The 288,358-nt window shown below is 37.0% G+C and overlaps 3 protein-coding genes across 3 annotated transcripts; 1 reads left to right on the top strand and 2 right to left on the bottom strand.

Annotated features, from left to right (window-relative positions):
• Window positions 1-9,226: 9,226 nt before the first annotated feature.
• Window positions 9,227-42,984, bottom strand: LOC150076136 (uncharacterized). The gene is made up of 5 exons (XM_090387264.1): window positions 42,927-42,984; window positions 26,132-26,337; window positions 21,966-22,100; window positions 20,205-20,356; window positions 9,227-9,374 (listed from the first exon to the last, which is right to left on the bottom strand). Exons 1-5 carry the CDS (start codon window positions 42,982-42,984, stop codon window positions 9,227-9,229), a joined length of 699 nt encoding a protein of 232 aa, XP_090243390.1.
• A 37,192-nt stretch (window positions 42,985-80,176) lies between these two features.
• SrpRalpha (signal recognition particle receptor alpha) lies at window positions 80,177-215,601 on the bottom strand. The gene is made up of 13 exons (XM_090388178.1): window positions 215,362-215,601; window positions 205,163-205,246; window positions 180,620-180,763; window positions 162,235-162,412; window positions 154,833-154,983; window positions 143,967-144,132; window positions 131,437-131,558; window positions 125,860-125,972; window positions 119,593-119,852; window positions 113,832-114,045; window positions 101,450-101,535; window positions 89,089-89,265; window positions 80,177-80,886 (listed from the first exon to the last, which is right to left on the bottom strand). Exons 1-13 carry the CDS (start codon window positions 215,476-215,478, stop codon window positions 80,761-80,763), a joined length of 1,938 nt encoding a protein of 645 aa, XP_090244304.1. The 5' UTR covers window positions 215,479-215,601; the 3' UTR covers window positions 80,177-80,760.
• Window positions 215,602-224,406: 8,805 nt separating this feature from the next.
• l(2)k10201 (zinc finger protein 511 lethal (2) k10201) lies at window positions 224,407-278,326 on the top strand. Its single transcript, XM_090387632.1, has 6 exons — window positions 224,407-224,623; window positions 228,665-228,906; window positions 235,811-236,012; window positions 252,475-252,602; window positions 272,792-272,872; window positions 277,843-278,326. The coding sequence occupies exons 2-6, from the start codon at window positions 228,692-228,694 to the stop codon at window positions 278,024-278,026; spliced, it is 810 nt and encodes a 269-aa protein (XP_090243758.1). The 5' UTR covers window positions 224,407-224,623; window positions 228,665-228,691; the 3' UTR covers window positions 278,027-278,326.
• Window positions 278,327-288,358: the final 10,032 nt, after the last annotated feature.

Here is a 288,358-nt window from a genome sequence, read left to right as displayed (position 1 = left end):
AAATCATGTTAGGCAAACTAAGGAAGATTTCAAGAAGTCTCTGGCAAATAATGCAAAGAAAAACAGCAAAGACTTCTTTACTCATTCTCTTCCTTCTATCGTAAACAATACAATACAAGGATGAGTCATATTGGTCCACTATATTTGAATGGCTTGATTTAGTGTTATTTAACTGTTGATGGCAACCATGATAGATATTTACATTCACACATGAGGAATATTTTAGGAATGGGGATGCCAGAAGCATAAATTCTAACAGGGATTGTTGGGTAAGAGAAGGGATGGTTGAGTGAGAGAAGGTAAAAGGTGATTATCAATGGATATTGTTCTTCTTGGAATATTGTTATCAGCGGAGTGCCTAAAGTTCAGTACTTGGTACATTATTGATTTCTAGATTTTTTAATGATATTGATTAAAGCATATCATCTCAATGTCTAAATTTACAGATGATGTGAAGGTCGGCAGGATGGTTAATGACAGTAATCAGGGTATGCTTCTGCAAGAAGAGCTAGAAAAGTTAGGCAGATAGACTTAGAAGTTACAATTGAAGTTTATCATCAACAAATGCAAGGTACTGCAGTTGGGTAGCAATAATGCTAGATTAATGTACCAACTGTATAGTATTACACTCAGGGTAGTGTATAATGAAAAGACCTGTGGGTAATTGTGAAATCACACATGACGTTCTGTGAGCAGTGGAAAGGGGTCCCTAGGATAGCTCATGGGGTTTTGTGAATGATATATCGCAATTTTTTTCAGCAGGGTATACAGAGGAGATTATCCCCTTGTATAAGACAATAGTCAGGTTACATCGTGAATATGGTGTATAGGTCTGGAAGTAGGGGAAAAGACTAGGGCCCCTACTTCACCAGGGCCCATAAACAGATGCAAGTAGGGGCCGTCCCTACTACGCTAGAGACTATAGATAGACGCAACATGCAATGGAAATATTTTTCTCACTGAGCTCTTCAACAATGTGATACATCTAGAATAAGGAAGGAATTCTTATACCTTATCGCCAAAACATAAACCCAGGAGGTGGTAGTCTTTATTTTGCTTTTACAAATGCAACTTTGTATAGTGATCAGACACCCGTTTGGTTACTGTATGTGTATGTGTCATATCGTATGGTGTTCGGGATTCCCCAACTTGACAGGAGGGATAGGCCCCACGTACACGAACATTTAGCCTTATAGGGTGGTCAAAAGTTATTAGTTGATTAATTTTAATTAAAGTTTGTTCAAGTTCAAGTCATTATCAAAACAGCAATTGACTTACAAAAATGTATTTGTTTATTACTGATATTTATGTTTAAAATATAAAGTTTAAAATTAAATTAATAAATTTTTTTAGTTAAAAATGGATGAAAATAAAAAGGGAAAGAGTGGAGCCTAAAAAAGAACAATGAAGAAAGCAAAAGAACAAGCAGTCAATAAATTACCTAAATTAGATAATTTCTTTACAAAACACAGTAATGAATTATGTCCAGAAGAAGGTAAAGAAAAGACCAGTATTGAATCGGAAAATGTGGAAAACAATGCTGCTGGTGTAAATATATCTGCGGATCATTTAAATCAAACAGGGTCATCAAACGAAAACAATTCAACAATCATAGCTATGCCTTCGTCGGAAATTAATGTTGAATGCACTGCACCGTTTATTTCCTCAAGCGATCTTGGAGAATACTTGGACATTAACATTTCCGATGAAACAAAAAGAAACATTATGAGTTTGTCACCTCAGAGACATAAAGGACCATTTCTTCTTAAGGAGCATTTGGAACAGGAAAAACTAAGGCAAAACTTGATGCCTTACAAGAAGAGAGAGAGATAAACAAATGCCACAGCGTTCTCTCACCTATTCCGACGCGTTGAGGATTCCAGTGCCATCAACAACAGCGGGAAAGAAACCGCTTCTACCAACGCCGAACATAGTAATATTCCAACCAAAGGATACTGAAGAAACCTATACTAGTGAGGACTTAAAAACAAGATAATAGCCAACATGAAAGAGGACTTAAAGCAAACAAGAATTAAGGGAATTAGAAAGATGAGAAATGTGGGAGTGGTAATTGAAACAGAGAGTGAAAAAGAAATGCAAAGCATCATTGAGAATCCCAAGATTGCAACCCTTGGACTCAAAGCTGAGCCACCCAAAAGAAAGAGACCGTCCGTAGCCATTTTTGATGTTAGCAAAGAAATCACACCACAACACCTAGCAAAAGAAATATATCACAGGAATTTGCGAAACACACTCCCTGACGCGGAATCGTGTAATCTAAAATGCCAAGATACTCTACTAAATCCAGGGATGGCGCAAGTACAAAGTGGATCGTGGAGCTCTCTCCGGCGGCATGGCAGGTGATAAAGAATCAAGCCAGGATCTACACAGAATGGGGAAGCCACCGCTTCCAGGAGCATGTGACCGTGCCCAAATGCTTTTGGTGCTGCAAATACAACCACACATGCATGCAAACCACCCCCACCTACGGTCACTGCTCTGAGAAAGGGGATGATTACAGTGCTTGCCCCAACAAAGCCAAGGAGCCAGTTTGCATAAACTGCAAGTCGCTGAGAATAGACCACAACCCAAGAAGTAATCAGGGATCCCAAGTGTCCAACCTACATAAAAGCCAGAAGTTTACACCAAGGACGAATCAATTATGGGGACACATATTAAAAAGTTTAACACTACTATGATTAAAATCTTTCAACTAAATGCTCAGAGGGTCAGAGCAGTGGCCGACCAAATCCGTGTCAAAGCGGACGAAGAAAATGTTGATACTGTCATTCTCCAGGAGCCATATGTGAACGCAAAAAGTGTTAAGGGATATCCCCTGACCCACAAGATAATTCAGACGGATGTGGACAACCCCTGGGCGGCTATCCTAATCAGGAAGCAACATATTACTGCTACCAGAATTACACAACTTTGTACGGCTTGGGCTGCCTGTGCCCACATTATTACAGCCTTGGGCGCCTTTTATATTGTCGCACTATATTGTAGGCCCGGAGAAGAGATCACTTTTGCAATTAATTACTTACAACACCTTCATGTACTACCGAATCAAAAGATAATAATTGGTGCAGATGTAAACTGTCGCTCACCAGCTTGGTTTAGCACAACACCCGACAGACGAGGTACCAGGAATGGCCAACTTCTTGAGGAGTTCCTCATTGGCTCCCAGATCTCCGTACTTAATTAGCCATACCAGCTCCCAACCTTTTGCAACACCCTGTGGGAATCCACGATTGACGTCTCCCTTGCTACAGGAAGTATTGCACCGTTCGTGACCAACTGGTGGGTGCAAGACTCATGGACAACATCAGATCACAGTGTTATAACCTTTCAAATTACCAGAACTCTAACAAGAACACCGCCAATCAAGAAATTCCATAACAGATTTGCCATAACTAAAGCAGACTGGGAGCTCTTCAAGAACTCCTTGACTGCAAAGGTAGAAAATAATCAACAGACGCTGGGCCAATAGAGTGATCCTGACTCATGCTAATGCAAAGTAACAGAAATTATTAAAAGTGCCAGTGCAACAGCTATGAAAAGAAAAATACCCACTGCCTGGTGGACACCTGAGATTCAGCAACTAAGGAGAGAAGTAATTAAAAGAAGGAAAGACTTCCAAAGAGCACGGAGGACCTGGCCAGCTGCAGAAGTTGAAGTGCTTAGGCAGCACTACAGAAATATCAGGAATCGTTATACAGAAACTATCAAGAAAAGTAAAAAGAGATCATGAGAGCGTTTGGTCTCCACAACAGGAAATGCTAACCCCTGGGGGTGGTTTACAAAGTGACCATCAACAAACTCCCCAGAGGCGAAGTTTTAACATCCACTTGGACACTGCAGGGTGTGCTTACCACAACTTGGGAGCAATCAATGGAAAATATTCTCGGCGTTATTTTCTAGGACCCAGCTATACCGTTCCAACAAAAACAGCACCAATTGTGCCAAGAAAACCAGAATTATGACACAAACAGCAGGAGCCCCCTTTCTCATGGGAGGAGCTCCTGGTAGCCGTCGCAGAGATCAAAACCAAGAAATGTCCAGGGTTAGATCTGATCGAGCCAGAAATTGTTAAAAAGGTAGCTGAATATACACCGAACCTTCTTCTGGATCTGTATAACTGCTGTATGGAAGCAGAAAATAACCAAACTAAATGGAAGACAGCAAATATTAAGTTAATTCTGAAGAACCCAACCAAACAGTCAGAGAATTCAGACTCGTATACACCCATTGTACTTCTATTAGTGGTGAGTAAACTATACGAATGATTACTGATTAAAGAATTTCCCAGCACTACGAAGCAGCAGGGTTACCAGCGGTGAACCCATATGGGTTCAAACCAGGTTCCTCCATGATAGATGCATTGAAAAACCTGCTCATTGCTGCAAGGGAATGCAGCAGGAAATACTTCCTCCTGATCTCCATCGACTTCGCCGGGGCATTTGACTCACTTTGGTGGCCGAGTGTCCTTGGCAGGCTGAGGGAGGCCAGGGTGCCAATAAATCTATTCAGCACCATAAAAGATTACCTATCACAGAGAAAGGTCGAGTTCAATACCTTTACAAGACGATAGTAAAACAGATCTACACAGGCTGTCCGCAGTGGTCTGTGCTGGGCCCATTGCTCTGGAACATTGTCTTCGATGAGTTCTTGATGATGGACCTGGGGAAAGTCAAATCCCAGGCTTTCGCGGACGACCTCATCCTTACAGTGGAAGCAAACTCTAGAGCTCAGCTTGAGACACTGGCCAACCATGCCCTTTGACTGCTTCAAACCTGGGCAGCAAAGAACTTTCTGACGATATCACCTGCGAAAACCTCATCCATTCTCCTTAAAGCCTCTCTCGACCTACGTAGACCACCCCAAATTAAAATTGATGAGAGCACGATAAAATTGGCGCCACAGCTCAAATATTTAGGTATTCTCCTAGACAGCAAACTATCCTTTCAGCCACACCTTAAATACATCAGAACGAAGATCAGGTACTACTCGGCCCTGGTAGCCAGGGTCTCACGTAGAGACTGGGACCTCAACAAGAGAACTCTGCCACTCTATTATAAAACAGTTTTAATCCCAGCAATCTCGTATGCTTCGGCCATGTGGTACGATAAGACCACGCTAGCAGTAAATAGAAGAACGCTAGATTCTACCCAGCGATCCATCCTCTGCGCCATAACCCGCACCTGCAGTACAGTGAGTACTCTAGCCTTACAAGTAATAGCAGGAACGCTCCCACTAGACCTAGAAATCGTTAGAACTGGAATGCTCCATTACCTTTCCAAAGGAGTCCCAGTTACCTTCCTGAATTTTACAACTGATCCCACTAATAATAGGAAGGCAGAAAAAGTATGCCTACAGAACCACCTGCTGCAGGAGTGGCAAAACAGATGGGCTGGTACCACCAAGGGAGAGATCACGCGCAAGTTTTTTCCACAGACAAATAGAGTATACCCGAAATCACCATCATGGTTCTTCCCAGGACTTCATACAACATACTAAATAACAGGGTATGGCCCCTTCAATGCAAAGCTCGCTGGCTTCAGACTCACAGAAAACCCACATTGCACTTGTGGAGAGATAGAAGACTGGAACCATCTTATGTCTGACTGTCCCATCTACGAAGACCTAAGATGCATTCTGATTACAAAAGTGAGATATCTTCTAAGAGGACAAGAATTTCTCCTCCTTGAAACGGAAGAAGATTACAAAGCATTGTCACGATTCGCCCAGAACTTCATCGCGAGAAGAAGGGTGCAAATTGCCATACACTGAGGAAAACAGGAAATGCCACCCGACCATGACAACCCAAAGACAAAACATATCACCAACCAACATTTCTTCTCTTTAAACGGAAGAAGATTAAAATCGAACACTTGATGACAGACTGCAAGCGCAACCTCAACAACCTGGACGGGACTTGTCCCAGGAATGACCCACAACCCTAGAAGTTGACATCTCTTTAGAAGAAGTAGAACTTAAATAGAAGACCTACCATGGACTTGACCTCATTGCAGCTCTTCTGCCAACACCACAGGAGATCCTATACCCGTGCTCTCTTGCACAGTACACTTTCTTTCCACTTCCCTGGGGAGGGGAGGAGATAGTTTCACTGTCTCTTCCCATCCTTGCCCTCCTTTTCCTCCTGGTGGGCCATGGGCCTGCCCCACTGACCACAGGGGTCACCTCCTGTATCGAACCCTTACTTCCCGTTTCTTTCCCCCAGCCTGCCGTCTCCTGTTCACTTTCACAGCGTAACCCCACACAGTCTAAATTTAAATTTGAAACTTTGACCCGGGGTCGCCTTACCTATTGGCTCCATATTTCTGACTTTCCCCTCTACTCTGCCTAAACACAAGCGACCACCCCATAAAATGTCAAAATTTTTAAAAATTGTCAAAATTCCTACTGAATACGAAAACCCCTTTCGGCCTAACCTTTCAGCGACTGTTTCCCAATACTATTAAATTATTATTATTTTTTTGATTTACTTATTTTTTTATTTTATTTATTATTTATTATTATTATTATTATTATTTTATTTATTTTATTTTATTTTATTATTTTTTTAGGTCCTTGCCACTGAAATCTCAGGAAATTAGGTAGCAGGACCTGCCAGAGTAAATATCTAAATACTGGTGTACCTGGTCTGCCTCCACGAGGCATAGTGTGGACTACGTTGGGTCCCAGCAGGGGTATAGCGGCTAAATGGCCAGGAGAACAACGATACACGACACTACACTTACAAAATCCATACACTTTTAAATCTCTGGCCTTTACAGTGTTCTGTATCACAAGACAATGTATACCACGCGGAGATGGGGGGAACCCCTGGTGCCGTTAGACACTATACACTATACATGAAATGTGGCAAAAGAACACAACGATTGATAAAGGAACAATTAAGATACAGAACACAACGATTGTTCTTGAGGAACAAGTAAGATACAGATATTCATTTTGTAAAATGGTACTAGAACGGATAATTCGGATAACGCTTAAGTTGGCTAAAAATTCTTTAGCATTTCGCGGTCATCGGGAAGGATTTTCGGAAGATTACAACGGCAATTTTTTTTTTTTTTTTTTTATCGCAAGTCCATTTACTTTCCTACTGTTATGAAGTAATGAAATAAATTATTAATAAGCCATCTGGTTTAGTAACTTATTTAATTCCCACTATCCAAAATGAGTTAATAGAATGTTTAGGTACCAAATTAACAAAAGCATTAACACTCAAAATTAATTCAGCACCATTCTATTCACTAATTTTAGATACTACTCAAGATCTCACAAAAAAAAAATCAGTTAAGTGTTATTGTACGTCATGTTCACATAACTCGCGACGAAAATGAAAAATTCAAAGATTTTGAAATTTATGAAACGTTTTTAGGATTCTATGACATGAATGATCATTCTGCAGAAATGATGCTGGATAATATAATGAAAATATTACACAGAATAAATATTCCCGTTTAAAAATGTTTTGGTCAGGGATATGATGGGGCTAATGCCACGAGTGGGGTGTATAATGGTGTGCAGTCAAGCATTAATGGTTTCGCAAATATAAAAGCACGAAAAGTAACATTTTAACTTTTTTCTATAATTTATGTTTGTCAAATTGTGTTTAATAAGTAGTATCATATTGTAATATTCATTTTCATATTTCTGATGTTTGTAAAATTATAAAGAAAACGTAAATAAAATACATATTTATGTTATTAAAATGATTCAACATTTTTTATTATACCTAATTAAAATTTATTTTAATAAAAATAAGGGCCCAAAAAACTTAGCTACGCCACTGTCTGGAAGCCTCATTTTAGGAAGGATGTGGATCTATTGGAAAGGAGATAAAGAAGAAGAGCAATGAGATTACAGACTTTCCAATAAAGGCTATTGTAGAGAATTGTTGCTCTTGGTAACTAGGCACCTGCAAGAGATCTATTGAGTTGTTTAAGGCTTTGAATGGATGGTTAAGCTAAATCAGATGGCATCCTTCCACTTGCACAGACAGCAGTCATGAGACATATTCAAACTGAGGATGAATGGTTGCCGGACAGATATGCGTAAATTTTACTTCAGCCAGAGGTTAGTTGATTGTTGGAACAAACTTCCATCTGATGTACGAGTGGGTAGTTTGAATAAATTCAAGGAAGAATTAGACAAATTGTGAGGAGGGGATGGACAGGTGATATGGGAAGTGGTTTTTTTTTTTGACAATGATGCCACTACTTGCTTGTCACTACTATTACTGATACTGAGGGTGTTGGACTAAAGGAGTTCAAGTACTCTAAATTAAAGTATATAGTTTATCACTAGTATTAAAATTAGAGAATGTAAACCAAAACATGATCTGAAGCAGGTATCATTAGTTGAATCATTCGCTGCTATTCAGATCATTTACTTTTATGTTAGGCACCCTCGTCTGGATGTATAATGTTTGATTCACTTCACTTTGTCTACTATTTTGAGAATCGAGACAAAAATCCGATACCATCTTCACCAGCTTATCAGAACAAATATCTGCATGTCATTGAACAGTGAAACTCAGAAGTAGCTTAATACCTATTACACTGGAGGAGGGATTCCTACAATGCAATTAGTCTTTCTGAACTTTGACTTATTTGTATTTTACAAAATAAATCGATATCTGCTGATCTGCTCTTGTAAAAATTATATTAAGATAAATCAAATAAAATTTAAATGAGTTCCAATGGGGATGCACTGGCAATTTTTGGTCTTTGTACATTGTATGCGCCACAATTTTATAAAAGGAGCAGTTCATAATGATGGTGGTTATTTTTCAAAATTTGCAATAATACAGTACTAATAAATTAGAGATAATTATATTATCAGAGAGAATATTAGAAAGAGATAATTAGACAAAGAAATGTAGCAAATAGAACGTAGATATTCAATGGAGAATTAGAAATATAAAGAAAAACTGAATAATGGCGAGTTGTTGTGGATAGTAAATGTGGGAAAGAGATGAAACTGGAATTTTATTGTATCCAAAGTGTTTTCTTGTCAGCTGCAATCATTATTATACAAGAAATAAAAACTTATTTATTCTTAAAGTTGAACTTTATTTACAAGACTATATAGATCTTAAATTCGAACAAATACACGTTTAATTCGCTTTCCTCAAAGAAATTTAATAACTCGGAAAGACGTAATGTGATTCCACTGTTCAGTTCGCGATAAAAATTATTCATGAAATTTTTTTGTAAACTCCATTATCACGTTCCTTAGATCTCTTCTTTACAGCGTCATCTCCCAATAATTCCATAAGATTAATGCAAACAGGAAAAGCTTTGCCATCACACATCCTCCAGTTATGCAAGAACTGTTCACAAATTCTGAAAAACAAGAATAGATTAAAAAATAATAAATATGAATATGGTAATCCCTAATCATGGAGAATCAGCAAGCTATGTTCTTATTTTCTCATTCACAGAAGCATGATCATAAAATCACGAGACTAAATTTGCAATAAACATAATATCCCTCTTAAGTAGCAGTGCCCATTAGAGGTCAAAGCAATTTACTTGAGGAAATTAATTTCAAAATCCCAAAAAAATGATATCCCTCATTCCACATTAAGATTTCTCAATTTAATACTAACACTTACTTAGATTAAGTCACTTGATATGATATCCAAATTTAATAAATAACCATAGTTCGAACGATTTCACCTCTCTTAATCAATTCAAAAAGTGATTGCTTAAATTATTAATAAATTAATAGATTTCAATACACGATCACCGCTAAATAATTTATGAATAGTTTATAAATCGCTTAATGCTTTAAAACTCTCTTCAATTTGTCTGTGATATTACTGATGATCTCTTTTATCAATTGTCTGTAATTAGGCTTATTACAAAAGTACAATAGGTTTAGAAATAATTGGTACAGGACAATGAAAATCTTGTACCCGAAATATACCAATCAGCACATGTGTATATGAAAATTACACTGCTCGACAAATTAAAAGAGCACGTAGAAAACGTGGTGTAACTCGTGCAGCTTGCGATGAAGTGGAATAAAATTTGGTATGGCGGTGTACCATAGAATAACGATGAAATGAGAAGAAAGCGAGAAACTTCGGAAAGATATAAGGGACATTTATAGGGATTGCATAAGAATTACCGAAAAAGTCACATTACAGAAGTCGATATAAGATGTTCGAAAATATGGTTACATGGCATCAGTATGGCAAATGATCCCCTCCAAAGACTAAATAGGCCTAACAGCGTTCAACCTTACTCGATATAAGGGTGTCTATAAGATTCTGTGGCAACAAACCCCTTCTTTCACCAGCGAAGACCTTAGCTCACCAAGTGACTGAGGAGTTGGCTGTCGGCATGTAATGCGACGCCCAAGGGTGTCCCACGCATGTTCAATCGGATTTATGTCTGATGATCGTGTTGGCCACGGCATTCATTGAATATCTCAGTTTCAAGATGTTCCTCCACCACTTGAGTTCGATGTGCAGTGGCATTATCCTGCATGAAAGAAATTCTGAGGGCAGAACTGTACTCCATTTGTCAGGGCTCCAAGTTACATCTTCATGGCACCAGTTTTGACGAGTTCTGCTGTGGTTTGGGGTTAATGGGTATACAAATCACTGGCTTTCTTGCGTAGAGTCCACTTGAATTGAACCTTTATAACACAGTCCGTTGGAAATATTTTCACCTGTGGCTGCAGCAACCTCAATAAACAGTTAATGACAGACCGTCGTAGGGTTCCGTCTTGCAATCAGAGCCAGACAACAATCCGCTAGCCTCAGGAGACCTTGGCCAGCTCTTCTTGTAATGGTTCCTGTCTCCTGGAACTGCTTCCATTGTACCGAAACAACACTGCATGACATATTACGCCAACGTACCATTTCCGCCTGTGACTGCCTGGCTTTAAGTTGTCCACCAACCCACCACTTCAAAGAATGATCTAAACCAGCGGTTCCCAAACTGGGGTCCACGGACACCTGGGGTTCCGTATACCAGTTCCGGGGGTTCGCGAAACGATCCTCTGGAACTGGTCAAATTATTCGTTCTATGTATAGCAAATTGATCATAAATAAAGTTATTATTATATATTTATGTAAACAACTCAACTTAAATAAGAATAAAGTTGAGTTGTTTTAAACATAAAACTTTGAATTTTCTTTAGAGAAAACCCAGTGTTCACACTGGTGTTCAAAGAAAGTGCATCACCTAGGAATTTCACATTTCTAATCCTTTTTCGCTATGATATGTTACATTAATGACTAGCGTCACAAATAGAAATATAAACAAAAGATATTTATTAATAGTTAAGGGAAAGCTAAGTAATATTTGACAGGTGCTCTCGAAATATTCCAAAATGAGCATTTGCAACCTTTATAGAACAGTTTTGGTAAACACGACAATTATGGCTGAAATGTTATCAGAAACCCACAATTTGCTTCAGTTTATCAATTTAAATGGAAAACAAAATTAAAAGGTCACCAGGTTCAAACTAATATTAAGTTGAACCGCCTCAGGCCCTGGTGACAACAATACACCACCGAGGCATTGACAAGATCAATTTCTGAAGATAATCAACTGATAGTTCGTGGTTCCAAACACCAATTATGGCTTCCTGAAGTTCACGAAGAGTCTTTGGTTTCTTTCTGGCAACTGCAGATTCCACACGATGCCAACAGGTCTGTTTCTATAGGATCAGGTCCGGGCTGTTTCCTGGCCAGCTAACAATTGTAATGGACCGTTCTTCCAACCATTTTTTTTCACCTGTAACAAATGTAAACACATTACCGTCGAACCTCTAATGCAGAAATTAAGCCAAAGTAACTAGTAAAGTGTAAGGGCGAAAAAAGCAGGCACCTAGAGGTGCCTACTTACACTTTTCACCCGATGACAAAGAGCAGAGTCATCCTGAAAGATGCAGTTACTTGGCAGGTTGAAATGGTTGGCAGCAATTTGCCTTCCAATATAGCCAGATATGTATTTGCAGCCAGACGGAACCTTTTTTAAACTGCAGGTGACCTACTACTTAAGGCATAAGCGCTTCAAAAGGCGGCCCTGTTTTGGCGTAGAGACTCGTTTGCGTCCGGTTCCTTTTTTCCTATCGGCAAAACCAGTATTCTTGAATTTGGAAAGAAATATACTCACTGTCGACTGATTACAAGACACTCTATAAGCAGTATGAGGGGAAGAACATCTTTCCTCACGTAAAGCAACAATAGCACTCTTTCTTCGTGGCGTAAACTGCACGTAACTCGCCATCCTGACACGAGCAAGGAATGACTGCAACTCTTGCAGAGCGTGCTTATATAGCTGAAAGTAACAGCTGATGCAATATTACTGGCCGCCGTAACCTAGTGGTCAGGCGCGCGGGTGCATAAGTACACGTGCCTTGAGTGACCGGGGTTCAAGCCCGTGACTGCTGAATACGGTGCTGTTTCTTGTATTCAATCTATCATGCGAACTCCTCTGACCCTTTGGTCGTCCCGGAGTATAAACAGAAAATTTATTTATTTATTACGTCATCGCCTACGCGTGTCATTCTTATCTGATGCAATCTGTAAGAAATATTGTCATACACTTACGTTATTCGGGCGACAATAACAATTTTAAGGGGTGATGCACTTTCTTTGAACACCAGTGCACACACACACACACACACACACACACACAGAAACATATATACAGTACTGTATATATATACAGGGTGTCTCAAAAATATTGGTACAAACGTTTAGGGGAGGTAGGTAACATCTAAAGGAATGTGAATCGCATAGAAACCCATAACCGGAAACGTCACCGTAAGTCGGTAGACAGCGCTGTTCGTCAGTTCGCGAGAGGGAAAATTTCTGGTTTACTCATTCAAGCAGTAGTCGCCGCACGAAGAGCATGCATCGATATACGAACTGTGAGCTGGCAGACATGCACCTAGTGTATGGATTAGCAGAGGGCAATGGACGAGCCGCTCAACGAATTTATGGAGAACGCTTCTCAGACAGACATGTACCGGACCACCGTTTGCACGTATGCATCAAAATTTGTGCGATTAGAGGTAACAGGAGTAGTGCGGGCAAACCACGTTCGACGCGAGCTCCCGCCATGGAAGAAAGTGTGTTGAATGCCGTCCAGAATAATCCTACTACCAGCACACGTGCCGTTGACTCTGCCTTAGGAGTGTCTCGTTGCAGTGTACAGCGTGTCTGTCACGACGATTCCTTACACCCTTTTCATCTCCAAAGGGTTCAGTTACTGCTCCCCCAAGATCATCCTGCACGTGTGGCTTTTGCGCAGTGGTTTCTCCAAGAAAGTGTTCAAGACTTGAATTTTCCAGCCTCTGTTTTGTTCACGGATGAGGCTTATTTCACTCGGGAAGGCTTATTCAATCAGCACAATGCTCATGTGTGGGCTCACAACCCACATGGTGTGCGCCTCCATGCGGCACAACATCGCTTCGCAATAAATGTGTGGGCAGGTATGGTCGGTGACTGCTTAGTCGGCCCATACCTGTTACCATCCTGCATGAACTCCGCTAAATATCGGATCTTTCTTGAACAAGTTCTACCAGGGTTACTTGACGATGTTCCAGCAAATGTGAGACGCAGCATTTGGTTTCAACATGACGGGGTGCCTTCCCATTATGGAAGGTGTGTTCGTGACCATTTGAACAGGCGTTTTGGGCGTCGATGGATTGGCCGTGGTGGACCCGTTGCCTGGCCCTCACGCTCACCTGATTTATCGAGCCTTGATTTCTTTCTGTGGCGGCCCTCAAATCTATCGTGTATGAATCGCCTGTGGAGACGGAAATGGATCTCATGGCGAGACTCGTCTGCGCTGCTGCCACTGTCAAAGAAACTCCAGGTGTGTTCGACCGTGTCCGCCAATCCATGCTGCGTCGGTGTCACGCATGCATCGCGTCTCGTCTCATGGTGGAACCTTCGAGCATCTGTTGTAACATCATGAAATGCATCCATCTCGTACTCCGCTGTTAATATTATGTCAAATAAATGTTTGCCACTAATTACTGTCTTGTGTCATTTCTGCTTCTTGTGCCTCTGCTACTACTTTCCCGTAACGTTTCCGGTTATGGGTTCCTATGCGATTCACATTCCTTTAGATGTTACCTTCCTCCCCTAAACGTTTGTACCAATATTTTTGAGATACCTTGTATATATATATATATATATATATATATATATTTCACTCGGGAATTTGTATGCCAGGATGATTACTATATCAAATATTCGCCTTCGGCGACACTATTCACAATAAAATATTATATTCATGAAAAATATTTTACTGTTAATTTTGTCGAGCAATGTAATATCCAGCAGAGGAGTGTATAAACCTTAATAATGTAATATCCAGCAGAGGAGTGTATTAACCTTAATAGGGATGTGTTTAGCCCCTGGCAGCTAAAGTAATCTGAGGCTGTTAGACTGTGTAAGTGGCCCAGTAGTGTTGAAGCCCACTCTCACAAAAGAGCACTTTGAAACACATGTACGATTCTGGGGAAGTGTTGAACGGCTATAAATTTTTCTCCTGAGAAACCGATACAAGTCCAATCGGAAAAATTCAAAATGTTCTCTATCAGTTACCCTCTATGGAGGAGAAGAGAATTATGAAACATTAGAAGGATCTGAACAATAATACACCATAAAAAATTTGACATTGGATTTGAGGATTTATTTATACATATCAGAGAAGTCACAGATTCTCCCTCCGGGATGTGGTGCTTCATATATGCGTTGGACATTATGTCTGAGCAGATCAGATCCCTCTCTCTTCAGATGACGATATACCTGCAAAAAAGAGGAAGACCCAGAAGTAATCCGTGAACATTAGGAAAATAATGCCAAGTAATATTCTTACTTGCATTAGAGATTCATTTCTCTTTGCTTCATTCCGGCCAGTTTAAATCGTGGGATTCTAAAGCCAGTTTCTAAAAGCCAAAATATTTTAAAGATTACTTCTGAATGACGTCGTTTCTGTTTTACATTTAATGTCCAGTGCTATTTTTAGAGCTATAATATGCAAGTTTGGCACGTGTCCTACGTGATGAGTACTACTTCTCTAGAGAGGCAAATTTCACATTGCCACCCACTAGAAATTTACGTGAATCACAAACTACTCTCCTGGAAACAAAAAATATCGTTAGTTCTTTTCAACAATCTCAAAAGCAACGTGAGAATCCATTGCGAGTTCGGCCTAGCTGTTAGGTTACTCTTCCATTAAGGCATTCAGCCCTCTCTTCTGTATAGTCCTTTTCAGATACTTTATCTAATATGTTGCTGAAGTCAGACTGACAGGTCGATAATTTCCCACTTCACTTTTAGAGCCACCCTTATGTATGGGAGATACATTTGCACTTTTCCAATCCAAGGGAATCTCCCCAGAGTCTAGTGATGCTCGCATAACCAGCCTCAGTGGTTCAATGCACTCGCTTGCCGCCTCTCTCAAGATTATAGGGTATATTCCATCAACTCCAGGAGCCTTACTAGTCTGTAGGCTTGAAAGTTTTTTCATTAAATAATCTTGCGAAATTTCAATATCATTAATTACATATTTTTTAACTTTGCTCCCACAATTTCCCATTGCCACAAAAGGCTTTTCATTTGTAAATATCGATGCAAAATAACTGTTGAGTTCATCTGCAACGGCAGCTGGTGTATTTATTACTATCCCCTTTCCCTTACGTAAAGGTCCGATCTGGTTTGTCCTGCTCTTCTTGGCATTTATATATGTGAAGAATTCCTTATCCCCCCTCTTTGCTCTGTTTGCTAGTGATTTCTCATAAACTGCCTTTGCCTGTCGAACCTTTTCTGTGGCTCTATTACACACCACCTTGTAGCTGTTATATGCTTCAGTACTTTTTATTGCTCTGTAACGTTTCCATGCCACCTTTTTCTGCTCAAGTAATGTGGCAACTTCACTATTCATCCAACTTGGAACCCTTCTCGTGGAGTATTTTTTTAATGGTATATACGCATTCAAGGCATCTGTGATTAATGTTTTAAAAGCGTACCACAGTTCAATTGTATTCATTCTCTGCGCGATATCTACCCAGTTAATAGAGGCCATGTAGTACCTTAAGGCATCGTAATTTCCTTTTCTGAAATTAAACCCCATTCCTTTGCCTTTTACTTCTGCTACCTCTCTCGTCATCATCCACCGTAGAACTCCGTGATCACTTCCTGCTACTGGTTCCTCTACTGTCAGCCCTGTTATGTCATCTGATTCATGTGTGATGATGAGGTCTAGGATATTCTTTTCTCTAGTACTTTCCCTGACATGTTGATACAAATAACAGTCATCTAGTTGATTTAAAAATTTTGTTCCCCATGTCGAGTTTCCTTCCCATTTACTCCAATCAATTAGAGGCAAATTGAAATCACCCATAATAAGGCATTGACGCTTACTTGCCCATTCCATTTGCATGTAGAGGCTTTTGTCATAGTCTTCACAATCACCTGGTCTGTAGATTACGCCTACTCGCATTGTACCTTTGTTTCCAACTATCTCACACCATACAGACTCTATACTAGCATGTGAAATGTCTGAATCTGGGAAAGCTATCGTCGCACTCAGGCTGCTTCTGATAAGAAGCATTACCCCACCACCCCTTCTATCTACTCTATCCTTCCTAAATACATTATACAAGCCGTACTGAAACTCATCATCCCCAATTTCCGGGTGGCACCACGTCTCTGTAAGCCCTATTATGTCCGCGTTACTTGTTTTAACCAGCAGTTCGAATTCGCTCATTTTATTGACGACACTTCTAACATTACTGTATAAACAATTAAGATTTACTGTTCTTGTATATTTAACAACCCTAACACAACCCTTGAAGTTATTTAGGCTCTCTTCCCTGATATTAGCTACCTGCTCACGTGAAACGTCTTTTCCCCCAGAACATCTAGATAATACGTCCAGTTGGGGTAACAGATAAGAACTCTTAAGGTATGTGCAAGAGTTACATTGACCAATATTATCAGATAAACGCGTGTCAGTATTACCCACATCCCCCCTAACTAGCAGTTTCCCTGAGCCTTTAAGGTATCCTCAATAATACTGGCAAAAACTTTTGCACCACCTTTGTTTAAGTGTATCCCGTCTCTACAAAACAAATTCCTTCTACCTACAAGTGTGGGCCATGCTGATAGAAATTTACCCCCTAAAGCCTTGCAGATTCCTTCAAGTCTTGAGTTAATCCACAAGGCTCTTAACATATAATCCCTCCTATCGTGTCTGGGCAGAATTGCAGACACATAGACATTATGGCCTAGCTCGCGACATTTCCTCAGCATGGTCCTGTATTTTTCCAACAAATCGTCAGATCGTGTACGTTTAATATCGTTTGTCCCCACATGAATAATAATATTTTCTTTACCCCCTTTAAAATCTGACAGTCTGTTGGTGACATCATCAATAGTTGCTCCCGGCAGACATACCCTGGTTCTGCTCCACCTATCTTTATTACAAAAAATATTCCCCGTTTCTCTGACAATGGAGTCTCCTAATAAAACAATGTCCTTTCTAACCAGGGTAGTTTGCACTTGGCTTTTCTGTTTTGAGGCTCGAATCGGGTGTGCATCACTTGGTAGATTGCTGGAGTTTTGAGTCCCTGACGAGCTCCCAGAAGCATTATTTTCGAGGGCAAGCACTCGTTTTTTCAGGGACTCAAATTGTTCCATCAGTGCACCAAATTGTAATTTAAGATCGGTGCACTCCTTACATCGATCACAAAGAAAAGAATCCCCAGGTGAGGTAGGATTAGTCACCAGGTCGACCTTGGAAAACATTCCACAGGTTCCACAACGGATTAAATCATGACTCACCCGTAAATCGCCATCTGCTATTTCCGTGTGACTCACGATACCCTGTGACGTGTTTAAGGCAGATCTCGTAACAACCATTATAAAATTAAATAAATATCAATGAAAGTAACTTTAAAAAATTATATCTATAATATTATTAAAATCAAACAGTTACAGGAAAACCTATAACAAAATAATCCAACAATATTTAAATAAATCAAATATTTAAAAGCACTATCCAAAAGTAAACCACTTAACTGAGGAGCCCTGTCTAAGCGCGTCCGCTCACCTCGAATGCCAACGTACGGAAAAAAGGAGTAGTAGGGAAAATCATGGAGGCATTGATCAAGGGTGGAATTCAGGATCATTTGGATAGAATTGAAATTCTCAAGGATACTCAGCATGGTTTTGTAAAGGGAAAATCATGTTTAACAAATCTGGTTCGCTATTTCGAAAGGGTCACTCACGAGCTGGATTTAGGGAATAATTTCGACATTGTTTATTTAGATTTCAGCAAAGCTTTTGACTCAGTCCCACATGAGCGGTTGCTTTATAAGCTGGAACAGCTCGGAATCACTGGGAAAATCCTTAGATGGATAGAAGGATGGCTTCAGGGCAGGAGGCAGAGGGTTGTGATAAATGGCTATTCCTCAGATTGGGTTGATGTAAGAAGTGGGGTTCCCCAAGGATCAGTATTAGGACCACTGTTGTTTTTAATTTTCATAAACGACATTGATGAAGGGATAGAGGGCGTGATGTCTAAATTTGCAGATGATGTTAAAATTGGTAGAGTAGTTAATGATCACTGTCAAGCTGAGCTTCTTCAGAGAGACCTAGATAGACTTCAAGAATGGTCAGAAAAATGGCAGCTGTGTTTTAATCCAACAAAGTGTAAGGTATTACACCTGGGAAACAGTAATCCCAAAATAACTTATTCACTTGGTGGAGTTCAACTAAACCCAGTACTGGAGGAAAGGGACTTGGGTGTTACGATACGGTCAGACATGAAATTCTCTGAGCATTGTAAACAGGTTGCAAGGAAGGCCCATGGTGTCCTATCGATGATCTATCGAACTTTTGCAAGTAGAGATAGGGACGTGATAATCCCATTATATAAGGCCTATGTTAGACCACACTTGGAATACTGTGTTCAAGTATGGAGACCGCACCTAAAGAAAGACATCGAGCTTCTTGAAAGGGTGCAAAGAAGGGTAACTCGCCTGGTGAGATCGGCAAAAGGGCGTCCTTATGAAGAAAGACTTCGAATATGTGGGTTGCAGAGTTTGGAAACTAGACACCTTAGAGGAGATTTGATTGAGGTGTTTAAGGCTCTGAGAGGCATCAGTAAACTGAATGAGGACAAAATTTTCAAGATTATAAATGATGCTAGAACTAGGGGACATAAATTCAAGTTACGCGGGGAAATGTTTAGATTGGACTGCAGGAAGTTTTATTTTAGCCAGCGAGTTATAAATTACTGGAATAAGTTGCCTTCATGGGTGGTAGAGGCCGACAGTTTGGGGAAATTCAAAGGTCATCTGGATAGTACTTTCGGGTAAGGGAAGCGCATAGGATGATAGGATTAATTTCCTTTTTATTTAATTTTTAATTTCATTTTATTATTTTTATTTCTTTATTAATTATTATTATTTATTTATTTAATTTTTGTTTTTATCATTGTTTTGTTCGGATTTTTTTTTTTTTTTTTTTTTTGGCTGGTGCAGCATAAGCCATAGGCTTTCTTGCACCATACGGCCGTTACTAATACTAATACTAATACTAATACTAATACTAATATTTGCAGCCTAGTCAGCTTGATACATTGTCATCTGAAAGTCGTTCGGGGCAGTCTAGATTCGTAAACCTGAAGAAGTTTAAAAATAGCTTTTCGTGAGATGGGAGGAATTCTTTGGCCTTTTTTCACACTTGGACTGAAAGTTTTAGTCTAAAGTGAACTCTTCTTGATTTTTTCTCCTGGAAAAATGGGTTTTTATCCCAGAAGTGGAGCAATCCAATAACAGAATATGTGCAGTTTTCACACACGACATACTAACACCTCGTGGCTTTTGGTTCCTTAGCACAAACTCTAAAGACCTCTGTCCTATAGATTTGTAAATAAAGAAAAAAAAGAAATCATTTACTTTTTAAATATTTACTTTTTAAAAATAACATTGGTTTTAAAAACTTCAGCAACAGTGGAGCATATTGCGAAACCCATGAAAATATTCAACTGTAACTTCGCAAGTAGATGGACTTAATGAGTACTACGAACTTCTACCTGCAAGGCTTTTCACAGTGTAGGAACAGATGACGGTTGCGTGACCATACATCTCACTCACTTCCCGTTTCCCCAATCCAACTGGATACTCACAGGTGATCAAATGGATTGAAGTGAGGTGAATTTGGAGGCCAATCGAGATCGATGATATCTTCACAGTGTTCCTCAAACCACTTGTGCATAGTGCGGGACCGATGACACAGCGCATTATCATCTTGGAAGATCCCGTTTCTGGCCGGGATAAACTGCAACATGGCAAAGTGCGCATGGTCTCCTAAGAGTTTCACTAGTGAGCTCTACAGGCAACTGCCTGTAGAGCTCACTAGTGAAACCTTGGTCCATAAGTACCAGGGGTCCTAGATCTTGATAAAAAAAACGTGCCCCATATTAAGCAACAACCGTATATAGTGGGAATCATGCACGATAGATCCATAGACTCGGGTTGCTTTAGCCACACACGAAGACACCCATCGGCGAGTTGCACCAGATATTTGGACTCATCCAGCACACTCGTTTCCAGTTCTCCAATAGCACACTGTCGACGATGATCAGCGATGAAGAGAAGATGTCTTTTGGGTCGTCTGCTGGGGAACACCATACGTCTGAATGTGTGGCGCATCGTCATTTGGGATATTGTTCTTGCATTCCTCATATTGTGTTACGATGTTAACTGTCGGACAGTGACCTGTCATTGAGCCCACACAACACGCTGTGCCTTTCGCTCATCATGAACCGTTACAGTTCTGTCGGTGGTTTGACCTGTTCGATACCATTCTTTGTAGGCCTTAACCACAGTGGTACGTGAGCAACCGACAAGACATGCCATTTCCAATATGGAAGCACCCGACGCATTGGCTCCCACAATCATGCCCTTTTGAAACTCTGTGATATCTGTACTACGTCTCATAACTGCTACTTTATCACTTTGACTTGCATGACCAGATGCAAATTACCACTGCTCTGTCCCACGAAACTGTTCGACTTTTTATATTGCGACTATGCGGCATAGTCATTTACGGATGGGGTGGTCACAATTCAGTGATCACGGTGTGTGTGTGTATATATATGTGTGTGTATTCGAAACTTAAGCAAAACAACAAGATACACTGCCCAGGATTAAATACTGATTTAATCAGTCTTCAGATTTAATAGCTACCAATTTAATCTTTCACTTAGTCATAAAAGTCAAAGCCATGTCTCAATCTGCACTACACTCATTTTTAGTCTTTTATTATTATTATTAGCCTATGATGCAAGGAAGCCTGAAGCTTATGCTGCACCAACCTAAAAAAATTCCCGAGTTACCCTGAGAAAGAGAGAAATAGAAAGGAATCACGATGAAAGAGAAGAATGATGATATTATAGAGCTCTGTGCCATCACAGAAAACCATGGTGAGTTGAAGTAATGTTTATGAGCCTCATCACATAAGATACAACACATGTCCATGTTAAGTTAAGTTTTAGGAATTAGTGTGTAGTATGGGAAGAGTTATTTATTTAAAATATAAGAAGGGCAACTCGTTGTGAAGGATTTTAAAATATGAGATGTTACAATAATGATGTCAATGCGCAAACTTCGTTTGTATAAAACATTTAACTGTGAAGTAAAGAAGCAAATGCAACAAATAATGTCATAGTTTGACGCTTTCTGCCCTAAAATATTATTTGTCTAGTGTAGTTAAATCAGAAAGTATGAACGGTACATAGTCTAATCAATTTTAAATTCAACTACGTTTAAGTCTCTATCATTCTGACTCTTTATTAATGAACATTTGCTCATTCCTTTTTTGCATACAGACATTGTGGGAATCATTGTTAATAAAATAAATAATCTAGTTTTATATTTTTACATACCTGCAATGTGCATTGTCTTTTCTGCAGTGACTGTTCGAAAGATGGAGCATCAGCTGACACTTCGCATTTAAATCTACCTGCGGTGTTGTAATGGGCATGCTCGATATAAACTGTGCCATTACTAGATTTCTTCATCTGGAAATAAAATTAATCTTGACTTTAAAGTGAATAGGTATGGAAGCTAAATACTTCTGAGCACTTAACCACTCTTCAGATTTAATAGCTACCAATTAATTTAATCTTTCACTTAGTCATGAAAGTCAAAGCCATGTCTCAATATGCACACAACCAGCCCTAATGACATATAAAGCTTGGCTAGCGTGAGCACCTTTAATGTTTGAGAATAGTGAAGTGTTCCTGCTGACATCTACCAATATACCTAGACTTTTGTAAGCGTTTTGTACTTGGACATCAGGAAAGCTCTGACATAGTCCCTCATGAAGGCTGCTATATAAACTGGAACAAATTAGGATCACTGATGAATATTCGAAACTGGATTACCGGCTACCTAAAAAGACAGGAGGATTATCATACGTGATCAGTCTTCAGTATGGACTAGCATGATAAGTGGAGTTCATCACAGCTCAGTGTCGGGCCTCCTCCTATTTGTAATTTCCCATAATGATACTGATGAGAGTATCCACGGGAAGTTGTCAGTCTGTTGACGATTTAATGCCGCAAAGAGTAGTTAGCAATTCCAGCCAGTCCACCGGCAACTTGGAGTCACGTATAAACTAGGACGAATGGAGCTAAAATTGGTTCATGATGAAAAAGATTCAAGGGTTACGAGTCAATCAGACATGAAATTTCCATGCTGTGTAAAAAGGCGGCTGGAAAGCACAAAGGTATAATGTTTCGTGATTCACATGACTTTTACTGGTAAGAGGAAAGATGTATCATTGTCCCTCTATAAATGATAGAGGGTATTTGTAACACTGCATTCAAATTTGGAGACTGCACCTAAAACGGCCATTGAGCTTCTGCAGAGGGTTCAAAGAAGGATGAGCAGAATTAATGATGAGTGCAAATCAATGCACATATCAAGAACGGCTTAGAAGGTGTGGACGGCCAACTTTGACAACTAGATATCTACTGGGAGTATAATTTAGGTGTATATAAAGCACTGACGGAGTTGAGTAAAATGAATGGGGAAGGTCTGTTCTCTCTCGTAGATGAGACAAGAAGCCAAAGGCACAAATATAAAATTTCAGGGAATGACAGAAGACTGGATCTCATGAAGTTCATCTGTTTTAAACGGCCAAACCCCATAATAAGTTGCTTTCCGAACATGGCAGAGGCAATGAGCCTGGCTAGGTTCAAAGCTGAATTAGATGGCGTTAGATTTTTTTTCTTTTTGGTTGATGTAGGAAAAGGCCGCTTCCTTGCATTATTTAGCCTTATTAATACAGTGCATGCCATTTATTGTGATCACTTCGGGACATAGCTTAACTTATAAGAATAATGTTTGAATAATGAATAATAAGAACAATAACTGAAGAAACTAGAATGCCGCTGTTTACCATTGTTTATTGACGCAGTGCGGAAATGTGTACATAAGAAAGATGGAAATTGATAGAAAGAAAACAGTAAAATGAAACAATATTGCTTTAATTTGACTACTCACGCCCTCGTGGGTAGCACATTTGGTATAATCACCTTCCTCCCCACTCGGGGCAGAAAAGACCTGCGTTCGAAATCCGTGTATGAGGCGAGAAATTTTTATGGGCCCTTTTTCACAACGTGACCGAGCTAGTCGGTCTCAGGCTAGGGCAGCATAGTTTATCATCAAGCAAACAGAAAATCGACCAAAGAACACTTGCAATTTACAGAAATATTACATGCAGTGCAATATGGGGCCTAAATTAATGATGCGCCTAAAACCATATTACAATCAACTTGACTGTCCACTAGTTCTTCGAGAAAGTCATTAATAAAAAATGAAACTGCCATAATATTTCTGGATATCCATACAAACCATTAAAAAAATAAAGAAAATAAAATCAAGAATTAGAAAACGATTAATGCTCTGCTGTAAAAGAATCAGATTGATAGCAGTACAGGTATAATAGTTTCTTTCACAGAGTAACGACACCGGCAACCATACGAAGTGTATGAAGCAACAGCAGTAACTAGCCACGCAACGTGTCGAAGTTCAAGAACAAAAAATCGGGATGTTTCATAATCATTTCCACTGCATATGTGTAGACTGCAAAAAAGCAAAAATGCAATGACAAAAACCGAAGCACTGATTACAATAAATGATGTTTGCTTTTTCGGTGCGTTTGTATACTTCTGATCGAGACTTCATAAAAGTGATAACATTATCCACGATCACAGCGGTGCGCACTGCACTAATATTTATAATAACATATCATCCCAACTGTGGCCCGACTAACTCGACAGGGTGTGAAAAAACCACTGTGATAATCGTGAGTGAATAAGTAAAGTCAAAATATGAAAGCATTCTCAGATTTCTCCATTATAAATGATTGCTTTTGAAATGAATTTGAATAACTAGTCAAATGAAAGTAATTTAACGCTGCATTCAAATGCAATGTCAAACCAATTGATTAATCAACTAATAAAGCTTAATCATAACAATCTTGAAAATGCCAACTAAAATATTATTGAATGCAGTGAATAACAAGCTGGTTTTTAACCAGTAATGTTATGAAGCACTACTTCTTAGCATTAATCATACTTCCATATTGCAGCAGCTTTGTTGCTCCTGCTGTATTTTTAAAGTTTTCACAAAGATGGCTATCAGTTGGATTCAAATTCGAGGAATGTGGGTTTCATTAAAGTTCGCCACATGTGCAGAGTGGAACCATCCCTGTACAATCCCTGTCCTATGTTCACTGTGGCTCGTTATCCTACAACATTCCGTTGTGGGTCTGGTATGTAAACAATGCAGGAAGAACCTGACTCACAGCAATACTTACGAGGTTTTACAATAAAATACCAATTCTATCATTAACCTCCATTTAATATCAAAAACAGGAGGTCAACATGGCTTTTAGAGTAACGTAACAGCATCATTCTGGAAGCCATGAAATGACAGCAAATAATTTCAGCAATGTTTCCATGAATAATGAGAATAGGAGACACTAGGGTCAATTGTGACATTTTTCAGAATAGAATAGAATTTATTTCAATAAAAATAAATACAAAAAATGGTCATCAGAGAAGATCTCTTCCTCCTTGTGAAGGGTTCTATACGCAATATGCTTGGATACAAGCCTTTCTGTAGATCCAGCAAATTCTGAAGCAAGTTGCCGTGCTGTGAAGTCTGTATGGTGCCTGGCAGTTAGGACCTGATAAATCATCTTGCGTGTACAATTATTCGATCGATTGCTTTTTACTGGACGAAAAACCGGAGTGGAAAAGGCCAGGTTCGTATCCTTTCAATGATGCTAGGAAGTTTTATGGGCTTTTTTCATAATGTGTCTGATCAGTCAGTCTCACGGGTTTTGGCCCGGAAATTTGGGTTTTTATTTCAAACAAACAGACAAATCGACCAAAGAACTCGTATACAAATATACGGAACGATATCGTCTAAAATCCTATAACCACAACAGAAATTCCTTCGCTTGAGGCAGACTAACTGCCACATTGTGAAAAATCCCCATTAAATTCCTCGCGCCATAAAAGGGATTCGAATTTTCAGACCTTTTCTCCACGGTACAGAATGGTGATGATTATAACCACTGTTTCACCCGCGAGGACTCGTACAGATCAATAGATAGAGAGAGAGGGAGAGTATACATGTTTTAGGTGTGGTTCCACAGTCTTGCAAAGTCAAGGCATTTTCACAATGATGGCCATCTTGGAATCGACAGTGCGAGCGATACTCAAAATAGGATTCTGAAAACACCGTTTTTATTTGGGTACGCTATTTGCATGTTGTAACAGATTGTGCACAACTTTTTTTAAGGGACCAGACAGAGATTGTCTAGTCCCTTAAACCGAAGAATAATTAGTCCAATTTTTATTGTATTTAAAATTGTATTCGGTTTTTGTGTTTGTTTTTCAGCTTTTATCCCTGCTTCGCACGGTACAAAGTTTTTCCCTCCCAACCACGTACAAATTTGCTTGTTGTACTACTGGCTTGCAGAATAAATCACCTTATAGTAAATTAAGAATTTCTTCTTCAGCGTGCAACTTACATTAACTTTAATGCCCTCAAGAGGAAAAAACTGTGCAGAAGGTCGTTCAGAAGGCACAAATCTGAAGAATTCCATGTCATTCCGGTACCACTTTATTGAATACAAAGTTTCACCTTCTAGTTCATAATCACACGATAACAAGGTGGCGTGACCATCAGGAACTGACGTTGGTACGTGTAAAGATATCAGCCTCAGGCTCTTCACAGCTAAAAAAACACAAAAAAAGACATCAAAATTTTTTTCATACAAATGTCTACAAGCATACAGAGTACTGTGGCAGAATAAAATAAGAACCATGACATATAGTGAACGAGCCTTGAACATTTTATTCTTCCAGAGCATAAAGAGATGTATTAAGAAAAAAAAAACATACACATACAAGATAGATGAACCAAACAAAGCCCCACCACTGATTTTGTAAGCAGTACGCATGTTGATTAATAGGTGTCAGCATTGTTCTGATTACCTATTAGTACATAATTATAAGAACATGTACTTTAGAGATTTCTCACTTTGTTCGAGACCGGAAGCCTATTGTTTCTTTCGAGTTCATGGGGAAGTGCTTTAAACTACTCTGCTTTTTCTTTGTATTCATGGTAAAAGATAAGTAATCTACGTTATATACAGGATGGCATAAGACCCCTTTCCACTTTTAACAACTCTAAACCTACAGATCGTATCGAAAAACGGTTTTTTTTGCGTGTAATCAGTATATGTGGAATTTTTTAAACAATTAAAAATTAGTTTGAAATTTGGTCGCCGGGTCTCGCTAAGTGTTTTAGAAAAATGGAAACATATTTAGGGAATTATATTCAATTATATACTCGCAAATTAGTTAGAAAAATAACACAAACGTAAAATTTTCACCACTCTTTATGGGCGATCAAATCTCTACGTGCCCATTATTATTTCCTAATAAGCAATCAAGATGTCACATTCTGTTCCCCAATCTGCCTTGAAATTTTCCGATGGAACTTCCCCTGCAGGAACCTTTTGTTTTGTATTATACATATGATGGTACTGTCACGTGTTGATATTTGTAAAATCTACCAATATGGAACGTTTTGTGTTCCACATTAGTAGCTTTCACAAACGTTTGTATTTCCAAGAAAGTTTCAAGAACGTTCCGTTTTATATTGCATAATGCTATAACTTTAGTGTTACTTGTCCTCCGGTTCGGGTTTCCCGGAACATTAGACTTGAATTTTTGTAGATTGTAATTTTCAGGAAATATATGAAGGGAGGTTGTTCCAGAAAACGGTAGTTGAAGCATAAATAAATGAGGAAGAAGAATCGTTGGTTCTGTAAGTTTGAAATTGGACAGTAAAAGGATGCTGACTAGTTGCAGCACTCTCTCTCTCTCTCTCTCTCAAAGCAGTTTACACTGCTTTGAGAGAGAGAGAGAGAGAGAGAGAGAGAGCGGAATTATAGAACCTAATTCAGAAGAACGGTGCCCATGGAAGTATCTATAGAAAAGGTATACAGCAGAAACAGAACCTCTTTGAGACAAAGAGTGCAGAGACTCTATTAGAGATGAGTCCTTAATTAGCCTGACTGTTCTCTTTTGAGTGGAATCTAAAAGCCTGAGAGAGGTTTTGGGGGCACCGTCCCAGATGTTGTAATAATTATAATATTCCATGGTAGGGCGGATTTGTGATTTCTACAGAGTGAACAGTTGTTTGGAACAGTGTTTATATAATCTTGCCTAGAAATCAGAGTGTCATTGAAGATAAGCATATGAGAAGAAGAATCCTTTTTGCGAGCTATACGGCAGGACTCAGTTTTATAAGGATTGAAATCAACTAAGTTATCTTTTCCCCACTGGAGATCAGTATTTAAGGAACTGGTAGTGGATATTCGAGAAGTCGAAGCTGTTTGTGCAGGGCAAGGTTACTCAAACTGAAAGGTGGAACGCAATGTGCTATCATCAGCAAAACTATGGATATGATTTCTGGTCAATGGAAGAAGGTCATTAATATTAAGAGGAAAAGAGTGGGAAAAAGAACTGAACAGTGGGGAAGACCAGCATTAGTGAAGAAGTTAGAAGACAGAGAGCCATTAACCATCACCCGCATTAAGCGATCAGAGAGAAAACTGGGTACCCAATTACAGAAAACAGTTGGCAAACCATAAGATGGAAGCTTATTTAGAAGACTTTTATGCCAAACAGGATCAAAAGCCTTTGAAATGTCAAGAGCAACTGCTTGAGTTTCATCAAAAACATTTCCATTGAATTTGTCCATGAATGGGTAACATAAGCCAGATTATCACTAGTGGATGGACGCTGACGGAATCCATACTGGCGATCATTGATCAGATGGAAGGTTTCTAGATAGTTTAAGAGTTGGCAGTTAACTGATATCTCCATTACTTTAGAAAGAGCAGAAGTAATTGCAGTTGGACGATAATTGGAGGGGAGAGATTTTTCATCCTTTTTAGGAATTGGTTGGATATGAGCAAATTTCCAAGCAGAAGGGAAAGCACCTTTGGAATAAGAAAGTGAAAAAAGGTGATACAGAACAGGAGTAAGTTTAGGAGCACAGGTTTTGAGAGCAAGTGGAGAAATACCATCAAGATCTGTAACTTTCTTAGCATTAAGATTGTTCAAAATCATTCTGACCTCCTTTTGACGGAAGACCAAAGGAGGCATTGAATGGAGTGTACTGAGAATTGTACGAGGTGGTTTACCAAAAACATCAATATACGAGTTGGAAGAAAAGTAGGATGCTAGCAGGTCAACTTTATCTTTGGCTGAAGTGGCAATAGAACCATTTGGTTTTAAAACAGCTCGGAATAGAGATGGGCAAAAGCTGCTGCCAATAGCTTTGGCAAGAGACCAGAACGTTCTGCTACCATTTGGATAAGAAAGTCCTTTGCTCTAAGCCTGTTCAAAATCTAGTTTGGGCTGATTAATAACTGCTTTACAATTGTTGCAAGCTTTGGTTTAGGCAGAAAACGAACCTAGAGATTTGGATACATAGAGAGTGTGGGGCCGACCGGGCTAGCCAGGTGAGTAAAGTGCCTGCCTGCTTGGCAACCCAAAGGTCGCGGGTTCGAATCCCGCCTCGGGCTTGGATCAGAGTAAAATGCAAAAACTTTGTAAGGTGCATTATGGCCACAGAAGCCGATGAGCCAACAACTGACCAAAAAAAAAAAAAAAAGAGTGTGGGTTAGTATGTGTTTGTGTAGTGTTAGTGTAGAGTTATATGTATGGTGTTAATTTGGCCACTTAGCCTAGGGGGCTCGTGGAACACCACAGTAATTTAGTTACTATCAAGTGCCGCGGGGAGGCAGGCCAGGTCGATAGGTTCAAGAGTTCTGGCGGGCGAACTCTGAGATTTAGATAGAAAGAAAGGAAGAGAGTGCGAGGGTTAAAGTTTGAGATAACGATGAAGTGACGGGAGTTGGGGCGGTAGGAGATAGAGATACATCCACTAGAAATTTGAAGATAGGGGATAGAAGGGCACCCTTGTGGAAGGAACCCACCCTCCACGGGTTTACTGATAACAACAGCAGATAGTGTATGCGGTGATAGGGTTCACCAGACGAAATATTTAGATTGGGAAAGGGATAGGAGTTACCCTTGGAGTTTGGGAGTATATATATAATGGGATAGTTTATAGTGCTGCAGGTCAAGCGGCACTGGGAGTATCCTCGAACTCTGAGTTGTTTATAAAATACGATAAAATACAATTGTAAAGGCCAGATAGTGTATCTAATTGTGTGGTCTGCGTCGTGTATGTCAGATTATGTCGGTCTGTTGTTCATCTGACCACTTAGTCTAGGGTCCATCATGGAACACCGTAGTCCCCTATGGGTGTCTACGACCATGGGGAGGTGGTCCAGAAAGTAGGGTTACAAGGTCTCTGGTCGGCCGATCCTGGCATCGAGTGAGCCTGCAAGGGAAGACTCACTCGACGAGTGAGCCTTCCCTTGCAGAAAAAGAAAAGAAAATGGGTCAGTTTTTGTTGGAAGAGAGCGCGTGGGTGACAGTACAAGCCTGGAGGATGGGTGAAGGCAAGGAAGATGTATCATAAGAAGTCCACCAGGAAATTAGTTAAGCGGCACATAAACTCTAAGGCAGTGCATCCAGTTGAAACGGATAGCCTAGTGAAATATTGAGTCAGTTTGATGTGACATAAGCACTGAGAAAGCAAAAATGAGAATAGAAGCGTGTTACAGGCATAATGACTCTGAGGAGTACAACGATTAACTGTACAGAGAGAGAGAGAGAGAGAGAGAGAGAGAGAGAGAGAGAGAGAGAGAGAGAGAGAGAGAGAGAGAGAGAGAGAGACAGTAAATTAGAATGTCGTATAATGGGAGATTTTAACTTTACAGATATTGTTGCTGTTGTTGGGTTTTAGGAGCATAGGCAACTAAGGCCATGTTGCCCCGTGCATATTGTCTGTAAATTGCGTGTGTTCTGAGGTCTATTTTCTGCTTAGCTGGACGAACAACCCGAGTTTCCAGGAGGGAAAACCATGCTGCCCTTGTCTGAGATCGACTAACTCAGCCACATTGTGAAAAAGACCCATAAAAATTCCTCCCGTCATCGACGGGATTCCAACTCAGGTCTTTTCCATCCAGTGTGGGGAGAACGGCGATCCTACCAAATGTGCTACCCACGAGGACTTTTCAGATATTGAGTGGAACTTGTGGGTTGGTCGTTTACACACTAGCAAGACTTTTGTTGATTTATTGGATGACTGTTTGCGACAGCAGCATGTTAGATAGGCAACAAGAGAGAGTAATACTCTTGATATGATTATCAGCAGTGATTATTCATGCATTAAGAATCTGCCAATAAAATAACCATTAGTTGGCAGTGATCACAGTGTAATGATGGGGAATTTACTTAAAGATTAACTACCATCAAGGGTAAAGGGAAGGGTTTTTTGCTTTCGTAAAGGTGACTACAGTGGTCTCAGAGAGTTTTTAAATTTTATGCACTGGGACCAACTGATGATGTTATCATCAGCAAATTCTAAATGGAAAGCATTCAAGAAAATTATCATAGACGCTATTAGGCTTTTCATACCAACTGAGAAATACCGTTATACGTTGAGATTCAAGGCTTAGACTTAATGGATGTCAGATGAACTAATGAGATTCTTTGCACTGAAGAAGCATGGGACGCATATAAAGTATCAAGTGTTACAGAAGCCTATATTGTATGTAACCTAAGGAAAGCTAAGGCAAATTAAGAGAAATCTTTGGCAAAGGACGTTGTTGTTCATGTTTCAGTTGGATTTTAGGCACATCAGCGACCAAGGCCATATAGCTCCGTGTATATTGTCTTTAAAGTGCGGGTGTTCTCTGGTCGATTTTCTGTTTTTACTGGATGAAAAACCTGAGTTTCCGTGAGAAAAAACCGTGCTATCCGCGTCTGAGTCCGACTAACTTAGCCACGTTGTGAAAGAGACCCATAAAAATTCCAGAAGTCACCGACAGGACTCGAACTCAGATCTTTTCCACCGCGTGGAGAAGATGGCGATACTACCAACTGCGCTTCTCACTAGGGCGGAAAAGGATGCAAAGAAAAATAACAAAGACTTCTTTAGTTATGTAAACACTAGAAGAAAGAAGGATGAATAGGTCCACTTAATATCGATGGTTCAACTGTTGATGATCCTGCTCAGTTGCTGATAAGCTGAATAAGTATTTTGCATCTATATTCATACACGAGGAATTCTTCAGGGTAGTCAATTCCAGAAGTTTATCAAACTCTGCCACAGAGCTAAATGATTTTGTAATAACTTAGAGAAAAGTGAAAGAGAAACTGCTGAATTTAAATGTAAGAAAGGCACCTGGGGTTGATGTAATCTATCCAATTCTGTTAAAGAAGGCAGCAAAGGAAGTAAGCAAACCCTTCGCCATAATTATGAGAGCATAGTTGTATTCAAGGGAAGTTTCCGTTTTCTGGAGATGTGCAAATGCATCCCCGATTCACAAAGGGAATCAAAGGATGATATGAGTAATTACAGACCTGTTAGCTTAACTTCCGTTCCAGGAAAAATAATGGAGTCACTGGTTAAAGAAGTAATGAGGACCATCTAGCTATGGGTGCAGTTATACTTTATTCACAGCATAGGTTTTTCAAGGGACGATCTTTTCTGACCAATTCGATTGACTATGATGCAGTAACAAAGGAACTGGATGGAAAAAAAATACAGAGAGTTGTTATCAATGGGCACTGTTTTTCGCGGACTAATGTTATCAGTGGAGTTCCCCAGGATTCGATTCTGGGCACAGCAGGTGTTTTCTGTATTTATTAAAGATATTGATGAATGTATATCAGGCTTAATGTCTAAGTTTGCAGATGATTTGAGGGGTTATGCTATTAGTTAAGAAACACATAAAATCCAAGGAAGTGAAGCTAGTCAACATCGATGGACAGGGCAGTGTCGAGTCAGTTTGGTGTGACATAAGCATAGGTAAATCAAAATTGAGAGTAGGAGTGTGCTATAGGCCTAATGACTCTGATGAGTATAATAAGATATTGTACAGGGAAATAGAGTGGGCCAGTAAATCAGAGAGTCTTATAATGGGGGATTTTAATTTCCCAGATATTGACTGGAATTTGTGAGTTGGTCACTCACACACTAGCAAGGCTTTTGTGGATTTATTGGATGATTGTTTTCTACACCAGCATGTTCGGGAGGCAACTAGAGGGAGTAATACGCTTGATCTGATTATCAGTAGTGATTCTTCATGCATTAAGAATCTGCAGATAAATGAACCACTAGGTGGCAGTGATCACAGTGTGCTGAAGTGGGATTTACTCAAAGAGGTAACTACCTTTAGGGGTAAAGGGAAGGGTTATTGCTTCCGTAAAGGTGACTACGATGGACTGAGACAGTATTTAAATTCTATACAGTGGGACCAACTGATGATGTTACCAACAGCAAATTCAAAATGGGAAGCATTCAAGGAACTAATCTTGGAAGCTACCAGGCTTTACATACCAACCAAGAAATATTGTTCAAGGTTCAGGCCTAAATGGTTGTCAGATGAACTAATGAGACATATGGCAGAGAAGAAAAATGCATGGGATACATACAAGAAGCACTGCAGGATCATCTAGACAAGAATTCAGTTATAGCTCAGACACAGCATGGTTTTGAATAAATAAATTTTCTGTTTATACTCCGGCACGACAACCAAGTCAGTAGAGTTTACAATAAATCGTCAATACAAATATTTATCGTATTTAGTAGTCACGGGCTAGAACCCCGGTCCACTCAAGGAACGCGTGCTATGCACTCTCGCTCCTGACCACTGGGCTACGTCAGGCCTATTAAGACCTGTTAGACAAGACCTGTTAAGGGCAGGTCTTGTCTGACCAATTTGATTGGATACTATGATGTAGTCACAAAAGAACTGGATTCAGGGAATAACTTTGATATTATATATTTGGATCTTAGAAAGGCTTTTGATACTGTTGCGCATGGAAGACTGCTGCACAAATTGGAGGAGTGTGGCATTGGAGGCAAATTGCTGCTATGGATAAAGGGGTGGTTGAGTGGCAGAAGACAGAGAGTGGTAATCAATGGACACTGCTCAACGTGGACTAATGTTATTAGTGGAGTTCCTCAGGGTTCAGTGTTGGGTCCATTGTTGTTTTCTGTATTTATAAATGATATTGATGATGGTATATCAAACTTAATGTCCAAGTTTGCAGACGATACAAAGGTTGGCAGGGTTGTTAAGGACACTACTGATGCTATGCCGCTGCAACAGGATCTGGAAAGGTTGAGCAGATAGGCTGAGAGGTGGCAAATGAAGTTTAACATTGACAAATGTAAAGTACTACATATGGGAAACAGTAACCCCAGATAAAAGTATCAACTCTGTGGTACTACGCTGACAGTGGTAGAGAATGAAAAGGACCTGGGGGTAATTGTACAGGCAGATATGAAGTTCTCTGAGCAGTGCAGACGAGCTGCAAGAGTAGCTCATCGTGTCTTGTCAATGATATACAGGAATTTTTCTAGCAGGGATAGGGATGTGATTATTCCCTTGTATAAGGCAGTGGTCAGGCCACACCTTGAGTACTGTATACAGGTCTGGAGGCCTCATTTCAAGAAGGATGTAGAACTGCTGGAACGAGTACAGAGAAGGGCAACAAGATTAGTGAATGGAGAAAGGGTTGCTCTTACGAAGAAAGGCTTAAGTTTTGCAAATTACAGAGTCTGGAGACTAGACATCGGCGAGGTGATCTGATAGAGGTGTATAAGGCTTTGAATGGCTTGAGCATGCTCAATGCCGATGGGATTCTTCCTCTTGCTCAGAATAATCACCTGAAAGGTCATAAATTCAAATTGAGGAAGGACGGATGTCGGATAGATGTGCGGAAATTTGCCTTTAGCCAGCGGGCAGTTGGTTTGTGGAATAGACTTCCATCACTTGTTGTTGAAGTTGATAGCCTAAACAAATTTAAGGTTCAGCTGGACAGGTATTTCGAACGAACGGAGGGGTGAAATGGGAGTAGTGGTTGTGTTTTTTTTTTTTTTTTTTTTTTTTGGCTGATGCTGAATAAGCTTGCTTTCTTGCATCATATGCCTCTACTAATGCTAATGCTAATACGAAGGTTGGTAGGTTGATTAATGACAGTAATGACGGTCAGTTGAAAAAGACATGGACTTAATGAAAAAGACATGGACTTAATTGTGCAGTTAGATATGAAGTTCTTTGAGCAATGCAGACAGGCTACCAGGACAGCATATTGGGTTTTGTCGATGACATACAGGAATTTTTCTAGCAGGGATAAGGAAGTGATTATCTTTTTGTATAAGACAAATACAAAATTTCTAGCAGGGATAAGGAGGTGATTATCTTTTTGTATAAGGCAGTGGTCAAGCCATACTTTGAGTACTGCATGCAGGTCTGGAGGCCTCATTTTAGGAAGACAGTGAAGTTACTGGCAGGGGTACAGAGAAGGGCAACGAGATTGGTGAAGGGAACAAAAGGGGTGCGCTTATCAAGAAAGGATTCAGTTCTGTACATTGCAGTGTCTGGAGACTAGTCACCTGCGAAGTGATCTGATTGAAGTGTTTAAGACTTTGAATGGATTGAGTAATCTCAATGTTGATGGGATTCTTCCCCTAGCTCAGACTACGCACATGAGGGGACATAAATTCAAATTGAGGAAGGATGGTTGAAGAATAGATGTTTGGAACTTTGCCTTTAGCCAGTGGGTGGTTGATTGCTGGAACACACTTCCATCTGATGTTGCGGAAGTGGATTGCGTGAATAAATTCAAGAAATAACTACATAAACTGTTTGATGGGGATGTATAGGTGAATGGGAAGGGTTTTTTTTTTTTTTTTTTTTTTTTAGCGAACGCTTTATAAGCTTTCTTTCTTGCATTATTTTCCACACAGGGAGACAGAGAGGTACCCCTATAGAGGCAACCCAGTCTCTACAGGGGAGACTGTTAAGGGCAGTGGAAAGTATTTAGGATGGTAGAGCCCACCAGGCGATGTTAAGGATCGGAGGTGAGGGTAGTGGGCAATGCCCTAGGTTTCAATATGGAGGAGCTAAAGTCGCAGGGACAGGGTGCCCTAAGTAGGTATTTTTGGCCAGGAGACTTCCCACACTGGTTAGCCAGGTGAAGCCATTGTCAGCATCCCATACCATGCCGCCTAAGAAAAGGAAAGAGCATGGTACCAGCAAGGGGAGGAATTTCTTGGGTAGGTTTTCTCGACTGCAGTCAAGTAGTGAGGGTGTTCCGGTTAAACAACAGAACACAACGCATACACTGTTGTCAGTCACACACCTCTCATGACTACACATAAAGAACACAGTTTTTTTTTCAATTCACACATATTCAGGGTGCAAGAAATTATACAGGTCGCAGCTTTCATTCACCCACTTGTCCACTTTCGCTCACCAGCTTGCACACAGACAGGATCACAGCGCCCTGAATATGAACACCAATATGATACACACATTTATTTATTTTTTTGGTAGATCACTGGCACTCATTTAGTCATCATAAAGTTTATACACATCACCAAACATTCATGTCATCTGTTGGCGTTTGTGAAAGCTACCAATGTGGAACGTACGAGTGGCCCCCGCCCTTAAAACAAAATTTATTTGTGCGCCACTGCTCAAAAAAGAAAGCCTTATGTCTTTCTGAAAGCCTTATGTTTTTCTGAAAGTGGACTCTGCCATCCTAAATACTTTCCACTCCCCTTAACAGTCTTCCCTTATGTCTTTCTGAAAACCTTATGTCTAATCAAAGTAGTTTAATCATTAATCTGCTTTTCATAAATTCACTCTGCTCCCTATCACACAGACGTTAAGTTTCTGTGGATAATTTTCAGATAATCTCCATACCTCCATAGTGTTCTACCTGGACGTTCCACGATCACCAACCTCTTGGACACACTGTTCAGAATTGAAAGTACCTTAAGCAACAAAGAGCAACTGGATATTGTGTTCCTCGACATTAAGGCGGCCTTTGACAATCTGTCCACCCATGCATTATGTACCATACTGTGCAACTACTTCAAAATATCTGGTAACATCCTAGTTCTCCTTAGGAAACTCCTTCAGTCCAGGACCCTATGGATCAGAAATCAAAACCATTATCACCACATTCTCTGCTCCAGAGGGCTCCCACAAGGGGGCGTTCTCTCTTCCGCCCTCTTCGCCGCATCTTTAGAACCCTTCCTATCAAACCGTACTAATTTTACCACCTACGCAGATGATATTAAGTTCTTCATCATCACAAAATGCCCCAAGTCTCTCCAGTCTATTACCGTGAGCTCCAACCGACAGCTACATGAACCAGAAAACTACCTTCATGCGATTGGACTATCCATTAATAAAGAGAAAACTGCACAACTCTCTATCACCAAGGAGAAAAATACCAACGATGCGAACATCATTATAGCGAACGCTCCAGTGAAAAAAGTCACCCAACATAAAGATTTGGGTATCATCTGGGACAAAGACCTCACCTTCTTGCCTCACTTTAATGCCACTCGAACGAAAACATATTCGGCTTTATGGGCAGTAAAGCAAGAGATCTCCAACTTCCATAACCCGGACCTTATCATCAAATACATTCTTCGTTGCATTTTCCCAATTCCATTATATGCCTCGACTATATGGTCCTCAGCACCCTCATCATACCAAGCCAGGTTCCTCTCCTTGGAATTCTGGATCTTGAAATGGCTAAATAGGGTTGCCGGGCTAACACCTACAATCTCAAAATCTGTTCTGGTCACCAATCTTAATACGCTTCCTTGGAGGTATCTCATCATCTCTAGGAACCTTCTTACCCTCTCTCAGCTTCTATCCGGAAAACTGAAGTCACTCGATATTTGGGATATCATCGCCAGACCGTCTGACAGGAGAAGATGCCAGTCCAACACCTCCCCATACAGATCAAAGCTGCGTAGCATGTCCTCCCTGGACAACATGTTTCCACACAACTCCTTCCAGATATTTAATAGATTAGCCATAGACGTTGAGAAACTTTGCAAGGACAGAACATACAGAGCTTCCATTCTTGCAGACATGTATTCCTTAGTCATGTTCTAGGTGGACTCTCTGTGATGCCGCACTGTCCACGCTCCGATGTATCCGTATGCACTTTTATTTGTTGTAACTTTATGTTTTTGTATTTGTTGTAACTTTATGTTTTTGTATTTCTTATAACTTTATGTTTTTGTATCTTCACCAGTGGCTGTTTAAGGCCGTATATTGTATCTGGCTCTGTATACAAATGTACAATGTATTTGTCTGTATTTTATGTTTTATCTCTGTATGTAATTCATGTCCTCTAGCTGCATAGCTGTAAAGGGACATTTCTTCGGAAAATAAATTGATATTAATAATAATAATAATAATAATAATGCCAAGTGTTGGTCTTTCGAATTTTATATGAAATCCTGCTGCTTTCTTCTAAACCACTTAGAAAATATGCTGCGACCAGCCTCTATCATTAGTATTTTCTGAAAATTACATCTGTACAGAAAATAAAGTCCAACATTTACAACTTTCTTTTGGCTTCTCAGCCAATCAGTGGTGCTTACTACAGTGCTCCACAAAATGAACAGAACACGTAGAAAACATAGTGTAACTCGTGCAGCTTGCGATGAAGCGAGACTAAATTTGGTATGGCGATGTATTACAGAATAATGATGAAATGAGGAGACAGCGAGAAACTTTGGACAGGTATAAGGGACATTTATAGGGGTGCGGCCTATAAATGTCCCTTATTACTGAGCATTATTCCGAACACGAGAATTCCGCCTGAACCGTAAGTGTCCCATTCTGATGTTGGAGGGATGGTACCGCATTCCTCGTTGTCTCCAGATGAAATAACGTTTAGAATCTGTATGTAGGCTAAATTGGGACTGATCAGAGAACAGAACACTGTACCCTATATGTCAGGGCTCCAAGTTCATCGCACCAGTTTGTACTTTGTTGCAGCCTCCAGGGTTTCCCCTATACGTCAACGGGGTTAATGGTATACAAACCACTGGCTTCTTTGCATAGAGTTGAATTGAGCCTTCTTAACCGAGTCCGGTTGAAAATGTTTTCAACTGTAGCAGCAGCAACCTCAACTGACAGTTGACGACAGGACATCGTAGGATTTCGTCTTGCTGTTAGAGCCATATAGCAGTCTGTTCTGGTTGACGTAGCCCTCGGGTGACCTTACCCAGCTCTTCATGTAATGGTTCTTGTCGCCTGAAACTGCTTCCCCTAGTGCCGAGATGACACGACGTGACACATTAAGCCAACGTGCCACCTCCGCCTGCGACTGCCCGGCTTCAAGTCGTCTAACAGCTCTCCATCACAAAGAATCATCTAAACGACGATGACTTCGCAGTCCTGAGTACTGGAGATAATCAGTCAATCAATAAATAAATATTCGTTTATTGCAAATAGAGATGTGGTTATCCCACCGAGCAAGCCAAAAAACGGGAATGAAGTGATGTGATCGCAACCCGTGTTTTTATAGGCATGAATAATTTGCATAATGTGCGGCTCTGTAAGGTGGCAGATCGATTTCTGTTGGATACTCGGAATTTGCATGCAATGATGCCTATTATATCAAATATTCGCCTTCGGCGACACTGTTCACATTAAAATATTCATGAAAAACATTTTGTTCTGTTGCTTTTGTCGATCAGTGTAGAATTCCATAAGCGTCTAAGATATTCCGTGTTTGGGCTAATCCTAATTTCCATCATGGAAATGTGAATTTAGCTCCAACAGGCATAGATGTAGGATGTGGATAATGAAGCAAATTAAAACATAAATCACTAAAGAATACAAAAAATCTCTCTCAAAGTTATCTTACATAACGATCTTCGAGTTCATCCTGTTGCTAGGCAACAGGCCTCTTTACCAAAAAGACACTTTGTTAGAAGGGAACGATAAACCGTTTTGCATACGCTGAATTCATCCATGCATTTGAATCTCGAATTGGCAGAATTAGCAAAGTTTAATAAGGTATTCCTGTACATACAGCGCATGTTTCAAACATCAGATGCTTATTAAGTGAATCATGTAATTGAGATAATTAATTACAATTATTAAAATACTTTTAGCCGAGTATATTCATAAATCACCCTCTGTAAAGGTCAAAGGGAAAAATTCTTCGACTTCTGTGAATACCCTTTTAACGTTCCTGTCCGTTCACCGTATATTAATTATTGCTACTGACCTGTTAATATAAAATTTCATTATATCGATTATGATTTGCTCATGCGTAAGTATTCTTGTTACGGAATTTGATTAGAATAATGCTATTTGTTCCGACTAATAAATATTTAATAATGCTGTGAATAGAAAATTATCTTCTGTATAACTGTTCTACAATATTTTCTTTTCTATCTTTTTCCCCTTTTTTTATGCATTGGTTTTCCAACATTTTCTATCTTTTTTCTTTTTATATGCGTTGGTTCCTGTGCATTGCTAATGTGGCAATGCACAGGAACCAACGTATATGCAATAAATGTTTTAGTACTGTTGCACTTTGTCAACTACGCCAATATTTTTTAAAAATAAGATATGCCATTATGCAGACAGTTCTCAATGGCTTAATTTCTAGCTTGGAATATCTTAATGAAAAATAAATGTATATTTTGTTGAACGACTGTAGAAATCAAACCTGAGTTCAAAATGTTTAATAAAAAAATTCTTTATTAACTTTATTTAACAGTATAAATAATACAGCTTTAGTTCTTAAGACTAAGTTGGATCAATATGCTGCATCCTTTTTAAGCAGCTTTTTAATCTATGCTGAAAGTTTTCCTGTGATAAGATGGAACAAGCTTTCATTAATCACTCTAATTTATTGTTTGTAGAATCTTCTTTTAATTCAACGATATTCAAAGGACTACCACGAAGAACCATCTCCACCCCACCAATTCCAACTAGACCCAAAGAAATCATGAAGACTTGCACGAAGAATGCATTCATTTGTTGCAGACGGTTTTACAAAATTAGTTACGAAGACCATTTCGAAGCTGAAGGTGGCAATTCTATTTGAAGACGATCATGGAACTATCCATAAGTGCCTATTTCCCACACAACGTCTTGTAAAAATGAAGAACATTGAATTCTTGAAGTATTGGTGTGCGTGCGTGCATGTGTGCGTGTATTAATCGCCGAAGCAACTAAGGCGTGCATTCTTCGAGGTTTTCTTGTTTGCTGGATGAAAAACCCGTTTTCAGACGACAAAACCGTTCCATCGTGGAGAGAATGATAATGATAATGTGATTGAAAATGGATGCAACAGTTTGTTTAAAGTCAAATGCGCTAGCAAAGAATGGTGTCATCCTTCATCGAAAAGCCCAAAAGTTTGGAGAAGCACTAACGATTAGTAAAATCACGTTCACTGTTTTCCTAGACAAGAATGGATTCATGGAAGAAGAATTTTGGCCAAAAGGAACCACAGTGAAAAAGGAAAGGCAGGGCCTTCTTTCCTGTTACACTCCTTAGGCACTGTGTCTAGGGCCTACGAAAATAATAAGGGGCTCGAAAAAAAAATAATATAAACAGAATTCAATGAATTTATTCCAAAAATAAAATTCTACAAACTACTTTTACGCACGGATTTCTAAGATAAAAAATAAAAAATATATATATTTAAACGCAAGGGAAATATAATATGTTTGATATAATGTAGTAATGCCTCAGAATGGAGAGTACCTAGGGACTACGACACCAAAAGATGACCCTGGTGAGATGTACGGTAAGTTTCTGAGGAAGAAAAACATGACAATGTACTTGATAATGATAATGTGATTGAAAATGGCATTAGTGCCCGTTAACCCGTTTCCATACTTTTAATGAGATACAATGTACGTTGCAAAAAATGTTCAGCACAAACAGAAAATTTTTTCTAAGATGGGATCATGGTAGCAGGAAATTGATGGAACAGTTATATTGAGAAAGGGCATAACTGTGTTGAGAAGTAGTGTAAGAGTTTCTTGTAATACAAAACGATAAAGTACTATATCAATAAAGACCTGTAAACTTAACAAGAGACCTATATTTAATTTGCAGGAAGATTCTGTGAGGGGGGGACCTATCCATAAGTGCCTATTTCCCACACAACGTCTTGTTCCAATAAATAACATTGAATTCTTGAAGTATTGGTGTGCGTGCGTGCGTGTGTGTGTGCGTGTATTAATCGCTGAAGCAACTAAGGCGTGCATTCTTCGAGGTTTGCTTGCTTTCTGGATGAAAAGCCCGTTTTCGGAAGACAAAACCATTCCATCGTGGAGATCGAATAACTCGACCACATTGTGAAGAAAGCTGATAAAAGTTCCTCTCGTTAAAGATGGGATTCGAACCTAGGCATTTTCCACACGGTACTGAAGGGCAGTAATTATAACTAATTCTCGAAGTGAAATCCTCAAAGGTGTCAAGTTTTGAATCTGATAATTCCAAGATATTCCTTGAGCAGGGTGGTGTGCAGATAAACTGTGTTATTTGAAGATAAAGCACTCAAATGTGCATTGGTTTAATTATGTTTATTTCTGATTTGGATATATGTATATAATTGGAGTCAAACGTTTCGCGGTATTTTCTTACCACTTCTTCAGTGACAGCTGGCTGGCTTTGATATATCGTCACACATCACAAGAATTTATTTAGTTCTTGTGACCTAACTACAAGGTACATAATTAAACCAATGTAGATTCCAAGAAAACTATGAAAATGCACGTCTCTTCGAAATAACTTATTATAAAACTATTTTGAAATAAGCAAAAATTTTGGTTATACAAAAGAATAATCCATAAATTGAAAATTCGCCTTCTTCTTCGTTCATAAGCCGTGAGTAGTCATCCTCATTTTTTTTTTTTTTTTTCACACTATGCGTTAGTCACGCTTAAGCATTTAAAATTCGTTGAACTCGATGGCATACTGCCAATCGGTGGGTGTCCAATCCAAACGAGCTTCTTATATCATTGAAAGGCAGAATTTTATTCTTATAGACACAATGATTATCTCGGACCAAAACACTATAGACCATTGCAGTCTTTCAGATAATGGAGCAGTAGGCGAGCTACCAAAGAAACAGCCGGTTCTGTCAGTGCAAACATACCCGTACATTACCAAGCTATTGAAGATGAAGGTTAAATAATTGGAATGCGTCAATCGCGTAGTAGTTGGTGCGCATCTTATTTGAATCACCATTAGAATGATCTTTAAGGTTCGAACAGAGAAGGAAGAATACAAAACGAAACATAAGATAAATTACCTTAAACTAAAAAAAAAAGATTATTTTTAAAATAATGAAGCATATTTTGATACTTACCAGGGTTGATGACAAAGAGAAGATAGGAAGTCAAAACAAATGACACTGCTCGTGCCATTTCTCCATTTATCTAATGATTTTTGCCAGAAGAGGACGCCATTGAAGTATCTGTGAATCATTTCCTAGTACCATGACTTCTACGTTTACTGCAAATATAACAATGAAGATTTCATAACCATCCATGTGATAGAGGTTTATATTAGGCATATGCAGACATCTTGCAGACACAGGAGCTACAGGAGGTAAACGTTTTAAGCAAATTTACGACAAGAAACGAAAAGTGGGAAATTTAATACGGGAACATTGGAAATTTAAAGAAAGCGTTCTAAAATTAAAATTAAATTAAATCTAGAAATCCATGACAATTGTAGATCACATACGTCTTAAATAGTTGTCTATTCTGGAATGTCAACAGCGTATACTTATAGATTACAACGCATAAATAATTATTTTTTTAAATACTATATGCGCATATATAATAAATATTGGTAAAACTATTTATATATTTATGTATAAATTGTACTCCGCATATTAATAACTTAGTAAATTATTTAATTTTGTAAAAGAATCGAAGCTATCTACACAAACTTTGTTTTGCTCTTTCCTCAGTTTCGACAGCTGAATGGTTCGATGATCAACACTTCCCTTCCTAATACAACTTTCTTTCGTGCTTTTCTTTGATCGTCTTCAAAGATGAAGGAAAAAGTTGGACTACCTTTACCAACAGTTCTGCGCATGACAGCAGAGACGCTGTCACATAGGATAAGGTGTATAAACGTGCAGGTGTTGGGTGGGAAGACGTAGTGCTACACTTACTGAAATATTCAAGACTCCGATGTCGGTGCCAGATTTACACCAGGAAAGTTTCTTAGCGTCTAATGAATTACTGCTTTAAGAGAGGCAGCACGAAACGACACTGGAGCTACCTAGAGCTTGCTTAAACTCACTAATCAACAAACATTCTTACTGCTCGGTAATCTAAGATAAGCATGTTCAAACTGTACTTAAGGGTGTTTTGAATGATTACTAGTTGTCTAAGTTTGAAAGAGAGTAAATTACGCGAAGAAATCTAAACTTTTATGATGAATTATTGTGAAACGAATTATGTGATTTGTTTTAGAATTCTGGCAAAATAAATTAGTAATTTTCCAGCACTTGCAGATGATGAGCTAGTATAAACATCAATCATATTACAGCGTGAGTTTCCCCCATCATTTCTGTAGATAAAATCTTCAGTTTATTTCAGAAACTAGTACGTGATTAATAGATAGAAGAAACCTACTACAGCTTGGACTAAAGTTATCAAAGTGCATTAAAATATACCACACTTAACTATATTACAATATACCACACTGTGTTCAGGTATGGAGACCGCACCTAAAGAAAGACATTGTGCTTCTTGAGAGGGTCCAAAGACGGGTAACTCGCCTGGTGAGATCGGCAAAAGGGCGTCCATATGAGGAAAGACCTCGAATATGTGGGTTGCAGAGCTTGGAAACTAGGCACCTTAGAGGAGACTCGATTAAGGTGTTTAAGGCTCTGAGAGGCATAAGCAAAATGAATAAGGACGAAATTTTCATGGTTATAAATGATTCTAGAACTAGGGGCCATAATTTCAAGTTAGGGGGGGGGGGAGAGTTGTTTAGACTGAATTGCAGGAAGTTTTATTTTATCCAGCGAGTTATAAATTACTGGACTAAGTTGCCTACATGGGTGGTAGAGGCTGACAGTTTGGGGAAATTGAAAGGTCAGCTGGAAAATTACATACGGGAGGAGGGAAACGCGTAGGTTGTCCATTTCCTTTTTCTCTTATTTATTAATTATTATTATTATTTTATTCTTATCATTTTATTTTACTATTATTGTTATTTTTTTTATTTTTGTCTGGTGCAGCATAAGCCATAGGCTTCCTTACAATGTGGCCGTTGCTAATACTAATACTAATACTTCACTTCACATGCGAAGTTAACTTTTACTTATTCTAAGCAAAGCTCTCGATTCGAAACCCGCAGTGCATAGCGATAACAAATAAATAGGCCAACGTTGCATATTCTTTACTTGATATTAAGTGAAAAGAAAATCGGAACAAATTTTGCCTTTTTAAAATTTTTTTTTTCTCTAGTTTATGCTTCAGCAAGGCTATATAGGGCCAGAGGAGTTTAAGAGAGAGAGAGAGAGAGAAAATACAACATCGCCATATTTACCAGCCATGTAGGCTAGAACCACGGTTAAAATAGATACGGAAGGATATAAAACTTAAAATGAGTCTTTTGAAATTCAAAACGCACGTAATTTATAGACATATATGGTGCAATATGGCGTATTATGTGTAACCGCATTACGTGTTCGTACCATGCAATATAAAACAGGGGAGCAGATATGTAGGGATGCTACGTGTGTACAGTTCAGTGTGAGAATGGAAAAGACGAAAGATTTGAGTGTCTTTGAATATGAGAATGTCGAATCAACTTGTACCTTGCCACGGATGGGGTATCGTAGCTGACGGCCATACCTGTCAGCAAAAAACAAGAAGGTCGAATTACAATGGCTCAGGTATCACCAACACTGGATAGTGGGGAAACATTGGGAAAATATTTTTCAGCTGGACCGACGAATCAGAAAACTCACCCATTTAAACAGCACAAATCTAAGTAGATTTATTACCAATTTTTTAAAAATTTAGACTTGGAGTTTTTTGTTAATTTCAGTGGATCCTGTACGCGTACACAAGATGAAATACAAAATAAAACTGAAGTGAATTTTAAACAACTTTTACATTGACGATTCAGTTATTTATTTATTTGTTATATATTTGTAGTTTTTATCCGACCTCTTCGAGATCGGAACAGGCGATCCGCCTGTTCCGATCTCGAAGAGGTCTGCCCATCTTTTCTTTGGTCTTCTTTTGTCTCTTTTTCCTTTTGCTCTATATGTATAAGCTAATTTAGGGAATCTATTATCTTCCATTCTTTCTACATGTTCTTTCCATCTTTGTCTATATTCTATAATTTTTCCATTAATTGTATAAATCTTTAATTCCTTTCTAATATTTACGTTTGTTATTTTATCTAATTTTGTACATCCTTTAACATATCTTAAAAATTTCATTTCTGCAGCTTGTATTCTATTAATGTCTCTTTGTTTCGGTATCCATGTTTCAGAACCATAAAGAAGTGTTGGTATTGCCATTACTTTGTAGAATTTCAATTGTGTTTCTTTCCTTGTTTTCTTAGCCAGAGTTATTTTTATTGTTCCACATATATTTTGAAATTTCGCCAATTTCTGGTTCATATCTTCTTCGACATTATATGTTATAGCACATCCTAGATATTTAAAATGTTTTACTTGTTCTAATATTTTAGAACAAGTAAAAGACCAGCAGCATTCTTTCATTGCTGCAATGTATCCATCTGCCAATGGGTTCTTCCAACAAGATAAAGCGACAGGTCACAAGGTCAGTATTGTACAGAACTGGTTCTAGGAACATGAGAGTGAATTCGTCTTACTGCGGTGGCCTTCCCAATCACCAGATCTCAATTCAATTGAATACCTGTAGGATGAGGTGGAACGAGCTCTTTGAGTCAAGATTCGCAACCTCTCCATTTTCTAATCTAATCATGTATTTTCACAGTATCCTGTGCGGCTTTCCGAAAAACTGTATCAGTAAGCTTTCTTTATTCAAAGGACATGAAACCCAATTCCAATCACTGTCAGCAGAGCTTGGCAAAATTTTTTCTCAAATATTTGGTCTTTCGTTCTTTGAACCCTTCAACGGCGCATTAAGAGATGTTGTATTCTTTATAAATTGAACATTCCAGCGATTGTAATCCATTGAAATCTATTAACAATCTTTTAGATTCTGAGCAGATCATCTATTAACAATCTTTTAGATTCTGAGCAGGACGAGATTAAACTGAAGAAAGGCTTTTCGAAATATCATGAACTAAACGGAATATCGAATCTCGTATAAAGCTGCAGCCCAGTGTCTAGTCCACTCCATAATACATATAATGCATCCCGATTAAGCACATTAAGACAAGGATTAATCTAGCTAGGTAAGAAGTATTCAGATAAATCTTGTCTGAAGAAGGATTAATCTGGATAAAACTTATCTGGAGAAGAATTAATTTGGATAAGAAGTGTACTGATTAAGACGGAGTTATACGTTTATTCCTTGACGAATGTTTGATGTTCTTAATGACGATGATCTCACATAAGATAAAAATTAAGTCCCGAATTTAAAAATACTAATATCTAATCTATCAATTTAATTTAATCTTCAAGGATTAAGGGTATGTAAAATTAGCGAGTTTTGTAATTAAATTCAGCAGGGTAGCTGGCAATGAGAGGGAGAGAGAGAGAGACTGAAACTATAAAGAAAAACTCGTATGAAATGTTTACTAAAAAATGAATGATGAATGCTATTATCGATTGATGGCTGGACTTGTGCCAAAATCTCTGCTTTAAATTTGGTTATTCAATTACTTGCTCTTTAAACCATGAAAGGGGGCATTTATCTTAGAACACACACGCACACACATGCACGTTGGTTTCATATGTGTTTAAACCAATATTAGAATAGCATAATTTGCTCTTTACATTAATGCAAGAGAGTGCTTTGGATGTTTATTATGATCCAGCATATGTCCATCTCGTCTCGCGCTTCACTGCATTGGTAAGGTTAACTTTTCCCCAGAAAGAAGCATATACAATCCAAAATAAGGATACGTCTCACCGGTAAGGTGAGAGGTGTATCTAGAGAACATTCTCAGCGTCACCATGAGTTGCATTACACCCAGTGTATCCATGAAAATGCATCTCAAATCTTCTTAGGTATCCCTAGGTATTTTTGAAATTAGAAATATACCTCCTTGTCTTTCTGAAAGTAAGGTGTCATGTAAATAATAAATAAATTTTCTGTTTATATTCCGATACGGATACAGAGAGTCAGAAGAATTTACAAGATCGAAAAATATAAGAGCAATACCGAATTTAGCAATCTCGTGGCTCGAACAACGGTCAGCTGAAACATATGTACTCCGTATTCTCAAGTTTGTCATTCGACTACCTCAGGACATTCAGTTGTAAAATTATAGTGCCCTATAATACAGTACAATGAAATGTAATTATACATTTCTAAAATTTAGTCCCTATAATGTACTGTAATTTAATTATATACTCACTGGCCAAGGGTTAAAACGTTTATTCAATATCTAGTAGGACCACCCTTTTGAAGGAGTCTAACTCCAGATTTCACCATTCATCTATCAGGATATTTTTAATCTGTTGTATTGTGGTTGGAAGAGAATTGTCGTACCGAATCCCCTTTTCAACATATCCCAGACATTGCCAACTGAATTTGGATTGGGGAAATAGGCCGCCAGTGTAACTGTTGAAAATCTTGGGGATGTTCCTCGAACCATTCAGATACAACTATTGTAATATGGTAGTTGCGTTGTGGTCTTGAAAGAATCCATCGCAATCCGGCTAAAAATGAAGCATTGCTGGTGAAGGTGGTCCAATACGACAGAAATATATTCTTTGGAGGCATGACCTTCTGAGGATATGAGCACACCGTATTATGGAGTCTCCTTCAGCTGCTTGTGTTGTGGACACGAGACAGTCTGAATGCTTGGCTTCATGAGGTTTACGCCATAATTTAACCCTGCCATCGATGAAAAGAAGTGAAAATCGAGACTTGTTAGACCACATGATTTTTGGCGTTGGCGGCGTTACTCCAGTCGAATCTTTCGAATTTTTACAGGAAGATGTGGCTTTTGTATAAGCAAACGACTACCAAATCCCAGATTTTGGAAATAGTTTAGAATGCCCATGGACCATCAACGATCAACGGTCATTCTCGGCCATTAAAAGTGGTTGATTGTAAGAAATTCACAAATTTCTAAACTATTAATTTAACGGTGTCCAGATTTGTGCATGAGCTGCATGATCTAATAACTGAAATAATCTACATGATTTCAGTTATTATATCATGCAGCTCGTAGTGATTCAATGTCAGGGTATTATGAAACGATGCAAAATATAATGAATACACACCAAAACCGTGTCTGAGCACTTCACTCCTTAAAAACAAAAAGCATTTTATCAAATACTAAAATACATTAATAGTTTTGTATTAACTTTCCAATTATGTCCAGGTGACCTGGAACGTGTTGGAATTACTGGAAAGATTCTAAGATGGACCGCAGGGTGGCTGCAGGGCAGACAGCAGAGGGTTGTGATTAAGATATTCTTCAGATTGGTGTAACATCAGAAGTGGTTCTTGGATCACTGCTATTTCTGATTTTCATAAACGACATCGACGAAGGGATAGAGGGCGTGATGTCAAAATTTGCAGACGATGTAAAGATTGGGAGAGTCGTTAATGATCAGTGCCAAACAGTGTTCCTTCAGGATGATTTGAACAGGCGCCAAGAATGGTCATAAAAGTGGCAGCTATGTTTTAATGCAATAAAATGCAAGGTTTAAAATATGGGAAATAGCAACCCCAAAATAACTTATACCCTTGGTGAGGGTGAAATAAAAACAATAGAGCAAGAAGGGGGCCAGGGAGCTATGATACGGGCAGATATGAAGTTCTCTGAGAAGTATATACAGGTGGCCAAGAAAGCCCATGGTGGCCTATTAATGATATTGAACAATACCGCGTAGATATAGGGAGGTCATAGACCCACTCTATAAGGCAATTGTAAGACCGGATTTGTAATACTGTATCTGCCCAAGTATGAAGATGTCATCATAAAAGAGATATTACGCTTCTTATACGGTCCAAAGACGGGCAACTCAAATAGCGAGATCGGCAAAAGGACAACAGTACGAGGAAATACTGTACTGTATATTATGTATAACACATAATCTTTCCTCGTACTGTCGTCTTTTCGCTTATCCATTACCTCAAAAAATTTGTCTAGTTCTTCTTTGAATTTATTTAAGCTATCAACTTCCACGACAGATGAAAGTTTGTTCCAGCAATCAATCGCTCGCTGGCTAAAGAAAAATCTCCGCACATCTATTCTGCAACTGTCTTCCTCAATTTGATTTTATACCCTTTGAAGTGCGTAATCTGAGCAAGAGGAAGAATCCCATCAGCACTGAGCTTGCTCAAACCATTCAAAGCCTTAAACACTTCAATCAGATCATCTCACAGGTGCCTAGTCTCCAGACACTGCAATTTTCATAAATTAAGCTTTTCTTCGTAAGAGCATCCCTTTGTTCCCCTCACCAATCTTGTTGCCTTTCTCTGTAGTCGTGCCAGCAGCTCTGCATTCTTCGTAAAATAGGCCTCCAGACCTGTATGCAGTACTCAAGGTGTAGACTGGCCATTGCCTTATACAAAGGGATAATCACCTCCTTATCCCTACTAGCAAAATTCCTGTATATCATTGGCAATACCTGATGAGCCGTCCTAGCTGCATGTCTGCACTGCTCAGAGAACTTTATATCTGACTGCACGATTAACACCAGGTCTTTTTCATTTTTCACTACCCTGAGTGCTGTTCTACACAGTTGGTAAGTTAATCTTCCAATTTCCTCTCAGTTATTACAAAATCATTTAGCTCCTTCTTAGAGTTTGATAAATTTCTGGCCTCCACTTCCCTAGTGAATTCCTCATGTTTGAATGTAGATGAAAAATACTCATTCAGTTTGTCAGTTGCCTGAGCAGGATCATCAGCAGTCGAACCATCGATATCAAATAGACCAATCTGATTCAAACCCTTCATCCTAGAGTTTACATAAGTAAAGAAGTCTTTGCTTCCTTTGCCAGAGTTCTTAAAATCTGCTTTCGCTTGCCTAATGTCCTTTGTGACTTGATTATTGTCACCTGATAATTTTTATGCATCCCATGCATTTTTCTTCTCTGTCACGAGTCTCATTAATTCAACTGACATTCATTCAAGCCTTTGAACAGTATTTCATAATTGGTATGAAAAGCCTAGGAGTTCCATGATTAATTGCTTGACTGCTTCCCATTTAGAATTTGCTGTTGGTAATATTATCAGTTGGTCTCACTGTATAGAATTTACAAACTGTCTGAGACCATTGTAGTCACCTTTACGAAAGCAAAAACCCTTCCTTTTACCTCTGATGTAATTATATCTTTAAGTAAATCCCACATCAATACACCGTGATCACTACTACCTAGTGGTTCCTTTAGCTGCAGATTCCTAATGCATGAATAATCACTGCGGATTTTTCAGATCTTGTTGCCTCTCTGACATGCTGCTGCTGTAGAAAACTACAGATTTACTGGCCCACTCTGTTCTCTGTGCAGTTCTTGTGCTCATCACAATCATTAGACTTTATAACACACTCCTACTCTCATTTTTGCTTTCCCAGTGGTTATGTCATACTAAAGTTTAGTATGACATAACATGAGGCCAATGTTGAGTCAGTTTAGTGACTGAACTGACTCAATATTGCACTCGCTACCCATGTGAACCGGATACAGTGCCTTAGGTTTTATGTTTCTTATCTAACAGCCAACCCCCACTTCCTTCCTAACCTGTCTGTCCTTTCTGTTCACGTTGTACTCCCCATATTCAAATGCTGCATTCTTTATTTTTCTGTGAACCATGTCTCTGATATCCCAACAATGACCAGCTCTTCAAATTCATCAAATATATTTACTATGCTCCTAGAATTGGCGTACATGCAAGTATAGTGGCGGACAAAACATCACTTTTGAATTTTTCAAATAATGTGTTTTGCGCTGCATTGTGGGTTTCAGAAATGTTCGAAATACATTTGTTAGATGAGATATATATCTCTGTGAATGAAATCCAATAAAAAGACTTCACTTGATGTATCTAATTGCCATAAATATCTTCTCAAAGGGTAAAATGCGTAATTAACGGAAATATGAGAAATCATGCAAATTGCAATCATGACAACCAAACATACATTTTATCGCATTTATGCGTACAAATTGAAATGACAAGTTAACGTAATATTATGTACTGTAAATCAGCAAAATAAGTCCTCCATATTTTGTTGTTCCTCCTCGAGCTGCAATTACTGCAATTGCAACGATCTGGCGTAGAGTTATTCAACTTCTGGATATACGGTTGCCCAATTTCGTGGTACACCGCCCTTACGATGCTCTCCTGCAGCTGTATCTTACTTGTTGGCTTCTTCTGAGCAATTTTAGACAACACTATGTACCAGAAAATTTCAATAGGATTCAAATGTGGACTGTTGTTAGTCCAGCCCAACATTGTAATGCAAGCGTTTCTCAGGTATGACTGCACCTGAAGGGAGAAAACGAGGGAAAACATTGGTGTAAGTATGTTTTAAGCCTTGTGAGACAAGAAGAAAACTCTTCATTAAATCTAAATAGCATAAAACGTACCAATTTTGGGTAGGTTTTATTGGACCGTTTCTCGGGCTGATAGGCATGCAGACCACATTCCGAAAGCCGTCTTTGGATAGTTCGTGCCCTTGTTTCAACACCAGAGGCCATCTGAAAGTCCAGTTTTAGATCAGGAGCGCCAGCATGACGATTACGAAGGCATAGCCGTTTCAAATATCGATCTTGGGAAGGTAGTCACTCTCTTACGGCCTGATCCAGGTCTTCTCTTCACCTTACCAGTTTCACGCTTTAATTTCAGCATCAGGGATACTGTTGACAGCCTATTTTATCAGGGATAGCATGCGTAGAAAGCCCTTCCTGGGACAGAGCAACAGCTACACGTTTTTTTCTTGGTGTCAACTGAACATATAGACCAGGGGTTCGCAACCTGCGGCTCTTTGAACATGTAACTGCGGCTCTTTAACTTTTAGTCCTCATTAAGTACAATTTAAAATGGAGTTAGAGAACTTAGGGGACTTCCCCATGTGCGTCTGTCCTCGGAACAGACGCACATGGGGAAGGACATTTGGATGCGAGACTAAAATTGAAAACTGAAATTGAGGATTTGGAAAGGCAAAAAAGGCTGCCCTTGCAATTCTACACAAATGGACGGCGGTGATGAGTTTAACAAGCAAGATGAGTTTAAAAAGCAAGACCAAATTGTGTTTGATGCGTGGAGTAGCTTACCGGACAAGTATCTAAATTTTAAAAAATCTTTACGTTTGGACTTCTCTCAGTATTTTTTTATTTTTTTTTTTTTTGACGTATTTCTGCGGGAAAATATTTTCGAACATGAACTATATTAAAAACAAATCAAGAAACCGTCTGAACAATGCAAGTCTCTCAGCATGTTTAAAGATGAAAATTACGGCATGCTCGCCTGATGTTGAGAGACTCGCTCCAGAAGTTCAGCAGCAAAAGTCACATTAATTCGCACCTAATTGGATGTTTGCTACGTTTTTTCAATATTAATAAATAATAATTCAAAAAAATATGTTTTTAATAAAACGCCTTCCCATTCTATTCTATTTCTTAAAAAACTCCCCCCCTCCCCAGGTTGAGCCGAGGTGCGGCTCTTCGGATTCCCTTTTTTTAAAAATTAAATCAAAAATGGCTCTTCACTCAAAAAGGTTGCCGACCCCTGATATAGACCATGCTTACACCTCCGCAAAACAGGATACGAATGAGCGTGTATACCTTTCCAACGCCGTATTTATAGAAATGGCTGATGCAATACCTTGCAATTAGTCTGATGCAATACCTTGCAATCACTGTCTGATGCAATAGAAGCGTTATCTGACGCAATACCTTTGCTTTGCGATAGACAAAATGACTGTAATCAAACAATATCTTATACGTTTCACTACAAACGTTACTTTTTTTTAAGGTAATGCAGTTTTTTTTTCCACCACTGTATATATGCACGTTCTTACTTTTAGTTTTCCTAACACAGCCCATGTATTTACTGGCTCCGTAATGACTTCCAGCAGTCCTTGAAATCCCTGGAACCTTGCTTTCCAGGCTGCTGCTCATTACCCTCAAGCTAGCAGTTTTCCTACCCACCTTCCAGAACTAGGGGCCGCACATTCAAATTACAGGGAAAGGGTTTTACACTAGATTGTGGGAAATTTTCTTTTAGCCAGCGAGTCATTGATTACTGGAACGAGTTGCTTCCGAAGGTAATCGAGGGTGATAGTTTGAAGAAATTCAAAGATTAACTGTTTATTTACTTACGTGAGGAGGGAAGTGCATAATTTGTAATTTGTATTTTCGTGTCTACTTTTTTTCTTTCTTTTTTTGGTAGGTGCAGCAAAAGCCTGTGACTTCCTTGCACTATATGGAAAATACTTAATACATATTAATATTATTAATTTTATTAATATTAATACATATTAATTAATAATACGTAATACTTTATACATATCTTAAATGCCGTTAATTTTTTTAAAAGATATTATGTAATTTGGTGTTTTGTCCCCATCGTCTCTCTTTCTCCTTCCCCTAGTCGGTGTCAGCGAATGTGTGTATTGGTTTTTCACTTAGCTGAGTGATGCTAATACATGTATTTGTAACGTTAAAAATAGGATCCCATTATTAAGTACACTTTGGATATGAAATAAAATTAATGCAGTAGTTCACACTATATTTGGAAAGAAATATATAAAGCAGTTTAAATTAAGTTAAGTTTGGGGTATGTTTTTGAAATTTTGATTGCGACTGTATTGAAACAAAACGTTTTACTTACATAAAAGATTATAAAACCTTCCTTTTTAATGTGCGTATAATGGTTTAATTTCAAGTAGAAAGCTCAACGTTTTTCATTGCTACGAGACAAATAGATCTGCATTCATTCTAGAACTTACTTATTTTAATTATTTTCTTGCTGCTTTTTTTTAAATTAAAGTGGTTAGGCGTATGAATAATTAAAATTTGCAAGAAAAGGTATTGTCAATTTATTATAACGTTTGGCAGAGGACGATAAACGATAACCACGCCCTCTAGTCACTGCGCATATAATTTATAAATTGCTAATGTTATTTTGAATGTTTTTCTCGTGAAAGCTCTGGAAGCTAAGCGAATTCATGAAATTCATTACACTGATTGCGAAGAAAGTGTATTGTAAAATAAATAAATAAATAAACACGACAAGAAGTAAATTCATTATCAAACGTCAAACTATCTTATAATGCATGCGAAAGGTTTTACAACATTAATTAATGCGGTTGTGATTTTCTTCTAAGAAATCTATTCGCAAACTATTAAGTATAAATGAAAGATTCACTGTCTGGATATAGCTATGTATTATTAATGAGAAGGAAATTATTTTACATCCAATAGAACTTTTTTTTTTTTTTAAGTTTCGAGAACAATAAAAGATGCAGATCTCATTATGAACGTATTGGACATCTGCTAGTATTGAAGTATTTCCATACTTCGCCCTTTTCAGACCACTGGATGGTTAACAGATCTATTCTGAAGCCGCATTTACTGTATAAGCAAAAGCCAATTCCCCTCTTGACAGCCGTGCCTAAATACAAAGTACTCCTCTCTCTGTTTAGACATTGAACCTCAGTATTTTTCACGTATTTAATTACATCTCTAATCTGACGTAACATTAAAATGTGGTATGCAGCCTGATATCCTTTTGGAAACTAGTTGAATCTATGAATTTTCAGTGGAGAAATCAAATTTGGAAATTGGTGTGGGGCGGTGAGTGAATTCACTGTCGTGTTCCTCGAAGCACCCACAAACAGATCTAGCGGGATGCACTGGATCATCTTGAAAGTGATTATCCCCTTTGCGATTAAAATGAAATACTGCACGGTGTATACGATGTGATTGTTTACTTGCGGACAGCTAAGAGAGCGTTTACTTCTTTGCATCGTGTGGACCATGTGTCTCCATTCCACGGAGAGTCTCTTGATTTCTGGTTCATAATGATGAACTCAGCTTTTGTTCCAATAACAGAAGTTTGGAATCATTTGAAAAAAATCTTGACGTCATGTTAGTTTGGAGTGGTGGAATGGACACGTTCGAAACTAATGCTCAATGCACAGAATATATTCATAATATATCAGAATATATCATGAAGAAGGAATTTTCAATTTTGACACGAAGGCTTTTATTGCAAACACTGTAGTCCAAATTAGAAATACCAGACCTATTAGCACACTGGAAATCATGTACGCGTTTGATCACTTACAAACCCTCGTGGGTAGCGCAGCGATTATTATCGTACACCGGGGAAAAAAGCCTGAGTTCGAATCCGTTCAATAACGCGAGGAATTTTTATGGGCTTCTTTCAAAACGTGGCTGAGTTAGTCGATCTCAGGCAAGGGTTACATTTTTTCTCTCCCGGAAGCTAGGGTTTTCCATGCACAGACTAAGTATACTAATGCCTCATAGCTTCAGTTACTTTGGTTTTTTAATATATTTAATACACACACGCATCTTCCAAGATCTCTCACTAAAGAATCTGATGCAATGTTGTTTAATATATTTTCCTTTCCTGTCCATTGTCATAAAAAATATATTTGTGTATTCTTATACAAAACTATAAAAGATGGAGATAATGTCACTGAAAGTGATATTTGTTCGGAAACAGGTACATAAGCTGTCTGCTAATAGACTTTTTTTTTTTCATTAAAAAAGTTGAACGAATTAACACACTGGAATCAACTTAGATGAAAATCTGAATTTAGATCTGTATCCAATCGTGCGATTGACAACAGGTACACCCGATATTAAACATTTTGTTTCTGCTATACAAATTCAAGGATCATATTAGTTACGTATTATTTTTTTATAAATTTTATTTTATGATCATTATTAGAGCTTAGGCATTCGTTTCATTTATTTCTGCATACAATAGAACATTACATCAATTATATGCCATAAATAAAATTGTGTTATCATATTTAGAAATTTGTCAACTATTTGACAAAATGGTTTGACAAACTTCTCTTCATCTGAGGGTCACAAATGAAGAGCAAAATTTATTTAAAATGTTTATAAATTAGCACTTTCTGTATGAATTGTAGTTCGATAAAAAAAAAAAAAGAAGGTTACTTCGGTTTCAGTTTTGGCACAGATGACTAAAGCATTCATTACTAACGTCAAATCCAGTCAAACATTCAAACTTTTTCGTGCAATTTCTATTATAATTGTATTTATAATAATAATTGAATTGAAACAGAGAAAATGTACTGAACTGTTTGATTGTTCCTCTTGTACTATATACACTGGTGTGCAAAATTTAAGGACCAGTCAGGTTTTCACCTGTAGCTTCTCATAGGAGTGGCCTGGATATGGAAAAAGCATACCAAAGAAACCTAGTGAGGTACAGAAATGATAAAGGAAACAACACCGATACAACAACGGAAACAAAACGGTACAGAAGGACTTTATTCAAAAATGGCAACATAGCACTGGCTGCCATGATACAGATGCATCACTGCCAAAGATAGAACAAAAGGAAGAGGTGGTCCTCAGTAGGAGATATGGCCACCCCTAATGTCGATGCAGGCTTTGCATGTCCTGTCCATACTTAGAACAATGTTGTTGATAAGTTCTTGCGGTAACATCGTCCATTCTTCTGTCAGCGCCATCTTCAGCTGGTGAACATTTTCTGGTGGGTGTGGACGTGCCGCTAGGCATCTTCCCAGAGAGTCCCATATGTGTTCGATGGGATTTAGATCGAGAGAAACGGGCAGGTCAATCCATACGAACAATGTCCTTACTTTACAAAAGCATATCAACAGCTGCAGTGCGATGGGATGGGATGTGGCGTTATCATCCATAAACACAAACTCGGGGCCAATGGCACCTCGGAACAGACGCACATGGGGAAGGATTATCTCAGTACAGTAGCGTGCACCGGTTACAGTACCGCCTTCCAGTATCTGGAGTTGTGCACGTCCATCCAAGATAACGCCTCCCCAGACGACAACACCTCGACCGCCATATAGATCCCTTTCAGTGATGTTTGCGGGGTGATACTGTGTGCCAACCTCTCGTCAGATTAGCTGACGTCCAGAATCGCTGCTGAGACTGAATCCACTCTCATCAGTAAAGAGTACCTTAAGTAAAGATTGTGTGGTTGTAACCTTTAGAAATAGTGTTGGTCCGTAAGTTTTGCACATTAGTGTAAGACGGGACTTCGGACTGAATAGAGATATAAGCAAAATCACAGTCTGTGTTTCTATAGTGGTTTTATGCTATACGCGAAAAAAGCAGGGCTTTAGTTTAGTGGGACACACTGAATATTTTTTTGCTAATCTCATGTAAAATATTGGAACGTTCCCAGATCCGAGAACTTTGTCACTTGTCGTTACCGAATTACAGATATCAAAACATATATAACGATTAAGCTGATAACGTTACATACCTGCTTACTATAAGATCCCTGACTTTCAAGAAATATGAACATTCAAAAGTAATTCGAGAACACAAAACCAGAGTCCAAAGGGCCTGTAGAAATATTTTCTTCTCCGATACGATTTAAAGGAGAGAAAAGTTTAACTAAGGTAACTTGAGAAAGTACGTACGTGTCCTAAATTTCTTAATCTTGAGAATACACAGAAATAGCAAAGAGAGTTACCTCCGCAATCATCGAAACATATAGTAAAGCACGTGCGACAGCTCGTGTTCCTAGTGCTACTCTTGATCCGCACATATTGGACTAGTGTTCCTAGCTGGTCCGTCATGGGTGGTCTCAGCCGCTTAGTAGCGCTGGCATCGCAGAGAAAGAAAAAAGAAATAGTCGACGCAACGTTCGGTTCTAAGGTGACTTTATAAAATATTGAAAGTCTGAATTTAGGAGAACATATATAATTTGTCTTCCCTCGAAGGCATCTAACAGGCCTCACATCCCCGCATGACACGGCTCACGTGAGGTGACAAAGAGAGAGATTGCGAGGACAGGTGAAACACATCTTCGGTGCAGTTATCAGCTTTGTTCGGTTATACATAATCGGTTGTGCGCTGTCAGGGCGTTTTTTCTTCCCGGAATCTAATTGTGTGGTGTGTTGAAACAATCGAAAAATATAGACGGGCACATTTGGAACCCACCCACAATCATAACTCCCACGCAGTTTGATAAATTAGTTGAGGAAATGCGGAAAAGAAGATTGTAGTTCTTATTTTTCTTTGAGTGTAATAAAAAATTGAAAACACGGAAAAGAAAGGAATGGCGTCTGTTTGAAACAATCTTCGATGGGGTTGTATTTCTTCAATTCGTAATTTGCTCCTATGCAGAGCTCCTTTCTCATAAACGTGAATACTTCCAACAATGCAGGAAAAAACAAAAAAACTTGTGCATTGTGAAATCCAAACTCTACAAGAACCCCAAAGCAATTGAATAAACGATATTTAGTAAATGGGTCATACGTGAATACTGCAGGGATTCACTAGTTGGTTTTTCTGTTTTGGAACGAAAACCCCCACAAACCCCTCCCTTAAGGCTAACTAATTCAGCCACAGTTTGAAAAAATACGCCACACCTTATCGGAATACCGATATATTCAACTTGAGTCCAATCTCTATATTCGCATTTGATAAGGTAACGTAAATCGCTCCTATTTGAAGATAAATCTTTTTAAACATATAAGATTTTCCTATGGAAATAATCGATTTCGTTTAAAAAATATGAATCACTTTATCTGAACAGTTTTTGAAAGCATGCCAACTAAGGCGATTTTAGCAACCAGTTTCTTAAATTGCACCGGTTGAACAAATTTAAAATAAATTTAATTTTAATAAATGTTAAATTACATCGGTTTCCAAAATTGCATTTTTGCACTTCGATGCTTGGGAATCGAAGAATAACCATGATTCTCAAAGACATTCTGTAGTTCTTAAAGATCAGTTCTTTAAGGAAGGCATATTAAAATGAAACATAAAAGAAAAGAAAAAATGGGATAATGCTTTTTAAAACAGTTCGCAAATAAAAATCAAAATAAGACTAATTGTACACTATTTTCATGTTCCCAACTGTTCAATGAATTTCTCCAGGAACAGTGCACTTTTATCCGGATGGTAGCTAATAATAGTTGTTTGATTCAAAAAGGAGTCATTGTAATAAACCGTAGTATTGAGGTTAGTTCCTGAGTTTTAAGAAATAGCACAGAATAAATTACACAACCCTTTATTTGAATTGTAGTTCAAAATGCTGTTGTAAATGAAGTATAATTAGTTCTGTTTTAATTAATAAATAATAATGATTAAGAACTGCCCAAAGCATATGGCAAAAATAGTAACACCAACGGGTGTGCCTCACTTGGCACTACCGTTAGTGTTACCAAGTTAAACATTGTAGTGCCATGTTTCACTTGGTAAATTTGCATAAAGAAGACATATCAGCGACCAATCCTATTCAAGTAAAACTTTGTGCATCTTTAAGCGCCACTAATCTTGAACTAGAGATTAATGCTCTACAGATATTTAGCAGGTGAACTGGTTGGACCTATGGCCAGCTGGTTACGCCTAATTGAACAAAATACCACAATGGTCGAAGAAACGGTTACCATAGCTTTTGCTTTGGAAATCTAGAATTAACGTCTTTCGATCTTGGAAACTGTGGACACTTCCACTGCATAGACGAAAGGTTAGATTCCAGTTCAGATTGATGACACTAACATTCATCTCCTGCCACAATCCTATTCAAAATTTCATAGACCACGTTGTAATAGTATAGTAGTATCTGAACGAAAAATTGAATAACTGCATATGGATCCGTTTTGGACACCTATTTGAACTGCGTAACCACAAAAACTATCAAATAAATTGAAACAAAAGAATCAAATAAAAGGTATCCATGGATTGCTATAATTATACAGGAGTCTTTTTACCCGAACAGACTCCTTTATGACTCTCCCACGCAGTCTAGAAAGACAGCAATTATAACTATTGTAATATCCTGCAGGGCCTTAAAAAGGCAGTTCGTCACGTCTACAAATATAAAATTCACGTTACCATGGAATAAAAGATGTTTTGGGATGTTGATACCAAAACATCTTTTACACTCTTAATATATTCAAAACGAAGGCAATCAATTTAATGGCCTGTCTCTTACAGACAGATGATCTGCCTTTTGTTAACATATTTAGTGAGTGCAGTAACACTTCTCTTCCTCACTTATCCCTTTTAATTTTGTTCCTCGAGGCAACCTTCCTTCACGTGCATTTCCTGAAAATTACAGAAATTCAGGTCCAAAGTAAACTTCTGAACCTTTAACCAACATTTCAACCTTTACTTTTACCTTCTCAACCTTTACACAACTTTAAATTTGCATAGACTCTTATACCTGATGTACTTTTTGTATTTGGATTTATAATAAGAATAATAATAACAGTAATATTCCCTGCCACGTTGAGATTTAAACCAGACCTTTAGAACATATAGGTAGGAAAAAATCCACTCAGATATATGGCCCTAACTCCAATAAGATCAGAAAAGGAAACAGCCTTTTAATTAATAAGCTGAATCCCTAGTATACCCACATCCTTATGGACAAATTGCAAACAAACAGTGTTCCGTTTCCCCCCCCCCTCCTCACGGGCAAAGGGATCTGCCACACTTGGTCCCCCACCGCTCTACTAGGCTATCCATTAAGCTCAACATTGATTATCTACTGCCTATCAACAACTTCCCATCATCAACCCGATCAATGAGCGTTTGCTTCATGAAAACGTCAGGTTCCACTACGCAAGACTCCATGTAGGAATGGTGATTTGTCTCCTCCGCCGCCGGACGATCACAATTCTATACAGTAGAGTGCCGCTCAGTGGAAGTCGAACCTAATCATCGCTCATCAATGTCCGAACAGAACGAGCAAACTATATACAGTACATAGGCTATGTTCATTTGTGACATCATTAGACCGGAATCACAATTTGAATACTTTGAGTCCCAAGAGATCAATACTCTACATCATTGTTTCAACAATGAATGTCTACATCCAGAGTTGTAACGATTGTTATATTTTTGGAAGTATGTTAATCATCCATCTTCAAGGGGAACTGTTTGTCGTAAATTGGATCATCTGTAATGGGATTTTTTCACTCAGCGGCTGAGTTAGTCAGTCTCAGCCTTTATTTTCTTTTAACAGATTTAACTAAAGTTACTAAACCCTTTCAAAATGGATGTTTTTAAAAAGAAACCGAAACGACCATGATGAGGGGAAAAAAATGATGAATTAACACTACCTTTGCAGTTGTTTGATTTAGACCTACACGTTTCAAATTCAAAGAAACAAAAAATGAAAAAGTATGCATTTCAGACCTCTTGGGAATGACTATTTGGTAATAGATAATAGTAGTGGAACTAGTTTAATTTGCTTATTATGTCAGGCATGTTTGAAGAACTAAAAGCTTTTATAATTGAAAGCAATAAAAAAAATCTTTTTTTTACGAAATTTTTACTGAAGATTACAAAATTACACTTTCACATTCATTTTCAGCATTTAAATGAGTTAAATTTGAGGCTACAGGGCAAAGATAAAATTGTGGTAGTTTTATACGAGGAGATTATTGCATTTGAGAAAAAACTACAGGTGTTTCAGAATCAAGTTTTAAAAGAAAATTTACTTCATTTTCCTACTCTTAAAAAATGTCTGGAGAAAACTGCTGGGGATTGCTCAGCGAATGAATGTAATTAAAGACCTTAGTGACCAATTCCAAGAAAGATTTGAATTCTTGAAAGAGCACCTCCCAAAATTTGAATTAACGATAAATTACAGAAATTTTGAAATCAGTAACTTGGAACAAATTTTCAATCAAAATGAAGTAGCAGCTCCAGAATTAGAACTTGTTGATATGCAATCCTCTTTAGCTCTGAAATCCCTTTTCCAACACAAAACTATTTTAAAATTCTGGGGTTCTTCCAACTGCAAAAAATTTCCTTTATTACAAAGAGAAGCATTCAAAGTACTTTCTGTGTTTGGATCAAACATACATGTGTGAAAGTGCTTTTTCATTAACGAACAATATCAAAAACAAAAAAAAAAAAAAAAAAAGGACAAAATTGTTGACATCACATTTGGAAGAAGCGAGAGTGCATAGCACGCGTTCCTTGAGTGGACCGGGGTTCAAGCCCGTGACTACTAAATACGATAAATATTTGTACTGACTTAGTTGTCGTGCCGTAATATAAACATAAAATTTATTAAGAAAATTTACGATTATCTTCATAATGGAGAAATTAATTTCAAAGGTTTGGCATTATCTCTTCAAAGTCCAAGTTCACACTGATAAGGTAATAAATATTAGCACCCAAAATTTTTAATTGGCAAATATAATTCTTGTATGCGTAATATGGCTAAAAATTACTTAAAAAGCATTTTTAATCCTTAAGCAAAAAATTTTATATTTTAATGAGTGATGCTCGCACGTATTGTAAGCTGCAAAATTTTGCTGGCTTAAAGCAAAAGGTTAAGAACCCTTGCTGTAGAGGTTTGGCCACTTTGCTATCAGGATCCAGCGATCGCTATGAGGACCCGTCCACATCACGAGGAGACTGGCCACAACTTTTCATATACTGTACAGTTCTTAGAGGACGAAATCACAGACCTGTAGATAGTAATACAAGTTCTATACGTGCCAGGAATCCCGAAGCATAGTGTCCTAAACAATGGTATTAGCTCAGTTGTTTTACAATACAGACATCTAATCTACATTGGTTAGAAAAAAAAATTAGAAACCTTTATTCAATTAGAAATCTAGTAGGACCAACTTCTTCCCGAATTACAGCCCGTACACATCGTAGAATGGATTTCATTAGGCGTCTCAGGATATTTAGTTCCAGATTTTACCATTCTTCTTTCAGGATCTTTTTCGGCAGTTGTATAGTCAGGTCGGTACACAACTGCAAAGCCAAACTGCCCTTTACAACATATACAGATATTCTCAATTAAATTCAGATCTGCAGAATTAGGCGGCCAAGGTAAAATGTTAGGAATCAGATACCTTTTTTTGCAAGTGGATAGTTACACTTTCATCTTGAATGAATTTATCGAAAAATCTAATCATATAAAGACCATGACTAATAATAATACTTTTATGAGATTCAACACGCACTTTCACCCAACCAGTGATGCAAAAAAGTGTAAATCGACACTCGTGAGATCTATCTTTTTCTACCGTTCTATAGTCCAGCGTCTTCGTTTATGACACCACTCCAGTCGAATCTTTCGATTTTTCACAGAAAGAATTGAATTTCCTATAGGAACACTACTAGCCAATTCCAGGTTATTCAACTCCACCGCATAGTTTTATTGGAAATTGGGTCTTTCTCTGCCTAAATTGAATTTTTTAAAATTATCTGTCCAAACAGTAACCTGAGATGCGTAATTCGCTTTAAATTCCTGCGGTATCGTTCTTCGCATACCAACTTTCTGCCACATTTCGTCCCTTTAGAACTGTATTATTCGTCGTCGTCCACTCATTTTATACTTTTGTGATAGTTGCTTTCCACTCAAGCGGTAATTTATTTTCTCAGTTGTGTCTTCTGTTAAATGTGCTTCAACAATATTACCTTCCTGAAAATCGGAAAGATCATCTGCCTTTCCATGACTGCTCGGTAGCACAGAGTTTATAATCGCCGTTGTCCCCCCACCGGGTTAAATTTTAACGGGTTCGTATCCCGTGAAAGACTCAAGGAACTTCTGCGGTCTTTTTTTCACGTTGTGGTTGTCGGTCTCAGGCGTAGATAGCAGATTTTTATCCCCGGAAACTCAGATGTTTTGTCAAATGGAACAGGAAAATCGATTAGAGAACATAACTACGTTTTTTTTTGGAAACCTAATGTAAATATTCTATTGTATTTAAAAAATCATCAGTTTTTCTGATACCACCACTCAGACGGCACCATTTCGAAGCTTATTGGCTTCTCATGGGTGGGTGGTTAGCTTCGAAACGGTGCGTCTGGGTGGTGATATGCCGAGAATAAGTAACATTAGTCTTATTTATAGGTGAAGCGTTACTTATTCGAGGCGCAATACCATGGCAACTCGTTGTGAAGGCATTCACAGTATGAGATATAATAAAAACGATGTATTAAAACTACCTTGGTAGTAGAAATGATGTGTGTGCATTAGCCATGCATAAACAAACTCTTCATACTCTTTTTTAGGCATTTAGCTAAGAAATATCTTTTACCGTCGAATGTGTTTCCCCCATATGGGGGTGTTGATACTGAAGCATCTCTTACACTCCTATTATAATTAAAAAGAAGGCGGCAAGATTAAGATCCATTCTCTTGTAAGCAGCCAGCCTGATTCAGATCACATTTATCCCTTCTACTTTTGTTCCTCGGAGCATCGATCCTTCAGGTGTATTTCCCGAAAATTACAGTCAACAGAAAGCCATAACGTCGAGAAGTATTATCTTCTGTTTTCTCAACATTCAACCCGTACACGGTACTAAAGTTCTATGGGTTCTTATACCTTTCTGTTTGGGATCAGGATAAAGATAATATTCCCGTCCTCATTGGATTCAAACCAACCTTTAGAAAAGGACAGGTAGTAAAACATCCACTCAGATATATGGCCATAACTCCATAAAAGGAAACGACCTTTTCATTAAACAGCTGGATCCCTAGTATACCCACATCCTTATGGACAAAGTGCAAACAAACAGTGTTCCGTTTCCTCCCTCTCCTCACGGGCAAACAGGTCTGCGACACTTGGTCCCCCACCGCTCTACTAGGCACCATTAAACTTAACTTCTATTATCTACTGCCTATTAACAACCACCCACCATCAACCCGATCGATGAGCGTTTGCTTCATGAAAAGGTCAGATTCAACTACGCAAGACTCCATGTAGGAATGGTGATTTGTCTCCTCCGCCGCCGGACGATCACAATTCTATACAGTAGAGTGCAGCTCAGTGGAAGTCTAACCTAATCATCACTCATCGATGTCGGAACAGAAAGAGTAAACGATTTATAGGCTATGTTCACTTTGTGACATTAGCATTAGCATTAGCATTAGTAGAGGCATATGATGCAAGAAAGCAAGCTTATTCAGCATCAGCCAAAAAAAAAAAAAAAACAACCACTACTCCCATTTCACCCCTCCGTTACCTGTCCAGCTGAGCCTTAAATTTGTTTAGGCTATCAACTTCAACAACAAGCGATGGGAGTCTATTCCACAAACCAACTGCCCGCTGGCTAAAGGCAAATTTCCGCACATCTATCCGACATCCGTCCTTCCTCAATTTGAATTTATGCCCTCTCAGGTGATCATTCTGAGCAAGAGGAAGAATCCCATCGGCATTGAGCATGCTCAAGCCATTCAAAGCCTTATACACCTCTATCAGATCACCTCGCCGATGCCTAGTCTCCAGGCTCTGTAATTTGCAAAACTTAAGCCTTTCTTCGCAAGAGCAACCCTTTGTTCCATTCACTAATCTTGTTGCCCTTCTCTGTACTCGTTCCAGCAGCTCTACATCCTTCTTGAAATGAGGCCTCCAGACCTGTATACAGTACTCAAGGTGTGGCCTGACCAATGCCTTATACAAGGGAATAATCACATCCCTGTCCCTGCTAGAAAATTTCCTGTATATCATTGACAAGACACCATGAGCTACTCTTGCAGCTCGTCTGCACTGCTCAGAGAACTTCATATCTGCATTCACAATTACCCCCAGGTCCTTTTCATTCTCTACCACTGTCAGCGTAGTACCACAGAGTTGATACGTTGATCTGGGGTTACTGTTTCCCATATGTAGTACTTTACATTTGTCAATGTTAAACTTCATTTGCCACCTCTCAGCCTATCTGCTCAACCTTTCCAGATCCTGTTGCAGCAGCATAGTATCAGTAGTGTCCTTAACAACCCTGCCAACCTTGGTATCGTCTGCAAACTTGGACATTAAGCCTGATACACCATCATCAATATCATTTATAGATACAGAAAACAACAATGGACCCAACACTGAACCCTGAGGAACTCCACTAATAACATTAGTCCACGTTGAGCAGTGTCCATTGATTACCACTCTCTGTCTTCTGCCACTCAACCATCCCTTTATCCATAGCAGCAATTTGCCTCCAATGCCACACTGCTCCAATTTGTGCAGCAGTCTTCCATGCGCAACAGTATCAAAAGCCTTTCTAAGATCCAAATATATAATATCAAAGTTATTCCCTGCATCCAGTTCTTTTGTGACTGCATCATAGTATCCAATCAAATTGGTAAGACAAGACCTGCCCTTAACAAAACCATGCTGTGTCTGAGCTATAACTGAATTCTTGTCCAGATGATCCTGCAGTGCTTCTTTAACCAGTGCCTCCATTAATTTTCCTGGAACCGAAGTTAAACTAACAGGTCTATAATCACTTGTGTCAGCCTTTGATCCTCCTTTGTGAATTGGGGTTACATTTGCACATCTCCAGTCCATGAGTACCTCCCCTGAGTCCAAAGAAGCTCTCATAATTATGGCTAGGGGTTTGCTTACTTCCTTTGCTGCCTCCTTTAATATAACTGGATAGATCCCATCCACCCCGGGTGCCTTTTTTATGTTTATCCTCAACAATTTCTCCTCCACTTTCCTCTCAGTTATTAGAAAATAATCTAGCTCACTGCCAATGTTTACTTCACCTACGACATTCCCCTTCCTGAATAACTCCTCATGTGTGAATGTAAATGCAAAATACTCGTTTAGATTGTTAGCCACCTGAGCTGGATCCTCAACTGTTGAACCATCAACATCCAGTGGACCAATCTGATTCATCCCTTTCCTTCTTGAGTTTAAATAGGTAAAGAACTCTTTTCTGTTTTTCTTTGCGTCCTTTGCCAAGGATTTCTCATAATCTGCCTTTGCCTGCCTAATCTCCTTTGTGACTTGGTTACAGACCAACTTATATCTATCATAGGCATCCATGTCACCCATTAATTTGTATGTATTCCATGCATTTTTCTTCTCTGCCATATGTCTCATTAGTTCATCTGACAACCATTTAGGCCTGAACCTTGAACAATATTTCTTGGTTGGTATGTAAAGCCTGGTAGCTTCCAAGATTAGTTCCTTGAATGCTTCCCATTTTGAATTTGCTGTTGGTAACATCATCAGTTGGTCCCACTGTATAGAATTTAAATACTGTCTCAGACCATCATAGTCGCCTTTACGAAAGCAAAATCCCTTCCCTTTACCTCTGATGGTAGTTACCTCCTTGAGTAAATCCCACTTCAGCACACTGTGATCACTGCCACCCAGTGGTTCCTTTATCTGCAGATTCCTAATGCATGAAGGATCACTACTGATAATCAGATCAAATCAGATCAGTGGGATTTACTCCTTGAGTAAATCCCACTTCAGCACACTGTGATCACTGCCACCCAGTGGTTCCTTTATCTGCAGATTCCTAATGCATGAAAAATCACCACTTCAGCACACTGTGATCACTGCCACCCAGTGGTTCCTTTATCTGCAGATTCCTAATGCATGAAGAATCACTACTGATAATCAGATCAAATCAGATCAGTGGGATTTACTCCTTGAGTAAATCCCACTTCAGCACACTGTGATCACTGCCACCCAGTGGTTCCTTTATCTGCAGATTCCTAATGCATGAAGAATCACTACTGATAATCAGATCAAGAGTATTACTCCCTCTAGTTGCCTCCCGAACATGCTGGTGTAGAAAACAATCATCCAATAAATCCACAAAAGCCTTGCTAGTGTGTGAGTGACCAACCCACAAATTCCAGTCAATATCTGGGAAATTAAAATCTCCCATTATAAGACTCTCTGATTTACTGGCCCATTCTATTTCCCTGTACAGTATCTTATTATACTCATCAGAGTCATTAGGCCTATAGCACACTCCTACTCTCAATTTTGATTTACCTATGCTTATGTCACACCAAACTGACTCGACACTGCCCTGTCCATCAATGTCGACTGGCTTCACTTCCTTGGATTTTATGTGTTTTTTAACTAATAGCATAACCCCTCCTCCCCTCCTGTCCTGTCTATCCTTTCTATACACATTGTACTCCCCAAATTTCAGTTCTGCATTCCTTATATCTGTGTGACACCACGTCTCTGATATCCCAACAGTATCTGCCTTTGATGTTTTGAGCAATACCTCAAATTCATCAAATTTATTTACTAAGCTCCTAGCATTGGTGTAGACGCAAGTATACATGCACCTGTTTCTATTCTTAGCTACCCTAACACAACCCATGTGTTTACTTGTACCGCAATGACTTCCAGCAGTCTCTGAAATATCCTGCATCTTGTTTTTCAGGCTTCTGCTCATTCCAATAGAAGCAGTGCAAGAATCTCTTTCACCTCTGCCAGTGGCTACTGTCAATCTATTGGTCTTTGTCTCCCCCCAAGCTAGCAGTTTTCCGACCCACCTAACACTGCCTCGATAGCATCAGCAAATATTCTTGCACCCTTTCTATTTAAGTGTATCCCATCCCTGTAGAAGCAATCTCTCCTGTTAACAAGTACATTCCAGGCTGAAAAAAATTCTACCCCTGAAAAAAATTCTACCCCTACATCATCAGAAAATTCTACATCATCAGACTGGAATTACAATTTGAACACATTGAAGCTGTCAGTTCATCAGTGAGTAGGAATGTTTCAACAATGAATGGCTACATCCATAGTTGTCACGACTGTTATCTTTTTTTTTTTTTTTTGGAAGTATGTTAAGCACCTCAGATAAAGAAGAGTGCCATCCTCAAGCAGTACTGTTGCCGGAATTGGATCATTATTGAAGCAACCCTCTTTAAAATAACATTTTTTTATTTTTTCATATTTCAACTTTTAATATGAAAAAAAAATAATAATAAATAATAATAAATAAGTAAATAAAAAACAGGAAACGTAATAGGCTTCAGTATTACAATTCGCTCTCGCTGCAAAGAATTTTTAAACTCTGCTACCCTAGTATATTAGTAATCCCATCCCTCAGAGGAATAGGATTACTATTACTCAAAACGCGGAGGTGCATGGGCGCAACTGACAATGGGAGCCGTCCCACGGTTGACTGATCCTTAGTCCAAAGTTGGCGTTACACTAACACAAAGCAGCTGCTTAAAATTATATTTTATTGCAATAATTTTGCAATAAAATAATTTTTTGATAATTTTTTTCTGCTCAAATACAAATGAATTACTTATCGATATTGTCTACAAAGAATATCGATAAGTTGTCTACAAACAAAATTGATACAGCTTTCATCTGAAAGTTTCAACGAGCCCTTTTTCAGCCATTGTTCCGAGAAAATAAACGGGACGCCAAATGTCCCGTTTTTTTTTAAACACGTTCCAGTTTACTTTTTTCTGCACACGAGAGTCGACTTTCGTGTATAGCATGGCCGACGCGTTAGACACGTGCGAATGAATTATAGTATTTTCTTTGGTGTTTTTCAAAGTATTGATGTGTTGGTGGCGATATAAACTCTGTAACATTATTTGAAGGGTCTAGCAATTAATTATAAATTCAATTTGTTGACTGTTCATTTATGAGTGAGATGCCCAAGAGTTTCATGGACACGTAGAAACAAGAATTCCCTTTCCTAACTGAAAGTTTTATGCATGGTTTGCACAGCTGAATTTTCTATTGAACATGGTTTTCGTTCAGATATTACACAACACACTGCTAAAAAGAAGCAAAAAAAAAAAAAAAAAAAACTATTATTTTAAGGCTACCCGAATAACGAAATTCATCTGCCATGCTGTGTATCTAATGTCTGTTAATTGCGTGTGTTCTATAGTCGATTTGTCTGTTTTGCTGGACGAAAAAAAACCCACTTTCTGGGGGACAAAACCTTGCTATATACGCCTGAGACCGACTAACTCAGCCACGGAGTGAAAAAAGCCATTAAAGTTCCTCGCGTTATCGACGGGATTCGAACCCGAACCTTTTCCATCCGGTATGGGGAGGACGTGACGATACCACTGTGCTACTCGCGCAAACTGATTTACGTCTACAGCCGAGCCAACGTTTGGTGATCGGTGGGAGAAAGTACGGCGCAGACTCTGAACTCATTCGGAGAAGAGTGAAAAAGAAAAAGGCGCCAAATTTCGTCATTGGCAATGAAGATTTTATGAACTCAACTATATCAAACTATATTCGCAGAGAAGCCGAGAAGAATGTAATTTTGTATAGCAGATTTATCGTGATCTGTAAGTTAATGCATTTAAAGTATTAAATGTATTTAGTGTATTTAAAGATAATGATGAAAATTAATGAGGTTTAATTCTGTTTTGGAAGAGTTATGTTAATTTTGTTCTTGTTTTGATAAATTATTTTAGTTTTTGTAGAATTTGTATTGTTTTAATGTTTCAATAAATTAATGAGAATTGTGTATTACTTCAACATCCAATGGTGATGCACTTGCAACATGCTGTCGGAGCCCATGGACGGGAATCGAACTCAGGTCGTTTCTTAGCACCGTTGCCGATTCTACCAACTGTACTACCGACTACGGCATAAATTCCCTGCCTGTAAGCGTAAAAAAAAACAAGGTAATCCAATTTTACACAGTTTATTCAGCATATTCGCCTTTCAACTCCACACACCTACAACGATGTTACAGCATTTGTAAACCTCTGAAACAGAAATCGAAAGACTGCTCCCCAAACCAGGCCTTTGTTGCTCGTATGACTTCATCTTTTGATACCCTTTAAATGTTTTTTTGAGATGTAGGAAGAGGTAGCAGTCTGAGAGTGCAAGATCTAGTGAATGTGGAGGATGATGAAGCTGGAAGCCTAGTTTAGCGAATTTTTGTATGTGTTTGATGTGCTTGTATGCCAGAGCATTATCCCGTAAAAATAGCACTCCTCAGCATTGGCTTTCAATTACTCCTTCAGTTTGTCCAAGAGTGATTAATAATGCAGTTATCACTTTACCTTTTTCCCAGGCAGTCAATAAACAAAATCCTACTGTTTGTCACAAAAGATAGGCCGACCGGGCTAGCCACGTGGGTAAAGTGCCTGCCTGGCAACCCAAAGGTCGTGGACATGTGTTTTTGTAAAGGGCGGCTCCTAGAGCGTCTGTTCAACTTCGACTCGTATCTCTGTGAAAAACAGTATTACTACAAATGGGCCAGCTATGTGTGTGATGTAAGTTTGTGTGTATTATGTGTGTGTTCTGTTGTTCTGTTCTGGCCTCTTGGCTACCCAGAAGCATCAGTCACCTGGACAGATGATTCTGGGTACTCGTCCACACCACGGGAAGGTGGGCCAGTCCCAGTAAAACACGTACCGTCTCAAAAGAGACTCTGACACCTGATGTTGTCAAAAGGTGGGCCAGGTTCCTCTGGGGGCCCATTCCAGAGGAAGAGAGGAAAAAAAATCCCGTGGTGTAATTAAAACGAAAGAAAGAGAGAGAGAAGCTACACTAGTGGAGAGTGGGGGGAGGAATGAGTGAAAAAAAGTACGCTAGTGCAGGGCGCGAAGAGAAAATGAGAAAAAATAAATGGATTAAATAAATAAAATAATTAATAAAATAAAAACAAGCATAGATAATTAAAAATCTTAGATTAGTAAAATAAAATTTTTAAGCTGCTGTCTGGGGATCCCCATCCGTAGCCTGCGTTATTCTGTAGGATTCTTTCCTGCGTGTGAATACTTGCGTCGAGAAGTTTTGGAAGGCAGCAAGGTTCTGTTGTGTCTGTAACAGAATGTCCAGTTGGTTTTCAGTGAGAGGGATGGTATTTGCTAGGTCTTGCCTCAGGTCCTCGTAGAGAAGGTGGAACCAATTCTCCTTGGCCCCCCAGAAGCAAACGTCTATGGGTATTAGGCCTAGTTGGAAGAGCTTCTCGTTCAATGAGCCATGCTCAGTGACTAGGAATGATGTCTCAAGCGTTAGAGAGAGCCACTTCTATGCTGACTTAGAGGAGGGGAAAGTCACATCCGGCAGGAATCTCCTTGTAACTGCTCCCTTGGTGGAAGTGTCCCATCTTGTATGTCAGATGTTTATCATCTCATTATAACAGCGTGTTTTCTCTGCCTTAGGGTCAGTGTTCAGGTTTAGCTCAATGTCCAAGATCTTGGTTGGAATTTTCTTGTTGATTCTAAAGGTCAGGCCATGGAAGGTTACATACAGGTCCAGTGGAAGGGTCCCAGCTAAGACCTGGACAGCAGCAGTGGATACTGTCCTGCATACCCTATGGGTAGCCAGAAGCATTGTCCGTTGTATAGAGCCTAATTTGTCTATCATATTACCAATCTAGCTCGGTGGAACCAAGCACCTGCAGCATACGTCACGATCGGAAGGAAGACGGCTTTATAGTACAGCTGAAGCGACCGCTTGGACAGGCCCCATTTGTTCCTGATGATGCTGATTATTGAGCCTGAAAATTTTTTCAATGGGACAATTTGACAATGGGAAGTTGTACCCCAGAGACTTTAACTTGCAGAGGCTGCCCAAGGTCCAGCTTATTTTTAAAGAGCATCATTTTAGTCTTGCTTGGATATATCCGTAGTTTATTTAGTGCAGCCCAGGAAGAGAGGTTGTCAAGGACCTGATTAGCATTGTATTCTATGGCTTTGCGAGAGCGGCCGGACACCACTATCGTGAGATCGTCCACAAAAGCAACAATCTTGGTATTGACGGGAAAGCCAGTCTTGTACGATCATGTTCCACATGAGAGGTCCCAGGACTGAGCCCTGAGGGCACCCCCGGGTGATTGGCCTGGAGACATGATGGTATTTTGACTTTAGAATTATTGTTCTATCTGAAAAGTAGCTTTGAAAAAGTTTATAGAGATGGCTGGAACAGGGGGCATGCCAGAGCACTGCCCCACCAGACAGTGTCAAACGCACCCTCGAAGTCAATGAAGATGGCAAGTTCAAATTTTGCTTCAGAGTTTTCTATGTGCAGAACTAGATCGAAGAGAGCCTCCCCTCACAGGATCGTCCTGGGTTCAAATCCCGCCTTGGGCTTGGATCAGAGTATAAAATGCAAAAACTTTGGGAGGTGCATTATGACCACAGAAGCTGATGCGCCAACAACTAACAAACAAACAAAAGATAGAGTTTATAACCTACTCTGGGTCCTGCCCTCCTTTCGACGTGGGGGGGGATACACTTGACTCCACTCCTTCAACTGTTCTTTGGCTCCTGGATCATAACGAAACAACCATTTTCATTCATGGTCACAATTCGTCCCAAATAAACTTGCTCAAAATGGTAGGCGAAGATAGGACAAGCTGTCACTTTTGATCAGCATTCAGACATCACTATTCTTGTGCTGCTGAATTGCTGCTTCAACTATTTCATATACAGTAAAACCTTATTAATCCGGACTGTGTTCTTTATGCATATATTTTATTTATGTAGACTTAAGATTTTTCCAAACTAAAATTTAAAAATACAATTCTGAACTTTTGAAAAATTATTTCACAATCACTTTTCAAAAAGAAAAATTGTTAAATATTTCATTTTAGGGTTACCCGAGAGATTTACTTCATCTACTCATGTGTATTATTGCCCATAAATTGCGTGGTTTCTCTGGTCGCTTTACCTGTTCTGGATGAACAAACATAGGTTTCCGAGAATGAAAGTTTTTATTTTTTCCTCAATCATTGTACATGTGAGGACCACTTTTTCAAAAGAAGTAAAATCATTTAAAAGGAAGATAGAATGTAAAACATTAAGATTTTGTTATCTTTAGATAATGCACCTGCTAATTCTTCCACTGAAATGAAATATTATCAGGAGAAGAGCTGTATTAAGTATTTTTTTAGTGTACCCAATGCAGGATGTTACAAAATTTATCTCTGGTAACGGCAGTCTGCTAGTGATTTTTTATGGATGGTAAATCTTCTTAACCTAAGTCAATATGGTACAGTTATTTTAATTTTGTATTTTTGCAAATTCGCTTAATTCGACGTGTAACAGTTTAAAAATTAACCACACGTATATTTATATAAAAATCATACTTGATCATGCATTCTGTAATAATAAGTGTTCTGTAATAAAATGAAATAAAAAAATATGTCAACAAAAATTTATTTGATTTATTAATGTTATGCCAAAATTGATCCAAACCACCATGAGTTACACATTTTCTAATTTGGACTGGGAAGTAATCTAATTGGCCACCCCTGGTCTATTTAATATCTAACTTATATATTCCTAGAAAATATTTTTCACTTGTTGATGGAAGCATTATTCAACAAACAACTGTTGAATAATGCTTCCGTCAACAAGTGAAAACTGAAATGACGTACTTTTAACTGTTTTTAATGGGCTAAACATTAAAATCACAACATAAAATCAGGGTAGTATATAGTGTTTCACTAGCCCTTGTTAACTGCTGAAGGAAGGGGTTGAATGGGTTTGGGTGTGCTTTACTATGGTACACCATGCCCATGAATTTATGGCGTGCATTATTGCGATTGCAGCCGATTGAACTTGTACGAAGGATCAATAATGAATGTTATAACTATAAATCTCTTAGCCAATAGCGGTTTGTGAGATGAAAAATCTGGTGGCTAACCCGAAGAAATTTTTATACCTCTGCCTGAGGCCATCTAATTGTCCTACTTGAAATGCGTTTTTCCCCCATAGAGAAAATTATGGCCACGAGGCATTAGTTATCTTGTCTGTAAGTTGCAATCTATGGATGTTTGCTGGATGAAAAACCCACTTTCAGGAAGAAAACGCCCTGCAGCCCTCTCCCAAAACAGATTAACTCGGCTGTGGTGTGGGAGGAAAAAAACCCATAAAGCATCAAATGGCTTTTCTCTTAGAAATTTTTCACACAGTGCAGAATAACAATGATTGTAACTCTGCTATGCTATCCATCAGACCTTTTCTTTCGTCCTCTATAGGATTCTAACTGCAAAAATAGGCAATCAATGAAAAATCCAGTTGTCTGGAGTTCCAAAAAGAGAATATAGACGAAACTCTTGATTGAGCTGAATCGCCAGTAACTGCCCACATACCTATGGCCATGTGTAAACAGTGTTCCGTTTCCTCCACCTCCTCATGGGCAGGGAAGTCTGTCACACACGTTCCCCCTCCCACTTTACTGGGATCTATTACACCTAACCATCACTACAAAACCCATCCATATAAGCATAAGAGAATTCGGCATTTGTGCTTGTTGGGCTGCATCCTTGCTGGTAGCATAGCGCACATAAATAGTTTCCCCAACACCATGTGAAAAGGCCCATTTCGAATACCATCGATGCTGGGAATTCTTATGGGCAGCTTTCTTCCACAATGTGGCTGAGTTAGCTGGTCTCAATCGAGGCTTGCATGTATTTTTTTCCCAGAGTCAGGGTTTTCTTCCAGCAAACGAGCAAATTAGTCACAGAAAACACGCAATTTACAGACACAATCTATACGGCACATTATGGGCTTAGTAGCTGATGCACCTATATTGTCTAAAATTTTGTGTTCTTTGGTTGGTTTTCTGAGTGAAAAACCAAAGTTTCTGGAAGAAAAAACATGATCTTCCCGAGACATTAACTAAACCATGTAATGAAAAATACCCATAAAATTACTTGCACATCACTGAAGGGATCTGAACTCAGGCCTTTTCCACTCGGCATGGGAAGGTGGTGATCATATTCACAAACTGCTCGCAAGAGTTGTTATATGTGTTGTTATAAGTGGAAGTGTTGCAACTGGTTTGGTTAGATCCAAAACCCTCACTTGCTGGTTAGGGAAACATCTTTTCTTTTTTTGAATAAACTTCTGAGGTGGTAGTAATCAGATTTATCCTGTTTACCAGTCTATTTCTGAACACCCTTCTCTGGAATGTGGAGTAAGAATTGACAGGTCACTTTGTGGAACTTGAACAATGATTATTGTTATTGGGTTTTAGGAGCATTAGCGACTAAGGTCATATTGCTACTTGAACGATGAAGTATGGAACATTGGGCTACACCGCAGGTTTCAACCTGCAGAATTTATACATCTAAGATTAAACTTTTTGATATATCTATCATACTGTAACAAAGACAGCAATTGTCATGATGGTTTGTGGGCTTTTCATATTCGAGGTATGGCATAAGGTATACCCTTAAAACTCCACAAAACCATCCCTCTAATACTGATCTGCAACTGTCACAGAAACGAGGTACCTGCAACTTGTCTTGACCAACAGCTGAACTTGCTGTTTCACAAGTTTCCAAGGTCTAACATCCTATTAATGATTTTACATTACTCTCAATTTTCTGTTTGCTGGATGAAAAACCAGAGTTGCCAGGAGAAAAAACCACGCTACTCTCACCTGAGACTGATTACCTAAGCCATGTTGTGATAAAAGGCTCCATAAATCTTCACATCATGACGGGAGGCAAACTCAGGTCTTTTCCACCAGGTATGCAAAGGACAGCAATCCTGCCCAAAAGGGCTTGTGGAGAGCATTAGGTTTATGCTAAACAGCAGCTTCTATGTAACTTTGGTGTGCCATGCTGTGTACCTTTTTCTGTCTATTACCTGTAGTTGCAGAGCTGAAAAGCAGTAATTTGTTAATGAATAATGGTAGTGGAAAATATATTTTAGTAACATTTAATATAATATTAAAATTGAATATTTAAAGATTTCTTATGTATATTTAGTAATGCATATATTTTGTAGTTTTATGTATAACTTTATTAAATGCAATGATGCTTATTCCGCAATTCAAAACACTTTAAACTTTATAAATTTATACTATACTTCTTTCTGGATTGTTATTTATTAGTAAAATTTCACATATCAATTTCTATTATTCCAGCTTTGTGCTTACGTAAAAAGGGAGAAAAATATTTTATTTAATATTCCAGAATTGTATATTTTATAAAACGACTTTTGGAATGAAAAATATTACATAGAATTCATTCTACACGAAGTTCGACTACATCATGTTGTTTGTTTAAGGTCATTAGCTGGTTTGATACATCATGTATTTGTACCTGGCAGACTCTTCCGTTCCATTTGTCCTTATTACATTATATATTTCGTTTTGCTTTACAATTGAAACTCCCAGCAAAACTGTACTGAAAGATTGTCCTCAGGATGGACCTGAAAGTATATAGTCTTGTGTATAATTAGACACTTAAGTCTCTGTTGAATCCCCAGGTCGATTTCTCTCTAGAGCACCAACTCTAGTTCTCAGAGACTGAATCTCAACTAACAGTAGTGTTGTAATTTAAGGTTGCGGTATTGCCTGATCTAGCATACAAAAAGATTATTATCAGCTAGAAAAAGTTTTCCAAACATGGGACAGTGAATACAAGGAAAAAAAGGTCATAGCTCACAAGCGAATACAATGCTTAGGGCGGAGTGTAGCAAGTGGAGCACCTCACTGATCAGTATTTTGGCCACTTCTATTTCTCATACTCCTTGATATTGATGAAGGAATGAATGGTAATTTGACAGAATTTGCTGATGATTTAAAGGTTGGGAAGGATGGTTAACAACCAGAACCAGGCCATTTTTGCTTCAGGACTTATTATTAGTAATGGCATATGAGCAAGAAAGCAAACTTATAAAACATCACAAAAAAAAAAAAAACCCCTTCCTACATCACCTGTTCATCCCCTCCAATAATTTGTCTAATTGTTCCTTGAATTTATTCAAACTATCCACTTCCACAATAGATGGAAGTTTTCCAACAATCAATCAGCTGCTGGCTGGAGGGAAACCTCCACACAACTATTCTGCAACTATCCTTCAATTTGAATTTATGCCATGTATGCAGTCTGAGCAAGAGGAAGACTGCTCTCAGCATTTAGCTTGCTCAATGCATTCAAAGCCTAAAACACCTCAGTCAGATTACCTTGCAGGTGTCGAGTCTCCAGATGCTACAATTTCTAGAAATGAAGCCTTTCTTGGTAAGACTACCTTTTTGTACCCTTTACTAATCTCATTGCCTTTCTCTGTACTCGTTCCATCAGCTCCACATTCTTTCTAAAATGAGGCCTCCAAATCTGTATGTAGTACTCAAGATGAGGCCTAACGACTGTCTTGTACAATGGGATAATCCCCTGCTAGGAAAGTTTCTGTATATCACTGACAAAGTGCCATGAGCTGTCAAGGCAGCCTGTCTACACTTCTTAGAGAACTTCATATCTGACTGCACAATTATCCCAGGTCTTTTTCATTTTCCACTACCCTGAGTGTAGTACACACATTCATCATATTTTATAAAGATGTTTTTCTCTTTTGTGAAGGGTAAATTATTGCAACCAAATGTGAAAAGTTTGGTTTTGACTGCCAGCCTGCTAATTCAGGTTGTTAATATATTCACAACTCATTAAGGAGAGTTTGGAAAGGTATGACATGTGACTTCTCCTTATTATACATGAATTTTCACACGCACTGGAATGTTTATCTGTTTTTATACCATAATTTTATTTTAATTGCGGTTGTTGTTGTTATTTGGTTTTTAGGAGCATTAGCAACTAAGGCCATATTGCTCCGGGAATATGCGGTGGTCTTTCCTGACCTTTCTGCATCCTCCGTATTTGGTGGTGACGGGCTCGAAGCCCGGTCTAATCAAGAAGCGTGTGCTACGCACTGCTGCTCCTTCCCACCTGGCTACGGAGGCGCCTTTTAATTGCGGTGTACATATAATAAAAGTCAATAATACATATTTTCATATGATTTTCTAATTATAATCTTAGTGATGGCCATGACATGATTTCCACACAATGGGGTCTAAATGTATCTTGGAAATGCCAGTTGTAAAAAGAAAGATATACAGTCTTCTTCATCTAATAATCAAAGTTGACCACCCTTGACTACCTTTCAGCTGCATCAATAAATAAAAATATGTTTTAGATGTTTTGAGCTACATGGGATAGATAATGTAAACATTAAATTAAATAATTGTTGGTGTACAAGTCATTTTTTTATTTATTGAATGCAGTTTTCAATTTGTGAAGGGATGATTAAGACAACAGGAACAAAGAATAATAATAGGTATAAAATTCTAAACTTTTTTCCAAAAAAAATTAAAAGAATGAATACAGCACTTTCACTCTATGAGAGATCTAAATATCTTTATTGCTAATTGGACATAAACAGATATTTATATCGCACATAGGTTAAAATAAAAGTACTTCATCTTATTTTTAAAAATTTTTGTTGAAAAGGAGGGTAATTAAAATTTCATACACTATTCTCTGTTCCTGTTGTCCTAATCAGCCCTTCACAAACTGAAAACTGCAAAAAAAAAAAAAAAAAATTATATTCATGCATCAACATTTTAAAACCATCCAACACTATAGTGATTAATCTGTAACTCTTGGCCTCTTGTATAATGGTTTTTCTTTCATTATTGTCAAAGAAAATTGATCTTTCTTAAACAGTTTATTTCACCTTTTATTTTGGTTTATCAATAATAGTAAAGAAAATGAACTTTGGTGAAACGCATGAACAGTGTTTTTGTCATGAATGAATGATCAAAACAACTGGATCGTTGGAAAAGAAAATTTTATTTCCTCGAAACATTATTAAAAGTAACCCAAGCCCATAAATATCAAACAACCTTTTTTTAATTTTTTTTTATTATCATAATATGCAAGGTGTGCATTTCATGCGTCTTTAAGTAACAGTCCACACATGAAGTTTATACACATGCATAAACAGTTGACCAAAATCAGGTAGATAAATAAAGTTTTCTTATGATATAACCATAAGATTTGTAAGGTTATATTTTACATAGAAAAAATAAACTAATTAAACTGTACAAATATGAATAATAAATTTACTACATACAAAAAAAGTGATGACCACTGCATCCCCCCCCAAATCTTTCTTAGTTGTGGATATTAAAATTTTGAGGAACCAGACCTAAAAACTACAGAGAAATTCTCAGTGCAGTAGTATAGCGAAGAAAAGACTAGGGTGTCATCTACAATATAGTATTTTGTAACCGTGTAACACACCATGTGGATTATAGTAGATACTGAGTAAGAGGTTCTTTCACACACATTTACATATTTTGAATTTTTAAAAATTTAGAGGTACATCCGATTGGCTACATCCGATCTTATGAATTCATTTCATAAGAGCATGTACAACGGCCTTAGCATTTAATGTCTTCAGGTCTGTGTAAGTTTGGCCTGTTCCCACAAAGATAATAGGCTGACCAGTAATGTAAGTCATGGAAATTGCTGCACCAACCTAAAGGATGAAAATACACAATTTAATATTATTAATGTTATTACATCAATATTGTACTAACATATTTAAACAGTGGTTTAAATTATTTTTTTACAATTCTGCAATGAACTGCAAATAGTAAGATTTTAGGCACATCAGCAGCTAAGACCATGTTGCAGCACTGTTTATTATGTCTGTACAAGTTTTTTCATAGGCAAAACTTTTCAGGATGCACAACATGCAAAACACAGAATAACTCAGAGGATATTCCCATTCCTTCTGCCTGAGATTGGTAAGTTACAGTTCAAATTGAAGAGGCATTTAGAAATTCCTTCAGTCTATAACAGGACTTGAACTCTGACTTCTCCAGACAAATGACAAAACCACTGTAGGCAGCTTCAAAAATGCTCTGGCATTTCTTTTGAAAAGGCCATGCCAGCTTATTGCTGGATGAACTCAATAGTGTTCACACTGAGCTTTTGAATCACTGCCTTTAAATCGTCTGTGTTTTGCTCAACTGCTGTGTGATACTGTACATTATCATATTTTAATAGAAAGGGCACTACACTGCACTGCAGAATTCATGCAGGGAAAGCAAGAGTTGTCTAGCATATCAGGATAACCAGTGGCATTCATATTGATGGAAACAACAATCAATAGTCCCAAGCTATATTATAATTTACAGGTTAGTTAATGTATGTGGCACACTACACTTTAAGCATGTTAGCAAAGAGCAATAATTTATTATTTATATCACATGCACAAAAAATAATAAAAATAAAAAAAAACGGGAAAAGAGCAGTGACTTATGTGCAAACCAAGAACATTTCTTTTCTGTATATCTGCCACATGTCTGTTCATTCCTCCAATTAGCACACATTAACAAAATATCCAGTGCTGCAACTACAACATATGGTATATGGATAGCTTATGTGATATGCATGAAAAAATATTAATTCCTGGATTTTCCGTTGTTCAAATTTTAATTAAATGTGAGAACTCTCAATAAATCTTTCCAAAAGAGCGAAATATAAAATTTTATGAAAATCCATTCACTAAGAGTTGAATTATTATATGTGGGTAGACAGACACATTAAAGACAACAGGCACTTTATGCACACAAGCTAATGTGCCTAACAAGATACAGTGTAGCCATCCAACAACAGCTTACCTGGCTGTTGAATTGAAAGAAGATACGATATGATTAATAGTTCACAGAACCTGTTGCTTTTGTCAGGATGCTATAAATCACAACCTCTGATTTCTCGCAATGATAAATAACTACAGACTTGTATGCAGTCATTCCATAATAATATTCTTTGTAATATATCAATTAATGAAATTTTCAACTTGCAATAACGTCTGAAAACCTTTCAATCTGTCTTAATTAGTCATGACTCATACCATTAATGAATTCTGAGAATTCTTTTCAAGGATCATTGCAGCTGCTCCATTTAACATTTTCAATCATATAATGTAGCTGCATTTGTCAAACTACTGTGTTGGACCATACTGTACCAATATAGTGCAACAACAGTCAGTTGACGAATTAAATCAAATCTCTTTTGAACTTGCTTTCCTGACCTACCACATTTCCAAAAGTTCATTGGAATATGCCTATTTGTAGAAATTCATGTGAATATTCCTGTTATACATTATCAAACTATTTTTGCTACATGGTATCTACAGCTAGTTTTCACAGCACATTCCACTATCAACTTGCTTTAATTAGCATGTCTTTCCCTTATATAAGTCACCTCAGCTGTAAGGCAATAGCAGTATCCTCTATCATTACATAAAGATGCCTTAATGAGCTAATTCTGTATTCTAACATATTTTAGATGTGTAATGAATTTTCATATGTTATGTGTAAAAGACAATAAATTTCCCCAGAAAGAGAATATTATATTTTGGACTTTATGAAATTGTGCATAGTCTGAAAATTTACTATTCACATGTACTTATTCTTAAGTAACATTTCTGTGCATTTCAATTACTACTGATGTCTATTTGTGCATGTTACCACCCTGCATTGATATTTGGACCCTTCATTAGTGAAGAGAGGCTGTGCGAGGCTGAGAACATAAAATTAGTCATTGAAAATATCAGATGATTGATTATTAAAAAAAATTTGGGCCTAAAAGCAGCAAACATCAAGTGACACTTTTGGAGTTGATGGCATACACATAGTAATTTTGAAGGAGTCAGCAAGAGAGTGCACAGAGCCCTTACAGTTAATTATGAGGGCATCACTGAACCAGGGAGAGATTCCTTTGGATTGGAGAAGTGATAATGTATCACCAGTACATAAAGGCGGTTCTAAGAGAAGTGGGTAACTACAGACTGGCCAGCCTGACTTCAGTGGTAGGAAAAATCATGAATGCAATGATAAAGATTGCAATGGACATTTAGGTAAAAAAAAAGGGGAATTATAGTATTTGCTATATAGCACAAGGAAGCCACAGGCTTGTGCTGAATTCTGAAGGATTCAACACAGTTTTGTTAAATCCTTCAGAACACAGTTTTGTTAAGGGAAAATCATGTTTAGTTAACTTATTGTATATGCAGGAGCAGGCTTGAATCACAGGTAAAAGTCTAAGATGGAGGCTGAAGAGCAGGAGGCACAAGACTGTGATTAATGGTTATGCTTCAGATTATTCTAACAATAGAAGTGGCTTTCCTCCAGGATTGGTCCTGGGACCACTACTGTTTCGGATTTAACTAAATGATATTGATAAAGGGTGCAATATTAAAATTCACTGATCTGAACATTGAGAGAGTGGTTAATGATATGCCAAGCAGTGCTCCTTCAGGATGACTTGGATTCATTAAGGACAGTCAGACAGAGAAGTGGCAGCTATGTTTTATTTCAGAAAAATGCAAAGTCTTATATTTGGAAAACACTAATCCCAAAATAACTTATACACTTGGTTGAGTTGAATTAAAAACAGCACAGGAAAAAAAGGGATTTAGGAGTTACAATATGGTCAGATATGAAGTTCTTAGAGTGGTGTGGAGAGGCAGTGAGCAAGGCCAATGGTGTCCTACTGATGATTTATCAAACATTTGCTAGTAGATATAGGGAGGTCATAACCCCAATGTATAAAGTAATTGTAGGACCACACTTGAAATACTGTGTCTAAGAATGGAGACCGCACCTAAAAAAAAAAAAGCACGTGTGTACCCTCTATGCCGAAAAGATGATTTATGTGATTTAGAAACATAGATTTATGTGAAAACATCTCTGACGAAAATGCGAAACCCCACCGGTACCATCTACCGGTAAGTAGCAGGCACGAATTTGCTACTTACTGGTGGAAGGTTGAATGTCAATAACCATACTCTTTATCCTGAAGGTTATGGCCAATTTATGGATGACAATGCCACAGTGGCAACGAAGTTCTTCAACTTCTTGCTCCAACTTTGGAGTAAGAAGTCCAATGCTCGAACAGTTGTTAGTAGTAATAACAGTTAATGACTACTATTACTAGTAACTCTTCCAGCAACAATAGTTAAATTATTAACTATTATGACTACTAACTACTGTTAACGATCCAGCAAATACTCCTATTTTGCTGTTAGTTAATGTTAGTAGTTATTACTACTAAAATTAACCAGTAATAGTTAGTGGTTAACTATCTGCCAGTTAATGCAAAGTCTTATAACTATCTGCCAGTTAATGCAAAGTCTTATAACTATCTGCCAGTTAATAACTATCTGCCACTAAGTAGTTATTATTACTAACATTATATTCCTAGTTAACTATAAACTTAGTGTTAATAGTTAATGCTAGTGGTAAAAACTATATACTATATTAGTAGTTATACTATACAGTATAACTACTATCCATATACTATACACTACAGGTCTGCACGGACACAGGCCTGGCCCTCGGGCTGTGGCCCGACCCAGTCCTCGGACCAGGTAGCATGAACGATGTTCAGGCTTGGGTTGGGTACAAATAATTGAAATGAATTGTTATTTCAAATATTTTGGGCTGCTTACTCTACTGAATCAATGTTAGTGACTGAATTAGCATCATTAGCGGCATTTAGGAAGTGATGCCATTTGCATCATTTCTGTAAGAAATTTTCGTTACAGTACGAAAATGTAGTAGGTGCTGCCAAAGATGCTTTCACATAAAAAAAAAAATATATATATCACACTTCTTGAAAGAGTCCAAAGATGGGCAACTGGATTTGCACCCTTGTGAGGAAAGACCTTGAATATCTGGGCTACAGAGTTTGGAGGGGGACCCCACTGAGGTCTATAAGGCTCTAAGAGGGGAAAGTAAAACGAATGAAGGTTAAATTTTCACTCTTATTAATGATATCAGAATTATGGACCATAGATTCAAATTATGGGAAGAGAAATTTTAGACTGTACTATAGGAAGTCTTACTTTAGAGAATGAGTTGTCAATTACTGAAATAGGTAGCTAAGGTTTGATAGCTTGGGAAATTTAAAAGGTCAGCTGGTTACCAATGTGATAAGGAAAATACATAGGTTGTTTATTTTCTTTTTATTTTTTATATATTTTGATTTTTTTATCTGGTTATTTATTTTATTGTTTTGCCAGTGTAATCTCTCTCTCTCTCTCTCCTCTCTCTCTCTCTCTCTCTCTCTCTCTCTCTCTCTCACACACACTACAAGGTTGCAACGTGGGGTGATCTACATGATTTATAATCCTCTTTGGTTAGATTACTGCTTTAAAACTTCCAATATTCTAACATTTGCTCAGATTGGGTCAGTGAAATCATTATTGTAAGAATGAAATCCTTTATTCCATATTTAATTGAACTCAGGTTGTTTCTTAGCACAGTTGGTGATTCTACCAACTGTGCTACCCACTACGGCATAAGTTCTCTGCCTATAATCGAAAGAAACAAGGTAATCCAATTATACACAGTTTATTCAGCATATCTGCCTTTCAACTCCACACACTTTCTTGTTCTTTATCTAAACTTTTGCCTTTCAATAAATGTGCTAAGACTGCTCAAGATAAGGATGGACCATACTGCAACTGGCTTGCATCCAAATCTCTGGCTTTAATTTCTGTCTACATTAATCTGCATCGGTTGTAAAACAATTATTAATCAATCCAAACTTGATTTTGAATAGGCTATGACACAAAACTTGCTTCATATCCAAGTGGTAGTTGAGACTTCTAATCGCCTGCTATTTGTAGCAACTTCTGTCCATCTATACTACCACTTCAGTTATAACCTGATGGTTCTACTACATCTGCTAAAGATAAAGCTGCCTTATTAGCATCCTACTTTTCTTTTAACTGATATATTAATGATCTTGGTAAATTACCTCTTACCATACCCAATGCCTCCCATGGTCTTCCAACAAAAGGATGTCAGAAAAAATTTGAACAATCTTGTTGCTAAGAAAGCTACAGTTCCTAATAGCATTTCTCAATTTGTTCTCCACACTTGTGCTCCTGAATTTTTTTCAAGCAACTTTTTTTTTTACACTATTTTATTCCACTGGTGTGTTTCCTTCTTTAAAATTAGCTCACATTGAGTCAGTTCATAAAAATTGGAAGGGGTAGTAGTAGTGGCATGTGATGCAAGAAAGCAAGTGTATGAGCTTATGCAGCATCAGCCAAAAAAAAAAAAAACACACCATTCCCTCCAAATGCCTGTCCAGTTCCTCCTTAAATTTATTCAACCTATCAACTTCCACAATTACAGATGGAAGTTTGTTCCAGCAATTAACCATCCGCTGGCTAAAGGCAAATTTCCGTACATCTATTCTACATCTGTCTTTTCTTAATTTGAATTTATACCCCCTTAGGTTCGTAATCTGAACAAGTGGATCCCATTAGAATTCAGCGTGCTCAACCCATTCAAGGTCTTATACGCTTCAATTAGATCACTGCGCAGGTGCCTAGTCTCCAGCCACTGCAATTTGCAGAACTTAAGCCTCTCTTGGTAAGAGGATCCCTTCATTCCCCTCACCAATCTTGTTGCCCTTCTCTGTACACGCTCAAGTAAATCTACATCCTTCCTAAAATGAGGCCTCCAGACCTGTACGCAGTACTCACGGCGTGGCCTGACCATTGCCTTATATAGAGGGATAATCACCTTTTCCCTGCTAGCAAAATTCCTGTATATCATTGACAAAACCCCATGACCTGCCCTGGCAGCCTGTCTGCATTGCTCAGAAAACTTCATATCTGACTGCACAATTACTCCAAGGTCTTTTTCATTTTCTACCACCTTAAGTGTAGTACCACACAGTTGGTGCGTTTCTCTGGGGTTACTTCTACCCATATGCAGTACTTTGCATTTGTCAAGGTTAAATTTCAGTTGCCACTTCTTAGCCCATCCGCCCAAATTATCTAGATCCTGTTGCAGTAGCACACTGCCATTACTGTCATTACAGGGTGACAAACTTCCCTTCCAATTACGGTCCAATTGCACTAATCTCTGCTGTAAGCATCTAACACTATTCTGTCTACATCTATCTGTACAATGCTCACCAACACGGATTCCATCAGTGTTGATCAATTGGCGATATACTCGCTTATATTATGTTATGAACTTCATCTTTGGACAAATCTGATGGAAAATTTTGCAAAACTCAGACAGTTACTCTTGAGATTTCCAAGACATACAGATCTTTTAAACAAGTTCCCATCTTATGGATTTCCAACTGGTTTTTTTTTGCAACTGAGTAGCCAATTTTCCCTGACTGCTTGCTGCAAGTAATGATAGATGTGAGAAATAAGACAGTCCTGTCTATGCTCATCATCAATGGCACTCTGATTTCTAGATACTATCACAATATCTCTTTTGAGAATTATCCCAACTTCTAATTTCTCTTGGCTTAAGCACATCTCAAACATTTCTTCCTTTGCATAAAAAGGAAACCCCAGATTTTCTTTTTTGCTCTGTGTTATTTCCTTCTAAACAGCTACTGACTCTGTTGTACAAATCTCAAATCTACTCTATTATGGAATATTGTTCCCACATCTGGGATGACACCCCTAAAACCTCTGTCGCCCCTAGATTCTGTTCAAAAGAGGAGGGAGTCAGGTTAATTAATGACCAATTTTGTCTCTTCACTGTCTCACAAACATTCAATTTCTGCTGCATGCTGTTTCTATCATTACTTCCATCAACATTGTTCTCCTGAACTGTGACCTGTAATTTCACCATTCTCTTCAAAACCGGTCCAAACACATCGCTCAAACCAACTGACACTCATTCACTGTCCAACTACAAACTTGCAAAACTTTTTCTCTTACTTATTTATCCCTTCTACTTTTCTCTGGAACAATGCTCTTCACATCTATTTCCTAAAAATTACAATCTGCAGAATGATTATATTTGCAATAAATAAAATGTTATTCTAAGACATCAGCAGCAGACCAGGGCTTTATGGGCCACTAAAAATATCTTATGCACATTAGTCACCAATTTAAGATTAGTGACTCTAGCTTCATAAATATACACGTTTTTTTTTTGACATTATTTTGAAAACTACTGAAGTAAAAGTGCTCTGATTTTGGAAGTGATGTGTGCTGTTTATGACATTGGCAAAACACAGTAATATGTGCATTAGTTTGAATTTTTTAATGTTTAATGGCTATACAAACCTGAAAATGATTACTAACTGCATGTTTATACTTTGTTTACAGTTTGTCCCCCCACACAAATTAATGTTTTGCTATTTTGAAAATAACATAGTTTAAAAAATATGACATTTTTAAATTTAATAAGTAATACAGTTCATTAGGAAAAGGTCAAACGTTGGTCATATTACTGCATGCTGAAATTTAAAAACAAATAACTTTTTCTCAAAAATAAAGTACAGTGCCACTGTATTTGTTATGCCTGGATACGTTACTATTGTCAGGTAAAAACAAGTTTTTAGCAAATTGATGAGGATAAAAAAAAAAGCTATCAATATTAACAATCTTTCCTAATTTTTATAGAACTATAGCCAGGGTTTACAGTTACTTTATAATCCAACCTGCTATAAGGATGGTCCACTGAAAATATGAATGTTTCCAAATGAGTGTTTAAATTTCAGTACGAAAATTAATAAAAATAAGTTACATTCAGTTAGTAATGGTTACTTACAAAAAAAAAAAAAAACCTCTTTACTTTGTATTTTAGTAATAACAATGCTGAATAAAAAGTACAATGATAACAACAAAAATAGAATAAAAAAAAAATCAAAATCAGCAATAAGAAATCATTCTTACCTTGTCATCAATTGTGTCAAATTTAGTAAGAACAATACCATCAATAAGATGTGGATTATCCTGTTTGGAATGATCAGCTAGAGCTCTATTAAATTTAACCAGTTGATCAACAGCTTCATTTCCTACAAGAGCTTCTCCAACAAAAAGTACCAGATCTGGAGAATTCACCTTGATAAGCTAAATAATAAAGGCTCTTTAAATTTTTATGTAAAGATATTCAAAAAACTGTTCAAAAAAAAAATTCAAAATTTTGCACAAATTAGAAATATGTAAACAGAAATGAAAAATACAGAGAAGGAATATAATTAAAATGGCTGGTCATAGCAAATTCAGTGGACAGTTTTGATGTCTGCCCTGAATTTGCTATGGCCAGTCATAACTACAGCATCTTGGTTTAAATTTTAAAGAGATAATCTAAGAAACTACGAAAGAGAGGAAATGAAAGTTGATCACAAAACTACAGATTTTAACCCACATTACTAACCATTAATTGTGCTTATACATTTTGGATGCAAATGCACTGCTTTTTTTTTTCTTGTATACCAACAATATCTAATTTATTCAACTGAACAGTCATGAAATGACAAGGTTGAATTATTTTCAGTACTTTCCAATCTTAGTTTCCTCTTTTTTTCCTTCTTTTTCATAAGGGAAAAGTGTTTTTTTTTTTTTTTTTTTTTTTGATTTGGTAGTTGTTGGCACATCAGCTTCTGTGGCCATATTGCACTTCCCAAGGTTTTTGCAGTACTTTGATCCAAACCTGAGGCGTGAATCGAACCCGCGACCTTTGGGTTGCCGGGCAGGTACTTGACCAACTCGGCTAGCCCGGTCGGCTGGGAAAAGTAGTGTGAAAATATCTGTCAGCTGCAGTAGTGATTTGTAATATAACATATTTGTATTTATTATAATTTTTCATTATGATTTGGTATGACTTATTACATAATTCCTTTATTTGGAGTAGTCATTTTTAAAAGTAGTCTGTGAGATTAACAGTTGAAAATAATGTTTTGCTTATAGGATAAGAGCAAGCAATGAAATCTGAATGCCCATATTATCACATGGCTGGGATATATAATTCTGCTTTCACATGTTAACTATTATGAGTGCTGCTGCAGAAGAGTCTTGACAAGAGTTTAATTCTCCCTTAACAGCTGATTATGATGCAGTACTAAAAAAATCTGTTAGAGATCCTCAATAAAAGGTCCCCTACAGTAAGGAAATAGTTTAACAATCTTTTCCCAGCAATATATTAGTGATACAGCCACTCCGGCCAGCTAACTTTGTACCAACCAACTTATAGTGGGTCACATATTTGAGATTCACACCATACTATTGCAGAATGAACCTGCAGAAACCAGAACAAACTTACTGGAGCAGCATTCATCACCACTACAGACAGTGAAATAAGAGCTATGCAACTGGTATGGTTGGAGGTGCAGTTAAAGGAGACCACATGGAATATACGAGGGGGTATCAAAAAAGTTTGTACCCCGACCTAGATAAAACATCAGTATGAGGATGCTGTTTTTGATACAAGTTGTCTACATATTCAATAACTAACATGTGAAATTTCATTCCCGTGGGTGAGCGTACACTACAGGTGGAGCCTGGAATCTGAGAAAGGACGCTATGGTTGACAAAGTGGAGTATCGCGCAGTGATCAAGTTCCTGCATTTGCAGGGTAAGAAAGCTCAGGAAATTGACGAAGAAACGAAAGCTGTGTATCAACAGAATTGTCCATACTATGATACTCTAAAAAATTGGAAATGGGAGTTCCAGTGTGGTCGTACAAGTGTCTTTCATGAGCCAAGAGAAAGAAGGCCATCAACATCCACAGACAGTGAGACAGTTACAAAGTTTGAGCAGCTGGTGCTGAGTGACAGAAGTGTGACAATTCATTTCATCACAATTGCAGTGGGAATTCGTTATGGGTCTGCCCACAGCATTTTATATGACTATCTGCACATGTCTAAGGTCTCTGCACCATGTGTTCCAAGATTGCTGACGCCTTTGCAGAAGCAATGTCGAATGCAATGTTATAGCTAACTGTTGGATTTGTGTGTGGCTTCAAACTACTGCAGCACCCACCTTATTTTCCTGACCTAGTACTGTCAGACTTCCTGTTTCGAGAAATGAAGAAACCATTGCATGGACGCTGCTTTGATTTGTCTCAGAAAGTCATCAATCAAGTGGGATTGTAAAAAAGTGCGAACTGGTATGATCAAGGCATTAAACAACTGAGCCATAGATGAGGGAAATGTGTTACTATACATGGAGAGTACCTAGAAAAGGATTAAAGTTCCTATGAAGTTTCACCTTTCTAGGGCTATTATTTCTAGGTAAGGGTATGAACTTTTTGATACCCCCTGGTATATATTTGGCACCTTCGTAGCCAGGTGGGCAGGAGCAGCAGTGCGTAGCACACGCTTCTCGATCAGACTGGTGTTCGAGCCGTGACCACCAAATACGGAGGATGCGGAAAGGTCAGCGAATAACCACCGCACATCCCCGGAGCAATATGGCCTTAGTTGCTAATGCTCCTAAAAACCAAATAACAATATATCCAGAACTCATTTTCAGTTGTGATTAACCAGCCTCAGTGGTTAGATTAGTCAACAACCTATCCCTTTGAGTCAATTCTACCCTTGTAAAAGGGTAGAACTGACTGGTCCTTGAGGATGTCACAGACATTTTCTCAGATATGTCAGACAAGCTGTACTGGCTACCTGGGAGTCTAAAACGCTGATGGAACTGATATTTGGGTGACATTCAAGTCAAGTAAACCAAATTTTGGTGAAGTCCGGATGGTCTGTGACAGCCAAATCCTCTGCATGCACCTTCATGATGGAGGGACTGTTAGTATTCCTGGGTATAACACCTCCATGCACAAGCACACTGTGGGTGACCAACCAAGTACGAACCAACGTAAGCAGGGGTCGAGGTGCGGCATCCACACCACATGGAGGAATGCCGCCCTTCCGTGTTACCAGGCAATACTAGGTGGTAGATGACTCTCATCAACCGGTGCAATACTACCACTTTGCTTATTGGAGGCTTAAAGTGGTGGAACCCACGTTTAGTGTCCAGAGATAAGTTGCGGCCAACTCTTTCCCCATCTCTTCCATCATTCAGTACGACTGATGACTTTTGAGGTTATGATGAACATCATTGCGAGATCCAATCTTCCTTACATTTCGAGGGTACAGCTCTAAAACGGTGTTCCCAGGCTGGCTGCTAGTTAGTATACCGGACCGAACCTATTGGTAACTATTTAGGAGGCTACTGGATCAGCTAGTGTATAATCTTGCTACCTCTATTCCACCAGATGGTGACTGGATGGAGTCCCGAGTAGTGTGTATGTGGGAGGCATTGTCGAGGCCACGTTATGTCAAGGATCTGGGTATATTCTTACCATGTGTACGCCATATCCAAAAATTTCATTACTTCATACAGCATGTCCCCCCCCCCCCAACTTTTTCATACTATTGAATACACCATGAATTGTCAAACTAATAGAGTAAGCTTATATGCGAAAAGATCTAAACCTCCCAAACACTTCCTAGTTCATTTCACAAATATACGTGGTCTCAATTCTAATCTCAACGATGTCCATTTCCACTTGCAGTCTGCCAAACACCATGTACCTTTTCTGACAGAATCTCAGTTATCAGTTGATTCAAATACTGCTCATCTCAGTTGCCCAAATTATTTGCTGTACGATTCCTTTTGTCTCAAAGGTCATAACTTGTGCATATGTCTGTTCCGATATTACCTGTCAGAGAATTGGTAATTTTGAACCTCCTCTCTTTGATCTTCTCTGGCTTAAAATCTCTCTACCTCATTGTGTCAAATTCATCTGCTGTCTCTACCATTCTCCCAACTCCACTAATCATTTGGAGCTCTTTGACTTAATCTTTTTGCAACTTGACTTTCTCCAGTCCAACTTTCCTAACAGTGAGGTAATTTTCCTTGGTGATTTTAACTTTCACAACTCTAGCTGGCTTCCATTTTCTAGTCACACCGACACAGCTGGCCGAGATGCTGAAGCTTTTGCAATTTCTAATGACCTTGCACAGATTGTACATTTACCTACAAGAATACCGGACAATCCTAACCATACAGCCAACATGCTTGATCTTTTTCTCACAAGCAACCCTTCTAAGTACACTGTCGAAGTGAGTGTCCTTTAGGTACCTCAGATCACAACTTGGTGATTGTCTCTTCTCCAATGGAGCCTTTATGTCATGGCTATACCCAACCTTGTACAGTTTGGCATTACAAGAATGCAAAATGGGATGACCTGCAAGATTTATTTTCTTCTTTTCCTTGGTCGGACTACTGTTTCAAAACTTCTGATGTCAACGTTTGCTCTGATCATGTCAGTGATATTATTCTTGTAGGAATGGAATTCATTATTCCACATTAAAATCTTGTCCTTTATCTAAACCTTGGTTTTCCAATAAATGTGCTAAGGCTGTTCAAGAGAAGAATGCTGCATATTGTAATTGGCTTGTTTCCAATTCTTCAGTTTCATTTTCTGCCTACACCAAAGCTTGCAACAATTGTAAAGAAGTGCCGACCGGGCTAACCGGGTAGGTAAAGTGCCTGCCTGGCAACCCAAAGGTCGCGGGTTCGATTCCCACCTCGGGCTGGATATCACGATGGTGCCGAACCAACCGGTTGGTTGGATATCCCGGCCATGATACACGAAGGAAGCAAGAAAAAAACTGGTTCCTTCATGTATTGATCACATCATACGAAATAAATAAATAAAATTGTAAAGAAGTCATTAATCAGTCAAAAATAGATTTTGAACAGGCTAAGAGTAGAAAACTTGCTTCTTGCCCTAATGGTAGCTGAACTTTCTGGTCTCTTGCCAAAGCTATTGGCTGCAATTTTTGCCCATCTCTGCTCTCACCTCTTTCAAAAGCAGATGGTTCTGTTGTCACTTCAGCCAAGGATAAAGCTGACCTGCTAGCATCCCATTTTTCTTCCAACTTATGTATTAATGATCTTGCTAAAACACCTCCCACCATTCCAACATGCTCCATTCAATGCCTCCTGTGGTCTTCCGTCAAAAGGATGTCAGAAGGATTTTAACGAATCTCGATGCTAAGAAAGCCCCAGGTCCTGATGGTATTTTCTCCACTTGTTCTTTGCGGCATTTTTTCACTTTCTTATTCCAAAGGTGTTTTTCTTTCTGCTTGGAAATTTGTTCATATCCAGCCAGTTCCTAAAAAGAGTGACAAGTCCCTCCCATCAAATTATCGTCCCATTGCAATTACTTCTACTCTTTCTAAAGTAATGGAGAAATCAATTAACCGCCAACTCTTAAAGTACCTGCAAACCTTCCATCTGATCAATGATTGCCAGTATGGATTCCGTCAGTGTCGATTCACTGGTGATATTGTGGTTTATGTTACCCATTTATGGGCAAATTTAATGGAAAAGTTCAGTGAAACACAAGCAGTTGCTCTTGACATCTCAAAGGCTTTCGATCGTGTTTGGCATAAAGGTCTTCGAAACAAGCTCCCATCTTATGGTTTGTCAACTGTTTTTTGTAATTGGTTATCCAGTTTTCTCTCTGATCGCTCACTGAAGGTGATGGTAGCTAGCTCTCTGTCTTCTAACTTCTCCACTAATCCTGGTGTCCCCAAGGTTCAGTTCTTTCCCCCACTTTTTTCCTCTTTTATATTAATGACCTTCTTCCATTTACTGGAAATCGTTATCCATAGTTTTGCCTATGATAGCACGTTGCATTCCACTTTTCATTTTGAGAAACCTTGCCCTGCTCAATCAGCTTCAACTTCTCGAATATCTGCTACCAATTCCTTTAATGCCGATCTCCAGGTAATTCTCCAGTGGGGCAAAGACAACTTAGTTGATTTCAATCCTTCAAAAACTCAGTCTTGTCTTATATCTCGCAAAAGGGATTCTTCTACTCCTATGCTTATCTTTGGTGACACTCCAATTTCTAGGCAAAATGATATATCTCTTTTGGGGATTACTCTGACTTCTAATCTCTCTTGGCACAAGCACATTACAAATATTGCTTCCTCAGCATCTAAAAAACTTCATTTTCTCTTTCGCGTTACTTTTCTTCCAAAAAAGGCATTACTTTTCTTCCAAACAGCTGTTCACTCTGTACAAATCGCAAATCCACCATACCATGGAATATTGTTCCCACATGTGGGCAGTGCCCCCAAAACCTCTTTCAGGCTTCTAGATTCCATTCAAAAGAGGGCAGTTAGGTTAATTAATGACTCCTCTTTAAGAGAATCTCTCCACTCGCTGTCTCATAGGCACACTGTTTCTGCTGCATGCCTTTTCTACAAATACTTCAATGGGCACTGTTCTTCTGAATTGGCTTCTATAATTGCCACTCTCTCTTTCAAAACAGCCTGAACGCATGCCAACATCCATTTACTGTCCAACTTCAAACTCACAGAACCAACTTTTCATCTTCCTCGTTTATTCATTCAACTGCTGTTTTCTGGAACAACCTTCCTTCATACGTATTTCCTGAAAATTACAGTCTACAGAAGTTCAAGTCTAATGCCAAAAAATATCTCCTTTCACTTTTCAACCTCCAACCGAAGCACGGTACTAAGTACTAACTTCCGCAAACTTCTGCACATCTATCCTGCAACTGTCTTTCCTCAATTTGAATTTATGCCCCATCAGCATTGAGCATGCTCAAATCATTCAAGGCTTTATACATCTCAATCAGATCACCTTGCAGGTGCCTAGTCTCCAGACACTGTAATTTGCAAAACATAAGCCTTTCTTCATAAGAGCAACCCTTTGTACAGAGAAGGACAACAAGATTAGTGATTGTAACAATCCAATCACTAATCTTGTTGCCCTTCTCTGTACTCATTCCAACAGCTCTACATCCTTTTTAAAATGAGGCCTCCAGACCAGTATACAGTACTCAAGGTGTGGCCTGACCAATGAATTATACAAGGGGATAATCACCTCCTTATCCCTGCTAGAAAAATTCCTGTGTATCATTGACAAGACACCATAAGCTACTCTTGCAGACTGCCTTCACTCTCAGAAAACTTCTTATCTGCCCGCACAATTACCCCCAGGTCCTTTTCACTCTACCACTATCAGTGTATTAAAACACAGTTGATATGTTACTCTGTGGTTACTGCTTCCCATATGCAGTACTTTACATTTGTCAATGTTAAACTTCAGTTGGCACCTCTCAGCCCACCTTCTCAACTTTTCTAGATCCTGTTGCAGTGCTTTACTGTCATTAAAAACCCTGGCAACCTTCGTATCATCTGCAAAGTTGGACATCAAGCTTGATATACCATCATCCATATCATTAATAAATACAGAAAACAACGGACCCAACACTGAATCCTGGGGGACTCCACTTATAACATTAGTCCATGAAGAGTAGTTTCCATTGATTACCACTCTCTGTCTTCTCCCACTCAAACATCCCTTTATCCATAGCAGCAATTTGCCTCCAATGCTATATTGCTCCAATTTGGGCAGCAGTCTTCCACTTGCAAAGATCCAAATATATGATATATGATATCAAAATTATTCTTTGTATCAAGATCCTTTGTGATCACATCATAGTATCCAATCAAATTGGTCAGACAAGACTTTCCCTTAACATAAAGGAAAGTTTTGTCTGACCAATTTGCTGTGTCCGAGCTATAATTGAAGTCTTATCTAGATGATCCTGCAATACTTCTTTAACCAGCGCCTCCATTAATTTCGCTGTATCAGAAGTAAAACTAACAGGTCTGTAATTACTCATGTCTCCCTTTGATCTTTCTTTGTGGATTGGGGTCACATTTGCATATCTCCAGTCCATGGGTACCTCCCCTGAGTCCAAGGAAGCTCTCATAATTATGGTTAAGGGTTTGCTTACTTCCTTTGCTGCCTCCTTTAATATAACTAGATAGATACCATCCAACCCAGGTGCCTTTCTTATGTTGATCTTCAACAATTCGTCCTCCACTTTACTCTTAGTTATTACAAGATTATCTAGCTTACTGCCAGATTTTAATACACCTCTGGCATTCCCCTCCCTTATAACTCCTCATATGTGAATGTAGATGCAAAATATTCATTTAGTTTGTTAGCTATCTGAGCAGGATCATCAACAGTTGAACAAGTGGACCAATCTGATTCATCCCCTTCCTTCTAGAGTTTTCATAAGTAAAGAACTCTTTGCTGTTTTTGTTTGCATCATTTGCCAAAGATTTCTCGTAATCTGCCTTTGCCTGCCTAAACTCCTTTGTGATTTGGTTACACACCAACATATCTATCATAGGCTTCTGTCTCACCTGTTAATTTATATGTATCCCATGCATTTTTCTTCTCTGCCACATGTCTAATTAGTTCATCTGACATCCATTTAGGCCTAAATCTTGAACAATATTTTTTAGTTGGTATGAAAAGCCTAGTAGCTTCCAAAATTAATTCTTTGAATGCTTCCCATTTTGAATTTGCTGTTGGTAACATCATCAGTTAGTCCCACTGTATAGAATTTAAATACTGTCTCAGACTACCCTAGTCACCTTTACAAAAGCAAAAAGCCTTCCCTTTACCCCTGATGGTAGTTACCTCTTTCAGTAACAGTAAATCCCACTTCAGCACACTGTGATCGCTGCCACCTAGTGGTTCCTTTATTTGCAATTCTTAATGCATGAAGAATGACTACTGATAATCAGATCAAGTGTATTTCTCCCTCTGGTTGCCTCTCGAACATGTTACTTTAGAAAACAGTCATTCAATAAATCCTCAAAAGTCTTGCTAGTGTGCGAGTGACCAACCCACAAGTTCCAGTCAATATCTGGAAATTAAAATCCTCCATTATAAGACACTCTGATTTACTCTCTGATAAGAGAAATTTACCTCAATATGAGGTAAATTTCATAGATCTGTCTTATACTAATCATGTAGCAAGTCAGTATACAAGATTCAGTTTGTGGCTTATACATAAAAGCCACAAATTAATATAAATTAATATACATTAATTTTGACCAATAGCCTATGAGGATTTTCTGCAACTTAAATACAAGGTATCTACATACCTTCTTTACAAAAACTAAAACATTGTGTGATTAGGGTACATGATACAAATCTGAAACTACTTCCAGATGATATGGGATATCTTTAAGTTTTGATTCAGCAACTGGAAAGTGTTTTGCAATAGATGGCAGCATAACTGCAAACATGATGAAATTTATCAACCATGAGAAAGCAACAAGGTATACTATAATTGAAAGAGCTGCAATCTGCCACTGCTGTTGTGCATGTCAATTTTGAACACAGTTTATAAAGAAGTCACAGAGTATATCTACACTTCTGCAATGGTACAGAAAATTCATAAAGGGTGCCTGTTTGTGCAAACATTCTGGCTAAGATGATGGTCGAACAAGAGTAAGTGAAGGCATTGGAGCTGGTTTGAAAGTGTTTTATGTGAATCCCAGGAAATTTTATTCAGCATGAGTCTTTAACTTAATATGTCAATGTCAAGTGTACAACATGTTATGTTGCCATCTGAGGATGAAACCATACAAGTTATAGCTTCTTGATTAGACCGGGGTTCGAGCCCGTGCCCACCAAATACAGAGGATGCGGAAAGGTCAGGGAATGACCACCGCATATCCCCGGAGCAATATGGCCTTAGCTGCTAATGCTCCTAAAAACTAAATAACAAAACAGACAAGTTATAGCTTGTACAGAAACCACTGATCAATGACAACACCAAGAGGATGGAATTTTGTTTGTAAATTTCTCCATGATAATAGTTTTGTGATTAGAGCGGCAATTATTGCAGCATGCACATTTTTTGATTGGTGAATAAAAATTTGATGATATCCTCTATCACTTGGAAGTGATTTCATATTTGTATCATGTGCCATATTCATGTAGAAACATTTTTAGTTTTGTAAATAAGATTTGTGGACATCCTGTACATTATTTCTATAATGTGCAGAATACATGATATTCCTATATATATATTTGATAAAAGTTGTTATTTGTTATGTTGTTATTTGGTTTTTAGGAGCATTAGCAACTAAGGCCATATTGCTCCGGGATATGCGGTGGTCATTCCCTGACCTTTCCGCATTCTCCGTATTTGGTGGTGACGGGCTCGAACCCCAGTCTAATCAAGAAATGTGTGCTACGTACTGCTGCTCCTTCCCACCTGGCTACGGAGGCGCACCCTTTGATAAAAGCACTATGTGATCCTTGACATTGCTTTCATAACTACTTTAGTAACAGTGGTGTCCAGCTTTTTGACTCAGGTCGATGACAATTTTCCTGTGTTGTGATATATCACTTTCACTCAGCAGTGAGAAATGGTGGTTGTTCAAGTAGCTACACATGCAATTTGTTTGTGTATGTAAATTTTCCCTAGGAATACTGGTTGAACATTTCTAGGCATTATGCTAATTGAACTGCATGCTAATTTTTCAAGAAATTAAAATCCTTGCTGTTTCTGGCAGGGCTATATTCAAAAATTTAAAAAGGAAGGGAGGTTTTAATCCATTAAAGGGGGGTGTACTTTTACATTTTACGTGATCAAAAACGATGAATACAGATGCAGAACTAGTAAGCAAACTAATAATTAACAATCAAAATGAAATTTACCTAAACAAAGCCATTTATATTTATTTTTACTAAAAGTTGTGTTATTTATTAAAAGCTAATTAATTGAAACATATGTATAATGATAATCAATAAAAAAAAATTAAAAAAAAATGTCTGAGCAACCAGTTAATGAATTTCATTTTTCAAATTAGTGAAACTGTCTTCGTGGTTGCCTGCAAAGTATACACTTCCTATAGTGGATACTTTCTTCTGACTCAATGCTGTTTGCTTTCGAGAGGTTTCACTGTAATGACACTATATACTGTAAACTTAATTATTGAACACTGCAGAACACAACAAAAAAGTTTAAAGTATGTTACACTAACTCTATGTAGTGCAAAACAGCTTATGACACTGGTTTGTTTATAAGCTGTATGTAAAACAATACATATTTTTACTTGGAGAAACTTTTAATGGAGTGTGTGGGTGTTGTGGAAGGGAACTCCTCCTGGTCCACTTTGTACATGTATCCCAGAGTCAAGGGTGGCTCCTAGGCAAAAGCCCATCTCCACCTAGTTCATCTGTTTTGGCATAGAACCTCAACAAATCTAGCCTAAAAACATGTGCGAGGTATTTTACCACCGCCAATATAAGACAGCTGTTGCCCAGTGCCCTTCTCTAGGCCCGGGTTTACGTTATATATTTGTGCCAAATGCAAGTCCCACACCCACCGGATGTAGTGCAATACCAGTGGGTGTCAACAAATGAATTACTAGTGGAGAACTTCCACAAATTATCCTCACCCACTAATTATTATATTAAACAGATATATACAATACTTTTTTTTTTTTAAATATGCTCAGTGTCTCTGAATTACTGAGAACCAAGAAAACAATATATAACATACATCTTTACAATAACAATTGACATAAATCTTGTCGATAACAACTGGCCAAAATCAATGCAACATTAATTAACATAAATCAACACAATAGCAATCCATATAAGTCAACACAATAACAATTAACTTAAATCTTCTGTTTACACTTAAACCTTTTGTCTTTTTGTCATTTGTGAAGTCAATTCCCAGAAGAAGCTGAAGTTCTTAACTGAGTCCTCAATATGAAAACTGATCTTGAGAAGATTTGCAGAGCAATAAAGTTATTATGGTCTTCAAGTAAGATATTTACATTGTTCTCCAATAAGTTTGGAACTGTAGACATTAAATCCGTTCTAAGTTGAGAGTACAATGGACAGTTCAAAAGTACATGAATCCACTTTCATATTCCCCACCCGTGCAGTACGGATCAGGCTCCAGGCCATGCTCAAATAACTTAGCCTGGAGGGATCCATGCCCTGTTAGCAGATAAGAAGTTGTCATAGAAGGTCTAAACTACGAAATAATTCCAGGGGTTGTTGAGAATTCCACTTGTGCAATATACTTTCTTGTTACAAGCACAAATTCATTCTCATCCCATCTTTTTTGCCAGACAACAGTAAATTCCTTCCAAAGCCTTTTCTTCTCCCTTTTAAAGTTGCTGGCTGGGTCAGTCATAATTCCAAGCATTGTTTTAGACTGTCCTTTTTTTAGGTAGCAAATCAAACCCTGAAAAGCAATATATAAATCTACAGGAATCATACCGCCAAGTATTTGGAGTGCGTTGTTTGAAACAGTCCTTGGAATATTGTGGAAGGGAAGGGGAAATTAACTGTTATAACTTTCTCATACATTAAAATGAGATAATGATTTTCATTGTATTAAAAAAAAATAGATAGCCAACATACGTACTTTGGCCAAAGCTCTCATTAATGGTTCATTATCTTGCATTCTTCCAGCAGTATCAATCAATACAACATCAAGTTTTGAATCTCTGGCTACAAAAATGATATGAATAGAAAATTATTAGTAATCTTTTTCAGTCTTTTATGAAACATTTACTAGTTCATAAATTAAAGCACTATGATGAAAATTAATAATTCTACTTATCAACATATAAACGGTGGCTATCTTAAACACTGCTGAACAGATATAAGAGAAGTGACAAGTTACCATTCATAGAAGCAAGTAGTACTTTAACAAGGGGAAGCCAATTTCATAAACCAGGGATAACAAAATTACTTACTTCTCAAACGAGGTTCAAAAACAATATGGCTTGGATGATATGAATAAATACATAAATCGTCTAATGCAATTAGAAAACAGTTTGCATGTATAATATCACTAAGCAAACATGCTGTTTGTTGTTTGGTTTTTTAGGAGCATTAGCAACTGAGGCCATATGGCTCCGGGATATGCGATGGTCATTACCTGACCTTTCCGCATCCTCCGTATTTGGTGGTGACGGGCTCGAACCCCGGTCTAATCAAGAAGTGTGTGCTACGCACTGCTGCTCCTTCCCACCTGGCTATGGAGGCGCCTCAAGCAAACATGCTTTATCATATAATGGAATACATTTAGTAAGTTTTAATTCAGAAACGAATAAAAAGAAAAGTTAGATAGCTATATGTTATGTACTCCTCTCTTGGGACTTTTTCAGTAACAAATATTAAATTTTGAAGAATATTACAAAATCACATGCTAGACTATTCAAAATATATAATAAATTTAAAATATATAATAATAAAAAAAAAAAAAATAAATAATATATATATATATATATATATATACAGGCATACCTCGGTTAACGTTACCTCTGATAACGAAGCTTCGATATAACGAAGTCCACAATTTCAAGCCCCATTTAACGTAAAAAAAAAAATATTCCAGTTTAATCACCTGAAATCTAAACAAACTGAAGAAATTATGGAAACCTTTTGGGCTTCTCGTGGTTGGTTCGAGAAATTTAAAAAAACGGGCCAGGATTCATAGTGTAAAATTAACAGGAGAAGCTGCAAATAAGTTTCCAGAAAAACTAAAGGAAATAATTGAATGTGAAAATTTTCCACCAAATTTGGTGTTCAGTGTTGACGAAAGCGGTTTGTTCTGGAAACGGCTACCAACAAAAAGCTTCATTTCTATTGAAGAAAAATCAGCTGCTGGGTTCAAAGCAGCCAAAGACCATTTGGCTGCTTTGAATTTTGGATCAAATGCCTCTGGCGATTATAAATTAAAATTGTTATTAGTTTACCATTCAGAAAATCCGAGGGCGTTAAAAGGTAACATAAAAATGAATTTACCTGTAATATGGAAAGCAAATAGAAAAGCGTGGGTTACCAAGGAGTTATTTACTGATTGGTTTGTTAACTGTTTTTGTCCTGAAGTAAAACGGTATTGTCAAAAAAAACAACTTTGAAGAAAAAGCTCTTTTGTTGTTAGACAATGCTCCGGGACATCCTACTGATCTTAACACGTTGGACACATGCATTCCTGTCAAAGTTGTGTTTCTTCCAGCAAACACAACTTCCCTGATTCAACCATTGGATCAGGGAGTAATAGCATCATTTAAAGCTTATTATCTGCGTTGAACATTAAGCAATTTAACTGAACTAGAGGATAAAGAGGAAATGACAGTTAAAACTTTTTGGAAAAACTACACCATTAAAAACGCAATTGAAAACATTGATAGTTCTTGGAAAGAAGTCACTAAGAAATGCTTAAATGGAGTTTAGCACAAAATATGGCCAGAAGTTGTACTAGAAGAAGAAAATAACATCCAAGAAATTAGAAATGAAGTTATCCACATGGCTCAATCAATAGGTTTCGAAAATGTCGATGAAGAGGATGTTAGAAATTTACTGAATGCAGAAGATGGTTTTTCAGTGGAAGATTTAGAAAACCTTGTTAGCAACGAAGACAAAGATAATGAAGACGAAGTTAAAGAAGTTCCTGCCGAAAAAGTGTTAACAACCAAAGATTTAAAAAGGTGCTTAAATGACATTGAAAACGTTTTAAATTTTTTTAGTGAAAATGATCCTGATTTAGGAAGAAGTGTTATTGTTAAGCGATCAGTGTTAAATGCAATAACTCCGTATAGGCAATTGTTAAATGAAAGAGAAAAAAGCATAAGTAATCAACTTTAGACTCATATTTTAAAATGTGATTTCACTTTGTATGTAAGTTGACTGTTTATTTAATAAAACTTTTCTTTGTTCGAAAAAAAAAGCTTTTCATTTTCTTTACGTAGGAACGTATCCCTATTCTGGCCATAGTATTTTTACCTCTGAAAACGAAGTTTTGCTTAACGAAGTAATTTCGTGGAACGCATCCTATTCGTTATTCGAGGTATGCTTGTATATTATTCAAATTAAGCATTCACTGACTTGCTGAGTTATGCTGCAATATCTTGCATGATTTCGTCTGCAAGCAACACCAAGTGAATGCAAAGCTCGGCACCAAACTGAACATAGAGACTTGCACAACAATACATACAAGTTTACGAAGCTTAAAAAATGTCAAGCGTCAAATGTGCGAGAGCTATATTTCCCATTTATTGTAGATGTATCAGTTGGGGATACACTATTGTCATTTGCTGTATATTCACAAGATAATAGGTGATATTGTAGGACGACTCACGTTTTCAGAAGCTCCCATTTTTCTGTTTGAACAGAAATTTCGTGAGGCGGGATAAAGTGAGCGGAGGAGTACATTTCCAGAGGTCACTACTATAAAACAATAAAAACAATTTGCAGTTCTCGGTTTATTGGGCTTTTCTGTTAGTGCAATATAACTATAAACGAGTAGTAAACTCAATCTTACTGCATTTGCGATAATACCAATAGCTGGAATTGTGTGGGTTTTTATATTATTATGGTGAAATGTGTTTCCCCTTCCATGAAATCTTCAATCAAACAAAAATAAAAATAAATTTTCAGAATCATGAGTGCTCTGCCCCTATACCTATTTTTCTCATAAGCACTGTTGTTTTTAATGTGCAAAATACCATAAAGCGGAGATTTTTAGGAATACGTACCATGTTATAGCAGAACTGACTGTACAGTCTGTCCTCGTATAGCACGATAGTTGTGTTCCTAGAAACCCTCGTGCAATGCAAAATCGTGCAATATAAACAACAGGCCCTATGGGAAAAGTGGGGTTAGGTGCCGACCACCCAAGATTGAACACACATTTGGAACCAAAACATTACCAAACACAATAAATAATCGGGTAATTTTAATTGTTATAAAATACGTAAGTATTTTATAACGATTAAAATACATAATAAAAAATATAATACATTTTTTATTATATTATAATAAAGTATTTTTAGTATTTTTTAATACTAAAAAAGTATTTTTTACGAATTAAATACGTATTTTATTCGTAAAAAATTTATTATATTAAACAAAATAGTCGTAATAAAATGCTTACGTATTTTATTACGACTATTACGTAATAAAATATTGCTAATGCTTTTGCTTCTATCGTAAGCAAACTTGTTTTTTATTTGATTTTCTATCCAAACAGATGACAGCCGTTCCATCTCTTCCAATTCTTGTCTTAATCTAATGGATTTTAATTACACTTTGAGTTGTTTTTATTTTCTCCGCATTCTTTGTAATTCTCGGCGTTGCCTTATTTAGGTCTGTAGCACGTGCAATATCACATGGTCTTTCATTTCGCTCAAAGTGTTTCACAATTTCATATTTTTTTCTCTATCGACAGAGGCGGACTGGCCATAAGCCTTACCCGGGAAACCCTGGTGGGCCGGAGGCCAGTGTGATTTTGGCCATAAACCGTAGTATGAGGCCACTATAAATTTTCCCGGGTAAGAATTTTTGACCCAGTCCACCTCTGTTTATCGATATTGCTTTTCTTTTTCTCTCTGAATCTGCAGTGTCTTCACCAGGACACTTCCTTTTCACACCTTTTAAGTATTTTACTAATTTTTAGGGAATAAAGCGCAATTACAAAACGAGGAAGCACGCTTAATACACATAAACAAAGCTGCGCGCGTATAGCAACTGAATAAACAACACCGTAAAGGCCGAGATACACTATTAACACCCCACATTTTACTAAAGCACATTTCTGGGGGTTACTACCATAAAACAATAAAAACAATTTCCAGTTTCGTTTCTGCTAGCGGAATCTGTTATAAACTGGTAGTAAACTCCATCTAATTGCATTTGCGATTATATCGATAGCTGGAATTGTGTTGGTTTTTACGTTAGTATGGTGAAATGTGTTTCCCCTTCACTGATATAAAACACATAAATACATTTTCAGAATCTTCTTCATTCCTATCGTGTTGCGTTCGGTTGGGGTGATTCCGCGTTCGACTGCCATTTCTTGTAAACACAAAGGCGAATCGTGCATAAGCGAATTCGGTTCATGTTATATAAGATAACGTTCCCCTATTTATAAATCGTGTATGATCGAATTCGTGTAATGTAAACACGTGTTATACGAGGACTGACTGTACTTGGATTTCAGGAAAGCTTTTGATATTGTTGCACATGGAAGACTACTGTACAAATTGGAGCAGTATGGCATTAAGGACAAGTTGCTAAATTGGATAAAAGGTTGGTTGAGTGGGAGAAAATAGAGTGGTAATTAATGGACACTGCTCTTCATGGACTAATGTTATTAGTGAAGTTCCACAGAGTTCAGTGTTGGGCCCATTGTTGTTTTGTATATTCATCAATGATATTGATGAAGGTATATCAGGTTCAATGTTGAAGTTTGCAGATGATACAAAGGTTGGCAGGGTTGTTAATGATGGTAATAACAGTATGCTACTACAACAGGATCTAGAAAAGCTGGACAGATGGGCTGAGAAGTGGCAACTGAAGTTTAACATTGAGAAATTCAAAGCACTGCACATGGGTAGAAGTAACCCCAGATAAACATACCAACTGTGCGGTACTACACTCAGGGTGGTAGATAATGAAAAAGACCTGGGGGGTAATTGTGTAATCAGATATGAAGTTTTCTGAGCTGTGCCGACAGGTGCCAAAGCAGGTCATGGGGTCTTGTCAATGACATACAGGAATTTTGCTAACAGGGAGAAGATTATGATTATTCCTTTGTATAAGGAATGGTACCATGGTCAGGCCACACTTTGAGTACTGCGCACGGGTCTGGAGGTCCCATTTTAGGAAGGACGTAGAGCTGCTAGAACGAGTACAGAAAAGGGCAAGATTGGTGAAGGGAACGAAGGGGGTGCTCTTACCAAGAAAGGCTTAAATTCTGCAAATTATAGTGTCTGGAGCCTAGGCACCTGTGAGGTGATTTGATTGAGGTGTATAAGGCCTTGAATGGGTTGAGCAGGCTCAATGCTGATGAGATTCTTCCTCTTGATCAGATTATAAACCTCAGGGGGCATAAATTCAAATTGAGGAAGGATAGTTGCTGCAAAGCAGATGTTCAGAAATTTGCCTTTAGCCATCGGGTAGTTGATTGCTGGAAAAAACTTCCATCTGTCGTTTTTGAAGTTGATAGCTTAAATAAATTCCAGGACAAACTTTTAGAGAAAATGGTTATGTCAAATGGAATTTTTTTTTTTTTTTTGGCTGATGCTGTATAAACTTGCTTTCTTGCATCATATGCCTTTAATAAGGCTAAAACTAACGCAGAACTAGTTCTGAGAAATATATGGCATGCTAGTTCATCAGCTGCTTACTGTTTATTGCCTGTACTAGTGTGCGTGTTGATGGGTTGAGTTACATGTTGCTCAGACTAAACCCAGAATAACTGGGTGGGGATTCTACTCCTTCTGTATGAGTTAGTTTCAAAAGCTTTTATGAATTCATCCAGTAGTCACCAACAAGATCTGAATCCAAACTTACTAGGTGGTAGATGACTCTCATCAACCGGTGAAATACCACCACTTTGCTTATTGGAGGCTTGAAGTGGTGGAACCCATGTTTAGTCTCTAGAGCTAAGTTCCGGCCAACCCTTCCCTATCTCTTCCATCATGCAGTATGATTGATGATTTTTGAGGTTATGATGAATGTCGTGGCGAGATCCAATATTCCTTACATTTCGAGGGTACAGCTCTAAAACGGTGTTCGCAGGCCGGCCGCTAGTTAGTACACCGGACTGAACCTATTGGTAACTCTTTAGGAAGCTTCCGGATCAGCTAGTGTATAATCTTGCAACCTCTACTTTGCCAGATAGTGACTGGAGGGAGTCCGAGTAGTGTGTATGCGGGGAGCATTGTCGAGGCCACGTTATGTCAAGGATCTGGGTATATTCTTACCACATGTACGCCATATCCAAAAATTTCATTACTTCATACAGTATGTCCCACCCACTTTTTCTTACTATTGAATACACCATGAATTGTCAAAATAATAGAGCAAGCTTATCTGCGAAAAGATCTAAACCTCCCAAGGACTTCCTAATTCATTTCACAAATATACGTGTCTCAATTCTAATCTCAACGATGTCCATTTCCACTTGCAGTCTTCCAAACCCCATGTACTTTTTCTGACTGAATCTCAGTTATCAGTTGATTCAACTACTGCTCATCTCAGATGTCCAAATTATTTGCTGTATGATTCCTTTCGCCTCAAAGGTGGTACTTGTGCATATATCCGTTCTGATATTCCCTGTCAGAGACTTGGCAATTTGGAATCTCCTCTCTTTGATCTTCTCTGGCTTAAAATCTCTCTACCTCATAGTGTAAAATCCATCTGTTGTCTCTACCATTCTCCCAACTCCACTAATCACTTGGAGCTCTTTGACTTCCTCTCTTTGCAACTTGACTTTCTCCAGTCCAACTTTCCTAACAGTGAGGTAATTTTCCTTGGTGATTTTAACGTTCACAACTCCAGCTGGCTTCCGTTTTCTAGTCACACCGACCCAGCAGGTCGAGATGCTGAGGCTTTTGCAATTACTAATGACCTAGCACAGATTGTTCATTTACCTACAAGAATACCAGACAATCCTAATCATACAGCCAATACGCTTGATCTTTTTCTCACAAACAACCCTTCTAAGTACAAGGTTGAAGTGAGAGGTCCTTTAGGCACTTCAGATCACAACTTGGTGATTGTCTCTTCTCCAATGGAACCTTTATTTCATGCCTATTCCCAACCTCATATTGTTTGGCATTACAAGAATGCAAAATGGGATGACCTGCGAGACTTCTTTTCCTTGGTCTGATTACTGTTTCAAAACTTCTGATGTCAACGTTTGCTCAGATCGTGTCAGTGAAATTATTCTTGCAGGAATGAAATCCTTTATCCCACACTCCACTTTAAAATCTCGTCCTTTATCTAAACCTTGGTTTTCCAATAAATGTGCTAAGGCTGTCCAAGAGAAGAACGCTGCATATCGTAATTGGCTTGTTTCTAATTCTTCAGTTTCATTTTCTGCCTACACCAAAGCTCGCAACAATTGTAAAGCAGTTATTAATCAGTCCAAACTAGAGTTTGAACAGGCTAAGAGTAGAAAACTTGCTTCTTGCCCTAATGGTAGCCGAGCATTCTGGTCTCTTGCCAAAGCTATTGGCCGCAACTTTTGCCCATCTCTGCTCCCACCTCTGTCCAAACCAGATGGTTCTGTTGTCACTTCAGCCAAGGATAAAGCTGACCTGCTAGCATCCCATTTTTCTTCGAGCTCATGTATTAATGATCTTGGTAAAACACCTCCCACCATTCCTTACACGCTCCATTCAATGCCTCCTGTGGTCTTCCGTCAAAAGGATATCAGAAGGATTTTGATGAATCTTGATGCTAAGAAAGCTCCAGGTCCTGATGGTATTTCTCTACTTGTTCTCAAAACCTGTGCTCCTGAACTTACTCCTATTCTTTGCCGCCTTTTTTCACTTTCTTATTCCAAAGGTGTTTTTCCTTTTGCTTGGAAATTTGCTCATATCCAGCCAGTTCCTAAAAAGGGTAACAAATCCCTCCCATCCAATTATCGTCCCATTGCAATTACTTCTACTCTTTCTAAAGTAATGGAGAAATCAATTAACCGCCAACTCTTAAACTACCTAGAAACCTTCCGTCTGATCACACAACGATCGCCAGTATGGATTCCGTCAGTGTCGATCCACTGGTGATATTCTGGCTTATGTTACCCATTTATGGACTAATTCAATGGAAAGGTTCGGTGAAACACAAGTAGTTGCTCTTGACATCTCAAAGGCTTTTGATCGTGTTTGGCATAAAGGTCTTCTAAACAAGCTTCCATCTTATGGTTTGCCAACTGTTTTTAGTAATTGTTTATCCAGTTTTCTCTCTGATCGCTCACTGAGGGTGATGGTAGATGGCTTTCTGTCTTCTAACTTCTCCACTAATGCCGGTGTCCCCCAAGGTTCAGTTCTTTCCCCCACTCTTTTCCTCTTGTATATCAATGACCTTCTTCCATTGACTGGAAATCCTATCCATAGTTTTGCTGATGATAGCACATTGCATTCAACTTTCCATTTTGAGAAACCTTGTCCAGCTCAATCAGCTTCAAGTTCTCGAAAATCTGCTGCCAATTCCTTAAATGCCGATCTTCAGGTAATTCTCCAGTGGGGCAAAGACAACTTAGTTGATTTCAACCCTTCTAAAACTCAATCTTGTCTTATATCTCGCAAAAAGGATTCTTCTGCTCCTATGCTTATCTTTAGTGACACTCAGATTTCTAGGCAAAATGATATATCTCTTTTAGGGATTACCCTTACTTCTAATCTCTCTTGGCGCAAGCACATTACAAATATTGCTTCCTCTGCATCTAAAAAACTTGGTTTTCTCTTTCGCTCTCGGCGTTACTCTTCTCCCAAACAGCTGCTCACTCTGTATAAATCGCAAATCCGCCCTGCCATGGAATATTGTTCCCACATCTGGGGTGGTGCCCCCAAAACCTCTCTCAGGCTTCTTGATTCCATTCAGAAGAGGGCAGTTAGGTTAATTAATGATTCATCTCTAACAGAGTCTCTCCACTCGCTTTCTCATAGACGCACTGTTTCTGCTGCATGCCTCTTCTACAGATACTTCCACAGGAATTATAGAAGCCAATTCTTCTGAATTGGCTTCTATAATTCCCGCTCTCTCATTCAAAACAGTCCGAACACGTGCCGCCACCAGCCAACATCCATTTACTGTCCAACTTCAAACCCACAGAACCAACTTTTCATCTTCCTCATTTATTCATTCAACTGCCGTTTTCTGGAACAACCTTCCTTCATACATATTTCCTGAAAATTACAATCTACAGAAGTTCAAGTCCAATATCAACAAATATCTTCTTTCGTCTTCTCAACCTCCAACCCAAGCACGGTACTAAGTACTATAGGTTATAATACCTCTCGTGTTTGGGGTTCTCATAAAAAAAAAAAAAAAAAAAAAAAATGTTGTCATGATGCTAAACTCCTTAGATGAACTAGAAAAGGGCTGCTTTTTCAATAAATATTACCAATTAAATGATTTTTATTCTCTTCAGAATATTAATTTGAGAGAAAAACTTCAGATAAAAAGTAATGAGCTAAAGGTGAGAGTTATAAATTCATGAAAAAAACGGAACTAGTCTGTTCCTTTTTTGCTATTCTAAGAATGAAATAAATTTATAAAGGTCTTTTATGTAAAGGGTTTTTGGTTCAACCAACATTCTGACTGCTCCTTCCCCACGCTACCCAACTCTGGTGGACTACAAACGTAAGCACCAACTCCCCATAGGGCTCATCTCTCATCCACCAACCTGGAATTGCTGTGGTTGAAGAGTCCTGCCTGCCAACCTCCTTTAAAGCTCCTCATATCTAACTGATTTAATCTTGCTTATAGGTGCACACTCTATAGAATGTTGCAGAATGTCTAGGCCCTCGACGTATGCCTCACCCTCTTTGTCAAGAATGAAGCAGAGAGAGAGAAAAAATTCTGGATAAGCTCATACAAAGTCTTTGCAGCTCACATGGCAATCATTTTACATCCCAACATGGCTGAATTGTAAAACAACATCAACAGAAACTTAATCAGTTAAAACTGCACTTTCAGCTTCCTTTCAATTATCATAAACCCATCCAAGTCCCAGTCAATATTGTATTGGCTTCTGGTAATCCCCATCAAAATTGCACTCTCAGCATCATTTCAATTATCATAAAATCATTGCAGTCAATATTATATAGACTTCTGGTAATTCCATCTCAAAAACTCCTTTGCATGAGTACAAAAAATATTTATTCAATTTATTAGTAACCTGTACAGCATTAAGGGAAGGTTACTATGGATAAAGGGATGGTTGAGTGGGAGAAGATAAGAGTGATTATCAACGAACACTGCTTTTCACGGACTAATGTCATCAATGGGGTCTCCCAGGGATCAGTGCTAGATCAGTGCCCACTGTTATTTTCTGTATTTATTAATGATATCGATGAAGATATACCAGGCTTAATGTCTAAGCCTGCAAGTGATACAAAGGTTAACAGGGTGGTTAATGACAGTAATCAAGGTAAGCTATTGCAACAAGATCTAAAAAATTAAACAGAAATGGGTTGTGAAATGGAATCTGAAGTGTAACATTGATAAATGCAGCATATGAGTAGTAGTAGTCCCAGATTAACAAAACAACTGTACGCTACTACATTCATGGTATTGGAAAACGAATAAGACTTAAGTAATTGTGCAGTCAGATATGCAGTTCTATGAGAAATTAAGACAGGTGGTCAGGACAGCTTATGGGGTTTGGTCAATGATATATGGGAATTTTGCTAGCAAGGATAAGGAGGTGATTATTCCATTGTACAAGGTAATAATCAGCTGGTCTGGCTAGTGTGTGATTTTTGATGTGAAAACATCTACGGTAGCACTAGAGTAAAATCGATTGGTAACGAAATTTTTTACGGAAATGCTTTTGACACTACTTCCAAAATGGCACTAATGATGCAACTCGGTCACTAGCATTGATTCAGTAGAGTAAGTTCATACTAAGATATGGAAATGGCATCACTTCCTAAATGATGCCAACTCAGTCACTAACGTTGATTTGGTAGAGTAAGCAGCAGGTAGTAATATTATGCAAGAATAAAATGCAGGCTTTAATAAAATCTACTTCTCAAGATTTTGATAAAACCTTTCAAAAATTTAAATGATTTTACTCTAGTGCCGCCATAGAAGTTTCCACATAAAATAAAACATCTTTCGTGCATACAGGGTACACATGCTGCTTTTTTTAAAGAACTGACTGCCCAGTAGTTACCATTATTTCCGGTGGAAGGTGGGTGGCCTTTGAGTGGGTGTTCCTGCTGTCCCTTATTCTTTCAATTCCTGGTGGAAGCCTTCCTTTCATCCAACTTCCTCGCTCTCACCTATTATCCAAAACTTAACTGTCAACCCCTGCACTCTCTTCAAACAAAAAAACTTTTTTCTTCCCCCTGTTCACAGCATGTAATCCCTAATACCTAACCAGTTCTCTGCACCTGGCATAGTAACTAGGGGCCAGTGGTGTACAATGAGGCCCCTCAGCTAAGGAGGCCAGATGATTAATATAATCCTACCCTACACTACAAAAACCATGTCACTCGTGCTATCTGGCCAACACAAGAGAACTGATTGTGGAAAACTACCAATGCCACTTGATCCTAAACACTGTGTGCATGATGGTCAGGCTCACCATGAATACTGCATACAGGTGTAATGGTTCATTTTAGGAAGCATGTAGAGTTACTGGAATGGGTGCGGATTAGATCAAGGAGATTGGTGAAGGGAACAAAAGGGTGGTCTTACCAAGAAAGGCTTCATTTCTGGAAATAGCAGCATCTGGAGAAGAGGCACCTACAAGGTGATTTGACTGGGGTGTTTTAGGCTTGAATGGATTGAGCAAGCTCAGTGCCGATGACATTCTTCCTCTTGCTCAGACTACCAACGAGGGGGCTTGATTTGATTTAATTTTGGTTTTTTATGATACAGGGGCAACTAAGCACGAGGGGGCATATATTCAAATTGAGGAAGGATGGCTGTTAGGGTAGATGTGCAGAAGTTTGCCTCCAGTCAGAGGGTTGTTGTCGGAACAAACTAATTACTGAGGTTCTTGAAAAAAATGAAAATTAACAGTAATATAACAATGTTTCCACAAATCATAATGAAAATCAATCAAAGTTTATTTTATTGATTACTATTATAGCACGAATATTACTCATTACAAAGGATTCTATTTTATAACAGAAAATATTTTTTGTTTATTATTATGTATATTAATTATTATGTTTTCAGAGGTAGTATTCTAAATAAAACTTAAATTTTTATCTTTTTTTATCAGATTATAATAATAGAATTTCAACATCTTCTAGTATCAAATATATTACCATAGCCAATAGCTTCCATGGCAATACCAGCAGCATCTTTTCCATAGCCCTTCTCATACAGCTGAACCATCTGACGATTTCCATGGTTTTCTGAGGGATGTAATGCATTTAAATGACGAGTATGAGTGCGCAGCTGTTCCACTGCACCAGCTCGGAAAGTATCACATGCAGCAATCAGTACACGAAAATCATTTTCAATTAGCCAAAATGCAATCTGAAATTGTTCGGAATGACAAAAGAAATTGGTAAAGGGTTTATTATAATAATATAGAAATAAAAAATGAACAACTGTAAGCATTTAATCTGATTTGAGTACAAATAAAGATTTCAAAGGAAGGGAGAGCATGCGAGTGGGAAGAGATATAATTATAAAATATCCCTTCCCAAATAATTATAAAATTTCTATTGAAATGTGGACTGATAAAATCTCTGAATGGAGTACATCGTTTATATAAATGATGTACTCCATTCATCATTTATATAAATGATGTATCACATTCTGAGAACTTTTAGCAGTATTTGATTTTGTCAATTCTGTGAGGTAAACAGATACCTCACAGAATTGACAAAAAAAGTTGATAAAAGAACATTAAACTTTCCAGATATATGACATGGAACACAATAGAAATGAAATAAAGCAGAGAAATATGTGGATTATCTTCCGGATACAAGATAGCTGTGGTTTTTGTGGTAATGTGTAAACTTGTAGGAATGTTGCAAGGTGAACCATAATAATCACAATACTAACTAAAAAGAGCTGCTTGATAGGTAGACAGCAGGTGTCAATGACTGGCCGTCAGGAATGAAACAGCCAACACACCTACATATATACAGACAAGAGAAGCAGCTATTTGATATCTATCATTTTAGGTCATTTGAACAAAACTTGGTTATAGTTGTTCTAAGTGAATAGAAATTAAAATATATTAATTTTTGCTGAAATTAATCTTACTTTAGCTCAAAATCATTGATGAACTAACTAACTTTTAAAAGTCGCACTTTATTACAGAAATAGGTAATTTTTCTTCAGTGACTGTATATAACAAAATATACAGGATAGTTGTTGTTGTTTGGTTTTTAGAAGCATTAGCAACTAAGGCCATATTGCTCCAGGGGGATATGCAGTGGTCATTCCCTGACCTTTCTGCATCCTCCGTATTTGGTGGGCACGAACCCTGGTCTAATCAAGAAGCGTGTGCTACGCACTGCTGCTCCTGCCCACCTGGCTACAGAGGCGCCATACAGGATAGACAGGACAGGAAGGAGGAAGGGTTATGCTGTTAGTTAAGAAACACAAAATCAAAGGAAGTGCATCCAACTGATGTTGGTGGACAATGCAATGTTGAGTGTTTAGTGTGACATAAGCACTGGGAAAGGGAAGATGAGAGTAGGTGTGTGTTATAGGCCTAATGAATCTGATGAGTATAATGAACAATTGTGCAGAGAAATACAGTGGGCCAGTAAATCAGAGTGTGTCTTATAATGAGGAATTTTAATTTCCCAGAGACTGACTGGAATTTGTGGGTTGGTCACTCACACACTAGCAAGGCTTTTGTGGATTTATTGGATGATTGTTTTCTACAGCAGCATGTTCGGGAGGCAACTAGAGGGAGTAATACTCTTGATCTGATTATCAGTAGTGATTCTTCATGCATTAAGAATCTGCAGATAAAGGAACCACTAGGTGGCAGTGATCACAGTGTGCTCAAGTGGGATTTACTCAAAGAGGTAACTACCATCAGAGAAGAGTTTTTGCTTTCATAAAGGTGACTATGGTGGTCTGAGACAGTATTTAAATTATATACAGTGGAACCAACTGATGATGTTACCAACAGCAAATTCAAAATGGGAAGCATTCAAAGAATTAATCATGGAAGCTACTAAGCTTTTCATACCAACTAAGATTTAGGCCTAAATGGATGTAAGATGATTTAGAATGAAATAGATGATTTAAAAGAAGATGAAATAGATGTTCAAGATTTAGGCCTAAATGGATGTAAGATGAAATAATCAGACATGTGTCAGAGAAGAAAAATGCATGGGATACATATAAATTAACAGGTGACACAGAAGCCTATGATAGATATAAACTGGTCTGTAACCAAGTCACAAAGAAGGTTAGGCAGACATAGGCAGATTATTAAAAATCTTTGGCAAAGGATGCAAAGAAAAACAGCAAAGAGTTCTTTACTTATGTAAACTCTAGAAGGAAGGGGATGAATCAGATTGGTCCACTTGATATTGAAGGTTCAACTGTTGATGATCCTGCTCAGGTAGCTAACACACTAAATGAATATTGTGCATCTACATTCACACTTGAGGAGTTATTCAGGGAGGGGAATGCCAGAGATGTATTAAACTCTGGCAGTAAGCTAGATAATCTTGTAATAACTGAGAGTAAAGTGGAGGACAAATTGTTGAAGATAAATATAAGAACGACACCTGGGGTGGATGAATCTATCCAGCTTTATTAAAGGAGACAGCAAAGGAAGTAAGCAAACTCTTGGCCATAATTATGAGAGCTTACGTATGGACTGGAGATGTGCAAATGTATCCCCAATTCACAAAGGGGAATCGAAGGGTGACACGAGCAATTACAGACCAGTTAGTTTAACTTCTGTTCCGGGTAAAATAATGGAGTAACTGGTTAAAGATGCATTGCAGGATCATCTAGACAAGACTGTAGCAATAATTCAGAGACAGCATGGGTTTGTTAAGGGAAAGTCTTGTCTGACAAATTTGATTGGATATTATGATGTGGTTACAAAGGAACTGGATGCAAAAAATAATTTTGATATCATATACTTGCATTTCAGGAAATGCTTTTGACACTGTTGTGCATGGAAGACTACTGCACAAATTGGAGCAGTGTGGCATTGGAGGCAAATTGCTGCTATGGATAAAGGGATGGTTGTGTGGGAAAAGACAGAATGTTAATCAATGGACACTGCTCTTCATGGACTAACATTATTAGTGGAGTCCCGCAGGGATCAGTGTTGGGTTCATTGTTGTTTTCCGTATTCATCAATGATTTTGATGATGGTATATCAGGCTTAATGTCCAAGTTTGCAGACGATATAAAGGTCGGCAGGGTTGTTAATGACACTAATGACAGTATGCTGCTGCAACAGGATCTAGAAAAGTTGAGCAGATGGGCTGAGAGGTAGCAACTAAAGTTTAACATTGACAAATGTAAAGTACTGCATATTGGAAGCAGTAAACCAAGAGTAACGTATCAACTGTGTGGTACTACACTGATAAAGTGGAAAGTGTGTTTAGTGTCAAGCGGCACCAGGGGTTTCCCCCATCTCCGTGTTGGTTGCATTGTGATGGGTGTGCCAGAGATTCAAAAGTGTATGGATATTGTACATGTGTAGTGTCGTGTACCGTTGTTCATCTGGTCATTTAGCCGCTGGACCCCTACTGAGGCCCAACATTGCCCCACTTGCCCCGTGGAGGCAGACCAGGAAACACCAGTAGACTAAGATTAACTCTGGCAGGTCCTGCCACCTAATTTCCTGAGATTTCAGTGGCTAGGACCTATTAAAAAAAAATTGCGTACGCATCGCAGGAAGCGCTAGGAGAAGTCCAAAATGTTGGGCAAAATTAATTTCGATTGGTGATTTTAGATTGTGTGGGGCGTGTTCACGTTGCTGTCAGATAGAGTGGGGTGAAGGCTGAAGACTGGGGGGGAGATAGACAGAAATATGGAGCCGAAAGGGAAGGTAACTCCAGTTTACTGTGGGGCATACCCATGCCTCACCAGAGGGAAGAAATAGGGTGGCAGGGTGGGGAGGGGACAGTTTGCTGTTCCCTCCCCACCCTGCCAGGAAGAGGTGAGACAGTGAGCTGGCTCAGGTTGCCAATGTGGCCTGTGTGCATGGGTGGAAGCAAACCAGACCGACCGTAGGGTCAGGTACTACACTGATAGTGGTAGAGAGTCAAAAGGACCTGGGGGGTAATTGTGCAGGCAGATATGAAGTTTTCTGAGTAGTGTAGACAGTCTGCAAGAGTAGCTCATGGTGTCTCATCAATGATACACAGGAATTTTTCTAGCAGGGATAAGGAGGTGATTATCCCCTTGTATAAGACATTGGTCAGGCCATGCCTTGAGTACTATGTACAGGTCTGGAGGCCTCATTTTAAAAAGGATGTAGAGCTTTTGGAATGAGTACAGAAAAGGGCAACAAGATTAGTGAGTGGAACAAAGGGTTGCTCTTGCGAAGAAAGGCTTAAGTTTTGCAAATTACAGTATCTGGAGACTAGGCACCTGTGTGGTGATCTGATTGAGGTATATAAAGGCTTGAATGGTTTGAGCATGCTCAATGCTGATGGGATTCTTCCTCTTGCTCAGAATAAGCGCCTGAGAAGGCATAAATGCAAATTGAGGAAAGACAGTTGTAGGATAGACGTGCGGAAGTTTGCCTTTAGCCAATGGGTGGTTGATTGCTGGAACAAACTTCCATATGTCATTGTAGAAGTTGATAGATTAAACAGATTCAAGGCAGAAGTAGACAAACATTTGGAGCGAGTGGATGGGTGAAATTCTTATCAAAACTAAAGAACTAAAATGGTCTTGGGCAGGACACGTAGCTCGAAGACATGATGACAGATGGACTAAGAGAACAACAGAGGCACCTCATCAGCCAGGTGGGCAGGAGCAGCAGTGCATAGCACACGCTTCTGATTAGACCGAGGTTCGAGCCCATGACCACCAAATACGGAGGAAAGGTGAGGGAATGACCACCACATATCCCCGGAGCAATATGGCCTTAGTTGCTAATGCTCCTAAAAACCAAATAACAACAGAATGGTATCCAAGAGGAGCTAGAAGAAAACCTGGAAGACAATGACGGAGATGGACAGATGAAATTCATGAGTTTGTAGGTAATAAATGGATGGCTACTGCACAAAACAGAAGGAAATGGAATTGCTGGAGAGGCCTTCATCCTGCAGTGGATTGAAATGGTTGATGATGATGATGGATGGGTGAAATGAGAAGGGTGTGTGTGTGTGTGTGTTTTGGCTGATGGCTATATAAGCTTGATTTCTTGCATCATGTGCCCTTGCTAATGATAATTCTAATAAAATAATATAATATTTCACTTTAAGCCTTTGTGTGCAGAATTGAATTCTTATTTCTTTAACTAAAAGATGTCAGTTTACCGTGTAAAATTAAATTAATTTAATTTTACTGACTACTTTTCTTATATGAAAATAAGATGGCTTCTATATCTAACATCCAAATTTTAGAGAAAAAAAAAGTATTACAACTGTTGATAGATTAATAATGGTAAATATAAATCAATTTAAATTAGAATAAAGCAACTAAGTAGTGTCAGTGTCACTCTGTTTTTGGGAAATGGGAAAATTAGATTTTTCCTGCTTTTTCTGCAAACAAAGAGAGGCTGAGGCAGCTTAACTAAACATTAGTCAGTGCTTATTTTTATGGTAATATAAATGAACTCTTTGTACAATTTTCAAAGAATATATGTATTTTCCTCCATTTAATGGTCTTTAAAAGAGCATTAAACAGTGTTTGTTTCCTGTTGTCTTTGTGGTATCTTGGAGAAATTCAAAGGCCAGCTGGATCAATACCACTATAGATGGAGGGAAACACACGTATAGTTTATTATTTTTTTTTCGTGATGCAGAAGATACCTCTTCCTTATCCTGTATGAGCAATACTAACTGTATCTGATATTGCAGTGACAAAATAATAAATTAACATATAAAGCATATGGTATAGCAATGTACATACCTTTGAAAGATTAGTAGATTTTCCTACACCATTTACACCACAAAACGTTATAGTATATGGACGCTGCTGTTTACGAGCTTCCATGACATCTCGCAAAATATCAATTCTTCTTTTAGGCGAGAGCAATTGAACTAGGGCTTCAACTAAAGTTGCTTTAACAGTAGAGGCAACACCAGTAAATGTACCAATGACTTTGCCTTCTAATTTGGATACCAATGAGTCGCAAAGTTTCTCAGCTATATCGGCAGCAACATTTTTAGCTATAAATAAAAAAAATTAAATTTATAAAACAAAGAGTAAAAATAAAACAAAATTTATTTTCATTCCTTAAGTAAATATCTAGTTACAAGTGCATATATCTAGTTACAAGTGCATAATATATATATATATATATATATATATATATATATTATAACAAAATGTATTTGGACACCTCTTCTGGTGAACCACTGCAAACAAGAACAGGTTTAAAAGTGTACATGCAATAGCTAAAATAGCTTAAAAGTAGGCAGTCAATCATTGGAAGTCATATCGTTAATTTTTAACTGCACACAACAGCCACACATTTAAATCTTGAAAAGTTAACAGCTTCCAACATGATGAAAAGATGGAAGAATGAGGAAAACACTGGTGTGCACACAGTTAGGTAGACAAAAAACTTGACAGAAAGAAGGAATATCCAGTTCCTTCATTACCGTGTCATAGTAGCTAATCAAATCAGTCAGACAAGATCTTTCCCTAACAAATCCATACTGTGATTTCTGTATAACTGCAATCATATAAAGATGATCCTGCAATACTTCTTTTATCTAAGAATGTTCTCATAATTATGGCCAAAGTTTTGCTTCACTCTCCTGTTGCTTATGTTAATATAATTAGATACATTCCATTGGCCCAAGTGTTTTATTTACATTTAGTCTCAACAATTTCTCTTCCATTTTCTTTTCAGTTATATATGAGGTCTCACACACACAACTGGACTCCTTATCCAGAAGCTGAGGCTTTCTGAATTTTGGGTCCTTAGCAAGAAAAATTAAAACATATGTGAAATAAATAAACAACAAATATGAAGTATTTTAATATGTATTAATACATGCAGTGTAAACTCAAAGTAATGTAGGTGTCAGGAATATCTTTTGACACCCATTTATAGCCTGAAATAAAATTTATCTATTTTTTAACTAATGACCTAAACAAGTGTTTTTATTGTAATCAATTTCATTTTGCTGTGTGCGAGTTAATTTTCATATTTCAAGATGCACCCTTGCTTTCTTTCTCTCCCTTTAGTACGTAGGATTACTAAGTGGGAGTGATGAGCATATATTGTTTTATTGCAGGAAACATGTGTAAACAGTCTGCACTAGCTATGGAAAGCATGTTTGTATTTGTCTCTTGTTTTCACCATCTGAAAGCAAAAGAAATTTCTTTTTTTAGGATCTGTAGTCTAACGAAGGACCCTTATAATGTCACTTGGTTGTCTGTCTGTCACAGCATTATATCTCTGGAACCAATCAACCTATTGACTTGCATGAGTTTGTACATCATGTGGGCCAATGTAATGCCATATTGATCATTGTTGACGAAAATGTCTGAGAAATGGGGGGGGGAAACAAAAATGTTGTCAACAATCTATAGCTTATTACTGTTGGAAAGAACTCAATGAGTAGGTTTAAAATATAATTTTAAAATTAAAAATGGCAGTGCCAGACAGGAAAATGAGTAATTTTTGTGTCCCCCCCTCTATTTCCATTGCTAATGGAGTTAAAAATTTAAAAATCACATTAGCTATGCTTTATTCGATGCTTATCAAGGGAAAACTATTCTGATTGAAATCTATCATTTACTTTTTGTGTTAAAATTAAAAAAAAAGCAATTTTTTATTGCACTTTGATAGTGTGCTTCTTTGTACTAAGCAACTCTCCTTTTGGTGACAAAAAGGTTGCTAAATAGTTAGTTAATAATTCTATAAATGTCTTTCATAAATTTTGCAATGAGAAGTATTTTTTAACAATTTTCAAAGCTGGAGTTGTCCCGGCAAGGGGGTACTCAGAGAGCCAGTGTTGAGGTGGTGCCTGTGTGGAGTCTTGAACAGCCCTCACCTGCCAGTCGCTTCTCCCCAAGATTTTAATCACTTCTCCAGGAAGAAGTCAGTCGCTTCTCCCACCCTTGTCATTCACAACAAATGGAAAGACTCAAATAGACAATGTTTTAATTAGTTCCTCAGTTTTAGGCCAAGCCGAGGTACTAGAAACTTTTTTTCAGCGTCTGGCACTGAGTAGTTGACAGATTTATTTATTTTTGTTAATCAAAAAAATAATTTTTGTTTAATTTTCATTAAACAAAAAAAAAATAATAATAAAAGATAAATAAATTTTATCTATATTTTACTATATCATGCCTGCCATCCTAATATCACACAGTAGTCCGTCAACTGCTAACACAACAGGGGATCTCACTGTAAAACAACTTATTTGCCCTAATTAATTTCATTTTTGGCCATTTACACAAGCTGATACAGTCTAAATTCTGTTTGTACACATTGACATAGTTGTTCCAAGTTCTCCCTCCACAAGGGTGGGAAGTAATTGCTGTGTGACACTGTGGCCATTGACGGAAATTGTTCTGCAGTGCCACTTGTTATTTTTATTTGTTATTTTGATTTTTTTTTAAGAGCATTAGCAACTAAGGCCATATTGCTCTGGGAATATGCGGTGGCCATTCCCTGACTTTTTCCGCATCCTCCGTATTTGGTGGTGACGGGCTCGGACCCCGGTCTAATCAAGAAGCATGTCCTATGCACTGCTGCTCCTTCCCACCTGGCTACAGAGGCACCAGTGCCACTTGTTAGCTGACTTATGTTTATAGAGTTAAAGTTAAAAGGGGGGGGGGGCACAACGAACAAAAGACATAACGAGCAGACTCTTATGAAGGGTAATATTCTTACTTAGCTATGAGTTATCTTTGTTTAAATATCAAACACAGATGAAACTTATCACCCTTTTTGAACTCTATTTGTTACCACAAAGTGACAAAGCTTAATTAGAGAATGAAATGTATCAACGGTTAACTTTGCAGTTCTTTTCAGAACAATGTAACTGTTATAAACTTCTTTCAATAAATAAATTGCATGACATATAAATGTTAAGCAGTTGGATGGTGGTGTCTTTTGCAGTCCCTTAACTTTAAAAGGTAAGTAACAATTGCGACATAAAATTTTAACTTTAAAAGAAATAGATGTTCTCATTACATTACAATACAGAAAAAAAAAAAAAAATACAACTTTGTTTTTGCCTAATAAGTACCTCTTCATTACTCAATGTATCCCAGCATACTTTGCATTATGCTAGTAGTTTTTGACATTCTACATGTGATTTCATAGCTTTGAAAAGGATGTTGCATGCTGTTTACATAAATTTATAACTGAATATATTGCAACTAATGGCTCATTCTCATTCCCCCCCCACCAGAGGAAAATTTTTACTTTTTGTGAGTTTCCTGTATGTAATTAACGTCAATGATGTACTGCATACATATTTTTTTATTGTATCTGAGGCGAGAAATTGTACATCATATTTATAAACATTTTTGTCTAATTGGTAAAATATACAGTAAAAGGGAATAAAAGTAACTCAATGGTTTGCATTTGTTAAACCACTGCATTAGCTGGTTCTCCCTCCTAGAGGTATGCAGTTTGCTGTCATTGATGTCTATTGTGAAATTTTGTTTGCAATGAACTACATTAATTTTTCATATTCTTCTACCAGGATATGATCACACTGACATCTGTTGGTTTTTTTTGTTTGTATGCATGCTTTTTGTTCCCCCATTTAATTTTGTTTATTTATTTATTTTTTAATAGTTGGGTATCCTCTTGGGTTGTTAGTTAAAATTGATTGCCCTGACAATGCAGCATCAGCCACGAGAAAATGCAGCTAACTTTTTGTATGTAAAACAGCCCTGCTTGAAATTAATTAAAAAGTCATAAAGATTTGGAAATTTTTTAAAGAGCCCAAGAGGATGATTTGCTACATAGAGGAACAAAAGTTGAAGGCTGCTTCTTATGCTAACAGTAATATACACATCGGTTTGCTGTTACCAATGAATGCAGTGGGTTGACACGAAACATAACACATGCAGAAGGAACCTCTGCCATAATCTCTAGCAGTATGCTACTGGAAGTCATCAAGGATTAGATCGGGGTTCGAGCCCGTCACCACCAAATACGGAGGATGCGGAAAGGTCAGGGAATGACCACTGCATATCCCAAAGCAATATGGCCTTAGTTGCTAATGCTCCTAAAAACCAAATAACAAACAAACAAAACAAACGATAACAAATCTGTCAGAGCAGTGTACTAACATCAGTTTGTGTACTATTAAAAAAATCTCACTTGAAACATTTACATTATTGCATCAGACAATTTTACCAAAGGTAAAAAAGTACAACCACTGAAAAGTTATTATTTCCAAGATACAGAAAAACAAACTGCTGTGACAAAAGTACTAAAAGTGCTAAAGAAGATGGTACAAATTGGCTTCCTGGATTGTTTCCAATGACTGTACAATTACTGCAAAAATGTGTTTTTGCTCATAAAACTAAAATACAAATATTACATACTCAATTATATAACAATACATTAAAAAAAAGTTGCCCACAGAAAGGATATTTATTTTCTGAAGAAAATGCTGCTTAAAAGTTACATATAAAAAAATCATACAGTGCAAAACCTTTCTGAACATGTTAAATAAAAATTGAGTTTGCATTATTTGCTCTGTATTTTATATTTGTCAAATTTTTATTAAACATTTATTGTGTGTGTATATACAGGTAGTTCTCGACTTTACGAGTTAATTTGTGACTAGCACGCACTCAAAGTGAAAATTCGTAAAGTGGGAATTTATTTCCCATAGACATAAGGTTAAAAACAGGGATTACGTTCTTAACAATGAAATTAGTTTATATTTAAACAATGATTGATTTATCGAAAGAAATGAAAATGTAACCTGTAAAATCAAGCAAATTATAATAATAGAGAAATTATTTACGACTTACAAATGTTAAAGAATGTTTATTCTTCATCATCATCATCATCGACTAAATGCATACTCACTGATCACTCATTATTGGCTTGGCACTTGTTGGTTTGTTGCACAAGTAATAGTCTTCTTCAGAAATGCTTCAAGAGGCATTTATTTCCAAGATAATCTTCTCTTTTCTTTATAAATTTCAATAGCATGCATAAGCATTTTTTAACGAAACGCACAAATTGCAACTAACACGATTTGTGTGGAGTAACAAGTTTACAAAGCTTAAAAAAAAAGGAATGAAGAGAAGATTCTGAAAATTTATTTATGTTTTTTATACGATTGAAGATTTCGGTAAAGGGGAAACACATTTCACCATAATAAAGTAAAAAACCACACAATTCCAGCTATCGGTATTTTCGCAAATGCAAGAATATCAAGTTTACTACCTGTTTATAATTGCTTGCAGTAACAGAAAAGTCCAATAAACTGGAAAGTGCAAATTGTCTTTATTGTTTTATGGTCATGACCTCCAGAAACATGCTTTAGAAAAATATCACAAAGGCATTTAAAATTGATTCTTATAACGGAACATATGATAACGATGAAAGTGTAGTGCATTTTAATGATTTGAATTGGTAACTAATACAATTTACAAACCACGCTCATGACCTTTTATATGCCCTTAAGGTCACATTCGTGACCTTAAAATTACATTTTAGAGAGATAAATAGCTTAGTTGTACAGCGAAAATTTCAACTTCTGAGATCTTGAAACGAATTATCAAAAAACAATGTGTTATTGGGTTCACATTACGACATTTTAATGATACAATGGTGTCTCTGGAACTGATTAATATCATAGTGCTGGGTACACTGTATTGTATAGCTATGCACGTGGTTTGGAACGCGGTATTTATGAATGTTTAACATTCATTTTTTTCAATTAATGTTCATATTTTCGATTTTGTTGATACTTGAGGGAAAAAACTTGTAAACCTGGGAATTCGTAAAGTGAGAACTGCCTGTGTATATGTATATATATATTTATTTATCTATGGAGGGCATAATTAATAACTAAGCATAATTATGAAAGCATGAACTATAATAATTTTATTTACTCAAATTAAAAATGGAAAACAAAACAAAAACATCTTTATTATTCTGCTCATCTAAATATATTTTCTGAACATTAACTGTAATGCACAGCACATTTATAATAAAATAAAGAGTGCATATCTTACTAATCATATGATCTTTCATTTTATCCAAAATAGGTGTCATGTCTGCACGAGTAATGCTTTTTGAACCAACTAAACCCCTAAAGATGCTAAACATCCCAAATCCTTTGGACTTCCTAAAAATTAAAACAACAAATATCTATATCTAAAGAAAAATTAAAATTCTACAAAATTACAAATAAGTAATTTCACTATTGTTAAATAACAACACACATTCAGTTAAAAACATTTTTACTGGTCAGTGACTAGAGCCAAATCAGATTATGAAATACTATTCACATAGAGTAGTTTATTTTTGTATTTATTTGAAAATTTAAAAGAGCTTACTATACATACACCCTTTTGTTCTGCACTTTGGGTGGCAATTTTGTACTTGTAAGAATTGAGTTTTTATTTTTTTATTTATTATTATTTTTTTATTTTAAGTAATATAAATTATTTTAGAAAATAATGCTACACACTGCATTATATTTTTCCATCATTACTGTGTGAGGACCATACTACCCCTCTTGTGACAGTGAGAGTTTGAGCCTAGGCTCTATCCAAGAGGTTGACTCAAAGTAACTAAATACAGTTTTCAAACACTACAGTCCAGAAAACAAGATACTATTCAAAGCAACTTTGGCATAAAACATCTCCATGTCCAAAAAAAATTCAAAGTTCAAGCATACATCAGCGAGCAAAGATACTGACTTTTTTTGGATCCATAGACTTTATCCATACTAAATTTTTCAAGAAACGGACCACAAGCAATTTAGCCCACTAGCTGAGACATTGGACAAGCTTAAAAAATAAGCAAGACTTTGTAATGCTGCTTCAACACAATAACAATGCATGACTTCACTGCAGCTGGGAGTTATTTGAGACACAGACTTATGTGCTAGACAAAATGCATGAAGTTAAAAGTTAGGCGGGTACATGTAGAAAAATGATACATCAAATTAAACAATTTTTTTTTTTTTATTTAACAAGTACATTTTCCCCTTTTTGATTTACTTCTATTCTTTCAAAAGTTATGCAATAAGAGGCATTACTTTTCAGCTGATACTTGTAGAGTATGGGAGGGAAGAAAGAAAGAAAGAAATGATTTAACATTCAAATTGAAGTTTTTATATGATGAATTTAAGAATGTCCAAATCAGAATGTAATTAAAGATTAAGATGGAAATTCTTAAAAAAAAAAAATAAAAAAAAAATAAGGGCGGCGTACTGGACAGGACTCTCCCAATATAAATTCACTAAACAAATTAAATGCATAGGGAATTTATATTGGAGAAAGGATAAGGCTGAGGTCGAGGATGGATATGGGGTGAAATTGGGAGCAACAATAATTGAAAGAGTGGGCAGAGCTGCATTAAGGGAAATAAAAAAGGCAAAAATAGTTAAAATCAATGGGATACCATTGGATGCAAGGATTTCAAAACAGTTAGTTTGGTATTGCACACAGCAAAAGTGATGGTGATAATAGAGAAAGAACAATATGGATCCCAGAAAGGGAGAGTAACAAGATATATGACAGGAATAATTTGGTGGAAGCAGTATAGAGATGAATAAGAATGTTTACGTTCATTTTATGAATTTGAAAAAAAGCATTTAATAAGGTAAAGTGAAAACAGGGATATTTCAGGTTATCGGGAGGAAGGGGGGGGGTGAGAGAGAGAGAGAGAGAGAGAGTATTGAATATGGAGGGTCATAGAAATATTGACGGATGAGACAAGGATATTTCTCTCCCTAACACTGTTCAAATATTTGTAGAGGTAATAGTAAGAGGAGTGATGAGGAAGAAAGGAACAACTGAGAAAAGGAGGGCAAACTGTACAGACAGTGAGATTTGCAGATAATATGGATCTATCTGATATAGGAGAAGGGCTGCAGATTCTCTTGTGAAAACTTAAGGAAAGTTATGAAGAATAGTGCAAAGGGGAAGGAAGGTTAAAGATAATTCTTAAAGTAAAATTACTATGGGAAGAAATATGGTTATATCACTAAAGCTATTGAAATTTAAATTAGGAAACACTTAAATCATGAAATAGTTACAGCAAATTAATGCTATGCACAGAGTTATAGATAAGGTAAGGTGCTATTCTGCTCCTGTAAAGCTAATGACCCCTATTTCAAAATAAAATTTAATTAAAATTATAAAAACATAAGAGAAGGAAAAGACTAAAAGCAGCATCCATCTCCAGAGGAACAAATGCATTGTTCCCTCACCCAAAGAGACATATGCCATCAAAGAATGAGTGCAACTTAAATAATATAAAACACCACAAAACAGAAACAGGCAGCTGTTTCTGTTTTGTGGCACAAGTACCATCTTTTCAAAGGAACACCAGCACTTGTGAACTCCAAAAAGGAGTCATATTTCAATCACTAATTGCTATCACAGCTGAATATCAATGAGTGTCCTGATATGCTCTGACACAGAGAAATAATGAACCAACTAAACAAAAATATGCTATGGCCACGAAACGTTTTAAAATAAATAGGGAAATGTAACCAAAAATTGCAAACTCGGGGTGGGGGGATCTGACACTTGCAATCAAATCAACATGCAAATATGCAACTCAAAATTGATATTAAATTACAAAAACAGAAAACTAAAACTTATAAATAACTACACAATTAACTAACTTTCTAATATAAATCAAATGACAGAATAAATTAAAACATAATGAAGAAATCGAGCAGTGGACATAAGGATTCAAACTAAACTAGAAACAGGACAGAAGAATCTGCATTTTGTTGCTTGCATTTTCCTCATTTTCCTTATTTCCTAAAGAGGGCAGTGGCCATACTATATTGTGTTTATTTGGTTCATTATTTCTCTGTGCATCTGGGGATGTTTTTTTTTTTTTTTAATTTTTTTTTTATGTGAACCCCAAACAAAAGAGGTATTAGAACCTATAGTACTTAGTACCGTGCTTGGGTTGGAGGTTGAGAAGACGAAAGAAGATATTTGTTGACATTGGACTTGAACTTCTGTAGATTGCAATTTTCAGGAAATACGTATGAAGGAAGGTTGTTCCAGAAAATGGCAGTTGAATGCACAAATGAGGAAGATGAAAAGTTGGTTCTGTGGGTTTGAAGTTGGACAGTAAATGGATGTTGGCTGGTGGTGGCATGTGTTCGGACTGTTTTGAAAGAGAGAGCGAGAATTATAGAAGCCAATTCAGAAGAACAGTGCTGTTTCTGCTACATGCCTCTTCTACAGAAGTATCTGTAGAAGAGGCATGTAGCAGAAACAGTACGTCTATGAGAAAGCGAGTGGAGAGACTCTGTTAGAGATGAATCATTAATTAACCTAACTGCCCACTTCTGAATGGAATCTAGAAGCCTGAGAGAGGTTTTGGGGGCGCCACCCCAGATGTGGGAACAATATTCCATGGCAGGGTGGATTTGCGATTTATACAGAGTGAGCAGCTGTTTGGAAGAAAAGTAATGCCGAGAGCGAAAGAGAAAACCAAGTTTTTTAGATGCAGAGGAAGCAATATTTGTAATGTGCTTGTGCCAAGAGAGATTAGAGGTCAGGGTAATCCCCAAAAGAGATATATCATTTTGCCTAGAAATCAGAGTGTCACTAAAGATAAGCATAGGAGCAGAAGAATCCTTTTTGCAAGATATAAGACAAGATTGAGTTTTAAAAGGGTTGAAATCAACTAAGTTGTCATTGCCCCACTGGAGAATTACCTGAAGATCGGCATTTAAGGAATTGGTAGCAGATTTTCGAGAAGTTGAAGCTGATTTAGCAGGACAAGGTTTCTCAAAATGGAAAGTGGAATGCAATGTGCTATCATCAGCAAAACTATGGATAGGATTTCCAGTCAATGGAAGAAGGTCATTAATATACAAGAGGAAAAGAGTGGGGGAAAGAACTGAACCTTGGGGGACACCGGCATTAGTGGAGAAGTTAGAAGACAGAGAGCCATCTACCATCACCCTCAGTGAGCGATCAGAGAGAAAACTGGATAACCAATTACAAAAAACAGTTGGCAAACCATAAGATGGAAGCTTGATAAGTCCTTGTACATCTTATGTACAAGGACAACCACTGATATTCAGCTATGACAGCAGCCAGTGATTGAAATACAACCCCTTTTCGGAGTTTGCAAGTGATGGTGCTTGTGAGCTCCCTGTTTCTGTTATAGCTTTAAATAGCACTTGTTCTTTGGTGGTATAGGTATATATATCTCTGGGAAAGAAGCCATGCATTTGCTTCTTCAAAGGTGGGTGTTGCTTTAACCTTTTCCTTCTCTTATTTATGTTTTAATAATTTCAATTTTATTTTGTTTTGAAATAAGGGTGATTAGGTTTATAGGAGCAGAACAGCACCTTGCCATATCTATAACTGTATCAACAGCATTAATCTGCTGTAACTAATTTGTGGTTTAAGTGTTTTCCTAATTTCAATAACATTATTTTTGAACTTCTGAATTATCCTTGTCTCATCCTCAAGATTTTTTAAATTCTAGTATAAAAATAAAGACCTGCAAAACATTAGCTTAACAGTTCACTGGAACCTAATACTGTTACAGAGCATTAATTTAGTTTACAGCATTAATTTATAGAGCATTAAGTTTAGTACAGTTCATGTCATTTTTAATTATTTTTGATAAGTGTAACCAATGGTGTTGACAACACAATAGCATTCTTAATGCAGCTATTTTAGCAAAAAATATGACCTCATCAGTTTTATTTTTGGGGATAAAGGGATAAAATAGGCTTTATTACTCAGAGGCTTGCTGCAGCACTTGACATATGTAAAATTAGTGCCTTTAAAATCTGGATTCCAGTTGACTGCACACAGAGAAATGGAGCTTTAAATTGTTTGGTGTGTGTATTATGTATTTTCATTTTTATGTATGTAATTTATATGCTTTAAGCACACAAATTACATAAATATTCACAATATATATTTAAAATTTATATATGAAATTAAAATATTTAATACATTATTAACAATTTAGTAAGCTTGCAAAAAAAGTTATGAATAGGTGTGCTGTTACAATGCATATAAACTGAATATTTTTGAGAAAAAAAACAGGGGGGAAGAAATAGTTTAAAATTTATAATTCTATCATTGATTCTGACATTACACTGGACACTAAGAGCAATGACTTCACTAACAATAATTTTACTATTAAAAAAAAAAAATCTATATTATTCACCTCTGATGCATAGTGATCAAAATCATGTAAGTGAAAGTATCAATATCATTTATGATGACTATGGGAAATCATCACAGCCAGACGCACATTTTGTAAACAAAAATGGGTTCTTCACAGAATTTTTTTTGCTGTACTTCTCCAATTAAAATTTAATCAGTGGTGCAGATTGAAATGGAAAACCACATGGGAAACATTAAAATTCATACTGGCATAGTTCTAATAGCCATTTTAATATTTAAATTTAAGTGAAGGTGGTGAGCTACATGCAACAGCGCACATCTTGCTGAATTAATAAGAATGTTTTAGCTAAGACAATAATGAAGATTAGTTTAATACTTTTTACAACAAAAGAAACCTTTAATAACATTTCCTTATTGAAAATAGTTTAATAATTGAAAATACAAAAGCTATCTAACCCTTTATTTTGTTGTTTTTGTTGCTGCTGAAGAGTTTCATCTTCATCTTCACTATCATCCATATCACTTTCTGAGTAATCCATGCTTTTTATGCCACCTTCCATAGTTCCAACCAGGGTTCGCTGATGAGGGAGAAAAAATTATTCTGATTTGTAATACATGAAAAACAAAAAGTAACATTTATAAATGCATTTTGAATGAAGAGATAACATCATTTATAGTGAAAAAAGCTGGGAATGGCTGGCACCCACTACATTCACAAAAAAATATGTCCATATTGACTGATTATCATAACATGATATTCTGTCATTTGAATAATCAGGGTAAATAATAACCTTATAGTAAGTTTGCATGCTTAAAAGGAGGTAGGGTACAGATATGAAATGATGTAGGGAACTGAAGCTAAAGATAACTTAAATATAGGAAATTAGAAACACCAGGTTTTCAAGAGTATGCTTATCTTGCTATCATACAGATTGGGCCATGCCATGTTACAGAAGCTCATAGTTATAATGAGCAAGAACAATTCTGCTTTAAGTGTTTGACCGAAAATACTCTTAGTTGGAGAAAAAAAAAATGCAAACAATATAATCTACTAGTAGTAGTAATGGCAAATGATGTAAGAAAGCATGCTTATATACCATCATAACAAAAAAAAAAAAAAGCTTACACAGTTCACCCATCCATACCCTCAAAGAATTTGTCTAGTTCTTTCTTGAATTTATTTAACCCATCCACTTTCACAACAACAGATGGAAGAGTAAGAGCACCCTTTTTATACATCATCAAAACCATTTTTGAATATGTTTGTTCATAATATTTGTCTCAAGATCTACACCTAACCTAAAGTATGAGTCATATACCATTCGAAAGTTTCAACCAAGTGTATTATGATATTAATCAAAATTTAATGAGTTAATTTTTAAATGAAATTAAGTAATTAATGCATTTGCACAAATGTCTAAGTGGCAAATTAGGATATGAGCACAGTGATAATAGTTGAATTTGTAGTGTTTAATGGATAAAATAGTTTCATGTGTATGCCTTTATTACTTTGGTTACATGGGATCAAATCTGGACAAGCATTCTTCTTTCTAACTATTCCTTGATTCTTCTGATGAAAATCTTGAATAAAGTGATATAAATGACAGCTACAAACAAAAAAGTAAGTCACTAGAAAGGTAATTTGCTAATTAAATAAACTAACCAATGAATATTAAAAGGAACCTTATTTTTAATCTTTGTATAACTCATATCTGTAATTTAGTAATTAGATGGTATGAATCAGAGCTGAAATGCTCAATACGTTCTACGTCGATATCAATATTTGTAAAATAATAAGAGAAGTTTACCTCAATATAGTATGTAGAACACTTCCATATGATATTCTCCAGAAATTAACAAAAAAAAAAAAAAAAAAAAAAAAATCTTACACTAGAATAACAAATTAAAAATCAATTTAACGCGATTAAAAATAAGAAAATTAATTAAAAGAATTTAACGAAAAAATTGCAAAACGATTTTCCTTCCTGAAGCCGACAACACTTCATTCCTGTGATCACAACATACGGTCGATAAGCGTTGTCAGCTTCAGGAAGGAAAATCATTTTGCAATTTTTTCGTTAAATTCTTTTAATTAATTTTTAATTATTTGTTATTCTAGTGTACGATTTTTAATTTTTTTATTTTAATTTCTGGTGAGTATCATATGGAAGTGTTCTAAGTACTATATTGAGGTAAACTTTGCTTATTATTTTACAAATATTAATTTAGTAATAAAATATTTTTGAAACTTTTACTTTATTGAGAGACATTTGAAAATGTGTGGTGGTAAATGTTAGGTGTGAGCATATAGTTATAAATTTAGTATTCTTTCTTCTTTTTCTTTTAAATTCATCTGCAAAGCAGTACTTTAAATCTTACCCAGTAGTAAGTCAGGCTAGGTCAATTTGTAATTCTATATTATATGAATATGTACCTAGACTGTTTTTCCCTTCTTTTTACTTTAGTAACAGAATTAAGTAGCTGAATATCTTGATGAAGATTTAAGGAAAGCTAGCAAGGTCCCTCAGCCTACACAATAGCCACTGGACAGTACACGTACCTGAGAAACATTTTAAAGTGAGAGTTTTATTATATGCTAACAGAGCTAAAATTTCTTCATCTGCTAGGAAAATAAATGTTCCAAATCATTAATATGCATCTTTGTTAAGGACATTATGTCCTTAACAAGGATGTGTATCTACTTACTTATTTCAAATGGGCTTTGTATTCTTTGGATGTAGTAGCTTTAATTGGCATTTCTCAGATGGACTGAGAAGTGAAGAATGAAGTTTAACATTAACAAATGTAAGGTAGTGCATATAGGCAGCAGTAATAACAGCATAGCATACCAACTGTGTGGTACCACACTTGAGGTAGTAGAGAACTAAAATGTGCTCTGAGCAGTGTACAGATGATCTGAAGGATAGCTCGTGGGTTTTTTCCAAAGATATACAGAAATTTTGTCAGCAGGAATAAGAAGGCAATTATTCTGTTCTGTAAGACAATTGTAAGGCCAATTCTCAAGTAGTACATACAAGTCTGGAAGCCTAATTTTAGGTAGGATGTGAATCTGTTAGAATGGATGCAAAGAATAGCAAATGAGATTAAGGATACTTTTATCCTTAACAAAAGGATACTTTTATCAAGAGAGAATTCTGTTCTGTAAAGTTCAGCATCTTGAAACTAGGGATCTTCAAAGAGAACCGATTAAGGCTATGAAAGAATTAAGTACCTAAATGCTAATGGCACACCCTTACTCTTCCTCAGATGACACAATAAGGGTTAATATTTTTAGATCAAGGAAGGATGGTTGAAGAACAGATGAGTGGAAATTAAATGTGAAGTATCAGTAGTGGCAATGATGCAAGGAAGAAAGCTTATAAAGCATCAGCCAAAAAAAAAAAAAAAACCTTACTACATCACCTGTCCATTCCTTCCAATATGTCTAGGGCTGAAAGCAAACTTCTGTACCTCCAGCAACCATCCTTCCTAAATTTGAATTTATATCCCGTCATATGTGTAGCTGAGCAAGGGGAAGAATACCATTAGCACTGAGATTGCTCAATCCATTCAATGCATTAAACACTTCAATCAGATCTTGTTGCAGGTGCCTAGTCTTCAGATCTGCAATTTACAGAAATGAAGCCTTTCTTGGTAAGACAACCCTTTCGTTCCCTTTACCAATCTCACTGCCCTTCTCTATACCTGTTCCAGCAGATCTTTGTCCTTCCTAAACTGAGGCCACCAGGCTGGTATGCAGTACTCAAGATATGGCCTAACCACTGACTTGTAACAACAGGATAATCATCCCCTTATCCCTAATGCCAAAATTCCTGTATATCATTAACAAAACCCCATTAGCTGTCCTGGCAGCCTGTCTGCATTGCTCAGAAAACTTCATATCTGACTGCACAATTACTCCTAGGTCTTTTTCATTTTCCACTACACTGAGTGCAGTACCACACAGTTGGCACGATAATCTGGTATTACTGCTACCATATGTAGTACCTTGCATTTGCCAATGTTAAACTTCGACTGCCATTTTTCAGCTGATATGCCTAATTTTTTTGATATTGTTGCAGTAGCTTATCTTGATTACTGACATTAACCACCCTGCCAAATTTTGTATCATCTAAAAACTTAGACATTATGCCTGATATACCTTCATTAATAAATACAGAAAACAGTATTGGCCCCAGCACAGAACCATGGGGAACTCCACTAATAACATTAGTCCACCAAGAGCAGTGTTCATTAATAACCTCAATCTTTTTGTTTTGGGATGTAATCAACCATCCCTTTAACTATAGCAGTAATTTGCACTTAATTCCACACTGCTCCAATTTGTGCACCAGTCTTTTATGTGCATCAGTATCAAAAGCATCCTGATATGCAAGTATATGATATCAAAATTATTTTTTGCATCCAGTTCCTTTGTTACTGCATCATAATATCCAATTAGATTGGTCAGAAAAGATTGCCCCATAAGAAATCCAAGCTGTGACTTCAGTAAAACTGCATCTGTCTAGATGGTCCTGCATTACTTCTTTAACTAGAGACTTATTTTCCCTGAAACAGAAGTTAAGCTGCCGACCGGGCCAGCCGGGTGGGTAAAGTGCCTGCCTGGCAACCCAAAGGTCGCGGCTTTGAATCCCACCTCGGGCTTGGATCAAAGTACTGCAAAAACCTTGGGAGGTGCATTATGGCCACAGAAGCCGATGCCACAACAACTATAAAAAAAAAAAAAAAAAGTTAAGCTAACAGTTTTGTAATTACTCATGACACCTTTTGATCCCCTTTGTGAATTAATTTTACACACCTCCAGTACATAGGTCCTCACCTTAATCCAAACATGCTCTCAAAATTATGGCTGAGGGTTTCTAAAGCATTTAGGGCATAAGCCTCAAGCTATGGAGGAGTCTAGACTATGTATAAATATAGTGCAAGTGCATCAGAAATACATATCTATATCTGAATAAATCAGAATATTAGTAAAACAGCATCGTTTTAAGTTATATCTCATATTGTAAGTACCTTCACAACGAGTTGCCATGATATTGCACTACTTCAAATAAGTAATGCTTCACCTAAGGAGAAGACTAATGTTACTTATTCTCAGATGGATACCACCACCCAGATGGCACCGTTTCAGGGCTATTTGGCCCTTCTTCGGTGGGTGGGTAGGTACCCGAGTGATGCAATGATGGCAAAACAGTTATGAAGTATAACTCCACAATACGAGAGATGCCTGATAGTGTATCATGTATTGAGACTCAAGCGTATAGGGCATAAGCCTCAAGCTATGGAGGAGTCTAGACTATGTATAAATATAGTGCAAGTGCATCAGAAATACATAGCTATATCTGAATAAATCAGAATATTAGTAAAACGGCATCGTTTTACTGTATTTCTGATGCACTTGCACTATATTTATACATAGTCTAGACTCCACCATAGCTTGGGGCTTATGCCCTAAATGCTTTAGAGTCTAAATACATGATACACCATCAGGCATCTCTCATATTGTGGAGTTATACTTCATAACTGTTTTGCCATCATTGCATCACTCGGGTACTTACCCACCCACCGAAGAAGGGCCAAATAGCCGTCTGGGTGGTGGTGGTATCCATCTGAGAATAAGTAACATTAGTCTTCTCCTTAGGTGAAGCGTTACTTATTCGAAGTAACGCAATATCATGGCAACTCGTTGTGAAGGTATTCACAATATGAGATATAACTTTAAACGATGCCGTTTTACTAATATTCTGATTTATTCAGTTACAGCTATGTATTTCTGATGCGCTTGCACTATATTTATACATAGGCTAAGGGTTTCTTATCTACTATGATGCTTCCCTTAATATAATTGGATTGATTCCATCCACCTCAGGTGCCCTTTTTTATGTTTGCTTTCAGCGACTTCTCTTCCACTTTCCTCTCAGTTATCACAAAATCATTTAGCTCCCTCTTAGAGTTTGATAAACTTCTTCCAACCACTTCACTAAAGAATTCGTAGTGTGAATGTAGATTCAGTTTGTCAGCAACCCGAGCAGAATTATCAACAGTTAAACTGCTGATATCAAGTGGACCAACGTGATTCAGCCCCTTCCTTCTACTGTTAGATGGGATACAGATAAAATTATGCCCTTTTTACACTACTATCGTAGTTTTTTCATTTAACAGTTATCTATGGTGTATTTACACCGATATTATATAGATAATTTATACTCTTGAACATATGCCTTGCTGCATTTAGTTTGACGTTGACATTATCAAGTACACCTTTTGACATCTCTCATATTGTGGAATTATCTTCACAACTGGATTGTCTTGTCTGAAATATGAGGGCAGGTACCCTCCAAGGAGAGGCCAACTAGACTTTAAATGGTGCCATCTGGGTGGTGGTGCCCACTGAAAATAAGTAACAATAGTCTTCTCTTTTAGTGAAGCATTACTTATTCGAGGCTTACAATACCGAGAACAACTAGGGTTTACAATATGGAGAACCCGAATACCAGGATCCCGGTCATTTTTTTCCAGTATTTAAATACTGGTATTGATACAAAAATACCGGTTTTTCAGTACTAATTTTAAAAAAAAATAGTTTATAATTTAATCACAAAGGTTATAAAATCGCCTTTATGATGTCCTTATTTCTACTAGAAAAATGTCCCATTCCTCCACTACTGACTTTAGTTCAACTTCACCAAAGTGTATAAGTTATTTTGGGGTTGCTGTTCCCAAGGTGTAAGACCTTGCATTTGTCTGAATTAAAGCATATAGCTGCCACTTTTCTGACCATCCTGGAAGTCTATCTAGGTCACTCTGAAGAAGCTCTGCTTGGCGGTGATCATTAACTACTCTACTGATCTTTACATCATCTGCAAGTTTAGACATCACACCCTATATCCCTTCATAGGCATCATTTAAGATAATCAAAAACAACAGTGGTCCCAAGACTGATCCTTGGGGAACCCCGCTTCTTACATTAACTCAATCTGAGGAATAACCATTTATCACAACCCCCTGCCTGGTGCCTTCAAGCCATTGTGCTCGCCATCTAAGGATTTTCCCTGATTCCAGCCTGCTCAAACTTATAAAGTAACCACTCGTGGGACTGAGTCAACTGCTTTGCTGATATCTAAATAAACAATGTCAAAATTATTCTCTAAATACGGCTCACGAGTGACCTGTCAAAATGGCTAACCATTTTGTTAAACATGATTTTCCCTTTACAAAACCATGCTGTGTATCCTACAGAATTCCATTTCCATCTAAATGATCCTGAATTCCACCCTTGATCATTGCCTCCATGATTTTCCCTATTACTGAAGTTAGACTAGCTGGTCGGTTGGTGCATAATGGCCTATAGCTGCCATTGTGCCGTAAAACATACAACGACAACAACAACATAGCTGGTCAGTAATTTCCCATTACACTCCTAGTACCACCTTTGTGTTCCAATTTAGACCAATCCAACAGAATCTCTCTTGAGTCCAGTGATGCTCTCATAACTAGCCTTAATGGTTCAATGCACTCACTTGCAGCCTCCTTTAAGATTATAGGGATATGCCATCAACCACAGGAGCCTTACTAGCTTGTGGGCACAAGAGTTTTCTCATTAAATCAACATGTGAAATTTCAACATCATTAATTACATTTTTTTCAACTTCACTCCCATAATTTCTCATTGATGTGAAGGGTTTTCCTTCTGTAAATATCGATGCAAAGTAACTGTCGAATTCATCTGCAACATCACTTATCGAATACTATCCCACGCAATTACATATGCGTCCGATCTGATTTGTCCTTCTCTTCTTTGCATTTATATATGTGAAGAATTCCTTTACTCTCTTCTTTATTCCTTATCGCCACTCTTTGCTCTCTCCCAGACTCAGTAAAGATACTATAGTGAAAATTATACTTCGCTGAATAAAACGTCTTTCTCCTTCAGAAAATAATGAACATAATTCAACCATGGAAGACCAACATGGAACAGAACATCAGTGATCTGCAAATTCTTTCCAAAATAAAAAATTGCCCGACTCCAATGAGATTTTAAAAGATAAACTTGAGTCGGAAATTAATGAAATACTTTTAACTATTTTTGCTAAAAAAGTTCAAAGCCTAAAAAATATGGACTGAGATCGTCTATGATTATCTCAGTACCAGAATAGAATCCGAAAGGGCATTTTCTGCCGCTAATCAAATACTGTATGTACCAAAATTAGATCCATTTTAAACGATCATACTATTGCTTATTTTTCTTAAGAGCTCACTTTATTCGGACAGGTAGTGTGGATGCTTAAACATAACTAAACTCTGCAGTAACAATATGTATTTTTTTTGTTTTTAGAATAACTGTATTTTTAATGATTTTTTTCAGAATATTTATTATTGCAATAAATGTTTAATTAAAACTTGAATTCAAGTAATTACAGTACTTGTTTTTTCCTTACTTTATTAACTGTCATCAAAATTTATTGAGAAAAACGTTTGTTTTTGGAATACCGGTATCCCGGTTTCATAAATTAAAAATACCGAAATACTGTTACTAAGATTTTGACTGGTATTGTAAGCTCTATGGCGACGCGTTGTGAAGGAGGTGCACAATATCATATTGATAAAATGATGCTCTTTTTACACGACTATCGTAGTTTTTTTGTTTAAGAGTTATCTATGATGTATTTGTGCAAACGTATCCCCAATTCACAAAGGGGGATCGAAGGGTGACACGAGTAATTAGAGACCAGTTAGTTTAACTTCTGTTCCAGGTAAAATAATGGAGTCACTGGTTAAAGATGCATTGCAGGATCATCTAGACAAGACTGAAGCAATAATTCAGACACAGCATGGGTTTGTTAAGGGAAAGTCTTGTCTGACAAATTTGATAGGATATTATGATATGGTTACAAAGGAACTGTATGCAAAAAATAATTTTGATATCATCTATTTGGATTTCAGGAAAGCTTTTGACACTGTTGCGCATGAAAGACTATTGTACAAATTGGAGCAGAATGGTATTAAGGGTAAGTTGCTACATTGGATAAAAGCATAGTTAAGTGGGAGAAGACAGAGGGTGGTAATCAATGAGTGCTGCTCTTCGTGAACTAATGTTATTAGTGGAGTCCCACAGGGTTCGGTGTTGGGTCCACTGTTGTTTTGTATATTTATCAATGATATTGATGAAGGTATATCAGGCTTAATGTCGAAGTTTGCAGATGATACAAAGGTTGGCAGGGTTGTTAATGACAGTAATGGCAGTGTGCTACTGCAACAGGTTCTAGATAATTTGGGCAGATGGGCTAAGAAGTGGCAACTGAAGTTTAACCTTGACAAATGCAAAGTACTGCATATGGGTAGAAGTAACCCCAGAGAAACGTACCAACTGTGTGGTACTACACTTAAGGTGGTAGAAAATGAAAAAGACCTGGGAGTAATTGTGCAGTCAGATACGAAGTTTTCTGAGCAATGCAGACAGGCTGCCAGGGCAGGTCATGGGGTTTTGTCAATGATATATAGGAATTTTCCTAGCAGGGAGAAGGAGGTGATTGTCCCTCTGTATAAGGCATTGGTCAGGCCACGCCTTGAGTACTGCGTACAGGTCTGGAGGCCTCATTTTAGGAAGGATGTAGATTTACTTGAGCGTGTACAGAGAAGGGCAACAAGATTGGTGAAGGGAATGAAGGGATCCTCTTACCAAGAGAGGCTTAAGTTCTGCAAATTGCAGTGGCTGGAGACTAGGTACCTGCGCGGTGATCTGATTGAGGTGTATAAGGCCTTGAATGGGTTGAGCACGCTGAATTCTGATGGGATCCTTCCACTTGTTCAGATTACGAACCTAAGGGGGCATAAATTCAAATTAAGAAAAGATAGATGTAGAATAGATGTGCAGAAATTTGCCTTTAGTCAGCGGGTGGTTAATTGCTGGAACAAACTTCCATCTGTCGTTGTGGAAGTTGATAGGTTGAATAAATTTAAGGAGGAACTGGACAGGTATTTGGAGGGAATGGTGAGATTTTTTTTTTTTTTTTTTTTTGGCTGATGCTGCATAAGCTCATACACATGCTTTCTTGCATCACATGCCACTACTACTATTTACACTGATATTATATAAATAATTTATACTCTTGAACATATGATGCCTTGCTGCATTTAGTTTGACTTAAACTGTTAATATAAGTAAAGAAATCCTTGCTACTTTTCTTTGGCAGAGACTTCTTGTAATTTGCCTTAGCTTGCCTAATCTGCTTTGTGACTTGATTACAGATTAGTTTATAACTGCCATAAGCTTCTTATCACCTGATAATTTATATGCACCACATTCAATTTTAATCCATTATGAAAAGCCTAGTAGCATCTATGATTACTTCCCTGAATACTTCCCATTTAGAATTTGCTGTTGGTAACATCATCAGTTGGTGCTACTGCATAGAATTCAAAAACTATCTGAGATCACTATAGCCACCCTTATGAAAGCAAAAGCCCTTCCCTTTACTCTTGATAGTTATACCTTTAAGTAAATCCGACATTAATACAACATGATCACTGCCACCCAGTGGGTCTTTTACCAGCTGATAATTAATGCATGAAGAATCACTGCTGAAGACTAGATGAAGAGTACCACTTCCTCTTGTTGCCTCTGTAACATGCTGCTGTAGAAAACAGTCATCCAATAAATCCACAAAAGTCTAGCTAGCGTGTGAGTGAGTACTGGCACTCTGACTGAATGTTTGGAGTAATGGTTGGTTTTTGTTTATAGACTTGGCATGCAACCCACAAGTTCCAATCAATATCTGGAATGTTATAATCCCTCATTATAAGACATTCTGATTTACTGGCCCACTATATTTCTATGTATGGGTGTTTATTATACTCATCACAGTTATTATGCCTATACTACACTCCTACTCTCATTTTCGTCTTCCTAGTTCTTATATCATACCAAACTGACTCAACATTGCATTGGCCATCCATGTAAACTGGATGCACTGCCTTACATTTAAATGCTTCTTAATTAATCTATATCCCCATATTCAAATTCTGCATCCTGTATGTCTGAGTGACACCATTTTGCCAATATCCCCACAATGTCTGCATTTGATGATTTAATAATTATGTCCAATTCATCAAACTTACTTACTAGGCTCCTAGCATTGGTGTACATGCAAACATACATGCACCCATTCTTACTCTCAGGTACTCTAATACAGCCCATGTATTTATTTGAACCTCATGACTCATAGCAGGGATTATAATCCCCGACACCTTGCTTTACAACTGCATGTTCCAATACAAGCAGTGCAAGAAATGCTTTCACTGCTACTGCAGCTCTAGTTAATCTGTTAGTCTGTGTTCACCCCCCCCAAGCTAGCAGTTTTCTGATCCACCTAACAATGCCTCGATAGCATCAGTAAATATTCTTGCACCTCTTCGATTTAACTTTATCCTATTCCTCTAGAAATAGTGTCTCCTGTTAAGCACAGATCACATTGAGAAAAATTCTACCCCATGAGCTTTGCACAGCCTTTTCAGGGCTGAATTGATTGACAAGATTCTTAACATGTACTGCCTCCTATTGTAGTGTATGGGCAGAATTTCAGCCACTTTTAAATTTAATCCTAACATGAATGTTTTCCTAACACTTCCCTGTACGTGTAGAGTAAGTCCTCAGATCTCCTACTCTGAATGTCATTAGTGCCAAAGTGTACAACAACATCAACTTTTGTGCCCTTAAAATATATATCTGCTCTACAACACTGTCTACTTTTGCCCCTGGCAGACACACCCTGGTCCTATTTCATCTATCCTTTTTGCACAGTATATTTTCCACTCAACTGACAAAACAGTCACCAACAATAACTACTTCCTGTGGGACCTGTAGCCTGATGCCCCCCCATTTTAATTCCTTCAAATGGCATAGACTATATTCTTCAAGCTCCTATAAATACCCAGTGACACTAAATTCGTGCCTAATTTCTCACACTCTTTGCACTGAACACACACAACGACATTGCCCCTTGTTTGTATCATGAATTATTCCAGATAGGTTTGAAAAAACTGCACAAGTAGCAAATTTTGTAAGGCCATGATTCATTAGAGAATTGCCCCTTCAGTCCCCCCCCCAAAGCCACAGCACTCCCACTAGACTACTTTGAGCCCTATTGCTTTGCTTTGCTATGCTACTTTAGTCCGAAACATGATTTCTGTTTAAATTTCATTTAATTTGAGAATACTACACTAAACTAATAGATACCTAAATGCAATGATACATATTAAGCTTTCTAGTGCACTTTAAACTCTATCAATATGTTTATAGAGTTTTAAATTAGATTAAATTTTGCTAAAAAAAAATATGCCAACCTACATAATTAGAACTGTCAAGCTCCTTATTTACCACAGTTAAAAGCTTACAATTCTAGAACCATGCACTACACTACTAGTTACATGATATAATATTCGCACAAAATCATTGATACGAAAGCTCTATGAATATAGCTAAATTGAAATCTAGCTAAATTGAAAAAATAAACATGACTTTGAATATTGTATTGAACACAATTTAATAAGTTAAAAAAAAAAAATTTCCAAAAAACTTAACCTTTTCTAAGGGCTCAAAATTCTTTGTCTGCACAGTTCACGTCCTTGAACCAGTTGGGGATGGTTGAAGTGTTTTCAAGAAACAATTGCATTAAAAGAAAAACAAATGTCTCCCAGTAACTTCCAGATGCCTATAAAGAAAAGCATTTCCATCCCTACCCCCCAAGGTCTGCAACAGCTACATTCAAAAATTCTTTTCCAAATTGGAAAGTTGATCAAATACCTATGTATTTTGAAATGCCCATTAATGCTGCAGTGTTGAGGGACATTCAATCAAATGAATAACAGCTTTAAAATTTACATCTTTTAATAATTTGACAATATCAATAAAATTTTACAAGTATGAACCAAGAGAAAAATATTATTAAAATAAAGTAAACACTTACTGTTTCAGAAGTAAGAAAATCTTCAGCATTTGTTCCATTTTGCATAAATTCACTTTCACCTTTCTTGCTAAAATCTAAAACAGGTATATCCTTTGTACACCCACCATTATCCCAGACCCTTGGTGATTTCTTTGATTTGTCTTTTGCAGCATTTGGACTTTTCTTACTGCATATAAATAAAGAAATATTACATTAAGATATTTTAATAGCTGAAATATAAACATTGAAATAGTGAAATATAAACTGAAATATAACAGTGGAGCCTTAATTATCCAAGATTAGTGGGGTTGAGGCAGCCTTAGACAATGAAAATTTTTGGTTGAGGGTCCCAATTTACATTTAGATATTGGTAATGCCTTTGATATTGTTACATATAAACAACTGTTGCATAAATTGGAGAAAGTGGCATTAGCAGCAAGTTACTACTATGGATAAAGTAATGGTTAAGTTGTGGAAGATAAAGAGTAGTTATTAACAGTCACTGCTCTTCATAGACAAATGCTTCATAGTGGGATCTTATAGGGTTCAGAGTTGGGTCCCTTACTGTTTTTGATATTATTAATGATATTGATATTTCAGATTTGAGTGTCAAAGTTTGCTGATGGTGCAAAGGGTTGTTAATGACATTAATAAGGTTATGTTATTTCAACAGGATCTAGACAGAGAGGTTGAAAAATGGCAAATGAGGTTTTACATTGATAAATGCAAGGTACTCCATTTCATTTGGGAAGTAATCCCAGAATAACATGGACTGGTGTTCAAAGAAAGTGCATCACCCCTTAAAATTGTAATTGTCATCCGAATAACGTAAGTATATGGCAATATTTCTTACAGATTGCACGAGATAAGATTGACATGCATAGGTGATGACGTAATATTGCATCAGCTGTTACTTTCAGCTATATAAGCACATTCTGCAAGAGTTGGAGTCATTCCTTGCTTGTGTCAGAATGACAAATTACATGCAGTTAATGCCATGAAGAAAGAGTGCTACTGTTGCTTTACGTGAGAAAGGATGTTCTTCTCGTCATATTGCATATAGAGTGTCTTGTAATCAGTCGATAGTGAGTAGATTTCTTTCCAAACTCAAGAATACTGGTTCTGCTGATAGGAAAAAAGGAACTGGATGCAAACGAGTCTCTAAGCCAAAACAGTACTGTGTTTTGAAGAACATACAGGAGTGGAAGCAAGTGCAGTAACAGTCAGAAGATGCCTCTTCAAAAATGGACTTGTAGCCTGTCGTCCTAAGAAGAAGCTCCCTCCTCACACAAAAAATGAAAAAGACCTGATTAATTTGGTGTAAGGAGCATGTTAAATGGACCCCTGAACAGTGGAAGTCAGTTATTTTCTCGGATGAGAAGAAATTCAACTTGCATGGCTCTGATGGGAGACAAACAATTCGCCATAGATGTGGTGAAGAATACCATTCAGACTGTATGGTGTCTACAGTGAAATTTCTCACCAGTCAAATGATATGGGGGTGCATTTTGTATCGTGGAGTAGGTCAAATGCAGTTTATAAAAAATTCCGTAAATGCCAATGGATACCTGGCTATATTGGAAGACAAATTGCTGTCAACCATTAGAGACCATTTCAACCTGCCAAGTAACTGCATCTTTCAAGACGACTCTGCTCCTTGCCGTCGGGCAAAAAAGTTTAAGTAGGCACTTCTGTGGTTGCTTTAGCTTTATTTCTGCATTAGAGGTTTGACAGCAATGTGTTTACATTTGTTACAGGTGAAAAAAATGGTTGGAAGAACAGTCCATTAAAACTCTTAGCTGGCCAGGAAACAGCCCGGACCTGAACCCTATAGAGGACTGTTGGCATCGTGTGGATTGCCAGAAAGAACCCTAAAGACCCTTCATGAACTTCAGGAAGCCATAATTCATATTTGGAACAATGAACTATCAGTTGATTATCTTCAGAAATTGATCTCGTCAATGCCTTGACGGTGTGCTGCTGTCATCAGGGCCAGAGGCAGTTCAACTAAATATTAGTTTGCACCTGGTGACCTTTTAATTTTGTTTTCCATTTAAAATGATAAACTGAAGCAAATTAAGGGCTTCTTATAACATTTCAGCCATAATTGTCGTGTTTACCAAAACTGTTGTATAAAGGTTGCAAATGCTCATTTTGAAATATTTTGAGAGCACCTCTCAAATATTACTTAGCTTTGCCTTAACTATTAATAAATATCTTTGTTTATATTTCTATTTGTGATAAAAAAAAAAAAAAAAAAAAATTTGTGATGCTAGTCATTAATGTAACATACCATCGCGAAAAAGGGTTAGAAATGTGGAATTTCTAGGTGATGCACTTTGAACACCAGTGTACAATTTGAGTAATACAAAACTCAAGGTTCTGAAGGAAGGATAAGGAAAATGACTTAGAGGTAACTGTACAGTCTGTCATAAAACTTCTCTGGAACATACTAGAAACACAAAGGAGCTTTGCCATCTGGTCAGGGAAGTGATTATTCAACTGTATAAAGCAGTGGTTAGGCCACATCTGGAATATTGCATAAATGTTTATAAACCTCATTTTAGGATGGACACAGACTTGTTGGAAAGGATGCAGGAAAGATTAATAAGATTAGATGGGGGGGGGGGGGGGGCAAAAGGAGCTTACCAAGAAAGGATGTGGTTCTGTAAATTGCAACCTCCTGAAATTAGGTATCCATGTGGTGACCTAATTGAAGTGCCAATGGCTTTAAAATTACTCTTTCTCAGATGACAGACAAGGGATATAAATTTAACTGAAAATGGATGGTTACAGAATAGATGTGTGGAAATTCATATTCAATAAGTGAATAAGTCCTTATGACCAAGTCTATAAAAGAACTTGCTGGGCTAATTTTCTTTTCAGTCATAACACAATTTGTTTATTTAAAAAATAAATAATAATATTTTGGATATATAGAAGAGCAAAAAGAAAAATGAAGTTTTTTTTATTATTATTTTATTTCTGAACGCTATCATATCTATTAATAATGTAATTCCCTTTGAAGAATAATTATAATTTGCAGTATTCTTACCTTGTTTTGTTACTAATTTATAAGTAACAAAAGTAATAAACTTAAGTATATAAGTTGCAAGAATATTTGCTGATGCTATCGAGGCAGTGTTAGGTGGGTCGGAAAACTGCTAGCTTGTGGGGATACACAGACTAAAAGGTTAACAGTGGCTGCAGGCAGAGGCAAATGGGATTCTTGCACTGCTTCTATTAGAATGAGCAGCAGTCCAGAAAGCAAGGCAATGAAGATTTAAAGGACTGCTGGGAGTCATAGTGGAACAAATAAATACATGGGCTGTGTTAGGATTATTAAGAGTAGAAACAGGTGGATGTATACTTGCATGTACACAAACGCTAGGAGTATAGTTAATAAATTTTATGAGCTTGAAGTGCTAGTCAAGACATCAAAGGCAGATATTGTTGAGATATCAGAGATGTGGTGTCACACAGACATAAGCAGTGCAGAATTGAAATTTGGGGAGTACAATGTGTACAGAAAAGGTAGACAGGGTAGGAAGGGAGGAGGGGTTATGCTGTTAGTTAAGAAACACATACAATCCCAGGAAGTGCATCCAGTAGATGTTGGTGGACAATGCAATGTTGAGTCTGTATGGTGTGACATAAGCACTGGGAAAGGAAAAATGAGAGTAGGTGTGTGTTATAGGCCTAATGAATCTGATAGAGTAAAATGAGCAATTGTGCAGAGAAATAGTGGGCCAGTAAATCAGAATGTCTTATAAGGTGGAAATTTTAACTGGAACTTGTCGGTTGGTTACTCGCACACTAGCAAGACTTTTGTGAATTTATTGAATGACCGTTTTCTACAGCAACATGTTCGAGAGGCAACCAGAGGGAGTAATACACTTGATCTGATTATCAGCAGCGATTACTCATGCATTAAGAATTTGCAGATAAAGGAACCACTGGGTGACAGTGATCACAATGTACTGATATGGGAATTACTTAAAGTTGTAACTACTGTCAAGGCTAAAGGGAAGGGTTATTGCTTTCATAAAGGTGACCACAGGTGTCTCATACAGTTTTTAAATTCTATACAGTGGGATCAACTGATGATGTTACAAACGGTAAATTCTAAATGGGACTTAATTTTGGAGGCTACTAGGCTTTTCATTACAACTAAGAAATACTGTTCAAGGTTTAGGCCTAAATGGATGTCAGCTAAACTAATGAGGCTCGTGGCAGAGAAGGAAAATGTATGGGATGCATATAAATTATCAGGTGACACAGAAGCCTATGGCAGATATAAACTAGTCTGTATTCAAGTCACAAAGGAGGTTACGCAAGCGAAGGGAGATTACGAGAAATCCTTGGCAAAGGATGCAAAGAAAAACAGCAAATAGTTCTTTACCCATGGCAACTCTAGAAGGAAAGGAATGAATCAGATTGGACCAATTAGCATAGATGGGTTGACTATTGATGATCATGCTCAGGCAGCTGATAAACAATTAGTATTTTACATCTACATTCACACATGAGGAGTTATTCAATGAGAGGAGTGCCAGAACTTTATCAAACTTTAATAGGGAGCTAAGTGATTTTGTAACAGCGGAGAGCAAAGTGGAGGAGAAATTGTTGAAGATAAACATAAAAAAGGTACCTGGGGGTGGATGGGATCTATACAGTTATATTAAAGGAGGCAGCGAAGGAAGTAAGCAAACTCTTAGCTATAATTATGAATCTTCCTTGGACTCAGGGGAGGTCCCCATGGACTGGAGGTGTGCAAATGTATCACCAATTCACAAAGTGTGGTTCAAAAGGTGACACAAGTAACTATAGACCTGTTAGTTTAACATGTGTTCTGGGGAAAATAATGGAATCACTGGTTTAAGCATTGCAGGATCATCTATACAAGACTGCAGTAATAGTTAAGACACAGCATGGGTTTGTTAAAGGGAGGTCTTATCTGACCAATTTAATTGGACATTATGATGCAGTCACAAATGAACTGAATGCCAAAAATAATTTTGATATCATATACTTGGATATCAGGAAAGCTTTTGATACTGTTGCACATGGAAGATGCTGTACAAATTGGAGAGGTACGGCATTAAGGGACACTGCTCTTTGTGGACAAATGTTATTAGTGGAGTTCCCCAGGGTTCGGTGTTGGGCCCACTGTTGTTTTGTATATTTGTCAATAATATTGATGAAGGAATATCAGGTTTAATGTCCAAGTTTGTAGATGATACAAAGGTTGGCAGGGTTGTTAACGACAGTATGCTACTCCAACTGGATCTAGATAAGTTGGGCAAATGGGCTGAGAAGTGGCAACTGAAGTTTAACATTGACAATTGCAAAGTACTGCATATGGGTAGCAATAACCGAAGAGAAACATACCAACTGTGTGATACTACACTCAGGGAAGTGGAAAGTGAAAAAGACCTGGGAGTAATTGTGCAATCAAATATGAAGTTTGCTGAGCAGTGCAGACGGACTGCCAGGGCAGGTCATGGAGTCTCATCAATGATATATAAGAATTTTGCTAGCAGGGACAGGGATGTGATTATCCTGTTGTAGAAGGCAATGGTCAGGACACACCTAGGGTACTGTGTACAGGTCTGGAGGGCTCACTTTAGGAAGAATGTAGAGTTGGTAGAACGAGTACAAAGAAGGGCAACAAGATTGTTGAGGGAAACAAAGGGGTACTCTTACGAAGAAAGGCTTAAGTTCTGCAATCGCAATGCCTGGAGAGTAGGCACCTGCGAGGTGATCTGATTGAGGTGTATAAGGCCTTGAATGGGTTGAGCAAGCTGAATGCTGATGGGATTCTTTCTGTTGCTCAGATTAAAAACTGAGGGGGCACACATTCAAATTGAGGAAAGACAGTTGTAAAATAGATGTGCAGAAATTTGCCTTTAGCCAGCAGGTAGTTAATTGGTGGAACAGACTTCCATTTTTTGTTGTGGAAGTTGATAGCCTAATAAATTTAAGGCTGAGATGGACAGGCATTTGGAACAAATGGAGGGTTTTTTTTTTTTTTTCTGGCTGGTGATGCATAAGCTTGCTTTCTCGCATCGTATGCCTCTACTAATGCTAATGCTAAGTAATTTATACACGTGGCATATAATTTGTAATGGCAGTGAACAGCCTACCAGTTGTGTGTGCATGAATTGCAAATTCACACATGCACAACCGGTAGGCTGTTCACTGTTAGTCTTTTGGGATTGCTAAGGCTTAACGGGTAAATCTGAACATTATGGAGCTTTAACAAGTGTATTGTTTTTTGCCATACAATTGTTAAAGCTCCCTGCTAAAATGAGCAACTTTAGAGATAAAAGGCTTCTTTAATCACAAACACATTATTACTATGACAAAAATGGATAGAACTTTGTGCATTTTTTTTTAGTCAATTCTGCTTGCAGAAATATTCCCAGAGGGGTTAAAATAGAGCCGCAGGTTCACTGCTTAACATAAACTAACATTTATTTAAAGGTATATGAGGTTTCCACATAGAAAATAAGATATCTGTTGGTTTGTTATGTTTGTTATTTTGGTTTTTAGGAGCATTAGCAACTAAGGCCATATTGCTCCAGGATATGCGGTGGTCATTCCCTGACCTTTCCGCATCCTCCGTATTTGGTGGTGACGGGCTCAAACCCCGGTCTAATCAAGAAGCGTGTGCTATGTACTGCTGCTCCTTCCCACCTGGCTACGGAGGCGCCGATATCTTTTGGAAGAAGCAGATGACTAGCCCAGCAAATCCGGATAATGAGTCTTTATTTGCACTGATTAAAACTGTAACAGGTATTTCTAAATGTTTGAATTAGCGACGGGCATAATCAAGAGGTCATAATTGATTATTTCAATTATAGCAAATTGTTCAAACAATTTATCTGATTATTTTGATTATTGAAATCTCTCAATTACTAATCAATTCAACCAATCAACTAATTCAATTATGTCCATCACTATTTTGAATAAGGCCCATTACTTTTTAAAGGTAAGAAAGTTTAAATTATTTTTAAGAAACAGCAGTGCTCACTTTGAACATCTGTAGTAAAAAAACACAAACAGCAGATTCATCTTTATCGAAAGATAATTCTTTGCCAAGATAAATGTGGACTACTATTTACAAAAAAAAAAAAAAAAACCATAAAGAAAATGACAATATATTGTGGAAGGGATGATGTTTTTGTTTTCGAAAATGGTGTAGAAAATTTCTTATTTATGAATCAGTTCATTTGTCAAAGTTATAGCCAATATTTTGCCTAACCTTGAGCTAAAACTTACTGTTATCGTTAAGTTTATTGTAGCCACTCAGATAAATAGATTTGGACATAGTCTGCTCATTACAAATGCATGCTGATACTAATGGAGATAGAGTATATTTGCTTTAGCATTGTAAAATTTTGCTTAATGAACTTTGAAATACAGGCACTCCCTGACTTACGTAAGTTTTTGTCAGCCAGTGCAAAACTGAAAATTATATATGGAAACGTATTTTGCATCCCGTAGGAATAAATGGAGGTATTGTGAAAATATTGTAATGTGAATTAACACACTGTTTAACCAAATAACACATTGGTTTTTTTTTTTTTTGGTAATTCATTCCAAGACCTTGGAATTTGAAATTTGCTTTATAACTAACCTATTTATCTCTCTAAAGTCATTTTTATAATGGAAATTGTATTAGTTTTATATAAATTTATGTCAAATAAGCACAACACAAAAATCACTAAAGGATGCAAAAACAAAATACGCATTTGTAAATGCAATGCATTTACAAATGCTGCTACTGAGGAAGGGCTATGCAGTACAGCCAGAAAATGCACTACACTTTCATTGTTATCGTATGTTCTGTTATAAGAACCAATTTTGAATGCCTTTGTAATATTTTTCTGAAGTGCATTTCTGGAGGTCACGATCATAAAACAATAAAAACAATTTGAACTTTCCAGTTTATTGGCTTTTCTGTTAGTGCAATTTATTATAAATGGGTAGTAAACTTTATCTTATTGCATTTGCGTGTGGGTTTTTATATTATTATGGTGAAATGTGTTTCCCCCTTCACTGAAATCTTCAATCATATAAAAAACAAATCTTCAGAATCTTCTCTTCATTCCTATTTACTTATTACAATGATGAAAGGAAAGCGACCATCGACCACCACTGCAAGTGGTGGCAGTGCTAGGAAACGAAACAAAATTGATTTAGAAATGAAGATGAAAATGATTAAGGAGTACGAAGCAGGACAAAGTTTTTCATCTATTGCATGGGAATTAGGTCTCACTGCTTCAACAGTGAATGCTATTTTAAAGGACAGTGCATGTATAAAAGAACATGTTAAAGGCTCAACGCATTTAAGATCAACAGTGATCACAAAACAGCATTCAGGTACTATATCAAAGATGGAAAAACTATTAATAATATGGATGGAAAATCAGATTAAGAAGCGAATGCCCCTGAGTCTAATGGCTATTCAAGCAAAAGCAAGAAGTATTTATGAAGATATTAAGGATATGGCGAACCCCAAGCCAAGGTCGTGGCAAGCAACAGATGGTTTTAATAGGTTCAAGCATCGCACTGGATTCCACAACGTTAAAGTAAAATTTTTGTAATCTTTTGCGCGCATGAGATAAAAAAATTTAATAAACAATTCTATTTATATGTTCATCGAACATTTCTTTTTTGTTTCAATCAAATTCAGCGCACACAACGTAAGGGTTGCGGAAAGCAACCCTTACGTAAGTCATGGGTGGCTGTATATTACTATTTAATCCCTCATTAAAGGTGCTTTTGTGAGTCATTTGTGTGTTGTTATTTGTCTAAACAGTCAACAGAATTGACAGAAATTAATTATTTCTGGACCTGCATCCTAGAAGGGGAACCCCTCACAAAATTTTTTTTTTTTTTTTAGGAGCATTAGCAACTAAGGCCATATTGCTCCGGGGATATGCGGTGATCATTCCCTGACCTTTCCGCATCCTCCATATCTTGTGGTCACGGGCTCGAACCCCGGTCTAATTAAGAAGCGTGTGCTACGCACTGCTGTTCCTGCCCACCTGGCTACGGAGGCGCCCCTCACTAAATACAGCAGATTCTAATTTTAGAAATACTTTCTACTGTATACTTCAGATAGCGAGGGCTCACTTTAGTACTTGTAGTTTGAATCTTTCTTATTTTTCTTGGTTTCTGTAGCTTAGTGATCAGGTGTTATCTGTTTTTGTGTAAAAGATTACCGTTTCTGCTTTAAAAAATACAGCCATTGCTTGTTTGAAGAAACAGGTATTTAGATAACTTCATATTGTCTTATTCACACGACTTCTGATTAAAGTAACTGGAATAAAATGTGATTGTGAATAAACTTCCACCTAGTGTTGTGGAAGTGAGTATTTTGAATTTATTCAAAATTTGGAAAAATTATAAGGGGTAAAAATTACATTAGCCAACATGATTTTTACCTTCAAGAATTTAAATTCTGTTTTTAACCAATTTTTATGCATAGATTTTGAAAATCATCATGAGAGTTTCACATCACGGCACAGTTATTAAATAAAGAGGGAGTTATGTTTTACCAAAATATGCCAATTTTGCACAATCTAGTCAGTAATGTATGATACTGATTTATTTTAACAGATATAAGCTAATTCTCTTAATTTCAGCAATCGATTCTGGCCTGTTTTCTTGTGATAAACATAATCAGACTTCTACCTATGGTTCTTAGGTTCAAATTCTGAAGCAACAATTTACAATTTGAAGAGAGCGCACGTAGCATTTTTGGTGAGGATTTTTGTAGGTTGTGCCAAGGTTTTCCAACCAATCTTGACATGTTTTCAGGGTTGTAAATCTGTCCTCCAAACATTAACAGCCCTTCGAGAGCAGGAGGATGTAGCCCACAACTCACTATATATCCCTTTATTTTAACATTAAACATTAGTACATCTTTTGACGTAGACGTGATGGTGATTTTCGGAATCAGTGCATTTATTTCCTCCAGAATCGCATATTTTCACTGTGGAGGTACGACAAAAAATATTTTCTGTTGGCTAGTGTTATCAGAAGGGGCAAATGAAGTAGGTAAAAAGGTTTGCTTTCTTGCATAATTTTTCCAATTATATTTTTCCAACTAATACACAACATTTTCTTAATAGCAGTAATGACAAAACAACACATACAGCTCAGAATTTAATATTTCTTGGATTGAATTTTTTTTTCAAATAAGTTAATGAGTTTAATATAATTAAATAAGTTAAATATGCTAATGTTACAGCGTATTTATTTAGCCAAACAGAACTATGCTACTTTTCCAAGAAAAATCACACATACAGTGAAAATTACAGTTTATATTTTTGGACTTATGGATGTGAATGTAACTTGATTTATAAGGGGCACAATTTTTTATGATTATTTTGATCCTATCAATGAATTAGTAATAGTATTTGCCATATAGTGCAAGGAAGCCACAGGCTTTTGCTGTAATGGGGGAGCGGGGCGGCAAGTAGATAAGAAAATACAAATTATATGCTTCCCTCCTCACATAGGTAAGTATCCAGCTGACCTTTGAATTTATTCAAACTGTCAGGCTTAACTACCCGTGAGGGCAACTTGTTCCAGAAATCAATGACTCACTGGCTAAAAGAAAGCTTCCTGCATTCTAATTCCAGTTTACTGTTCAAATTTAAAGATAGTTTATTAAAATTTATAATAAAATTTACATTATATAAAGTAAAAATATATAAGCACTTATATAAAAACTTCACACTATGCTTACAAAACATGCCTATCTTGAAAAACATGTTATTACAATTTATTTTAGGAATGTTATTTTAATCCATACAGTATCATTTAATGTTGTACAGAAATAATGGCAAAAAAAGAAAAAAGACACCTTACACTTTTTCTTGTTTCTTTCCTCTGCCCTGTGCTTTCTTTATCATTTTTTGTCTATTGCGAAGGATGTCATCTTGCTCAATAATATTTTCTTCTTCAATTACTCTATTATTTGGTTGTGGAGGTAAATTTTGTGGCATGTCTTTTTTACCAGCTTAAATAAAGAATAAAAAAATATAATAAATAAAATAAATAATTTTATAGAAGTAATTCTAATTGAATACATCACAAAAAGAGGATGTAATTTAATCAATATTTAACTGCCATATTAGCAAAACATAAATTAGCAAATGCCTCTGTAATATATTTACAAAATTTACCTCCTAACCATACAGGTTAATGTGTTGGAAAATTAAAATTAAAATAAAATGAACTGAAAGGGATGAAATTAAAAGAAATTTGAAAGAACTTAGAAACGTACTATGAATCCCCTGGATAAAAGCGCACTTTCCTCCAAATGGTTCATAATTATAACAATTAAAATGTGAAAACATAAAGAATAAAGAATAGGACCCCTGGTTTCTCCCATTTTCAGTTTTCTATTCATAAATATATATATAAAAGCATTTGCTGATTTATCTAATGTTATAACTCTTTGAGACTTAAAGTCTATGCTATAAAATTGCTTAGCTGTACCTTTATACTAGTTTACTTTTCTTAATGAGAAAAAACATCAAGAAAAAGTATGCTTAACTGAGTAAAGACAATGCAGAAATTCTTCTAAAGATATTTGTTCCTTAAGGAAATTGATACTTGACATCTAGAAATTAGAATACAAACCAAAACAAATTTTCAAGACATTCATTTCTGCACTGAACTAAAATGAAAAAGGCATAATGTTGCAAGACTCAATAGTCTACTGACTGCATGGAACACAGAAAAAGAATTTAGGAAGCAGACTTAAAACTGATCAAATCTCTTTACTGCCAGTTCGTCCTATAATTTTTCTTTTGTGTGAGCAAGAGCTCCCTTGCTGTAAGGGAGCTTGAAAGATAACCGTCTTTTGTAAATGCAGAAATTAACCTTTCAAAGTTTATAGCACGTTGTTGAATGCTGAAAACAAGAATTCCAGTAACATGGAAATTATTAATTTTCTTAAGGGAGAGGCTTCTGCTATACAGCACAGAGCAAAACCAATAATTATTAGTATATACTCTACTGAATTATATAAAAGGAAAGATTAAAGAAATAACAATACCAATCTATCATAACAAGCTTCTGAATGTCCAATTAAATCAAATGCACAAATGCATTACATATTAATCTAGCACCTTTCATTGAAATCGACAGTAAACAAACAAGATAACATTGTAACTGAGGAAGAGTGATTGCCTTGAAATTATTCAAGGAAAACGGGTAGAATAAATATATGGCAATGTACAAGTAAATGAATTCAGCTGAATCTAAATGTGGCAAAATAACAGAAACATACAATTCCCATGGAGCCATTTATTTTTAAAAAGAACTAAATGCAGCCAAACATCATGCTGTTATTATGGTAGCAAAGTTAACAGCATAAAAGAAGTTTTCCAAAATGCTAATAAGCACAGTGGCTCTCCCCCCAAAGGGACTCAAGATAGAGCTACCTTCTGGGATGTAGCATTCTGTTATCAATTATATGGACCAAGTCTAAGAGGTAGCTCTGCTTCCTAAGCTCTCTCTCCACAGGAACTGATAACAACAAATTTAAGACTGTAGTTACACTGACTGCAAATTTAAATGGAAATAGTTTTCATGCCTGTACTGTTAAACCACATGATGCATAAATCTCTTGCCTTCAATCGACTGATTAAAAAATTTGTAACATGAGATGAATACAGTACCTAAACAAGCTTTGGTAATAATTTAATTAGTTACCATTTCCAATTCTAAAATTAACATATACAAAATACAACATTTGAACACTTATGGTGATTCCATGTCAAGTGTCCTAATTTTGAAGATGGTCACTACTTGACCACCTTCAATTTTGTTGAAACTTGGTGTAGATGTTTAAACAGGTTTCCAAAGAAGCTGTGCAAAAATTCAGTTCAAAATATAGTATGCTTGAGGCATCAGCACCTTTTTTGTGGAGGTCACGTGTTATGCGGAACAAATCACAAAAAATTTTCAAAGTTTTGAGTGTTATTGTTGCACAACATTGAGAGGTAGTGCTCTGAAACTTGGTATACCTGGTTAACTTTTGGCAGAGAATGCAAAACTTTTGGTGTCCAGGCTCAAAAGCCTTCACATTTTTGATAATGTGGTCTAAAATTGGCACCAAAAATTTGTCGAAACAAATTTAAGCAAGACTTTTGAAAGTCATGACTTTGAAATAAAAACCTTTGACCTTTGGTACCTTCTTCTTTGGGCATTCCATTTAACATCTGTATGAATTCAGCCAAACTAAATATGAGCTCTTATATTTGTTTGCTGGCTGAGATATTTTCCTTCAAAGATTGACTCAAAATTTGAAAATCAAAATTTGACCTATCTTTAGGGGCAAATATCTTAATGTGGGACACCTTCAATTCTCTTGTTTTTGTCACCATTGGAAAGAGCAGGTTTTAAGCAACAAGAATTATGGTTTTTCAGTTTTGTGTCTTGCCACTTGAGGCATAAAAAAATGGCCTTAAACATTTTATATTTTCCACATAATATTTGCATACTTATTTGATGGTGAAGTTTCACATCTCAATTACTCAATAAGGACAGAATATTGCATTTACAAGAATGAAATTTTCTGCAATTACTCTGCCCTTTGGTTTAAGGAGAAAGGATATATTTCCAATGCACAAAAAGATATATTTTTTACAATGGGGGTGAAAATGGCAAGAAAAGAAACTGCATGGGTTTCTTTTTTAGTGCAAGTTCCCAAGCCTAAAAAGTGGTCTTTATTCAGGATTCCAAGCATAAAGATGATGTGATGTTCTATTGGTTTCTAAGCTTGAAAGAAGTTATAACTGCAAGAAAATTTATTTAAAACAGAATACAATTTGAAATAAGCAAGTGAGTGTGAAGATATTGAATCACTGCTTTGTAATGGACTGGAATTTTTCATTGATGGTTGATATTTTTTTATTTTTTCTACTTCAGGCAAGCTATATTGTTGTCCCATTGTTGTTGTTGTTGTTTTTGGAGCTGGAAGATTGGCAATAATTTGTTGTTCAGGAATCCAGCAGACATCTTGTCTAGCAGGCATTAGCATTAGTAGAGGCATTTGATGCAAGGAAGCAAGCTTATGCAGCATCAGCCAAAAAATTAAATAAATAAAATAAATAAATAAATAAAAAAAAAATACCACTTCCACTTCACCCCTCTGTTTGTTCGAAATACCTGTCCAGCTGAGCCTTAAACTTATTTAGGCTATCAACTTCCACGACAAGGGATGGAAGTCTGTTCCACCAACCAACCACCCGCTGGCTAAAGGCATATTTCCTCACATCTATCCTACATCTGTCTTTCCTCAATTTTAATTTATGCCCTCTCAGGTGATTATTCTGAGCAAGAGGAAGAATCCCATCAGCATTGAGCATGCTCAAATCATTCAAGGTTTTATACACCTCTATCAGATCACCTCGCTGGTGCCTAGTCTCCAGACACTGTAATTTGCAAAACTTAAGTCTTTCTTTGTAAGAGCACCCCTTTGTTCCATTCACCAATCTTGTTGCCCTTCTCTGTGCTTGTTCCAGCATCTCTACATCCTTCTTGAAATGAGGCCTCCAGACGTGTATACAGTACTCTAGGTGTGGCCTGACCATTGCCTTATACAAGGAAATAATCACCTCCTTATCCCTGCTAGAAAAATTCCTATATATCATCATGACAATACACCATGAGCTACTCTTGCAGCCCATCTGCACTGCTCAGAAAACTTCATATCTGTGAAATGGCTAGTGAAATGAGCGAGAAAATGAAATGAAAATGTTTTTCAGGCCAGTGAAATGAGCAAGCTGCTCCATGAAGATGCATGAAATTTACCAATACATCATGTCCTTCAAATGAAATTTCACAAATATTTCCAATCCATCAATTATTGTCATAAATACAGACAATGCATTGGTCAGGTTGTAAATTAACAACTGGCACATATTGAATATTGGTTTCATTAGTCTGATCTACATGAGCTACAAATGATGATGGTGTCATTTGATACTCTGCAAACACAAATCTGTTTTTCATCAATAGGAATGAAGTGATGATTTTCTCTTGTTCCAGAAATAGTATGATCGTCTATGAATCTTTTCTCTTGAAATAGCCTTACTTGCTCAATTTCCTCTTTAGAAACAAAACAGAATTTTATTCCAGTCATATGCTTGTCACAAAATTCAAACACGTTTCTTGGTGTCAGGATTTGGTTTTCAATTGGGCATTGGAGACTTGCACGTGTTGTCAATCGTTTTATTGTTCCACCAATTCCATCACATGGTGACTTACCATGGCTAGTGCCAAAGAAATTTCATTCAGCACTGATATCAAAATCCTTCTGATGATGACACGTTAATAAAATTCTTGTATTGAGCTACAGAACCATCACTGAAGTAGTAAATGTGCCTGATTTCTGTCATGAAACTCTTCAAATATTCAATTAAGTCGGTTAGTAAAACATGCAATGCAACTGTGTCATGTCAAAGGGAGTCACTGATTATGCAGAAACTTATATTCTGAAGTTCAACATCCTTGTAATAAATGACAAATGGATGCAATGTAGCCTGGCTATTTTCCCAGTGGAACCCTTGAACAGCATCTTGCACAACAAATGAATTATTTTCTGCAAAATCCACCAAAATGACCAATTCTCCTGTCATTAGGCTTTCCTTTGTTGACTTCAAATGGTAGCTTTGATGTTTAGCAATGTAGTAATGACAGGTTCAATAATATCTTCTCTCTTTTGTTTTCAAAAATATTCTCTAGAAACTTTTTTAATTCATCTATTCCTGGACATATTTCACACCGATGAAGCATACAATCTTTTGACTCCAAATCACAGACTGTTTTACCAATGAGAACCTTGTGATCACATTCAACAGGACTTGCTGCTAGCATTAACTTGACATTTTGATGGATTGTGCATACACATACAGAATGTGTTCCTTGTGCACCAACTGTGACACACCACTTGGGTCGAAGTTCACAAAATTTAGAAAATCCAATGCCAGATCCATTTCTATCTTGAAAAGTTATAAACATTTCCTTCAAGTTGCTGAGCAGTAGTCGCTTTTGCATTTGCATTTTTATTCCATCTGCATTTCTAATGGAAATGTACAAATGTAATCTTTCTTTCCAGGCCATATCCGACTAAATTCCATCATCCTTTGCTTTACTTGCTCAGAAAGCTTTTTTCCAGGTATGGCCACGATTCCTTCTTCTGCTTTAAGTTTTCTAGCTTTCTTGACCATTCGTTCCGAGACACTAAACTCTTCCATTGTTTTCTCTATGGACCAACTAACTGGAGCTAGTGTTAATATTTGAAGTACTTCTGAATGACTTGATACCATCAACTTTTCTTTCAATTCTTTCAGCAGCTCATTGTAATCTAAGCAATTTCCACACTGATGACTTGTGCTTAGCTTCATGATGTGATTTGGATCCAAGCCACCAATAGATGCAATTTTACTGGCAATTACATCTTCTACTTGACTTGCCTTCCTTTTTGACATAGCTTGTGAGTCTCTCTTAGCCATTCGCTGAAATTTCAGAAGAGAAATACCAATAGCCATCAAACTTGTGTTCAAGATTTCAGTCACCTGTATTTTGTCATCATGGTCTAATCCAGATGAAGCTGATGTTCCTATTACTGCTTTTCAACTGTTAGACTCTTTTCGTCATGATGGGCACAGCTTCTGGCTTGGTTTTATGTCTACCTTTGTTAGGTCTTTCAGGTAGTCTGCCATTGACCAATTGGTTGTAAACCTTTTTTCACCATATGAGTTTTCTTCTGGAAAGGATTGCAACATGAACACTGCAAAAATTCAAATTTTGTCAAAAGCAAAGCTTCACGATGTAGACAAATCGTGTCTTCACCCAGTTTTAATCCACAACGTTGACCTATCAGCTGTTCTTCAAATTTAAATTCTTTAAATAATTTTAACCCAGTTTTGCGTGTATAGGATAGCACATGACATTTACAATTATCCATATGACTGATGGTGCAGCTTATTTCCAGCAAAATCTGATTCCATGGCTTTCATGCTGACTAATAAGTGGAAGTTTCTACAAGCAATGAAACTTCAATTAACTTTATTACAGTCAAACAAAAAAAAATAGAGGAACAAAATGAAAACAAAAACTATTCATCATGAAGATAAAACACATTAATAACAGCATGGTTTAAATATCAGCTATTTATACTTTTTTTTTTTGTATGATTCTAGAATATTCCAGAGTTCTAGAATGGTCATCGGTTTTTTTGGAATTCAAGAATATTCTATAATTCTTGGGTGTTCTTCTAGAATATTCCAGAATTCTAGAAGATACTTTATTTCTAGATTATTCTAAACGTTAGGCAGGATTAAGGAAATGTTCTGCAACAAAAAAGATCTCGCAAAATAACAATACGGCACATAAAACTACTTGATGTTTAGGCTTAATTATAAGGCCTTAAGTGCAAAGACACAAAACAGATAAACCATGATCCTTGTACCTGAAACTATGCTCTTTCCAGTGGTGGCAAAAACAAGAGAACTGAAGGTGTTCCACATTAAGATATTTGTCTTTTAAGATAGGTCAAATTTACTTTCAAATTTTGAGTCAATCTTTGAAGGAAAATATCTAGCCAGAAAACAAGTATAAGAGCTCATATTCAGTTAGGCTAAATTCACGTAGTTGGTAAGTGGAATGTCCAAAGAAGAAGGTACCAAAGGTTTTATTTCAAAGTTATGACTTTCAGAAGTCTTGCTTAAATTTGTCGTGACAAATTTTTGGTGCCAGTTTTAAGACCTCATTGTAAAAAATGTGAAGGTTTTTGAGTCTGGACACCAAAAGTTTTGCATTCTCTGCCAAAAGTTAACTAGGTATACCAAGTTTCAGAGCACTACCTCTCACCACCGTGCAACAGTAACACTTAAAACTTTGAAATTTTTTTTGTGATTTATTCCGCATAACACAAGTGACCTCCACAAAAAAGGTGCTGGTGCCTCAAGCATACTATATTTTGAACGGAAATTTTTCACAGCTTCATTTGAAACCTGTTTAAACATCCACACCAAGTTTCAACAAAACTGAAGATGGTCGAGCAGGGACCCCTAGGCACTTGACATGGAATGACCCTTATTTAAATATGCTTTTTGTCTTATATGCTAGTATTTTGAGAAAAATCCTATTAATTCCAATACAATTCTTCATAATTAAAAAAAATAATAATAATAAACTAAATTGACATTCATAAATCTTTGCACATGAGACACTTTAAGCTAATAAAACTTACCATTTTTTGGTTTAGAAATAGCTTTATTTTCTTTTCCCTTTGAAGGCGCATTGATATCATTTCTACTTTCTATCATTGATGCTACTGTTTTCTTTGATTTCATAGATTGTTCAAAAGTTCTCATTTGTTTCGGCTGATTAGCAAGTATTCGTCCATATTCTTCAGCTAATTTTAAAATCTGGAATGTACACATTAACATAAATATACAGAATTTCTGCAAGCTCCATTTTCAATCCAGTTTTCTTCACTAAAATTAGAGTACTTGTATACTTATTTTCAAGGAAGCTAATAAGGCAATCACAAATAAAAAGCAGTAACCCTTGAAATGGCTGCATTACAAGAGTCACTCAAAAGTTTTACCTCAAGATTTTCAAATGAGATTGTTTTTTTTAAAAAAATGCCATAGTTTCAATAACTTCTTTATTTTTAAAAAAAGGCCATAGTTTCAATAACTTCTTTATTTTTAAATAAAAAGTTTTCTTAAAGTGAATCAGGATAATAAATAACTTGTAAAAAAAAAAAACTGCACTCCAGATCAGTAAATAAATAAAATAAATTTTCTGTTTATACTCCAGCACGACAACCAAGTCAGTAGAGTTTACAATAAATCATCAATACAAATATTTATTGTATTTAGTAGTCACGGACTTGAACCCCGGTCCACTCAAAGAACGCGTGCTATGCACTCTCGCTCCTGACCACTGGGCTATGTCAGGCCTAATAGTAATCGAGTTTGCACTGTTGCTTGGGGAATTCAAAATCATACCATGAAAAGAAATTCTGAGAAAGATTCAGTACGTTTTCTCAGAAAGATTCAAAACAAAATAGATCAATGGAAATGGAACTATTATAGGCAATGGCCACAATACAATTAGAAACTACTGTCATTTATGCACTGTTTGAGATAAATGGGTACAAAACACAGCCACTAAAATATACAGAAAAAACAATAAACAGCAAAACAAAACAAGGATAGGGTTAACAGTGATAAGCAAATATGAAAATTTGATATAAAAGAAAGTATTACCATATTAAAAAGAAACAAGTAAAAGCTCCCAGACAGTAATGAAATGTAACATTTGAGTTTTTTCTTGAACTGATATTGCATGTCTAGTTACTGCTATTTTTGCATGCAGTTTATATGGTTGTTGGTGGCATTACTGTGTGAAAGAAAGTAATTTATTTGTACTCCTACCACTCTGACTATTCTACAACATTACCCTTTGCTAATTCTTGATTTTAATATTTTAATTGATGACATGCTTGAAGAAATAGTGAATGTAGTGGACAGTCAAATTAAAGTATTTTATATTGCTTGATTTTAAAGTTTTGTTTCTGTGCACATTTCTGCTCTGCATCAAAAAAAAAAAAAAAAGGACTAAACAGTTGCATTCTTGTTTCGTCAGTTATTGTTATTAATTAAGCTGTCCCAAAATGATCACAATCAGCAGCATCCACTGTACATGTTTTTCAAGGTAGTTTCAAGTAATATCAAATATTGTGTCATTTTATTTATGAATTGCCTTCAAATCATCCAGTAAGTGCAGCAATCTTTTATCTTTTAAAGTAATTGTAGACAGCTTATAACAGATACAGAATGAAAATAGATTTTAAAAGTGGAAGAATAGATTGTACCTGTCTCCACCACTGTTGTTCAGTTTGGCTTACAAATGCCATAACCTCTCAAAAACTAAGATCCTGCTTAAGGGATCCTGGGTGTAACCTCCATGCACATGCACACTGTGGGTGACCACTCAGGTGTGAATCAACGTAAGCAGGGGTCGAGTTGTGGCGCACACACCACATGGAGGAATAACACCCCTCTCTGTGTTACCAGAGGGGCTTAGAGGGAAACAGGTATCCTGTGCGTTATCAGACACTCAGTCTAAAACACTGATGGATCCAATATCTTTCTATTACAGAAGATTTAGGAGAAGTCCGGTTGGCCTGCCTCCCTAAAATCCACTCATACACACCTTCTCGATGGTAAGCCCTGTTACGTCAATTAGGTGGCAACGAACATGTAGAGTGGTTCTCTTCAAGACGCCTGGTCAGCGTGAAGAGGAAAAGACCAAACCCTCCAGCATATGACAGCATGACAAAACAAATGGCCCTCAGTCCCCAGCGGCTTTCACTCCCCCTCTTACAGCAGCGAGAGGATCAGAGTGGAAGCAGAGGGTGCTAAGAATCTCTGAGTACGACCAGGCTGCCATGCACGGAAACTGAACTTGGCCTGTTACAACATAAGATCACTCATTGGTGAAGACAGGATTTTAGAGCTGGAAAAGCAATTAGAAAATGTGAATTGGAATATCATCGGTTTGGCTGAAACAAGAAGAAGAAATGAATCACTTATAAGTTTATCAAGTGGAAATCTGCTGTACACCAATGGAAACAGTGAAAGGAGTGAAGGTGGAGTTGGGTTTCTGGTCCATAAAGATTTAAAAAACAACATTTTGGAATTCAAAAGTACATCACCAAGGGTGTCAAGACTAATACTCAAGATTTCTAAGAGGTAAAGCTAAAGGTTATAATGATTTATGCACCAACTTCAAGCCATGATGATGAAGAGGTTGAAGAAATGTACACCGAAATTGAGAGCCTTCTAGATGAGCAGAAAACTCACTACACTATTATTATGGGGGACTTCAATGCTAAGGTTGGAAAAAGACAAAACAGCGCAGAAAGGGGAACTATAGGAAATTTTGGAATTGGTGAAAGAAATGAAAGAGGCGAAAGACTTGTGGAATTTGCAGAATCTCAAGGATTGTCAGTAATGAACACTTTTTTTTTCAAGAAAAGGGTGAACATGAAAGAGTCCAAATGGATTAACAACTAATGAAATCGACTTCATCCTCACTAACAGAAGATATATTGTGAATGATGTTACCATCCTGAATAAGGTAAATGTTGGAAGTGATCACAGAATGGTAAGATGTGCACTTGATATAGATGTAGGAAAGGAAAAAACTGACTCGAGTAAATAATACAAAGGTCTTTGAGATAACAGAAGAGGAGAAAAAGCAGTATGTACTGGAACTTAAGAACAAGTTTGAGCTTCTGCAGACTGCTCAGGACCAAGATATCGACGAGGAATATTACAACTTTCTGAAAGTCATAAAGCCCAAGAAACCTATAGAGAAAAAGAAATCCAAAGAAGAAAAAATTAGTCAAGAAACACTTGTTATGATGAACTGAAGGTGAAAAATGAAGAGGAAGATAAACACTGACAAGGGAAAAATTGAGTATACTGAGTTATACAAAGCCATTAGAAAGAGACTCAGAGAGGACATAAGAAGATTTAACACAAGAAAAGTAGAACAAGCATTAAGGGAAAACAAAGGATTTAAATCAGCAGCCATGAGCAGTAATACAGAAAAACAAATGATACTAAAACTGAAGAATAGCGATGGTGTACTTATAAACAGCAGAGAAGGCATAATTCAAATAGCATAAGACTACTATAGAGAATTATACAAGGAGCGAGGGAATTATGCCAGCAATGGGGAAAATGGATTGCAAATTAGCAACACATACGACATACCTGATATTCTTCCTGATGAGGTAGAACATGCATTGAAGAAAATGAAGAATCAGAAAGCCCCGGGGAAGATGAAGTTACTGTAGAGTTGTTAAAATTGGGAAGAAGAGACACAACACAAAAACTGGCAAGGCTCTTCACAAAGTACATTAGAAAAGGTGTGACGTCTAAGCAGTGGAATAATGCAATCATAGTTTTGCTGCATAAGAAAGGAGATAAATCAGAAATTGGAAATTATAGACCAATTAGCTTGTTATCCCACATCTACAAGTTGTTCACAAGGGTCATTACTAACAGATTAGAAAGAATACTTGATGAGAATCAACCGAAAGAGCAAGCTGGCTTTAGGACAGGATTCTCAACTATGGATCACCTTCATGTAATATCACAGCTAATGGAGAAAGCAAATGAATATAAAACACCATTATGCCTGGCATTTGTGGATTATGAAAAGGCATTTGACTCCATACAGCATAAGGCAATGTTTCGGGCACTGGAAAGACAAGGCATAGATACCGCACATATTATGATTTTGAAGAAAATATATGAGAATGCTACCTTCTTTATTAGACTAGACAAAGACAGTACGAAATTTAAAATCGAGAAAGGAGTTCGACAAGGAGACAATATCTCCAAAGCTGTATACTGCTGCCCTTGAGGAAGCTTTCAGAAGATTAGACTGGTCGCAGAAAGGAGTCAATGTGAACGGAGAGTATCTAAACCATTTACGATTTGCAGATGACTTTGTGGTCATAAGCCACAATCCCAAAGAATTAGAGGAAAATCTTAATCAGTTATGCACAGTTAGTAAGGATTTTGGACTAAAGTTGAATATAGCTAAAACAAAAGTAATGATGAACAAGTATGCCACGGAAAGGGAAATAATGATTGAAGGAACAGTAATTGAAAAGGAGGAGTCATATACTTATCTGGGACAAGTTATTAGCTGTAATAATGATAAATGGCTGGAAGTCAAGAGAAGAATAAATTTTAGATGGATAGCATTCAGGAAATATAGTCACATACTGAAGAGCAATATCCCAGTTTGTCTGAAACGTAAAATAATGAACCAATGTATACTCCACACCATGACTTATGGAAGTGAAACTTGGGCACTCACCAAAAGAATGGAAAAGAAGCTGAGAACTACAAAGCGAAGAACGGAACGAATTATATTGGGAATCACACTGTTAGATAAGAAGAGAAACACATGGATTAGGCAGCAAACTCAAGTAAAGGACATTCTTATCAAAACTAAAGACTGGTTGGTTGAGTTTTATTGGTGCATCAGCAACTTAGGCTATAATGCGCCAAAACCTTGTCAGAAAAATAAGTAAAACTTTCAGTGACCTAATGAATTAGGTCACCAAGTCAGGATATAAAAACTTGTATCAGTAAACAAGTAACAATAGTAAATCTTAAAATAATAAGATTTTTTTAAATATGAGTAAAAAGGTTTACTGATTTTAGGAAACTAAAAATAGCAGACACATGGTCACTGTCGGATAAAATCTGACTGAGTGTATACGGCTCAGTCAGATGGTTAAAAGCGGTAAAACGAGCATTTATAAAATTGGTACAGTCACATAAAATATGCTGAACCGATAAAATGGTGTCGCACTGCTCGCACATAGGAGGGTCATCAGCCCTCAGCAAAAAGGAGTGTGTAATATGACAGTGTCCTATGCGGAGCCGAGCAAGAACAACTTCCTCTTTGCGATCCCTGCGTAAGCTGGACCGCCAAGGATGGATCACAGGCTTAATTCGACATAGTTTGTTTGTAGCAATCAGTCGATGCCACGAATCTTGCCACTGAGATTGTAAATTATTACAGATCACTTGCCTGTAGTCTGTATAGGGGACTAGCAGGTCAAAATTATCCGTCAGGGATGCCGTTTTGGCTGCAGTGTCAGCCAAATCATTTCCTCTAAACAAAACTAAAGAACTGAAATGGCCTTGGGCAGGACACATAGCTCGAAGACATGATGACAGATGGACTAAGAAAATAACAGAATGGTACCCAAGATGAGCTAGAAGAAAACCTGGAAGACAAAGGCGGAGAGGGATAAATCAAATTCATGAGTTCGTGGGTAGTAAATGGATGGCCAGTGCTCAAAAAAGAAGGAACTGGAAAGTTCTTGGATAGGCCTTCATCCTGCAGTGGATTGAAAATGGCTGATTATGATGATGATGATGTGTTACCAAGCAATACTAGGTGGTAGATGACTCTTATCAACCGGTGCAATACCACCACTTTGCTTATTGGAGGCTTGAAGTGGTGGAACCCATGTTTAGTCTCCAGAGCTAAGTTCCAGTCAACCCGTCCCCATCTCTTCCGTCATGCAGTATGACTGATGACTTTTCAGGTTATGATGAACATCATAGCGAGATTCAATCTTCCTTACATTTTGAGGGTACAGGTCTAAAACAGTATTTGCAGGCCAGCTGCTAGTTAGTACCCGGACTGAACCTATTGGTAACTCTTTAAGGAGGCTTCCGGATCAGCTAGTGTATAATCTTGCTACCTCTACTTTGCCAGATAGTGACTGGAGGGAATCCGAGTATTGTCGGGCATTGTCGAGGCCACATTATGTCAAGGATCTGGGTATATTCTTACCATGTGTATGCCATATCCAAAAATTTCATTCCTTCATACAGCATGTCCCCCCCCACTTTTTCTTATTATCGAATACACCATGAATTGTCAAACTAATAGAGTAAGCTTATCTGCGAAAAGAGCTAAACCCCCCAACCACTTCCTAGTTCATTTCACAAATATACACGGTCTCAATTCTAATCTCAACGATGTCCATTTCCACTTGCAGTCTGCCAGACTCCATGTACTTTTTTCTGACAGAATTTCAGTTATCGGTTGATTCGACCACTGCTCATCTCAGTTTCCCAAATTATTTGTTGTATGATTCCTTTTGCCTCAAAGGTGGTACTTGTGCATCTGTTTGTTCCGATATTCCCTGTCAGAGACTTGGTAATTTGGAATCTCTTTGTTTCGATCTTCTCTGGCTTAAAATCTCTCTACCTCATTGTGCCAAATTCATCTGTTGTCTCTACCATTCTCCCAACTCCATTAATCACTTGAAGCTCTTTGACTTCCTCTCTTTGCAACTTGACTTTCTCTAGTCCAACTTTCCTAACAGTAAGGTAATTTTTCTTGCCGATTTTAATATTCCCAACTCCACTGGCTTCCGTTTTCTAGTCACACCGACCCAGCTGGTCGAGATGCTGAAGCTTTTGCAATTACTAATGACCTTGCACAGATTGTTCACTTACCTACAAGAATACTGGACAATCCTAACCATGTGGTCAACACGCTTGATCTTTTTCTCACAAACAACCCTTCTAAGTACACAGTCGAAGTGAGTGGTCCTTTAGGCACCTCAGATCGCAACTTGGAGATTGTCTCTTCTCCAATGGAACATTTATCACATGGCTATTCCCAACCTTGTATTGTTTGGCATTACAAGAATGCAAAATGGGATGACCTGCAAGATTTCTTTTCTTCTTTTCTGTGGTCGGATTACTGTTTCAAAAATTCTGATGTCAACGTTTCCTCGGATCGTGTCAGTGAAATTATTCTTGTAGGAATGGAATCCTTTATTCCACACTCCACTTTAAAATCTTGTCCTTTATCTAAACCTTGGTTTTCTAAACCAAGGTTTTCTTAGGTTTAGATATTTTTCTAAAATATCTAAACCTTGGTTTTTCAATAAATGTGTTAAGGCTGTTCAAGTGAAGAATGTTGCATATTGTAATTGGCTTGTTTTGAAATCTTCAGATACATTTTCTACCTACACCAAAGCTCACAACAATTGCAAAGCAGTCATTAATCAGTCCAAACTAGATTTTGAATAGGCTAAGAGTAGAAAACTTGCTTCTTGCCCTAATGGTAGCTGAGGATTCTGGTCTCTTGACAAAACTATTGGCCGCAACTTTTGCCCTTCTCTGCTCCCACCTCTGTCAAAACCAGATGGATCTGTTGTTACTTCAGCCAAGGATAAAGCTGACCTGCTAAGCACCCCATTTTTTTTTTCATTTCTTCCAGCTCCTGTATCAATGATCTTGGTAAACACCTCCCACCATTCCCAACACGCTCCATTCAATGCCTCCTGTGGTCTTCCGTCAAAAGGATGTCAGAAGGATTTTGACGAATCTTGATGCTAAGAAAGCTCCAGGTCCTGATGGTATTTCTCCACTTGTTCTCAAAACCTGTGCTCCTGAACTTACTCCTGTTCTTTGCTGCCTTCTTTCACTTTCTTATTCCAAATGTGTTTTTGCTTCTGCTTGGAAATTTGCTCATATCCAGCCAGTTCCTAAAAAGGGTGACAAGTCCTTCCCATCCAATTATCGTCCCATTGCAATTACTTCTACTCTTTCTAAAGTAATGGAGAAATCAATTAACAGCCAACTCTTAAACTACCTAGAAACCTTCCGACTGATCAATGATCATCAGTATGGATTCAGTCAGTGTCGATCCACTGGTGATATTCTGGCCTATGTTACCCATTTACGGACAAATTCAATGGAAAAGTTCAGTGAAACACAAGCAGTTGCTCTTGACATCTCAAAGGCTTTCGATGATTTGATTGATTTTGGTAGTTGTTGGCGCATCGACTTCTGTGGCCATATTGCACCTCCCAAGGTTTTTGCAGTACTTTGATCCAAGCCCGAGGCGGGAATCGAACCCGCGACCTTTTGGGTTGCCGGGCAGGTACTTGACCCACTCGGCTAGCCCGGTCGGCAAAGGCTTTCGATCATGTTTGGCATAAAGGTCTCCTAAACAAGCTTCCATCTTATGGTTTGCCAACTGTTTTTTGCAATTGGTTATCCAGTTTACTCTGATTGCTCACTGAGGGTGATGGTAGATGGCTCTCTGTCTTCTAACTTCTCCACTAATGCTGGTTCCCCCCCCCCAAGTTTGAGTTCTTTCTCTCACTCTTTTCCTCTTATATATTAATGACCTTCTTCCATTGACTGGAAATCCTATCCATAGTTTTGCCGATGACAGCACATTGCATTGCACTTTCCAGTTTGAGAAACCTTACCCTACTCAATCAGCTAAAACTTCTCAAACATCCGCTACCAATTCTTTAAATGCCGATCTCCAGGTAATTCTCCAATGGGGCAAAGACAACTTAATTGATTTCAATCCTTCTAAAAGTCAGTCTTGTCTTATATCTCGCAAAAAGGATTCTTCTGCTCCTATGCTTATCTTTGATGACACTCCAATTTCTAGGCAAAATGGCATCTCTTTTAGGGATTACCCTGACTTCTAATCTCCCTTGGCACAAGCACATTATAAATATTTCTTCCTCTGCATCTAAAAAACTTGGTTTTCCCTTTTGCTCTCGGCGTTACTTTTCTTCCAAACAGCTGTTCACTCCGTACAAATCGCAAATCCGCCCTACCATGGAATATTGTTCCCACATTTGGGGCGGTGCCCCCAAAACCTTTCTCAGGCTTCTAGATTCCATTCAGAAGTGGGCAGTTAGGTTAATTAATGACTCCTCTCTAACAGAGAGTCTCTCCACTCACTGTCTCATAGACATGCTGTTTCTGCTGCATGTCTTTTTTACAGATACTTCCATGGGCACTGTTCTTCTGAATTGGCTTCTATAATTCCCGCTCTCTCTTTCAAAACAGTCCTAGCACGTGCCACCACCAGTCAACATCCATTTACTGTCCAACTTCAAACTCACAGAACCAACTTTTCATCTTCCTTGTTTATTCATTCAACTGCCATTTTCTGGAACAATCTTCCTTCGTATGTATTTCCTGAAAATTACAGTCTACAGAAGTTCAAGTCTAATGTCAACAAATATCTTCTTTCGTCTTCTCATCCTCCAACCCAAGCACAGTACTAAGTACTATAGGTTCTAATATCTATCGTGTTTGGGGTTTTCATAAAAAAAAAAAAAAAAAAGAGAAAAAAAAAGGGGAATACATAAATATCACATCAACAAAGAAGTAACGTTTTTTAATGATTTTTTTTTAATTTTTATGGGACTTTGAAATAAGAAAAAATTAACATTTTACAAATTTCATGAAGAAACTCACTCCACAGAGCACGCTACCAATAGAAAACTCACAGATCAGACAAGATCCGTGAGTTTTCAGACAAGAAGACAAGAGAATGTTAATAAAGTTAGAATTCTACAAGTAAGATAAAACAAAGATGCAAAAGGAATCAATGGAGTTATTTTGCCTTGCAAAATAAAATGAAGTTATGAAATAACTGTTTACACGTAGTTCCCGACTTTACAAGTTAATCTGTTCCTAGCATGCGCTTGTAAAGCGGGAATTTATTTCCCATAGACATAATGTTAAAAATAGGGGTTACGTTATGAACAATGAAATTAGTTAGCTAATTAATTTATGTTTAAACAATGATTGATTTATCCAAAGAAATGAAAATGTAGCCTGTAAAATCAAGCAAATTATAATAATAGAGAAATTATTTATGACTTACAAATGTTAAAGAATGTTTATCCTTCATCATCATTGACTAAATGCATACTCGATCACTCATTATTGGCTTGACACTTGTTGGTTTGTTGCACAAGTAATAGTCTTCTTCAGAAATGCTTCAAGAGGCATTTATTTCCAAGATAATCTTCTCTTTTCTTTATAAATTTCAATAGCATGCATAAGCATTTTTTAACAAAACCCACAAATTGCAACTAACACGATTTGTGTGGAGTAACAAGTTTACAAAGCTTAAAAAAAAAAAGGAATGAAGAGAAGATTCTGAAAATTTATTTACAATTTTTATACGATTGAAGATTTCAGTAAAGGGGGAAACACATTTCACCGTAATAAAGTAAAAAACCACACAATTCCAGCTATCAGTATTTTCACAAATGCAAGATCGAGTTTACTACCTGTTTATAATTGCTTGCAGTAACAGAAAAGTCCAATAAACCGGAAAGTGCAAATTGTTTTTATTGTTTTATGGTCGTAACCTCCAGAAATGTGCTTTAGAAAAATATCACAAAGGCATTCAAAATTGGTTCTTATAACAGAGCACGTGATAATGATGAAAGTGTAGTACATTTTAATGATTTGAATTGGTAACTAATACAATTTACACTATAAAAATGACATTTTAGACAGTTATATAGCAAAAATTTTACCTTCGGAGGTCGTGGAACGAATTACCAAAAAACAATGTGTTACTGGGTTCACATTACGATATTTTCACGATATGATGGTAACGGATTAATATCATAAAGCAGGGTACACTTAATTGTATAGCCATGCACGTGGTTTGAAATTCGGTATTTATGAATGTTTAACATTCATTTTTTGCAATTAATTTTCTCATTTTCTTGATTTTGTTGATACTTGAGACTTGGGAAAAAAAAACAAAAAAAAAACACCTCATAAACCCGGGAACTTGTAAAACAGAAGCTGCCTGTATTCATTTTTGTGGTATGCGTGAGTGAACAAATAATTACACAAATAAAATTAATAACACCTGTGGAATTAATTTAAGAGGTATGGAAAGATCAATGAAAGACCTAACATATCTGAACATTTCAATCCCCCCCCCCCCACAATGTGGTAGACTACATTTATTTAAATGAGGTGCAATCAAAAGTTTCTGGTTTTTTTTTTTTTTTTTTTTGGCTCTTCCACATTTAGCAATTCTTCCATACGATCACCTTCAAAATTCCTTATGTCCTGAAACAAGTCCAGCAATATTTACGTTGTTGAAAGCATCTATAGAAATTGTATTTTGACCTCTAACAGTATAGTTTGTGTTTTTGGAGGTCAAAATCCAGAATTTTCTCAAATTCTGGATTTCGACTTAAAGTATTTAGGATTTAGCTAAATTCTTTAGCCTAGGGATTTAACCTAAATTCAAATTCTGGATTTAGCCTAGCGTTTCCTTGCACCATATTGTCAAATTTCCTCTCCACACAAACTTCAGCTTTGGAAAAATAAAAAAATAAAAATAAAATAATAATAAATAGTAATAGTTCTGAAGAAGCCAACAGATGGGAAGCAACACGCACACACACACATGTGCACAATTTTTTGGACAGAAATTTCCACATAGTCAAAGCAGAGTGAGTAGGAGCATTACTGTGATGGAGCAACCAATTTCCAATGTGCCATTTCCAGGCATATTCACAGAATGTTAGTATTAGCCATATGGTGCAAGGAGACTCTAGGCTTTTGCTGCACCAACCCAAAAAAAAATAATAATAAAAATAAATAAATAAATAAATAAAAATAAAGAAATAAAATAATAAATAAATAAAACCACCAATGTGATTCCTGCCTCATGTAGGAAGCTGACCTTTCAATTTCCCTAAGCTGTCAATGCCTCAGCTAATTACAGTAATTAACAACTCACTGGCTTAAAGAAAACTTCCCAAAATCTATTCTAAACCTCTCAACCCCTATAATTTGAATTTATGGCCCCTAGTTCAGGAATCATTTATAACAGTGAAAATTTCCCCTACATTCATTTTACTTTCTTCTCTCAGAACCTAGCAACCTCAATCAGGTCCCCCCTAAGATGCCTAGTTACCAGGCTCCGCAGCCTATATATTTCTAGTCATTCTTCACATGGACATCCTTTTTGCCAATCTCACCAAAGGTATTGCCTGTTGCTGAACCTTTTAGAGAAGCTAGGTACTGTGTATGCTGATTCACAGTCTGTCCCTGTAAGATGAATTCCTAATGCACAATTGCATCGGTGTCAAAAAAATTCAATCAGCTTCATACTGGAACAAATTTATCTGATCTTTGGGGAGACCATTATTTATTCACTTTTAATAGAGGTCCAGTTTTGGCTGGAATGCTCCATAACTGCATTTCAGTATTGTCCAAATGGTTTTTCCAGACTTTTCGCCTAAATTAATGTATTTCATATGCCACTGTAGGAAAACAATGCATGTCACCATCAAAAAAACTTAACATGTATTTTCAAGTTCTTTGCTTTATTTATTTTAATTCTTTTAATTTTTTTTTTTCTTTTCAATTACAAAGAACAGGTACAATGTCTGAAATCTTGCAACCTTGGGATCAGGCAATTGCCACTTTTTCAACAATAAATAATTCTAACCATACACAAATTGTCAAAACAAATGGCCAAATCCAAGTGCAGAAAAATGGAGAATTCATTGGCAGCTTACTTTTGCCAATTTCTCTACATAATTTACTAATTTTTTATTATATATATATACTTTTATTTATTCTTTTAACCACTTGGATTACTGGTAAAAATTTGGAAAAAAGAAACTCAGGCACAGTTAAGTTACCAAAGTAATTGACTATAAAGTCATTTTGGTAATGTTCCACTTAAAAAATACACAAAAGTATAAATACTGCACATGATATTTCATCAACAGTCTGAGGATCTGCATGAAGAATAAAAATAAAGGATTCCAGATAATAGAAATAATGAACTGCATGCAATATGGTATAGGACGATAGATACCCTCTTTCACAATTTAGAAAGCAATAAAGATTTAACAAAAATAAAGATTAATAAAAACTAATATCAATAAATATCTATTTCTAAATAAAATAAATGTGTGGAATGGCAACTGTTCGAACTTGTGTTTCTTCTAGTAGGAAGTGTAGAAATAAGAGGCTGCCCTCCCATGAATAAAACACTGCCCTCCCGTGAATAAATTAGTAAAGACTGAGTTCTCTATCAATCACAGTTGTTAAATACCTATAAGAAATAAATACAGAGGTGCATCATGATGTTGATGGATGATGAACTGATTAGAGGTAAAACATTGACAACTTCATGGAAAAGTTTACCATAAATGTTTCTAAGTACAGTGGGAGGGGAAAAGCGGTTGCATCAGTCACAAAAGGCAATTATGCACTGATCTGATTGAATGAAATAAAGGAAACAGAAATAAATTTAGTAAACTATGAACTTATTATACAGCCAGCAGACTTTATATTGTGAATTCAGAATGCTACAGCATGTTGACCTACAGAAGACAAAAGTCTGCTGGATACAAAACAGAATTAATATAGTCATGCTGCCAAATGAGTTATACTTTTATATATTTTTTTAATATTTAGCCTAAATATAATTGTATTTTGAGAAACAAATTTATCATCAAATAGTTCTACTCAAAGACCAGTTTTGCATCAAATTTATTTTTGGCATAAAACTTATTCTTTGTGAAGGACTAATCCATCATCCCAAACTGATTTTTAGGAAGATGGATTTGGCTGTTGCATCTGTACTGGCTATTCCAAAAGCCATCCAATGTCAGCTTTTAAGTGTATATCATTAAATTTGATAGGTTCTTAAATGGAAAAAAAAAAATAATAATAATAAATAAAAATAATAAATTTGCATATTTGAAAAATAATAAACTTCACTACAAATCAGAAGAAAACTAAACTTATTGGAAAACCAGAAAATGCCCGATTACTGGAAAACTTCCAATTAAATTGGAAGAGTAAGCACAAACCCAGTTTCATTATCTGCAATGAACTTTAAAAGGAATTGTGCAAAGTGATTTCAGAATCTCTTGGAAGTGAATTCTGGACATCCTACACACTGACCTGATTTCACTTTTGTTCATTGGTCAGCAAATGAAGAAAAACTTGACAGCAACCCATCACATATTCCAATTTTGCATAAAATGCTTTGGCATGATTCAAATTACAGACAGTGTGGCACCTGTTTTTGTGAAAAAATTTCTTTATTCCTTTCGTATGTCCATCTTTTTTTTGCTAGAAAATGAACAACCTGAATGGTGAAGCATCATCAAAAGAAATCACTCCACATTTGAACTTTAAAATCACTTGACTCAAATTTGCATTTAGTATGCATGCTGCTCATTGTTTCTTCTCAAAATAAAGTTTAATGCATCATAGGTTTCTGCAGCAGTTTTGTGTAGTTTTAAAAATAATTTCATACCAATATGTTGTTCTTTAAAGTCAGTCACTTTTGGAAAAATAATATCACAAATTGAAGACAGCAATACACAAGACCTCACTTAACAACATGTCACTTCTGCATGGCAAATCCAACCATTTTGAAATAAGCATCAAATGAATCAGCAGACTGCACACTCAACTGCTGCCTAGTGGAGATCAATTTTATACTAAATACAGTAATATCATCTTACAGCTAGTCCAGAAACTATTTAGTCACACTTTATTGGTCATGAAGTCAGAATAAAATATATTATCTAGACCAGACTGGTTTAATCTGATAATTCTGGCCTAGCAAAAAAAAAAAAAAAAAAAAGATGTGAGCTATTGGAATTCAAGCCTCACAAATATTGCTGGCTATTTTATTTATTTATTATTATTTTTTGTTGTTGGTTTATTTACTCATTCATTTATTTTTAACAATAAGGAATAGAACATATGAAAAAAAAAAAAAAAAAAGAAAAAACGTTTCAGTGAGTGAGAAAGGGAATATTTAAAAGGAGATAAACAGAAGAGTAAGAAGCAAATGATCAGTGCTAAATAACCAGGAACTGGTTGTAACTGGATGTTCCAATACCCAATAAAACAACATAAAGAACTGTGAGAAACTGAAACTATAACTATGAACAATTAGGATGTCCATAGCAAAAATATTTAATATTGGACAGACCTGAACCACTTGTTCATCACTTACATTTTGCAAAGTTCTTAACAATGTGGATTATGAAGCTAACATTGGTTCCCTGCACAGATTTTTAAGAAAAGCATGGAATCTGTTGGAAAACAGTGTTGGTAATGAACAAGGTGCCAATGTAGAAGTTATGAGAAAATGGGAAACAGATAATATGAATAAATCAATAACAAAATAAACAGATAATATCTATTGCATGATATAGAAAGCACATTTAACAAGAAAGAGACAGTACACTCCTATCTGATTCTTCTTAATAAAATCTTAGCTTAATAAAGGCAACATTTGTAGTAGTGATAAGAGAACCAAAGTCTTTCAAGTCTTAAATGTAAAAGGGACAAAAAATGTTTCAGCCATTAGTAAGTTCAAATTCTCAAGTTTTCACTTTTCATCTTTGTCAGCCAAGTAAGTGGCCAATAAAGAATGCACATAAGATAAAGAGCAGTTTATGATATGACCTTAACTTATAAATCATCATTGGAAAGAAAAGGAAATTCCATATTTCATTGGCATTGTAGATGTTGTTGGAATTTTGATAGGCCCTCATGTGTAACATAAACCAAACTACTGTAAATTGTTAATTTCTGAGACATCTGTCAAAATTCCATCACCATCTAATGCCATTTCTGATTTATGGAACTTTTCAAGAATATGCCAACTTTCTACATCCATCAACCCCAGTGTTGCAGGAAATGCCACTGACTGGGATGTCCTTTGATATAAAATAAACAGGTTATATGCAGAATGGGAAGGCTAAAAGATAAAGTCTTCAAAAAAACTCACATCCAGCTTTGGGAAGGGTTTCATGTTTTTATTTTTACAGTTTCTTTGTGGTGAAATTTTTTTAGAGTTATTGTTACATCATTGAAATCCATGCTAAATTGCTTCTGGAATATGTTTTATTGAATACCGCATTTTATTTTTCAAGAGATGACATGAATTCTAACAACTATAACTTGTTAACACTAGTATAAACCTAACTTTAAATATGCTTATGGTTGTAATGTTATTAGCTGCATTCATGGTACCTTGGAATAAATTACAGGTAATTTTACATAATTAAGCATCCACAGTCAGTTAATGGTCTCACTTAAACAGGCTTCATCTGGCATTCAGCCTACACTTTTTGAGATCCTCACTTCAACTATGTCCCACTCCACAGACTGCCTCAGGATAATATTTGTTCACAAGCTTCAATTTTATCTCCATAGAGAAAAGTTCTCACTCAAGTTTACATCTCAGGGGAACTACAAAAGAGTACTTATATGTCAGTAACAAACTGATGACAATGAAATACATCAGAGCTATAGCATACTGTGTCCTTCACTGCTCTACACAGTTGGTGCGACATCAGCTGTCCCCACCACAATCAGGTCAATCTATGCAGTATCCCGAGTACTAGCCCTTCAAATAAGCATGCAACAAACAAGGTTCACCCACCACTTGCTAACTCCCTTCACATCTAAAGACTCCCCTCCCCAACTCTTATAGATTCATGAAGAATTGCTGAAAGCATAAAATAATTTGTAGGCCTGATATCAACACCTGCTCAAAAAATCCTACTGCCTGAGAATTCTCCCAACTGCTCACAAATTGATTTCTGAACCCTTAATAAAGCACATCTGCATTTCTTGAATTGCTTTTTGCCTTTTCAAATGCTGCCATGTGCCCAAGAATTAGATACTGACATCAACAAGTTTACTATTGATCTGATGTATAGACAGCACATTCTGTACAACTTCAATTTGACAAAGACAAGAAGTAATGCAAGACTGCAGTAGTACATGCATTGATAATGGTTTGAGACCACATGACTGCTAAATATGGTTAATCATAATATTCTTGTCAAAATGACATGTATACCATCACTTAAAGGGCTCAGGACAAGCATATTACTTAAATGTTCTGCTCCATCTGGTCAGCTCTATTCAGCCTCATATATTTTTTTTCATATCCTCTTTAATTTAGCAGCTAAAATAAATTTTAATAGGTTTTGAATTTTATATATTAATTTATATTACATTTAATTATTTTTATTTATTTTTATTATTTTATTTGATTATTTATTTTAATTTAATTTTACTTTATATTGTCAATCTAGTATTTTCTATTTTGTAAATTGCTGACTCCCTTGTTGTGATAGGCTGACTTGCAATAATATAGCTGTATAATTTATATGTCGCAATAAAGACACTCCCCCAACACAAATACAAATGCAATGCCCTTAGAAAAAAAATACTTTTGTGATGTTATTTCCTACAATAATAAATATACAACACCAATCATATGATGCAAAGCACAAAATTTTTTATTCTCATGGAAACTTTCAATTTGGAAACAAAAAGTATCCACTACCCTGTTTAGATGAACAACTTAAGTTTCTGAAACCATAGCCAGTGACTGTTCATTAATACCCTCCACTAGTTTATTTCAATACACATAATCCTATACAAATAAGATACTGACTACAAGAATAGTCTAGATTCATAGAAGATGCAGACCTTCTGAACACGGAAAATTATTTGGCTAAGGTAAACTGCTACTGCAGTTTCACCCTGCATTCTTGGTAAACAGATGGTGTGTGTCATCGGTAGTGTCAGTAGAAGTTGATAACGATATACTGATTAGTTTTTTCTCATTATTAAAAGCAAATTATTGGAGTGAAATTTACTTACGGGTACACCCTCCAGACTGCCTCAATCTTGGGGTGATTATCTCCCCCTTCCCACTGTTTTAACTCGATAGGAAAATGACTTCTACCACCACTACTGATAACCTGCACCATCTGTAGAAGTCATTTTCCTATTTTAAAACAGCAGGAAGGGGGGGATAAACACCATAAGACTGAGACAGTCAGGAGGGCGTACCTGTAAGTAAATTTTAACCTCGAAGGCATTACACTCATGCACTCCAATAATCTGCTTCTAATAACGAGGAAAAACTAATACATTGTTATCGACTTCTACTGCCACTATCGATAAGATGCACTATCATAAACAGAAAAAGCTAAATATTTGTAACATCTGTTTACCGAGAATGCAGGGAGAAACTGTGGTAGTATGAAATGAGTTTGCCCGGTAAGTTTACCAAAGTTTCCTGTGGTTCTCGTGTTGGCTTTCTTTACCTTCGCCAATTATTTATACAGGTAGGTGTTCCAGATATATAAAAAATGCTTTTTTATTTACGACATAAAGCTAATAACTAGATGTACTTACTTTCTGGAACTCTGTATTAAAATCATAATTTGAAAAAAAATTGCCATTTTGAAGATCTTCTTTATATTTATCCCTAAATTCTAAATGAACATCATCTAGAAATTTATCTATATATGCCAACTGCAGAATCTTTTGATAGGCAACCTAAAATATTCAAAAGAGTACATAAACTTCAGTCAAAAAAAAAACACACAAATTTATATAGAGTACATATAATAAAATACTATTCATCTACATCATCATTTACATTTTATAATATATTAACCAGGATTGTCCAAGAGAGAGAGATTTTTGAATTTGATGCTAAAACTAGAGTAAATATTGCCGATTAAATTTTACAATTCCTGTACTTTAAAATTTTGAAGGCTGATAATGCAGAAGGAATGATTCTGTACTACCATAGTAACCTATACAACTGCTGAGTATAGAATAGGGCTGTCCAACATTTTGTGGCTAGGGACCAAAAGAGATAAAACTTTGAAGGTTGCAGGCTGCACGGGTTCTGGACAGTAGATCAACATTTGTAGTTACAGTTTAAATTTGTATATATAATAATTAAATACAAAAATGCAACAGTATCATTAATACTGTTGCAATAATAAGAATGTTGTCCAGTGTCATATTGACACTGGACAAAATTCTTATTACATGTCATAAAACTATTGTTAAATATTGAGAAAAATACATAAAATGTCATAAGAAAGCAGTAGAGAAAAGTCAAATATCACAAAAAAAAAAAAAACGATATATTTTCAAAAGTCAATATGAAACTATATTTTGTGATATGTTAGTTTTAACTTTGGGAAGGAGGGGACAATCAGAGCTACCTACATAGCCACAGGCTACATAGCATGAAGGAATGGGCACCCCTCCTATAAGAGAATTGATTGAATACAAAAATTTGTGTAATCAATTCCTTTTTTGTTCTCCATCATTCATTTAGCTTTAAATTGCAACATCACCATGTATGGTAGTTAAAATTATGCTGCACCAGAAAACTGTTTACTCTACAGCTAAAATTAGATAGACACATGGAAAAAATGTGTCAAAAATTACAGATTGAGATTGTTACACAAAACAATTTTACTAAGATCACAGCTACTACACAATAAGTCTAATTAAATCACAATTTGGCACAGTACATCTCTCACAAGTTTATCAAGTTGTGCAATGTCAAGTTCATCAATGCCAACAGTATCCTGAAAGCACAGAACTGCATTGTCCATTGCTGCTCACAGAATTTACTGTGCAATGTCCACAACATGACTCTGTCATGTAGAGTTTAAATGTGTCCCTGATAAATTAGAAGTCATATGGACTGAGGTCAAGATTAAGGTGGCCATGCAATTAGAGAAATAGAAGGAAATTATGTGGCCAATGGAAAATGTGACATAAGCAATTGTGTCACTAGACAAGCCCTATGGAATGGAAAGCATGAAACCTTACTTGAAATCTGCTGTACCAAGCAATTTCTCATCTGTCACAGCAAGGCAGTGTTTAAAAGTTCAGGTTTCATACTTACTTGGAGAACCATTATCCTCTAAGACAGGTCTGGCTAACCCAAATCATTCTGCAGGCCACCTTGAACTACAAATTTTCCACAGGCCTCACAATAAAATAAAACAATCTTTTTTTAAAATAAAATATTAAATGCCATAAAAATTTATTTTATTCATTCATTTTTATTACATATCTACATCAATGAGATATTTGCTTTTCTTTGTGATCAACTTTTTTTTTAAAATCTACTTCAATATCAATATCGGTAGTTGCACATTTTAATTGATTTGTTATTGAAGCTTGAGATTTACTTTTAATGAATTTCAATTTTGAAAAGAAAGTTTCACAAATTTATGTGGATCCGAAGGTGCTCACAATTTTTTGTGCAAAAATCTTAATTTGTGATATCTTTCCGCTGTCACATACATGTTGTAAAAGTTCATTTTTGATGTTGTGGCATGAATGTGTTTTAATTCATTGTTGCACTGTAAATCAATCACTTCCGTCTGCAGAGTTTCTGGTTTGAAGCAGGGAATGAGTAGTGGGGATTCGAAAAGTACAGTTGTTCTAGTATTTCTCATTATTTATTGTGCCTAGTGCAGCTAGTGAATGGTTTCCCGCTGATGTAGTCAGTAGCATAAAAATCATCTGTCGGGCTACAAAAAATTTGGAAGGCTGCATGTGCCCGCAGGCCTGCTCTAAGATATGGAAAGCTGAGGTTATCTGTTTGTACAAAACATTAAATAAACATCAGTAAATTTGATATTGTTGTTGATTCTCTAGGCCAGTTTATTTGGTATTTAGTAATTGACAAAGCAATCTTAGCTATCCAAATCTTAAAGTAAATGATGGTTTCCAAAGTGGAGCAAAAACATTCTGTATCAAGGTCATATAATTCACTGAATATGCATGGCATACAAAAATTTTCTTTCCAATAGTTAGAGTCCAAACTCAAAATGTATCACAGACTGATGAACATCAATACTGCACTTAGAATTTAGACTGGCTATTAACACGAGAAATATGGGAAATAAAAGTTTTGCATACTGGCAAAACTTTTCCACCACAGAGTAGTATCAGAAGTTGGAAAACAATACAATATAAATGAGAGTTTTGTTCATAAACAGAGAGCTAAGTCTATTTAATTCAGCGCTGATTAATGCTCATTATGTCTTCCACTCAACACAAATGGTAATTTTTATGAATTAAGATTTATCTAATATAATCATCCCATTAAATGATAGACATAATTAAAAAGTATATTCAAAATAGTTTAATGTGTTAAGGTTCATATGAGATTAAAATGTAAATAATTTAAAGTGCATCATATGCTGTTTTGCTGTATTCACTCAGTATCAAAATTTTACAGGAAAGAACTTCAAGTAAAACTAAACACTTAATATCAAGACTGATGTAGCTGAGTGTCAGGAGCAACAATGCAGTAGCACATGCTCTCTGTGTTGACCATTGTTCAAATTCACGTGATTGCTAATATGATTAATTATTGTATTCCTGACTTACTATAAATTGCTCTTACCTGTTGGTCATGCCAGAGTATAAAGAAGAACACTTTAAACATGCTGCATATTATTAATAAGTAACAACAATGAATGAAAGTGATTATAAACATAATTTTTTAAAATAAAATTATTCAATTTGAATTAACTGCAATGTTTCAAAATGGAAAGTTAGCAATACATAATTTCTTTGGATGTTATATACACTCACTGGCCAAAAACTCAGAAACCTCATGTAAGTGGCATCAACAGATAACTAAATGTATATGGCATGATAATGTAAATTGTCCCACAGTATCATCACAAGTTCCTTGGTACCAGATAACTATTATAAGCTTTCCCGGGGCTGCTTAGTCAATCCAGTCATGGAGAAGACAGGTGATCTTTCTGATTTTCAGAACTGGGAAAACAAAGGAAATCATTGTGTGAGAAGCAACCATCTCAAAATATACAATGAGTGAAAGACAAAAGGAGAATTAAGCTATAAAAGGCAGAAATGCAGAAGACAGTTGGTACTTCAAGAACAAGACAAAAGGAATTTAAAAAATTCTGCATTAGAATATATGATTTTTTTTTTTTTCAGCAAGTCCATAATAATTTCTAAGAACCAGCATCAAATCTGAACAAGGATAGCATATCCACAAAGAATAATGAACAAACAGCAAGGATTAATGGCCAATGTCCAACCAGCCTAGGAACAACCACAGATAGTTCTACAGAAGCATCATTAACTAAAACCAAATTTGAGTTCATTATTTATGGGTTCCCATCTCAAAATTAACAAGTTAAGTAAGTATCTAGTGCATTAATTTCAGGCACATTATTAAAAATTTTTTTCACTTAACTGAATTTATCTTCTGGGGTTAATTGAAGTGAAAAATAAATAACTAATAATATATAGAAGTAAAAATAGTTTTTCATCACTGCACATAATATTCACTGAACTTTTTGTAATAAACTTTATTTATTCCTTCTGGATTTTAATAAAAATTGAAAGGCACCATGTATTCATGTTCTGTGATTTAATAAAATAAACAAATAGTAACACATACCTCAAGCTCATAGTATGCCGTTGACACTTTTGTAATATATTTTTATTTCTTCCTGGATTTTAATAACAAAATTCTAATAAGCAAATAATGAGTTAGCGAATGTATGCAGCGCACTGCATTTTAAGTGCGTTCGACTTTTTCTTAAATTAATTTTTTTTTTTTCATTTTCTGTGATTAATAGAAATGAAAATGTAAATATAATTAGCATTAGCATTAGTAGAGGCATTTGATGCAAGAAAGCAAGCTTATGCAGCATCAGCCAAAAAAAAAAAAAAAACCACTTCCACTTCACCCCTCTGTTCGTTCAAAATACCTGTCCAGCTGAGCCTTAAACTTATTTAGGCTATCAACCTCCACCACAAGGGATGGAAGTCTGTTCCACCAACCAACCACCCGCTGGCTAAAGGCAAATTTCCGCACGTCTATGCTACATCTGTCTTTCCTCAATTTGAATTTATGCCCTCTCAGGTGATTATTCTGAGCTAGAGGAAGAATCCCATCAGCATTGAGCATGCTTAAACCATTCAAGGCTTTATACACCTCTATCAGATCACCTCGCTGGTGCCTAGTCTCCAGACACTGTAATTTGCAAAACTTAAGCCTTTCTTCGTAAGAGCACCCCTTTGTTCCATTCACTAATCTTGTTGCCCTTCTCTGTACTCGTTCCAGCAGCTCTACATCCTTCTTGAAATGAGGCCTCCAGACCTGTATACAGTACTCTAGGTGTGGCCTGACCATCGCCTTATACAATGGAATAATCACCTCCTTATCCCTGCTGGAAAAATTCCTGTATATCATTGACAATACTCCATGAGCTACTCTTGCAGCCCGTCTGCACTGCTCAGAGAACTTCATATCTGCCTGCACAACCACCCCCAAGTCCCTTTCATTCTCTACCACTGTCAGTGTTGTACCATAGAGTTGATACGTTGCTCTGGTGTTGCTGTTTCCCATGTGTAGTACTTTACATTTGTCAATGTTAAACTTCATTTGCCACCTCTCAACCCATCTGCTCAACCTTTCCAGATCCTGTTGCAGAAGCATAGTGTCAGTAGTGTCCTTGACAACCCTGCCAACCTTTGTATCGTCTGCAAACTTGGACATTAATCCCGATATACCATCATCAATATCATTTATAAATACAGAAAACAATAATGGACCCAACACTGAGCCCTGAGGGACTCCACTAATAACATCAGTCCACGATGAGCAGTGTCCATTGATTACCACTCTCTGTCTTCTCCCCCTCAACCACCCCTTTATCCATAGCAGCAATTTGCCTCCAATGTCACACTGCTCCAATTTGTGTAGCAGTCTTCCATGTGCAACAGTATCAAAAGCCTTTCTAAGATCCAAGTATATAATATCAAAGTTATTCCCTGCATCCAGTTCTTTTGTGACTGCATCATAGTATCCAATCAAGTTGGTCAGGCAAGACTTCCCCTTAACAAAACCATGCTGTGTCTGAGCTATAACTGAAGTCTTGTCTAAATGATCCTGCAGTGCGTCTTTAACCAGTGCCTCCATTAATTTTCCTGGAATAGAAGTCAAGCTCACAGGTCTATAATTACTTGTGTCAGCCTTTGATCCTCCTTTGTGAATTGGGGTCACATTTGCACATTTCCAGTCTATGGGTACCTCCCCTGAGTCCAAGGAAGCTCTCATAATTATGGCTAAGGGTTTGCTTACTTCCTTTGCTGCCTCCTTTAATATAACTGGATAGATCCCATCAACCCCGGGTGCCTTTCTTGTGTTTATCTTCAACAGTTTCTCCTCCACTTTACTCCCAGTTATTTCAAGATTCTGTAACTTACTGCTAGAGTTGAATACACCTCTGGCATTCCCCTCGCTGAATAACTCCTCATGTGTGAATGTCGATGCAAAATATTCATTTAGTTTGTTAGCCACCTGAGCAGGATCATCAACACTTGACCCATCAATATCAAGTGGACCAATCTGATTCATCCCTTTCCTTCTAGAGTTTACATAAGTAAAGAACTCTTTGCTGTTTTTCTTTGCATCCCTTGCCAAGGATTTCTCGTTATTTTCTGCCTTCGCCTGCCTAACCTCCTTTGTAACTTGGTTGCATATCAACTTGTATCTATCATAGGCTTCTGTGTCATGTGTTAATTTGTAAGTATCCCATGCATTTTTCTTCTCTGCCATATGCCTCATTAGTTCATCTGACATCCATTTTGGCCTAAACCTTGAACAATATTTCTTAGTTGGTATGTAAAGCCTAGTAGCTTCCAAGATAAGTTCTTTGAATGCTTCCCATTTTGAATTTGCTGTTGGTAACATCATCAGTTGGTCCCACTGTATAGAATTTAAATACTGTCTCAGTCCATCGTAGTCGCCTTTACGGAAGCAATAACCCTTCCCTTTACCCCTAATGGTAGTTACCTCTTTGAGTAAATCCCACTTCAGCACACTGTGATCACTGCCACCTAGTGGTTCGTTTATCTGCAGATTCTTAATGCATGAAGAATCACTGCTGATAATCAAATCAAGAGTATTACTCCCTCTAGTTGCCTCCCGAACATGCTGATGTAGAAAACAATCATCCAATAAATCCACAAAAGCCCTGCTAGTGTGTGAGTATCCAGCCCCCAAATTCCATTCAATATCTGGGAAATTAAAATCTCCCATTATAAGACACTCTGATTTACTGGCCCACTCTATTTCCCTGTACAGTTCCTTATTATACTCATCAGAGTCATTAGGCCTATAGCACACTCCTACTCTCAATTTTGATCTCCCAATGCTTATGTCACACCAAACTGACTCCACACTGCACTGTCCAGCGATGTCGACTGGCTTCACTTCCTTGGTTTTTATGTGTTTCTTAACTAATAGCATAACCCCTCCCCCCTTCCTATCCTGTCTATCCTTTCTGTAGACGTTGTACTCCCCAAATTGCAGTTCTGCATCCCTTATATCTGTGTGACACCACGTCTCTGATATCCCAACAATATCTGCCTTCGATGTTTTGAGCAATACCTCAAATTCATCAAATTTATTTACTAAACTCCTAGCATTGGTGTACACGCAAGTATACCTGCACCTGTTTCTATTCTTAGCTACCCTAACACAACCCATGTGTTTACTTGTACCACAATGGCTCCCAGCAGTCTCTGAAATACCATGCATCTTGTTTTTCAGGCTTCTGCTCATTCTAATAGAAGCAGTGCAAGAATCTCTTTCACCTCTGCCAGTGGCTACTGTCAATCTATTGGTCTTTGTCTCCCCCCAAGCTAGCAGTTTTCCGACCCACCTAACACTGCCTCGATAGCAGAATTTTCTTCCATCAGTTAATCATTAAGATTACAATTTCACAGAATACTTAATAAACTATACAGGTTTACATTATCTAAACTTAGTTTGGCAGTAATTAAGCTAAAAAAAAAAAATAGTTGAATTACAACTATATAACATTTATTGCTCACCTTGCATATTACTCTCTTTTTTTTTTTTTTTTTTTTTTTTCTTTTAAGTCTTTCTCTCTGTATGTATCTCTTCACAAGTAACATGTTCACGAATCTTGCATAACAATACAGATTGTCTAACAATGCTATATTAGATATTTAATCTATGAATTTCTTTTTACAAATACAAAATTTTGTGAAAATCCATCCTCTGGGAGTCCCCCTGTAACATGCAGACATTAGGCACTTAGTGCACGGATGCACATGCACATACAATTAAATCTATTATGCAGCTAAAATTTTATGAGTTATAACCTATAATACAAGTCATAATTAAACTATACATTGTGTTCATGTACTAGAATTTCTAATGTATCAATTACTTATGTACAACTAAGGGTAATAGTAGTAGCATGTGATGCAAGAAAGCAAGTGTATGAGCTTATGCAGCATTAGCCAAAAAAAAAAAAAACCACACCATTCCCTCCAAATGCCTGTCCAGTTCCTCCTTAAATTTATTTAACCTATCAACTTCCACAACGACAGATGGAAGTTTGTTCCAGCAATTAACCACCTGCTGGCTAAAGGCAAATTTCCGCACATCTATTCTACATCTGTCTTTTCTTAATTTGAATTTATACCCCCTTAGGTTCGTAATCTGAACAAGTGGAAGGATCCCATCAGAATTCAGCGTGCTCAACCCAATCAAGGCCTTATACACCTCAACCAGATAACCGCGCAGGTGCCTAGTCTCCAGCCACTGCAATTTGCAGAACTTAAGCCTCTCTTGGTAAGAAGATCCCTTCATTCCCCTCACCAATCTTGTTGCCCTTCTCTGTACACACTCAAGTAAATCTACATCCTTCCTAAAATGAGGCCTCCAAACCTGTACGCAGTACTCAAGATGTGGCCTGACCATTGCCTTATACAGAGCGACAATCACCTCCTTTTCCCCGCTAGCAAAATTCCTATATATCATTGACAAAACCCCATGACCTGCCCTGGCAGCCTGTCTGTACTGCTCAGAAAACTTCATATCTGACTGCGCAATTACTCCCAGGTCTTTTTCATTTCATCAATATCATTGATAAATGATATTGATGAAGAACAGTAATTGTGAAGAACAGTAATAGGGATATTACAACTTATCTTAACATATTGAACACCATAAATATTTAAAATTTTAATATTTAATATATATGCAAACATGCCTAATAATTTATAATATATGCTTATTAACTGATAACAAATTAAAAAAATTCATAAGCTCTTCAAAAGGCAATGGCTTTCATGTATGCAGTGTTTTTAACTGAAAACATTTCTTTTCTGTTCTGTTTTCTGCCTTATCATCTATTCATTCTTCCACTCACCATGGAGCAACAGAAAAAAAAAAAAAAAAACAGGAAAGAAATAGTAATAATAATAATCAGATTTTTATTTGTACAATTTTAATGAACTCTGGGATGGCATGACAAATCTTTCCAAAAATCTAAACAGAATTTCATGAAAATCTGTTCACTAGGAATCTAGCTGTTACATGTAGATTATTACTATTATTATTATTAGCCATATGATGCAAGGAAGCCTGAAGCTTATGCTGCACCAGCCAAAAAAAATTGAGTTACCTTGAGATGGAGAGAGAGAGAGAAAGTAGAAGGGGTCATCAAGAAAGAAAAGGATGATGATATCCAGGATGTGAGCCCCTGGGGCTGGATGGACATAGTGCAGACAACAAGCACTTTATGCTTCTTCAGTCCCCACAGACTGGAGATGTGCAAATGTATCTGTAATTCACAAAGGGGGAATCAAAGGGTGACACAAGTAATTACAGACCTGTTAGTTTGACTTCTGTTCCAGGGAAAGTAATGGAGTCACTGGTTAAAGAAGCATTGCATGAGCATCTATACAAGACTGCAGTAATAATTCAGATTATTACTGCAGTCTTCTCCTTAATAAATTATTACTGCAGTCTTCTCCTTAATAAATTATTACTGCAGTAATAATTTGTTAAGGGGAAGTCTTGTCTGACCAATCTGATTGGATACTATGATGTGGTCACAAAGGAGCTGGATGCAAAAAATAATTTTGATACTTGGATTTCAGGAACGCTTTTGATACTGTTGCACATGAATAAAAGGATGGTTGAGTGGGAGAATACAGAGTAGTAATCAATGGACACAGTTCTTCATGGAATGATGTTATTAGTGGTGTCACCCATGGTTCCGTGTTGGACCCATTGTTGTTCTGTATATTTATCAATGATATTTATGAAGGTACATCAAGCTTAATGTCAACGTTTGCAGATGATACAAAGGTTGGCAGGGTTGTTAATAACAGTATTGACAGTATGCTGCTGCAACAGGATCTGGAAAAGTTGGGCAGATAGGCTGAGAAGTGGAAACTGAAGTTTAACATTGAAAAATGCAAAGTACTGCATATGGGTAGCAGTAACCCCAGAGTAACATAACTGGGTGGTGTTACACTCAGGGTAGTGGAGAATGAAAGAGACCTGGGAGTAATTGTGCAGTCAGATATGAAGTGTTCTCAGCAGTGCAAACAGGCTGCCAGAGTAGTCATGGTGTTTCGTCAGTGACATACAGGAATTTTGCGAGCAAAGATAAGGCTATTATTCCCTTGTATAAGGCAGTGGTCAGACCCAATGGCATAGCTAAGTTTTTTGGGCCCTTAGGTAAGAAATCATTTTGGGCCCTTTATTTTTATTAAAATGAATTTGAATTAGGTATAATATAAAAAAACAATGTTGAATCATTTTAATAACTTAAATGTATTGTATTTACAATTTCTTTATAATTTTACAAACATTAAAAACATGAAAATTAATATTACAATATGTATTACTTATTAAATACAATTTGACAAACAAAAAATTATACTATAGCTAATAAATTTACAAAAAAAGTTAAAATGTTACTTTTAGTACTTTTCCATTTGCAAAATCATTAATAAAATCCATTTTACTGGCATATTTATGCTCAATAGCCATCATTGCACAGTCTACTTTGACCAATAGCATTTCTTTTATAATCTTTTATTATTCATAATTTACTAAATGATCTTTCGGCAGAGGCAGTTGGCAGGGTAAAAAATAACATAAAGTAAAAATTTCTGAAAAGTCAAATAAAAAAAATTGTCTGATAGACATGTATACTGATAAATCTTGTTTAATATGTGTGATTAAATTACAATGTTGAATCGGCAGTTGAGGAGAGAGAGTAAAGATGAATACTTTTTTTTTATGAGATTTTCACACTCACTTAATATATCAGCATTTGACATATTTTTTTCGGTTCTAGTATTGCAAAATAATTTTTTACTAACTTCATACTTTTAAAACAACTTTTAATTTGTATTATAATTTTGTCTAAAACAGTAAAAAACACTGATTTTAAAAAAAAACTAATCTTTTTACTAGCTCTGTATACATATGAGATAAAATTAAATGATGCCTTAACACTACTTATTTAGTTAAATTTATGGGTAAACTATGGTGTATTTACACCAATATTATATAGTTAATTTCAACCCATAACATATTATGCCTTGTGCATTTAGTCTTCTAAATATTATTATTACCTACACCATTTGGCATCTCTCATATTGTGGAATTAAGTTCACAACTTAATGTTTGTTTGTTTGGTAACACATCGGTGTTACCAAACAAACAAACCTTACCCTGGTAACACATCATCGTAACACACATCGTTACCAGGGTACCTGGTAACACTGTACCTGGTAAAACTGTGCCAACTGGGTGATGGGGCATAGATGGAGAATTAAATTAAATTTGATTGTTTTATTGATTGTTCTAATATTTTATCCCTTGCTACGTTAATGCCATTGCCGTTGGCAATTCGACAATTATACGTGCTTGATATATTTTAGTTTGATTGCTTAGATGAATTAAACTTTAGTGTCTATTTTCCATTGGGTATTAGGGTGTATCCTGAACAGGAGATTTTGTTAGCATTTCAAGTCTAACATATTCCTAGGGGTCTGTGGTGGCGTTCAAATTATATAATAAACAATAATAAAAAGTTAGTTCTAATACTAATTATTTAATTTTAATTAATGTTATTAATCAATACTAAACAATACTAAATAACATTCCCTTATCTGGTCATCTATCCGCTACTTCTTCAGGGGCTTTGAGCGGATCGATAGCCAGTTTTAAAGGAATGTCTCATAATTACCTGTTTCTGTTAACTCCTTATCAGTTTTGCCTTTATAGTGAGATTTTTTATCTCCTATAGATTATTTAATTTATTAAATAATGATATTTTATGCTAATTTGTCTTTAAATTTTTGAATATTTTTAATACTTAATTTAGGAATTCAGCAAACTGGTATAGGAGAAACAAAGCCCAACGGGTAATTATCGGAATAAGAGAGTGGAGCTATACTTATCTGTCCGGTGGTGGTGGTGGTCCTTCAGTAAAAGAGGGGTTAGCTCTTGTTCACTGTTTGTTTCATTCTTGGTTTGGTTTTTATTGCGCAGTCGCGTCTATTGTTGCTTGATATTGTTGTAAGGTGATATTTTAGCAAGTCTTCCGATAAGTGGGTTGGTTCCTACGTCAGCCGGGGTGCGGCCTGGGTGGGGGGGGTTTTTGTTTCCGTTTTTAAACTCCGTGGTGAACATTAATTTGAGTAAAATGTGATATGTTTGTATTATATTTACAAGCGTTATTTATTGTTATTTACATAAGTTGGTTTGCTATCCCTTTGGACTGGGCCGGTATAGCTTTTCTAAGGCATAACAGCCCGTTTTGTCCTCGGGGATAGCTATTTACATATTTACAGCCTCCTGTAAAGTGAATTTTACCTTGCGAATGGTTACCCATAGATTAATTTTTTATTTTTATTTTTTATTCTGATTTTGAAGGGTGGGTTAATATAGGAAACCGGATTATAGTGCGGTCAGAGGACGAGCCTCCTCTGAGCGTAAGAGATCCAGACCTTAATTTAGGTTTTGGTATTGCTTTGCGATTTAGATATTAGATTTTTGTTATTAATAAGTGTGGCCGCTTTTATGTGGTGTTTGCTGTAATTGTAGGGTATATTGTTTTTTGTGAGTGTTTTTATCAGTTTGTTAATTGCTTTTGTTGTGTTTTCTGCATTACTGCATATTTTTATTATTCTGGTCGTTTGGTTCCTAATTGTGTTTCCGTATATGTGTTTTGCAATGTTGCTATCCCAGTGGATGAGTTTTATAGCTGGGAATTTGAAGTGGTCTCTTTTGTCATAATGTTTAGTTTCGATTTTGTTATTTTTGATAGTAATCTGGCTGTCTAGGTAATATGCTTGTAATTTGCTGTTTTGGTTGGTACGTTCTATGCTGAGGTCGGTAGGATATATTGCTTGGGCTAGTGTTTCAAAACCGTCGTGGTTGATGATTAGGACGTCATCAATATATCTGAACATGTTAATTTCTTCTGTTATGTTATTTTCGAAGTGATGTAAATATAGGTTGGCAATTGCACTGGAGCAGCAAGATCCCATGGCTATTCCTCTGGTCTGTAAATAGATTCTGTTTCCCATCATTACGTAGTTATTTTTGACGATGAGATTGACTAAATCGTTCCAGTATTGTTTTTTACAGTTTAAACTAATTTGGTGGTTTTGAAAATAGACTGAAAGGACTTTGATTAAATTGTCATGTGATATGCTGGTGAATAGGTTTTGGAAGTCGTAGGTGTATAGGCTACTTATCTTATTGCTTTTGTTTTGGATGTAGTCTAGATATGTTTTGTTGCTGGTGATTATTTTGGTACTGGTTATTTCATTTAATATAATTTTAAGTTTGTCTTTAAATAGGTTACTGGAAACTTTTGTATAACTGTTTTTCCCTGCTGTTATGAACCTTTTGCCGGTGGGTATTTTGTGGAATTTTGGGATCCAGTAAATGAATGGGTATTTTGTGATTTCTATTTTCAGTTTTAGTTTTTTGTGTAGTGCTATCATCTTCTTATTGACGCTGTTAGGTGTGGATATTATTTGTTTGTATGTTTCACTGTTATCCATTTTTTCTTTAATAGTCTCTATTGTAAAACTTTTTGCATATTATACTAAAGTTGTTGCTTGCCTTGTCTGTGTTCGTTATAACGAATTTCTTCTGCAGTTCTTTGGTCTTATATCTAATGACTTTCAGATTGTATTGTTTGACTTGATTTTTAACTGTTAAGACATCTTGGATTATTTTCATGATTTTTTCCGTGGTAATGTTTATCCATATTTGGAATGCCTCTATGGGTGTGTTAAATTTGTTTGCAGTTTTGAATGCGAATTGCAGTAAATCCTTGTATATGGATTTACGTGTGTTAAATAAATTAGTTGGGCTATTGAGTCTGAATTTTGTTCCTTTTTCCATTACTTCTTTTAGTGTTTGATCTTCTATAATGCTGAGGTCGCCTGTTATGATGTGTTTGTGATGTGGATCTATGTATTTTCTATATTTGTTATCATTGCAGTGGCAAAGTTGTTCCGTACTGTACATATTTTCGATTGTGTTTTTATAGTTACACATGGTTATGCCTATTGGTTTTGTGAAACTATATCTGACTTTAATATTAATGTTTTGAATAGGTAAAAACCCTTTTGTGTTTTCCATAATGTCACGGAAGTTGACGTAGTCGAATGTTCGGTTCAGGAATTTAATGATGCAGTATTCTTTAGTGTCAATGTCTTTGTGATCATCGCCGATTCTGAATTTGAATACATCTTCTAGTGTATGGTTGAGGTGTATGTTCTTAATCTTCAGTTTCTGGTGAATTCTGCTTAGTGCTTTAAGTTTGCTGATTTTAAGTGAAAATAGGATGTTGTGTATGCTTCTAACGTTAATAGGTTCCGTGTCCCATTCTGTGATGAGCTTATCGAAATTGTTTAGGCTTTGTGCTTTGCTTTTATTATCTTTGTCTATTTCTTGTTTGATTTTGTTGAGTTTTAAACCATTTTTTTGCCAGTCTTTGTAGAGCTGAAAAATAGTATATGTACATTGTCCGGGGTTTGTATATGTGAAGTTTCTTCCATTGAATCTGTTATTGAGTCCGTATGGGTATAGTGTTTTGTACATTATTATTAACATGTCCTCCATGTTTTCTCTTTTAGTGGTATTTTCTATTATGGCTAAGATCGCAATAGTTATATTGGTGAATTTGTGTTTTTGAAAGTGTTTGTATTCTATTTCATTGGTGTATTTTTCTGTGGTATTGGCTTTTGTTGGGTTTTCTCCGTGTTTCTTTATTTGTGACCGATGTAGATTTATTCTTATGTGCAGTTCTGTGCTGGTTTGTCCTATGTATTGTATTCCGCATGTTTTACAAGTAATTAAGTAGACTACATTTTTGGTGTGACAAAATTTTGGTGCGTTGTCGTCGTTTTGTTGGTGTACTCTGTGCATTTGTGGGCATGTTTTGCATAGTTTATTTTTACATTTACTGAATGCTAGTTTTTCCTGGTGTTGATAGATTTCTCCGTAGCTTTCTTTGTGTGGGTTTTTAAGGTAATCGGGTCCGCTCGGTTTTTTGTTAATCACTTTTGGTGTGGCGGCATTGCATGCTAAATGACCGTTTTCAGGAATTGTCGGGTCCTGCGTGGTCATGTGTGCAATTTATGCTGTGATACCCGTACAGCATTTTACTTTTATTTGTATGTTCGTTCATGTTTAAATAGTTTTCAATTTATTTTGTAATTGTAGGCCCCGGTTCCTTGTGGTTACTCCGTAATACCCTTTGTCTTATTACCATCTTTATTGGTAAAATTTACTATTGGCTGTAGTCCCAGTAGCCGTTTAGTAATGCTGGGTGCTATCAGGTTAATATAGTTTTGTGTTTTTATTATTTTAGTTAGTTTCTAATTGATTGTTTTAATATTTTGTCCCTTGCTACGTTAATGCCATTGCCATAGGCAATTCGACAATTATACGTGCTGGATATATTTTTGATTGCTTAAACGAATTAAATTTGATTGTTTTATTGATTGTTCTAATATTTTATCCCTTGCTACGTTAATGCCTACGTTAAATAAAACGGGCTGTTATGCCTTAGAAAAGCTATACCGGCCCAGTCCAAAGAGATAGCAAACCAACTTATGTAAATAACAATAAATAACGCTTGTAAATATAATACAAACATATCACATTTTATTCAAATTAATGTTCACCACGGAGTTTAAAAACGGAAACAAAACCCCCCCCACCCAGGCCGCACCCCGGCTGACGTAGGAACCAACCCACTTATCGGAAGACTTGCTAAAATATCACCTTACAACAACATCAAGCAACAATAGACGCGACTGCGCAATAAAAACCAAACCAAGAATGAAACAAACAGTGAACAAGAGCTAACCCCTCTTTTACTGAAGGACCACCACCACCACCGGACAGATAAGTATAGCTCCACTCTCTTATTCCGATAATTACCCGTTGGGCTTTGTTTCTCCTATACCAGTTTGCTGAATTCCTAAATTAAGTATTAAAAATATTCAAAAATTTAAAGACAAATTAGCATAAAATATCATTATTTAATAAATTAAATAATCTAAAGGAGATAAAAAATCTCACTAAAAAGGCAAAACTGATAAGGAGTTAACAGAAACGGGTAATTATGAGACATTCCTTTAAAACTGGCTATCGATCCGCTCAAAGCCCCTGAAGAAGTAGCGGATAGATGACCAGATAAGGGAATGTTATTTAGTATTGTTTAGTATTGATTAATAACATTAATTAAAATTAAATAATTAGTATTAGAACTAACTTTTTATTATTGTTTATTATATAATTTGAACGCCACCACAGACCCCTAGGAATATGTTAGACTTGAAATGCTAACAAAATCTCCTGTTCAGGATACACCCTAATACCCAATGGAAAATAGACACTAAAGTTTAATTCATCTAAGCAATCAAACTAAAATATATATATATATATATATATATATATATATAATTGGTTTGGTTTGGTTTTTTTTTTTTTTAGGAGCATTAGCAACTAAGGCCATATTGCTCCGGGATATGCGGTGGTCATTCCCTGACCTTTCCGCATCCTCCATATTTGGTGGTGACGGGCTCGAACCCCGGTCTAATCAAGAAGCGTGTGCTACGCACTGCTGCTTCTTCCCACCTGGCTACGGAGGCGCCTATATATATAATTATATAAATATATATATATATATATATATATATTAGAGATTATATATATATATAATCTCTAATTTTAATTGTTTAACTAATTACAGTTTCCTTTATAGTTTGAAAACAAGATTTAACCAGAATCCTGAAACTCACTAATAAATAACAATCTTAATAACTAATAAAATTTAATAAACAAATAAGTTAGTTAATATATGCAGTACATTACATTTCAGATGTGTTCAATTTTTTCTTAAATTGAATGACTTTTTTTTTTCATTTTCTGTGATTAATTGAGAAAAGTAAATATAATTATGTCCAATTAGTTAATTACTAAGGCTATAACTTCATAGAACATTTAATAAAACTATATAGATTTACATTCTCTAAAATTAGTTTAGCTGTATAATATTTATTACTCTCTTCCTACATTATTCTTTTCTTTCTGTATATATGTTTCTCTGCACAAGTAACATCATGTTCACAAGTCTTGCACAACAATAAATGTAAAGTGTACACAGACTAATGATACTACATTAAGACTAATATTTAATCTATGAATTTCTGTTTTCAAATTCAAAATTTTATGAAAATCCATCTGCAGGGAATCCCTCTGTTACATGCAAACAGATGGACAGTAAAGACAATAGGCACTTAGCACATACATATGTGTGAACACACCTAATAATTCATATGTTTAGTAAACTGATAACAAAAAAAAACAAAAAAAAAAAACATGAGCTCTTCAAAGAGCAATGGCATTCATGTGTGCAGTGGTTAAACCGAAAACATTTCTTTTCTGTGCTTCTCCCACATTGCCCATTAATTTTTCCAATTACCCCACAGCAATAAACACAACATTTCGTGTTAAAGCACTGGGCATTGTGTTTACCACTAAAAGTCCAATATAAACTAGCACAGAACCCCACATGATATGAGTGGGCTTTTTTTTTTTTTCATAATTGTTTCCAACTAGCAACCACAAGACATTCTTCCCAAAATACAAAATGCATAAAAAACTTTTAGGGGCATATGGAGAAGTGTCACCAGGACTTGGAAATTTTTTGCATCATGATTGTTCAAAATTCTGCTAATATCTTTCTAGTGGTAAATTACAGGAGGCACTAAATATAATGGGTTTGATATAATAGGAGGAAATTTTAAAAACATCATCGAAGAAAGAGTTAAAGTAATAAGTCAGCTTCTGCTTTAGAAAAATATGCAACAGAAACCTTTGGCAAGAGATCTGAGGGCTTGACTACCAACTTGAACCAAGAGGCAAGTTTCCTATACTCTTTTGAAAATCAATTTTTCTTGGATTTATCAATAATTCGTTTATAACCAACCAGTACAGACAGGTTGCCAATACAGCTTGTGGGGTTTTTTCAATGATATACAAGAATTTTACTAGCAGGGATAAGGAGGTGATTATCCCATTATATAAGGCAATGGTCAGTCCATATCTTGAGTACTGCATACAGGTCTGGAGACTTCATTTTAGGAAGGATGTAGAGCTGGTGGAATGAGTACAGAGAAGGGTAACCAGATTGGTGAGGGGAACAAAGGGGTGCTCTTTCAAGAAAAGTTTCAGTTCTGCAAATTGCAGCATCTGGAGACTAGGTACCTATGAGGTGATCTGATTGAAGTGTTTAACACTTTGAATGGCTTGAGTAAACTCAATTCTGATGGGATTCTTCTTCAGACTATACAAATGAGAGGACAAATTCAAATTGAGGAAGGATGGTTGCAGAATAGGTATGTGGAAGTTTGCCTTCAGCCAATGGGTGGTTGATTGCTGGAATAGTTTCATCCATTGGTATGGAGGTAGATAGTTTGAATAAATTTAAGGAAGAACTAAACAAACTATTGGGTGAGATGGATAGGTGAAATGGGATTTTTTTTTTTTTTTTGGCTGATTCTGTATAAGCTTGCTTTCTTGCATCATTTGCCACCATTAATACTAACTGTTGAGAGCTTTGATATAGGCTGAGAATGAAATTTCAGATTTGGGTTAAAACTTTGTTTACCAATAAAGTTTTAACCCAAATTTGAAATATTAATATCCTGAAGTCTTGGTATTTTTTTTTTGTAAAATAATTATTTAGATAAAAGTCAAGAATTTAGACTTAAATGAGGAATAAGGATTTTGTCTTTAAAAGGAATAATTTCAGTAACACAATCTATGCAAACATTTATATGACAGGATTTAAAACCAGTCTAACCAACAAAAAGTGGAACAAAAATTGATACAGAACATACCATTTTGCATTGTTATACTGCCAAATGATATGAGGCTGAGAATGGCCATGCAACAGAGGCTCCATTAAAGAAGAGGCCATCAACAAGTTGTAACCTGAGGTGCCTAGGGAATGTTAACAGTGTACATTAAAGGGTTGTTGGTGAAGAAAAGATCAATAGTGTTAAGTATATAAGTAAGGAAAAGACCAATAGTGTTAAGTATGTGGTTATAAACTATCTTGGCGCCTCCGTAGCCAGGTGGGAAGGAGCAGCAGTGCGTAGCACATGCTACTTGATTAGACCGGGGTTCGAGCCCGTCACCACCAAATACGGAGGATGCGGAAAGGTTAGGAAATGACCACCGCATATCCCGGAGCAATATGGCCTTAGTTGCTAATGCTCCTAAAAACCAAAATAACAATAACAATAAACTATCTTGTATTGTAGTAAGTAAATACACAAGTTGTATTAAGGGCATTAGTAATTGCAAAAGCCTCAACACCTGTACCAATTGGAAATGAAAAACCTTAGTTATGAATATTAAGTTCACAAAAAAAAAAAAAAAAAAAACATATGCCAACAGGAATGAGAAATAAGTTCTATAGAATAAAATAAATAGATTTTGAGCCAAAGAAGATCAAATAAGAGAAGATTCCAGATTACAGAGGCATCTGACAGTTTTTTTTTTTTTTTTTGGCTGATGCTCTATAAGCTTGCTTTCTTGCATTGTTTACCACTTCTAATACTAAAATCAGAAAATACATAGGCACAATACCACCTTTAAAACTGAAGGAATCAAAAAAGTTACCACTTATAATTTTCCCCATTTATCCTTGAAAATATTTAAGAACAATCAGGACAAGTGATACAAGTGGTAGCTTAGGTCATAAATAACTGATTCATAAATAACTCAATATTTTTCAAAACTTGAAGGTAAGTTACTGATGTGTTTTCATTAAATGTTCTGATGCACATTGTTGGATAATCTTCCTCCATTTGCCTAAAAAGGTAAGTAGGGCTTAGAAGCTTACATGTGGAAATGGACATCAGTAAGATCAGAACTGAGACTAGACATTTGTGAAATTAATTGAATATAGTAGATTATCCAAATTAAGTGGGAATGTAAAATATCCAGATAACAAAAAAACCCGTATAATCAAACAAAGAAAAAAAAATCATTTTACATGTAATTTTAATACAGTACATAATATTTTATTAAAAATATACTCAAACTACATATTAAAATAAATAAATAATTATGTAATAGTAATACATACAATACATTACAATTAAGTAATAGATGTACATAAAGAAAATTATCGTTTCTTGTAAAAGTCACTTATTGACATTTGTTTAAAATGTTGCTCTCCTTTTTATAGTTGCCAAATCATGTACACTTTTTAAACATAAGTTATCTCGTGTTACATTCTTCTTGTTTCTCAAAACACACTTCATAGCAACCTCAAAATATTGAAAAGCTTCAGAATGCTAAGGACAAATATTTTCCTCCTTGACATTTTTTTGGTCCTGTTTCTCTACTTCCATGTTTGGAAGTAGAGAAACTGTATTTTGTAGGTTGTATGTTTATTCCAACACTCCACACAGCTGTCATATTACTGCTTCTATTATTGCCTATGATCACATAGCTGCTTGTTTCCCAAAATACAGTACTGACTTGTTAGAATTTACTTTTCTGCAAAAAAAAAACTAGTTTATGGCAGCTACAACATAAGTATGCTCTGAAAAACATCATTAGAATCAGTTACGACTGTTAAGCCAGGTTCAAAGAGCCTTTTGTTACACTTATCTATTTTGTGCTATTTTTATTGGGGCTGTCTTTTTGGAACTTGTTTTTTAAAAATCAATTGAAAGTTTGCTTCTGTTAAATCTAGCAGTGTTATGGCAACAAAACATAAACAGAGATTTAAGTCTGGGAATAAAACTGAAACTAAGAGGCTGATAGGATGGAACAAAATGGACATCGCAAAAAGATATGACATACCTTTACCTACCTTATCTACAACAGTGAAAAAAAACTTGAAAACACTGGAGCAGGCGATAAAAAACAGGAAACGAATTTGAGTTTCCTTTCCCAATGAAAGTTATTAACTTTTCCTAGTGCATGGGTTTTCTTTCTTGAGACATTTAAAATCAGGGACATTCAAAAGGGACACCCTGTATATTATTATTATATATTTCTCCTGTGCAATCTGGCTAATTGAAAATCCAGATAAAGGTCCAGACAATAGAGTTTCTACTGTGATTTCATTACCAACTGAAAATAACATTAATTGTCAATCATTTAGTCACTGTGTTTAGGTGTTGTACACTGTACCACATCATAGGTGTATATGCAAATTACATTCCTGTCTTTTATAAAATATACTACTATCCCCTTTTTTTTTTTATCCCATGAATTGAAATTTAATTCTCAGCAAAGTATAACACACTGTATTGGCAAGAGCATCTGACTACTCTTGAGGTTTGGGAAAAAGGACCATATCTACCATCTACAAATAAGGAATAAGTATAAAAGCAACTGCATTTATCTAGACGCAAGCATATCAACAATATATAACAGATGGGTTGAGGTGATGAACTTAGCTACTTCCAACAGAGTCATCACAGAATGCTACATTAATAATTAATATGTTTGTGCCATTGACATCCTAGAGTAACAGTACCTACATAATCACCAAATGGAAATGAATGCCATAACGCTACTAAAAACATTTAACTGCAGAAACTGTGTGTATGAGAGAGAGAGTGACTCAAGTGTCATCTACAAATCCCATTAATCCTCGTCAAATACTATCAACCACAAGCTCGTTGAGATTGCAGGAACTGATATCAGTACCACGATGATGCATAGCAAGCTGTATGAAATCATATTTTATGGAAAAGCTGCAGCACATAAACCAAATACCACAGAATGAAATGCACAGAGTTGACTTTCCTGGTGCATAACCCATCATTCGAAAGCTGTTATGATGTAATGAATCACAATACATAGCTTCCCATTCTGATGACTGTGTTTGGGTGTGGCAGACACCTGGAGAGCATTATTTATCAGAATGCACCCAGTGGTGAGGTTTGGTCAAGGTGTTGAGACTGTCTAGGTGTTGTTTCTCACAGTTTGGGCTTGGACCCTTGGGTTGTCACTTCTGAAACAAAACAAATGCCATGTGGCACACTGACACTCTGGGCAATTTTTAACATCACTTTACTGTGATTATGATTCAAATCTTCCTGCACTATGACAGAAATATGGGGAGGGTTCCACGTTATACTGCACAGCCTGCAGTGACTTGGTTTGAAGATATGGGCAAGAAAAAGGTTTACTGGCTTCTCCAGAGTCCCAACCTTAACTGCACTGAACACCTTTGGGATAAACTCAAATGTTGCCTTTGGGCCAGGACAATTAGTAGCTGAACTGACTGCTGAGATGAAGGAGGAATGGATCAAAATACCACCTTCCTGTCATCAAAAATTAATTTAAAGTCTACCAAAAAAGTTATGGTGTATAATTATGAATAAAGACAGCCAAAAAGTTATTAAATTCATATCAGTAAAAGGTTCTTAGAAAAATGCATATGTCCAGTAACTTTTCATAATACAGTATAGTCAGGTCTCCATATTTGCGGGATCTGTATTCACAGATTCATGTTTTTGCGTTGGCGGTCACAAAATTTATCATACTAAAAATTTGGCCGATGCTAAAATTTAGGCCGCATGTCATGAAATTTATCATACTAAAAATCTGGCTGATGCTTGCTGCATTCACCTAGTGAGCGACATTCGAGTAGGATGGCTTGGGACCTTTGTGTGCATCTGCGTTAGGCTACTTGTGCTTAAAATATTACTGTGATTATGTGAATACCCACGGGTTCTAAACGAAGTGCATCCAGTGATGGACAAAAGTCTAAAAGGGCCAAGAAAATTATGACTTTGAACGAGAAAGTCCGAATTCTAGATAAATGTCAAGAAGGGCTCACATAAAAAGTCATAGGCCACATATCAATGAATGTACCGTACAATACATAAGGAAACAAGAAACTGAGATCAGAGAGGCAGTGCAGAGTGGTGGAATGCATACTGGTAAATGCACATTTTATGTATGTGATAAAGTGATGTTAAAAATGGAGAATGCACTGTTCATTTGGATTGATGACCAGCACAGATTCAGATGTCTAGTATCATTGTTGCGGGCTCCAGGGTTTCCTCCATTCTCCGCTGAGTCCTCAGTACTGGGCACAGCTCAAGCCGATACTTTCAGCCAACAACAGAATGTGTTCTGCCATTGGCCAGACCCAAAAGATGTATAGCAGCCAGGGCAAACCACGTGTAGCATCCCCTGACCCCCACGCCCCTAACCGCATGGAGGCACGCCAGGTTCTACTATCGATGACTCTTTACTGGAGTCCCAGGGTAGCTGGTGGGCCCAAGTAGTAAGGAGCTGGTGATAGTGGGAGAAGTTTGGGATGTTTGTGTGGGGGGATAAGAGGATAGTTGGGAATGGCAGAAGGTATTCCCTAGAAAACTAAGTGAGTAAAGTAGTAAAAGAATACTGATTGTAGTGATGGACAGTGAGTCAATTCAAAATGGAAAGGGATCAGAAAGTGCATCTAGTAGTGGGTCCCCGGAGTGTTTGATATCCTACCCTCTAAGGGGTTAGGAGTGATTCTCTGGTGGGAGCCTGCTAGGCCAAGGCCTGTTTTCCACTCAACATGACTGAGTCAGCCAAAGAAAAACAACTTGTCTGTGAACATTGGTATGATTTTTGCTAAGGCCCTCGTTCTTTACAACAGATTTAACCTCCTGTACCCGCAGTACCAGGTACAGGAGATGATTTTCTGGAGTGAATGTTTCATGAATTTCTGGAACCAGCAAAGGCTGGTTCCAGAAATTCATGAGACATTATTTACTCCATAATGTAAAGATTGTGGGCAAGTCTGCTTCAGCTGATTACAAGGCTGCTAAGGCCTACCCTGCACAACTCAAGAAGCTCATCGAGGAAAAGGGATATAAACTTGATTGAACAGGTTTTCAATACCAATGAGACAGAATTATTCTAGAAGATGCCTCAGTGCACCTATATAGCCGTTGAAGAGAAGAAGGCCCAGGATTCATGGCAGAATCCTGGGCCTTCAGGTTGGCTGAAGTTTCAGCATCGGCCAACCCTGCTTCTTCTCCAGCATCTGAGACCCCTACTACTGAGGAGTACTGAACCATGGTGAATACCCTGGTGCATGCTTTGATCCTAATTATGTAATAAAATTTTGATACAGTATTTCGAAACATGGGTCTAAAATGTTACTCATTATTGTATAACAATTAAAACCTTTTAAACACATTTAAACATTTTTCTGTTAATTATAAATGGTTGTGTAAGTGTTTAGGCATATGTAGAAAACATCTGGGGCTATTTGGGCATGAGTACAGATTTTTGTGGAATTTTATGTTTTCGCAGGAAGTGTTGACATGTAACCCCTGCAAATATGGAGACCTGACTATATATATATATATAATGTGATGTGGGCAAAATAAACGTAAATTACTATTTACATTTGTTGCATCTATATGGCATACAGTAGAATTTTTGTATTTCTATATGCTAAAGTAAGTTAACAGCAAACCCACTAAATAAATCAATGCCAAATGAATACTTACAACAAAAACAAGCTCAAATTCATTATCGAGTTTATACTTAAGAGTGAGGCCTTCATGATAGAATGCTGAACTACTTCCTCTTTCCTGGAAAAATAACACAAGTATAACAAAGATAATAGTTTAAATTAAATGCTTAAAATGCAGAGATTTCAGCATTAGTTATATTATAACTTTGAAGTTCCATGTACACATTGATATTTTACAGCATTGATAATCAAAACAAGCCAGATCAGATTTAAAGCTAATCAATGCCGCAGCTAACAAAGCAGAAGTAAAAAGGTACGATTTTCCTCACCCTATGACTGATTAATTCAGTCATAGGGTGAAGAAAGCCCAAAATGTTTCTCCCCTCTTCAATTCAGATTGACCCAATTCAATAATTTTTGAATTCAGTTCATAAAAGTCACTGGTAATGCCAGCAAACAAAAAGGTCAAAGATGTACATACAAATTAAGCAATGCTAGTTCTCACCATAAGGTACATCGTAACCTTAAAAGACATGGGGGGGGTGAAGATTTCTGTAAAGGCCAAACACGGTTTTGTTCACCCCAAGCTGTCATCATGCAATGTACTGAACATTGCAAAGAGAAATCATATTTTTGCGATGTACTGCAGAATCTCAGTCATTATTCTGTAGAGGATGGATGCATACTTGGGTGGTCAAACTCCCATATATTAGACATTTACCATATTTTTTGCTTCCAGACATTTAGTAAATGTAAAGTTTCCTTTTAAATCAATAATTCACTCTATTCAATTACTTCATGAGTTTCTTGGTTTTTAATACTTTCCATGATCAGCTTTGGTTTCATAGCCCAGTTCCACATGGTTGATACCAAGCTAATCTTCCAAATCTACTTCATCCACATCTTAAAACTCAATATTTTTCAAAACTTGAAGGTAAGTTACTGATGTGTTTTCATTAAATGTTCTGATGCACATTGTTGGATAATCTTCCTCCATGACCACCGAACTGTAGTTGACAGAATTTCAGTCCGTGCCTCTACAACACAAAATATGGCATCTTTCAGAGTCAATGCCTTTAAAAATTGCTTCACTTTCTAGTTCTCTTTTATAATGAAACAAATAAAATGTTTACACTATGAGCAATTTAAATTTTCAATCACTCCTTGGTCCATAGGTTGGATTAAAGCAGTGACTTTTAGTGGTAGATAATGATCAAATATTTGTCCACTGTCTGTTCAGGAGTTCTCCAGCCATTTTCACTTGTTTAGAGAGGTGCAGGTTCAAATACATTCAATAACTGGAGGAAATTTCTAAAGGCCTCTTCAATTGAGGCTATAGTCAGTGAATCTCAGGTAGAGGGAATAGAGTTCCTCATTACTTATTCTGTTTTTTTGTATTATAATTTTTTTTATATTCCACATCACATGCAAATTCAGGCTATGAACACAGATACAACACACACATAAATTTGAGCAACGCCCAGGAACCATTAAGAAATAATAATAAATAAATAAAAAAATAAATTCTGTTCAGAGTGCTGACCTGTTTGGATGAGCTGATGTATTGTTAATATGATGGTAATCTCAATATAATATCAAGAAGAATTGGAAACTTGTCCACAAAAAAATTTAAATTTGAAAATGATGCACCCCCCCCCTCCAAAAAGATGAAATCTATGTTATCTCAGACACTAGAAGGGCATTTTCCACATGGATGAGTATAAAATGCCTAGTTCTTAAACCCGACTGGCCTGTTTAGGATTGCTTTCACCAGAAGGTTTTTTTAGAAGAGTTTGCTAATTTGTCTTCTTTCAAAATTTCTTTTGGATTTGGACATGAGTTAGTACCACCACTCACTAGCAATTGGTTGTTGTACTTTCCAATTTAGAACTCTAAAAAGCACTCATGTCTTTTGTCACCATTTTTTCTAGCCTCTTCTTTAGAGTTGTCAGAGGTGCTGTTCTACCAGTCTAGTTACACATTAACTGAAGACAGGCAATGAGTACACACATGCTTCAATATCTTTTTTAGTTCACTGGCATGTATCAGCTGAAATTGTTTAAATCTCTTTAGTACAATTTATAGACAATAATAAATTTACTACAAATAGTTATCCAACTTCAGAGATATAGCCCATTTTCAACAAAAAAAAAAAAATAATAATAATAATAAATAAATAAAATAAAAAAAATAATGAAATTACAAGGACAGCCTATTACCTCAGTCTTCTCTTCTAATACCAGTTTTTAAGTCTACCATAACAGAGGAATTATCAACATTAAGTGACAATTTTTTCACAGGATCATGTAGCTGGTTTGAAATCACAGGATTCCCATGGCTTCATTGATGACTGAGTGTTGTTACCCCATCCTAGTATAATAATTTATTAGGTACAAACTACTGCACTAAAAAGAAGAAATGCTGTGTTGTTCATATGTACAATGTGGACATCTCAAGCATGTTTCTGTAATAGTTTGCTTTTAAATAGCTTTTAAATTGGTTCAATTTAGAAGGTTACATGATAATCAGGCTAGGGAAAAGTATATACTTAATATTATAGTGGCAGAATGGCAAAGGGAAGCAAGCTTATACAGCATCAGCTGGAAAAAGCTAGTACTGAACCCAGAGAGACTACTAACTTAGTAGCTTCTATGATTACTTCTCTGAATGATTCTGATTTAGAATTTGCAATTGGTAACATTATTGGTTGGTCCCACTGAAAGGAATTTAAAAACTGCCTAAGACCATTTTGTAGTTGCATTTAAAAGAAAAATTCCTTCCATTATGGCACCTCTGTAGCCAGGTGGGCAGGAGCAGCAGTGCGTAGAACACGCTTCTTGATTAGACCAGGGTTCGATCCCGTGACCACCAAATATGGAGGATGCGGAAAGATCAGGGAATGACCACTGCATATCCCCGGAGCAATATGGCCTTAGTTGCTAATGCTCCTAAAAACCAAATAACAAACAAACAAACTTTCCATTTATTCTTGACAGTAGTTATATTTTTAAAGTAAATCCCACATCACTATATTATGATCATCACTGCCTAATGGCTCCTATATGGAGATTCTTAATGCATGAAGAGTTTTTTTTTTTTTTTTTTTTTTATGTAAACCACAAACACGAGAGGTATCAGAACATATAGTACTTAGTACCGTGCTTGGGTTGGAGGTTGAGAAGACGAAAGAAGATATTTGTTGACAGTGGACTTGAACTTCTGTAGACTGTAATTTTCAGGAAATACATATGAAGGAAGGTTGTTCCAGAAAATGACAGTTGAATGAATAAACGAAGAAGATGAAAAGTTGGTTCTGTGAGTTTGAAGTTGGACAGTAAATGGATGTTGGCGGCATGTGTTCGGACTGTTTTGAAAGAGAGAGCGGGAATTATAGAAGCCAATTCAGAAGAACAGTGCCCGTGGAAGTATCTGTAGAAAAGGCATGCAGCAGAAACAGTATGTCTATGAGACAGCGAGTGGAGAGACTGTTAGAGATGAATCATTAATTAACCTAACTGCCCTCTTCTGATTGGAATCAAGAAGCCTGAGAGAGGTTTTGGGGGCACCACCCCAGATGTGGGAACAATATTCCATGGCAGGGCAGATTTGCGATTTATACAGATTGAGCAGCGGTTTAGAAGAAACGTAACGCTGAGAGTAAAAGAGAAAACCAAGTTTTTTAGATGCAGAGGAAGCAATATTTGTAATGTGCTTGTGCCAAGAGAGATTACAAGTCAGGGTAATTCCCAAAACAGATATATCATTTTTCCTAGAAATCTGAGTGTCACTAAAGATAAGCATAGGAGCAAAAGAATCCTTTTTGTGAGATATAAGACAAGACTGAGTTTTAGAAGGGTTGAAATCAACTAAGTTGTCTTTGCCCCACTGGAGAATTACCTGAAGATTGGCATTTAAGGAATTGGTAGCAGATTTTTGAGAAGTTGAAGCTGATTGAGCAGGGCAAGGTTTCTCAAAATGGAAAGTGGAATGCAAAGTGCTATCATCGGCAAAACTATGGATAGGATTTCCAGTCAATGGAAGAAGGTCATTAATATACAAGAGGAAAAGAGTGGGGGAAAGAACTGAACCTTGGGGACACTGGCATTAGTGGAGAAGTTAGAAGACAGAGATCTATCTACCATCACCCTCAGTGAGCAATCAGAGAGAAAACTGGATGACCAATTACTAAAAACAGTTGGCAAACCATAAGATGGAAGCTTGTTTGGAAGACCTTTATGCCAAACACGATCAAAAGCCTTTGAGATGTCAAGAGTAACTACTTGTGTTTCACCGAACCATTCCATTGAATTAGTCCATAAATGGGTAACATAAGCCAGAATATCACCAGTGGATCGACACTGAAGGAATCCATACTGGTGATTGTTGATCGGACGGAAGGTTTCTAGGTAGTTTAAGAGTTGGCTGTTAATTGATTTCTCCATTACTTTAGAAAGAGTAGAAGTAATTGCAATGGGACGATAATTGGATGGGAGGGATTTGTCACCCTTTTTAGGAACTGGCTGGACATGAGGAAATTTCCAAGCAGAAGGAAAAACACCTTTGGAATAAGAAAGTGAAAAAAGGCGGCAAGGCAAAGAATAGGAGTAAGTTCAGGATGGTTGGTTGGTTGGGTTTTATTGGCGCATTAGCAACTAAGGCTATAATGTGCCAAAACCTGGTCATTAAAAATTAAAACTTTCATTGGCCTAATGAATTAGGTCACTAAGTCAAGGTATAAAAACAAGTATAAACTGTAAAAGACAAATATCAATAAACAAGTAACAATTTTTTAAATATCAGTAAAAAGGTTTACTGATTTCAAAAAGCTAAAAATAGCAGACATGATCATTGTTGGATAAAATATGAGTGTATATGGGTCAGTCAGATGGTTAAAAGCGGTAAGACGTATATTGCTAAAAACTGGACAGTCAATTAAAATGTGTCTAATTAATAAAATTGTGTAAGTTCAGGAGCACAGGTTTTGAGAACAAGTGGAGAAATACCATCGGGACCTGGAGCTTTCTTAGCATCAAGATTCGTCAAAATCCTTTTGACGGAAGACCACAGGAGGCATTGAATGGGGCGTGTTGGGAATGGTGGGAGGTGTTTTACCAAGTTCATTAATACATGAATTGGAAGAAAAATGAGATGCTAGCAGGTCAACTTTATCCTTGGCTGAAGTGACAACAGAACCATCTGCTTTTGAAAGAGGTGAGAGCAGAGATGGGAAAAAATTGCAGCCAATAGCTTTGGCAAGAGACCAGAATGCTCAGCTACCATTAGGGCAAGAAGCAAGTTTTCTATTCTAGCCTGTTCAAACTCTAGTTTGGACTGATTAATAACTGCTTTACAATTGTTGTGAGCTTTGGTGTAGGCAGAAAATGAAACTGAAGAATTAGAAACAAGCCACTTACAATATGCAACATTCTTGCCTTGAACAGCCTTAGCACATTTATTGGAAAACCAAGGTTTATAAAGGACGGGATTTTAAAGTGGAGTGTGGGATAAAGGATTCGATTCCTGCAAGAATAATTTCACTGATACGATCTGAGCAAAATTGACATCAGAAGTTTTGAAACAGTAATCCGACCAAGGAAAAGAAGAAAAGAAATCTCGCAGGCCATCCCATTTTGCATTCTTGTAATGCCAAACAACACAAGGCTGGGAATAGCCATGAGATAAAGGCTGCATTGGAGAAGAGACAATCACCAAGTTGTGATCTGAAGTGCCTAAAGGACCTCTCACTTCGACCATATACTTATAAGGGTTGTCTGTGAAAAAAAGATCAAGCGTGTTGGCTGTATGATTAGGATTGTCCGGTATTCTTGTAGGTAAATGAACAATCTGTGCAAGGTCATTAGTAATTGCAAAAGCTTCAGCATCTTGACCAGCTGGGGTCAATGTGACTATAAAATGGAAGCCAGCTGGAGTTGTGAACATTAAAATCACCAAGGAAAATTACCTCACTGTTAGGAAAGTTGCAAAGAGAGGAAGTCAAGTTGCAAAGAGAGGAAGTCAAAGAGCTCCAAGTGATTAGTGAAGTTGGGAGAATGGTAGAGACAACAGATGAATTTGACACAATGAGGTAGAGAGATTTTAAGCCGGAGAAGATCAAAGAGAGGAGATTCCAAATTGCCAAGTCTCTGACAGAGAATATCAGAACGGACATATGCACATGTACCACCTTTGAAGTGAAAGGAATCATACAGCGAATAATTTGGGCATCTGAGATGAGCAGTTGTTGAATCAACCGATAACTGAGATTCTGTGAGAAAAAGTACATGGGGTTTGTCAGACCGCAAGTGGAAATGGATATCATTGAGATTAGAATTGAAACCACGTATATTTGTGAAATGAATTAGGAAGTGCTGATAATCAGGTCAAGAGTACCACTTTCTTTTTTTGCTTCTCTAATTCATGCTTCTGTAGAAAGCATGTTATCCAGTAAATCAAGAAAATTTCTGCTTCTTCTGTGTAAGTGGCCAACCTACAAGTTACAGACAATATCTGGAAAGTTAAAGTCCCCCATTATAAAACATTCTCATTTACTGGCCCATTCATTTGCTGTGTAGTTTTACATTTTACTCATCACAGTCATTTGGTCTATAAACTACTTCCATTGTTTTCCCAGTTCACAGCTTACATCACCACACTAATATTGCACTAACCACTATATGTGAACTGGATGCACTGCCATTGCTTTTATGTGCTTCTTAAGCAGGAGTATAACTCATCTACTCCCTAGTGTCCTATATATCCTTCCTGTAAGCACAAGTTGTATAAGATACTATACATGCCATGTCCATGCTCTTCCTGAATGCATTGTACTGACCAGACTAAAATCTGAACAATCTGAAAGCATGTTCCTTTAATCCAATTCAGTTTTATGTCATAAGTTGCTATTTTACCAGAGAATAATTGACTGCATTGTGCCTGGAGATGGAAAGACTTTTCACTTATGAAATTTGAATTTTTTTTACTACTTTGTAGCAAAAGATATGATCAGTATGCAAAAACTTTTCCTGATGGTATTCGAAAAATTAAAGGATTTCTAAGGACGTTTTTGACTGTATTCACTCGAAACACGAACTAAAGTGCTCTTTTCTTCTAGTGAATTTGCAAAGAAACCGGTACACCACCTTGTAAAATTCATCTAAGAAAATCAGCTTCAGAGTGCACCTAAGGAAATTTATAAATTAGTAGAACTGATCATGATGATTCCGAGTTCTGTCGCTACAGATGACCACTCTTTTCCTGCTATGAAGGGGGGTACATACATGTTATAGAAGAATGTAAAGCCTAAGTTTACTTGCCAGTAAAATGGATTTGCTGACATAACTCAAGAAAAGATTCATTTTATGATGATGTGCTTACACAATTCTTGCGGCACAACAGGACATTCGTACTAGGGTGTAAATAGGTGTGTAGAATAAGTTTAAGCCTTTCTTTGTTTCAATCTGTAAATATTATATTTTCCCAAGTGATTACTTTTTCGGTTTTCTGTAAGCATTATATGGTTGTATTTAAAACCCATAACAAAATGCAGATAATTCGTGCCACACTAATATTTGCCCATGATATTCTGATCTCACTACGAAGCAAAAAGGTCTTTACCCTAAGTAATTAAGAAGACTGCTGCTGCATTAGTCACTCTTTAAACCTTTCACATGTTGATAAATATGCTATTGAATGTTCAAATTAATATGTGAATTTTGTAGTGCAGACTACGTAAAACTTCTCGCACCCCTTAACTTGCTCTCATGTTTACAGTCATTCACCCTAAGTGTTTGTCAAAAAAAAGTATTTATGGTGAATGGTTGTCTATATGTACACAAAATGAGTGTATGCATGCATATATACATATAAAGTGAGGGAAAAAAATGGATATATATATATAATTACTATTGTAAAAGTATAACTGGTACTATATAGGTATTCAAAGTGTATTAAAACATTACAGACTGATGTAATGTTCAATCTACAATTGATGGCATTAATCTGACACGACATACCTTTTACATACATTCCAATATTTCATAATAGATTAAATAAATAAAATAAATATGTATATATATCTACACACACACACACACACACACACACACACACACACACACACAAGGGGGGGGTCAAAAAGATTTGTATTCACCCAGAAGTAGTTGTGATAGAAAGATGAATTTTTTTTTTTTTTTTTTTTTGTTTGATACCTTGAAATCTTTATAGCAATCACACATTTTTTTTTTTTTTTTTTTCAATCTGTCAATTCATTTTTCTTTGTAGTGCTGCAGCGATGTGTCACAATGGATAAAGTGGAATACAGATCAGTGATTCAGTTCTCTTTGCAAGGAAAAACACCAAAAAAATCCATGAAGAACTAGTTGCTGTTTATGAAGAAGACAGCCCAGGTTACAGTGTTGTTGCACATTAGTATAAACAATTCAAATTTGGAAGAACCTCATAAGAATCATTAATCCTGGAAGACCACTTGAATGGGTTGAGCACACTGAATTCTGATGGGATCCTTCCACTTGTTCAGATTACGAACCTAAGGGGGCATAAATTCAAATTAAGAAAAGACAGATGTAGAATATAAGGAGGAACTGGACAAGCATTTGGAGGGAATGGTGTGATTTTTTTTTTTTTTTTTTGATTTGGTAGTTGTTGGCGCATCGGCTTCTGTGGCCATATTGCACCTCCCAAGGTTTTTGCAGTACTTTGATCCAAGCCCGAGGCGGGAATCGAACCTGCCCGGCAACCCAAAGGTTGCCGGGCAGGTACTTTACCCACTCGGCTAGCCTGGTCGGCTAAATTGGCTGATGCTGCATAAGCTCATACACTTGCTTTCTTGCATCACATGCCACCACCACTACTACTACTACTATTAGCATCAAAGAACTAGCTGCAGAGCTCCAAATTAGTGTAGTGTCTGTGGAAGTCATCATCCATCAACAGTTGCATATGAGTAAAGTGTCTGCTAGCCACTTTACTCATATGCAACTTTCCCATCCCTCTGAACCCTTACCAGAAGAAGGAAAGGGCACAGTGCACAAATGAAATGTTGTCGATATGTCAGGAAAAACAAGAAAAGTTTTCTTCGCGACAAGTCACCACTGATGAAACTTGGATCCCAAAATGGATCCCACTAAGATCCCAAAACTAAACAAATGTCAAAACAATGGAATCATGCAGAATCACCACCACCCAAAGAGGCAAAGGTGCAACCTACTGCTGGCAAGGTGATGCTGTCAGTTTTTTGGGGTCAGCATGGTGTAATACTAACAGATTACCTGTAAAAGGGCTGTATTGTGATGTGTTAAAAAGACAAAAGATGGGGAAAGCTCTCAAAAGGTGTGCACTGATCCAATAATGCTCTTACGCATTCTTCAGTGAGGTGTACCCATGAATGTGGGTTTGAAATATTGATGCATCCCACTTATTCCCCAATCTTGCACAATCGGATTTCTTTCTCTTTCCTGCCCTGAAGTCCTTTCTTTGTAGAAAAGATTTCACTGCTGATGATGTGATTTCTGCTGCCGAGTGCTAGTTTGAAGGACAGTCAGAGGGATTCTACAAAACTGGCCTGCAGAAGTGCACTATACTTCAGAACATGGTGCACCTTCAGCCTGCCATGGTCTTGGGGTGTTTATTCCCCCTCTTCCAGCTGTTTTAAAATAGGAAAACGAGTTCCCGATTTTAAAACAGCGGCAAGGGTGGGATAAACACCCTAACTAACGCTAACCATAGCAGGTTAGGCACTTGATTTTCAAAGGGGCACCGTGTACTGGATTTTACCCAGAAGTGTATTGAGAGGTGCCAAAAATGTATCATTTTGTCTGATGACTATGTTGAAAAAGTGTAATGCATGGTGTTTGTTTCAACCTTCTAGTACAACTACTTCTGGGTGAATACAAATCATTTTTTGAACTCCGGTCGAACATATATATATATATACACTGTATAGACACGCGCACAGAATAATACAGCATTATATTTTAATTAGTTAAGTCGGAATGTTATTTGTTTAACTAGAAATAAAAATTTCTAGTTAAATTTATAAATTATAACCATATAATTATTTTCATGATAGACATCATGACTGGAGAAAGAAGCCGCAATTCTCATAACAAAATGCACAAACAGAACACCTGGTTGTCACTGTGCGCATTCACACGATCATCCATATGGATGCGTGCAATCACATGTTCAAGGTGTATAAAAAGTAGAAATAATTACCTGCAACAGCACTGAGCGGATAAGTGCATTAACAGAATGAGTAAATATCTGAGTAGTACCTTGGAAGCACCATAACACTATTCCACTTTTGCTAAATATCGCAAATAAGTCTAACATGCTGATAAGTTCGTTCAGCTCCGACCCACGCGATCTATACAACACAAAACTACGAAGACAACTTATCGGAATCGACACATTTTTCTACGTCACTATTCGTCCCACACTTCCTCCCTAACCGAAATTATACTGCCCTCTAGTTTATAAAATTTGCACTGTTTAATTCTTAAAAACAAAAACAAACAAACAAAAAAAAAAAAAAAAAAAAAATTTTTAAATAACAAAATCTTCACACTACTGTCCTTTGTGGAAGTTTAGTGATCACGATAGATCGCCGCCTACTATTCATTCGGTGAGGTCTAAATCCGATTCTCCGGAAGAATTCTTTTGGCTTCGATCGGGGTTGTAATTAGTCAATCTCACTTGGAGGTACCAACGTTTCTTCCATGTGTTATTATTCCAGGTTTTTTCGGCAGCACCATATCAGGTAATCATATTATTATTATTATTATTATTAGCTATATGGTGCAAGGAAGCCTGAGGCTTATGCTGCACCAGCCAAAAGAATTTTCAGAATTACCCTGAGAGAGAGAGAGAGAGAGAGAGAGAGAGAGAGAGAGAGAGAGAGAGAGAGAGAGAGAGAGAGAGAGAGAGAGAGAGTCGGAAGTAGAAGGGAATCACCAAGAAAGAGAAGAATGATGAATCCAACTAAGGACCCTGGGTGTGCCAAGCCCATACCACCAGATGTGAGCCCCTGGGATTAATGCCATACTAGGCGTAAATCTTGGTAAAAGCACTCGATGTACATCTAAAGAGCCTCAGTTAAAAAATCAGTAGATGATGACAGTCTCGCTATAATAGTGAAACACCAAAGGTAGATGAGTACCTGATAGCTCTATCTCAAGTTTTCTGCATCACAGTCGTTTATCAACTACCTTACCAGGGGCTCACATCTGGTGAGTATGATCCCAGGGTATTGAGCTGGATATCATTATTTTTCTCTTTCTTGATGATTCCCTTCTACTTTTGACTCTCTCTCTCTCTCTCTCTCTCTCTCTCTCTCTCTCTCTCTCTCTCTCTCTCTCTCTCTCTCTCTCTCTCTCTCTCTCAGGGTAATTCAGAATTTTTTTTTTTTTTTTTTGGCTGGTGCAGCATAAGCCTCAGGCTTTCTTGCTGTTGTTGTTGTTGTTACTTGGTTTTTGGAGCATTAGCAACTAAGGCCACATTGCTCCGGGGATATACGGTGGTCATTCCCTGACCTTTCCGCATCCTCCCTGAACTCCGGTCTAATCAAGAAGCGTGTGCTACGCACTGCTGCTCCTGGCTACGGAGGCGTCAGGTTTCCTTGCATCATATAGCTTAATAATAATAATAATAATAATAATAATAATAATAATAATAATAATAATAATAATAATAAGGTTGATTTATTATCTACTGTGAAGGTAATATTGGAAAAAGTAACTTTTCTCCTTATAAAGAGGCTTGAGCATGGTGTTCATAGAAGGGGGAAAAACGTGGCAGTCCACTTTTTTTAATAAGGAGCTTGCTGGATCCATCAAGTATAATTTGGAAAAGTCATACATGGATAAAACCCATTTACCCCAGGGGCTCACATCAGGGGAGTATGGGCTTGGCACACCCAGGATCTGAGCCGGATATCATCATTCATCTCTTTCTTGGTGATTCACTTCTACTTCTGATCTCTCTTTCTCTCACACACACAGGGTAACTCACAATTTTTTTTTGGCTGGTGCAGCAAAAGCCTCAGGTTTCCTTTCACCATATTGTTGATAATGACGACAACTACTCAAGATTCAGCCTAATCATTTTCTTGTACAATGGGACAATCGTCTCCTTGTCTATGCTAAAAAAAAAACCAAACTATTATATTTAGGCCACCGAATAATTAAATTCATCTGCCGTGCTGTGTGTTATGTCTGTTAATGGCGAGTGTTCTTTGGTGGATTTGACTGTTTGCTGGACGAAAAACTCCAGTTTCTGGGGAAAAACCTTGCTATCTAAGCCTGAAACCGATTAACTCAATCTCGGAGTGAAAAAAAAAAACCATTAAAGTTCTTCCCATCATCAACGAATTGCGAACCCGGGCCTTTTCCACCCGGTGTGGGGAGGACGGTGACGTTACCACTGTGCTATACTCGTAGACCCTTGCCCTGCTAGCAAAATTCATATATGTCATTGACAAATCCCCTTAAGCTGCCTTTGCAGCCTCTCTGGTCTGCTCAGAAAACTTCATATCTGTCCGCACAATTATTATCTCAGCTCTTTTTCATTTTCCATTGTAGTAGTAGTAATAGTGGCACGTGATGTAAGAAAGCAAGCGTATGAGCTTATGCAGCATCAGACAAAAAAAAAAAAAAAAATTACACAACAATTCCCTCTGAATGATTCTCCAGTTCCTCCTTGAATTTTTTTAATCTATCAAATTCTAGAACGACAGGTGGATGTTTGTTCCAGCAATTAACCACCCGCTGGCTAAAGATAAATTTCCGCCCATCTATTCTACATATGGCTTTACTCAATTTCAATTTATGCCCCTTAGGTTCGTAATTTGAACAAGTGGAAGAATCCCATCAGAATTCAGTATGCTCGACCCATTCAAGGTTGAGCGCGCTTAATATACACATAATATAATATTCAATCAGATCACCTCGTAGGTGTCTGGTCTCCAGCCGCTGCAATTTGCCGAACTTAAGCCTCTCTTGATAAGAGGATCCCTTCATTCCCCTCACCAATCTTGTTGCCCTTCTCTGTACACACTCAAGTAAATCTACATCCTTCCTAAAATGAGGCCTCCAAACCTGTACGCAGTACTCAAGATGTGGCCTGACCATTGCCTTATACAGAGGGACAATCACCTTCTTTTCCCTGCTAGCAAAATTCCTGTATATCATTGACAAAACCTCATGACCTGATGTGGCAGCCTGGCTGCATTGCTCAGAAAATTTCATATCTGACTGCACAATTACTCCCAAGTCTTTTTCATTTTCTACCACCTTAAGTGTAGTACCACACAGTTGGTACATTCCTCTGGGGTTACTTATATCCATATGCAGTACTTTGCATTTGTGAATGTTAAACTTCAGTGTCCACTTCTCAGCCCATCTTCCCAAATTTTCTAGATCCTGTTGCAGTAGCACACTCCCATTAGTGTTATTAACAACCCTGCCAATCTTTGTATCATCTGCAAACTTCGATACTAAGCCTAATATACCCTCATCAATATCATCAATATTATTGTACACGTTGGCACTAACGATATTAAGAGTAGGAGACCGGCGGAATTATTTAACAAGTACAAGTCACTGTTGAAAAAAAGCCGTGAATTAGGGTTGAATTTGAAAGTGTCTGCAATTCTGCCCAGACACAATAGGAGGGAGTATATGATGAGAGCCTTGTCGATCAATTCGGCCCTGGAAAGATTGTGCAAGGCTCAAGGGGTAGAATTTTTTTCAGCCTGGACTGTACTTGTTAACAGGAGAGACTGCTTCTACAGGGATGGGATACACTTAAATAGAAAGGGTAGAAGAATTTTTGCTGATGCTATCGAGGCAGTGTTAGGTGGGTCGGAAAACAGCTAGCTTGGGGGGAGACAAAGACCAATAGATTGACAGTAGCCACTGGCAGAGGTGAAAGAGATTCTTGCACTGCTTCTATTAGAATGAGCAGAAGCCTGAAAAACAAGATGCATGGTATTTCAGAGACTGCTGGGAGCCATTGCGGTACAAGTAAACACATGGGTTGTGTTAGGGTAGCTAAGAATAGAAACAGGTGCAGGTATACTTGCGTGTACACCAATGCTAGGAGTTTAGTAAATAAATTTGATGAATTTGAGGTATTGCTCAAAACATCAAAGGCAGATATTGTTGGGATATCAGAGACGTGGTGTCACACAGATATAAGGGATGCAGAAATGCAATTTGGGGAGTACAACGTCTACAGAAAGGATAGACAGGATAGGAAGGGGGGAGGGGTTATGCTATTAGTTAAGAAACACTTAAAAACCAAGGAAGTGAAGCCAGTCGACATCGCTGGACAGTGCAGTGTTGAGTCAGTTTGGTGTAACATAAGCATTGGGAGAATAAAATTGAGAGTAAGATTGCGCTATAGGACTAATGACTCTGATGAGTATAATAACAAACTGTACAGGGAAATAGCTTGGACCAGTAAATCAGAGAGTCTTATAATGGGGATTTTTAATTTCCCAGATATTGACTGGAATTTGTGTGTTGGGCACTTACACACTAGCAAGGATTTTGTGGATTTATTGGATGATTGTGTTCTACATAAGCATGTTTGGGATGCAACTAGAGGGAGTAATACTCTTGATCTGATTATCAGTAGTGATTCTTCATGTATTAAGAATCTGCAGATAAAGGAACCACTAGGTGGCAGTGATCACAGTGTGCTAAAGTGGGATTTAATCAAACAGGTAACTACAATCAGGGGTAAAGGGAAGGGTGTTTGCTTTCGTAAAGGCGACTATGATGGTCTGAAACAGTATTTAAATTCTATACAAAGGGACGAACTGTTGATGTTACCAACAGCAAATTCAAAATGGGAAGCATTCAAAGAATTTATCTTGGAAGCTACTAGGCTTTACATACCAACTAAGAAATATTGTTCAAGGTTTAGGCCTAAATGGATGTAAGATGAATTAAAGAGACATATGGCAGAGAAGAAAAATGCATGGGACACATAAATTAATGGGAGACATGGTAGCCTATGATAGATATAAGTTGGTCTGTAACCAAGTCACAAAGCATTAGGCAGGTAAAGGCAGATTATGAGAAATCCTTGGCAAAGGATGCAAAGAAAAATAGAAAAGAGTTCTTCACCTATGTAAACTCTAAAAGGAAGGGGATGAATCAGGTTGGTCCACTTGATATTAATGGTTCAACTGTTGATGAACCTGCTCAGGTGGCTAACAAACTAAACGAGTATTTTGCATCTACATTCACACATGAGGAGTTATTCAGGAAGGGGAATGCCAGAGGTGATGTAAACTCTGGCAGTGAGCTAGATGATTTTGTAATAACAGAGAGGAAAGTGGAGGAGAAATTGTTGAAATTAAACATAAAAAAGGCACCTGGAGTGGATGGGATCTATCTAACCAGGTATATTGAAGGAGGCAGCAAAGGAAGTAAGCAAACCCTTAGCCAAATTATGAGCGCTTCTTTGGACTCAGAGGAGGTACCCATAGACTGGAGTTGTACAAATGTGACCTCAATTCACAAACGCGGATCAAAGGCTGACACAAGTAATTATAGATTTGTGAGTTTAACTTCTGTTCTAGAACAATTAATGGAGGCACTGGTTTAAGAAGCACTGCAGGATCATCTAGACAAGACTTCAGTTATAGCTCGGATCAGTGACTGATTTCCGCACAGGCGCACGAGGTGCGCCTGTCCGTTACTGAATAAAACTATAATTTAAGATGAGAAGCTAGTAAACTCTTATGCGAATATCCCTACATATTATATGAAATATCTATGCGAACTAAGTGAATCTGATGTAGAATACATATTACTGTATCATTAATGCTTAAATTAAACACTTTTAGTTTTTTCCTACTGGAGGTAATTCCACGAGTGAAGAACCCTGTGACGATATTGCTCAAGAAACGATATTAGATTTGTTCTCGGAGGCAGTTCAAAACTACTCGCAGCTAATTGGGAACCAATAAGCAAGCGCAGAAGTCTTTTAAAGCCTCTGATATCACTACTGCGCTGGTTCACATGTAACGGAGCATCATCTTTTTTAATAGCTTTCGGAACTAACATATCACTCGCGAATCTGTTACAAATTACTAGTGTGGTGTGGTTGGTGTTTTAGTGTAGGAGTATTTTTGTTTTGTTATCAAGAAAGTATCTGTAATTTCTTATGTTTGTATTGTTTATGTATTTATCAAAACTGAATTGTTTGAGGAAGAGTGACATTTATAGCAAGTGATAATTGGGAATTAATTTTTTAATTCCCAATTAATAAAATATGTATGAAAGAATTGCGCAATCAAAATGATTAAAACCGAAACACCAAATCTAGAGCGCGTGCTACAGTAAAAAGGTGCACGTAGAATGCACAACGCGTAGTGGTACCGAAAATATTTAGAGGGGGCCTCAAAATTGAATTGCGCCTGGGGCCTCACAAGTGCTAAATCCGCCACTGGCTCGGACACAGCATGGTTTTGTTAAGGGGAAGCCTTGCCTGACCAATTTGATTGGATACTATAATGCAGTCACAAAAGAACTGGTTGCAGGGAATAACTTTGATATTACATATTTGGATCTTAGAAAGGCTTTTTATATTGTTGCACATGGAAGACTGTTGCAAAAATTGGAGCAGTGTGGCATTGGAGGAAAAATGCTTCTATGGATAAAGCGATGGTTGAGGGGGAGAAGACAGAGAGTGGTAATCAATGGACACTGCTCATCGTGGAATAATGTTATTAGTGGGGTCCCTCAGGGTTCAGTGCTGGGTCCATTTTTGTTTCCTGTATTTATAAATGATATTCATGATGGTATATCAAGCTTAATGTCCAAGTTTGCAGACGATACAAAGCTTGGCAGGGTTGTTAAGGACACTACTTACAGTATGCTGCTGGAACAGGATCTTGAAAGGTTGAGCAGATGGGTTGAGAGGTGGCAAATTAAGTTTAACATTGACAAATGTAAAGTACTACATATGGGAAACAGTAACCCCAGATCAACGTATCAACTCTGTAGTACTACATTGACAATGGTAGAGAATGAAAAGGACCTGGGAGTAATTGTGCAGACAGATATGAAGTTTTCTGAGAAGTGCAGACGGGCTGCAAGAGTAGCTCATGGTGTCTTGTCAATGATATACAGGAATGTTTCTAGCAGTGATGATTATTCCCTTGTATAAAGAATTTTTCTAGCAGGGAAGTGATTATTCCCTTGTATAATGCAATGATCAGGCCACACCTTGAGTACTGTATAGAAGTCTGGAGGCCTCATTTCAAGAAGGATGTAGAGCTGCTGGAACGAGTACAGAGAAGGGCAACAAGATTAGTGAATGGAACAAAGGGTTGCTCTTACGAAGAAAGGCTTAAGTTTTGCAAATTAGAGTGTCTGGAGACTAGTCACCGGCGTGGTGGTCTGATAGATGTGTATAAAGCCTTGAATGGTTTTGAGCATGCTCAATGTTGATGGGATTCTTCCTCTTGCTCAGAATAATCACCTGAGATGGCATAAATTCAAATTGAGGAAAGACAGATGTACGATAGATGTGCGGAAATTTGCCTTCAGCCAGCGGGTAGTTGATTGGTGGAACAGACTTCCATCCCTTGTTGTGATAGCCTAAATAAATTTAAGGCTCAGCTGGACAGGTATTTCGAAGGAATGGAGTTTTGAATGGGAGTGTTTTTTTTTTTTTTTTTGGCTGATGCTGCATAAGCTTGCTTTCTTGCATCATATGCCTCTACTAATGCTAATGCTAATGCTAATCAATGATAAATATTGAAAACAACAGTGGACCCAACACCGAACCCTGTGGCACTCCACTGATAACATTAATCCACGAAGAGCAGCGCCCATTGATTATCTCCCTCTCTCTTCTCCCGCTCAACCATCCTTTTATCCATTATAGCAACTTACCCTTAATACCATTCTGCTCCAATTTGTACAGTAGTCTTCCATGCACAAGAGTGTCAAAAGTTTTCCTGAAATGCAAGTATATGATATCAAAATTATTTTTTGGATCCAGTTCCTTTGTAACATCATAATATCCAATCAAATTTGTCACACAAGACTTTACCTTAACAAACCCATGCTGTGTCTGAATTATTGCTCCAGTCTTGTCTAGATCATCGTGCAATATATATTTAACCAGTGACTCCATTATTTTTCCCGGAACAGGAGTTAAACTAACTGGTTTTATATTACTCGCGTCACCCTTCAATTCCCCTTTGTGAACTGGGGATACATTTGCACATCTCCAGTCCGTGGGTGCTGAAGAAGGGTGCTCTCGTAATTATGGCTAAGGGTTTGCTTACTTCCTTTACCGCCTCCTTTAATATAACTGGATAGATCTCATCCACCCCAGGTGCCTTTCTTATGTTTAACTATAACAATTTCTCCTCCACTTTGCTCTCAGTTATAATAAAATCATTAAGCACCCTGCTACAATTTGGTACCCTTCTGGCATTTTCAATCCTTAATAACTCCTCATGTGTGAATGTAGATGCAAAATACTCATTCAGTTTGTTTGCTATCTGAGCAGGATCATCAAAAGTCGAACCATCGATAATAAGTGGACCAATCAGATTCATCTCATTCCTTTTAGAGTTTATATAAATAAAGAAATCCTTGCTGCTTTTCTTAGCATCCTCTGCCAAAGATTTCGCGTAATCTGCCTTCGCCTGCCTAACCTCCTTTGTGATTTGATTACAGACTAACTTATATCTGCCATAGGTTTCTGTGTCATCTGATAATTTATATGCATCCCATGCATTTTTTTTTCTCTGCCACAATGTCTAATTAGTTCTGTCCTGAGTGTCGTGCTCGTATCACACAGTTGGTACATTAATCTGAAACTACTGTATTGCTACTAACATGCAGTATTTGTCCATGTTAAATTTCTCATAAATTTCCTCACATTTGTCGATGTTAAATTTCAACTGTCATTTCTCAACCCCTCTGCCTAATTTTTCTAAATCTTGTTGCAGTAGCATACATTGATTACTGTCATTAGCCAACCTTTGTATCATTTACAAGCCTGATATACCTCCATCAGGTTGTTATACAGTACAGTACTTGATATACATCCATCAGGTTGTTATACAGTACTTGATATACATCCATCAGGTTGTTATACAGTACTTGATATACATCCATCAGGTTGTTATACAGTACTTGATATACATCCATCAGGTTGTTATACAGTACTGTACAGTACTTGATATACGTACCTTCATCAAGGTGGCGCATTTTGCAAAATGTTGGTAATGCAGAGTTAGTTTGCGTCGGAGGACGTGTTGTGATTTGTTTATAAGATACCGACATCTTTATATTGAAAACAAACATTGGTGAAATGAGAGGAAAAAGACATTTTTTGTAGCATAAAGTTGCATATAAATGCCTAAAGTAGTATATACTCAGAATGTCATTTAACAAGTGCAGCAGTGAAGTGTAGATAACTTGCTACAGTACTTTGTATTTGGGTAACGTATGCAGTTTGTACAAGTCATGTAAATTACGCGAGGTTCGAATGTTTCTAAAATTACGCAAGTACGAAATGTTCCTAATACGAATTGTATTAGGAACATTTTATCAAATTACGCGTGGGTTATCTTAACACCACTTCTTGGAAGGGACTGGAATGCTGTCTAATAAGCCCTGCTAAGCTTTGTGTTAATAAGATTTGATACAGTGAACTAAGAATTACAGAAATTATTAGAGGGAATGGACAGGTAATGTGGGAAGGTTTTTTTTTTTCTGCCGTTGCTGTTTAAACTTGGTTCTTTTATCATTTGCCAATACTAGGGCTAATTTTCCAAAAATCTTCATGTTCACTATTTTTATTGGTATTTAATATATATTGCATAGTTACTGTTCTATTTCTACATTTTATATATTTACTTTTAATTTTTGAGTAAATACCTTTTCTGTAATTATATGAAGCAGCATTACTGCTATAAAAGAACAACTGTCTGGGCTACTATCAGGGGTAGTTGTACCTTTCAGACTGAAGACTGTAGTATACAGGCTTTAGTCTTTGTTCAGCTGGCTGAACCTTAAGGGTTTTTTGTAGAGAGGGCTAGTTTTTGAGTTGCCAAAATTTTAAAAAAGCTTAAGGTTGAAAGAGCTAGTTTATGTAGTGTATATTTATTAAAATGATATTAGGGTTAATATGTTTGATTCTCTTTGAGGATTATACAACCCTCAAATACAACCCTTTACCCATTGGTAAAGGGTTGTATTTGAGGTAACTTTTGCAGCACAGCCCAAGATATCATCTGACAGATATCTTGGGCATAAATAGATATATTTTAGATAGGCAGCTGGAGGCAGTTTTACTGTGATAACACTAGAACATTTATTAGGGCTGTGATGAACATTGATATGTCCCTAGAAGATTTTTTTTTTATTTTGCAAAAATACCCTGCATTCAAATCATTTTTGCAATGTGAAAAGGCATGCAGTCATAAACATCCAAACAGGCCTGTACCAAACGAGACAACCATTTATCACATTGTGCTGCATTTTCTTCAGTCAGGTAGTGTGAATAACCATAAACATGACTAAAAGTTAATGGTTTTAAGAGCATGTAGTTTATTTATTTATATAATTCTTTGATTTTGGAATCTGAAACCAGCCGTCACTGCTGTCTCTTTGACAACAGTTTGGATTGCTGTATGGTAGTGCTTGTAGAACAATAAAGTTGATAAAGTACAGGTCATGCATGAACATCTAAGGTGGCATACTGTAATTAGATTTGCTATTTTGGTTGTCTGTGGATAAGCATTCCAGACAACCTATATATATTTTTTTTTAAGTTGACACTTGGTTTGATAATGAAACATACTACACTGTATTGTACAAATGTAATTTAGACACTTTGATAACTGTGCATAACAGTATATCCAAAAATTTCGAAATACGGTTTCCTTCATTTGTGAATAAATTAATTAAAACTTATTTATAAATTTACTTTTTTTTAAAATAATTAAATTCACATGGCATAATACTTTAAGAGTTTAGTATCTATATAATATCGGTGTTTAGATACACCATAGACACTCTTAAAAAAACTACAAAGTAGTTGTTGTGGGCATCATTTGCTCTTTCTCATATTGTGCTCTGCCTTCACGACGAGTTGCCATGATACTGCACTACCTCAAATAAGTAACGCTTCACTAATAGAGAAGACTATTGTTACTTATTCTCAGTGAGTACCACCACCCAGACATGTTTGAAGGTTATTGGCCTTGAAATTATTTTAAATATTATCTTATACACCTTTTGGCATCTCTCATATTGTGCGATTAATTTCACAACTGGGTCGTCATGTCTGCAATACTAGGGTACCTGCCTACCCACTGATGATAGGCCAATAGCCTTGAAACATGTCTGGGTGGTGGTACTCACTGAGAATAAGTAACAATAGTCTTCTCTATTAGTGAAGCGTTACTTATTTGAGGTAGTGCAGTATCATGGCAACTTGTCGTGAAGGCAGAGCACAATATGAGAAAGAGCAAATGATGCCCACAACAACTACTTTGTAGTTTTTTTTAAGAGTGTCTATGGTGTATCTAAACACCGATATTATAAATTTACATAATACAGTTTTATTTATCCACAGATAAAGAGTAGTGTTCCAAACATTTGGAATATTTTAATATATAGTGATTAATTAAAGTGCCTAAGTTATGTTTGCAATGCAGTGTAGCAAGTTTCATTATCTAATTAGTTGTTTATCCAACCTAGTTACATTTGGACAATTACATTAACAGTCGGAATAATCAAATGTAGTACACAGAAAATCGTTGTCCAACCTTAGAAAGACTGAGAAGGATCTGAAATATATGAGGATTTTCTGTGCACCATATTTTTTAATGAGCCTGCAACCTCTGAGGTGTGCCAGGACATTATTTGCTAAATCATCTGTATGCTTAATGGATGAGCAATACTTCTGCTTTCAGAAGGATTGAATGACTGTGCATACCACTTGCACATCAGTGAATGTACTGACTGAATTCTATGATAATTGCATTATCTTGCTGAGTTTATGGACTGCTTGGTCACTGTACCTGTCACTACTTTGTCATATTTTTTATGTGGGATACACTCCTCAAGAATAAGGTTTATGCACACAGCCTCTATACCATTGATGAACTCAAGCATAATATTGAAAACTACATCCACATTATCAACAGATATCAGAAACAAAAGAATGAACACATGTCTATAACAATTAAGATGAACACTTCCAGCACACTCTGTAGTAGTTTAATTAATTTGTGTTAGTTTTTAACTTTTTATTGCAAATTAGGTTGCATTTTAATTTTATAAATCTGTATAATAATGAACGTAAAATGAACTGGTCATTTTATGCCATATTTGATATTACATGACTCAAAAATGGGGGTGAGGAACGGTGTCAGATAAAATATTGCAATGTAGAAGTGGCTGCACAAAATATGTAGTAATATGGGGAGGGAGGTAAAAGCTGATGTCGTCATGTTTTATGGGAACAAACTTTTTTTTCATTATTTTATGACTGATTGACTGGTGGGGAGAGGGAAAGCATATAATTTATATGTATTCACAATCTTCCTATCATGTGACCAGTTTATATGCTATTTAATTGATATTATTTTATTAATTCTTTTTAATGGAATGAAAAATGAAATGAATGAATCATTTGATAAAATATGGATGGCAAGAAATGTGGAACAATCTAGTGTAAAACCAAAGAAATTGTTTGAATATTTAAAATTAAATTGTTTAAAATGATATTTTAGTAATTTAAAATATATCTAAACATTGGGGGAAAACATAAGTGTATACTTTGTATTCACAATCTTCCCTGCCGCTTGAGTGGTTTATACATTACTTGTGACCAGTTTATATACTGCTTAATTGATGTTATTTTATTTAGTTTTTGTTTTTTTTTAATGAAAGGAAATACTGTTTTGCTTGATGCATTTTAATCACCTGTTGTTGTTGACAGCAAGAAATGTGGAACAGTCTAGTGTAAAACCAAATAAATCGTGCAAATATTTAAAAATTAAATTGTTCAAAATAATATTTTTAATAATTTAATTTAAAATATTTCTGATCTTCATTTGAATGTATTGTTATACAGAAACTGCCAAAAATAGAACATTTTGTGTGAATTTTAGTATTCCTCAAAGCTGTAAAAAAAAAACAAAAAAAAACACTGCCGTATCATCCTGTATTAATTTCCCATGGAATTTAAAGTTCTCAATTTTCAGCTGTTCCTTGCCATTTATCCTAAGAAACCTAATTGGGAAACTCTACGCTGTGCATAGAGCCATTTTTTGTTTTCTAGAGGATTAATAAAGAAAAAAAAATTAATTAAATACAATTGTGAAACAGTTTAAGTTAATATTTAAAGATTTTAATAAATATAAATATTTGCTATGAAGCAGTTTATATGCTATTTAATTGATATTATTTTATTAATTCTTTTTAATGGAATGAAAAATGAAATGAATGAATTGTTGTTTTATTATTAGTCTGAAGACTTGAGGACAAACTCACCTATGGAGACATCTCCAGAAGAAAAAACTTCCGGTCCATCTGTTAATGACAATTTAAATACTATTCTAAAAAAAATTTTCCAGAATCCTACATTTATTCCTCAGAAAATTCTCCTTCACCCACGAGACAGTTTCTTTGATGAAGGAAATATTATTTGTCAGCTTCATTCAAAACAGTTGAACGTAGATGTTGATGAAGAAGAGTTTTTACACAAAGAGTAAGTATCCACACATGTAAGAGAAAAAGATATTACTATATTTTGATACTTCTGTGAAAGAAAATTTAGCATTATTATATAGTTTAACAATAATGCCCAGTGTACCATAGCTGAAAAACATATGGGGCAACACACTTATAAGTGGTGTGGTGCATATATCAGTAGTCTGTTATATAAACAAATCAGTTAATGTATGCAGTGTGTTACATTCCAGACATATTAGCAAATAGTATCCACACATGTAAGAGAAAAAGATATTACTATATTTTGATACTTCTGTGAAAGAAAATTTAGCATTATTATATAGTTTAACAATAATGCCCAGTGTACCATAGCTGAAAAACATATGGGGCAACACACTTATAAGTGGTGTGGTGCATATATCAGTAGTCTGTTATATAAACAAATCAGTTAATGTATGCAGTGTGTTACATTCCAGACATATTAGCAAATAATAATAATTCAGGATTTATAACAAAAAAATGAGAAAAAAGCAATGACTTATGTATGAACTGAGAACATTTCATTCCTGCAAATCTGCCACATTGCCCATTCATTTCTCTACCCAGCGCATGGCAGCAAACATAATATGCAGTGCTTTAGCTATGACTTATAGTATATGTATAACCTATATGAATTATATGAAAAAAATTAATAAAACTGCTTGATTTCTATTTCTGTGATTTTAATTAAATTTGGGAAGGCTGATGTTTGGTGGAGTGTCATTCTCAATATTCATGGACTCTGTAGTAGTTGCTGAAGGTGTTATAGAAGGATGAACCTTTCTACACAGTTTTTCATTCTGATGCATTGGGCATGTAGCTTGCTCAGAAGGTGTTTCCTGTCAGCGTATATCATTTTGACCTGAAGTTTTCTGGAGCAGTCTGATTCTGAAGGCAGTGGACTCTTTTAGTATTAGCCATATAGTAAAATACAGCCAGAGCCTTTTACTGCAATAGACAAAACTAAAATAATAAAATAACTACAAAGGGAAAGAAAAACAATCTGTGTTTTTCTCCTCACATAAGTGACTATTCAACTAACCTTTAAAATTCTCCAAGCCTTAATGGAATATATTGCCCATGGAGGTAACATATTCCATTAATTGATAACTTTCTGGTTAAAAGAAAACTACATTCTAAAATCCAATATAAATCTCTCTCTCGCCCTGTAATTTAAATTTATGATTCCTAATTCTGGAATTATCGATAAGAGAAAATTTCACCTTCATTCATTTTACCGTCCTTTTCAGAGCCTTATAGACTTCACTAAGTCTCCTCTAAGGTGCCTGTTGGCCAAGTTCTATAGACCACATATTTGAAGTCTTTCCTCACATGGGTGCTCTCTTGCAGATCTCAATGAGTTGCCTGTGTTTTGATTCTTTCAAGAAGCTTAACTTGTATTGTTCTAATCATACTTTCTGTAGCTGCCATTTGATTGTAGCCATTTGAATGGCTACAATGAAATGGCAGCTACAGAAAGTATGATTAGAACAACAGAAGTTATGATAATTTGCCTCTAGTGGAAGCTGCAAATGACATCACTTCCACATTGCATTTTTCATGACCGATCAGGTTTTTTATTAGGAATCACTGTTGGATAAGAAGAGAAACACATGGATTAGGCTGTGAACTCAAGTCAAGGACATTCTAATCAAAACTAAAAAACTGGAATGGATTTGGGCAGGACACAGCTCAAAGACATGATGACAGATGGACTAAGAAAATAACAGAATGATACCAAAGAGGAGCTAAAAGAAACCGGAAAGACAACAATGGAGATGGACAGATGAAATTCAAGAGTTCGTGGGCAGAAATTTGGCCGTTGCACAAAACAGAAGGAACTGGAAAGTTTCTGGAGAGGCCTTCAACCTGCAGTGGATTGAAAATGGCTGATGATGATCATATTTACCTGGTAAAATGCAAATGATGTCACTTCGCACGGTAGATGGTTTTATGTGAAATATCCTTTGTGTTTCTTTTAGGTATTTTGATTTGTATATATTGGTTACGAAATAAAAAGGTTTGGAATTGTAAATATTTTATGGATCATTCACAAATTTCCATAATTTCAGCTAGAAAACAAGATACAATCAATTTATGATAACTAAATAAGAGATGTATACTTGTGATTGAAACGTATCTAAACGTCTATGAAAAATAGCATCAATTGAGGTACCCAATCTTGTAGTTGAAATTGGGGAAAAATGCTAGACAAAAAATGAAATTGCTGACAAATACTTGTATTTTTGCAATCATACTATTCAGCAAATGGGTAATTAGATCAGATGGGTAATTAGGCTATTGGCTTGGATTTCACTAACCTCTTCCAAGCCAGGGATGTTTTCGTAGAAAACATCTTTCGTGTGTTCAAGGTACAATGCGGTTTTTTTAAGTGTGGTCTTCCTACTTGGATAAAGTATTCCAAGTGCAATCTTAACCTTATTCAGTGGAATTTTGATCTCCATATCTATGCTAGCAAATGTTTGATAAATCATTGATAGGATGCTATGGGCCTTTCTTGCTGACTGTCTACACTTTCTGTGAACTTCATTTCCAGATCCCATTTTTTCTCTGCTATTTTTAATTCAGCTCCACTAAATGTATAAGTTATTTTTGGGTTACTATTCCCCAAATGTAAGAACTTGCATTTTGCTGTATTAAAACATAGCTGCCACTTTTCATACTATCCTTAGAGCATATCCAAGTCATCCTAAAGGAATACTGTTTGTGTTGATCATTAACCACTCTACCAATATTCACATCAGCAAATTTAGATATCATGCCTTTTATCCCTTTGTCTATATATTATTTATGAAAATCAGAAACAACAATAATCTCGGAACCAATACTTGGGGAACCCCATTTCTGATGTTAGACCAATGTGAAGAGTAACCATTAATCAGTCACAACCCTTTGCCTATGCTACTCTGCGATCCATCTCAGAATCTTACCCATGATCACAGCATGTCCAGCTTATACAGTAATCTGTCATGAGGGACTGAGTCAAATGCTTTGCTAAAATCCAAATAAAAATATCAAAATTATTTTCTACATCCAGCTTATGACTAACTGTGAAAAATAGCTAACCAGATATTTAAACATGATTTTCCCATAATAAAACTGTATTGCGACTCTTTCAGACTTCCATTTCTTCCTAAATGTCCCTATATTGCACTCTATTATTGTCTCCATTATGACTAACTGTGAAAAATAGCTAACCCCGGATAGTTAAACATGATTTTCCCTTAACAAAACTATTGTGACTCTTTCAGACTTCCATTTCTTCCTAAATGTCCCTATATTGCACTCTTATTATTGTCTCCATGATTTTCCCTGCCACAGAAGTCAGACAAGATGAAAATCTCGGCCTCAAAAACAAAATCAATGGGATTATGGGAAAAAAACAGTCAGAATTGTTATTGATGACAAAATAATAGAACAAATATCTGATTTTGCCTATTTGGGAAATTTAATATCAAATGAAGGGAAAGACATCCACACTAAACTACAAAAATATAAAATGAACGGACCGATTAAATGCCACTTCAGAAAACAAATGACATCGAAACAAAATTACGACTGCACAACATCACTTCAAAATCAGCCCTCGTCTATGTGGCTTGGGTAATAAATAAGAAAGATGAACAAAAACTAGGAGCAGCACAAATGAGATTTTTAAGACCATTATTAGGCTTTACAAGACTAGATCATCAAAGAAATTTGATATTCATGAGAAATTAAAAGTAGAGAACATAGTAAATGACAAAATGGTATCAGAAAAAGATGGATCAGCCACATAGAAAGAATGAACCCAAACCAGATCTCAAAATTAGTCTAACTATGAACCTACAGGCAAGAGAGATGTGGGTTGACCAAGACAATGATGACGAGATCAAGACCACCTCCAAGAGCTACAACGGAACAGGTCTTAAAAGATCTAAGCCGGATCAAGTTCATGATAAAGAAAAAAGCATTGGATAGTTATATACTATCTTGAAATGATGATTTATATGAGTATTTATTATAATATATATAGATATATATATATATATTTTTTTTTTTTTTTTTTTTTTCATATATTAAGCATATATATGTTGTAAAAAACCACTGATGAGTAAGATGGCCAGAAGGGGAGTATGAGGAGTCCCCCTGCCCAATTGGAGAAGTGCCAATGTTTCCCCAATCCACAATGGAGGTGCAAAAGGCATGAGCAGCTATATGATGGGCATCTATAGATTATTGAGCTTGACTTTGATGGATAAGATCATAGAGCCTCTGATTTAAAAAAAAAAAAAAACCTCTTGTTTATACTTTGACATGACTGCTAAATCACAGGAGTTTACAGTAAATCATGCATATAGTCATTGTAGCATCATCATGCAGGCATAAATCATAGTCCACTCAAAGAGTGTGTACTACTGCATTCTGGCTCTGACTCTTGATTACATACACCTCAAAGTGTATAATATAGGACCATCTTGATAGGAATGGTATCCTTAATAGATCGTGGCATGGGTTCATGAAGGGGAGATCTTGCCTGAAGAATCTAGTTAATTATTATGACAAAGTTATAAAACAGTTTGGTGCAAGAAACAACTTTGACATTATTTACCTTGACTTCAGTAAAGCTTTTTATATGGTTCCCCCTGAAAGGCTATTATATAAACTGGAACAAATTGGGATTGGTGATAGTAAAATGACGGCAAAATTTTCACTGTGTTATGATTCCAGAACTAGAGGCCATAAATTCAGATTAAGGGGGAAGAGGTTTATACTGAATTGTAGGAAGTTTTATTTTAGCCATTGAAGCTTACAGCTTGGGGAAATTCAAAGGTGAGCTAGATAGGTACTGTACTTACTCCACACCTTTAATTAACATAGGTATTTTTTTTATTTCTTTCACTGTTTTTTGGCATTGTATGGCAGAATCCTGGGTTCCTTGCACCATATGGATAACACTAATATCGTGTAAAACTTGGTGAGGGAAAAATAAATTGATTGTTTTTGATCTTACTCAAAATTTATATATCTAATCAGCATAATTTTATAATATATTTAAGAAACAAGATTGTTTCCTTTATCTGCTTGTTTTTTTTATCTTTGTGTTGATGACCTGTTTTATCTTAATATATTCATTTTTTAAAAAGGGAGAATGTTGCTTCTTATTGAATATAGCAAGAAAATATCAAGCTCAATAGGTGATGCCTTCAGCCATATAGTGCTAGCTTTTTGTAGAAAATTCTTTTTGAATAACACTTTACCATTCTAGCTGATCCCAAAGGAACTAGTTATTGTTGGTGACTCTGTTGTCAGGGAGATGGGGAATATACTATGTAAGAAGGATAGGTGGAACAGGACCAGGGTATGTCTGCCAGGGGCAAAAGTTGATGACGTTGTAGAGCAGATATCATCTTTTCAGGGCACAAAAGGTGAGGGGAAACAAAGGGGTGCTCTTACCAAGAAAGGCTTAAGTTCTGCAAATTGCAGTGCCTGGAGAGTAAGGCACCTGCGAGGTGATCTGATTGAGGTGTATAAGGCCTTGAATGGGTTGAGCACGCTGAATGCTGATGGGATTCTTTTTCTTGCTCAGACTAAAACCTGAGGGAGCACAGTTTCAAACTACAGCGGGTAGTTGATTGGTGGAACAGGCTTCCATTTTTTGTTGTAGAAGCTAATAGCCTAAATAAATTTAAGACTGAGCTGGACAGGCATTTGGAATGAATGGAGGGATGAAGTGGGAGGTTTTTTCTTTGGCTGATGCTGCATAAACTTGCCCTCTGCTAATGATAAATGAATAAAGAATCTGATTTTTTTTTTTTTTTTTTAGAGCATGGATCTTTCCTGACCCATCACAAATCACCTTTCTCAGGAAAGGTGATTTGAGGCCAGCTGAGATCTAGCTTGATGACAAATATCACAGTGTTAAACTGATTGTAGTCCCTAATGGGTTGCTCATTTTGTAGGGAAAAAACATTTCCCCCTACAAAATGAGCAACCTAAAATTATACCTAAACACTATATACAGTTGGCTGTATATAGTATTTAGGTATAGATTATAATCTCACACACAATGAGTTTTTTTTCTCATCAGCATTATTATGGTAAAGTTCTCCAGAATGAAACACATAATACATGTAAAATTTTAAAATCCATAATGCCTCACCAGTAAACATTTGGCAAGTAGTCTTTAAGAATTGGCACATGCCAATTAGTCGTAATATTTAAATTGTAATAAAGCAGGTAAGATGAGGAGCATAGATAGGAACTTTAATGTTCTTGTCTGAGTGAGCACTTTATCTGAGAAATTTAACTTTTTTCTGAAAGTCATATTTATAAAATGATAATGTATTTTGTCTTCAAAGTATATAATCTTTTTCTCTCTCTCTCTCTCTCTCTCTCTCTCACACACACACACGCACACATGCACTGCTGAATGGATTTTGTGTTTGTTTAAACAGCAAGGTCATCACTTGTTGACCTTGATTAGTAGCCAAGATATTTTTAATATCCTTGACTTAGATTCCTGCTTCTCCCAGATTAATGTTATCAAGTTTCTTCAACTTTTTTTCTAACTCTTTATCTCCTTATTCAGATGGTTTTTTTTTTTCATTGTTTACTTCATGAAGTATATTTATGAGTAAACATGAATAAATTGCAAGAAGATAGAATAATCTCTTAGCATTCTGTAGTATACCAAGGGATTATCTTATATATTTTATGTCAGTTCACTTGCATTAATCATACAAATTTTTTCATATTATTGAGTATATTTTGTTAGAAAATCCTGAGAGTAATTGCAAACTTTCTTTCATTATCTCATTTGATTATTGTTATATTTAAAAAATTCAGAAATTTATTAATTTCATCATTTATTGATTGCTAACTGTAGTTTTCTGTTCCAGTTTTCCTGAATTTCTTTGCCATGAAAATAATTGTAAAGCCAAATTCCACTCTCTTCTGACATTTGAAAATCACTACAATAGTGTTCACCGACATGCATGTTCTGTCTGTAAACGGTTATTCCCATCCGAGCATCTACTTCACTTACATATACGAGAAGAGCATGATTCATATTTTAAGACTGAAGTGCAGCATAAAAAAATGGTAAGACCTATATGAGATATATTTTTCTTTTCCCTTGAGCAAAATTATTACAGATATGGTGGTATGTATGTGTATATTTATCTCTTTTTTTTTCTCACATTCATATTAAAATTCAATCCTATAAGAATAGTTATCTGCTACAGAGACTTTGGGAGCCTTCTTTTTAAATTTTTCTCAGAATTGTTTGGCTTTCTTTTAAAAGTGAATACTAATTCACTTAGTCACCACAATGGTAATTGGTTCAAAACATTTTTTTTTTTTTTTTCAGTTAAAAGGATTTTCCCTGTGTTAGAATCACAGGGAAAATCCTTAGATGGATTGCATGATTGCTGCAAAGTAGGAGGTAAAGGGTTGTGATTAATGATAGTATAAAACATATGTTCAGAAGGATTGAAATCAACTAAGTTATCTTTACCCCACTGAAGGATTACGTAGAGTAGTAGATTGGTAATAGATATTTGAGAAGTTGAAGCTGTTTTTGCAGGGCAATGTTTCACAAACTGGAAGGGGGAATGCAATGTGCTGTCATCAGCAAATCTATGAATAGGATTTCTGATGAATGGAAGAAGGTCATTAATATACAAGAGGAGAAGAGTAGGAGAAAGAACTGAACCTTGGGGAAGACCAGCATTAGTGGAGAAGTTAGAAGACTGAGAGCCATCCACCATAACCTGCAGTGAGCTGTCAGAGAGAAAACTGGATATCCAATTACAAAAAACGTTTGGTAAACCATGGAAGCTTAATTAGAAGTTCTTTATGCCAAACATGATCAAAAGCCTTTGAAATGTCAAGAGCAACTGCTTCAGTTTCGCCAAACTTTTCCATTGGATTTGTCCATAGGTGGGTAGCATAAACCAGAATATCACCAGTGTATCAACACTGATGGAATCCATAGTGGTGAATGTTGACCAGATGGAAGGTTTCTAGATAGTTTAAGAGTTGGCAGTTAATTGATTTCTCCATTACTTTAGAAAGAGTAGAAGTAATTGCAATGGGACAATAATTGGATGGGAGAGATTTGTCACCCTTTTTAGGAACTGGTTGGATATGAACAAATTTCTAAGCAGAAGGAAAAGCACCTTTGGAATAAGGCTACACAGAACAGATTTTGAGTTGCCTCCGTAGCCAGGTGGGCAGGAGCAGCAGTGCGTAGCACATGCTTCTTGATTAGACCGGGGTTCGAGCCCGTGCCCACCAAATACAGAGGATGCGGAAAGGTCAGGGAATGACCACCGCATATCCCAGAGCAATATGGCCTTAGTTGCTAATGCTCCTAAAAACCAAATAACAAACAAACAACAGGTTTTGAGAACAAATGGACAAATACCATTTGTTCAAATACCATCAGGACCTGGAGCATCCTTAGCATTAAGATTTTTCAAAATCCTTCTGACATTCTTTTGATGGAAAACTAAAGGAGGCATTGAATGGAATGTGATGGGAATTGTAGGAAGTGGTTTACCATCATCAATACATGAGTTAGAAGTAAAATAGGATGCTAGCAGGTCAGCTTTTTCTTTGGCTGAGGTGGCAGTAGAACCATCTGGTTTTGACAGATGTGGGAATAGAGATGAGCAAAACAACTATCCTTTGGTAAAGAAGCAAGTTTTATTGTGTATATTGTATAATTGTGTATATTTTCAGTTTTTAAGGTATATTTTATTGCACATCTTAATCGTAGTCTACTGTTTTATATTCTTAATTGTACATATTTTCAGTTTTAATTGTATGTATTTTACCATTTTAACATCTGTGTAATTAGTCTGTTTTAATAAACTGTGAAGTCAGTGGAGGCAGTATATTATTAGTATAGACCACTCTTGTTTTTGATTTTCTTAAATGATATGGCGTGATGCCCAAATTTGCAGATGATATCAAGATTGGTAGAGTAGTTAATGATCAGCACCAAGCACAGCTTCTTCAGAATGACTTAAACGTATTTCAGAGATGGTTAGAAAAGTGGCAGCTAAATTTTAATGCTACTGAATAGCAACTCCAAAATTACTTAACACACTTCATGGGGTTGAACTAAAAACAGTAGAGGAAGAAAGAGTTATGATACAGTTGGCTATGAAGTTCTTCAAGCAGCATAGACTAATAGCAAGGGAGGCCCATAGTGGCCTATTGATGATTTATCGAAAATTTGCTTGTAAAGATAGGGCAATCACAATACCTCTGTATAGAGGTATTGTGATTGCCCTATCTTTACAAGCAAATTGTAAGACTACGCTTGGAATACAGTGTCCATGTTTGGAGGCAAAATCTAAAAAGACATCGAGCTCCTTAAAGGGTCTAAAAAAGGCAATATGCCTGGTGAGATCAGCAAAAGCCCTCCACATGAGAAAAGACTTTGAATATGTGAGGTGTAGAATTTGAAAACTAGATCCTTTAGAGGAGATTTGATTGAGGTGTGTACGGCCTCTGAGAAGTGAAAGTAAATTAATAAGGGTGAAATTTTAACTTTTATAAATGATTCCAGAACTGGGGACCATAAATTCAATTATGAGTTAGGGGAGAGGTTTAGGCTGGATTGCAGCAAGTTTTCTTTTAGTTGACAAGTTGTTAGCTATTAGAATAAGTTGCCTCCATGGGTGGTGCTGACAACTTGAGAAAATTCAACGCTCAGCCGAATAGACCTACACAAAGAAGGAGTCAAATAGATAGTTTATTATTATTATATATATTTTTTTTCAGACGCAGCAAAAGCCCAGGGGTTCCTTGCACCTTATGGCTAATACTAAAATCATTGTTTTTTTTTTTATGAATAATTAATGATAGTTTACATTGAAGGCTGATTTGTGAACTGTCTTATGTATTATGTAATCAGTTATTGTCCTCCCTTACTATATTGGTACTTGTTTAGAGATGTCCAGGTTGAAATTCCTTTGGAGACTGGTGGAATTATTAATGGCTTCTCTAATCACGTCTATAGTTAGCTGATCTCAAAAAGAGGAAGTTTAATCCACCCTACCTTTTCCCACCTGAATTATTCTGAATTTTTAAGCTCACAACGTGCAAATCATCCTCTCAACGCACACATTTATACTGATATAATATACTATAAAGGTATATGCTGCACACAATATTATGAGCATCTTATAATATGAATTGGCAAACTGTGACCACAACTATTTTTTACTGTAAATAGAAGTACAACTGTTATTGTTTGTTTGTTATTTGGTTTTTAGGAGCATTAGCAACTAAGGCCGTATTGCTCCGGGGATATGCGGTGGTCATTCCCTGACCTTTCCACATCCTCCGTATTTGGTGGTCACGGGCTCGAACCCTGGTCTAATCAAGAAGCGTGTGCTACGCACTGCTGCTCCTTCCCACTTGGCTACGGAGGTGCCACAACTGTTATGCGTATGTACATAAATATTAGTGATGGGCATAATCAAGTGGTTAATTCTTTCAGTTATGGCTAATTGCTCGATTTGCTCAATTATACTTATATAATTTAAATGATTAGTAATTGGCAGATTTATTCATCAACTTCTCAGTTAGCGACAATTAGGCTCTTGCTAAGGTAATAATTAGTATTTAGTAGAGTATTCTCTCTCAAAGGACATTCTAAACTTTCATTTTTTCATTAAAGACATTCAGAATAATCATTAATATTGGCACAGTTTTTTAAGGGATTGTTTTGAATAATTTGTTCAGTCAAATTCAAAATGAGCTTTTAATCACAAATTTTTCACTTATCATTTGCATGTCAAATATAATATTATATATGTGTATAATATATGTATATAATATTATATATATATGTGTATATATATATATAATAACACTAGTTCACAACATTTTTGTTTCTCTTACATTCCTTGGTGTATCTAATTTGCTTTTTACCTGCTGATTTCAAATATGGGAGAAAAAATGTTCCAGCATTCACAGTTTTTCTAAAATTTCTAACTTTGTTTTTCATAAAATCATCGATTTACAAAATTAAATATTACTTCTCAAAAAAAAAAATATATATATATATTTATATATATACCTAAATGGAACAGAAATGATTTCTTTGTTTGCTTATTATTTTCAAGGATTTATAAAAGCCTTTTTGGAAGGAACTGAAGTTGCTTGAACAGTGGGTGTACAATTTTTGAAGATATTTTAATTTTTTCAAACAGTTTTAAAGTTGCCATAAATTTTTTTAACTTCAGTTTTAATCACGTGTAATCTTTTTAGGAAGTCATTTTTTTATATTGTGTTTTTTAGTAGCAGGAGAGCTCACCAGAAACTTTTCATCCTTTATATTCTTCTAAACTAAACCAGCTGAAGAGTCTCCATCTGTTAAACAAGTCTTTTCTTCCATTTTTGATGTGTATGGGTGTATTTTTATGTGTAGGTAGAACTTTCAAAATCCATCCATTTAAGTTTTTTTTTTTTGCAAAACTGTGGCATTTCTGTTTGATGCAAAACTTGTTCTCTGAATTTGGTATTAATGCACAATACTTAAGTTAACACTTGAAAACTCCATTAGTAGCTTCATATCTATGATTTAGTAGTAGTAGTAGTAGTAGTAGTAGTGGCACTTGATGCAAGAAAGCAAGTGTAGGAGCTTATGCAGCATCAGCCAAAAAAAAAAAAATCACACCATTCCCTCCAAATGCCTGTCCAGTTCCTCCTTAAATTTATTTAATCTATCAACTTCCACAACAACAGATGGAAGTTTGTTCCAGCAATTAACCACCCGCTGGCTAAAGGCAAATTTCCGCACATCTATTCTACATCTATCCTTTCTTAATTTGAACTTATGTCCCCATAGATTCGTATTCTGAACAAGTGGGAGGATCCCATCAGAATTCAGCGTGCTCAACCCATTCAAGGCCTTATAGACCTCAATCAGATCACCGCGCAGGTGCCTAGTCTCCAGCCACTGCAATTTGCAGAACTTAAGCCTCTCTTGGTAAGAGGATCCCTTCATTTCCCTCACCAATCGTGTTGCTCTTCTCTGTACACGCTCAAGCAAATCTACATCCTTCCTAAAATGAGGCCTCCAGACCTGTACGCAGTACTCAAGGCGTGGCCTGACCATTGCCTTATACAGAGGGACAATCACCTCCTTTTCCCTGCTAGCAAAATTCCTATATATCATTGACAAAACTCCATGACCTGCCCTAGCAGCCTGTCTACATTGCTCAGAAAACTTCATATCTGACTGCACAATTACTCCCAGGTCTTTTTCATTTTCTACCACCTTAAGTGTAGTACCACACAGTTGGTACGTTTCTCTGGGGTTACTTCTACCCATATGCAGTACTTTGCATTTGTCAAGGTTAAACTTCAGTTGCCACTTCTTAGCCCATCTGCCCAAATTATCTAGATCCAGTTGCAGTAGCACACTGCCATTACTGTCATTAACAACCCTGCCAACCTTCGTGTCATCTGCAAACTTCGACATTAAGCCTGATATACCTTCATCAATATCATTGATAAATATACAAAACAACAGTGGACCCAACACCGAACCCTGTGCGACTCCACTAATAACATTAGTCCACGAAGAGCAGCACCCATTGATTACCACCCTCTGTCTTCTCCCACTTAACCATCCTTTTATCCATTGTAGCAACTTACCCTTAATACCATTCTGCTCCAATTTGTACAGTAGTCTTCCATGCGCAACAGTGTCAAAAGCTTTCCTGAAATCCAAGTATATGATATCAAAATTATTTTTTGCATCCAGTTCCTTTGTGACCACATCATAATAACCAATCAAATTTGTCAGACAAGACTTTCCCTTAACAAACCCATGCTGTGTCTGAATTATTGCTGCAGTCTTGTCTAGATGATCCTGCAATGCATCTTTAACCAGTGACTCCATTATTTTACCCGGAACAGAAGTTAAACTAACTGGTCTGTAATTATTCGTGTCACCCTTCGAACCTCCTTTGTGAATTGGGGATACATTTGCACATCTCCAGTCCGTGGGAACCTCCCCTGAATCCAAGGATGCTCTCATAATTATGGCTAAGGGTTTGCTTAGTTGCTTTGCCGCCTCCTTTAATATAACTGGATAGATCCCATCCGCCCCAGGTGCCTTTCTTATGTTTAACTTCAACAATTTCTCCTCCACTTTGCTCTCAGTTATTACAAAATCATTAAGCACACTGCTACAATTTGATAACCTTCTTCCATTTTCAAACTGTAATGATTCCTCACGTGTGAATGTAGATGCAAAATACTCATTCAGTTTGTTTGCTATCTGAGCAGGATCATCAACAGTCGAACCATCGATGTCAAGTGGACCAATCATATTCAGCCCCTTCCTTTTAGAGTTTATATAAGTAAAGAAATCCTTGCTGTTTTTCTTAGCATCTTTTGCCAAAGATTTCTCGTAATCCGCCTTTGCCTGCCGAATCTCCTTTGTGACCTGATTACAGACTAGCTTATATCTGCTACAGGCTTCTGCGTCGCCTGATAATTTATATGCATCCCATGCATTTTTCTTCTCTGTCACGAGTCTCATTAGTTCATTTGATAACCATTTAGGCCTAAACCTTGAACAGTATTTCTTCATCGGTATGAAAAGTCTAGTAGCTTCCACGATTAATTCCTTGAATGCTTCCCACTTAGAATTTACTGTTTGTAACATCGTCAGTCGATCCCACTGTACAGAATTTAAAAACTGTCTGAGACCACTGTACTCCCCTTTACGGAAGCAAAAACCCTTTCCTTTACCCCTGACGGTAGTTACTTCTTTGAGTAAATCCCACTTCAGCACACTGTGATCACTGCCACCTAGTGGTTCCTTTATCTGCAAATTCTTAATACACAAATGATCACTGCTGATAACCAGATCAAGAGTATTACTTTCTCTGGTTGCCTCTCGAACATGCTGCTGCAGAAAACAATCATCCAATAAATCCACAAAAGTCTGACTAGTGTGTGAGTGACCAACCCACAAGTTCCAGTCAATATCTGGGAAGTTAAAATCCCCCATTATAAGACATTCTGATTTACTGGCCCACTCTATTTCTCTGTACAATTGTTCATTGTACTCATTCGAGTCATTAGGCCTATAACACACTCCTACTCTTATTTTTGCTTTTGCAGTGCTTATGTCACACCAAACTGACTCAACAGTGCACTGTCCATCTATATCAACTGGATGCACTTCTTTTGATTTTATGTTTTTCTTAATTAACAGCATAACACCTCCTCCCTTTCTGTCCTGTCTATCCTTTCTGTACACATTGTACTCCCCAAATTCCAGTTCTGCATTCCTTATATCTTTGTGACACCACGTCTCTGCTATCCCAACAATATCCGCCTTTGATGTCTTGACCAACACTTCAAATTCATCAAATTTATTTACTATACTTCTAGCATTGGTATACATGCAAGCATACATTATCCTATGCCTATTCCTTGTTACCCTAACACATCCCATATACCCAACTATTCCAGGATGACTGCCATCCATCCCTGAAACCCCCAACACCCCTCGCTCCAGGTCGCTTCTTATTCTAATAGAAGTTGTGCAAGAATCACCTTCACCTCTGCCTGCGGTTACTGTTAAACTATTAGTCTTTGTATCCCCCCAAGCTAGCAGTTTTCCGACCCACCTAACACTGCCTCGATAGCATCAGCAAATATTCTTGCACCCTTTCTATTTAAGTGTATCCCATCCCTGTAGAAGCAATCTCTCCTGTTAACAAGTATAGTCCAGGCTGAAAAAAATTCTACCCCTTGAGCCTTGCACAATCTTTCCAGGGCCGAATTGATCGACAAGGCTCTCATCATATACTCCCTCCTATCGTGTCTGGGCAGAATTGCAGACACTTTCAAATTCAACCCTAATTCTCGGCTTTTGTTCAACAGTGACCTGTACTTGTTGAGTAATTCTGCCGGTCTCCTACTCTTAATATCATTAGTGCCAACGTGTACAACTATATCACCTTTTGTGCCCTTGAAAGATGATATCCGCTCTACAACGTCATCAACCTTTGCCCCTGGCAGACATACCCTGGTCCTGTTCCACCTATCCTTTTTACATAGCATGTTCCCCGTTTCCCTGACAATAGAGTCACCAACAACTAATAGTTCCTGTGGGACCAGCGCATTCTGCCTTGGGGGTTGCCGCTGTGTTGCGTGATGACCAAGTGCAAGCTCTGGCGTTGATGTGGGCAGCTGAGAGCCTGATGGGCCCCTCAATTTATTTCCTTCGAGGGCATCCACCCTGTCCTTCAAACTCTCATATAGGCCCATAACAACGCTGAGTTGTCGCCTGATTTCCTTACACTCCTTACATCGCGCACACACAAAGACATCCCCCATGGCAATATCATGTTCCGTTCCAGAGAGTTCGGCAAACATTTCACAAGTTGCACATTTTTTTAGGCTGTGACGCGTTGGAGAATCGCCCCCCTCAGTTCTCCCCCGAGTCACAACACTCCTGCCACTTTGTGCCCGTTGCTTTGCTGCTCTAGTGACCAGCACTTTCAGCTGCCATGTGTAAACATGCTGTCGTACTCACAATGAAAAGGCTGCTAGCTGCAAAACGAAGTCCACAATTTATTGAAAAATTGCATATAAATCCAGCTGTACCTTTGCTATATGTAAAAAGACTTAGGGTAAAATTTTTCTGTGATCAGTTAGTCATCTAGAAACCTATGTGTTGTTCACGATGTACAACTGTTCTCATCTCTTGTTGGTCTTTATTAATTTTTGTTGACAGAGAAGATGGGCTTTACTAAATTGTTAACAAGTGGGGGTAGGGTTTAGTTCTTATTTTTGAACTTCAAACTCTATCAGCAATACAAATTAGAGTTGCTATTCTGTGCATATAATTTCTTTGAAAATTTTATTGATATTAATTTTTGTATTAGTTAAATCTTTGCTGCATTCTAAAGTGAAGGAGAGTAGTCTCTTTGGGCCATTTGTTTGTGTTGCCTTGGGAATTAAAAAAAAAAAAAAAAAAATGCTGAACAGATAGCTTGCAGTGAGCTTTTCCCAGGTGTTTATTATAGTTGTATTTGTTACTCTGCCTTTTAAATTACTTTCTAATTAGTGTATAGCTGTTTGATAAATTGGTATGTAAAACAGGCATATATTGTATTATTTGGAATTTCCACATTCATCTGTGTTATCTATTTTCAAGAGTACAGTCAGTTGATGATACAGTACAGGTATGTGTGTCATTCAGGAAACAGAAATTTTGTGAACTGCTTGTTTATCTCAAGTTTGCTGGATAAATTTGCACTTGACAATTTCCAAAAGTTTGTTATTCAGATACACTGCATTCTTAATAAAACATTTGATTCTTCTCTTAAGTTGTTTTTATTTGCATCAATATCAAGACAATTGTAGATATATAGTAGTCACAGAAATCCTTATGGCTGCCAAAAGCAGAGAAAAGTGTTTGATGTCTATGATACAAAAGAAGGGGGATTTCAAGCCTTTCTTTTTTCCTAAAAAATTATAAAGAAACATTTTTAAAAATATTCTGTGCATTATTTTCTTTGTTTCTTTTCTCCTTGTTATTTTATTTATTTTTTATAAAGGAATATTAGCACTAGCATCAGCAGAAGCATACGATACAAGAAAGCAAGCTTATACAGCATCAGCCAGAAGGGAAAAAAAAAACCCATTTCACCCATCCATTTGCTCCAAAAGCTAGTCCAGTTCTTCCTTGAATTTATTTAAGCTATCAACTTTCCACAACAACAGATGGAATTTTGTTTTAGTAATCTTTTTAACAAAATTACTAGTTTTAGTAATTTTGTTTTGTTTTAGTAAAAAGTTTTAGTTTTGTTTTAACCACTCACTGGCTAAAGGCAAATTTCTATGCATCTGTTCTACAACTGGCTTTCCTCAGTTTCAGTTTATACCTCCTCAAGTGCATAGTCTGAGCAAGAGGAAGAATTCCATCAGCATTGAACTTGCTCAAATCATTCAAGGCCTTATACACCTCAGTCAGATTACTTTGCAGGTGCCTAGTCTCCAGATGCTGCAGTTTGCAGAACTTAAGCCTTCCTTGGTAAGAGCAACCCTTTGTTCCTCTCACCAATCTTGTTGCCCTTCTCTGTACTCGTTTCAGCAGCTCTGCATCTTTCCCAAAATGAGGCCTCCAGACATGTATGCAGTATTGAAGTTATGGACTGACCATTGTCTTATACAAATGGATAATCACCTTATCCCTGCTAGCAAAATTGCTGTATATCATTGACAATGCCACATCAGCTGCTCTGGCAGCCTGTTTGCACTGCTCAGAACACTTCATATCTGACTGCACAATTACTACCGGGTCTTTCTCATTCTCCACTACCATACAGTTGGTATGTTACTCTGGGGTTACTGCTACCCATATGCAGTACTTTGCATTTGTCAATATTAAACTTCAGTTGCCACCTCTCAATCCATCTGACTAACTTTTCTAGATCCTGTTGCAGTAGCATACTGTCATTAACAACCTGGCCAACCTTCATATTGTCTGCAAACTTGTACATTAAGCCAGATATACTTTCATCAATATCATTGATAAATATATGAAACAACAATGGGCCCAACACCGAAACCTGGGGGACACCACTAATAATATTATTCCACAAAAAGCAGTGTCCATGGATTACTACTCTGTCTTCTCCCACCCAACCATCCCTTTATCTGTAGCAGCAGCTTGCCCTTAATGCCATACTGTTCCAATTTGTAGAGCAGTTTTCCATGTGCAACAGTATTAAAAGCTTTCCTGAAATCCAAGTATATGATATCAAACTTATATTTTGTATCCAGTTCCTTTGTAACTACATCATAGTATCCAATCATATTGGTCAGACAAAACTTCCCCTTAACAAACCCATGCTGTGTCTGAACTATAACTGCAGTGTTGTCTAGATAGGTGGTCTCCAAACATTTTTGGTCATGCACCCTTATTTTACTTAAAAGGACTAGTGTGCACCCTGGAATAAAAAAATTAAATATATAAGTTTAATATACAGGGCTTTCCAATAGTAACGCTCGATTTTTGTAACGCAATAAAACAAATTGTGAGAGTGATAGTGATTTATTTTTATTATGAAGTATATATGTTAACATTATGTTTTAAAAATTATATCAGATAAATGTCCGCCGCGGCTTTGTCTGGTTTGGTTAATCCTGGATACCCAATTGGTGATGACGTTATCGCATAAAAGTGGCTCAATTTCAGCAATAACGCGCCTAATGTAACTTTTTCGGAATGTAGTGGGACCTCATGAATCTCCCGTGGGTTTCATCGCTCCAAATTTGGCAAGTTTGCTTGTTAACAAAGCCACTTAACCAGAAATGAGCCTCGTCACTAAACATTATTTTTCGCCCAAAATCAGGATCGACCTCCAACTGCTCTAGCGCCCAATCAGCGAATGCACGCCGCTGCGCATGATCGTTGGGCTTTAGTTGTTGGGTTAATTGCACTTTATAAGGGTGAAGCCCTAAGTCCTTATGCAGGATTCGCCAAGTTGTCGTCGAAGACAGGCCAAGTTCTTGAGCCCGACGCGGAATGGACTGTTGCGGATTCTCACGCACACTTTCCCGGACTGCAGCAATATTTTCAACGGATCTTGCGTTTCGCTGACGTACAGGCACTTTCAGATTTGCCACAGACCCAGTTGCTTCGAATTTGTTTATTAAACAGCGAATTGTGGATTCTGAAGGACGTTTGTCGACACCATAAACTGCACGGAGTGCACGAAACGTTTGACGAATAGAACATTGGTTTTGATTTTTTACAATTTTGACTCGTTGCTCAGTCGTGAAACACTCCATAATAAAATGAGGAGACTAACTGAATACGGCTACCAAAGATACCACCTGTGTGACTGTCGACTTCATGCGCTGTTGCCAAACATCGAGCGTTACTATTGGAAAACCCTTTATATATTTTTTTATTTATAAATCATTTATTATTCCACATACATTTACATGGAATGCATTATATCTAAAATCACATAATTTTAAAAGATCACAAATAAAAAAATACAAAACAAAATTAAATTGAAGTTTAAGTACAAAATCCATGTACTTGAACATGCATGATTCAACAAAGCCGTGCGATCAAACAAAGCCACATATTGAAGTATTAAAAAAAACATTTATTTATTATTTTTTTCAATTACGTTTCGAAAAAGTAAAATTTTCATAATTAATAAATATTGATTTATTGCAGATCATCTCGTGCACTCCACTTTGGAGACCACTGGTTTAAATGATCCTGCAGTGCTTCTTTAACCAGTGACTCCATTATTTTCCCTGGAACAGAATTTAAACTAACAGGTCTGTAATTACTCTCATCACCCTTTGATCCCCCTTTGTGAATCGGGGATACATTTGCACATCTCCAGTCCATGGGGACCTCCCCAGAGTCCCAGGATACCCTCATAACTATGGCTGCTTCCTTTAATATAATTGGATAGATCTCATCCATCCCCAGGTGTCTTTCTTATGTTTAACTTCAACAATTTCTCCTCCACTTTGTTCTCAGTTATTGGCACCTCTGTAGCCAGGTGGGCAGGAGCAGCAGTGCATAGCACACGCTTCTTGATTAGACAGGGGTTCGAGCCTATGCCCACCAAATACGGAGGATGCAAAAGGTCAGGGAATGACCACTGCATATCCCCAGAGCAATATGGCCTTAGTTGCTAATGCTCCTAAAAACCAAAAAAACAACATCTCAGTTATTACAAAATCATTTAGCTCACTGTTAGAGTTTTGTTAAACTTCTGGCCTCCACTTCCCTACAGAATTCCTCGTGTGAATGTAGATGCAAAATACTCATTCAGTTTATCAGCTACCTGAGCAGGATCATCAACAGTCGAAGCATAAATATCAAGTAGACCAATCTGATTCATGCCCTTCCTTTCTAGGGTTTACACAAGTAAAGAAGTTTCTTGTTTTTCTTTGCATCCTTTACCAAAGATTTCTCATAATCTGCCTTTGCTTGCCTAACTTCATTTGTGATATGTTTACTGGCTAGCTTATATCTACCATAGTCTTCTGTGTTACCTGATAATTTATATGCATTCCATGCATTTTCTTCTTTGCCAGAGTCTCATAGTTCATTTGATATCCATTTAGACCTGAATCTTGAACAGTATTTCTTAGTTTGTATGAAAATCCTAATTGCTTCCAAGATATTAATTCCCTATTTAAAATTTGCTGTTTGTAACATCAAATCATTTGTTCCCAGTGTATAGAATTTATAAACTGTCTGAGCCCACTGTATTCACCTTTATGAAAGCAAAACCCTTCCCTTTACCCCTGATGGTAGATCTTTAAGTAAATTCCACATCAGTATACTGTAATCACTAACACCTAGTGGTTCTTTTATCTGCAGATTCTTAATGCATGAATAATCACTGCTGATAATCAGATCAAGAGTATTACTCCCTCTCGTTCCCTCTCGAACATGCTGCTGTAGAAAAAATCATTCAATAAATCCACAAAAATCTTGCTAGTGTGGCAGTGACCAACCCACAAGTTCCAGTCAATATCTGGGAAGTCAAAATCCCTGTTATATGACATTCTGATATACTGGCCCTATTCTAGTTTTCTGTACGGTTGTTTGTTATACTCATCAGTGTTGTTAGGCCTATAACATACTCCTCTCATTTTTGCTTTACCAGTGCTTATGTCACACCAAACTGACTCAACATTGCACTGTCCCCCCATGTCAGCTGGATGCACTGCTTTAGATTTTGTATTTCTTAAATAATAGCATAACCTCTCCTCCCTTCCTATCCTGTCTGTCATTTTTGTACACATTGTACTCCCCAAATTCCAATTCTGCATTCCTTATACCTCTGTAACACCACGTCACTGATATCTGAACAATATCCACCTTTGTTGTCTTGACTAGCACTTCAAGTTCATAAAATTTATTGGCGCATTATAGTCAAAGCTGCTAATGTGCCAATAAAATCTAAATCAATCAATCATAAAATTTATTGGTGAAGGTAAAGAAAGAAAATCAACACGGGAAACTTCAGGAAAACTTTATAATAGTAATAAATAGTAAGTTTATATAGTAATAAATATACTACCCTCCAAAAATATCTAGACAAAAAAAGTTGACTGTCAGTGATATCATGGAATGGAAGCATGAATTGGGTCTTTTTATAGTCCATTGGACCTTCACATTTAAACAAGTGACTCAGACCAATATATAGCATTCAAGCAAAACAAATTAGGTGCCCTGTCTTTTGCGCATAGAGCCAAGCTGACCAATTTCAAGGGGAGGGTATTATTTTTGGATATCACATTGCTGGCTTGCTAGTTTGTGTAATTGCTGACAACCTACACCATTCAAAGTTGACTGTTGGTTATATCATAGAATGAAAGTGTGAAATGGGTCTTTTTGTATGTTACTGGCCATTGGATACAAAAAGACCACAGGAGCTCACTCCATTGGCCAGAGCATATGTTGGAGGGAAATATAATAATCTTGTCAGATGTCCCTGGCAAGATTGTTGTATCTGAGAGATATCAACAGGGGTTGAATTCCATATGAACATAATATGTATGGAGCTCCACAACCTCAATTTTCAAAGGTGGGTTGCAGCACATAAGCCAGATATCACTACTCATAATCATTACATTCATGTACAGTTTTGCCATGCATGGTGCAGTGAATTGTGTAAATGGTTCGTAGAGCAGTATAAATTGGTTCTCTGATGAATCTTGCTATACCCTGTTCCGATGAAATGTGTAGGTGTGGAGGATGCCTGGAGAACATTTGCCAACAGAGTGCATTGTATCAGCACAATGCACTTTGGGGTTATGGTGTGGCACCATTTTTCATGGCTGTGTTCCATTAGAAATAGTACATGCCGTGAACCTTTGGTGGTTGTATGGGAACCATGAACACCAACATTTGTCTTAACATTTTGGACAATTACGTGTTCCCTACAATGTGGCATTTCTTTGTTTTATCCACGTTTTTATCAGCAGGAAAATACCATATGCCCTGCTAGTGTTTAAGAATGGTTCATGGACATGAATGTAAAAAAGTTTCAGTTTGAACCCTACGAAATATCTAATGAATGAACTGGAACGTTTGGATGAGGGCCAGACCAATGTGCTCCTTTTAACCAGAGTCTTAGCTGGTCACTGTTCTGCAAGAGGAATGGAGGACTGTACCTACTGTAGTGTATTATTCATTGGTGGAATGCCTACACAGGAGAGTGAAGCATGTTACAGTACCAGAAGGTAAACTGATACTCTACAGAAGCAAGTGGCTGTGACTGCATTGTGTAATATCATATGTATCATGTGTTTATCATATGTATTTTTGCTGCTTGGAGTTTAGTATACTTGAGTGAATGGAGATCCTTAGGCTGTAACATTATTACTCTGGTCTGTGTTATTGCTATATTCTGAACATTGGTAAAATAACTTTTGTCCAAATAAAATGATAGCAGCAATCTTTTTTGATCCACCATACTTCACATATGAAGTATAGTAGGTTAAATCTTTCTATATCCTTTCTTAACTCACTATGCTCCTATTAATTATCAGAAGGTTGTAAAGCTTCTGATAATTAATAGGATGATACACCTTTCCAGGAAACAAATAATTCACTTGCATTAAAATGGTATTTAAAATTTTGTCTTGTTACAAACTGCTAAAGGAACAATGTACTAGCAATTTGCATAAATATGCAATTATATGAGGGGTACTTATTTAATTCACAGACTGCTGCAAGGCCTTAACTTAATTGTTATGTGAATTTTCTGTGGGTTTTTCTTTCTCAAAATACCCTCCCTCAAACTTGACACACTTTCGCCACTGTTGTACTCGTGCATTAAATTCTTCTTGCAAGCCATTTTTCGAAAGATTGCAAAGTGCTCCTATTCTGGCTCAGTGAGCATCATTGTTTTGGACGCTTGCCTTTCAGAGCTTTATTCAGATGTCAAAACAAGAAAAAATCACATAGTGCTAAGTCTGGTGAATAAAGGGTATGTGGCAGAACTTGGCACCTATGGCAGTGATCACTGCCTGCACAATATTAGCCATGAGAGGACCTGGCATTGTTGATGAGAAAACCACTTCACACTGGAAAGTTCAGTTACACCGGAATATGGCTGCCCTGGCACTCATTACTATATGCTTCATTCATCTTCTTAACTGGTTCCAGTGCATTTAAGCCCTGTCTGACACAATAGCAAATCACATATCGCTGTTCAATCTGTATGTCCGACATGATACTTGCTTCAAAACAATTGTCAGCGACATGTGGCTAATAAACCTCTTCATGCAACACTAGTCCACCAAGTACTGGCATGCACACAATCTGCTCAGTAGCGATCAGGAAGAGCACCTCTAGTGACAGTTATGGAAAGTTTGCATGGTAAACATAAAATCTTGCACCAGTCTGCAAATTAAATGATCTCCTGTTGTATATTAGAAAAGTTTAGTTATAATTTCATTTAGTTGGTGATTTTGATGATTCTTTGTGTTTAACACTTTTCCCTTTTCCTTGTAGGATTTATATGATTGCATAGTTGAAACATGTGGAAAAAAGTTTTCTGATGCCAGTTCTCGGAAAGAACATTTAATTAAAGATCACAAATATCCCAGTGATTTTAGATTTAATAAAATTTCAAAAGAAAGGTAAAGATTTTCTTAAAATATGTAATCATAATTGCATATCTTAATAGTTTAGCATTAGTAGAGGCATATGATGCAAGAAAGCAAGCTTATATTGCTGTCAGCCAAAAAAATACAAAAAAAAAAACCCTTCCCATTTCACCCATCCATTCACTCCAAATGTTTGTCTAATTCTGCCTTGAACTTATTTAAGTTGTTGACCTCCACTACAACAGATGAAAGCTTGTTCCAACTATCAACCACCCGCTGGCTAAAGGCAAATTTCTGCACATTTATTCTACAATTGTCTTTCCTAAATTTGAATTTATGTCCCCTCAGATGAGTAATCTGAGCAAGAGGAAGAATCCCATCAGCATAGAGTTTGCTCAAACCATTCAAGGCCTTATACACCTCAATTAGATCACCTCACAGGCTCCTAGTCTCCAGAAGCTGCAATTTGCAGAACTTTAGCCTTTCGTGGTAACAGCAGCTCTTTATTCCACTCACCAATCTCGTTGCCTGTCTCTGTACTTGTTTCAGCAGCTCTACATCTTTCCTAAAATGAGGCGTCCAGGACTGTATATACTCAAGGTGTGGCCTGACCATTGCCTTATACAAGAGGACAATCATCTCTTTAGCCCTGCTAGCAAAATTCCTGTATATCATTGACAAGACATCATGAGCTACTCTTGCAGCCTGTCTGCACTGCAGTTTGGCATCTGTGGAATTCTAATGAAAATTACTTTTATATTTCTGCATATTTTTTTTTCTATTAAATAAATACAGATCATTTTATGTACTTCCATCCAAAATTTAAACAAAAGGTGGAAAACCTAGTATCTCAAATATTCATTGAATTTTATGAATATTAGAAAGAAACAATTAGATAGAGAGTTTATACACATTTTCAAAATCTTTCGGTTTATTGACCAATAATTATTTTTAATGTTTCATACATTTCTACTCGTGCTGACATGTCAGCACGAGTAGAAATGTATGAAACATTAAAAATATTTGAATATTAAAGCTAATATTGAGTAGTAGTAGTAGTGGCATGTGATGCGAGAAAGCAAATGTATGAGCTTATGCAGCATCAGCCAAAAAAAAAAAAATCACACCATTCCCTCCAAATGCCTGTCCTCCCGAAATTTATTTAACCTGTCAACTTCCACAACGACAGATGGAAGTTTGTTCCAGCAATTAACCACCCGCTGGCTAAAGGCAAATTTCCACACATCTATTCTACATCTGTCTTTTCTTAATTTGAATTTATGCCCCCTTAGGTTCGTAATCTAAACAAGTGGAAGGATCCCATCAGAATTCAAGGCCTTATATACCTCAATCAGATCACCGCGCAGGTGCCTAGTCTCCAGCCACTGCAGTTTGCAGAACTTAAGCCTCTCTTGGTAAGAGGATCCCTTCATTCCCCTCACCAATCTTGTTGCCCTTCTCTGTACACGCTCAAGTAAATCTACAACCTTCCTAAAATGAGGCCTCCAGACCTGTACGCAGTACTCAAGGCGCGGCCTGACCATTGCCTTATACAGAGGGACAATCACCTCCTCCTTCGTGCTAGCAAAATTCCTATATATCATTGACAAAATCCATGACCTGCCCTGGCAGCCTGTCTGCATTGCTCAGAAAACTTCATATCTGCCTGCACAATTACTCCTAGATCTTTTTCATTTTCTACCACCTTAAGTGTAGTACCACACAGTTGGTACGTTTCTCTGGGGTTACTTCTACCCATATGCAGTACTTTGCATTTGTCAAGGTTAAACTTCAGTTGCCACTTCTTAGCCCATCTGCCCAAATTATCTAGATCCTGTTGCAGTAGCACACTGCCATTACTGTCATTAACAACCCTGCCAACCTTTGTACCATCTGCAAACTTCGACATTAAGCCTGATATACCTTCATCAATATCATTGATAAATATACAAAACAACAGTGGACCTAACACCGAACCCTGTGGGACTCCACTAATAACATTAGTTCACGAAGAGCAGCACCCATTGATTACCACCCTCTGTCTTCTCCCACTTAACCATCCTTTTATCCATTGTAGCAACTTACCCTTACCATTCTGCTCCAATTTGTACAATAGTCTTCCATGCGCAACAGTGTCAAAAGCTTTCCTGAAATCCAAATATATGATATCAAAATTATTTTTTGCATCCAGTTACTTTGTAACCATATCATAATATCCTATCAAATTTGTCAGACAAGACTTTCCCTTAACAAACCCATGCTGTGTCTGAATTATTGCTGCAGTCTTGTCTAGATGATCCTGCAATGCATCTTTAACCAGTGACTCCATTATTTTACCTGGAACAGAAGTTAAACTAACTGGTCTGTAATTACTCGTGTCACACTTCGATCCCCATTTGTGAATTGGGGATACATTTGCATATCTCCAGTCCGTGGGGACCTCCCCTGAATCCAAGGATGCTCTCATAATTATGGCTAAGGGTTTGCTTAGTTGCTTTGCCTCCTCCTTTAATATAACTGGATACATCCCATCCACCCCAGGTGCTTTTCTTATGTTTAACTTCAACAATTTCCCCTCCACTTTGCTTTCAGTTATTAGAAAATCATTAAGTATCCTGCTACAATTTGATAACCTTCTGCCATTTTCAAACCTTAATAATTCCTCATGTGTGAATGTAGATGCAAAATACTCATTCAGTTTGTTTGCTATCTGAGCAGGATCATCAATAGTAGAACCATCAATATCAAGTGGACCAATCAGATTCATCCCCTTCCTTTTAGAGTTTATATAAGTAAAGAAATCCTTGCTGTTTTTCTTAGCATCTTTTGCCAAGGATTTCTCGTAATCTGCCTTCGCCTGCCTAACCTCCTTTGTGACCTGATTACAGACTGGCTTATATCTGCCATAGGCTTCTGAGTCGCTTGATAATTTATATGCATACCATGCATTTTTCTTCTCTGTTACGAGTCTCATTAGTTCATTAGATAACCATTTAGACCTAAACCTTGAACATTATTTCTTAATAGGTATGAAACTTTTAGTAGCATCCACGATTAATTCCTTGAATGTTTCCCACTTAGAATTTACTGTTGGTAACATCGTCAGTTGATCCCACTGTACAGAATTTAAAAACTGTCGGAGACCACTGTACTCACCTTTACGGAAGCAAAAACCCTTTCTTTTACCCTTGATGGTAATTAAATCTTTAAGTAAATTCCACATCAGTACACTGTGATCACTGCCACCTAGTGGTTCCTTTATCTGCAAATTATTAATACACAAATGATCACTGCTGATAACCAGATCAAGAGTATTACTTTCTCTGGTTGCCTCTCGAACATGCTGCTGCAGAAAACAATCATCCAATAAATCAACAAAAGTCTGACTAGTGTGTGAGTGACCAACCCACAAGTTCCAGTCAATATCTGGGAAGTTAAAATCCCCCATTATAAGACATTCCGATTTACTAGCCCATTCTCTTTCTCTGTACAATTGTTCATTGTACTCATTCAAGGCATTAGGCCTATAACACACTCCTACTCTTAATTTTGCTTTCGCAGTGCTTATGTCACACCAAACTGACTCAACAGTGCACTGTTCATCTATATCAACTGGATGCACTTCTTTTGATTTTATGTTTTTCTTAATTAACAGCATAACACCTCCTCCCTGTCTATCCTTTCTGCACACATTGTACTCCCCAAATTCCAGTTCAACATTCCTTATATCTGTGTGACACCACGTCTCTGCTATCCCAACAGTATCCGCCTTTAATGTCTTGACCAACACTTCAAATTCATCAAATTTATTTACTATACTTCTAGCATTGGTATACATGCTCCTATTCCTAGTTACCCTAACACATCCCATATACCCACCTATTTCAGGATGACTGCCATCCGTCCCTGAAACTCCCAGCACCCCACGCTCCGGGTCGCTACTTATTCTAATAGAAGTTGTGCAAGAATCTCCTTCACCTCTGCCTTCGGCTACTGTTAAACTATTAGTCCTTGTATCCCCCCAAGCTATCAGTTTTCCGACCCACCTAACACTGCCTCGATAGCATCAGCAAATATTCTTGTACCCTTTATATTTAAGTGTATCCCATCCCTATAGAAGCAGGCTCTCCTGTTAACAAGTACAGTCCAGGCTGAAAAAAATTCTACCCCTTGAGCCTTGCACATTCTTTCCAGTGCCGAATTGATCGACAAGCCTCTCATCATATACTCCCTTCTATCGTGTCTGGGCAGAATTGCAGACACTTTCAAATTCAATAAGAGTAATATCTCTTATGATAACACCTTGTGATCAACATCCCTTATGGCTAACAGATTCTCTGTCCTCCCCACACCAAGTGGAAAAGACCTGTGGTTCAGTCATTTTGGTGACAGGAGGAATTTTTATGGGCCTTTTTCACAACATGGCTGCATTAGTCGGTCTCAGGCAAGGGTAACATGGTTTTTACTCCTGGAAACCAGGGTTTTTCATCCAACAAACAGAAAATCAAACTTGAAAACATGCAATTTACAATATATGCAGTGCAATATAACCTTAATCGCTAATGCTCCTAAAATCTACTACAACAACTGTCACAGCAAGTATGAAGTTCTCGTAATAAAGAAAAGTCATAATGTAAAATTCTGAATGAGAGGAGCCTATATAATAAACTGAGAGTCAATCTATATATGCTAATTTTGATTTTTCAATTTTTTTATTAGTGTTTATGGAGCAGTGGTAAGTTGAAAACCTGTGCACATGATGTACCATGCTTTTTTAGCACTTTCAGCTCTAAAATGGTACAGCTCTAAAACGGTGTTTGCAGGCCGGCCGCTAGTTAGTACACCAGACTGAACCTATTAGTAACTCTCTAGGAGGCTTCCGGATCAGCTAGTGTAATGTCACAGCCTCTACTCTGCCAGACAGTGACTGGAAGGAGTCCAAGTAGTATGTGAGTGGGGGGGGGGACATTATTGAGACCACATTATGTCAAGGATAAGGATATATTCTCACCATGTGTATGGCATATCCAAAAATTTTATTACTTCATACAGCACGCCCTATCCCCCATCTTTTCTTACTACTGAATACACCATGAATTGTTAAACTAATAGAGCAAACTTATCTGCAAAAAGATCTAAATCTCCCGAACTCTTCCTCATTCTTTTCACAAATATATGTGGTCTCAGTTCTAATCTCAATGAAGTTCATTTCCATTTACAGTTGTCCTAACCCCATGCACTTTTTCTGACAGAATGTCAGTTATTGGTTGATTCAACCACTGCTCATCTCAGTTGCCCAAATTATTTGATGTATGATTCCTTTCACTTCAAAGGTAGTACTTGTGCATATGTCCATTCGAATATTCTGTGGCAGAGACTTAGTAATTTGGAATCTCCTCTTTTCAATCTTCTCTGGCTTAAAATCTCTACCACATTGTGTCAAATTCATCTGTTGCCTCTATTGTTCTCCCAACTCCACTATTCACTTGGAACCCTTTGACTTCCTCTCTTTCAAACTTAACTTTCCTAATAGTGAGGTAATTTTCCTAGGTGATTTTAATGTTTACAACTCCAGATTGCTTTCCTTTCCTAGTCACACAGACCCAGCTGGTCGAGATGATGAGGCTTTCGCAATTACTAATGACTTCACACACTGTCCATTTACCCATCAGAATACCAGATAATTTTAGGTGCAATATGGCCAAAGTAGCTCTTTCACCAAAAAAACCCAACAACAACCAGATAATTTTAACCACACAGCCAACATGCTTCATCTTTTTCTCACAGGCGCCTCCGTAGCCAGGTGGGAAGGAGCAACAGTGCGTAGCACACGCTTCTTGATTAGACCGGGGTTCGAGCCCATCACCACCAAATACGGAGGATGCGGAAAGGTCAGGGAATGACCACTGCATATCCCGGAGCAGTATGGCCTTAGTTGCTAATGCTCCTAAAAAAAATCAAACAATCTTTTTCTCACAAACAACCCTGCTAAGTATTCGGTTGAGATGAGTGGTCCTCTAGGCACCTCAGATCACAACTGGTTATGGTCTCTTCAATGAAGCCGTTCTGTCATGGCCATTCTCAACCTGGTGTTCTTTGGCATTACAAGAATACAAAATGGGATGATCTGTGAGATTTCTTTTCTTTTCCTTGGTCAGATTACTGTTTTAAATCTTCTGACATCAACATTTGCTCAGATCGTATCAGAGAAATTACTCTTGTAATCCTATGTTCCATACTGCACCTTAACTCGTCCTTTATCTAAACCTTAGTTTTCCAATAAATGTGCTAAGGCCGTTGAAGAGAGAAGAATGTTGCATATCGTAATTGGCTTGTTTTCAAATCTTGCAGTTCATTTTCTGCCTACACCAATGCTTGCAACATTTGTAAAGTGGTTATTAATCAGTGCAAACTAGATTTCGAACAGGATAATAAGAGTACAAAACTTCTTCTTGTCCAAATGGCAGCCGAGCATTCTGGTCTCTTGCCAAAGCTATTGGCTGGAACTTTTGCCCATCTCTGTTCCCACCTCAATGATGGTTCAATTGTCACTTCAGCCAAAGATAAAGCTGACCTGCTAGCATCCTATTTTTATTCCAACTCTTGTTGTTGTTGTTGTTGTTGTTGTTGTTATTTGGTTTTTAGGAGCATTAGCAACTAAGGCCATATTGCTCTGGGAATATGCGGTGGTCATTCCCTGGCCTTTCCGCATCCTCCGTATTTGGTGGTGACGGGCTCGAACCCCGGTCTAATCAAGAAGCGTGTGCTACGCACTGTTGCTCCTTCCCACCTGGCTACGGAGGCGCCCCCAACTCTTGTATTTGATGATCTTGGTAAATCACATCTCACCATTCCTAGTATACTCCAACAATGCCTCCTGTGATCTGTCAAAAGGATTCCAGAAGGATTTTGACGAATCTTGATGCCAAGAAAGCTCCAAGGCCTGATGGCATTTCCGCGCTTGTTCTCAAATTCTGTGCTCCTGAATTTACTCCTGTTCTATGGCCCCTTTTTTCACTTTTTTATTCCAAAGGTGTTTTTCGTTCTGCTTGGAAATTTTCTCATATCCATCCAGTTCTTAAAAGGGGTGACATTCCTTCCATTCAGTTATCATCCCATTGCAATTACTTCTACTCTTAAGTTATGGAGAAATCATTTAACCACCAACTCTTAAGCTATCTAGAAACCTTCCATCTGTTCAACAATTGCCATTATGGATTCACTCATCGTCGATCCACTGGTGATATTCTGGCTTATGTTACCCATCTATGGACAAATTCAATGGAAATGTTTGGTGAAAATCAAGCTGTTGCTCTTGACATTTCAAAGGCATTAATTGATTGTGTTTGGCAATTAAGATCTTCTAAATAAGCTTCCATCTTATGGTTTGCCAACTTTTGTTTGTAATTGGGTATTCATTTTTCTCTCTGACCACTCACTGTGGGTGATGATTGATGGCTCTTTGTCTTTTAACTTCTCCACTGATGCTGGTATCCCCAAAGTTCAGTTCTTTCTTCCACTTTTTCCCTCTTGTATATTAATGACCTTCCATTGACCAGAAATTCTATCCATAGTTTTGCTGATGATAGCATATTGCATTCCACCTTCCAGTTTGAGAAACTTTTCCCTGCTTAAACAGCTTCTACATCTCGAATATCCACTACCAATTCCTTAAACGCTGATTTCCTGGTAATTCTCCAGTGGGGGAAAGATAACTTACGTGATTTCAGTCCTAAAACTGTCCTGTGTCATGTCTTGCAAAACGGATTCTTCTTCTCTGATGCTTATCTTCGATGACACTCTAATTCTGGTTATAACCCCTATGCGCAAGCACACTGGATGACCAGTGTGCTTGCACACTGGTCACCCAGACATAAGCAGAGGTCGAGGTGTGGCACCCACACCACATGGAGGAATGCTGCTCCTCTGTGTTACCAGGCAATACTAAGTGGTAGATGACTCTCATCAACTGGTGCAATACCACCACTTTGCTTATTTGGAGGCTTGAAGTGGTGGAACCCATGTTTAATCTTCAGAGCTAAGTTCCAGTCAACCCTTCCCCATCTCTTCCGTCATGCAGTATCACTGACGTCTTTTGAGGTTATGATGGACATCATGGCGAGATCCAAACTTCCTTACATTTCGAGAATACAGCTCTAAAATGGTGTTTGCAGGCCGGCCACTAGTTAGTGCACTGAACCGAACCTATTGGTAATTCTCTAGGAGGCTTCCAGATCAGCTAGTGTATAATCTTGCTACTTGTACTCTGCTAGATAGTGACTGGAGGGATCCGAGTAGTGTGTATGTGGGAGGCATTGTCGAGGCCATATTATGTCAAGGTTCTGGGTATATTCTTACCATGTGTATGCCATATCCAAAAATTTCATTACTTCATACAGCATGTCCCCCCCCCCCCCAGGCACATTATGGCCTAGCTGCCCTTGTGCCATAAAGACCATAAACAAATGTCCCCCCCCCACACTTTTTCTTACTATTGAATACACCATGAATTTTTAAATTAATAGAGCAAGCTTATCTGCAAAAAAGATCTAAACCTCCCAAACACTGCCTAGTTCATTTTACAAATATTCATGGTCTCAATTCTAATCTCAGTTATGTTCATTTCCACTTGCACTCTGCCAATCCCCATGTACTTTTTCTGACAGAATCTCAGTTATTGGTTGAATCAACCACTGCTCATCTCAGTTGCCCAAATTATTCAGTCTGATTCCTTTCGCCTCAAAGGTGGTACTTGTGCATATGCCCATTCTGATATTTCCTGTCAGAGACTTGGTAATTTGGAATCTCTTTTCGATCTTCTCTGCTTTAAAATCTCTCTACCTTATTCTGTCAAATTCATCTGCTGTCTCTACTGTCCCAACTCCACTAATCACTTGGAACTTTTTGACTTCATCTCTTTGCAACTTGACTTTCTCCAGTCCAACATTCCTAATGGTGAGGTAATTTTCCTTGGTGATTTTAATGTTCACAACTCCAGCTTGCTTCTGTTCTCTAGTCACATAGATCCAGCTGGTCGAGATGCTGAGGCTTTTGTAACTATTAATGACCTTGCACAGATTGTTCATTTACCTACCAGAAAATCCTAACCATACAGTCAACACGCTTGATCTTTTTCTCACAAACAACCCTTCTAAGTACACTGTCGAAGTGAGTGGTCCTTTAGGCACCTCAGATCACAACTTGGTGACTGTCTCTTAATAAAGGCTCAATGGAGCCTTTATCTCATGGCTATTCCCAACCTTGTGTCGTTTGGCATTACAAGAATGCAAAATGGGATGATCTGCGAGATTTCTTTTCCTTGGTCGGATTACTGTTTCAAAACTTCTGATGTCAACATTTGCTCATATTGTGTCAGTGAAATTTTTCTTGTAGGAATGGAATCCTTTATTCCACACTCCACTTTAAAATCTCATCCTTTGTATAAACCTTGGTTTTCCAATAAATGTGCTAATTCTGTTCAAGAGAAGAATGTTGCATATTCTTCTCTTGAACAGTAATTGGCTTCCTTCCAATTCTTTAGTTTCATTTGTCTACACCAAAACTCACAACAATTGTAAAACAGTCCAAACTAGGTTTTGGCCCTAATGGTAGCCAAGCATTCTGGTCTCTTGCAAAAGCTATTGGCTGCAACTTTTGCCCATCTCTGCTCCCATCTCTGTCAAAACCAGATGGTTCTATTATTCACTTCAGCCAAGGATAAAGCTGACCTGCTAGCATCCCTTCTTTCTTCCAACTCATGTGTTAATGATCTTGGTAAAACATTCCACCATTCCTTCCTAACATGCTCCATTCAATGCCTCCTGTGGTCTTCTGTTAAAAGGATGTCGGAAGGATTTTGACGAATCTTGACGCTAAGAAAGCTCTAGGTCCTGATGGTATTTCTCCACTTGCTCTCTAAACCTGTGCTCCTGAACTTACCCCTGTTCTTTGCCTCCTTTTTTCACTTTCTTATTCCAAAGGTGTTTTTCCTTCTGCTTGGAAATTTGCTCATATCCAGCCAGTTCCTAAAAACGGTGATAAATCACTGCCATCCAATTATTGACCCATTGCAGTTACTTCTACTCTTTCTAAAGTAATGGAGAAATCAATTAACCGGTAACTCTTAAACTATCTAGAAACCTTTGTCTGATCAATGATCGCCAGTATGGATTCTGTCAGTGTCAATCCACTGGTGATATTCTGGCTTATGTTATCCATTTATGGACAGATTCAATGGAAAAGTTCGGTGGAACTCAAGCAGTTGCTCTTGCCATCCCAAAGGCTTTCAATTGTATTTTGGCATAAAGGTCTTCTAAACAAGCTTCCATCTTATGGTTTGCCAACTGTTTTTTGTAATTGGTTATCCAGTTTTCTCTCTGATTGCTAATGCACCAATAAAACCAAAACAAACAAACAAACAAACTCTCTGATTGCTCACTGAAAGTGATGGTAGATGGCTCTCTGTCTTCTAACTTCTGCACTAATGTTGGTGTCACCCCACGCTATTCTTGATTAGACCGGGTTCGAGTCTGTGCCCACCAAATATTGGAGGATGCGGAAAGGTCAGGAAATGACCACTGCTTATACCCAGAGCAATATAGCCTTAGTTGCTAATGCTCCAAATAACAATCAAATAAACATCTGGTGTCGCCCAAGGTTCATTTCTTTCCCCCACACTTTTCCTCTTGTATATTAACACATTAACTGCTAGATACAAATTTTTAATTTTAATATATTCTATGTAAATTAGATGCCAGTTGGCCAGATCAAGACTACGCTGCATGCATTCAAGATCAGTTCTACACAAGCTGAAAAAAATATCAAATTCATTGCTGATACATTGGCATAGCAAATAACAACTGCAAATGTATCACTGGTGGTACAATGGCTGTCAAGGGTTATTGACTTCCTTCCATTAACTGGAAATCATATTCATAGTCTTGCCGATGATAGCAAATTGCATATTGCATTCCACTTTCAAGTTTGAGAAACCTTTCCCTGCTCTATCAGCTTCAACTTCTCAAATATCCAAATATCCACTACCAATTCCTTAAATGCTGATCTCTAGATAATTCCCAAGTGGGGCAAAGGCAACTTAGTTGATTTCAATCCTTCTAGAACTCACTCCTGTCTTATATCTTGCAAAAAGGATTCTTCTACTCCTATGCTTATCTTTGGTGACACTCTGATTTCTAGGCAAGATGATTTATCCTTTTGGGCATTACCCTGACTTCTACTCTCTCTCTCTCTTGGCACAAGCACATTACAAATATTGCTTCCTCTGCTTCTAAAAAACTTGGTTTTGTCTTTCGCTCTCGGCGTTACTTTTCTTCTAAACAGCTGTTCACTCTGTACAAATTGCAAATCTTCCCTACCATGGAATATTGTTCCCACATCTAGGGCAGTGCCCCCAAAACCTCTGTCTTCTAGATTCCATTCAGAAGAGGGCAATTAGGTTAATTAATGACTCATCTCTCACAGAGTCGCTCTACTCTGTCTCATAGATGTAGTGTTTCTACCGCATGCCTTTTCTACAGATACTTCCATGGGCATTTTTCTTCTGAATTGGGTTCTATATTTCCAGCTCTCTCTTTCAAAACAGTCTGAACATGTACCGCCACCAGCCAACATCCATTTACTGTCCAACTTCAAACTCACAGAACTAACTTTTCATTTTCCTCATTTATTCATTCAACTGCAATTTAGCATTAGTAGAGGCATATGAAGCAAGAAAGCAAGCTTATGCAGCAAAAAAAAAAACAAACAAAGAAAAAAAAAAAACGCTCCCATTTCACCCCTCCGTTCGTTCCCAAATACCTGTCCAGCTCAGTCTTAAATTTATTTAGGCTATCAACTTCCACAACAAAGGATGGAAGTCTGTTCCACCAACCAACTACCCGCTGGCTAAAGGCAAACTTCCAAACATCTATCCTGCTTCTGTTTTTCCTCAATTTGAATTTATGCCCTCTCAGGTAATTATTCTGAGCAAGAGGAAGAATTCCATCAGCATTGAGCATGCTCAAACCATTCAAGGCTTTATACACCTCAATCAGATCACCTTGCAGGTGCCTAGTCTCCAGACACTGTAATTTGCAAAACTTAAGCCTTTCTTCATAAGAGCAACCCTTTGTTCCATTCACTAATCTTGTTGCCCTTCTCTGTACTCGGTCCAACAGCTCTACAGCCTTCTTAAAATGAGGCCTCCAGAACCGTATACAGTACTCAAGATGTGGCCTGACCATTGCCTTATACAAGGGGATAATCACCTCCTTATCCCTGCTAAAAAAATTCCTGTATTTAATTGACAAGACACCATGAGTTACTCTTGCAGACTGTCTGTGCTGCTCCGAAAACTTCATATCTGCCTGCACAATTACCCCTAGGTCCTTTTCATTCTCTACCACTGTCAGTGTAGTACCACAGAGTTGATATGTTACTCTGGAGTTACTGCTTCCCATATGTAGTACTTTACATTTGTCAATGTTAAACTTTTGCCACCTCTCAGCCCATCTGCTCAACTTTTCTAGATCCTGTTGCAGCAGCGTACTGTCATTGGTGTCCTTAACAACCCTGCCAATCTTTGTATCATCTGCAAACTTGGACATTAAGCTTGATATACCATCATCAATATCATTTATAAATACAGAAAACAACAATGGACTCAACACTGAAACCTGAGGGACTCCACTAATAACATTAGTCCACGATGAGCAGTGTCCATTGATTACCACTCTCTGTCTTCTCCCACTCAACCATCATTTTCTGGAACAACTTTCCTTCATACGTATTTCCTGAAAATTTCAGCCTACAGAAGTTCAAGTCTAATCTTAACAAATGTCTTCTTTCATCTTCTCAACCTCCAACCCAAGCATAGTACTAAGTACTACAGATTCTAATACCTCTTGTGTTTGGAATTTTCATTAAAAAAAAAAATAAAATACTTTCTTCCAAACAGCTGCTCCCACATATGGGGTGGTGCCCCCAAAACCTCTCTCAGATTTCTAAATTCTATTCAAAAGAGGGTAGTTAGGTTAATTAATGACTCATCTCTATAACAGTCTCTCCACTCTGTTTCATAGAATTTCTGTTTCTGCTGCATGCCATTTATATAGATACTTCCATGGGCACTGTTCTTCTGAATTGGCTTTTATGATTCCTGATCTCCGCCCCCCAAAGTAGTCCGAACACGTTTTCCAAGTTCAAACTAACAGAACCAACTTTTCTTCTTCCTCATTTATTCATTCAACTGAAAATTACAATCTACAGAAGTTCAAGTCTAATGTCAACAGATATATTCTTTCATCTTTTCAACCTCCATCCCATGCATGGTAGTAAGAGCTGTAGATTCTAATGCCTCTTGTGCTTGGGGTTTTCATAAAAAAAAAAGCTTTCAACTTTTTTTTTTTTTTTTTTTTTAGTATTCTATTAAAAAGAATGGAATTTTTCAAAATATTCCATTAAAATAAACATAACTTGAGTCATATAAACATAGTAAATGTAGTACTAACATAATCGTATACTGTCATTTGTGAAATCACCTTTTTGACACACAGTTATTACTGTATCAGCAAGGAAGTGGGTAAAAAAGTGTTGAATTAAACAAAAAAAAACTGAGGTGGTGTGTGAAAGCAGTGACAGTCTAGACATTGAGTGGTTTAAAGTATGGAATTTCTACCTTCAAGCTTCGAGTTACTGTGTGATATTAAAAATTGTCACCTGCATGAGAAATGATTTATAAGAAGTAAATCGACTACTCCATAAACAGTTCCTAGAATATAGTCTGCATCGTCCCTTTCCAAACATGAAAATCAAGAGGTAGGAGAGGTTTTTCCTTCTTTGAATCCTTATTAAGAAAAAGAAAAAAGAAAACAAAAAGTGAAAAATAACTGGGAAAGTATTTTAAATTCAGTCAGCACTGTAGACATTAAAAAGTGTATGGCACTTCATAAGATTAGTATTTGTAGTGGCAAATGACACAAAAAAGCAAGCTTGGACAGCATTAGCTCAAAAAAAAAAAAAGCTTCCCACATTACCTGTCTGTCCTCTCCAATAGTTTGTTTAGTTCTTCCCCGAATTTATTCAAACTACCCTCTTCCACAACAACAAAAGATGGAATATTGTTCCAATAATCAACCACCCACTGGCTGAAGGTAAACCTCTGCAGGTCTATCCTGCAGCCATTGTTATCAGTTTGAATTTATACCTCCTTGTGTGTGTAGTCTGAGCAAGAGGAAAAATGCCATTAGCATTGTGCTTGCTCAAATCATTCAAAGCCTTAAGCACCTCATCAGATTACCTTGCAGGTGCCTAGTCTCCAGACACTGTAATTAGTAGAACTGAAGCCTTTCTTGGTATGACTACCCTTTTGTTCCCTTCACCAGTCTTGTTGCGCGCTCTCTCTCTCTCTCTCTCTGCACGTGTTCCAGCAGATCTACATCCTTCCTAAAATGAGGTCTCCTGACCTATATGCAGAACTGAAGATGTGGCCCATAATCATGCCTTGTACAATGGGATAATTACCTCCTTATAGCCAAGCAAAATCCTTTATATCATTGACAATATCCCATGAGCTGTCCTGGCAGCTTATCTGCATTATTCAAAGAACTTGATATCTGCAAGTCCCCCATGTCTTGTTTATTTTCCACTACCTTGAGTGTAGTACTACACATTTCATTGAGGTGTATAAGGCCTTGAATGGTTTGAGCAAGCTCAATGCTAATGGGTTTCTTCCTCTTGCTCAGCGTATGCACGTGAGAGGATATAAATTGAAATTGAGGAAAGACGATTGTAGAATAGATGTGCGGAAATTTGCCTTTAGCCAGTGAGTGGTTGATTGCTGGAACAAATTTCCATCTGTCATTGTATAAGTTGACAGCTTAAATAAATTCAAGGCAGAACTAGACAGACTTTTGGAATGAATGTGTGGGTGAAATGGGCAGTGTTTTTTTTTTTGGGGGGGGGGGGGGCTGATGCTGTGTAAGCTTGCTTTTTTTGCCTATGCCTGTACTAATGTTAATGCCAACATTTGGTACATTAACCTGGAATTACTGCTACCCACACACAGTACCTTGCTTCTGAATGTTAAACTTCAACAGCCATTTCTCAGCCCATTTGCCAATTTTTCTAAATCTTGTTACAGTAACACACCTTGAATACTTGTTATTAACCACCCTGCCAACCTTTGTATCATCTGCAAATGGGCATTGATCATGAGGCTGGAAGAAAAAGAGCATTAAAAATGAGAGATCACTATAAGCAGGAATGTTATAATGAGAACTAGCTGTATATACGTGCAGGTGTTCCAAATTATGACAGTGCTAAACCTCTATTGAACTGTTAATTACAGAGGAATCTGGTATTTACATTAATATTTGTAAATGTCATGGGATTTTTTATTTAATCAGAACTTTTCCATATGTCATTGGAAGGGAGAAGGAAGTGCTAATGTGCAGAGTGACAAATGAGAAATGTGGTTTGCTATAAATTTACAGCAACAGTTGCTTGGTGTTTCCATTAACACGTTCCAATGTTTGAGTGTAGGTATGATATTATCCTGCTCAGAGTATAAAATATATCTATTAGAAGTACTGGAAATTCTTGGCATATTGCATTCTTCAGTGATGGCAAAAAGGTCAGATTTATCTCATCCTTCAAACAAAAATTATCTTATGTCAAGCTTTGAGATCTATGGGGCCATCTCCATGGGCATTGTCGACAATATTTAAGTACATATTTTGTGCCAAAGGGACATGAGAAATTGTTTTATTGGTTATACAGTGTGGGGTGGTGTACTGCACTGTCATTCATGATTGTTATTAGTGTTTACTTAAAGATGTAACTACAATCAAGGGAAAGGAGAAGGTTATTGCTTTTGTAAATGTGGCCACAGCATTCACAAACAGTTATTACTCTTCATGAATTAATGTTATTAGTGTAGTCCCCAGGGTTTGGGTTGAGCCCATTGCTGTTTTCTATATTTATCAGTGATATTGATGAAGTCATATCAGGCTTAATGTTCAAGTTTGCAGATGAAACAAAAGTTGGTGGAGAGGTTAATGGCAGTATGCTACTGCAATTTGATCTAGAAAAGTTAGGCAGATGGGCTGAGAAATGGCAACTGAAGTTTATTAACTGTGGGTTGCAATAACATTAGCATTAGTAGAGGCATATGATGTAAGAAAGCAAGCTTATGCAGCATCAGCCAAAAAAAAAAAAAAAAAACCGCTCCCATTTCACCCCTCTGTTCGTTCCAAATACCTGTCCAGCTCAGCCTTAAATTTATATAGGCTATTTATCAACCAACTACCTGCTGGCTAAAGGCAAACCTCCGCACATCTGTCTTTCCTCAATTTGAATTTATGCCTTCTCAGATGATTATTCTGAGCAAGAGGAAGAATTCCATCAGCATTGAGCATGCTCAAACCCTTCAAGGCTTTTTCCACCTCAATCAGATCACCTCGCAGGTGCCTAGTCTCCAGCCACTGTAATTTGCAAAATTGAAGCCTTTCTTCGTAAGAGCAACCCTTTGTTCTATTCACTAATCTTGTTGACCTTCTCTGTACTCGTTTCAACAGCTCTACATCCTTCTTAAAATGAGGCCTGCAAACCTGTATACAGTACTCAAAGTGTGGCCTGACCATTGCCTTATACAAGGGGATAATCACCTCCTTATCCCTGCTAGAAAAATTTCTGTATATCATTGACAAACACTATGAGCTACTCTTGCAGACTGTCTGCACTGCTCAGAAAACTTCATATCTGCATGCACAATTACCCCCAGATCCTTTTCATTCTCTACCACTGTCAGTGTAGTACCACAGAGTTGGTACGTCACTCTGGGGTTGCTGCTTCCCATATGTAGTACTTTACATTTGTCAATGTTAAACTTCATTTGCCACCTCTCAGCCCATCTGCTCCACTTTTCTAGATCCTGTTGCAGCAGCGTACTGTCAGTGTCCTTAACAACCCTGCCAACCTTTGTATCATCTGAAAACTTGGACATTAAGCTTGATATACCATCATCAATATCATTTATGAATACAGAAAACAACGATGGACCCAACACTGAACCTTGAGGGACTCCACTAATAACATTAGTCCATGATGAGCAGTGTCCATTGATTACCACTCTGTCTTCTCCCACTCAACCATCCCTTTATCCATAGCAGCAATTTGTCTCCAATGCCACGCTACTTCAATTTGTGCAGCAGTCTTCCATGTGCAACAGTATCAAAAACCTTTCTATGATCCAAATATATGATATCAAAGTTATTCCCTGCATCCAGTTCCTTTGTGACCACATCATAGTATCCAATCAAATTGGTCAGGCAAGACTTTCCCTTAACAAACCCATGCTGTGTCCGAGCTATAACTGAAGTCTTGTCTAGATGATCCTGCAGTGCTTCTTTAACCAGTGCCTCCATTACCACAGTTGCTAATGTACCAACTGTGTGGAGCTACACATGAATTGAGAATATATAATTACAAATTATAGGTCATTATAGGCTTTCTTTTATTTTAGCTAAGTTGAAAAACTAAAATTGTTAATTTGAAGTCTTTATGGATTACCTACCTACTTATAGGGCGGTGGTAGAAAATGAAAAGTTGCTGGGGTAATTTTGCAGTCAGATATGAAGTTCTCTGAGTAGTGCAGACAAGCTGCCAGCATTGCCCATGGGGTTTTGTCAATGATATACAGAAATTTTGTTAGCTGGGATAAGGAGGTGATTATTCCATTGTATTATAATGCAGTAGTCAGACAATATCTTGAGTACTACATACTGGATTGGAGACCTAATTTTAGGAAAGATGTAGAGCTACTGGAAAGAGTACAGAGCAGGGCAACAAGATTGGTGAGGTAAACAAACAAGAAAGGCTTCAATTTTGTAAATTGCAGCATCTAGAGAATAGGCACCTGCGAAGTGATCTGATTGAGGTGTTTAAGGCTTTGAATGGTTTGAGCAAGCTCAGTGCTGATGGGGTTCTTACTCTTGCTCAGATTATGCACATGATTGAGCATAAATTAAAATTGAGGAAGGATGGTTGCAGAATAGATATGTGGGAGTTTGCCTTTAGCTAGTGAGTAATTGATTGCTCAGACAAACTCCATCTGTTGTGGAAGTTGATAGCTTAAATAAATTCAAAGAAGAGCTAGACAAATTCTATTGGAGGAAATGATAGGTGAAAGGCTCTCTATTGGAGGGAATGAAAGGAGAAATGGGAAGGTATAAGCTTGCTATCTTGCATCATATACCACTGCTAATGATGGTTTGTCTGACTGGGTTCTGGTTTCAATAAATGAATTAAAGGCTGCTCTTTTTGTGTAATTATTAACATAGGACTAAATGAAAACTAAACTTCTATAAAGAATGGAAATGGAAGCAGTGAAAAAAGAGAAGCAGCTTAGAATTGTGAGATATTCCTCTACCATTCAATTATCATTCTGTTGCAGTTCTACTCTTTCTAAAGTAATGAAGAAATCAATTAACTGGCAACTCCTTAAACTATCTAGAAACCATTCATCTGATCAATGATTGTCAGTATGGATTCCATCAGTGTTGATCCACTGGTGATGTTTTGGCTTATGTTACCCATCTATGGACAAATTCAATGGAAAAGTTTGGTGAAACTCAAACAGTTGCTCTTGACATTCAAAGCTTTGATCGTGTTTGGCATAAAGGTCTTCTAAATAAGCTCTCATTGTATGGTTTGCCAACTGTTTTTTTGTAATTGGGTATCCAGTTTCATCTCTGCCCGCTCACTGCGAGTGATGGTAGATGGCTCTGTCTTCTAACTTCTCCACTAGTGCTGGTGTTCCCCAAGGTTCTGTTATTTCTCCCACTCTTTTCCTCTTGTATATTAATGACCTTCTTCTGGAAATCCTATCCATAATTTTGCTGATGGCAGCACATTGCATTCCACCTTCCAGTTTGAGAAACCTTGCCTTTCTCAAACAGCTTCAATTTCTCGAATATCCACTACCATTTCCTTAAATGCTAATCTCCAATAGGACAAAGATAACTTAGTTGATTTCAATCCTTCTAAAACTGAATCCTGTCTTATATATCACAAAAAGGATTCTTCTGCTCCTGTGGTTATCTTTGATGACACTGCAATTTCTAGGCAAGATCATATATCTCTATTGGGGATTACCCTGACTTCTAATCTCTCTGGTATAAACACATTACAAATATCTAAAAAAAACTGGGTTTTCTCTTTCACTCTCTGCATTACTTTTCTTCACTTTGTACAAATTGCAAATCCACCCTAGGGCAGTGCCCCCAAAAACCTCTCTCAGGCTTCTAGATTCCATTCAAAAGAGGGAAGTTAGATTAATTAATGACTCATCTCTAACAGACCCTCTTCACTCTATCTGCTTTCGATCTATTCGCTCGCTCTATTTCTGCTGCATGCCATTTTTGCTTCCAGCTACTCTTGCCAACTTTGGAACTTCTGACATTGCTTGTAACTTCAAATGTTGTCATAAAAATTACATTAGCTGACTACTCAAAGATGTAATGTTTGTTTTAGTCATTAAAAGTTTACACTCTGTTTTCACTGTTCATATAGAGCAGGGGTTGGGAACCTCTCTCTCGCAGGCGAAATTGAAACTGCCCACTGCACCATCAGTGCCATAATCGGTGCCATCTAATAACTCTGAGCTTTCCAAAGCAAAGCAGGACCAACCTTCTCTGGCGCACTGTGGCCATAAATGCTGATGCACCAAATAAATCCCCAATCAACCAACCAACCTTCTCATTAAGGTGAAAGCTAAGAAGTTTCATTAAAAATAAAACATTGACTGTGGCATCTTTGGTGTTTCGGTATTTAACTGTTTAAACTGTTTGGTTGATAATGCATTATAACATTTTAATTAATATTGCTTAGTGTTGATTGCATGCATACCTATGAATTTGTAAATTTTAAAATTCATTATTTTCCCAGCAAAGATGTGCCCCCACAGGTTCTTAGATGCTTGCAATTTGCCCTTGGTACTAAACAGGTTCCCCATCCCGATATAGAGAATGATAAAATTATCTTCAGTTGAGAAAATAAGATGCTTTCATTTATCATTATAGCATATTGCAGCATACTTACAATAATCTGTTATTTTATTTTACAAGTAAATCAGACATTTTTTTTTTAGTATTTCCTTTTAATTTGCAAAGTTATCTTGTGTTTCCTTTTTATTTGATTTACTTTATTATAAAATCATTTTACAGCAGACCAGAGTTAAAAATGGAGATTGTACCAACAGAATGTTCAGCTGATAGGAATCAAGTTAGGCAAAAATATGTTTCTAGGTATGTAATAGAATTAAGTTTGATTTTGCAAAATGAATTTCACAATCACAATTTCATGTTTTGGGACTTTTTTTTTTTTTTATTTATTTTGTTGATAATCTGAAAATAAGCTAGGAATCTAATAAAAAAACACACTTAAATATTGTATTTAAGCTGTTTCTTATCATGCCCAAGTTTATTCTGAGTAATGACATGGCTTCTCAATGTCACACCAGACCATACTTGTTTTCATTGTGTTAAACCATTTTTGATCAAACGATGGTGATACATTATCTAACTGCTGAGTTTAGACAAGTATCAAAAGTATTGAAACTGATAATAAATTTTTGAAGGCAGGGGAGCGAGGTAGGAATTCTCTCAGAAACAGCCCTCATATGCATTATGAATATGCTTTTTCTTAACGTTCATAAACAAGTTGGAAGCAAGTGGTGCACTTCAAACTAACAGACTGTTGAAGATCTACTAGGAATGTACACTTATGAGCCAAAACATTACGATCACCTCTTAATAGTATGTTGGGTAGCATTTTCCATAATAACCGTTTTCACCCAGCATATCATTGACTGAGCAAGACCATGGAAGGTGTCCATGAGTATCCTGTACCAACTGGACAGAAGGACATCCTGGAGTGAGGTACTTGCGTGAAACAATAACTACTGCATTCCACCACATCCCATAAATGTTTTATAGGATCGATGTTGAGAGAATTCGACAATCAGGGAAGCACACCGAAATTCTTGGACACGACTCTTGAACCATTCTTGCACAATGCAGGCCTTGTGACATGGGACATAATCTTGTTGAAAGAGTCCAGTGCCATCTGGATACGTGGTTACCACAAATGGCAAAACTTGGTTCAAAACAATATCAAGGCAGGGTCTGGCAGTGAGGATGTGTTCATTGGGATCAGTGACATCCACGAAAACATACATCAAACCAATACTACTGCTACTGGCCTTTTTGTCTAATCGTGCAGTCTAGTTTCAGCTGTTCACTATTTTTCTTCAAATACACAGTTGTCTGATGTCCAGGAATAGTACTCCCACCCCCACTGCAGTTGAATGTGTTGACGTCTGTTAGTCAATGTGGGCACATGAACCAGGTCACCTTCTCCATAAGCTTACCTGTAAGAGGATCTTTGTTGCATTCTGTTGTTTAATTGTGGTGTAGGGATTGTGAGCCTCTATAATTAAGTAAATAAGCTAATTCTTAAGTATTAGCTTAATTACTCAGTTAAGACATTAATAGACAAAATTTTTTAAAATATGATTTTCTGCATTTTATGCATAAATTCTCCCCATATTGTATGGCATGCATTAATTAATTAGTATTATTAAATTTTTAAGAGACATCCTGGAATGCCATTTCACCATTTATTTCTTACTGGTAGCACCTACCAGTAAGGCGTCTCCGTAGCCAGGTGGGAAGGAGCAGCAGTGTGTAGCATACGCTTCTTGATTAGACCGGGATTCGAGCCCGTCACCACCAAATACGGAGGATGCGGAAAGGTCAGGGAATGACTACCGCATATCCCGGAGCAATATGGCCTTAGTTGCTAATGCGCCTAAAAACCAAATAACAACAACAACCTACCAGTAAGAAACAAGTGGTGAAATGGCATTATTTGTTACCATAATTTTTTATTTTTATTTGTTACCATAAAATAAAAAAAAATTACTAGCATTAAAGCTATTCATTTGAATGGGGAATTTTTTGCATTCATGCTGATGTGGCACAGTTGGTTTAATATGTTGCTTCTTTGTCTTAGTTCAGATTTTATTTAACTAAAGAATCCTTTTATAGGCCTATTTAAATGGTGCTGGGTTTGTTATGAGCATACAGCTTGCCTTTACTATTACAATGAATCACCACTGTTTGTTTCAAGCAAAGATAGTATGGATTTTTGCTAGGCTGTGAAGCAGCTAACCCAACTATTATTAATAATTCATTTTGAGGTTACTCTGCATATACAGAGTGTCTCAAAAATATTGGTACAAATGTTTAGGGGAGGTAGGTAACATCTAAAGGAATGTGACTCGCATAGGAACCCATAACCGGAAACGTCACTGTAAGTCGGTACACGGCGCTGTTCACAGTTCGCGAGAGGGAAAATTTCTGGTTTACTTGTTCAAGTAGTAGTTGCCGCACAAAGAGCATGCATCGATATACGAACTGTGAGCTGGCAGACATGCGATTAGCAGAGGGTAATGGACAAGCCACTCAACGAATTTATGGAGAACGCGTCCCAGGCAGACATGTACCGGACCACCATTTGTTTGTGCGTATGCATCAAAATTTTTGCGGTTATGTGTCATTTAGAGGTAACAGGAGTAGTGTGGGCAGACCACATTCGACACGAACTCCCGCCATGGAAGAAAGTGTGTTGAATGCCATCCAGAATAATCCCACTACCAGCACACGTGCCGTTGCCTCTGCCTTAGGAGTGTCTCATTGCAGTGTCTGGCACGATGATTCCTTACACCCCTTTCATCTCCAAATGGTTCAGTTACTGCTCCCCCAAGATCATCCTGCACGTGTGGCTTTTGTGCAGTGGTTTCTCCAAGAAAGTGTTCAAGACTTGAATTTTCCAGCCTATGTTTTGTGTGGGCTCACGACAACCCGCACGGTGTGCGCCCCGATGCGGCACAACAACATCGTTTCGCAATAGATGTGTGGGCAGGTATGGTCGGTGACTGCTTAGTCGGCCCATACCTGTTACCATCCCGCATGAACTCCGCTAAATATTGGATCTTTCTTGAACAAGTTCTACCAGGGTTGCTTGACGATGTTCCAGCAAATGTGAAACGGAACATTTGGTTTCAACATGTCGGGGCACCTGCCCATTATGGAAGGTGTGTTTGACCATTTGAACAGGCATTTTGGTCATCGATGGATTGGCTGTGGTGGACCCGTTGCCTGGCCCCCATGCTCACTTGATTTATGGAGGCTTGATTTCTTTCTGTGGGGGGCCCCCTCATCTATCATGTATGAATCGCCTGTGGAGATGGAAATGGATCCCGTGGCGAGACTCGTCTGCATTGCTGCTACTGTCAAAGAAACTCCAGGTGTGTTCGACCATGTCCGCTAATCCATGCTGCTTCAGTGTCATGCATGCATCACGTCTCATGGTGGAACCTTCAAGCATCTGTTGTTGATATGGGGGTTTGATGGCGCATAAGCTACTTTACATCTGTTGTAACATCATGAAATGCATTCATCTCGTACTCCATTGTTAATATTATGTGAAATAAATGTTTACCCCTAATTACTGTCTTGTATCATTTCTGCTTCTTGTGCCTCTGTTACTACTTTCCCGTGACATTTCCAGTTATGGATTCCTATGCGATTCACATTCCTTTAGATGTTACCTACCTCCCCTAAACATTTGTACCAATATTTTTGAGACACCCTGTAGAACTGAGTTCAGTGAAAGCACTATTACCCTGAGGAAAACTGAATAAATTAATCTAATGTAGTTGGAACTTGGTAATAGGTTGCATTGGAATTAACTAGAAAAGTTAGCACTAGTAAGCCCACTTCTATCGGTTTCCACTTCTGTCATGATGACTTTCCTCAAATTAAAGAGTGAAAATGTAGTCACCCATAATATTGCTGATATCAGTGCTATGTGGCAGCAAAATGTGAGGCTTTATTCCCAAGGCCAAAAATCCTCATAGGTAGCACAGTTGGTAGGATCACCGTCCTCCCCACACTGTAGAAAAGACATGAGTTTGAGTCCCGTTGATGATGGGAGGAATTTTTATCCTTCTTTTCTACAATATGGCTGAGTTAGTTGGTCAAGGCAGGGTCTGGAATGCACTCGATGAAAAACCATACTACCCAAGTGAGGGTAGAATTTTTTTTTTTTTTTTTCTCACGGAAACTCGGGTTTTTTGTCGAGCAGATAGAAAATCAACCTCAGAAAACACAATTTTCAGACAATATACGTGGAGCAATATGGCCTTAGTCATTGAAGCTCCTAAAACACTACTACTACCCAGGCCAAACACCTACCTGTGAAATTGAATAGAATGAGTTTCTGGTCTACTTTAATCTGTTTCAGTTTAAAAAAATTATCAATGCATGGCAGGTTGATCACCAGATCCAACACAGCTGCAAATGTTGCACATCCAAAATCTGAACTGAAAGGTGCCATTAGAGAGTTTCTTTGGCTTGACAGTTCAAAATGGCCAAGCTGGTAACCCATTTGTTACTGTTGTGCTAATTGTGGCAAGTGCTTTCCACAATTACCATTGGCAAATTTTCTGTCTCCTTGTCAGTAGAGACAGCCTTTCACTGGTTTCTGGTAAGTTGAGACATTCATCTACTACATGGAAAACATTCAGAACTGCTCTGTAATGGCTGTAGCAGGTGTATTAACTTCTGGCAACACTCCTTATTTATCAACATTAAATTATAACAAAATTATGAGCACATAAATAATAAGAACTTATGTCAAAAAGATGTTTTTATTTTAATGAGAACTAAGGGGCTTCACCCCCCCCCCCATGCTCGCTGCGCTCACTTCATTTGATAAAATAAAATACTTACAGAAGCTTTCAACACTGTGTGCCTCTCTTCCTCTGCTATGAATACATAAATACGTTAAATATGGAAATCAAGCATAGTACCACGTGGTCATCTTAAATATGATGATGATCACGTTTAAACAGAAGCTTGTTTTACCACAGTAAAACAAGCTTCTGTTACTTATTACCATGTAAACCGCATCTCTTCTCCCATTGGCTGAATAAATATCAGCCAATGAGGAAAATTATTTTAATGTATAGAAAGATGTTACTGAAATCAACCTTGAACAGTCACCATGATCATTGACTGCCTTTTTTATATTATTTTGTTTCTGTAATGATGAAATTTATTATTTTCGTATATAAATTTAAGTTTATTGTATTTATTTCTGAGGTGATCCCAGAGATTTCTTTTAAATTAAGTTTTTTCATTTTTAACAGAGTTCCACAAAGTATATGTTTTGGATATGGAGCTCCTAGGACATTTCAACAGAGTTACTTTAAAACAAAAAAACATTATAAGGACTCTAAACTTCAGAAGGAACAATCAAAAAATGAAGATAACAATAGCTGTGATGATATATCCATGTCTGACCTACAAAATGCTATTGATGAAGAAATGTAATGTGTATAACGCATGTTACATTTTACTTATCACAGTAAAAAACTACATTTTATTGTTTAACATGCAGGATGCCAAGTCTATTTCATGTTTGGAGAAATGTCTAATTTATTTTAACTGTATTCAGGTTGTATAATGGCAGCATACTAGATTATTTTAGCTACTGTTTTTATTGTGATAGTAGTGGTTTTCCTAAAGGCATCTTAAAATTAATATCATGAATTAATTCAAATCAAGTCTGCAGAGGAAAGAAGGATAAATTAACTTTCAAGTACAATCACTCCATTTTATATCTATGTGGTGTTCCCACCAACCACACTAATATGATGCATAAAAAACCATTACCTAAATCACATTACCTAGAAAATGCAGAATCTTGACAGAAAGACTGACATCTTTTTTATCAGTCTACTATTACATAAATAAAAATTTATGTAATAGTAGACTTTTGTAGGCTTGTTTTTTTTTTCGCCAGTAGAATTATTATGCATTACATCAGTGTGGTTGGTATTATATGCAAGGGGCATTTAATAATCTATCCCTCCTGCATGGCTTTTTCCACTGATCCATCAACTCTTTCATTTTATATGCTTTGTTATTTGTATCATCCCTCAATAGAACTTACTATAATTGAAACAGTTTGATGAATTCCATGACAAATTCCTTAAATACTTTGACAGCAATGCACAAAACTATGAAAAAAGTGTGAACTAAGAATTAATTGTAGATTATTTCATGATGATCCAGATTTTTTTGATAGATGAGGAAACAGGTTGATGAAGAGGAACTAAAAGTACCTCTTAATTTTCGATTATTATGGATATACATCACAGAAATAAACAGCAAGTGAAGTAGTTGGCACCCTTTAGGTCATTTTTGATGGCAAAATTGCAAAAAGAATAAAATTGAATGAGAACAAATTGATGTGTTTGTAGAAAATGCAGAATCTTGACAGAAAGACTGACATCTTTTTTATCAGTAAAACAGTGAGTTTATTTTAAAGCTATGAGTATATAAGGATGTACAGTTTTATTTATTTGTATAATGTGTAAATAATAAATCAAGATTATTGTGATTTTTCTCTTATGAAGTTTTTTCTTGATTATCTTTTATACGCTAGGTAGATTGCATTAAAAAATGATTATCAAAAAAAAAAAAAAAAAAAAAATCAACTACGGTAGACTCAATTTTCTGGGATAGATGGTAAAAAAAAAATTCCCGGATAATTGATTTCCCGGTTAATCCAAAAATACAGTAAGTCCCCGACATACATAAGAGATATGTTCCAGGACTTATTACTTAAGTCGAGTTTTAACTCTGGAATGACTAATAAAATATTGCTACTATATCCCTGATATGCCAAAATTACAAAAATCACATAATATCCTCAGAAGAATGAAAGAAAATAGTTATATATTTTTAATTAGTTCAATTAAAAACTTTATCTGGGGACAGCGGTGAAGCAGCCAGAGTGGCACATAAGAAAAGGAAACAAAAGGAAGAAAAAATGCATGTTATTGTACTATAAAAACTGATACGTATTTTGTAGCCTTGTTTCTTTGGTGCCGATCGCTTCACTGCTTCTGGTATTCTGTCTTTCTCTTTTATTGTGTTCACTGTTGCCACTGACAGATCTGAATTCTGCGTGATACTTGATGTTTGGCCATTTTCATACATTCTTATTATTTTAATTTTCTGATCCAATTCGATTGCTTTCCTTTTCGTGATAGATTTACTAGTACTGCTATCACTGACTGACTGGGCTAGCTAGGTGGGTAAAGTGCCTGCCTGGCAACCGAAAGGTTGCGGGTTTGAATCCCGCCCCTGGCTTGGATCACATAAAATGAAAAAACTTTCGGAGGTGCATTGTGGCTGCAGAAGCTGATGTGCCAACAACTAACAAAAAAAAAAAAAAAAAAAAAACTGCTATCACTTATTAGTTGGCACCATGATAACAGTCAAAATTAAATTTTCTGGAAAGAACTTCACAGGGTTAAGGCGAAAACTCACTATTATCACTCCATGCAAACATATTTTACTAAAGCACATTTTCGGAGGTCACTGCCATAAAACAATAAAAACAATTTGCACTTTCTGGGTTATTGGGTTTTAAACTCAATCTTACTGCATTTGATAATACCGATAACTGGAATTCTGTGGGTTTTTACGTTATTATGGTGAAATTTTGTCTCCTTCACTGAAATCTTCAGTCGTATAAAAAAAATGTCGCGTAAGTCCGAACCTACATAAATCGGCAACTTATGTATTGAAAACTGTTCAGCAACCTATGTAAAAAGTATGGCGATAGATAAAAAACGGGCGCCTCCGTAGCCAGGTGGGAAGGAGCAGCAGTGCGTAGCACATGCTTCTTGATTAGACCGGGGTTCGAGCCCGTGACCACCAAATACGGAGGATGCGGAAAGGTCAGGGAATGACCACCGCATATCCCGGAGCAATATGGCCTTAGTTGCTAATGCTCCTAAAAACCAAATAACAACAACATAACAACAACAGATAAAAAACGAAAGAACTTGCCATGTGCTACTCGCATGTCCAATACGATGCTTCCCTTTATTTTTTATGATGACGCATATGGTTTGGTCACCAGCATTATAATGGTTCATTAGAGATTTAACTAATGCACCATTTTCAAACTTTTGAATAATTTCAAGTTTTTGTTCAATTGAAAGCACAACTGTTGCATTTGCCCATCATTTTCACAATTTCTAAACACAAAAAAAAAAAATAGTTACTATAAAAAAAAATTCCGACATCCCTGACATAAATAATGAAAAAAAAATTTGCCCTTTGGCAGTGTGACTGAATACAACAATCAACGACGCACTAAAACAAACTAAACATTTGTGTTTTTTTTTAGTGGCTGGTGTGAAGGCACCCGCCACGGGGGTTGCAAGATAATAAGTACACTAATCTCCCAATGATGACTTATAGCACTGCTTCTCACTTATTTACGACTTGCAAAACATCTGTCTATATCTTTATATTTATTGAATTTTAGATAAGATTTTTGGTTGATTTTTTTTTTTTTTTTTTTTTTTTTAATTTGGAGTCTTGAAGTGTCCCGGTTAATCCACTTCCCAGTTAATCAAGAGTCGGCTGTATCTGAAATACACTTGGTCCCAGTTTTTCAGATAATTGGAAATCTGCTATATGAAACTTGGTTCCTCATTTGCAATAAAAATTACAATTCCATCGCAGGAAGAAAGCATATAGATTTTCTCTCTCTTTTCACTTTTAAGATATGTTCTACCTAGTCATAAAATAGAAATCTTATAATACCAAAAACTGAAATTGACTGTTGTGGATTTGAGAAAATAAAAGCAAAATTATGTATGGTGCTCTACAAATTGTAGGACTAAATGAATAGTTGCCACACTAGGTTGAATTTTCAGTTGATGCAAAAATTGTCAAAAATTCTTACTACAGTACACTAGCAACAATTTTCATTTGAGGGTATTAGCATATTTTTGTGTGCAGATGATTTTCATTATAAATAAATAAATATTCTGTTTATACTCTGGGACAACAACCAAGTCAATAGAATTTACAATAAATTGTCAATACAAATATTTATCTTATTTAGGAGTCATGGGCTTGAACCCTGGTCCACTCAAGGAATGCATACTATGCACTCTCGCTCCTGACCTGACCACTCGGCTACGTCAAGCCTAAAATAAGCGAACTTCATGAGATCCAGTCTTTTATATCAAAACTATATTTCAAATAGACAAGATTTTGGTAAATGTATACTTTTCAAGTGATTTTCTTAAAACTGAGAGTGTGACTAGTTTTTGGAGAGTTGTGATTTACTTTCAAGAAATTTACTAACATTTTAGGCGCCTCCGTAGCCAGGTGGGCAGGAGCAGCAGTGCGTAGCACACGCTTCTTGATTAGACTGGGGTTCGAGCCCATGACCACCAAATACGGAGGATGCGGAAAGGTCAGGGAATGACCGCTGCATGTTCCCGGAGCAATATGGCCCTAGTTGCTAATGCTCCTAAAAACCAAAAAAACTAACTAACATTTTAGATTTATTTTTACTGATTTTTGATTGGCTGGTTTGTCTATTTGCAAGGATGAAAAATTCCCACAATGCTTGAGATCAGCTAACTCTAAACAAATGAAAAGGCAGTCAGAAGAGTTTACAATAAATCAATACAAATATTTATCGTATTTGGTAGTCACAGGCTTGAACTCCGGTCCGTTCAAGGAACGCATGTTATGCACTCTCGCTCCTGACCACTCAGCTACGTCGGGCCCTAATAATGTGATATATATAATAATCAAGAGAAGGGAAGGGGGAATATATATATATATATATATATATATATATATATATAAAATCAAGAGAAGGGGGAATGAATTGGTCAAATGCCAGTTCAGTACAATAGTAATTGCTAAGGAGCACGTTAGAATGCAAAATGCATTAGGCCCTTTCATATATACAATTAGCGTGGCAGTAAAAATGAATCTAGTCTTACTGACACCTTTTCATGTAGTGTGATGATGAAGTATTTATTGTTTTCATCAAAGTATATACACTCGGCTAAAATATAGGAGCAAAAATAGCTGGTTTGTGTATAGTAAAATGATTAATATAAGGCAGGTTCACTAGAAACCTACACTCATGAGCCAAAAGATGACTGCCTACATCCTAGCATGTTGGGCTAACTTTCGTTGTGATAACTGCGTGCATCTGGGTAACATCAACACAAAACTGCAGATAGTGGCAGATGACTAGGAGGATTCTAGGTGGTAGATGACTCATGAACTGGTGCAATACCACCATTTTGTTTATTGGAGGCTTGAAGTGGTGGAACCCATGTTTAGTCTCCAGAGATAATTTTTGGTCAACCCGTCCCTATCTCTTGCATCATGCAGTATGATTGATGTCTTTTGAGGTTATGATGAACACCATGGCAGGATCCCAACTTCCTTACATTTCAAGGGTACAGCTCTAAAACGGTGTTCACAGCCGGCCACTAATACAGCGGTTAATACACTGGACCAAACCTATTGGTAACTCTCTAGGAGGCTTTCAGATCAGCTAGTGTATAATCTTGTTACCTGTACTCTCCTAGATAGTGACTGGAGGGAGTCCGAGTAGTGTGTACGCAGGGGGCATTGTCGAAGTCACGTTATGTCAGGGATCTGGGTATATTCTTACCATATATATGCCATATCCAAAATTTCGTTACTTCATACAGCATGTCCCCACCTTTTCTTACTTCTGAATACACCACGAATTGTCAAACTAATCATCATCAGCCATTTTCAAACTAATAGAGCTAACTTATCTGTGAAAATATCTAAGCCTCTCAAACACTTCCTAGTTCATTTCGTTAATATACGTGGTCTCAGTTCTAATCTCGATGTCCATTTCCACTTAGTCTGCCAAACCTCGTGTACTTTTTCTGATGGAATCTGTTATTGGTTGAGTCAACCACTGCTCATCTCAGTTGCCCAAATTATTCTCTGTATGATTCCTTTCACCTCAAAGGTTGTACTTGTGCATATGTCCTTTCCGATATTTGCTGTCAGAGACTTGGTAATTTGGAATCTCTTTTCGATATTCTCTGTGTTAAAATCTCTCTATCTCATTCTGTCAAATTCATCTGTTGTCCTTATCATTCTCCCAACTTCACTAATCACTTGGAACTCTGATTTCCTCTCTTTGCAACTTGACTTTCTCCAGTCCAACTTTCCTAACAGTGAGGTGATTTTAATGTTTACAACTCCAGCTGGTTTCTATATTCTAGTCACACAGACCCAGCTGGTCGAGATCCTGAGGCTTTTGCAATTACCAATGACCTTGCACAGATTGTTCATTTACCTACCAGAATACTGGACAATCCTAACAATACAGCCAACACGATCTTTTTCTCACAAACAACCCTTCTAAGTACACAGTCGACGTGAGTGGTCCTTTAGGCACCTCAGATCAGAACTTGGTGATTGTTTCTTCTCCAATGGAATTTTTATCTCATGGCTATTCCCAACCTCGTGTGGCATTACAAGTAAGCAAAATGGGATGACCTGCGAGATTTCTTTTCCTTGCTCGGATTACTGTTTCAAAACTTCTGATATTGGCAAACGTTTGCTCAGATCGTGTCAGTGAAATTATTCTTGTAGGAATGGAATCCTTTATTCCACACTCCACTTTAAAATCTCATCCTTTGTATAAACCTTGGTTTTCCAATAAATGTGCTAACGCTGTTACATTGTTCTGGAACAGCAAAACCTGTTCCAGAACAATGCCGAGGTAGAATCAGTGAATGAGAGTGTGTTCAGTTGGAATGGGGGATCAACTGATATCCATGAAATCACCAAAACCATGATACCGCTGCCACCAGCCTGTTTTCGTAACCCTGCAATCTCGTTGCAGCTGTTCACCTGCTCGCTGTTGAATGTCGGCGTCTATCAGCACGATGGAACTGGAACTTTGATTCATCAGACCAGGTAACTTTTCCAGTTATCCGATGTCCAGGAACTGCGCTCCTGTGTCCACTGTAAGCAGTGTCGGTGACGGTGAATGAACATGTGTATTTAAACAGGTACTACAGGCCTATCACACTCTTGGTGAACCTTGGGAAATTTCTAGAGTGGCTTATGACCTTAACATACCACAGATATTCTTCAGTCTAAAACCTTGATGTTCTCTGACCAATATGGTTTCTGTGCAGGGCGATCCTGTGAGAACCGGCTTGTTAATTTTATCCTCAACATTGAGTTTCAAATCAAAGTATGTACTTACCATCTTTATCGGCTTCAAGGGTGTTTTTGGTCCCCTCTAGCGGCAAAGTACCGTCGAACGTCCTCATTCAGTTGAATGCTCCCAGCAGTTATACCAGCTTTTTATGAGCTGTTTTAGTGAAATAAAAATTTAAGGTTTCTAGAGAAATTTCAGGATGGTGTTCCCCAGGTTCCATCCTGGGGTTTCTCATTTGAAATACAGTGTTGCAAGAATGGCTTCAGTTGCTTTAACTAATAAAATTATCACCTATGCAGACGATCTTACCATCTTAGTTGACGGTTCTTTCAGATCTCATGTTTAAACCACTGCTAATGATGTTATTCAAAGTCTTTTTCAATGGAACCAGGACAATAAACTGATAATAAGCCTCTCTAGCCATGCCATGAGAATTTACTACAATGCTGTTTTCGTCCCTATGGCCACCTATACCGCTAGAGTGTTTTTCCATAGGGTTTCAATGGTTAAATTTCAGGCTTAGCTTGCTTCTCTATGCAACATACAATATTATATATATTAAGAGTATGCTAAACGTTTGCAATATCCGCTTTGCAAGTTCTTGCAGGGGTATTATCCTTTGGATCTTCATGTTGCCGATAGAAGTGTTTGTTAAGGTTAAAAACAAATTCCCACGAAATTCATGGCTTTGGTTTTGGATACTCAATCCGGTGTTAAACAAGAATGCAATTGTTTGTAGAAGCTGAGACACGTTATGTCTTTTTACTAGGATTTTCTTTCCTGAGATCACATTTTGCATAAATAAACATAACTGCATGATTTTCTCTAGACTTGAATGCAACATTTCTGATGGGACACAGATCCCATTTCTAGAATGGAATGTGCCAATGTGATGAAAATGAAAATTGGAGCCACATTTTATTTACATGCTCACTATAACGATCTTAGAGATGACCTTCGTTTTTCAGTTTCTACATTATCCCACGGTGAAAAAACGTTATTGGTAAGGACAAGGACTCCTGTATTATACTTCAACGTTTTGCCCATGATGTTTTCACAAAAAGGAAGACTACATTGTTATGACTAACACTACTTCTTTTCCAGCACAGTTGGAGTAAGCCATTAGTAACTGATATTCAATGTCTGGAGTTTACGATCCCTGCTTCTTCGGGTTTATTATTCTATTTGGGTTTATATTTGAACGTAACTTGTTTAAATCGGATTTTGACTTGTGGAATTGAGGTTTGCATTTTCTGAATAGCATCCTCAATTACTGAATTCTTAGTGTTGTTTAAAACTTATTTAAATCAATGTATAAAAGCAATTAAGCAATTTATATTGAAAGGATGTTTGTGTCTTTCTGATCAGTTGTGAAAAATGTTATTATAAGTCTCATTTATGATTAGTTTTAAAAGAAATATGCTCCTATATCGTGTTGGTAAAATCGCCGTCCTCCCCAAACCGGGTGAAAAAGGCGTGAGTTAGACACCCGTCGATGACGTGGGGGAGGGGGTTATGGGCCTTTTTCAGAACGTCGTCGAGTTAGTCCGTCTCAGGGGACAGTAGCCTGGTTTTGTCTCCCGGAGACTCGGCTTTTTCGTTAGACAAACAGAAAATCAACCACAGAACACAATTTACAGACAGTATAAACGGAGCAATAGGGTCTTACTCGATGTTCCTTCTGAAACTCTGTTACAACAATAACAACAGCTAGTAACGAATGGGCCTAGTGTACTGGGGTCCGTGGTTGAGAAAAAACAGCTCCTATTTCCTTGATGGCTAATTACTTTGAGTTATTCAAGACTGAATTATTCAGTATAATTCAGAAGTTTATATAACTCCTCCCTCCCATGCAGCTCTTATAGGTTCATGTTGTTTATCAAGAGACATTAACAATGAGGACAAGTAATAATATCCACTCCTCTACAAGAGCAGTTCATGGAGTATTTAGGAAGAACATTGTTGTGCTGCAGTTTGTCGCCTTATAATTTTCCATGAGCATTCTCCATCGGATTCAGTGAGGATGAGAATGATATTAGGATGGAATGATTAGCCAGATGGCTGACCTCTCCATCCTAGGAGTATTCATATTTTTAGGAATTCGTCTATAAAATGGACTTGATTGGAGCAGTCTCAATTTGCTTCTCGTTGATCACTGTAGAAATTTCTAGTTTTCTAGAACCGGGGTTTCAAAAGCCAATCTCAGGCAGAGAGAGTATGATTTTCTGCATGTGTTATTCTGTGATTTTGTGTCCCACACAACATGCAAATTGGCGAAAAACACTTCTACTAACAAATATATGATAGGGATGTGAGCCAAACACAGTGTCGTTAAAATAATTTTAATTTGATCCTTTAATTTGATTTTTATTCTTAAAGAAGCTCATCATGTGAACTACTTTAAGAATAAAAATAGGAAGTTTTTGAGATTGGCCTATTACAATTTTTTACAAGTATATCTTCAGTTAAAAAAAAAAAAATGAGCAGGCATGTAATGTTATTTCTGGCATTGTAATTCACCAGAAAGTTATATTTTTATCTGTGCATCGTAGTGGACCAATTTTTGGCTGAAAAACCCAGGAATTCTGGAACAACCATAAAACGGCCAGTCAGCTGCAGTCCTGTGGCCAATAATGGCTTACTAATTAAATTTTCTGTTTATACTCCAGCACGACAACCAAGTCAGAAGAGTTTACAATAAATCGTCAATACAAATATTTATCGTATTTAGTAGTCACGGGCTTGAACCCCGGTCTATTCAAGGAACGCGTGCTATGCACTCTCGCTCTTGACCACTCGGCTACGTTGAGCCCTAATAATGTGATATATATACCAAGAGAAAGGGGAATGAATTGATCAAATGCCAGTTCAGTACAACAGTAATTGCCAAGGAGCATGTTAGAATGCAAAATGCATTAGGCCCTTTCACAGATAGAGTATAGCTACAGTCAAAATATATACAATTAGTGGGGAAGTAAAAATGAATCCAGTCTTACTGACACATTTTCATGTAATGTGGTGGTGGAGTATTTATTGTTTTCATCAAAGTATATACACTCAGCTAAAATATAGGAGCAAAAATAGCTGGTTTGCATATAGTAAAATGGTTAATATAAGGCAGGTTCATTAGAAACCTACACTCATGAGCCAAAAGATGACTGCCTACATCCTAGCGTGTTGGGCCAACTTTCATTGTGATAACTGCATGCATCTGGGTAACATCAATACAAAACTACAGATAGTGGCAGATGACTAGCAGGATTCTAGGTGGTAGATGACTCATCAACTGGTGCAATACCACCATTTTGTTTATTGGAGGCTTGAAGTGGTGGAACTCCTGTTTAGTCTCCAAAGATAATTTCTGGTTAACCCTTCCCTATCTCTTGCATCATGCAGTATGATTGATGTCTTTTCAGACTAGGTGGAGGAGCATTATCGTTGATGAAAGTGAATTCAATAAATGGGGCAGCTCCAAAAAGCTTCATATAGATGTGAAGGATCCCATTTCTATATTTGTGAATAGTCCAGGTGTTTCACACAAAGTTCCTTTGCCCAATGTTAGAAGGATAGGATACGATCTTTCTAAATGAAAAAAATATCAAGAA

The sequence above is a fragment of the Mastigoproctus giganteus genome, chromosome 13, assembly GCF_048544385.1.
Source record: "Mastigoproctus giganteus isolate SK-2022 chromosome 13, ASM4854438v1, whole genome shotgun sequence".
Taxonomy (NCBI): domain Eukaryota; kingdom Metazoa; phylum Arthropoda; class Arachnida; order Uropygi; family Thelyphonidae; genus Mastigoproctus; species Mastigoproctus giganteus.
The sequence above is the reverse complement of the archived record's forward strand: the minus strand, read 5'-3'. Positions and strand labels throughout refer to the sequence as shown.

Bases quoted from the DNA above. Each gene is read 5' to 3' on its own strand.
- SrpRalpha (XM_090388178.1), bottom strand. From the start codon at position 215,478: ATGTTAGACTTATTTGCGATATTTAGCAAAAGTGGAATAGTGTTATGG. The intron at 205,247-215,361 runs GTAATTATTTCT...TTATTTTTCCAG, and splicing joins TCCGCTCAGTGCTGTTGCAG to GAAAGAGGAAGTAGTTCAGC. The intron at 125,973-131,436 runs GTTAGATAGCTT...TTTAATTTTTAG, and splicing joins CAAAAACAACAAAATAAAGG to GAAGTCCAAAGGATTTGGGA.
- LOC150076136 (XM_090387264.1), bottom strand. From the start codon at position 42,984: ATGGCACGAGCAGTGTCATTTGTTTTGACTTCCTATCTTCTCTTTGTC. The intron at 22,101-26,131 runs GTAAGTTGCACG...TTTTATTTCCAG, and splicing joins TTGAGGGCATTAAAGTTAAT to ATGAAGAAATCTAGTAATGG. The intron at 20,357-21,965 runs GTATGTAAAAAT...GCCATGTTGCAG, and splicing joins AAAGACAATGCACATTGCAG to TTTATCCCGGCCAGAAACGG.